We start from the raw sequence: 288,358 nt of genomic DNA, 5'->3' as shown, positions 1-288,358 counted from the left end.
GCTCCTTTCTAACGTCTGTCACATTAATTCCCTGGACAAACTATGTTCGTCGCCAAAGTCACTCCGGTAACGCGATGGACGCAATAGACACACAAGGCGAATGCCTATGCCGATTTCAGTCGGCGAATAAATCGGCTGAAACATAATTCACACACGCGCTTGTGTTCTGGTCAGTCGATTGTCGCCAGCTCAAACACACTAGGCGACCTTCGGTTATCGCGATTTCCTGACTATGGTCGAACTAACTGAATCCGAATTTCATTTAGTCCGGACCATAGTCCGAAAATACTGAACCATGCTACTGTGGCATGGTCGGAGTAGTTCCAAGATGGCGGTGTCGATGAAACAAAAGTGTAGAATATTTAAAAAGAATCTATTTGTTAAGCATATGATTTTATGAAAGCTTTAATGAATTTTAAATGGTTGCTACCTATATGATCAGATATTTTTTGTCTCGTATGTTATGCCTGAATCTATGCAAGCCTAAAAATTGCGCATATTTTCAATACTTGCTCTATGCAAAAAGTAAAGTCAAATTACAAGAAATTTTGTCGTCTCTAAAATTAATTTGAGTCGGGCAAATTTAACTTCATGAAAGTATTATCCTCCATGGAGAGATGTATAGACCTTCTTTGAGCTTTAGGTTTTTTTTAGGGTTATGGTCAAGGTCTAAAGCAGAGTAAAATGACATCACCAGACGAACAGACGATGGTCCGGACCATCCGCGTTCGGTTTCTAGTTCCGACCACTAGTCGTGAAAAAACTATAACCGAAGGTCGCCGTAGTTGATACAGAACATTCAACAACATCCAACAACCACATCTAGTTCACTACCTAATATCTGTGACGTAACATATACAAGTTTCTACTCTAGTTCACTAGCTAATGCCTGTGGTCGAATGGTTAACACATGTGCGTTGCATCATAAGGTCTGCCATTGAGTCAAGAGGAGTTGATTCCATTACCCGGTTGTACGTGTCAAGGAGTTAGGCTAGGATTAAAGTTACATTCCCGCGTACAAACTGGGTGATTTAATGGTATATATGGACCAAAAACATATTCATTCAAACTAATTAATTTGTCATAACTTTGCTTCAAATCCTTCTCAAACATTGTAATTGCGAAGGAATGTCCTGCTATAAAAATTCGATTAAACCTAGGTCATGTTTACGTCACGTGACTTACCTCTCTTGGAAGTCAGAGGAGAATTCATTGCATATATAATCGCTTCCGTCATTTTTATCTCAGAAAGTGCTGTACGTCTAACTCTTCATAAAGTTTACCAACTTGTACATCAAGCGCTCAATGTTCGCGTGTGACCTTTGACATCATGGGTGCAGAAATTCCAAATCGCCGGGCTGTTGATTAGGGAAACATTTTTGTCCTATATACGCTCCATGAGTGTTTTTCGGGGAATCCAGTATTTTTCTAGAAAGATTGGATATCTATACTTTCCATATATACCAAAATTACCATACTTTTATTGGAAATAACAACCCGAAAAATACTTTTCTGGGAACCCATCTTTAAGCCAAAAGTTTTCAAAAATATTATTTTGTTATATCATAATTAAATGTATACATAGCTAATCAGACGAAAGCTGATCACGTGACGGTCCACCTGGCCTCTAGGTCGTACAAACTGGATAGGATCAGTTTCCATGTGCGCGTAGATCAGCTTTAATGGAGGAACCGAGTATAACTAGTTGTCCGAAACGTAGAGCAGTAACTGGTTACCTACTGGTGGTTTTACAGTCGCAAGAGCGCGTACATCGGCACGAACTGGCAACTGATCCTATCATCTCAGTTGCGTACAGTGGCTCCCAGTTGCCGACAACTGGTTGTCTCCGACAACTGGTTGTCTCCAGTTGCAAGTTGTCTGCAGTTGCAAGTTGTCTCCAGTTGCAAGTGTCGGTATACACCGGGCTTTAGTGTTTTACGGTTCTGCATCAACCGGGCTAATGTAAACACGGGCTATGGGTAAAATTGAGCCTACTCTTATTCTTGATTCAAAAATGACCATTGATATAATTTTATTTCAATAAAACTAAAGAAAGGGGAGATAACACATCAGATTTGTTTAGCAACCCAGCCCTTTGCCGGATAAAAACTGATAACCGAGGCCTTGAATTGCTCCAAACAAACGACCTTGTGGTCTACAGTGCAATATTCAAACAATTGATCCCAAAATATCTCGACCACTCGGCTACCCAACTCTACTCGTAACAAGGGATAGTCAACTTCCAAAACCGTCATATTCTCTTTACGTATGCCCTTCTTCATTAACCCAGTCGGAGCTTAACAGTAGGACGTTAAAAGGATAACGATAAGAGGATACTTGTCGAAACGTCGTGCTATTAGAATAAAACCAGTGATTGTTTCCCATAAAAATTGTGTTCTGTTATTACGTTAAACCCCATTTCAGTTCTTGTTACGTATGCCCGTCTTCATTAACCCAGTCGGAGCTAAACAGTAGGACGTTAAGTCCCATTTCCGTTCTTGTTACGTATGCACGTCTTCATTAACCCTGCCGGAGCTGAACAGTAGGACGTTAAACCCCATTTCATTTCAGCTTTCCCTTTAAGTATACATTTATAATAATTTGACGACCAAGACAGCGTAAAATCGCCATCTTAAAATAACTTCCATGCGTCTTCTGATATAAGATAGAATTAATTTAAGTAGATTTTTTTAGTTAGGTGAATAAATCTGATAAATGATGGTGGTCGTATCTCAAGCAGCAGACGGTATACAGAGGCCCACACATACAGCAGATGCTATTCGTCTAGATTCAAATCATATCGACCCATACCGATAGTCATCGCAATTACTTCCTAAACCCTGAATATTCATAGCCAGATTTTCTTTCAGGAGATATTGACGAGAAGAAGCGAATTTCCGTTTGATTGCTTCCAGTAATTTCTGGATTAATCCTGCCTCCTACTCTTCGTCTTCTACTAGGTAATGGGAATCACCCTTCACCTCTAACAAACCAACTATTTACGTAATCGGTGACCACCTCGACCAACATTCAACCAATATAATCCATCAATTATAAAATTCTCTACTCAAACTTTCCAGCGTGAGTTGACAAGTGATGGGCTTAGCGGGGTAGGCGAAAATTTCATAATATGCACCATTGACGTTCTAACAGTGTGTGTACAATTTTATTATTTACAAATTTATTTTGTGTTTTCACTTTCGATGAATATCACAATTAAATTGAAATATCATATTTCTAATATACTAAGGCCCAGGCCCGTAACTAAAGGGGGGGGGGGGGGGCTGTGAAGATATTGTCGACCATAAAAACAATAAATATACATCGTCCGTCAATTTTACAGCACCCCTGGGAACACTTTCTGCCCCCTCGTTGCTCTGAGCTAGTTACGGCCCTGCTAAGGCCTATGATATTTTAAAATCATGTGCAGAGGGACCACACTACACGTAAACCAAACCATTAGGACAAACCTACGGACAAGACAAACTAAACAAACATTGTAAGCAATAAACAGGTATATTAAAATATTCGGGGAAACCGACTCACCTCGTATCAGGGACATTTTATTTTTAAATTTTTTTCCATAATTTACAGATTGAGAGAGGGAGGGAGAAAGAGAGAGAGAGAGATAGGGTTTAACGTCCACTCGACACAAACTAGGTCATTTCGGGATTACACAATTTACAGACCCTTCTTTAATGACAGAAAGCTGACACTCTCTATTTTATATGATAATTTAAGGTCTTCCATGTAACACGGAAATTTGCTACACAATGTCTTTCTTCATGAAATCACAATAAAATGTTTATTGGGTGAAACGGAAAAATATGTGGGTTTTTTTGTATTTTGTAGCTGTAAAATAATATACGAATTATCATTTTATATGACGTATTTCTACTGATGATTAAATTATCAAGTAATGCACTTTTTAACATCATATCTTCCTCTCCCTTTTCAGGGATAGGTTGAAAAAGAGTATGGTAGTTTCAGTGGTCCCGAAAGTAGTTAATATTCTAGCGTAGTTTGGAGTCCCCTTTTAGTTATGAAATTATGTCCTTTTTGATGAAGTGTTATGGTTGCCACACGTTGAATAAGTGCAGAAGCTAGAAATTCAAAATATACCCTGAAAAGCACCATTTACAGTCAGTTTTTTAAAGAAATTTTGCGCCTGTTCGGAAATCCCTCACGGAGCACGGATCGATCCGCCCCTTGGGGTATCATTAGGACTGACAGTAACCACAGGTTCATTTCTGCCCGTGGTTACTATCGGTCTAGATGATACCACGGACAGACCTGGCGTCGACGATCCCTGAATGAGACCTCGCGAAGAGTTACCACACTATGGCGATCCGATGGGATGCTCTTCTCCCCGGCTCAAAATTCTTTTCTATGGTATGTCTGGATGTTTCCAGCTCATGAACAAATTCTATGTCTGACAATCTTTTTATAAATTAATTTTTGAACCCCATATTGAATCCAGTTACTCTGAAAAGTTTATTTTTCAAACGATATCCACAAGAACAAAAATCACCATATTGGGTTCTATTTTCATGGTGGTTTGTTTTGATAGATAATGAACTCCGCAATCTCACAACTCTTATATAAAGCAAAATATTACAAGTCATATCTAACTGAAGTAAAATTTTTAATGATGATTAATCAAAATTCCGCGGTTTCGGATTTCATTGGGGTGGCCATTTCGCATTTCTACCATCATAAATTCTCGAAATTTATTTTTGAGAACAGAATTGAACCCAGCAACACCGAAAACCATATAAATGACATGATACAATAGAATAAAACGAACAATTCAAACCATTAGACAAAATTCAAAGTCCTAAAAAAACGGTATCGGTAAAATAGTGTAATCAACAAATGGAAATTTCACCGTGTACACAATACATGAAGAATAGTGGTAACAGGTGTACGGAAGAATAAACTTAGATATCTAACAGGACAAAATGGCGATTAACTTAAAATACATTTTGGATTTTGAATTGCGGCTGTATTGGGTTTTCAAACAAATGTAATGGTTTCTTTTACGTACGAGGGGGGGGGGGGTGGATGGCTGAATGGTTAGCGTGCGCGCGCTGTATCATAAAAGCTGTCATTGAGTCGACTGGCGTGGTTTCGAATCCCCGGTTGTACGTGGCAAGGAGTAGGGTCGCCTGTCCAACCTCGAGGGTTTTCTCCGGGTCCTCCGGTTTCCTCCCACTGCTAAATATCCCTACGCGCAAGCGAATTATGTAAATAAAATTAAACCATATGTTAGTCCCGAAATGACCTAGTTTGTGTCGAGTGGACGTTAAACCCCATTTTCACTCTCTCTTTTACGTACATGTCAATGTATACACGGGGCCTTTGGTTTTTGTCCTATCCGACAAACTAGACGCCTGTCATAACATAAATCACGCTGGAAAATAACTAGGATCTTTCTCTAAGTCCATTTTATCGTATCCATGAAAGTATCTAATTAAAAATATATTTTTGTAACTGGATATGTAATATTTGTGACTTGGTACGATAGTAACCATGACGGGTTATGTGTCATTCACAAGTCTTACCAACAATACGCCAGCTGTTATAAAACCGATTTTTAGAAGGAATATTATATTTTCTGATTTACGCCAACGTCTGGTTGCTACACTGGTTGTTAGATGTATATCCGATGTACGTCATACAAACATTGGGCCATATTGTCGTATGTCTAATATACAAACTCTATCGCTAAGTCACTACAGAACCTTCTGATATTAGAGTCTGGTATTCATATGAATATAGAGCCGCGGTGGTTCGATGAGTAGAACATTGGCTCGCTAATTTGGCCAGTGTTGGCCGAGAGGTTCTCGGCATTTTCCGGTGCGATTCTCCCCTTGTCACTGGTGCAGGACAGAGGGCCCGGCAAACGACAACGTATAGTCGATCCGATGGGACGAAAACTTGAGGTCCCATGTACACATTGACGCGCACGTAAAATAACCTTGTTAGTTGGAATTCGATTTAAGAGTAGGCTACGCTTTCAGAGCAAAATTTCCATGGTAGCATCAGCCCGGTCGGAGCATAACAGTAGGGCGTTAAACCCCATTTCATTTCTCCCACTGCTAACGACCCATGGATAAAAATAAATTATAACAAGTCAGTCTTGGAATGATCTGGTAAATTAACGTCGAGTTAACGTTGATCTCCAGTCCATCTTAGTCCTTCTCTCTCTAGCGGAGTGGCATCCGAATGCATAAAGGTAGATAACCCTTGACCACGCGTAGAAGGATTCAGACTATTAATTATTTCCCCTTATTTCATGAGTCATGTAATGTAGTACGAGTTATAATTAGACAATTTTTCTCTTAATTTTTTTCTCCCCTCTTGCGGCATTTTGTGGTTGACTTTTTGGTCTAGAATTGGAAAAAAGGGATCAAATTTGCAATTACATAGCAGTTTTGGGTAATACTGATGATATTAAAGCGGGGGGATAGGGGGTGTAAAGTGAGATTTTCACCCCAGTCAACATCAAATCCCCTTAGCAAAAATTCTAAACGGTCAACTCCCTAAAACATTATGATGAGGAGATTGCCAAATGTGGTCCCCATTGTACCATGCATGCGTTTCAGCGGAATTTTGTAACAACGGACTCGAAGAACGAATCTAGACATATTCCACTAGTCATGTCAAACTGTGACGCCATATTTTTATCTGGAGAGCATGCGCAATAAATATTATGGGTGTAGACTGGAATAACCAGACGCTAGAGACTGCCATTCGATTGAAACTTCTGGCGTATTTGAAACTGATTTGAAATTGAATAAAACGGAAACGATTGAATGTAAAACAGTCTATATATATTCATATTACATTATTATATGCAAATATTAGCGATTTAGCTCATTTAAAATATTATAGCAAGAACAACCAAGTCTTTATCTAAATCTTACATAATGTATCTTTAAATGTATAGTTAAACAATATTACAATTCGTCCCACTTGTCTGAAACACCTGGTCGAATCAAACACAAATACAAACCATTGATTGTTCCCCATATAAATTGTGTTGTGTTGTATATAGACGTATATAGGCCATACAGTGTGCTATGATAAAATCGGCCTCGGACAGCAGCACCTCCCTTAATTACTATTAATTAAATTCCTTCTGCCAAAGTTGTTTTTAGTCCGCCCGTCATTAATATCCCGGTTGGTCTCACAAAGTAGGAAGTTAAACTACATTTTTCATTTTCTGTTTTAGTATTTTGAAGGGTGTCCTGTCAGTAAAAGTCGCATGGTGTAAATGTCCCTTAAGTCAATCGAGTATAACATGCCGAGTATACGTGTTCGCCTTCTCTTCAAACACTTCTTTACTTCTAAAATAAACATCACATTCTCAGACGACAGTCATTACATTACTCTAGGTCACTTGATAATCGAGTCTTGCTTTAGTCATTAATACAAACAATCCAGTACCTAATCGGACGAACATGTTTTAGTTAAAACCGTAATTAGAGGCATAAAATTAATACAATTGACATGAAATGAAATGAAATGGGGTTTAACGTCGTACTGTTCTGCTCCTAACCTGGGCTAATGAAGACGGGCATACGCCATACAGTGTGCTATGAGGGAAATTTTGCCCGGGCAGCGGCACTACGGCCTACTCTTATATCGAATTCCAACTGCCAAGGGATTTTTTACGTGCACGCCAATGTGTACACGGGACCTCGGTTTTTCGTCCCATCCGAACGACTAGACAGCTTTCCTTGTCAGCCCCTCCATCCTGCATCACTGACAAGGGAGAACCACGCCGGAAAATATGGATGAACTTTTTCGGCCAATGCAGGGATCGAACACCCGACCTCCAGGCTAGCGAGCTAGCGTCTTACCCACTTAGCCACGTGATCCCCTAATACAATTGACATTTATGGAATAAATGAAATGAAATGGGGTTTAACGTCCTACCATTCAGCTATGTCTGGGCTAATGACGACAAGCATACCCCAAACAGTGTGCGGGGGGGAATTTGGCCCGGACAGCGACACTAAGACCTACTGTCAAGGGTTATTTTACACGGGACCACCCGGACGACTATACGTTGTCCCTTAACACATGCAGAATTATAATATGGAGACGTTTTGACGAGGGTTCTCCCGTCTTTATCAAGAGAGAGAGAGAGAGAAAGAGAGAGAGAGAAATGGGATTTAACGCCCACTCGACACAGACTACGTCATTTCGGGACTAACATATGGTTTTTAATTTTATTTCAATAATTCGCTAGCGCGTAGTGGTCTTTAGCAGTGGGAGGAAACCGGAGGACCCGGAGAAAACCCACGAGGTTTGACAGGCAATTCTACTCCTTGTCACGTACAACAGGGGATTCGACTCAATGACAGGCCTTATGATACAGAGCGCAGGTGCTAACCATTCGGCCATCCATCCCCCGTCTTTATCAAGCAAAGAATGACAACCATTGTACACTGAAGATATACAAAATATGGAACAAAGAAAAAAACATGAATATACAACACAAGATAATCATTTTGAAACCATCAAAGGGGTCCTGCACTACGGAATATCCCGTTGGAATTTTTCGGCCCCCACCATCGACCAACGAAACACCATCAACATTCTGTAATGCGTGATAGTCCCGTGTGTGTTCGGCTTTAGTATGATTGTCTGACCATATATTGACAAATGAGGACAAAGTTTACTAACAACTTGAACGACTTGACCTTATTATCATTAAACTAATTACAAATTACAGCAATGTCGACCACCATCAAACAGTGGACTAAAAACATAGGAAGTGAAAGTAGAGACTGAGCGGAAAAACTAATTTAGAAAGTTTCCGATATATGTTTGTACGGTGTGTCACGCTGTCAACCCTAGACGGTAGATGTTATTTAAGAGAGCGATAGAAACATTTAGGTAAGCTTTATTTAAATTATACATACATTTAAACATATTGTTAGCTGGACTCATAGAACTTGTCGCCGGGTGATGCCATCGTTTGCCACAGTACCACCCGGTCAACTTTGCTCAGTAGCTTACCGACATTATGTAACGGTTTGTCTCGGTACCTTACCGACATTATGTAACTGTTTTTCTGGGTATCTTACCGACATGTAACGGTTCGTCTCGGTACCTTACCGACATTATGTAACTGTTTGTCTCGGTATCTTACCGACATTATGTAACGGTTTGTCTCGGTACCTTACCGACATTATATCACGGTTTGTCCTGATATCTTCTCGACCTGATGTCAAGAGTTGTCGGGGTATCTTCCCGATCCGATGTCGCGGCTAGCCTGGTTACATTCCAGACCCGATGTCACGGCTAGCCTGGTTACATTCCAGACCTGATGTCGCGGCTAGCCTGGTTACATTCCAGACCTGATGTCGCGGCTAGCCTGGTTACATTCCAGACACGATGTCGCGGCTAGCCTGGTTACATTCCAGACACGATGTCGCGGCTAGCCTGGTTACATTCCAGACCTGATGTCGCGGCTAGCCTGGTTACATTCCAGACCCGATGTCACGGCTAGCCTGGTTACATTCCAGACCTGATGTCGCGGCTAGCCTGGTTACATTCCAGACCTGATGTCGCGGCTAGCCTGGTTACATTCCAGACCCGATGTCGCGGCTAGCCTGGTTACATTCCAGACCTGATGTCGCGGCTAGCCTGGTTACATTCCAGACCTGATGTCACGGTTTGTTTTAATACCTGAAATAACTTGATGGATTATATTGAATTTTGTATGTTGGGTTGTTTATTACTTCCGAAATCCAAGTTTAAAATAGCAGTGGGTAAATATTTCATTTGATTTTATTTGTTGATATGGTTTGCTAAATCGAAATTGGCTACAATCGACAGTCTGGTAATTGGCTACAATCGACAGTCGGGTAATTGGCTACAATCGACAGTCGGGTAATTGTCTATATTAATATTTGAGACATAACTGACTTTGCGTTCAACAGTCGACAGTTTAGGCATATAACGAAACTAAATAAACAAACAAACTGACTTCCGCTTGAAATTGAATCCCTATCGAAATAACAGATCAGATAAATTCAGTTCAATATGTTATTCTGATTGTATCAAAGCGGTTCAGCGCGTTTAAGGACGTTGACTCTAATATATAATTCTAGTCGTCTCTAGTCTAATGCATAATTCTAAACTGAATCTAGTTTTATTAACAGTTCTAAAATAAATCTAGTTTTATAAACAATTCTAAACTAAATCTAGTTTTATAAACAATTCTAAACTAAACCTAGTTTTATAAACAATTCTAAACTAAATCTAGTTTTATAAAAATATTTAAATAGTTTTAATGATATTTGTGTTCAATAGACTATAGTTTTATACATAATCCTACATCGTTTTAATGTCATTTAGTAACTGAACTGGAATTCTCAAGAATACTGTTGAGCTGCTTTAAGTCTATAGTTCTCCGGTTTCCTCCCACTGCTAAAGACCCCTACCCGCAAGCGAATTATTGAAATAAAGTTGAACCATATGTTAGTCCCGAAATCACCTAGTTTGTGTCGAGTGGACGTTAAACTCTCTCTCTCTCTCTCTCTCTCTCCCTCTTTCTCAAATAACACTGCTACTTCTAAAAACGTGAAAGTAATAATATATAATCAAGACTACACTGTTACATATTCAACTTCCGTGAAACGTCCGGCCCAAACGACGTCTACATGGCCATGTGTACTACATTAATAACAGATTACCATATCATGAGATAGGCCTCCACTCGCACCGCCCATTGCTAGAACTTCTCTGATTCACAATAGAACCCGTCTCTCATCAACAGTCATCTTCACGTGGTCATTATACAAATGAAAATGAAGGATAGATAACTATGTGATCATTCTATTTGAAGGAAACCGAATCAGTCTATATGTATGGCCAACAACAAAAATCTGGAATAATTTTCTTGATGGATCAAGACCTTTAACCGATTATCATAAAGTTCTAGTGGGTTTAAGATTGTCGTTTTTACGGAGTTTTGATGTTATTGTTTAATGTTTTATATATTACTTATTATATGTCGTGTTTACATATTGTTTAGTCCTTCGGATGGTACGAAATACCGAGATCCCGTGTACACATGGGCGTGCACGTAAAAGATCCCTTGACAGTTGGAATTCGATATATGAGTAGGTCGTAGTACCGTTTTTTGGATAAAATTTCCCTCATAGCACATTGTCCGTTTTCATTAACCCAGTTCGGAACAGAACAGTAGGATGTTAAACCCCATTTCATTTCATTTCACATGTTGGTTCAATGCAGTATGTTTGATGTGACTTGTGTTTCCGTGGTGAGTGCGACAACATTTAGCTTTAACAAGTTGGGACAACATTTAACTTCAACACAGTGACTATACGGTAGAATTGTTATAACATTTACTTTCAAAACTGTGATTACATAAGTTTGTATAGTCCTATGTGTCACTCCTCTGCAACTATTTGAAGGTATACTGCCCGTTCAATGACAGTAGAATTGGTGTAATATATTGATGGTATTATATTTTTTAGTGAAAGATGAATATCTGGAGGGCGTGTTCTACTGTAATCAGTTTGTTCTGGTTAACAGGTGATACAGTTACAGGTAAAACAAAACCTTTATCAAATAAACTTAACATTCAACAAGATAATTAAAGGAGAACTGTAACACCTGTGATTCAATATTATTTTATTTATTATCAATTAGTTTCAACAATCATTATCTCGCTCAAGTTATTTGTCGATTTCATTGGATTTATTCATTATCTTGATGTATTCGTTTCCAAGCCACCGTTAATCTTGCGTTAGCTACCTATTCGCCCATTGGGTGTTGGATCCATAGTGGCGTTAGCTACCTATTCGCCCATTGGGTGTTGGATCCATAGTGGCGTTAGCTACCTATTCGCCCATTGGGTGTTGGATCCATAGTGGCGTTAGCTACCTATTCGCCCATTGGGTGTTGGATCCATAGTAGCGCAGTAAGCTTGGTACTGGCTGACTAACCACGGGATTGTGAATTCTATCCTGTTGTTGGTGGGATCTTCCAACGTGAAACCTCAATTATCAGTACTATAAAAAGGTTGAGCGCTTGGCACAAACAGACAAGTGTCTAGTAGTTCGTATTGGACGATAAACCGGGGTCCAACTGTGGACTTGGACGTAAAAGAACCCTTCACAGTTGGAATCGACAGATAATTTAATTAACTGATTTACAAATGTATTCCGAAGACAAAGTAGTACTGGATGTTTCCAAATGGTAAGCATGCTCTACTTCACGCGCGACACCCGTTTCTAGTGTACACGTAATTGCTTTCCAACTGTTTATATTCAACGTGCATTATGCTAGAGCTAAATCTGCTTATTGGAAGTCTTTTTTATAGGCCTTAAACATTAGCTAAATTATTAATTACACATTAATTAACTTACACGTCCATAATCAACTCTCGATGCGACATTGCATGGATTTGGTTACTTTTTGTGGTGGATGAAATAAACGTACAAATGGATAATCGAGACATTGTTTATAACCGTAACAACGGTAGCAATGGCGACCGAGGCTAGCCTAAAATTGAATCGCTAATATCTAGAATTAGAATGGATCAATTTGACTGAAATTTTCAGTAAATTCCCTTTACATTATCTACTTTTAAACTATCATAGTGAGAACTGCCAGCTCTTTATCGTGACGATAATAGAAAACGATAACAGTATTGGTGGCCTTCATTCGCGCAATGATAGAATTATATTTGTATTTAATCATCAGTTGTATCACATATGTAAGATTGGTGGACACCAACATTATCCTTTAAGTGTTAGTATCAACACGGTTTGTTGAAGTGGATGTCACTCGCTTTAAACGTTAAAGTAAATACCACTATATACAGTGGGTAGTGGTGACACGTTTAGACTACAAATATCAATGTTTGAAGGAAAGGCTACTGTATCGTATAAGTTGAAATCGAGTAGGAGATGTTCACACGTGTGCTTTTTTAGTTACACCAAACAAAATCTCGGAGATTAGTTCATTAGTGGTTACGTCATTCTGCACATATGGAACTATGCACTCTACTTCGAGATCTCTGCTCTAAATGGCCGCCATATTCAACAATTAGTGTAATGGGATCCTACTCCGGTTTATATCCTTTATACACAAACATGACTAATGGCACTAATTAAACCTTTTCAATTTGATTAAATGACTAATGGCACTAATTAAACCTTTTCAATTTGATTAAATGAAAACAGAATAAATACTTCTCAAAATTCTCGAAATATATTTAGTGCTTTCGACTAAAATCGTTGATTTAGGACTTAAAATGTCGGTCAACTATCTTAGTGTCTGTTCTCCAGCAGAGTTACTTTAAGACGGCCAGCGTAAGTTTAGTATGGCTAGTTCATAGAGGTCACTTACAACCATGTAGTTTTACACCAGAGTTTCTCCCAAATTTTAGCCCAGATTGTGATTGTTGTCGCAGGTAGCTGACTGTTGTCTCAGGTGTCGCAGGTAGTAGATTGTTGTCTCAGGTAACAGATTGTTGTCTCAGGTAACAGATTGTTGTCCCAGGTAGCAGATTGTTGTCTCAGGTAACAGATTGTTGTCCCAGGTAGCAGATTGTTGTCTCAGGTAACAGATTGTTGTCCCAGGTAGCAGACTGTAGTGATGGGTGTAACTGACTTACCGGTTTATATGATGTATCCACCGTAATTATCATTGTGCGTGGGGGGGGGGGGGGGCGCTGTGGCTCAGTGACAAAAACACTGGCTTGCTAGTCTGCACGTCGTGGGTTCGATCCCGGTAATGGCCGAGAAAGCTCATCGTAATTTTCCAGCGTGGTCCCCCCCCACCCATGTCAGTGGTTCAGGCCATAGAGCGTGACAAGGACAGCTGTATAGTCATTCGGATGGTACGAAAAACTGAGGTCGAGTGTACACATTGGCGTGCAGGTAAACGAGTAGGCCTTAGTGAGTAAAATTTCCCTCATAGTACACTGTATGGCGTATGCCCGTCTTCATTATCCCGGTCGGAGCAGAACAGTAGGACGTTAAACCCTATTTCATTTCACATCCGTTATAATTGAGTATTAAAAGCTGGTTATCCGAGACTATGTTATTTTTCTTTTATCAGGTAATAAAGTGAGATATGAGCGAGCTATTGGTGGAAGGCCTATATCACGTGGTCAATGGCCGTGGCTTGTGGTATTAAGAGCTACCATTACAACGCAGACCTTATTTGGTATTATACCAATACGTCATAAACATATTTACTGTGGTGGATCGGTTCTCAATGATAGATGGGTTGTTACAGCTGCTCATTGTTTTAAAGAACCAGGGTAAGTTACCTCCCCTTCTTGCGTCACATGGAATCAGACCAATAATTATTTCCCCTAAATTGCTCTATCAAGATTACACTCGATAAAACAAAAGTACATTTGAAGATTGAGCCAAATGCAACGCCTGTTGACAGCAAGTCTATCTTTCACCTCCCCACCCCTCCATTTGCTTGTCAATTGTTGTTGACGTTTTAGTCCTCATCTTAGAACAGTTTTGAATTTACCTTTCTACCAAGTTTATGTTCATGATAGTGTGGCGGAAGGAGATTATCTAAGAAAATGACGTCACATCCTATAGAATCACCAATATGTAACGGCCTTGGAGCATACTAAACCAGCTCAAAAGGGATATTTATGCAGTACTAAAATACATACATAGGGGTGGTTGCCTTCTAGAGTCATACCGTTAGACAATAGTATCCATGGTAACCATAGCTTTAATAATAATAATAATAGAAATAGAATGTTTACGTGAAATTTGAAGATGTGCTAATATTATTAAACAATTTTTGTAGGAGTCAAGCGAGAAGACCCCATAAATGGGAAGTAAGATTAGCAACCATTTCCCTGAGGGTTCGTATAAATATATAAATATCACTGACCACTTGTTCTATTTCAATATACACCAGAAGATGTGTATAGTGGTTAGCAGTTGATTTCGTTTGTGTTTAACGTCCTACTTTCGGCACCTACTGGGCTAAGAGATAAACAGGACCTCGGGGATTATATCCTACCCGAACGACTAGACACTGATTTTCACCAGGATACCCTCCCCCCCAACCCGGACCCGCCTCTCCCGCACACACACACACCCTCCTTCCCTCTTCCGTACCACTGACAAGGGGAAACCACAATCACTCACAACGGTTCCATGTTTTCCCTGAACAGGAACTTTTTGTTTTTGTTTTAAATGTTTTTGTTTTAAATGTTTTTGTTTTTAAATGTTTTGGTTTTTGTTTTACAGATGAATCCACTGGAGAGAATACGCCATGTTTTAGGTCAGATTTTCCATCGTTCTGATTGGGTACAATGGGAGATTGACGTGGAGCGAATAGTTATACATCCACAATATGATTCAGCAGGTAATGTGATAATTTCCAGATTAACATGACACAACATTGCTCTATACTGTAGTCCAGATTAACATGACAACTCATCTCTATACTGTAGTATACTAGTCCAGATTAATAGGACATAACTCATCTCTACTGTAGTATACTAGTTTGAAATGTGCGCATGATGTATTGGTTTATGCCACCACTCCGCGACGCAATTTGTCACGCGATCTTTAACTTGCAATGGTATATAACCCGGGGTCTCATCTGTTTCTTCCCTCCGCTCTGCACCACTGACACGAGGAAATATGATTTGAATATCTTTCTTGGCCTACCCAGGAAGAGTGAGAACCGTGTGAACTATAATCTAGCTCGGTAAAGTCGTAACGTTTCCCTTTCAGTAAACATAGTTTATTGTAGATTCGAGGGCCATTGATCTTACTCCTCTGAATGTCGTGGCATTTCCGATCCTGGATGCCGTGACGATATACAAATATTATGTATTATTATTGTAGATTCGTGGGCCTTACTCCTCTGAATGTCATGGAATTTCCAATCCTGGATGTCGTGGCCTTTTAAATCTATTGTGTAGTATTATTGTAGATTCGTGGGCCAATGATATAGCTCTGGTGAAACTAGAAAGATCCGTACCTTCTGGCGTTAGTTACTCAGCCATCAGACGAATAAAGCTACCAGTACAGGGAGATAACTCCTTTCCTTCTGTTGGTCAAACTTGTGTAGCTAAAGGATGGGGCTGTACACACAATGGTATTTATAAAGATTTTTATTCTGTTTTTTTTTTTTATGTCATTTCTTGATTATTAGCGTCCTACGTGTCTATACCAACCAGGTAAATGAAGTCGGGCTGTCTAGTCGTTCAGATGGGACGAACAAACGAGAACTCGTATACACATTGGAGTGCACGTAAGAGATCCCTTGGCAGATGGAATTCGATATAAAGGGCAAAATTTCCCTCATGCCCGTCTTCATTTTCCCAGTCAGAGCAGAACAGTAGGACGTTAAACCCCATTTCATATCATTTCATTTCGAATTCAAACTGTCATGAATTATTTTAACTGTAACTCTGTTTTCTCGAAGATGTCAATTGGTCAAATTCCATTCAACTGTTACTGCAAATTTCATCTGAGTCAAAAAATTTTATCCAAAGTAAAATAATTTTTCTTTATTTTATTTTATTCAGGTGAAGGTCCATCGTCTGTTGCTAGAGAATTAGAGTTACCTATATATGGAGATAGTCAATGTCGTCATCAATATCAACTGAATACAATGTCTAAACGTATATGTGCTGGGTATAGAAATGGTGGAGTAGGCGTATGTGCGGTAAGATTTTATATACCTCGATTAGTTTCCCTGACTGGCAGGTGCTCGGATAGTCTTCCCATCCAAAGGAATGGACACTCACAGATCCGAGAAGAGAGAGATAGAGAGAGAGAGAGAGAGAGAGAGAGATAGAGAGAGAGATAGAGATAGATGGGGTTTAACGTCCACTCAGTTAGTCTTCCCATCCTAAGGAGTTGACACTCACAGATACGGGATGATGAATACGGTTATACGCAATACAGTCGATCTATGAGGGAAATTTTTCACGGGCAGCAATTGACTTCCAACTGCCAAGGTTTCTTTAATGTCCAGGTCAAGGTGTACACGAGACCTCGGTTGTTTCTTTAATGTCCAGGTCAAGGTGTACACGAGACCTCGGTTGTTTCTTTAATGTCCAGGTCAAGCTGTACACGGGACCTCGGTTGTTTCGTCACACACGAATGACTAAACACTGTTCCTTGTCAGGCCCCCACCTTGTCTCACGAACAAAAGGGTAACCGCGCTGGCAAAACCCCGGGGCCAGGGACATTTTCGTTCATCATCGGGATCGAAGATCCGGACACGTTTCCTCCAGGAGACATTATATTTTATAGCCTATCTTAAAGACTATGCACCAATATATCTGGACAAATTGTGGGTGAGGAAGTGTAATTTTGAAATCCCGAATCGCCCATTTACAGTAGGGAATCAAGGGTTGGGTGGGCGAATGGTTAGAGCGTACGTGTTGTATCATAAGGTCTGTCATTGAGTCAACTGGCGTGGTTTCGATTCCCCGGTAGTACGTGACAAGGAGTGGGGTCGCCTGTCCAACCTCGTGGGTTTTCTCTGGGTCCTCCGGTTTCCCCCCCACTGTTAAAGACCCCTACGCGCAAGCGCATTATCGAAATAAAATTAAACCATATGTGAGTCCCAAAATGACCTAGTTTGTGGCAAGTGGACGTTAAATGTTAGACCCGAAATGACCTAGATTGTGTCGAGTGGACGTTAAACCCTCCCCCCTCTATCTCCCTCACCTCGCTCTCTCTCTCTCTCGCTCTCTACAAAAAGATGTATATATATTACAGGGTGACAGTGGCAGTCCTCTAGTCTGTGAGAGAGATGGTGACTATGTTCTAGTTGGTATCGTGTCATTCACCAGTCGAGATGATCCAGAATTATATCCAGCAGTTTCTACCAGAGTTTCAGATTATGTTCAGTGGATAAATACAACCCTGAGAACGTTATAAATATTGATATTATATTTAACCATTAGTAACAATTAAACGTGAAGTTGTCACCATGAACTGATATAGTCAATCATTACTTACAAATGAACGTTACTTAAAATCCTATGTTACTTTGTGTATAAAGATTCCCATTTTATTCTTAGTTACCTTTACAAACTAACTTAATAAGATGTGTATTTGTAGTCCTGAAAGTTATTAAAATTCATATTTAATCGCTAAATTGTCAGCGTTCAAGTTGTATTATGCATTACGCGCTTTATTAGAGTGGGGGGGGGGAGAGCCACGGTGGCTAAGTGAGTTAGATGCTGGCTCGCTATCCTGGAGTTCGGGTGTTCGATCCCTGCATTGGGCGAAAAAGTTCATCCAGATTTTCCGACGTGGTTTCCCCTTATCAGTAATGCAGGACGAAGGGCCTGACAAGGACAGCTGTCTATTCGTTCGGATGGGCGAAAAACCGAGGTCCCGTGTACACATTGGCGTGCACGTAAAAATCCTTTGGCAGTTGGAATTCGATATAAGAGTAGGCCTTAGCACCGCTGCCCGGACAAAATGTCCCTCATAGCACACTGTATGGCGTATGCCCATCTTCATTAGCCCAGGTTAGGAGCAGAACAGTAGGACGTTAAACCCCATTTCATTCCATTTCTTTATTAGAGTGGGAGAACCACGGTGGTTGAGTGAGTAAGACGCTCACTCGCTATCCTGGAGGTCGCCAGTTCCTTCCTGGTGTTGGCCGAAAAAGTTCATTGGGATATTCCGGCATGGTGCCCATTGTCAGTGGGGACGGACGGGGGAATGAGAAGGTCAGCTGTCTAGTCGTTCTGACGGGACGAAAAGCCGAGGTCCCGTGTTGAAATTGGCTTGCACGTAAAATATCCCTTGGCAGTTGGAATTCGACATAAGAGTGGTACGTAGCGGCGCCCTCCAACCAGAACAGTAGGAGGTTAAGCCCCATTTTATTTCATTTATTTATTAGAGTGATCCGAGCCATTGCAGGCCGATAAAAGCACCCTGGGATTGGATGACAAAAACAGAATTCCCCCTATTCATGTTGCGCATGTAATCATAAAAAATAAAAATTTTTAGTAAACCCATGCGTGAGACTTACGCGTCGCTTGCGTGTGTTTGGCACCGTAGAAGATCGCAAACTGGTCGTACAGACTTTTGGTCCTGCGCATACAACACTTTCACACGGTTTCTTGCGGCTGTCTACGAGTTACCAACCTCTACAACCCGTGCGTGTCAAAAGACGTACGACGGGTCATGGGCTAGGCTTAAGAGGGAATTTTAGTAAATAGGTGCATGAGACTTCATACGGGTCGCTTGCGTATGTTCGGCACCGTACAAATTCGCAGACTAGCCGTAAAAACGTTTGGTCCTCCACGTACAAAATCATGCGGCTGATCTGCGAGCTACCAAACCCTATGACCCGTGCTGGTTGTGAGCTAGGTTTGAGATGGGTGACTGTACTCCTTATTGCATATAAGCCCAAGGCCAGTTTTCCATGAACGCGTTTGCATAGCAATGAAACAAACTATATTACTTTTAATTAAGAAGTTCAACCCCAGCCATGTTAATCCGACTGATTTGTTGATGCTATGTTTTACTTTTATCTCGTAAAATATAATCAATTATCAGAATTGGGTATCACGTCCGCGTATACAGAAGGTAATATCTAGGGTTAGGGTTAGGGTTAGGGGTTAGAGTTGGGTATATACATGGTAATATCACAAACTATTTAATAATCTATTACAACTACCTATAATGGCCTGTGTACACCGAAGATTATTTGTCGTTGGTGAAAATCTGTCGGACAAAACACACAGCGCATACTACATTAATTTACGTCACAGACGTCGCTCGTAGGGTATCGAATGTCGAACACGATAATTCCCAATCGCCGCCATCATCACCACCGCTGTGGCTCAGTGTGTATGGCGAAACTGGACCAAGGTCGATCCGTGCCCGTGTTTGCGTGAATGTACAAGAATTCTATGAACATAATGCGGAAATGCCGCTGTCATGACCACATGTTACCCATGGCACACTGTAGTTCGCATGCCCATCTTCACTGTGTCATTTCATTTTATTTCAGCATGGTTATTACGATCATTATTTATGCGTTCAAGTTGACAATACGTGTCTGCAGAGGAAACACTGTAGGGGATGGCACGTCGGGGAGCACAAAGCAACCATTATTCGTCAGTGATGGAAACCCCCTGACAGTCTATCCTTGGTGTGAACAGGGCTTAAGTCATACAGGTTATAATAAAATGCAACGAAGCAAGCTTCCTTCTAAGCGCGTGTTTAACGATATTACCGATATGTGACCAATCATTTTCATCTGAATTGTTTTTAATAAGTAATCACCAATAACATTAAAACTCCATCAGTGAATATGACAGACAGCCATAGGATATTGTTATAGGAAACAGTAGGATAGTTTAGTGTCTAATATACATAATTTATATACGTAAGAAGACGGGTATGTAGGGGACTAGTGCACGACACCTGTTTATTTATATATCTACCAAGAGAGAGAGAGAGGGATGTGGTTTAACGTTCAATCGACACAAACTAGGTTATTTCGGGACTGACATATGGTTCAATTTTGTTTACATAATTCTCTTGAGCGTAACGGTCTTTAGCAGTAGGAGTAAACCGGAGGACTCGCAGAAAACCCACGAGGTTGGAGAGGCGACCCTACTATTTAGCTAGAAGGATAAAACTGAAAATATTATTGAATATTTTATGGGGTCAAATAATGTCTGTAAGTGATAATAATAAGGATCGTTGATTTGGGTTTTCTTGTGCATCTTGTGGTGGATGTCATACACGAAGCAGTATGACAATATATTTAGATTGGAGCCTTGTCATTGGCCATAAATTAAAATATTTATTAAGACTTTAACTTTTCAGGCAAGAAAAATGTTAGTTTTAAGGATACAAGTCTATACATTAGCTATGTGAACTTCCCGAACGAGAAGGGATATCAGGTGTTCTAACAATAGCTAGCATACTCTGCTAGTGAACTGGTAATATATACGTTTATATAGGTTAGGAAGGTAATATATACGTTTAGAAGGGTAAAACTGGCGGACATCCCGAAGTTTAAAGGGTACTGCTGTAGTTTAAAGGATACGACTGTAGTTTAAAGGACACGACTGTAGTTTAAAGGATACAATGTTAGTTTAAAGGATACAATGTGAGTTTAGTCGATAAGACTATAGTTTAAAGGATACGACTGTAGTTTAAAGGATTCGACTATAGTTTAAAGGATACGACTATAGTTTAAAGGATACGACTGTAGTTTAAAGGATACAACTGTAGTTTAAAGGACACGACTGTAATTTAAAGGATACGTCTGTAGTTTAAAGGATACAACTGTAGTTTAAAGGACACGACTGTAGTTTAAAGGACACGACTGTAGTTTAAAGGATACGTCTGTAGTTTAAAAGATGAAACTGTAGTTTAAAGAACACTGCTGTAGTTTAAAGAAAATAACTATAGTCTACAAAACTTTAGTTTAAAGGTTTAACGGGTGGGACCATAGGTTAAAAGTTAACACAGAAGTTTATTTGCTGAGGGAATTCAATCATAAGCTTGGGTAGAAGAACTGTAAGAGTGTTATATCTGTAATCACCAATGGTGAACGGAAGGAAACAACGAATTCACTAAGAGGACAAAATAATTATTCAATCCACGTCACAAGGTAATTTTGTGGTTTTTCAAATGTGAACCTTGCCCAACTTCTCTTCGTGGGTTTTCTCCGAGTTCTCCGGTTTCCTCCCACTGCTAAAGACCCCTACACGCAAGCGAATTATTGAAATAAAATTAAAAACCATATGTTAGTCCCGAAATGACCTAGTTTGTGTCGAGTGGACGTTAAACTCCATTTCTCTCTCTCTCTATCCATGTTAGAGCCACGGTGGCTCAGTGAGTAAGACATTGGCTGCCTAACCTGGAGGTCACATGTTCGTTGCCCACATTGGCCGAGAATGTTCATCGGGTTTTTACCGGCGTAGTTTCTTCTTGACAGTGGCGCAGGGCAGAGGGCGGGACAAGGACAGTTGACTATTCGCTCAAATGTCGTGGCAGTTGAAATTCGATATAACAGTGGGCTTTAATGCGGTTTTGACGCACTGCAAAAGACCCCTATGCTCAAGCGTATTATTGAAATAAAATTGAACCATATGCTAGTTCCGAAATTACCTAGTTTGTGTCGAGTGGACGTTTCTGTTACCTGGCCTGTTACCTGGCCTGTCTGTTCTCCTATAGTTCATTATCTACTTCATACTCGGTAAGCATGGAACTGGCACACAACACCAGGACGCCTCGGGTTAGATGAAAAAGTTCATCGATATTTGAGAGTTTGCTAGGAAAAACGTCTAGGCTGGAGTGAACGCAACAATAGAGATCTATGTGCACGTAAAAGAACCGTCGGCAGTAGAAATTCGATGACGAATAGACGGAAACACAGCAAACGAGACAGGATATTGTCGCACACTTGGTTGGTGTACATACAATAAGATGTTTAATCCCAGGTTGTCAATCAATGTACGGTGATCTGTTGTTGCTAGGTGAATATTCGTTAAACAGATTAACCATGTGGTAGTTAGTGAACACGTGTTCTTCAACTTGATATTTCAGTTAGTTAGTAAAACCAACCAAGTGGAGATTGTTTAGTTGAAGTATTATACAAGTCTGATAATAGGTAATGTTATATACTAGTGATTAACGGTTCTAGAATCAGGTTGGAGTCTGTTTTAAGGTTTCTAGAATCATGTTTGAGTCTCGATAATAAAACACGCAGCCACCTACTGTCATCAATACGCTGTAGCCGTTTAATTGTTTCCGTTGAGACTCGATTCCAATAACTGCTCAAGCTGATCTTTAAAAATAATTGTCAGTAATCTCGAAATACAAAATGGATTATTCCATGTCATACAAGTGAAAATAAAACACGCTATTTTTACAGTTGAGGTATCCTTCTTATAAGTAAATTAAATTAAAAGATTACATAAAACATGGAGAATAACGATATAAAATTATTCTATTTAAATCCTGAATAACGAAACAAACGCCCTGCCTTGTTATTCGTTATTAGCTCGAAAAACAAAATGTACTCTTTTTATGGCATAGACTTGAAAAGATGTCTACTTGCTGCTTAGGCATCCGTCTTACAGATATATTGTGATCCACGATGGTTCAGTGAGTAAGACGTTGGCTAGCTAACTAAGGGATCGTTTGTTGGCCGAGAAAGTTCATCGATATTTTCCGGCGTGGTTCAAGCTTGACGGCGGTGCTAGACAGGCTCTGACAAGGGACAACGTATAGTCCTTCGGCTGGGACAAGAAATGTGGTACAGTTATTGAAATTATGAAAATGGTAATGGTAATTCCAATTCAAATAGGCTGTAGTATCGCTGTCGGGACAAGACTGTCCAGTATAGTACACTTATCCGACTTCATTAGCCCAGTCGGTTCAGAATAGTAGGTCGTTAAACCCCATTAACTAACCGTTCTGTCTCGTTATTTGTTATTCAAAATTTGAATCCGAATAATAAATAACGAAACAAGAATTAGTTAATATATTCCTTCCTGTGGTTAGAATTAGTTAATATATTCCTGGTCTATCTCAAGTTATAATTAGTTAATATATCATCGCTGGGATATAATTAGTTGATATATTCCTTCCGATGGTTAAAAATAGTTAATTTATTCCTTCCTGTGATTAGAATTAGTTAATATATTCCTGGTCTATCTAAAGTTATAATAAGTTAATATATTCCTTCCTATCTCTAGTTAGAATTAGTTGATATATTCCCGCCTATCTCTAGTTAGAATTAGTTAATATATTCCTTCCTATCTCTAGTTAGAATTAGTAAATATATATATTGGAAAGGGATATTGCGTGTATAATATTTTATAAATGAATATCATCATCAAGCAAATATTTTATATTAGAGATCTTTTTGTCATTACAAGTTGCTTTGGAATTTTTATTTTTTAAGAATTTAATCCCGTTAAAAGCATTCAAGATGATTTCGATCGAGAATACACCAGCTTCTGGGTAGGTATCATATATATCTGTAGTATAGAAAATCTTGAATTGTTTCACGGTGACTGCACATATATTATGATCACTAACCAAAACATCAATCGGGGGCATTTAGAGATTGGTCATGTTGTTTTTATAACTTAATATGGCTACTTAAACAAAGACTTGACATGTTTTGTTTTTTTTATAAATTAATAAAAATATTTGCAAATTGTTTCAATGTCATTTAGTAGTTGACCTAGAAAATACAGGTTAGAATATATATAATACAGTTAGTGTTTATTACTGGGCGTCGTTTCCACGAGGCTTCAATAGAAGGCTTGATCTCGCTTGAACTATACGTACATCCAGATGTTGTAAAACTCGGCAGTCGTTGCTTCAGGAACATGGTTTCCACTAGGCTCCTCTGGCTATTATCAGTGACCATGTATTGTTTTATACATGTATAGATTGTCTTCTTATATCTTGTTATATTTTATCATTGTTTGATAAAGACAAGAGACGACTAGTTAACATGTAAAATAATCAGTAATTATATTCCCTCGAATTGTCACCTGTATAGAACATTATAACTGGCCAATATTGAATATTATTTAACATAATCAGTAATTGTATTCCCTCGAATTGTCACCTGTGTAGAGGATTAGTACTGATCTATATTGAATATTATTTTAACATAATCAGTAATTATATTCCCTCGAATTGTCACCTGTGTAGAACATTATAACTGGCCAATATACGGTGGATTACACAGATTTGTTTTATTAAAATATCAAGATCCAGATTATTAAACTTACACGCCATGGAATATTAAAGATTTAACGCTACATTATATGATAAGATTTTTCTGGATAATATTTCTATAGACCTTGTCAAATAAGTTACTTTTGAAAGAAAAAGTCCCCATTATCCCAGTCGGGGCAGAACAGTTAAATCCAATTTCATCGATAATTGCTCACCGTGTTCTTTTTTCTTTTTTCATAAACATTAAATAAAAGTGTATTTGTAGTATTTCTATTGAAATGTGCTCGGCAAGCATGAAATGTGTTTTTCAGATAAATTAAAACCATGACACGAGACTGAAAGGCGAACCCGATAACCCGAGATATGCAAAATTTTTAATGTGATGTGATAATTAGTTATTTGCAAGATAATGCTCGTGCGTATATCTCCCTCAAATATGTTAAGGTGAACAAAGGGCCCCTGTTAATTTTGTTAAAACTCCGTTTTTGTTATAGTGTTAATGAAGATGTCACGTGGTTGGAGAAAATGGAAAAGACGTTTACACAAATAGCTGGAGAAGATAAGAAAATTGATTTTGATGAATTCAAGCGAGCTCTAAATATTAAAGAGGTTGGACTTTCTTATTTTTACAGGAGCAGCGGTGTCTCGGTGAATAAACGTTGGCTTGCTAACCCAGGGTTCGTGCTCGATCCCTGCGTTGGCCACGAATGTTTATGAAGCCCCCCGCGGCTTCCTATAATAATGATACTAGTTGTACTTTAAATTAGTTCATTGGCATTTAATAATTGTACTGAAATATACAGGTCACAATTCTATTGTATACAATTATTGCTTATTACTAAGTGACGTTTTGACTAGGCTTCTCTTATTCTTTATCAAGCTATGATAAAATATAACATATAACGAGGTCAGTTGATCGTCGTAAAGTAGGAATTGTAGAGAGGGTCTACACCTTGGGGTTCTACTCCGACAGGGTTACTGAAGACGGGTATATGGCATACATTGTGCTATGAGGGGAATTTTCCCGGACAGCGGCGCTACGGCCTATTCTTATATCGAGTTCCCACTGTCATTGGATTTTTTACGTGTACACGGGACTTCGGTTTTTCATCCCATCCAAACGACTATACAGCTGTCCATGTCAGGCCCTCCGTCCTGCACTACTTACAAGGTGAAACCACGCCGGAGAGTCCACATGAGCTATTTCGGCCAACAGTATTCCATATTGTGACCTGTAGCAGTTCAGGTTTATAACTTGCTTGAATGTTGACCAAAAGATGATATGAGACGTTGGCTAGGTGAGTGAAGAACGCTAGATCGGAGGTGAAGGGTAAGTGTTAGCACCAGCTCTTTTTAGATCTCGAGACTTTAACGAAATCTGTAAGGTCCTAACCCTAACCCTCAATCCGCATCTCACGTCATATGTGCTAAAATGTACAGGATAGTCTCCTGCCTAGCGTTCTGGCGTTCTCCTAAGTGAATACAAATAGTCAAAATAAATAACATGTAGCCATAGTAACGATAATCGTAGGCTCCTTCCGGTCACTGAACACGTGACCATAATAAATAGAAGGGACATGTCAGTATCAGAATGACCTATGTGTTATTATCTTGAAGGCGGGTTGAAGTATATTTCCCTATTCCAGTATTCTAATACATCTAAACTGTTTTCAGTCTTTTTTCGCTGAGCGTTTCTTCCAACTGTTTGACCAAGATGACAGCGGTACAATAGAACTACAAGAGTTATTGGATGGTCTGCGCATGCTAACAGGTGCTGACGCGGCACGGAAACTCGAGTTTTTATTTGATGTTTACGATGTGGATGGTAAAATTATTTATATTTTTATTTTTAAAAAGAAAAACATTGAGTTTTACAGTCGACCTATTTTCTAACAGTTCTATAGGACTAGGTGGTGTTTTTATCGTGAGCCACAATGGCTCACTGATTAGGACGTTGGATCGATAACGTGCACGTCAATGAGCACCCGGGACCTCAGTTTGTCGTCCCATCCGAACGACTAGACGTTTTTCTTTGCCAGGCCATCTGTCCTACAACATTGACATTGAGGAACAACACAGGAAAATCCTAATGAACTTTCTCGGCCAACGTAAGGATCGAACACGCGACGCTTATAGTCAACGTCCTACTCACTGGGCCACCACCCATATATGCAGGACGTTGATCCCAATTCCATTTTTGAGGGGAGTTGAATGGCCAAATGGTAAGCATGTGGGCGCTGTATCATACGGTCTGTCATTGAGTCAACTGGCGTGGTTTCGATTCCCCAATTGTAGTGACAAGGGGTTGGGTCGCCTGTCCAACCTCGTGGGTTTTTTTTCCGGGTCTTCCGGTTTCCTCCCACTACTAAATTGTTGAAATAAAATTAAGCCATATGTTAGTCCCGAAATCACATAGTTTGTGTCTAGTTGATGTTAAACCCCATTTCCCCCCCTCCCCCATTTCCATTTATTTCTATGAATTCCAGGTAATGGTAGTATAGACAAATATGAATTACTGACAGTTTTACAGTCCAGTGTACACGAAAGTTCATTAAGTGTTAGTGATACAGATTTAGAACTTTTAACGGACGTATTGTTCGAGTCAGCAGATTCAGATGGAAGCGGTTCAATATCATTTGACGAGTTGAAGGAAGAACTCGAGAAACATCCAGGACTTCTAGAAAATCTGACTATAGGGTAAGATATATTTTAATATTATTACAGTCCTAAACACAACTCGGAGGTTTGGTAAAAATCCAACCAGATATAAGACGTCTTGATCAATTACCAGAGCAATCCATCAACCAACCAATCTGTTTAAAACACAGATCCTATTTCGTTTCGTTTTTTTATAGTTCAAAATTCCGTTTAGCTTGTCTTTACTACACTAGGATCTGGAAGAGTTGTTATCATTGACGTGTTCTGAATGATGTGAGTAATTAGCCAATGAAACGGTCTGCTACGTTGATTGATTAATCAATGTCTGACGACAAAAGGCCAAAAGCCGCTAGTATGACACCTGACGCGACCTTCCACTACGACCGGTCAGATCTTCATGTTGTGTATGCCATCGAAAAAACAAAAACAAAAAAACAAAAAAAACAAAAAAAACGAAATACTAGTATACATCTGTATTCTAATCAGATTACCAATTAACTGATATTTGATGCCGTTTCCCTGGCTTTTTACTTTATCTTTATAAAAGAAGGACTGATTTTGATAAAATGAAATGATGTTTAACGCCCTGCGGTTCTGCTCCGACAGGACTAATGAGGACGGATAATTATCTATAACCATTTATTTTACAATGACTACAGCAGAATTTGTTGATAATGATCTGAATACTCTAGAAGTAGAGATCTTCCCGAAACCCAAGGAACTTGGTAGTAAAGAACTACCATCATCAATATTCAGGGTGGGACCAAAAACATGTCACCCATTTTGGGGTGTGTGGATGACCGGATGTGCGCTGAATCATAAGGTCTGTTGTTGAGTCAATTGGCGTGGTACGTTACAAGGAGTAGTGGTTTTCTCCAGGTCCTCCGGTTTCTTCCCACCGCTAAAGACCCCTACACGCAAGCGAATTATTGAAATAAAATAAAACCATGTGTTATGTTAGTCCCGAAATGAACTAGTTTGTGTCGAGTAGACGTTAAACCCCATTTCTGTCTCTGTGTTACCCATTCTGTTAGTCCCGAAATGAACTAGTTTGTGTCGAGTAGACGTTAAACCCCATTTCTGTCTCTGTGTTACCCATTCTGATTGTACACTACTTTTTCAAATGTGATTACTTTAATATTTGTTTCAGAAAACTATGTCACAGAAGCATTGCGTATTTACTGGAGACCAATAAAAACTTCATGTTTCCACGACAATCAAAATGAGTAACATGTTTTTTATTGGCCTACCCTAGTCTCATATTGAATTCCATCTGCATCACTGCGAGGGGGGAGCCACACTGAAAAATCAGTGAGCCGGAAGTATTCTCACTGAATCACCGTCGCTTCTGAACTAAAGAGACAGAGCGAGATGGGGTTTAACGTCCACTAGACACAAACTAGGTCATTTCAGGACTAACATAATATGTTTTTTCAATTTGATTTCAATAATTCGCTTGCGCGTAGGGGTCTTTAGAAGTGGGAGGAAACCGGCGGACCCGGAGAAAACCGACGAGGATGGAGCTTCTGAACTAAAAGGTGGGATTTGTTATAAAGATGTTAATTTATTGACAAGGTTATGAATGTTACTATGACATTTTCAAATGAATATTCCTGCCGTTTCAGTGCTGCACAATGGTTGAAACCAAGAACGACAGAGATGAAGGAGAAGGGAACGTATCGTTATTTGACGATCAAGTACTGGAGGAATAACAGCAAAAAGGGTGTTCTGTTCTTGTTGTACTTCCTGGTGAACATTGGGTTGTTTGTGCTTGGTTGCTATAACTACCGGACATCGAACGGGTTTGTCATAGTGGCACGTGGCTGTGGCATGGCGCTAAATTTCAACTGTTCATTTATATTAGTGTGCATGTTAAGGCGGTGTATAACATTCATCCGTTCGTTCAAACAGTCACAGTTCCTTCCCTTGGACCAGCATATATTATTACACAAAGTTGTTGGTATGGTGATAGGACTACTCAGTCTCATCCATTCTCTTGCGCATGTCGGCAATGCTGGTAAGTAGAATTTATTGTCTTTATAATGAAATAAAATGAAATGGGGTTTAACGCCTACTGGGATAATGAAGACGTGAATACGCCATACAGTGTGCTACGAGGAAAATTTTGCCCAGGCAGTGGCACTGTGGCCTACTCATATCGAATTCCATCTGCCAACAGATCATTCACGTGCACATCAATGTATACATGGGTCCTCGGTTTTTCGTACCATCCGAACGATTGCACAACTGCCCCTGTCAGGCCCTCCGTCCTGCACCACCGGACAAGGGGAAACCACGTCGGAAAATCCCGATGAATGCAGGGATCGAACACGGGAACTACATGGAGTCATATAAAGAGAATGGAATTTGAAGTCTTGTCAACTCAATATTTTGATATTTTGAGACAAACCAATGGTATTTTGATTTATATCTCTATGGTTACGTTTAAAATGTTAAGGGGGGTAATTTTGCCCAGACAGTGGCGTGTCATCCTGTTCTTTATGGTACCCCACACGTAAAGTCTGCTTTCACTGGCATGCTAAGTCTACAATAAATACACAACAATCAATAAAAATTTCACATTCTATCCCAAGATAATGCAAAATGAATATATTGATCATTTCATTCAAATTACCTTAATGCGAGCGAAGATATTAGCCTTTGAAGGTTTGACAAGACGTGTGTATTAATTACAAACACCGTACTGGGTGTTCGAAGCCAAGTCTCGCTCCTCCATTTTTAAATTAAATCTAGATATGACTGAACCGTTCTAATCTACTTAAACATACATTATGACGTCACATTAATAATGATGTCATTGTAATAATCATATCAAACATACATTATGCAAGAGCTAAATCTGGCTATTGCAGTTTTTCTTTAGAAATGAATTAGACATTAATTAACCTATCCAGACCATAATCAACTCTAGATGGTATCGCTAGCCTGCGATCTTTAGTGGATTATGAACCGATTTACTGCATAACTTTCCTACACGATTTAACGATCAAATGAATAATCGAGACTATGCTGTTTATCGTACTGACTATAGTAATGATGATCGAGGCTAGGCGGAAATTTCAATCGCTTAGTTCTCGGTTCATAGTGGATGAATTTGAATGAAATTTTCATCAAATTGCCTTTACATTATCTAGTTTTTAACTATTATAATGCGAACTGCCAACTCGTTATCGAATCTCCCATAATGTATCTTTAATATCGATGGCACCAAGAGTCGATTTTGGCCTTGTCATGTTAATAGATGTCTCATGAATAGTTTATATAACATTTCAAGATTATCTGCAATGGACAGATTTAGCTCTTGTATAATGTATGTTTGATATGACTATTACAATGACATCATTATTAATGTGACGTCATAATGTATGTTTAATGAATTAAAGCACGTTCTTTTACTGGGGATTTAAAATCCGTTCTACGGTTGCTTTTTGCTTTTTATATATTTTAGCTCTTGTGTCTCGTCATTTGAATTTGACTGTACCGGAGTTTTTGATTACAACAAAAGCCCAGCTAGGATGGGTGTATGGGTTAGCTCCCTTGTCTGGTGTTATATTGAACGCCATACTTATTGTCATCATAATTTGTTCCTTGCCCTTCATCAGACGATCAGGAAAGTTTCAGGTATGTTTCAATTTGATCCCAGGTATGTTTCAATTTGATCCAATTTTGGAAATTTCATTCAACCTGAAATGAAATGAAATTGGGTTTAGCGTCCTACTTACGCTAATGAAGAGCAGCAAATGCCATTCAATGTTTATTGAGGAAATGTTTCCAATTTTTAAGTTGTCTTTTACGTGTTTACTGGACTTCGGGTTTTCATCCCATTGGAATGATTTGATGCTGTACCTTGCCCAGGCATCCTTAATACACCCCTCAATGACAAGGGCAATCCTGTCTGGAAAATCCCTAGGAATTGTAGGACCATGTATTGTAACTGTTCTAACGAGCCATGTATTGTATTGTAACTGTTCTAACGGACCATGTGTTGTATTATAACTGTTCTAACGGACCATGCATTGTATTGGAACTGTTCTAACGAGCCATGTGTTGTATTATAACTGTTCTAACGGACCATGTGTTGTATTGTAACTGTTCTAACGAGCCATGTGTTGTATTATACTTGTTCTAACGGACCATGTGTTGTATTGGAACTGTTCTAACGAGCCATGTACTGTTCTAAATCGGACCATGTATTGTATTGTAACTGTTCTAACGGACCATGCATTGTATTGTAACTGTTCTAACGGACCATGTATTGTATTGTAACTGTTCTAACGGACCATGTATTGTATTGTAACTGTTCTAACGGACCATGCATTGTATTGTAACTGTTCTAACGGACCATGTATTGTATTGTAACTGTTCTAACGGACCATGTATTGTATTGTAACTGTTCTAACGGACCATGTATTGTATTGTAACTGTTCTAACGGACCATGTATTGTATTGTAACTGTTCTAACGGACCATGCATTGTATTGTAACTGTTCTAACGGACCATGTATTGTATTGTAACTGTTCTAACGGACCATGCATTGTATTGTAACTGTTCTAACGGACCATGTATTGTATTGTAACTGTTCTAACGGACCATGTATTGTATTGTAACTGTTCTAACGGACCATGTATTGTATTGTAACTGTTCTAACGGACCATGTATTGTATTGTAACTGTTCTAACGAGCTATGTAATGTATTGTGACGGATACATAGATTGATCTGTGGGTGTTCTAACCGGCCCTTGTTTTCTAACGGACTCGAGTGTGTATTCTAACTAGTCTACTCATTTGTTCTAATGGACCATGTTTTGTATTGTGGGTGTTCTAAGAGGCCCACGTGGTCTAACGGCCCCGAGTAGGTATTCCAAATGACCATGTTTTGCATTGTGAGTGTTTAACGGCCCCAAGAAGGTGTTCTAACGGACTCAATCAGGTGTTCTGTATTGTGGGTGTTTTAACGGACCCTATATTGTATATTATAGGTGTTCTATTGGACCCATATTTTGTACATACCATTCTGGCTGTTGATTATAATTCACGCCAATAATTTCTGGATATGGTTTGTAATTCCTGGTGTAATATTCCTGGTGGAGAAGATATCACGATCTAAAATATTAAAACTAGCGGCTTATGGTGAAACACATATTGTTGAAGTCAATCTATTACCTTCAAAGGTAATTACTTTTATATTTCATGTAGCACAAAGCCGATCATGACCCATACTAGTATTTGTATTATACAACGTTTGGGAGAGGGAGAGAGAGAGAGAGAGAGAGAGAGAGAGACGTCCACTCGACACAAACTAGGTCATTTCGGGACCAACAAATGGTTCAAATTTATTTCAATAATTCGCTTTCGCGTAGGGGTCTTTAGCAGTGGGAGGAAACTGGAGGACCCGATGAAAACCCACGAAGTTGGACAGGCGACGCTACTCCTTGTCACGTACAGCCGGGGAATGGAAACCACGCCAGCTGACTCAATGACAGACCTCATGATACAGCGCGCACTCAACCCCCCTGATTGACTTATAGACCTCGTGGTGTTAAAACACTGTAATGTAATGGTGATGATCGTTATTTATAGGTGACCCATCTGGTAATATCCAAACCACCAAAATGGCGATACCGACCGGGAGATTATGTATTTATACAAGTACCAGATATAGCCCGCAACGAATGGCATCCTTTTACCATTAGTAGTGCACCAGAATTACAAGGTACCATTTTAATTTAAATACGGTCAGGCTAGATCATCCATAGCAACGAATTACATCCCTTTGACCATTAGTAGTGCACCAGAATTACGAGGTACCATTTTAATGTACATGCAACGAATGGCATCGTTTTACCACCAGAATTACAAGGTACACACCACCAGATTATATCTCCCATAGCAACGTCGGTAAGAAATAAATCCGTTAAAAAACGTTAAAACTTCTGGAAACAAAATTGAGCAGAGATTTTTATTCGTATTTGTTTTTCCTATAATCCACCGAAATTCCATTTTCAAAGACTGGAAATAAATTCCTGGTAACTTTTTTTTCCAGAACATTTTCCCCGTTTTTTTTAAAACATAGGCCTATTTCAAAATCCGTAAATCACAAAATAGCCCTATATAGAAAACAACTATTAGGACAAGTCGAGAGTTTATCCTACAAGGTACAAATTGGGGATAAAAACCGATTTCCTAATAAGGAATTATCTAATCAACGTTTACATTGATTTGTATTTTCAGGGTTTTTTTGGTTGCACGTGAGGTCAGCAGGTCACTGGACCAATAAATTATATGAATATTTTGAAGAATATAACCCAGTTGTAGAATTAGCTGGGGTTTATAATAAAGGTATTCCTTAATTTTTCGTCCGATATTCACGTGTTTAACAACATAAACATTGATAGGACAACTGATTCAAACTATCTTGAAAAATGTCATGAAAAATATTATTTTCTTTTAAAATACATTAGATTCATGGCACTCTAAAATTTATAACGTAGGCATAACCAGGGAGCGTGTGAGTAATACATGCAAACTATATAACTACTGTTCTGCCCCGACTGGGCTACTGAAGACGGCCATATTGTGTGCCTGAAGACAATTTTCCCCACTATGGCTTACTCTTATATCGAATTCCATCTGCCAATGGATCTTTTACGTGCACACCAATGTGTACACGGGACCTCCATTTCTTCGTTCCTTATCAGGTCCGTCCGGCATCAGCGACAAGCAGAAACCACGCTGGAAAAATCCGACGAACTTTCTAGGCCAACACCTCCAGACTAGCGAGCCAGCGTCTCACACACTTAGCCAGCGTGGCTCCCCATAACAACCGTTGATGTTTGAGGCCAAACGAAAGATTCGTATTAGGCAGATTTAGCTCTTGAATACTACATCTTTAAGTAAAAAAACGCTTATTATATTGACACGATAGTTTGAACGCATGAGTCTTGTTCCATCACTAGAAATAAGGCCTGGGTTCGTTCCAATAAGGGGAGCTAAATCTCTATTCTTTGGCATCTAGAAATGGACACAAATGGGGCCCAATGCATATGATGATGTAATATGAATGTATATAAACTGATTTACATTCAGTCGTTATGTTCGGCGAAATACGCGAAGAGTCCAAATTGAATGACAGTCTTTGGCATCTGGTTCATTTCTAGGTCCCAAATATTAGCGATTAAGCTCCTTTGAATTGACCAATAAGATTGTGGATGATATTGCGTTAGCGACTTGCTTCCTTTAAATACCCCATTGTGACTTGAATAGAATATTTTTTGTATTTTATCCTGTCATTCTCTATTGATATTATTTATATAAAATGATCGTATTCCAGGTTTCAGTGAAAGCTTACATAATATGGAGACCGGCATGGAACACGGCAAGTATCGTAAATGCTCTAATGTTCGTCGTGTAAGTGTATTTAAAATTATTATTTTCAAACATGTTTTAGATTTTAGCCGGGATTGACGTGATCTGAATTAACAGATCCAGGGTGAGTATGGCTCATTGAGCAGGGGGTCCCTAGTTTAATCCCGCTATTGGCCGGAAAGTTCCTCGGAGTTTCAACCCGGTTCCCCGTTTGTCGGTGGAAGGGGTGGTGATGGTGGGGTGCTGTCAAGGAAATACGTGGAACCAATGTTGTTTAATGGTTGGGAATTTCCACCATAGGTTGTGAAGTAACAGGGGTCTAACATGGGGAGCGTCTATATCGAGATGACGTGTGTACCGAGTATGTCATTTACAGCACGTTAAATATCCCCTGAAAGTTGTTCATCAACAATCTCTATCAAGAGTCACTTCTATATAGTCGGGCATGTTTTAGTTTTAGTCATAGTAGTACACGTATTAGCTTTGTATATACGAGTCGTACATGTTATAGCTATAATGGATATACGAGTCGTACACGTTTTAGCAATTTTTAAAGAAATTTACCTGCTCTTGAGAAATACTTTGTGTCAAGAAGGTTAGTGTTTGTGATCTGTAATTTGGTTCTTTAGAATAACATATTTATTTTTCTTGGCGAGGATCATATATAATATCGCATTGGGTTGTTTTAGAAAGTGTTATGAGATGTTCGTGAAATGAATGATGTTCAGCGTTTACTGCACTTAAATATACATGTTCAGAGCGGCAAATTTCAACTGGTCGAGTTTTGCGACAATTTCATGATAAAACTAATCTTCTTGTTCTTTTTATAGAAATCTATGAGTAGACGGAAATCCATCACAACGCCATCTATGAGGAAAAGGACAGTCCGAGTTAAGGTAGTGAATTTATATTATTACGATAAATATTTTATATTTCATTAATTTGTTGACGTATACGGTAGTTTGTAAAGTTGAAAAAAGTCCTATGTCACCCCCTCCCCAACGCATACTACTAGCAATAAATCCATAAATTTTGCTAGCATATATGGGCAACCGTGGTGACTCGCTAGCCTGGAGGTCGCGTGTTCGATCCCTGCATTGGTCGAGAAAGTTTATCGAGATTTTCCAACGTGATTTCCCCTTGTCAATAGTGCAGAATGGAGGGCCTGACACGGACAGCTGTCTAGTCGTTTGGATGGTACGAAAACCCGAGGCCCTGTGTAAACATTGGCGTGCACGTAAAAGATCCCTTGGCAGTTGGAATTCGATATAAGAGTAGGCCATAGTGCCGTTTTCCAGCCCAGCGCAAAATGTACCCCATTTCACACTATATCACGTATGCCCGTCTTCATTAGCCTGGTCGGACGTTGGACGTTAAACCCCATTTCCTTTCATTTGCTAGCATATATGGTTTATACTAAGGGGGGGGGGGGAATGGCCGAATGGTTAGCACGTGCGCGCTGTATCATACGGTCTGTCATTGAGTCAACTGGCGGGGTTTCGATTCTCCGGTTGTACGTTACAAGGAGTGGGGTCGCCTGTCCAACCTCGTGGGTTTTCTCCGGGTCCTCCGGTTTCCTCCCACTGCTAAAGACCCCTTTTACGCGCAAGCAAATTATTGAAATAAAATTGAACCATGTGTTAGTCCCGAAATGACCTAGTTTGTGTCGAGTGGACGTTAAACCCCATTTCTCTCTCTCTGGTTTATATTACAGGTATATATAGACGGACCATTTGGAACATCAACACGTGATATATTTGAAACAGAACATGCAATATTAATAGGATCAGGTATAGGTGTAACACCGTTTGCATCAATATTACAGAGTATCATCTATAGATTTCATGCTTGCTCTATCACCTGTAACAATTGTGGAACCACATCCTATAATCAACAGCTACAAAGAATGAAACTTAAAAAGGTACAAAAATATATACAAAATTTCTTACTTTAAGTTAGGCCCGGGAGTCCTCAACAATTAAAAGATTTTGGTGCCATTTAGGAGACAACCACTGTCAAGATTGGTCGCATTATTTCTGTTACGTCTTTTTTGTATTCCTGACTGTTTTCAAATTTGAGTGAAGTCAGTGTCACTACAGGCCAAGGACTGTACAGCGCAGTGGACGCTTACAGCTGGCCCCCGGATCCATTCACTTGATTCGATATTTGTTTATTTGGTGCAATGTCTATTTTCTGTCTTGTCCGCAGGTTTATCTTGTAGATTTTTATTTTGCGTGTAGTGCGGTCTTCCTGCACTTATTACTATATGTAATTCAAAATATAAATAATAATAAACCACAAACAACCACCAAGAACGTGATTAAAGTTTTTCTGGGATTGTATAAACCTCATTATTAATTGCGATAAAACAGGTAACAGGTATGAAAAGACAAAAACAATTTTATTTTTAAATTAAATATTTTAAATTAGGCATCTAACAAAGCCGACGTGCTGTGATGCCCCCATTATCATTGTCAGACCCCCCACCCCGTCCTGCACCCCTGACAAGGGGTAACCCCGCCCGATATCCCTATCAACTTTCTCGGCCACCACCGGGAGCGAATCCGGGATATCCAGGCTAGCGAGAGTGGCTCCTATTTTATGTCGAAATTTATGGGTGTTTTTCCTCGTCTGAAACATGAGAAGACATAAAATATGGTTTAACAACTTAATTTTCTGCACCAATTGTCCGAGGGACCTCCAGTTCCCCCCACTGCTAAAGACTCCCACCAGCTAGCGCATAAATGAAATAAAATCGATGTGATTATAAAGTATAGGTTGCCAGTCAATATACCACATAGCACACAACATGTCGCTATTTGTTTTATTTATTTGTGAGAAATCTAGTGCCAATTCAAACATCTATATCTAACAATATTTCCACTCGTCGGCGTATACAATTCCTTAAACATACTTTATGCTACAGCTAAATCTGTCTATTGCAGGTCTTTCTTTAGACCTGGGCCCTTATTCACGAAAACTTAAACTAAGATACAATCGAAATTTTAAGAAATACTGCAATTCGATTGGCTGACCAATATGCAAATTGGATATATGCAAATTGGATATATGCAAATTGATTTTACTGGTCAGCCAATGGAATTGCAGTATTTCTTAAAATTTCGATTGTATCTTAGTTTAAGTTTTCGTGAATAAGGGCCCTGAAATGTTATCTAAATTATTATTTGGGCATTAAATAACCTATCCAGACCGTAATCAACTCTAGATGGCAGCGCTAGCTTGCGATCTTTAGTGGATTATGAGCCGATTTACTGCATAACTTTCCTTCGCGGTTTAATGATTAAATGGATAATCGAGACTATGCTGTTTATCGTACTGACTTTAGTAATGATGATCGAGGCTAGGCGGAAATTTCAATCGCTTAATTCTCGGTTCTGAAATTTTCAGCAAATTGCCTTTACATTATCTAGTTTTTAACTATTATAGGGAGAACTGCCAACTCGTTATCGAATCTCCCATAATGTATCTTTAATAAAACGGTGTAGCTGTAACAAGGAACAGGTTACTCGGCCTAAAACCTGGTTTAATATTTCAGGTAGATTTTATTTGGATTAACCGAGACCAGAAAAGTTTTGAATGGTTTATGAGACTGTTAACAGATATTGAATTAGAACAGTCACGTGTTGCTAGATTTGGTCGTATTTTAGACATGCACATGTACATGACGAGTGCACACAGTAAAACTGACATGAAAGGGGTGGGGCTACAAATGGCGATAGAGCTGTTACATAAGAAGGAGAACCGAGATGTTTTAACCGGTCTGAAAACCAAGACTCATGCGGGGCGACCCAACTTTCCTCAGGTACGTAGTGATGACTAAAGTTTTAAATAGACCAATTTATCAAATAGTCCAAGCAGCACTGGTTATCGCCCCACCCCAAACTTGTTTTGGTGGTCGCCTCCCTTGTGAGGTTATTTTTATTTTGAGTGACGACACCTGTATGACTACAGGGTCAGATCTTAATGTTAAGGCCATCTACAGATTTCATCAAGGTCACGAGATGTAAACAGGGTTAGGGCAGGTGATTGTTGCCGAGGATTGTGGTTAGGTCTAGCGCTAGCCCTATTTATATTGACGAAATCTGCACGTGGCCTTAATAATTAGATCTAACTATGACTGTAGGCCCGGGTCTGTACAGCCTAGTAGACCGTTATGGCCGATCCTAAGGGTCCAATCCCTTGATTTGATAGTATGTATAGTTTATTTCTTGGAATGTATGTATGTAACGTCCGCGGGTTTGTCTTGTTTATGTGTGTTGTGGTTTCCTGCTCCTTCGCTTCCTCTTAGATTAATACTAAGTGCAGGATAACCGCACTACAGGCAAAACAAACCCGATAAGACAAACCTACGAACAAGACAAACTACATAGACAATGCAAGACATCGACAACAGACAAATATCAGGGGTCATACGGGCGGCTTTTGAACAATGACGTCAGACATTTGATTAACCAATCAGTATTGATGTTTCTAGTGGAACACCCAAAGTTCCGTGCATCGCACGCCAAGAACTCGCTGCAACAGACTGTTTCATGGGCTAATCCATCACATCATCCATACAGCGTGGGTTATATAACAACTCTTCCAGATCCTAGTGTAGTAAAGACAAGTAAAACGAAATTTTGAACTATATAAAACGAAACGCAATAGGATCTGTGTTTTAATCCGATTGGCAAGGTGTTTATATGTATTTATATATATTTTAGTTATTTCACCAGATTAATTCCACGAGACAGGGTAAAGTTAAAGTATTTTTTTGTGGACCTCCAGCTTTAGCCAAAGATTTAAAGGAACAGTGTATCATATTTAAATGGGAGTTTTGTAAAGAAAATTTTTAACAACTGTTTCATCAATGTTATATATATGCCTGTGGGGTGGGGAATAAATCTCATTGGTATCCGGTCAATATTCCAACACATTTCTCGGAATGTTTATTAGTTGGTGGGGCTGCTAAACACCCCTTCCACCAAAGTTGATATCAGACAGAATATTCTCATATGTAGGCCACAGCCAGGTGGAATAAACCGCTACATGACCAATCAGCTTATACCAGGTGGAATAAACCCCTACAAGACCAATCAGCTTACACCAGGTGGAATAAACCCCTACATGACCCTCACCCTGCCAGGTTGGAATAAAACCCTACATGACCCTCACCCTGCCCCAGTTGGAATAAACCCCTACATGACCCTCACCCTGCCCCAGTTGGAATAAAACCCTACAAGACGAATCAGCTTACACCAGGTGGAATAAAACCCTACAAGACCAATCAGCTTACACCAGGTGGAATAAACCCCTACATGAACCTCACCCTGCCCAGGTTGGAATAAACCCCTACATGACCCTCACCCTGCCCCAGGTGGAATAAACAATGTGATATCCATAACAATAAAATTATTTAAATACATTTAGCTAAAAATATATGTAACAGGATGTGTTTATACCTATGTTGTGGACTAGTGAAGAAAGTTGCTTGGGTCCAGGTTTATATTACCTGTAGTCTAACACTTTCATTGAGTCAAGTGGTGTGGTTTCGATTCCCCGCTTGTACATGACAAGGAGTAGGTTTCTCCGTTTCCTCCCACTGCTAAAGAGCCCTACTTTACGTGACATCAAAGACAGGACATCAGATGTTTGTACCATCCAAACAACTAGATACCTTCTACCTTACACCAATGACAAGGGGTGACCAGGCTGCGTAATCATGACTAACTTTCTCAACCAACCCCAGGATTGAATCTAAATCAGTGATCAGTGCCTTACACGCTGAGCCACCATGTCTCCATCAGAAGCCAAACCTAACTATAGTGAGCCAGGACAATAATCACCGAGTCACCATGTCTCCAATCAGAGGCCACACCTAGATGTAGTGAACCAGTGCCTTACTCGGTGAGTCACCATGTCTCCCATCAGAGGCCACACCTAATTGTAGTGTGCCAGCGCTTTACTCGATGAGCCACCATGTCTCCCATCAGAAACGAAACCTAATTGTGATGGCTAGTGGACACCAACAAAGTTCTAGATATGAAAATTAACCGATTAATTTGTGCATCAAAATACATTTTATTAACAATTAAAATATAATGCAACTCCCCCAGTTTTGACAAATAAAACAGAACCATTTACACAGGTCACAATTCATATTTAATACAACACTTTAACTAAGCTTCTCTAAAAACCATGGCAACAATAGGATTCTCTTAGTCTTTATCAAAGCAATAATATAATTAGAAAATAAGAGAAACTTATGGTAGTCAAATTGCACTTAGTAATAAGCATACAGGTCACAATTCTATGGAATACAATTACTGCTTTTTACTGAGCGACGTTTCGACTAGGCTTCTCTAGTCATTATCAAGCTATCATCATAGCTTGATAATGACTAGAGAAGCCTAGTCGAAACGTCGCTCAGTAAAAAGCAGTAATTGTATTCCATAGAATTGTGACCTGTATACTCTAGTTCAGTTACTAAATGCCATTGAAACAGTTTAGTAATAAGCAGTAATTGTATTCCATAGAATTATGACCTGTATATTCCAGTTGAATTACTAAATGCTATTAAAAATATTTAAAATTAATGTTTCTAAACCAATTAAATTGTATCGAGACAGGATCAGATGTAGAAGTTACAGGATATGCTTTACTACACAATTAGTACATGTAATTGATTAATACAGTGGAAGTTATAATGGGAGTTTTACTGCTGCCAGGCCAGTTTTTTTAAGTTGTGAACTGCAGGGCCTCTTTCTAGTGTGAGCCCCCTTGGTCAAATGTGCCAAAAACCGGCCCCTTTCTAGTTGAGGCCTTACTTGTATATAGAGATTTCTCCTCAATTAATTATAGAAATAACAGATCCGATTGTATTAATATTTTAGTTTATTTACATTCTACTCATTTACAGCTTTAGACAGGTTTCAATGTTATTTATTAAAAGAAGACAGAAAATCCATTCTATGGGATATAATATTTACTGTCTGTTACTCATTCATAATTCACACCAACACAGAATAATTTTCATATCTCGCCCCAAGTTCACAAAACATCTACAGACTTAAGTTAAGAATTTACTCAACTTTCAATCACTGTTTATGAGAAATATCTTTGATCCAGAAACACAAAACTGTGCACATAGTTTCTTATTGATGTATTTGATACACTTAAACAATAAAAGTTTTATAAATGGCTATATTGTAGTTTAAATAAGGCGAACAATTTTGAATAAATTCTCAACTTAAGTCCGAGAATGCTTTGTGAACTTGGGGGCTGGACTATAATCTTATCATCAAATGCCATTCTAGCGTGGCTTGTCTTCAAGACTGACACTGAAATTTACCAGTTGACTATTTCATACTTTTGTAAAATGCTGGAGTCCACCACAGAGTAATTTTAGAGAATTTATCCAAACAAATATTACTAAATAATGTAGCTTTTTTCTGCTGTTCAAAAACTGATTCATGTTCTGCAAAAAGATGAAAATAGATATTTCGTGCTCCAAAATTATTTCTTGAAAATATGAGGTTATATGGAATACAATAAAGGTAGGTCAATAAACTTTTGGCTTCAAAAATTTTCAAGTGACAATCCTGTCAAATGTCTTGGTAATCCAGCATACATGTAGTCTTCATTGACAAGACTTATATTTCTTAAATTTTCAAGTGACAGTCCTGCTTTTATCACCTACAAATATCTTAGTAATCTGCATAGTCTTTATCTACAAGACTCATATTTCCTGTTACAACCGTCACAATGAACACAGTTATCCAGTCTCTCTTAGGCAATAAAATCGAGGGGTCTGTTAAATCCACCTCTTCTATTCATATATTGTCTGAAATAAAAATAAACAAACACGTAAAAACCAGAGGAAATGAAATGGGGTTTAAAGTCAGACTGGGCTAATGAAGACGAGTATACGTCATACGGTGTGCTATGAGAGCAATTTTGCCCAGACAGCAGCGCTATGGCCTGCTCGTATATCAAATTCAAAATGCAAGAGGATCTTTTACGTGCACATCAATGTGTACACAGGACTTCGGTTTTTAATTCCATCCAAACGACAAGGCATTACAGACCAGAGGAGAGAGAGAGATTGGGTTTCTCACATCCAGTCAACACTAACTAGATCATTTTGGGACTAACATATGGTTGTTAGTCAATGTTTGTCACATTCAAACAGAGAGAGAAATGGGGTTTAACATTCACTCGACCTGCGGGACTAATATATGGTTCAATTGTCTTTAGTAGTGGAACTTGGAAGGAAACCCGAGGTTGGATGGCGATTCTACTCAACGTCACGTATAAGAGAGAGTGAGAGAGAAATGGGGTTTAACATCCACTCGACACAAACTAGGTCATATCGGGACTAACACATGGTTCAATTTTATTTCAATCATTCGCCCGTGCGTAGGGGTCTTTAGCAGTGGGAGGAAACCGGAGGACCCGGAGAAAACCCACAAGGTTGGACAGGCGACCCTACTCCTTGTCACTTACAAATGGGGAATCGCAACCCCACCAGTTGACTCAATGACAGACCGTATGATACAACGCGCACGTGCTTACCATTCGGCCATCCAACTCCCGTCACGTATAAGCTTGGAGTTGACTCAATCACAGACCTTATGCTCTAAAGCCCACTGAACCGCCAATGAACTAAAGAGTCAGAATTCTATCACTATTATCCATTATCTATTTGTTCCTCATGTCAACGAATCAATTACATCTCCATTCCCATTTATTTAGAAATATCCTTGATATCTGAATCAACCATGTTATTAAAGATAGGCAGATGTCAGGCATTGTGCTGCAAGAGAAAGCGGCGCTACAACCTAATTTTAATTTCAACTGTCAAGGTATCTTTTACCTGCACGACAATGTGTACATAGGTCCCATCCAACGACACATTTCTGTGCCACGCCCCCAGACCTGAATCATCGTGTACTCAGTCATGTGTAGCTTTCGCGACCAGCATCCTGTTAATTTCGTCAAGCAGCGGCTTACTCACTGACTGTTATCGTATATTTAATATAGTTGTCTTGTACTTACCTGTAACGTCTTTTCTGTGTTAACTTAGCAACATAAATATCATTATGTTCAACTTTTTTACCCTGAAATCATCAAATATACAAATTAATAACATTTACCAATATACAAATTAATAACATTTATAATTAATAACAATTACAAATTATTAATGATTACAAATTAATGACAATTACAAATTAATAATGATTACAAATTAATAATGATTACAAATTAATGATTACAAATGAATAATGATTACAAATGAATAATGATTACAAATTAATAATGATTACAAATTAATAATGATTAAAAATGAATAATGATTAAAAATGAATAATGATTACAAGTTACATTTTATCGTCAATCGGGAGGTTGTATCTGAATTAGAATTTTCACCTAGTTATCATATTTCTCAGCCAATAAAAATGGCGTTTATAACATGGTTTCAAAAAGTTACTTATAAATAAGGTGTTTCAAAAATATATAAACATTAAGCGCTAAATTGTTATATGTACTTGAAAAAGTCAGTATTGTGTTACGGTTAGAAATGTATCTGTTTAAATTATCTACAATATGATATCTATGAAATTCAAGCAGTTTTCTCGAGATACGAGATTGCAAATTACCAGATTTCAATGTATTTCTGAACTAAATGTTTAGCCTGACAAGTGTGGATTGCTATATACTGTTTTAACGGCTAAACATACATTTTTTACAGAAATATAGGAGAAAATCTTTAGAAACACGTCATTTAAAGTACAAGAGAGAGAGAGAGAGAGAGAGAGAGAGAGGGAGGTATTAACGTCCACTCGACACAAACTAGGTCATTTCGGGACTAACATATGGTTTAATTTTATTTCAATAATTCGCTTGTGCGTAGGGGTCTTTAGCAGTGGGAGGAAACCGGAAGACCTGGAGAAAACCCACGAGGTTGGACAGGCGACCCTACTCCTTGTCCTGTACAACCGGGGAATCGAAACCCCGCCAGTTGACTCAATGACAGACCGTATGATACAGCGCGCGTGCTAACCATTCAGCCATCCAACCCCCCCATTTAAAGTACAACATTTGACGTGACAATTCTGTACAATGTTATGATTTTTAGCCTCTATAAATTAGATTAAATATTAATTAGATTGAACATAAGATTGAATATTAATTAGATTGAATATTAATTAGATTGAATATTAATTAAATACCTTCGTTGAATCAAAACCAGAAAATCCCATTGTTCTCATCATGTCTGCTTCTTCTTCAGACATTCCTTGTAACTGTGATTCTATAATATACAAATAATACAATAATATCATTCCTTGTAACTGTGATTCTATAATATACAAATAATACAATAATATCATTCCTTGTAACTGTGATTCTATAATATACAAATAATACAATAATATCATTCCTTGTAACTGTGATTCTATAATATACAAATAAAACAATAATATCATTCCTTGTAACTGTCATTCTATAATATACAAATAATACAATAATATCATTCCTTGTAACTGTCATTCTATAATATACAAATAATACAATAATATCATTCCTTGTAACTGTCATTCTACAATAAAATCATATGAGTTTGCAGTAATGAAATTTCAGGACTAACATATGGTTCAATTTTATTTCAATATGGTTGGACAGCCGTCCCGGTCATACCACATGACTCAATGACAGACTGTATGATCACAGCCGTCCCGGTCATGTCACATGACCCAATGACAGACTGTATGATCACAGCTGTCCATTCCTGATGTGTGACCTGTGGTCTGGGAACCCACTTAATCCTTCCTGCATTCTTTACAAGAGTACAACAGAGAGAAATGGAGTTCAACCTCCACTCGACACAAACTAGGTCATTTCAGGACTTACACATGGTTCAATTTTATTTCTATAATTCGCTGGCACGTAGGGGTCTTTAGCAGTGGGAGGAAACCGGAGAGTACAACAGACCCACATACTTAACCTAATCCCTTCCTGGATGCACCCCCCTACTGAAAATTTTTAAAATGATTTACCAACCATCAATTTGAGGTCTGTGGCTTGGTTTTGAAGGTTCGCCACTTCTACAACATAAAAATATAAAACATAATAAAGTTATCAATCAAATCAATCACGTAATAAAATTATCAAATCATGTAATAAAAGTTATTGATCAAATCAATCATAAAACACTGTGTTTATTTCTTTTAGGCTATTTTTTTTTAGAAATTAATAGTCAATGTAGCAAACAGGGCCAGCACTGGTTTTTAACTTTTTTCAGCCAAAATGGATCCTAATATTTATATTAAAAAATTGTTTAAATATTTTTTCAAAGAACTGCCGTAAGAGTGTGATAAAAAAGACAATGTGTTGCAATTTTATTTCTCTGGTAGGCGTATTAATATTATAAAACAACTACCATCGTATACAATAAACAACAACTTACAATTTCCTTTTTCACAGAGCCCAGTTTAGGGATGCTTTACTAACATCAAGTTTTAGTTTTGAACAATATATTTATAGTTTTTACACTTTAAATCTCTTCTGAGAATTGTCACATTTTGAGTTTTCTTTAATTTTACATTTTGCATACAATCACACTATTGTTATTTTCAAGTACTGTGACAAGATTAGAATCTGAATCACTGATAGAAATTTCAATTTTATTTTAAGGAGAGCTTATAACATCAGATATTTACATGAATTAAAAATCGCTGTAGCAGATATTTACATGAATTACCTTTCTCGTGATCTTGATCTACGTCTTGGTGACTGTGACCTAAAACAAAGGGACATAATCCTGTATTATTCCAAGGAAACAGACAGTCACATTTATTATGGAATGAGAGAGACAGAAATTAGGTAATTTTGGGACTAACATATGGTTCAATTTTATTTCAATAATTCGTGGAGGTCTTTAGCAGTGGGGAGAAATTGGAGGATCCGGAGAAAACCCACGAGGTTGGACAGATGACCCTATTCCTTGTTACATACAAGCGTGGAATCGAAACCATGTCACTTTACTTAATGACAGACTTAATAATTTCAAACGTAACCTCCATATTATGGAATGTGGTTTATCTTTATTTCGGTCAGTTTGAAATTAACAAGTTTTGTTTCTATGGTTACATGTACATCTAAAATATGTACTCTAATTGATTATTCAACATTTAATTTAAAAACAAGTATGATCGTACTATGGACCAGGAACTGATCATGTGGGTGGATAAAATTAAAAAATCAATTTCCCCAAATTGACGCAGAATTGTTCAAAGAAGAAGATTGCCAATTTTCATGTAGATCGCACTTGAATTGACAGAGCCTCAGAGATTTTTAAAGAAGAACGTCACCCAAGAACAAAATAAGTAGCGGTTAGCGGTATTATGTATTTGGGGGTGTAACACAAAGGTGGTAGAACAAACACGTTAATACACAAAATCATCTCCTTTAATTTTATTCTGAGAGCCACACAAAGACATAAGTTATTTACAGCAAAATCACAATCACATCTAATTCGCGCTATTCAACGACACGGCGAGAAAACAAACTCCTGACTCGAGAGTTATCTTTATTCAACCTTGATTTCGTATTAATAAGGCCATACCACTTTAATAGGCCAACACATAATAAAATGTATGTGAATACATAACAGCGGCTAGTTCCTGGTTCAAAAATGAAAGTAAGATAGTCTGCCAGCTTGGATTCAATTGGATTAAAATGAGGCCCATCAAAAGATTTCAAGGAAAATCAAAAATCATAGGTGGCACTCGCTTGCTTGTGTTGGCTATATCTTACATTAAAATCGACAAGGATACAAAATGTTGACATACATGTATTTTCAATCCATCCTACCTTTGTACAAGTAGGCGGATGGATGGTCGAATGGTTAACCCCATGTGTGTTGCATCAAAAGGTCTATCATTGGGACAATTGACATGAATTTGATTCCTCGCTTGCACATGACCTTGTGTGTTTTCACCAGGGTTCTCTGATTTCCTCCCACTGCTAAAGACTTCTATGCACAATAGAATTATTGAAATAAAACAGAACAATATGTGATTCTCGAAATGACCTACAGTAGTTTGTGTTGAGTGGACGTTAAATCCCATTTCTCTATCTGTCTTGACTGAATTGAAATGAGACACTTTTGGATTGATATTCTATTTAATTGCAAGGGATTCAAAGGGCAGTAATAATTCCCAATGAATAATTATGTAGGCCTACCTTCTACGAGGAGAATGAGAGCGAGATCGACGTCGTGAATTGGTTGGACCACCAGGTGGTGTTCGAGATCTGTATCTGGGTGAACGTGAACGATTCTTTTTGTGTGGATCTGAAAATAAATGAAATAAATATTGCATAAAATACCAGGATTACCGAAAGGTGTAGTTTACTTTCTGTCTTTCTGTGTAGAACTTAACATGTAATCATCACTAGAGTAGGGGGTTGAAATGAAGTAAAATGGGGTTTAATGTCCTAATTTTCTGCTCCGACTGGGCTAATGAAGACATACTACGCCATGCAGTGTGCTATGAGGGAATTTTTTGCTCCGACTGGGCTAATGAAGACAAGACCTATGCCATGCAGTGTGCTATGATGAGCGAACTTTGAACCAGAAAGCGACGACACATCCCACTTTAATTGCGAATTCCAACTGTCAAGGGTTCTTTATGAGCATATCAATGTTTATACTGGATCTTAGTTTTAAAGCCAATCCAAACGACTACATGTTTATGTTGTCCTTTACCAGGCACTCCATCCTACACTACTGACAAGATCGAACTACCCTCGAACATCATGTTGTCCTTTACCAGGCACTATATCCTACACTACTGACAAGATCGATCGAGAGAGAGAGAGAAATGGGGTTTAACGTCCACTCGACACAAACTAGGTCATTTCGGGACTAACATATGGGTTAATTTTATTTCAATAATTCTCCAGTTGACTCAATGACAGGCTTTATGATACAGCGTGCACGAGCTAACCATTCAGCCATCCAACCCCCCCCCCCCCCTGACAAGATCGAACTACCCTCGAACATCATGTTGTCCTTTACCAGGCACTATATCCTACGCTACTGACAAGATCGAGAGAGAGAGAGAGAGATAGATGGGGTTTAACGTCCACTCCACACAAACTAGGTCATTTCGGGGCTAACATATGGTTCAATTTTATTTCAATAATTTGCTTGCGCGTGGGGGTCTTTAGCAGTGGGAGGAAACCGGGGAAAACCCATGAGGTTGGACAGGCGACCCTACTCCTTGTCACGTACAACCAGGGATTCGAAACCACCCCAGTTGACTCAATGACAGGCTTATGATACAGCGTGCACGTGCTAACCATTCAGCCATCCCCCCCCCCCCCCCCCCGACAAGATCGAACTACCCTCGAACATCATGATGGACTTTTTCCACCAACACCTGGATTAAACATGGGATTCCCAGGTTAGCGAGCCAACTTCTTCCTCACTGCGCCACCACGTCTCAAAGTCTCCCCCTGCTAGGATTCTGATTGACAATAAGTTAATCAGGTACAGCTTGTAAAGAGAACAGTGCGATAAACTACAAATTCTAATATCTAAAACGTTCAGATACACATGTAATTACATCTGCAGTCGTAGATACAGAAATTGGTGGAAACTAATCATAACTAAATAAAATTGAAGTAATTAACCAACCAGTTCTTCTTGTATTTCTTTCCCTAGAACGAGATCTGCGTCTTTCTGGAATGGAGAAAGCGAGAATATGACATGTAAACAGTATTATCTTAAAATCCAGATGTGGTAATTACATTTAAAGATGTCCACCAACCAAAGTTAGGTCAACAGCTAAGTCATCTGACCCAGAGGTCCATAGTATTTGTTGCTGTACGCATTTTTAGGGTAGGCCAAGCTCCCATCAAATTACTTAGTCAGTGTTTTATAACTGTTGAAGCATAGAGATGCGTTATGATTATCAAAAGTTGGCCATAAATATGAAATATACTAGCCTAATTAACTACTATTACTAACTAGCCTAAACATAATGTAATATATATTAACGCTCTTACACTTTGCTCAGACTGAACAAGTTTTAGATTGATTAGGCTAGAGTCTTACGAATGCATAGATAATAGATTAGAATTTAGAAATTAGATTTAGTTACTTAGAGATCTGAGATAGGCTACAACAAGAACAACAACGCGGAAAATAGAATAAAATTTATAAATATTGAATGATTCTAGAACCGAGACGACAAATTCTCTATTTTTATTTGAGTTGTCAGACTAAACTATTTACAAACCTCTAGACCGAGATCTACTTCTGTTTCGTGGCATTTTGTAGCTTAAATTTAAAATAAAATCTGTAAATTATTGTTTTCGTTTTCTGTTCGTCAGGACTCCATTTTGGAATAAGCGCCCTCTGGTGTGAGAAAAGATAACCAATCACAGAATGAACAAAGCTTAACTTCCGTAATCACGCCAGCTCCTCCGGAGCCTCCGTGGCCTAATGGATAAGGCATCGGCCTCCTAAGCCGGGGATTGCGGGTTCGAGTCCCGTCGGAGGTGTTTTGGTTTTTGTTTTTCCTTATTTTTCAACTATCTTAAAGTAAAGAACATAGCATAGAAACTCAAATATTAAGTGCAAAATCATTAATACAAAACAAATTCACGATCAAACGAAAGCATTGGCAAAGATTTTTATAAAATGGAGTTACCTCCCTTCCAAGTTCCATAGACTTCGTTGAAACACGCCCGCTGGATCACTTTTACTTTAGCAAAGTCTTCAAGTTAACATGGACATGGTTTAGATAATAGATGTACTACTTCTGAATTCTATTACAATACACACACATGTATCGGTATCAAGCAAATAATATAATAAATTAAAAAGTTGTCAACATGTCACTGCATACGATATAAAATGGGAAATGGCGAAAACAAGCCAGCGCACGACAATCTTCTTCGATAAAATATTTTGATCAGCCTCTTTTTAATCCGAATGAAATCAAGCGGTTGAATTTTGAGTTTTATTGAAATGTTAAACCACCAACCTGAGTAGTCCTACGTATAGTTCAACTGCCGTGGTTTTGATTCCCCGGTTGTACGTGACAAGAAGTAGGGTCGCCTGTCCAACCTCGTGGGTTTTCTCCGGGTCCTCCGGTTTCCTCCCACTGCTAAAGACCCCTACGCGCAAGCGAATTATTAAAATAAAACTAAACCATATGTTAGTCCCGAAATGACCTATTTTGTGTCGAGTGAACGTTAATAGTGTGGATTAAGTCGAGAAATGTGATATTTTCTCGTAAAATGTAAAATGTAAATAATGATCGACTGCGTTAAGACAGTTAAGTTGTTATATCGATTGGCTCTAGATGAATTTTATTTCTTTTTTATTTCAGCCAATAACCTGCTATTATAAAAGAGTCAATTCGCTGGTAATGCACAGCTGTTGACAGGTATTTCTAATAAAATTAGGTAGATTCATTGAAAATATATTGTTATTTTTCTCTGTTAAATTGTAAATTCTAAGATATAGCTAAAGAACTGATCGTTCTCGCTAATAAAATAATTAAAAAATTGATAATACAAGATTAATATATAATATTTAATTTATGTCAGCACAAAAAGCAACGAGATTTTATTAAGAGGCCACTCCCGTTAAGCGGTCAGTTGTGAAAATTCCCTTGGGTGGCTGCTTAATGCAGATTCTACTGTATAGACCTAATGAAAATTTCAGTCAAATTGCTTTATTGATTATAAGCTTTGATAAGAATAGTACAGTCTTGATTTTCATTGCTTGTTACGGTAATAAACATAGTCTCAAATATTCTTTTTAAAATTATTTTTCAAATGGCGATCGTGTTTCATCCGTTAAATCACATGGTCTAGAGAGTCGAATTTAGGCTTGCCATGCGAATAAATAAATAATTAATGATAATACAATAGTCAGATTAAACTCTGTATGTTTTATAGTTTGATGTGTAATAAAATCTATAAATATTATAAAGAAGATTCTATAAATTTTAAATGAAATACAGGTATGTATTCTTTGTTAAATGGAATTTAGTGGATTCTTGTGAATAAAGATTATTATTATTAAAGTTGGTCCGAAACCCCCAACGATACAGTTGGTTAAATACAGTATGCTACAGACATACGAGACTATATATTCTGGCGTGGATCCTCCTTGTCGCTGGGATGGACGGGAAAGCGTAGGTCTACAAAGTGCTGTCGCTCGGGTGTGACGAAAAACCGATGTCCGGTGTAGGCCTACACATTGACATGCACCTAAAAGAACCGTAGACAGTTGGAATTCGATATAAGAGTAGGCCGTAGGGGCGCTGTCTGGACAAAATTTCCCTAATAACACCCTGTATGGCGTATGCCAGTCTTCATTAACCCAATCGGTGCAGCACAGTGGGACGTTAAACCCCATTTCATTTCAATACGGGATATTATATTGAACTTTACACCACTATTTCTCCTTACATCTCTATCTTTCTCTGAATAATTCATTTCACAATTCGGGCGACTCGCCTTGTCCATGTTCCTGAAGCAACGACCGAGAGTTTTACAACATCTAGCCGTTGCGAGATTAGTTTGAAATCCCCAAACTTATAGATACGTTATGCCCCTTTACCACAGACACGTAAACAATAGAGTTGTCCAATCAGATGTCGTTGCACAAACACACTCAAATAAAACAAAACAAACTTAATTTAGACAGTAAGTTTTATTATAAATACTTTGGTAGATGCATTCAGAACTATTCTTTATCCCATCCAAAGGCGTTACTCCCAGAAACAAGTAATATAAACAAAAACCGAATCAGAACCACTGGGATGACGGCGTCTAGTAGGTGCTGACTGATCCACGCCGTCACCCTCGCTCCCTGTTATATACCAAGCATGTGCGTCGACTGGTAGTAGGACACTGGGACCCGACTGTCAATCTCGGTTCTAATTACCATATATTAATACAATTATGGGGTCAAGGTTTCCCCTTGTCAGTTGCTAAAAAGAGAGCGTTATGTCATAATATCATGACGTCATAAAGGGACATCATGAGTTATAAAGAGCATAATGTCATAATAAAATTGCGATGTAAAGTTACATGATTATGTCATTATACCATGACGCCATAAAGCGGCATAATGTCACAATACCATGACGCCATAAAGCGACATATCATAATAACATGACGTTATAACGATACATGCCACAATAACACCACGTTCTAAAGAGCCATAATGCCATAACGTTATAAAGAAAAATCGTAATACGATGACGTTATAAAGATACACATGTCGAACGTTGCCAAGAATGCCTAACGTAGTAACATCATGACTTTGTGAAGATGAAAGAAAGAGAAGTCCACAAACAAACTGTGCCCTTTCTATTGTATTGACTTTGTTTAAGAATTCAAGACTTAAGTCTGAATACAGACATTTCCCATTGGACTTGTAATTACACAGAAGACCGTATGGAGGACGTATGATTGAATTAGGACAATATTCGGCATTGATGGGACATTATTGGAAATGTGAGAGACGCGTCACAGACGTGTATTCTGGTGTCGTAGATATCATCTATATACAACAGTTGTTTTTTGACCCGCTATTAGATTATAGTCTGTAGAATAAACGATGAATACTTTTACTGTGTCACGCTTGATACGTCTCCATTACATGTTCTGTATCCTAGATAAAGACACAATCTAACCAGGTTCCGTCAGAAAGTTCGCAACTTATATAAAGCGACATTTCTTATTAACATTGGACTAGTGCTAGGTAGTGTTTGATGGACAAATGTTTATAGTTGTTGGGTTTTTAAAATTGATAATTCTTCTTTATAAAGGATTATCGGCTGTATTTTAAAATTAAGGAGGTGTAAAAACTTACCAGGACCCTGTCTGATACAAAAGTTCTCACAGCTTACGACTGAACAACAATTTGTTTATTTAAACTGCCAGATGTAAGAATATTAAGTGTCGTGTTTTAGAGCTAAAAGATTTCTTTCAGCGAAATTCTAATTTTCTGTATGGTAATTTTATGAAAGACTAATAGAAATACAGCTAATAGATTTCATAACAGACTGATAGATATTCAACTGTGATTTTGAATAAGGATTTATTGACACGAAGACTTGATAGAAGGACTAAAATGTAGATGGGTCTTATTAAAATAGGGATTTTATTGTAACATTAAAAGGATTTAGTGACATCAAAAGATCTACATTTAAAATAAAAGTAGTGCAATTGATTCTAGTGAGTAGACGGTAGTCCGGGTAGGAATTTTATGGATGAATTCGAAAATGCGGTTAAGCTTTAGTCAAGATGTACATGCGGTGGATTATATCTGAAATGAAATGGAGTTTAACCTCCCAGTTTTCTGAGACAAACAGGCTAATGAATTGTGTAGATGAAATGAAATAGGGTTTAACGTCCTAGTTGACTGCGCTAGCCGTATTAACGAAGACGATAGCTAATGTGCAAAGGAAATCGATCCCAATTTACGCCAGCATTAACTATTTATGAGATAAAACGATATTATCAGGAAATGGCATTATAAAACATTAAGTCTATTGACGGTTCGGTTGGTTAGTAATTAGCACAATCTTATAATGGACATTTTAAGTAATAACAAAGAAACTTGAAGAAACGAAATACTTAAAACCATCCAGTGGAATAAGATTTGCATTTATTGTCCGGCCCATTACAAATGAAATTGGGTTAAAGGTCCAACCTTTCCGTACCATCAAATTATAAGAAGCTAAAGACGATCACATAGCCAACAAAACCCCTCGTTCAAATACATTGGAGTGATATCAGATGTTCTAATGAATACTGCAAACAGAGCGCATAGCTAACTTCTAGACCAATCGTCAATAATTAAAAGGATTATTATATTCGTATGTGCTTAATGTGTACATATCACCAGGGAACGACTGTTAATGTCTCTGTCAATGATCGTGTAAATCCTACCTATACAGGTGAGATGGGAATATTTTCTGGTACAGGTAAATTGATCTAACTAATTACTTAATTCATTAATTCATTTATGTATGAATAAATATCCGCTCGAGTGTGACCAGATTTTTACAAAGGCACTTTTGAGATGACAGCAGGGAAATATTTAAAGGAGACAAATGGCTAATATTTAGGACCCACTAATTAGCACAAATCGGTCGCAACAAATATGAAAATGTAATATGAATGTATACAAACTGATTTTCATTCAATCTTTTTTGTTTTTACTGTAATTTCGAACCAGGTCTAGCCTCGTTCTATGAGTCCCTTGTTACAAATGACGCTGAAACGCATTATTTGTACCAACCGTAAAATGTTTATTTTGTCTTAAATATTGGATATGAGAAGCCCATCTTTTCCCGGTAAGATAACAGCATCAATGTTGATTTAAATTGACAATTAATTCGTGTTTTTAATATCGAAGACTTTAGATGATATTTAGTTAGAGACATAGGTACTTTAAATAAAGATGTAACACTAACGTTAGTCCTGAAATGACACACCCTGTGTTGGGTGGAAACTCGACCGTTTTGGTATCAACACTTACTATTCGATTTTTAACAATATGTAAGGATAAAGAAATATTTCTTTCTAGAGCAAGATGTTAAATGTATGGACAGGGGTGATGCACAGTTTCTTTCTTGTATTTAGAATAGTTTTTCTTTCTGTGGCTGAATAAGGATGTATGCCCCAACTTTGTATTTAATTCATTATTTTTCAAACGCTTATTATGGTTTGAACACCATCGATTACTATCTAAAGACCTTGTATTTGGAGTTGGCAATCATCCATCTGGCATTAAGATATATGGTAAACACGACACAGCCAGACATGACATATACTAGTATAATTCAATGTTTAGGAAATATTCAATATGTCTCCATTATTGTAATCCCCTTTCCATTATGAGTGAAGACTGTATCAATACACACTCGGGACTGTGTCCAGATAACGAAATCACTTGAAATTGTCGAGTTTTAAACTAGTATTATTGTCAGATTTAATTACAATTCCATCCTCTAATAATAAAATAGAAATAGAAATGGAAATGAAATGAAATGGGGTTTAACGTCCTACTGTTCTGCTCCGACTTGGCTAATTAAGACACGGGCATACGCCATACAGTGTGCTATGGAGAAAATTGTGCCCGGACAGCGGCTCTGTGGAGTACCCTTATATCGAGTTCTAACTGCCAAGGGATATTTTACGTGCACGCTGATGTGTACACAGAAACTCGGTTTTTTGCCCCATCCGAACGACTAGACAGCTTTCCTTGTCAGCTCCCCCCCCCCGCTGACAAGAGGAAACCACGCCGGAAAATCTGAATGAAACTTTATGAAAGAATTAAAAGTGTAGATGAGCGTCTCTATTATCAATATCTCCCAGAATATTTCAAAACGTGATGGTAATTGGATGTCAGAATGGTTAGCGCGTACGCATTGTATCATAAGGTTTGTCATTGAGTCAACTGACGTCGTTTCGATTCTCCGGTTGTACGTGACTAGGAGTAGGGTCGCCTGTCCATCCTCGTGGTTTTCTCCGGGTCCTCCGGTTTCCTCGCACAAGAAAGACCCCTCTGTTAGTTCCTAAATGACGAAGTTTGTGTCGAGTTGACTTCATACCCCATCTCTCTTTCTCTGTATCAAAGAATGACAAGTTAGGATATTATGTTACGGATATTTACACATCATATCGACGATTAAAAGGATTTTATAAAAAAGGACTTATCCAGTTTAAGATATAATTTATCATGACGGTATTACAACGGGTTTTCAAAACTTCAATTGTCACTAATTCTTTCAATTTCGTTTTATGAAATAATATAATTTTAGATATTATTGGTAGCATATGCATATCTTTAACATGGCGTCTCTTGTTGGTCACGTTTTTGGGTGCTACCGACTGAAAAACACTCTTATCGCTAATGTGTAGCACATGCATATCAAAAACATTTCAGGCCTTGTCAATCACTTTTTTCAATATTTAGGTGCTCATGTCGCTGATGAATAGTATACCCCCTTTATTTAAATATCAGTAATATCAAATCTCTAGTCATAGAAGAATTGAAATGGGGTTTAACGTCCTACTGCTGTGATAGAATAATGTGTCGGCCATATTGTTTGTACCCATAATTTATTACCAGAAATTTAATAAGAAAACTAGTCTTATTGATGCCATTCTTCGTTCAGTGTAATAACCGTGAGAAATATTATGGACAACTATAATCTTAGAGTTGATTTAAAATTAGTTTATGGGTCATAAGTAGAATTAAAGTCAATTATAGCCGACGTGACAGCCATGATAAAAGTACAGACAGGTTAAAGATACCTTCCCGCGTACAAACTGATGACATAATCTCGAGAAAATTACTCCATGCCCAATCCCTTTCATAGAGGTATTGCGAAAGCCTTCTTATAACTCTGTATAAGACGACTGACCTTTATAAGTTCAAATGCCCTCTACATTTGACGTCACATCATTAACTCGATAGCGCGTGCATTGTTTACTCCGTTTACACTATAGAGGGGTTTAGGGTTCGCGTTGTATCATAAGGTCCGTCATTGAGTCAACTGGCGTGGTTTCGATTCCTTGATTGTACGGGACAAGGAGTAGGGTCGTCTGTCCAACCTTGTGGGTTTTCTCCGGGTCGTCCGGTTTCCTCCCACTGCGAATTATTGAAATAAAATTTAACCATATTGGTGTTAGTCCCGAAATGACCTAGTTTGTGTTGAGTGCACGTTAAACCATACCTCTCTCCCCCCTCTCTCTCTCTCTCTCTCTATATATATATATATATATATATAGGACATATTTATTTATCCAGATATACTCCACCAAACACATTTATTTATTTTCATTATACATGTTTTAGAATTTAATTTGCGGAAGGGAAAAAGTTAATATTGCGAGCTAATTAAAACGCACCGATATCATCCTTTTCAGTGATACCAGTGGCCTACAGAATATTCACTGTTGATCAGTTTGCCCCATGCCACTAAAATCTGTACTGTATCGCCCTTTTTTATCATGTGACTTGATTAGGAGAGAATCCATTTTTAGTCTGTAGTTAGGTGCTGTCCATTTACCACAAACGAAATCTAAGTAAATTTCTGAATTATACTCTGCCAACTTCTTTCTCCGGTGTTTAATCCCACAACCTGATTAAAATACAGATCTATATTTCGTTTCGTTTTTTATACTTTCGATGGCCTACACTACATGAAGATCTGACCGGTTATTGCGATAGGTCACGTCAGAGGTCATACGAGCAGCTTTTGACCCTATGACGTCAGACATTTGATTAACCAATCAGCATTGATGTTACTAGTGGATTACCCCCAGTTCCATGCAAAGCACGCCTACAGCTCGCCGTAACAGACCGTTTCATTGGCCAATCCCTCACACCATTCAGAACACGTTAATGATAACAACTCTTCCAGATCCTAGTGCAGTAAAGACAAGTAAAATGAAATTTTGAACTATAAAACGAAACGAAATAGGATGTGTGTTTTAATCAGATCGTTAATCCCAGAGTCTAGTGGATGTTTAATTCTTTCATTGTCCCCACAGAGGTTATAAATAGCCATTAGACCAACACATAAAAACCGTCCCTTACGCCACTCGATGAAACAGAATGCCTTTTTACGAATAAACGCACATTTTTGTCTTGTCTTTCGGGGAATCCAGTTTTTTTTCTAGTAAATTTCGGTGTCTCTACTCGCCATACTATCATTGGAAATAACAACCCGATAAATATTTTGGTGAGGGTGTATCTTTAAATTGGCTCAAAATAAAAACATTAAATAATAGGAAAACAATATTAATCTCCTATTTCCAATCTGCATCTTGTCTCCATGCTATTGGTTTTATCGGTAAGGGGCCAGAAGATGAGAACAATAATTTATTATTTAAAAGATTATTGTCAGTTTTATTTGTCACATAAATCATCGACTCTCGTTTGATCTCAACAATAAATCTATTTCACCGTACGTGTTTCAAATATTAAAAATATTATTATAGAAAAACGCTTTATTAAAGATAGATTATGGAAGATTCGATAACGAGTTACTAGTTCTCACCATAATAGTTAAAAACTAGATAATGTAAAGGCAATTTGCTGAAAATTTCATTCAAATTGATCCACTATGAACCGAGAACTAAGCGACTGAAATTTCCGACTAGCCTCGATCATCATTACTAAAGTCAGTACGATAAACATCATAGTCTCGATTACCCATTTAATCGTTAAATCGTGAAGGAAAATTCCGATTTGTTGTTCGACTTCCATTCATAATTAAATCATGAAATTGATAATCGAGACTATGTTTTTTATCCTACCGACTTTAGTAATGATGATCGAGACTAGGCCAAAAATTCAATCGCTAAAATCTTGGTTCATAGTGGATCAATTTGACTGGAATTTTTTTTAGCAAATTCCGTTTACAGTATCTAGTTTTTAACTATTATAGTGAGAACTGTCAGCTCTTTATCTAATCTCCCATAATTTATCTTTAACGCATTCAATATCGACAAGACATTATCTTGGCCTCCAAGTTAACGGATTCAGAACGACGAGAAAAATCTCAAATGCCAAACCAGTGTAAACCCCAAGCGACAATAGTGGATACAATTCCTCTATTGGGTTAGTTTTATGTACCCCACCCCACCCATCTTTGATTTCCTTACGATTTACTTGTATTTTTAAGAATATGTTTGTCATCATGGGTCGGCTGTCTCATATCTAGTTCAAGACCAAGCTTCCCAATTTAAACGTATTCTGTTCCTGTAAATCATAGACCCCCAGGAGCATTAGACATTTATTCCTTATAAGACGAAAACATCTCCTGTCCTTTAGTCATATCAACCAATATTGACATTAATACACAGTAAGACAAATCTTTCAATCTGACTTATCTCCCTTTGGGTTTTGAAACGTCATCGATGTAATTAAATAAAGTTGTTAATATTGTGAATCAACCGAATCTCAGATGAATCGAATCTAGTCTAGTATATGTAGAATCTAGTCAAGTATATACAGAATCTAGTCGAGAATATACAGAATCTAGTCGAGTACACAGAACCAGAGGAATAATAATTATAATTCATAATCAATCTTACATACGGTTCATACTGACATGGCCGAATAGTTATTAGCGCATGCGCATGGTATTATTTCAATAATTCGCTTGCGCGTAGGGGTCTTTAGCAGTGGGAGGAAACCGGGGACCCGGAGAAAAACCCACGAGGTTGGACAAGCGACCCTGCTCCTTGTCATGTACAACCGGGGAAGGCTGTCATTGAATGAACTGGTATGGCTTCGATTCCCCGGTTGTACGTGACAAGGAGTATGGTCGACTGTCCAACCTAGTAGGTTTTCTCCGGGTCTTCTGTTTTTTTCCAACTGCCAAAGGCCCCTATGCGCAAGCGAATTATTGAAATAAAATTGAACTATATGTTAGTCCCGAAATGACCTAGTTTATGTTGAGTGGACGTTAAACCACCCCCTCTGTCTGTCTGTCTGTCTGTCTCTCTGTCTCTCTCTATTCTGTACAATAAGACGAGATCTCGTGAGAATAACTTCTCGACAGCTGAACACTAGGAAGGGTCTCGCGAGGCGAATGTTGTTGATGTCTTGAAACATTGTCTGGTCGAGAAATTAAATAAAAGTTTGTCGTGGATGTCTTGAAATAGATACAGAGGAGTAAAATATGAATTATTAATACATGTATGACCAAGACAATTAAACAATTAAAGTTGGTGCTTTAAAGATCGATCTCATGTTTTCTATCACGTTAGCATGTGCGCGCTGTATCATAAGGTCTGTCATTGAGTCAACTGGCAGGGTTTCGATTCCCCGGTTGTACGTGACAAGGAGTAGGGTAGCCTGTCCAACCTCGTGGGTTTTCTCCGGGTCCTCCGGTTTCCTCCCACTGCTAAAGACACCTACGCGCATTTTGAGTGAAATCTTTATCATTACAGACCCGGGTCTGTACAGCCCCCGAATCTCGTCACTTGTTTTGATATGTATTATTGCTTACAATGTCTGTGTAGTTTGTCTTGTCCGCAGGTTTGTCTTATCGGGTTTGTTTTGTGTCTAGTGCGCCCCCCCCTGCACATATTACTAACATAGGCCTAGTATTACTCGAACAGTAGTTATGATACTTACATATGCATATTTCAATAAGGCCTATTCAGGTGGAAATGTACGTATTGTTTAATGGTCGAGAGCGAGACATTAAGTAATATACTATTCAAAAAAAGTAGGGGATATTTGATTTTGGGGGCATAATACTAAAATATGCAAATGACTACGAAAAAAGTCACTATAGAACCTAACAGAAGAAACATTTCCAGTTACATGTGACGCCCAAACGCACCAATAGCTACCGCATGGAATGCAGGTGATGCTTGGGATCATCATGGGGGTCGAACCCAAGATTTGCACGACTCTGACTTTGAATGTTACAGTCATTGTGGCATTGAATTCCAGGGTGGAAACATCAGTTTAATTGTTTTAGTGACCAGAAAACAAATTTTGATATGCGTCGGCTTACCCAAAATGAAAGGTTACGTGCCCTTGGCATGCTACAGATCGGCACAACACAGGCGGTTGTGGCGCGGACGATGAATGTTTCTCAGTCTGTCATAAGCAGGCTATGGACCAGATACCGTGATACACAATCTGTACAGGACAGACCACGCTCAGGTCGACCAAGGGCGACAACTCAAGCCCAGGATCGATTTATCCGTACCTTGGCCTTGAGAATTCGTGTCATCACAGCAAATCAGATCAGCGCTCGTCTTCAAACAGACACTGGTGTGAGAGTGAGTGGCCAGACGATTCGGAATCGACTGCATAGGGGTCATCTTCGCGCCCGACGTCCTCGCGTGATCCCTTGTTTGAGAGATCATCACATTCAGGCAAGACGTCGTTGGTGTAGGGATCGTCAACACTGGGATAATCGACGCTGGTGGGGAGGCATCACTGTTGCTGGAAGAACGGCTTTACATGTTGTTGCAGGGCGTGTTACAGGCCAGTACTACCGGGACAACATCTTGGCAGTCCATGTTGTGCCGTTCGCACGACGTCATGGCCGCCGTTTCATCTTCCAGGATGACAACGCAAGATGTCACAGGGCCAGGATCGTTACAGGTTACCTCCAACAACAGAACATCACCACATTACCTTGGCCAGCACTGAGTCCCGACCTCTCCCCCATCGAGCATGTCTGGGACATGCTTGGACAGAGGTTACGTCTACGTCAACAACGTCCTGCCAAAGTCCAAGAACTTGCTGCTGCGTTGCAACAGGAATGGGACAATCTGGACCAAAATGACCTTAGACGTCTCATTAGGAGTATGCCACGTCGGATCAATGCTTGTTTGGCAAACAGAGGAGGATTTACCCGTTACTGACTTGGTTGTGATGCTGTGGTAACTTTGCTGTTTGACCCCGGGTATCATTTTACCCTTATAATGGTCAGTCTGTGCCTTACTTAGTCTAACCATCATTTGGAATAAATCGATGAATGTGAACTTCATTTCATTTTGTCATTTGTTTCTTCGTCAGTTTCATTAGGTGACTTTAATAACACTTAAAAATCAAATATCCCCTACTTTTTTTGAATAGTATATATTGTAACAACAAGAGGACTGTCAGGTCCGTGTGTTTTTACAATATATTACGCAATGTCTCAGCTCGAGACCATTAAACATCTTAAAATACAGACACTCCGCACGTGCGTTTACAGTGAAATACGTCACTCGAGTCTAATATTTGACAAGGTACGATTGGCAAGTTGCCCGTACGATTATTTGAAATAATGGTACGCCAACATCAAAGGGTGACGTCACATCTGTATTTTAAAATATAATAATACCGCCATTTAAATATAATAATATGGGAAATCTATGGAAGACCAAACAGCTCGTTATTCAGTTTTCTTAATTCATAGTCCTTAATTCATACTCCTTAATTCTTCATTTGTTGTCGTATTTGTATTTGGGGATTTGTATTTGGAAATTTGTTGTTTGACATTTATTTACTAATATTAATATTTGCATTTTAGAATCTATATTTATTTTAAACATCAGACATTTTTATTGGACCGTGCATGTAAATATTTTCTTATTGTCAATTAAATTCTTCAGTCTAACAAGGGACAGGATATATTCGGATGGGATTATAATATAGTTTAGACATAGAATTATATAGTGTTAATCTATTAAAATAATCAATGCAACGTTTAATGTCTTTCTATATAGTTAATCTTACTGAGTCAAGATTAATTCCACTAATCCATTTACACAATCTGTCTTCATTTAATAAACCATCAAGGGAAAATATATTAACAAGTATGGCTGCACTGTATGAACCGGAAACCCACCATGACGTCATGGCAGCCATCTTGAAATCATATAAATTGGCTAATAATATTGGTCTCATGTCGATAATACCAGTCAGTAATGGAATTGGTGGATATTTAGACATATCAAAAGACTGTCACCCCCAAGCCCCCCACCCCCATAAGAAGAAGAAATGAAATGGGTTTAACGTCCCGCTGTGCTGCTTCGACTGGGCTAATGAGAACGGGCATACGCCCTACTTTTATTTGGAATTTCAATTGTCAACGGTTCCTTTACGTACACGAACGACTACACGTTCTCCCTATTCAGTCCCTCCGCCCTCCTACACCACCGACAAGGAGGAACAACGCAGACGAAGAGGTGTAGGGAACACATATCTGTTTCAAGATCCAGTTCCTTGTTTAAGATAAATCCGTTTATTAATACTGTAGACCCCGAGGACATTAGGCATTTATAAGACGAGACAATCATCGGTGTTTTAGTTCAAATAGGTAAAACAAGATAGATCGTTCATTATAATGTTTAATCCATGTATTTTATTATAAAGCTGATGTGATTATGTTTCACCTACTCTGACTAAATAAATGGGTTATGTCCCCTGGGTCTATAATATTTACAACAAGATTTATCTCAGACTAGGACAGTGGGTAAAACTTTGGCCTACTAACCTGAAAGTCACGTGATCGATCCCTGCGTTAGTCGAGAAAGTTCATCGAGGTTCCTCCTTGTCAATGGTGCACTAGGACTGAGGGTCTGGCAATGAAAAACGTGTAGTCATTCTGATGGGATGAAAATCCGAGGTCCTGTGTACACATTGGCGTGTACCGTAAAAAAAACCTTTGACAGTTGGAATTCCAAAAAAAAGTTAGGCGTAGCACCACTGTCCGGGCAAAATGTCCCTCATAGACGCTGTATGGCGTATGGCTGCCTTCATTAACCCAATCTGAGCAGAACAGTAGGACGTTAAACCCCATTTCATTTCATCTAGGGCTCGACACTCTTTAGATATGCCCAAGGCTCCACCAATTCCATTACTGACTAGTATTATCGACATCAGGCCTCGAGTTCACAAATCATTCTCAGACTTAAGTTAAGAATTTACTCAACTTTCAATCACTGCTTAGGAGAAATATCTTTGATCCAGAAACACAAAACTTTGCACGTAGTTTCTTATTGATGTATTTGATACATTAAAACAACAAAAGTTTTATAAAGGGCTATATTTTTGTTAAAATAAGGCGAACAGTTTTGAGTAAATTCTTAACTTAAGTCTGAGAACGCTTTGTGAACTCGGGGCCTGACCTATATTTTGGACAATTTATATGATTTCAAGATGGCTGCCATGACGTCAAGGTGGGTTTCTGGTTCATACAGCGCAGCCATACTTGTTGATATATTTTCCCATGGTGGTTTATTAAATGAAGACAGATTGTGTAAACGGATTAGTGGAATTAATCTTGACTCAACAGGATTAACTATGGACATAATTCATTATAAGAATTTAATATTAAACTGATCACTCAACATGTATTATATGAAATGAAATGAAATCGGGGTTTAACGTCCAACTATTCAGCACCGATCTCCGATAAACCCTCACCGTGGTTATTTTTATCTGAAAAATTAAAATAAAAATCAAATATTCTTTTAAAATGTTTTCATGTAATAATATTTTAGTGGACATATTTTTATATTGTACATTTCCATCTGAAAACGCCTTATTGAGGTTTATAACTAATGTTCGAGTAATAGTATGTGTTAATGCATGTAGTGAAGAGGACCGGACTACAAGCAAATCAAAGTCGATAACACAAATCAGCGGGTAAGACACATTACACAGACATTTCAAGCAATAAACAACACATATCAAATAAAATGACTGGATCCGGGGGTCAGCGTCTACTGCTGTAGAGTCGAGGGCCTATCACGGTATAGGCTTCACTTAAAATGAAAAACAAAATCATGAAACCGTAAGATCTGTCATTAAGTCAAGTAGCACGATTTCGATTCTCCGCTTGTACGTGACAAGGATTAGGGTCGCCTGTCCAACCTCGTGGGTTTTCTCCGGGTCCTCAGGTTTCCTATCAATGCTAAAGTCCCGTACGCGCAAGTGAATTATTGAAATAGAAATTGAACCATATGTTAGTCTCGAAATGACCTAGTTTGTGTAGAAACCAGACTAATCGATCGTTATTAGTCAGCTTTGTATCATGTTTAATGTTCAATGAGCATATTAATGTAAAAATTATAACAGTTTAAGCTGCAGTGTTAGCCAGTCTTTCCATAACGCCATTTACTGTAGACAAACTATATTTTGGTAGCTAATCAATTTAAAACTATGAGTTTTTGAGAAATGCAGTGGTTTGTAAGATTCATAATCAGTCTGAATAAAATACATATCTATATTTCGTTTCGTTTTTTTTTTATACTTTAGATGACCTACATTACATGCAGATCTGACCGATTTTACTGGGAGGTCGAATCAGAGGTCGTACGAACGGCTTTTGACCCTATGGCGTCAGACATTGATTAATCAATCAGCACAGACGTTCTAGTGGTTTACCCACAGTTCTGTGCCTCGCATGCCAAGAACTCGCCGTAACAGACCGTTTCATTGGCTAATCCCTCACTTCAACCAGAACGCCAATAATATAACAACCCTTTCAGATCCTAGTATCGTGAAGACAAGTAAACGAAATTTTGGACTATAAAACATGAAACGAAATAAGATCTGCGTCTTAATCAGATTGGGTTCATAATGTACCTGGCGTGTTTTAATTAAAAAAATGGCGTTATTATAAAGTATAGAAGAATGCCCGGCTTCGCTCGGGGGTCATAACCCCGAAACCGGAAGGGGTAGACTAACGCCACCTGGCCTATGTTACTCCCCGGTACGAGCTACCCCTATACCCCAAATATCAGACTCGGGGCAGACCTAGTGTAGCCGCCAACCCCGAACAGACAGACAAACAGACAGACAAACGACAGTCACAAATATTAGTATAGATAGATTGTAAAATCATTACAAATCAACTAAATGAATACAGTTTTCGTCAGTGAAACAAATGTTCTATCGATACACATTCTCAATCATGTGGCAGTCGAATTAAACATTGAAAAAACCATTGACATGTTGAACAGTGATATGCAATCAAAATAGCCGTGGATTCGATAATGAAAGATTATTACCACTAGACGTTACTAAATATTTTACGCAGACCAGAGAATTAGATTTCATCTGAAGGCAATTCATTTCTGTTCAGAAAATCCAGATTGATGATCGAGTCGTCTAACGCATGTACTTTCCTGTCATTGAGTCATGTGGCGTGGGTTTGAACCCCACCCCCACCCCACCCCACCCCAACTTCTCATCTGATTTATTGATATAGACTTGTACCATGTGTTAGTCCCAAAATGACATAATTTGTGTCAAGTGGACGTTAACCCCCCGCCCCCTCTCCCTCTCTCGCTTTATTAATCAGAAATATTTAGTTTATGGCCTGGATACTATATAGACAAACTGGACAAACTGATCAATTAATTAACGAGAGCACCACGAAATACATTGACTGGTCAAGACCATAATATTGTTGATTTATGGTCTAATTGTCTATTGACAGGTGCCCGGTCATAGGTCAGGTTATATGAATGTCTTGACATTAGTGATGTCAGAAGTTGGGGTTCTATTACAATTATTAGATATATAATTTTATATCTCGTCAAACATGATAGATTGATTTGTTTACATCTTATAGTGGTTGTTTCATAGAATCTATCATACACTGTCCGACCACGTCCTATAGAATATATCATACACTGCCTTAACCGACCACGTACCATAAAAAATCTGATTTAACCGACCGCTTATTATAGAATCAATCACGTACCATAGAACCCTTCACATACTGTAAAATCTGACTTATATACTGACTTAACCGACCATATATCATAGAATCTTATTTAACCGACCATTCTCCGAAGTAATTGAGATACGACGTATTGGATCTAACCAAAAATAATGGCAGAAACTAATAACTAGCCGTAGATTTTTAATGTGCCAGGGTACATGCCCTAAGCAGCAATTTGATGGGTTAGCTAAGTTTTCGGACCAAGGGCAATAACTCAGCATAAAATTGATATAGACACCACGGAGAAACACAATGGCACTTGTGTGTAATTACAATTACTGATTTATTTACAAATGTTACTCTCATCTTTATGAAGGGAATTATAAGATTGAAACAACACTCGCAGTACACGTATTTATACAGCATCTTTATCATCAAACATCAAACCAACACTCGTAATATTGTAATATTTATACAGCATCTTTATCGTGTAAATTATAACATCAAACCAACACTCGTAATATCGTAATATTTATACAGTGATAAAAAAATATATGTAACAAATATTTGATCACAAATATGACAAGTGTCTACCGCCTCATGCTCCCACTCTCAAAAGAAAAGTCATGAATATTCACCAAAGCCAGACAGAACATGTCAATTCAAACAGTTTTCTTTGATTCTAGACTAATTCAATAGAAGCTGCCTTGCAAAAAGGAGTAAAAGTAAAAAAGAGAAACTTGTTATAAATAGACGAACTATACTACCTAGTGTTAATCCATCTAGGATACAGGGGACACATGATTACCTCCCTTTAATCCATCCAAGATACAGGCAACACCTGGTTACCTCCCTTTAATCATCTAAGATACAGGCAACACCTGGTTATCTCCCTTTACTCCACCCAAGACAAGGCAACACCTGGTTATCTCCCTTTACTCCACCCAAGATACAGGCAACACCCGATTACTATACTTTAATCCAGCCAAGATTACAAGCAACACCTGATTACACTCCCCCTCCCCAATAATTCATAGCTCTTAAAGTCTTAGAAAGATTATTGTTTTATTTCATGAAGTACACCAGTCTACAACAGGCGCCCGCAACGTGTAAAATCTCTGTCAATATTAAACCATGATTAAATGAGCTAGATTTTAATTAGTAAAGATTTTTTTTTAAATGAGTTACTTGCCCCTGAATCGGATTGGGACCAGTTATTGTATCAGTCACGCCTTAATATAGAAATGGGTTTAACGTCCTATTGTTCTAATACGACTGGGCTAATGAAGACGGGCATACGCCATACAGCGGTTCATTTACGTGCAAACCAATATGTTCCTCCGTGCTATATTACGTGCAAACCAATATGTTCCTCCGTGCTACATTACGTGCAAACCAATATGTTCCTCCGTGCTACATGCCGGAATATCCCTATGAACTTTCTCAGCCAACGCAGGGATCGAACACGTGACCTCCAGGTTAGCGACCCAACATCCTACTCAACGAGCCACCGTGACCTCCAGGTTAGCAACCCAACATCCTACTCAACGAGCCACCGTGACCTCCAGGTTAGCAACCCAACATCCTACTCAACGAGCCACCGTGACCTCCAGGTTAGCAACCCAACATCCTACTCAACGAGCCACCGTGACCTCCACCTTAATATGGAGAGCGATTTTCCACGCTACAGACGCCTGTACATCCTACTGATGTATCATGTGATGATTTCGTATTTCGATTAGCAAGTAATTTCTATCCGACCTGGACCTGGTCGAGGATGATCTTGATAGAATAGATGTAAAGATTATTGATCAAATTATAAAGTTGATGAAATGGTCTCGTCGGCTGTCCAATGATTGATAACTCTGTCAGAATGTTACAAGGCTTGGAACTCTGTGACTTTGGTGCGAATGTAAACACCAATGTCTAAATCCGCCAATGTTACAGACCTGCGGAACGATTCCAGTTTATGAATATAGAAATCTTTACCCTGATGGATCTGTAAAAAACGCTTTGAAGATTGCAAATCATTTACCTACAGTGTGTATGTGTGAGAGAGAGAGAGAGAGAGGGAGAGAGAGAGAGAGAGAGATGTTGTTAAACTTCCATGCACTCGACACAAACTAAGTCATTTTGGAACTAACATATGGTTCTATTTTATTTCAATAATTCGCTTGCGCGTAGGGGTCTTCAACACTGGGAGGAAACCGGAGGACCCGGAGAAAACCCACGAGGTTGGACAGGCTACCCTACTCCTTGTAACGTACAACCGGGGAATCGAAACCCTGCCAGTTGACTCAATGACAGACCTTATGATACAGCGCGCACGTGCTAACCATTTGGCCATCCAACTACCCTTACAAGAAAGACGTTGGACAGACGACCCTACTCCTTGTCACGTACAACCGGTGAATCGGAACCACGCCAGTTGACTCAATGACATACCTTATGATACAACGTACACGCGCTAACCATTCGGCCATCCAACTCCCTTATTCACAGTGACTTCCATAGGTAAGAGGATGACCTGGACAAACTCCATGATTGTATGACCCCAAAACTGAACTTTAAGTCTATAACTGCGAAAAAGAAAACTTGATTTTAATTTTACTCTTTGATTAGATGACACCATGATTACGTAGAGTCGCCTGTGAATTTTCTCGGCGTCCTCCCGTTTCCTCCCACGGCTAACGACCCCTAAGCGCAAGCGAATGGTTGAAATAAAATTGAACCATAGGTTAGTCCTGAAATAACCTAGTTTGTGTCTAGTGGACGTTAAACCCAATTTCTTTATCTCTTAGGGTTGATTATGATTCCTATGAAGAGCTTAGTGTCAAAAACCAATACAACAAACTTGATGTCATACTTACTCTTAAAGTTGAACCAATTTAACCAAATTGTGGGGGTGGGGGTAATTTTGATCCCACTGTCGCCATACAATACCCCAAAATTGAGGGAGATAGGGGTAATTTTTATCCCACTGTCACTATACAATACCCCTAATCATAAATAAGTTGCATGGAGTCGTCAAATAAGTTTAAAAGGAAACTTCTGACTAAATGGCGTTGCTTTAAAACTGGGTGTATGAAGGGTGGTCAAATATTGGACCACTTTCAAAATGAAATGGATTTTTGTGCGCATTTTTGTAAATACCGTATTTTATGGCTGATAAAGTGGGTGGGTGGTATTGAAAATACCGTATTTTATGGCTGATAAAGAAGGTGTATGATATTGAACCATGTTAAAATATGTTAGTTTCAAAATGTTGGCCGACTGATGTCATGCCATAATCATCCATTGGGTTGAACCGAAACAAAACCCCACGTATTTGATCCGGGGGCGTTATTCAAACGTTTTCTAAGATTCTCAACAGACAGAATTGGAAAATACCAAGTTTTGCTGTTAAAGACAGATGTACACAGACCCCCAACCCAATCTGATTAAAATACAGATCTATATTTCGTTTCGTTTTTTTATACTTTCGATACTACATGAAGATCTGACAAGTTATAGCGATAGGTCACGTCAGGGGTCAAAAACCGACTAATGACCCTATGACGTCAGACATTTGATTAACCAATCATCATTGATGTTACTAATGGATTACCCACAGTTCCGTGAAAAACACGCCTAAAGCTCGCCGTAACAGACCATTTGATTGGCTTATCCCTGACCCCATTCAGAACACGAGTTAAATAACAACTCTTCCAAATCCTAGTGTAGTAAAGACAAGTAAAACGAAATTTTGAACTATAAAAACGAAACGAAATAGGATCTGTGTTTGAATCTGATTGACCCCAAGTCAGAAATCAGGGTGAAATGTGGGTTTAGCGTCTTCCTGTTCTGCTACAACCAGGATAATAAAGGCAGAGGCTACACTTATATCGAATTCCAACTGCCAAGGAATCTTTTACGCGCACGCCAATGTGTAAACGGTGCTTCGGTCCCATCGGAAGGCCTATACGTTGTCCCCTTGCCAGGCCCTCTGTCCTGCACCACTGACAATCGGGAAACTACGAAGGAACGTTCCCGATAAACTTTCTCGTCCAATGAAATGATCGAACACGTTCCTCCAGGTTAGCGAGTTAACGTCTTACTCACTGCACCACCGTGACTCTCTTATTAGTGAGCTCCTAGCAAACTTAATTAGACCTTGTGGAATAAAACAGGAGTAATACTTGGTATGATTGTAGTGATTAATATAAATCAGTTTGAATTATCTCAGATGAATGATTTCACTTATTGATGTGTCTATAAATGATGAATGACGTATAACTAATCGTCCTTTATCCTATCACCATCTTCATATTCAGTTGAAATAATAATACATTGTGCTGTAAGACAAAAATATTCTTCCCCTAGATCAACGTTTTTGCCTACTCAATTCAAGGGTTGTTTTTCGTATACGCCATCTTGTAATGAACATCAGAAACACCGCCCTGGTCCATTTATAACCGACCTGGTTCATTTATAATAAGACAGTTCACTGGGCACACCTTGTTAGTTAGTGGGGTTGGCTGGTCGAATGGTTTGGACTGAAAGGTCTGTAATTGAGTCAAGTTGTGTGGTGTCCATTCCACACTTGTTTGTGAGAAGGCGGAGGATCTCCTGTCCATCCCCGTGGGTATTCTCGAGGTCCCCCGCTTTCCTCCCAGTGCATTACTAATGAAATAAACATGAACCATGACCGAGTTTGTGTCGAGTGGAAGTTACCCGCTCTCTCTCTCTCTCTCTCTCTCTCTCTCACTCTTTGCCGTACTTAATTTTATTGTTATTAATTTCAACTTCCTTTCTCACATTATGAGTACTGGAACTACGGGTAAATAGAGCCTAGTATGAAATAGCTTACTCCAGACATCACCTAAACTCTAGACGGCACTGTCGATTGAATGTAGGACAAACTATTATTTCAATTTTAAGGCTTTTAAACAACTCTATTCACGGAACTCCTCGTGCTAGGCCATTTGTAATTAACAAGTTTTATCAGTCTGGTTCATTTGATATGTATTTTGTTGTTGTAGTCGGTGGTAATGGGTGGGGGTGGCGATGGCGATGGAGCTGGGGCTGTAGTCGGTCGTAAGGGCATGGAGTTAAGAACCTAGGCATTTTCAAGATCGGTTCCCACTTGCAAGGTATAACGCCATAGCCCAGTCGCTTGATATGGAGTGCAAAACCGCCGATACATTGGCGTGTCTGTAAAGTTTGTTCGACAGCTGGGAAAAAGTGGGCGAACGCGGCTGTCCGGGATAACCGATCCTCCGTAATATTACGCACGTACGTTGATCTCAACATAACCGATGTATTTACCAGTATGTTAAAAAATACATATAAAACCTTTGACTGGAGTTACTCCCCTTGAATGCGTTTTTTCTTTCCAATTTGTGTCATTATTTGTTTTCAAATTCTTCTTCGCATTGTTACAAACAAATATCCGACTAAAGTGGTTTAATAGAACAGCGGCGCCATGACGCCATTTACTGTAGACTCAATATTTATATAATATTTAATCAACGGGACTCAGAAAAGTTATTTTTGTAATACATGTTTTCTGTAACGTTGCTAGCGATCAAATTCTTGAGAAACGAAAACAAATTATCAAGTCTGTAAAACCTCCCGTTGCTCCTGATGCAGAGATGTATGGTTTAATATCAACTAAATACCATTTCTCTGTCGCCATCATCCCGCTTCTAATCCGCATCTACAATATGAGTTAATTTCCTCGAGATTTTTTTTTATTCCTTTGTTTGTCATTACCACTGACCACCGGATCCATTGACTTGATTTGATGAGTACATTTGTTTTTGATTGCTTGCAGTGTCTATGTTTCTGTCTCTGTGTGTCTCTGTCTCTCTATCTCTCTATCCCTCTATCTTTCTGTCTTTCTGTCTTTGTCTCTATCTCAATCTCTGTCTCTGTCTCAATCTTCGTCTCTGTCTCTGTCACTCACCGTCTCTGTCTCTCTCTGTCTGTATGTCTCTCCCTCTCTCTGTCCCTATCTCTGCCTCTATTTCAGTCTCTGTCTCTGCCTGTCTCAGTCTGTCTCTGTCCCTCTGTCTGTCTATCTGTCTATCTGTCTCGCTGTCATTCTGTTTCTATCTCTGTCTCTATATCTCTGTCTCTATCTCTGTCTGTCTGTGTCTGCCCCTCTCTCTCTCTATCTCTGTCGTTCTGTCTGTCTGTGTCTGCCCCTCTGTCTCTATCTCTGTCGTTCTGTCTGTCTGTGTCTGCCCCTCTCTCTATCTCTGTCGTTCTGTCTGTCTGTGTCTGCCCCTCTCTCTCTATCTCTGTCGTTCTGTCTGTCTCTGTCTCTGCCCTTGCCCCAGTCTCACTTTCTAATAGATCCTGAGTTAGACTCTGGCATTGCCCCCCCCCCACCACCACCACCACCTACTTCCCAGTGGTGTCGAGCGAAGGGTCTGGCAGGAGAAGAAGTCTAGTCATTAGACTGGGTCGGAGAACTAAGCTCCCATATCATTAGCGTTGTGGGGGGTTGGATGGCTGAATGGTTAGCGTGCGCGCGCTGTATCATAAAGTCTGTCATTGAGTCGACTGGCGTGGTTTCGAATCCCCGGTTGTACGTGACAAGGAGTAGGGTCGCCTGTCCAACCTCGTGGGTTTTCTCCGGGTCCTCCGGTTTCCTCCCACTGCTAAAGCGAATTATTGAAATAAAATTAAACCATATGTTAGTCCCGAAATGATCTAGTTTGTGTCGAGTGGACGTTAAACCCAATTTCTCTCTCTCTTTCATTAGCGTTGTAAATTGAAATGATAGTAAGTCGTAGCGCTGCTATCTGGGTAACATTGCACTCATGTAACAGAGCATGGCGAGTGCTCGTCGTAATAATTCATTTCATTCTAGGCTCGAAAATATTAAGTGAATGCTGACATATTTTGTTGTGTAGACCGGTGATATAAGTGTCAAGTAGATATTGATTGAATAAGAATAATCTAAAACAAAAATTTAATATGTTCCATCTTTAAAAGTAAAACGAACGAATCACTTGAGACGATGTAGGAACTGTAATAAGAACCTTGAACTTTGTTAATGAGGAGTGATCTAAGTCCGACATGATATCATTAAACAATATAACCATTACATATAGTTCAATGGTCCTCGGGCTAATTTTATCATAGTTACACCCTGTGATTCATAAAACCAAACAACTTTCATCACATTTTATTCCTACACAATGTAAGAGCGAGAGAGTTGGGTTTAACCTACACTTTACATAACTTAGCCCATTTCGCTCCCCCTCCCAACTTTTAAGGAATGGCGAAGGGAAACTTTTGCTTTCTTTTCAATTCATTTTTAACCTACAGGCCAAGGTATCAGGATGTACGTAGTTACTATTGTTTTAGTGATCGCAGGATTCAATAAAGTTTTCCTGACTACAGAAATAAGATGGTGTTCGTGTGGACAGAACACGCCTGTAGGGAAGCGAACTGTTACGTTTAGCTACTATTGCATAGAAAGATAGAAATGAAATAATGATGTCCTGCTTTGCTGTACCGACTGGCCTAATAAAGACGGACGTACGCCATACAGTATGTTCTGAGAGACATTTTGCCCGGACATACTGCGTTGCGCTACGACTTATACTTATTTGGGATTCAACATGTCAAGGGATTCTTTCAGGTGCACCCCAGTGGGTTGTCATACCATCCGAACGACTAGACACTGTTTCCTGTCAGGCCCTCCGTCCTGCACTACTAACAAGCGGAAATCACACTGGACAACCACTAGAGACTTCCTGGGTCAACATCACTTGGCAATCGCGATTATCTTTCTGGCCCAACATCCTGGTTAGCGAACCCAATTTACATCTGCAGTTGATCTTAATATTTAGACCTAAACAAATTATAATGATGCTATTTATTTAGTATTTGGTACTGTATTAAATGAAGAAATTAACAGAATAATAGCTTAAACTTACTATGGGGAAACATTCTAGAATATAATCATAGCCTACATTTCTAGACTAAAAGTGCACCGAGCCCACACAAGCTTAATCCGGCCTTGGATGTAAAACTATGTCGGAGTAGCACAGTAGAAAGTTAAACTTGTTTCATTTAGTAGCTAAATAGAGCGATATTAGGCCAGCGTATTTCCGTGGAGTCATTCATTCCTCTATTGACTTTTTTCTCTCAAAGTTACTTTCATGATGAATTATCAAAGATCGTTCCTTACAAAGGGAAAAAAATTAATATCTGTGATGCCCTAGAGCAAGCTATTCTTACAGTAATATTAGAAAATGGCACGTGTCGATAATTTAAATGGACATATTTTCATGATCGATGGTTAAAAACGGATTATGTCGATTTAATTCAATTTGAATTATATTTCAAAGGCATTATAGAAAGATAGTCGCAATTGTCCAGTGAGTATGACCCTGGTTAGGGCACATGATTATTGACGAAATTGTGGGTTAGGGTTACGGTAGGAGTTAGATCTAGGGTTAGGGTTAGAGTTAGCGCTAGTAGTGTTTACATCTCGTGACCCTTGACCAAATCTGCGGTTGACCTTAATATTTAGACCTAACCATTAAATTTCTTGTAAAACAATAATTGTTATTTTATAGGTCGAACCATATGGTTGACCATAGCGAACCCACATACACAAATAAAACCAAGCAACCAAGAAAACTTCTTCGAGATAATTCCGAGAAAACGATGAATTGTTAAAATTCTATCTCACTCTGTATTAGCGTTCAATATCTTCAGGTAAAAAAGGATCAAAAAGTGACCGCAATCCAATTTGATTAATATACAGACCTATATTTCGTTTTTTTATACTTTCGATGGCCTACACCACATGAAGATCTGACCAGTTATACTGGGAGGTCGCGTCAGTTGTAATACGAGCGGCTTTTGGCCCTATGACGCCAGACATTGATTAATCAACCAGCGTTGACGTTTCTAGTGGTTTACCCACAGTACACAAAAACTCGCCGTAACAGACCGCTTCATTGGCTAATCCCTCAGTTCCACCAAAACCCCATTATATAACAACTCTTCTAGATCCTAGTGTAGTGAAGACAATTAAAACGAAATTTTGAACTATAGAAAACGAAACGAAATAGGATCTGTGTTTTAATCAGATTGGCCGCAATCGATCCTAGCGGCAGATCAAAGTTTTCATGAATTGTAAAGCGTTTTCGTCGGTATTGTTAGTTTTAGTCAGACTTATCATGTAAATTTTAAATTGGTTCTCTTATAAATTGAATTGAAATTACCAAGGTGAATACAAGATTACGACAGTTAAATTCACCAGTATTATTAGTTTTTGCCAAATTAATGTATTATTTACATATTAAAGGGGGAGACCAACGATTTTCAACAAGGTTTCCATAAATTTTAAATATATTTCTAGAGATAACTACCCCTGTAACACGTATACTTATATTTCTAGAAATAACTACCCCTGTAACACGCACACGTTATATTTTGTCTCCACCAATTCATGACCGATCGACATGAACTAATTTATTATCGTGACAATTGCACTAGTTAATCAAGACTCATCCTTGATTCGCCATTTTTATTATCGTGACAATTGCACTAGTTAATCAAGACTCATCCTTGATTCGCCATTTTTATTATCGTGACAATTGCACTAGTTAATCAAGACTTATCCTTGATTCGCCATTTTTTAAAATTAAATCATTAAATGGTTATCGTGTTTCAATTCCTTTAAATTGCTGTCACCCGATGGTCTAGAGAGTTGATTACAGGCTTGTCAAGTGAATAATTTATATAAGATTTGAGGCCAGACGAATAATCTACATTGGGCGTGTTTAACTCTTGAATTGTTACGTTCCTTGCTATTGATCTTACACCGTTGCCATGGGCGGAATTCACTCTTACATAATACGTCTTGGGTTGTTACACCGCCGCCCGTCATGATTGTTTCTGAAAGTAGGAAGAGTTATTCATATCCATGAACAGCAAGCTCATCGTTTTTATCGTTTAAAGATAGAAGATAATTTCAATCTTTATGTTTCGCTAAATTTAAAATGGGATAACAAAACGAGGTCCTGTTTATACCATTGGCGTGCACGTTAAAGATTTGCTGAATGTTAGAGTTAGAAGTCAAAATGATAGTAGGCACTAGCAGCGCTGTCCTGTCAAAATGCTCATCCCAGGACACTGTATGGCATAGGACCGTCATTAGCCGAAATGGAGTGGGGTGTAACGCCCTACTGTTCTGTATATTCCTGAAGCAATGATCCGAGAAATCCCTCTCTAGCCATTGTTGTATTGAGATTGAAAACTTGAGTCTTTGACGGAGCGTGTCCATTCCCACTGTCCAAGGTGACCTCTTTTGTTAGAGCTAATTTCAAGAAAAAATTTAACCTTGGGTGCATCGGGAACAAACATCGATACTCGCATAAGTAAATTTGGCCTTCGCTGAAACTACTTTGACTCAAATCTCCGATACAAATTCTATAAACGTGTACCAATTATTACTGCCTCCCTATAAATATTCGATAATATTCATCCATTTTTACTAAAAAAAATCTATGAATTATTTATTTTATCAAAAAAGCACATGTCGTATTTCTATCCAGTTTGATGAAATACAATACGTAACGTGACAGCTCTTCCGTTTGATCTGCTGTATAGTCCAAGAGATGATAAAAAGATTCCATGTGCGCGGCGATTACCAAATGTTTACATTGTAGCTATTTTGGATAGCCCCGTTTATCACACAGTTAATTTCTCTGCAATAATCTGTTATGAACTTTTTAATTGAGCGTAATACATTTCGCGCATTCTGACGTAATGTAGCTGCGTTTGTCACCAGACACTTTACAGTAACATATTTAGAGCTGTGGTTAATCCCAATTGATTTTGTTACGTCGTTATGTACTGGCTGTTGATCGGGAAGTTAACCAGTCATGATTTGGGACAGAAATTTGCGATGAAATTTTGCCCAAACAGCGGCACTATGGCCAAAGAATGGAATCGTTAACGTGTACGGCAATATGTACACGGTATTTTGGTTTTTCGTACCACCCAAACGACTGTCATGCCCTCTGTCCTGCACTGCTGACATTTGCTCTCTGCTAGGCTATGTTTGAAGCCAGTCGCCATTTTGTTGTCCACGAAAGGCCATTGGCAGGCCTGTTTTTATTCCGATTGCAGCCACGCCGGGACATGATCTAGCGTTAGTAATTAATTTGATTTATATTTTTTAATTTATTGTTAAATAATGAATATGAGAAAATAAATAAGTGCATTAATCGATGTGAAATTTGGTATTTTAGCGACAAATGCAAATGGCGCATCTCTGCTTTAACTAATAATATTATATCAACCATAAACCATGGACCGTGTATAGATGGACAGGCAACGCCCACGAAGCCTTTAGAATTCTATGCCGCGGCAAAAGAGAGACCTGACAATCGTGACTAAATTAAATTAGCTCCCCTCGCGCAAATACCTGTATTATGAAATGAAATGAAATGGGGTTTAACGTCCTACTGAATACCTGTATTAAGTTTAAAAGCAAAGAAACAGAAATCAATTCATAATATTTTTATTAATCTTGGTACTCTTTTTTTTTGAAACCCATACATAGATAGACTACTAACTGATGATTGGGGTGTAAATATATCAACACATCGTCTTTGTTTACTTCGGACGCGCCTATGTGAATCCAAAAAAAAACGTCGAGTTTTTCTTAAAAACAAATCTACTAAAACACTCTTTTAATTTTTACTTCTGCACAATTAATCATCATTCCGGACAGTATTATACCTAAACTTTATTTTCATAACTTTAAAATCCTTCATACATACGGGAATTTGGAGTATTAAGCAAAACCAAAAAGCTTACAAAACCTACGAAAATATTGAAATCGATAATTTCACAATTTTCAACTGCTGCATTTGAAAACTTCAAAGTTTCAAACTGGACAAATTTGTCACTACCGGATAGGAATTGTTATCAGGTTGAAAAATTACCGTGTAACTATAAGAATACCGTAAATTCCAAGGAGGAGTTCGAGAAATTAATCAGTATAAAATCCCGCAATGTCAAAAATCACATCGGTTGATTTGCCGTTGACATTGAGATCTCGCCGTGTCTCGCGCGAGCGGCAGAGAATCCAACAAACGGGACTCGTTGCCTGTACATCTATACACGGTCCATGCATATAGCAATCATAATACGTCATAAACCGTAATACGTCATAAATCATAATACGTCATAAACCACAATACAGTAATAAACATATTAACTCAGTCTTAATCAACCATAAACTAAATGCAGTGTTATAAACCATATCTCATACTTACTCAACCATGAAATTATCACCATAATATTCATTATGCCAAGATATCATATTTTATGGTTATCGACCTATGTTATTGAAGTCAGGGTGGTTCGAGGGTCAGGAAACGTCGGGTTTGATCACAGTGTCGGCCGACAAAGTTTCCCCCGGATAGTTCAGATTGGTTTCTCCTTGCCAGCGATATAGGATGGGTGGTTGAGCAAAGGAAAAGGGAACAGCGTCTGGTGATGTGCACGTAAATGAATGCCTGACCGTTTGAGAGAGAGAGAGAGAGAGAGAGACCACGAGGTTGGAAAGCAATCCTACTCCTTGTCACTACAAACGGGGAATCGAAACCACGCCACTTGACTAAAATGACAGACCTTATGATCCAACCGGCCATACTATATACCGGAAACACCGGAAAACAACCGGAAAACACCGGAAAACAACCGGAAACACCATTTTATACTGAATACCGGAAAACACCGGAAAAACACCAAATACCGGAAAACATCCTAAATACCGGAAAACACCCTAAATTGGTAACCCGGGGCCTGGTCCTCTGTGTGCGGTTTTGGACCAAGTGATCGCCGATGAAGGAAGGTCAAGGTCATTACGATGTTCGTTTTACAAATAGCCCCCCCCCCCCCCCAAAAAAAAATAAATAAAAAAATTTCCGATTTTTTTTCTCCAAAATTTTGTTGATGCCTATTATGTTTTGAATGTTTTAAAAGACGCAATCAGTCTACCTCCCTCATTGACCATATTTTATTTTGTATTTTAATTTTAGTTTTCAGTAAATTTCAGTAGATTTAAGTGTTTTAGTATTTCAGTAGATTAAACACTGCCCTCGGAGGGCCCCATTATATGCCGGTTGCGCCGGTCTCCTGATTCTTACCAGTAACGCTGGCATCAGGGTGGTACGAATTAGTGAAAGGCACGACAAGGCCAACTCCTCCCTAGGTAACAAAAATCGCATCATAAAACAGCAAGTATCATCAAAAGCGAGTTAATAAATCTCTGAATAGTTCGAGTTGAAGTTCCAGGTTTAACCGCTATGTGTCCTAATTACCAAACGAAATGGATGCCACGCAATTCTCGGACAGGCTGTAATCTGAAAAGTGTCTATCCTTTCCAAGAGCTATCCATCTCGTTGGAAGTGCTAAAAATCCACTTGTTTCTGAGCTTACTTTCATTCCAGGGTCAAATATAATCACTTGAACCATAATAATATTCAACATATTCCATCATATTCCGAGGGCTGCACACAGGATTTTTTTCTGGATTACTTTTCGAGCTTTTTTCCCCAACTTGTTGACCAGTTTTCCTTGAGAAAACCCCAACTTTCGCCCAATTGTCCATGAGAAAACTACATATTCTATCTTACTGCATTGACGGGAAGTGGTAAGCTGGACGTCTGTGAAAAGGGTTGATCGATAAATTTTCAAGGAAGCAATAATTGTTGTTTTTGTTTGTGAAATAGAGGACTCTAGCCGATGAGGCTACTTTCCCCCCGAGAACCTCAGGCAACCAATTTGTTTTATGTACTACTATCGTAATAAAACATTACTATGTTAACCACTTCCTGGTGACTGAAGACTTACACCGAATGCGTATTCGGAAAAAAATGTCCCCGAGAAAATGTTTTTTCAGACAATCGATATTCGAGATGTCTTCTGTTGCACAAATTATGCTGCACTGTGTAAGAACTTGCATCCTTTGATCTGAAGATTGTAGATGGAAAAGTATCATTTGCACTATTTCAAAGTAAACCTGCATTTTCGTATATCATCCCGTAATTTGTGATTAATGACAATGACTGTGGAAATAATATGGGTTGAGGAACGGAAGATCTATGTTCGTCACGTGACTGGACAATTCCACCCCCGTCCCACCCTGACGATGATCCCTTCCGGAGCGGCGTGGCGCGGCGCGCTCTCTAAAAAAAATCTCGGACACAGTTTACTCTTCTAAGTTTTCCGGTAGCTATTTAGTAACCCGGAGTTTGGTCCTCGTGTGTGGTTTTTGACCAGGTGAGCACTGATGAAATAAGTTCATTAACATACAAGTGAGCGATCGCCCACGGTCAAAGAAAAATTTCTTCTCCCAAATTTCTCTGTAAAATTATTTTCTACGGAAAGTTTTCATGTAAAACCAATTTTTCGGAAAAATTCGATTTTTTTTTTTGTGACAGAAATTTTTTTTCGTGGGGGGCTATTTGTAAAACGAATATCGTAATGACCTTGACCTTCCTTCATCGGAGCTCACTTGGTCCAAAACCGCACACAGGGTGTTTTCCGGTATTTAGGGTGTTTTCCGGTATTTAGTGTTTTTCCGGTATTCAGTATAAAATGGTGTTTTCCGGTTGTTTTCCGGTTATTTCCGGTGTTATCCGGTTGTTTTCCGGTGTTTTCCGGTGTTTTCCGGTATATAGTATTGCCGTGATCGAACCAGCACGCATTAAGCCAATCGTGCCCCCCACACCACATATCGTTCACCGCCCACTGCATGACGTATGCTCGTCTCCAATTAGCCAGGTTCATGCATGAACGTATGACGATAAAACCCCATTTTAGTTTTATCTACTACGACATTTTGCTTGCATCCAAAATAATTAACAAAGATCTTCTGTCGGTCGTGTTATGTAAACCTAGTTTAATCTTAACAACAACGATTAAGTCGTTTATCTAAACCCAGTTTAACGTTAACAACAACGATTCAATCTTCTCATCTTGTGTTTTATACTGAAAACATCTGCGTGTAAATTTTGTTATTTTCTTCTGTTTAGTTAATTCAAGTCTTTGGTCTCTAGAGACGCCGCTTGTTTAACCCACTGCCATATTTAATTGACGTCAGTTAAAATAGTTAAACGGGAATACTTTGGTGCTGATCTCAGAACTCGGAAGACGTTTTTGTTAAAACCGTCTACCGCTGTTCTTTAAATACCTTTGAAAATGGAAAGGCATTACATTACTTAACTTACTATCCATTTAATATAATTTCGTTTCGCTTATGTTTTAAAGTTACAATTTCATATTTTTAAGTTATATATTTAAAATGTATGAAAATAAAGCCCTAAAATAGATGGTATCTATAAACAGTCATACCTTGTTAAAAAAATAATCCTATTAATCCTATAATTCACTAATATGTCAGTTGAGAAATTGGCAAAAATATCATTTTCAACTTCAAATTCAAATGTTTGAGATCGCCATTCCATGGTGTGGAATAGGAAAACAAGGGAGGTAATTGGGATTTAATTGTGTTATTATTTCCGGTGTGAAGATTTTTAAGTGTGAGAAACCTATTGAACAAAAGACATAGAAATAATTATGTTTTAACTTTCATAGAAAATATGAAATTGTAACTTCTAAAGACCCCTACATACACAATCTCTCTGTCCATCTCCCTCGCTCCCTCCCTCTCTCTGTGTCCCCCCCTCTCTCTGTGTCTATCTCCCTCGCTCTCTCCCTCTCTCTGTGTCCCCCCCTCTCTCTCTCTGTCTATCTCCCTCGCTCTCTCCCTCTCTCTGTGTCCCCCCCCCCCCTCTCTCTCTTCTACATGTTTACAGTGAACTAGTGTGATCAATCCAGTAGAACTAATTGGAAGGTATCCATTGTAACGGTGACAAGGTTACGTTTGTTTACCATCTGATCGGACTACTCAAGTGGTACGTTATTCACTTACGATGTCCTGAATATCATTTAGAAATAATGTACCAATAGAATTCTCATGGGTCTATAGCGGGTTCACCACTCGCATGCTTTATTGAGGAGCTGTAATTTGCATTGATCCACCGTGGACTAATTTAATCAGCTCTACAGTAAGGTATGTATGGTTCTGAATTGTTGTTTTTCGTTCTTTCCTGCCATTAAAACCTATATATAGAGGTATATGACGGTGTGTTTATGATATATTGTCCAAAAAAATGAAATGTGGCCGCCATTTTGAATAAATTGAATTATCCAGGGTCAAAGGTCATCTTAGGTAAAAAATTCCGACGGATTCGTGTTCAGCGTCTAAAATGGCCATAGAAACCACAAGTCATTTACCCAACCCTATATATATACCTATATACATCATTGTTCTGGTAATACATTTGAAACACGCCGTGCACGGGGCAGTGTAACTTGATATATATAGCACATTGTTAACTATTGATTTGCTGTGATACTTCTTCAAACAGGGAGATCCTATCATTTGATCTCCACGTTGTCTTTCATCTTGTGGGCGTAATGTTTTCGATTCCTTACAGCAGACTAAGAATCCTTTACGTACATTATTGTTCTAGTATTAAACTGTCTGTCTTCGTCAACCCTTATAGAGCACACTACATGGTGTATGTTTATCTTCATTAATCCCCATCGTATCCCCGTCTCCTAGACCAGTTGGACGTTAAACTCCATTTCATTTCATTTCACCGACCACTATAGAACACACTGCATGACATATTGTCTATCATCATCAACTCTCACAGCGAACACTGCATGGAGTCTCTGCGTCTTTATTAGCTAGGTTGGTCCACCACAGTAGGATGTCATTTCTATCATCATCAATCCGTATAGCGAACACTGCATGGATTCTCTACGTCTTCATTCGCTAGGTTGGTCCACTACAGTAGTATGTAAAACCACGTGCCATTTCATGTAATTATTCTCTTTATAAAGAAATGTTATAATCATAAAACCTTTCTGGGGTTATCAAATCTGGTCAGGGGTAACCGAGGGACTGATAAGGAAAGACAATGGCGGCCCACACGTATACACGTGAAAAGTCTCTTGCTAGTTGGTAATGGAAATACAATGAGAAATGAAATGGGGTTTAACGTCTTACTATCCTGCTGCGACTGTGCTAATAAAGACGGGATACGCAATACAGTGTGCTACTGTCTACTCTTATATAAAATTCCAACTCCCAATGTGTACTCGGGACCTCGGTTTTTCGTCCTATCCGAATTACTAGACCGCTGTCCTTGTCAGGCCCCCCCCCCCCCATCTTGCACCACTGACAAGGGCACACCACGCTGTAAAATCCAGAGAAGCTTTCTCGGCCAACACAGGGAGCGAACCCACGGCCCCCAAGCTTACTAGCCAGCGTCTTACTCACTGAGCCACCCTGACTCCCAGTTGGAAATGGAAGAAGAGTAGGTTAAAACATCTGCGATATCACCCTCGGTGGAAGCGGACGTTAAACACTAATAACTAGAGAGAGAGAGAGAGAGAAATGGGGTTTAATGTCCACTCGACACAACTAGATCATTTCGGAGCTAACACATGGTTCAATTTTATTTCAATAATTCGCTTGCGCGTAGCGGTCTTTAGCAGTGGAAGGAAACCGGAAGACCCGGAAAAAACCCACGAGGTTGGACAGGCGACCCTACTCCGGGGATTCGAAACTACGCCAGTTGACTCAATGAAAGACCTTATGATACAGCACGCACGTGCTAACCATTCGACCCCCCCCCCCCCCAAACCCCCACCCCACACACACACTAATAGCAGAAGAATTATGAATTACAAATACAATATAAAACATTATGTTTTTATGACTATCTGGCTAAATCTCCAGACCATGATTTATAATTCTTTAATCTGTTTCCCTAATTGTTTTTATTTATTGACGACAGCACGTGCTCAACTGTCGTCACATGACAATATTTATGGAGATCGTTGAACCGCATTTATCAATAGAGCGCCCATTATTAAACTGAACAAGTCTGCTGTAATTTATGATATATGAAAACTGTTGATTACTACTTCACTGCATGGTTAATAACTCACGGATATCTAATAATACCTGGATTATAATACTCATAAATCATACAACATGCGACGTGCTTCTTTTTTTTATTTTTGGCTTTATCAAAATCATTGACATCACGATGGACTTCACAATGTTAACGCGTAGGGGTCTTAAGCACAACACGAGGGTCCAGAGAAAAGCCAAGAGGTTGAATAGGCAATCCTACTCCTGATCACGCTAGGAATCGAAACTACTCCGCCTCTTGACGCTCTTTAAATCATTTTACGTGTACGCCAATGTGTGCACGTGACCCCGGGTTTTCGTCTCATCCGAATGACGAGCGTCGAATTAGCATGGAAATAAAATAGTTCCTCCATTCCAATACTAAATGGCGTATACTCGTCATTTTTAGCCAGAACAATGCAAACAAGTACCACGTTCAATCTGATTTCATTTCACCTAAAAAAAAATACATCACCCGTCTTTATTAATCCGGTTGGTGCGGACATGTAGCATTTTATTCATTTCCGATTTGTTTCACATTTAATTGAAAAATTACCTCACCGGAAATGAGGTGATGTAAGAAACCATTATGGGCTGATTTTTGTTGGCTGCACACAGAGAAGCCTGTTTACATTTAGTTTACAGCAATTGATGGACTCGTCTTTTAATGAAGTTCTCCAATGATTTAAAACAAGCGACTCATCCCATCAAGACTTTAATTAATACTGGGCTGATCTAATCTATAGGAAGCTAGGCAAATTAATCACTTGATTCTATGGTCCCGTATATTGCTGTATCCACTAATTAAACAATATCGTACAAGATTTATGGTACTGTTGACAATAAAACCCAATATGGTCGACGATCTTATAAACACTACTTGATATTATCTTATAAAATACTGATAGAGTACCATCGACCCTAACTTAGTCAAAACATTATTTCTGCCATGTTTTATGTATCAAGGGGTTTGATTGGTCTGCCATGTTTTATGTATCAAGGGATTTGATTGGTAGGTTAATCGGGGTTAAACCAATCGCCATATTTCCAGTACTGGAGGCTTCATACCAATATCAAGTAAACAGCCAAGAGAAATTAAAAGAGAACAAAATATAATTTTACTAAAATATAATTTTACTAAAATATAATTTTACTAAAACTAAAATATAATTAAAATCAAATAAAAATGATATTTATTTTTAAAAAAAATGATAATTTTAAAGAAATAATCATCTAAAAAAAAAATAAAAAAAAATAACAATTTAAAATTTTTATAAAAATATAGTTTCAATACAAAATTATAATAATAAACGATAATTTTAATAAATAATAACTTTAATAAACAATAATTTTGATAAATGATACTTTTACTAGAAGGGAACTAAATGCTGAAATTGCCTATGCCATCTCGTGGGAAGTTTATCCGTATTGTCTGCATTGTGTGATATGACGTTTCTTTAACAGATATTGTTGAGGATTTTGTATGGATTAGTAACCTATAGGATGACGCCAGACCCTAGACGCTGAGGTAACGTTACACTATTATTAAATGAATTCCCATGAGTTGATTGATATATGAACCTCGCGGATAATACCAAGTTTTTATTGATATAATTCATGCAGTAAATTGATAAACCATGTTTGTCGATATCTCTAGAAGATTTATCAGATATGTTGTTTAATAGTTTGAGTTGTTGTTGATTAGTTAAATCTTCTACACCTGCAAACACAACACTCAGTTACACCTGTAATTACCAGCCAACACCTGTAATTTCCGGTCAACACATTCAATCATATCTTCACTGTACACAATCTGACATGAGAATGACATCACTTGTCTTAAACTTCATCATTTAAATCAGTTAAATCATAAAATACTCAATTATATCAACTGGTTTGATATTGTTCTGCACGTGCTGGCCATACATATCTTTATTTGTTGATCTCGTGAACACATTGGCGTGCACTAAAAGAACCCTTGGGAATTGGAATTCGAAATAAAGGTAAGCCGTAGTGTCCCTCATAAGACACTGTATGGTGTATGCCCGTATTCATTTTTCCAGTAGGAGCATAACAATAGGACGTTAAACCCTGGTTCATTTCACTTTTATTTGTTGAATATTTGGGTTGCCAGAGAAAATGACGTCGTTATTACCACGTGACAACGACGACATAATCTGATTGGTCGTCGTCGTGATTATCTATATACGTTTTTTTGATTGACGTCGGGGATGGGTTAATTAAAGTATTTAATCGACATATTGCATGGAATATCTACCATACTTATCTATCAGCACGTAGCCATCGTCTGGGTCTATTAAATAAAACTAGAACATTATAGAGTGATTTTCTAAACTATTACCAGAATAACCCCAGTCTGTTAATCGAAGTCCCTGTAATTGATAATGTTTCTTCTCGTCGAGGGTTTTAATAGTTTAGTGAAAGTTTGCTGGCTAATTTGAAATTATTTCGTGCTTTTAGGCGGGCGTAAATCATGTAAGTTAAACCATTAGAACTGGGTGAATTGAAGCCGTAGTAAATCCAATCGCTGTAAGATCATATGGTCTCAGCCTTTGGATTATTAATGTTGTCTGTATAAGTGGCCTCTAATGTCCCACCTTGTGTTGGCCTTTCAAATTATTAAATTCACTAAGAAAACGGGTGTGGGTGGATGACGAATAGTTAGCGCGTTCGCGTTGTATCATAAGGTCTGTCATTGAGTCAACTGGCGTGGTTTCGATTCTCCGGTTGTATGTGACAAGGAATAGGGCTGTCTGTCCAACCTCCGCCCCCCCCCCTCCCCGCCCACACACTGTTAAAGGGCCCTACGCGCAAGCGAATTGTTGAAATCAAACTGAGCCATATGTTAGTCCCAAAAAGAAATAGTTTGTGTCGGTTGGACGTTAAACCCAATTTTTCTCCCTCACTAAGAAACCCTAAATAACGTTGATGTGTGCTTTGTATGAAGAAAGATTCGCTTCTAGAATAAACAATACAAATAATGTACTAAATCTCTTTCTGTTTTTGAATAAAATATTTTTTTTATAAAAAGATAACCAAACTCTATTCCACCTCAACCCACATCACTGCCTATTTTCCTTAATTTTAGATTAATGTTTCTCTCACAATTCAAAAAAAAAAAACCCAACCCAAAAAAGTCATTTTACCAGCTGCTTTCCTATAAATATCAGGTGTAGTTTATATTTTCTTTAATCTTAAAGATTTGATATTATATCTATCCACCCACAGCCTAAATTCGTTTATTATCCCTTTTACTTCCAAACAACATCCAGCTTAAAGCTGGGAGCCACTCTAGCTGGACACTAGGCTGTTCCAGATTGGATGATCGCTATATTCAGCTTAAGGCTAGGAGTCACGCTAGCTGGACACCAGGCTGTTCCAGATTGGATGATCGCTATATTCGGCTTAAGTCTGAAAGCCACGCTGACTGAACACTAGGCAGTTCCAGATTGGATGATCGCTATATTCAGCTTAAGGCTGGGAGTCACGCTCGCTGGACACTGGGCGGTCCCATATTGTATGACCCTATATTCAGATTAAAGCTGGGAGTCACGCTGGCGGGACACTAGGCCGTCCCAGATTGAATTGATCAAAAGAAACATTTTCTTTCATTTTAATTTACAAATAGAAAGGCACAAAAACTCGTGCCAAGGAAAATATCAATAAAATTAGATAAAAATTGGAATAGACTCAGAAATTAAAGACAAAAAATAATTGATTATTGTCTTTGTAATTTGTATTTCAGATAAAATTTATTAAAATATAATAAAAAAACCTGATTCTAATTAAAGTCGTTCAATCACTTGGCAACTAAGAATATTGTGAAAGTTGAATCTTTAAAAGGAATACCAGTTCAATAATAATCCAATTCCCTTCAATATTTTACAAAGATATGAACTTTCTTAAGGTATGAAATGTTATATAGATTATTAATTATACATTTATTTACTTGCTAATACCATTATCAATGGGCTATGTCATCGGATGCTCTAGATCTTCAACGGATTTAAAGGAGCTAAGTCGCTAATATTTGGGACCTAGAAGTTGACGCAAATGGGTCGCAACGCATACAATAATGTAATATGAATATATAAAAATTGATTTACATTCAATCGTTTCTGTTTTCACTGTAATTTCTAATCAGTTAGGTTCGGCGACATACGCCAGTATTCTCAATCGAATTTCAATCTCTAGCTTCTGGTTATTCCAGTCTACGCCGATAGTATTTATTGGGCATGCTCTCCAGATAAGAATAAGGTGTCGCCGTTTGCCATGACTTGTTGAATATGCCTAGTCTCGTTTTTCGAGTCCCTTATTATACATAGCGCTGAAACGCATTATGGTACACGATTCGTGTACCAATTGTAAAATGTTTATTTTGTCTTAAATATTGGATATCAGAAGCCCAAATAAATCGTGTTTTCAATGTCGAAGATTTTGGATGATATTGAGTTAGAGACTTAGATACTTTAAATTCGATTGGTGGTTAATGATCTGAATAAAAATTGGATAATCGAGACTTTGTTTACTATCGTAACAACGGTAGTAATGACAACCGAGGCTCCACTATTCTCCACACAGACCTCACGTCGCTCAGAATAAAGTAATTTGACGGCAATTTTCAAGACATTTCCCGTTCATTGTCTAATGTTTAAACTATTCTCCTCTGGCTTCACACCCATTGCTAGATACAGAGAGAGGTAAGTCACGTGACACAAACATGACCTCTTTTTGTTCGATTTTTTTATAGCAGGGGTATTCCCTGATAATTACAATGTTTTGAGAAGGATTTTAAGCAAAATTGTGATAAATGAATATGTTTTTAGTCCAATATGTAACTCGTTTTGTATCTTTAAGTACATTTTCGCGTGGAATAAACAGTGACAAATGAAATAGTGTCCCAAAAATGCAGGTGAAGCACCGAGACTCAAAGAGCAATTCCACCATTCCGATAATAATTATCTACAATTTCACAATATACAAAGGATGTTTTACAATAGTACATCACTGAATCGTTCAACTCAGTCTGGATTTCAGACCAATTATTTTCACATTACCTTCGGTCTGTTTGTTTTTTTTTAAATTTTGTTTTCGTTTCTGTCTTTTAATTTTGTCGCCCGTCTATTATTGCTGTATAGAAAAAAGTATTTCATATATTTTAAAGAACTAATTTAAAAAAATTCATCAAGTTTTGTCTGTTCAGTTTCTATTTCTGCAATCTCAAACACAGAGAAAACATAATTTCAAGCCAGACATTATTTCTTTTAGGCTTTGAATCGTCTTTGATAAATGAGCCTGCTGACTCAAAGAAACGTATTTGAATTAATAACTGTCATGTTTGCGTAGACAGTACAATATTATATAGGTATATATTAATATGTCTTGGGATCTTCGTTTATTAAATCATATATTACATTGGAGTTTAAAAATGAAATGAAATGAAATGGGGTTTAGCGTCCTACTGTTCTGCTCCGAACTGGGCTAATGAAGACGGACATACGCCATATAGGGTGCTATGAGGGAAATTTTGCCCGGAGAGCGGCACTATCGCCTACTCTTATATGAATTCCAACTGTCAAGGGATCTTTTACGTGCACGCCAATGTATACACGGGACCTTGGTTTTTCGTCCCACCCGAACGACTAAACAGCTGCCCTAGTCAGGCCCTCCGTCCTGCATCACTGACAAGCACGAGAAGCACGCCGGAATTAGAGTTTGGAGAGTTTGTATGTTTCTGCCCAGTACAAAGATAGATAATATTTTGATCTTAATAAAAATAATAAATAAAATATGTAAACAAAATTCTTATTAGGTACATTTTTGTAAAAAGGCGACATTTGTACATGTTCGAGGAATGCGGGGGCGGGGGTCAATGGCCGAATGGTTAGCACGTGCGTGCTGTATCATAAGAATTTGAACCATATATGTTAGTCCCAAAATGACCTAGTTAGTCGAGTGGACGTTATCCTTAACATTTCGTGGCTTATATTTAGGTTTTTATCACTCCAACGACCCTAATCTTTATAACCAGCTACTCTGTCACAACTATTGAAGGGGTTTGATCGTTTCGATTTTATTCTACGCCCGGTCAAGTGAATCTGTAGGCTATGACGTTACTTCCTGTTCCGTCAGCCTTACAATCACGCGTTCAAATTTGGCAGGACATGTAAATCCGAACCCTTGTCGTTAATTTTAGACTTTTTATATTAGAGAAATTCAGAAGGGTCATGATGGCAATTTGGTCACGTGTGTCTATATGTATGATCTGTATATGGTTATGTGTGTCTGTATAAGGTCACGTGTCTATTATGTCTATATATGGTCACACGTGTGTATTGTGTCTATATATGGTCATGTATGTCTATCCCTGACAATAATTGGTCTATAGTTTGATCGTCTTGAACAGATGAATGTCACGGCACATCACGTATCCACGCCATTTGTGGTTGCCCTTTTACTATCAAATTTACGAGCTGTACCTACGGGCATGAGTGAAATCGTTGGATGACAATGTGAAAGGAATCTAGTCTCAGTGTGGTTTTATAGATTGATTCATCGTCATTATAATGAAATAATAAAGTGTTGATATTCTATTCCCTCTGGTCGAGTAATAACATCAAAGTCTAAACTCATTCAGTAATTTAATCTAAACATATGACAATAAATTCTCATTAATTTACAATCAATGACAATTTACAGAAATACACAATTATTCTCGGTTTATTCCACATAATATCAACACGGGTACAAAATTAACGTCTACAAGGACGAGCCAACTTTTCTTTTATGTCTCGTGCTGGATGGTAAGAAGTTATTTGTAGTTGGCCTGTGGATAGATATATAAATGGCGGTTCTCCCTGTGCCCTAATACCACGATATTTTAGATAGCTCAGGGATAGTTCGCCTTGTCTTTGACTCTTTCTTCGCTTGTACAGAAACTATCTAGTTGGCTTGGGGATATACCACACTTTCCTGTTTGAACTTCAATCTACCCGCCGTGCAATAAAGTTAGTGCAATAAAGTAACTCTTTGCAAGATTGGTTGGAAAGCAACAAATTGTTCTCGGGGGAATACCCGGCATGAATACCCGGCATGGACCAAGACGTTAAATAAATTGAAAATTGCAAAAGGATTCCAGCTACGGTCACTTGGTAATTAACGTTTATTACAATATGGACTGGAGATTTAAAACAATTTCCTTACTGACTTGCTTCACAAACAAAAGTCAAAGCCAAATACTTCAGTCTTCTATCTTTGAGATTTAAATCACTGATTTTCATTGGCATTTTTGGGATAACGCTCTACTTTTTCGCGATCTAATTCACGCTTAAATTGATTATTTGACACTTAAACTTACAATATTATGCAAGAGCTAAATTGGCCTATTGCACGCCTTTCTTTAGGCCTGAAATGTTAATCTAAATGACCATAATCAACTCTCGCTGCCATCGCTTTTTGCGACATTTAGCGAATTGGAATACATTTTGTGAAGGATGACTAAACGTAAAAATGGATAACCGAGACTTTGTTTTTTATCGTACCGACTTTAGTGATGATGATCAAGGCTAACCAAAAATTCAAAAGCTAATATGTCGGTTTAGAGTGGAGGAATTTGACCCTACTCCTTGTTACGTACAACCGGGGATTCAAAACCACGCCAGTTGAATCAATGACAGACTTTATGATACAGCGCGCGCGTGCTAACCATTCACTCGAACTACAAAGAGGCTCATCAAAAGATTATGCCTTCGCTCGTGCTCTCGTGGGACTTAGCGTCAGCTTCTACCGGGGTGATATTGCTGGCAAAAGACTACATCGGCCATGTTCATTATAACGCCTACAGAAGATGTGGAATGTTGACAATTTGACTGTTCACGCGAGTCACGGTGCCTCAGCGAGTAAGAGGTTGGCTTGCTAAACTATAGTTCCCATTTTTCATCCCTGCGTTGACAGAGAAAGTCTGGCACAGAACAACGTAAAATCATTCGGGTGGGACGAAAAACCGAGGTCCCGTGTACACATTGATGCGCAAATAAAAGATCCCTTGGCAGTTGAAATTCGATATAAGAGTAAGCAGTAATGCCATCATCCGGGCAAAGTTTCCCTCATAGCACAATGTACGGCGTGTGCGCGTCTTTATTACCTCAGTCAGCGTAGAACAGTAGAATGTTAAACCCAAATTCCTTTCATTTCATATTTTTTACTTTTAATCATATTAATTGAGTAATTACTGGACAGAATTGGAGCTGTTATTTCTACTCAAGATTCCAGTTTCACAATAATAATGTAGCCTAGTTTACAAGGCACTCAATGTCCTTCAAATTTATGCTGATTTGCTACTTGAATATAACTATAAATAGAATTGTTTGTTAATGAAACTATTTATAGAACTGTTGTTACTGTTTATTGTTTGTCATTCGGTAAAAATATCGGATATAATTATTTTTAACATCTTCCATATTGTTGTGCTTGAGGTGCACTCGAAGCCATTTATCTTAGACTATTTGTAGACGTGTGACGGTTGCCTGTAGCTAAATGTTATGCTGGAATAAAACCGAAGAAGCCTAGAGATAGCCATATATAATATAAGTTCACCGATAGAAACCAAAATCAGAGTTTCTTCTACAGACATTACCCTTTCTTTATTTGAAGGGTTCACATAGTTATTATTTGTTTATAAAAAAACCCAACTAAATATGGTTGCTTTATGAACAATTGATACCCGTTGACGAAACCAAATCATATTTTATCAAAATATTATTATGGCGGTATCAACGCCTACCGTTTCATCTAACTTTACCAGGTTATCAAATCTAATATCACTCTTAACGCCTACCTCCGGCCATTAATTTTACCTGCAGATATTGTTGGGATAAATGAGACATCTTCTATAAAAAGATATATCTCCAAATAAACAGAAAGCATGAAAAGCATCACCCTACACTGCTGGATCAAGCCGTATTTTTATTGCGTATATCGTTGTTATTCTATAAGACCATGCGTTGATTTTACGCAGAGTTATTCTTGCTGACATAGAAATGTTATTTTTAGATACAGGATTTGTAGACCAGTTACTCTAGCGAAATTCCTGACTTTTATATATTTATTACTCTAGTCAATTGTCACCTAAACCTTGTAAACGATAACATTGTACACCTACTATATTTTAGTCTCAAGTTGTGCTATGTTCTCCCCGGTTGTACGTGACAATGAGTAGGGTCGCCTGTCCAACCATATGTTAGTCCCGAAATGACCTAAATGACCATTTATCTCTTTGTATGCTAGGTTGCCACTATCGTGTGATGCGTAACGATAGGGTTGTCCCTATTGAGTCCATGACGATCAGGTATGTCAAGATACGTCTCTATACAATCAACATGATTGCTACGACTAACCTCAATATATGATAAGACCTGATAGGATCACCACGATTACTCCACGATTAAAACCACGATTTTAATCGTAGAGGAACCTAACATAATGTATGTGCGATGCAATAAAGTCCCTCTTTCTTTAAGAAGTGTCTGAGTATTTTAAAGTATATTCATTTTTCATTATCTGAAATGAAATGAAATGAAATGGGGTTTAACGTCCTACTGTTCTGCTCCTATACTGGGCTAATGAAGACGGGCATACGCTATACAGTGTGCTATGAGGGAAATTTTGCCCGGGTAGCGGCACTATCGCCTACTCTTATATCGAATTCCAACTGCCAAGGGATCTTTTACGTGCATTCTAATGTATACACGGGACCTCGATTTTTCGTCTCATCCGAAGGACTAGACAGCTGTCCTTGTCAGGCTCTCCGTTCTGCACCACTGACAAGGGGAAACCACGTTGGAAAATCAGGATGAACTTTCTCGGCCAATGCAGGGATCGAACACCCAACCTCCAAGCTAGCGAGCCAGCTTTTTCATTATCTATTTAAAACTATTATAGCAAAGACGATCAGCTTGTTATCTGACAGTGGGGTTGGATGGCCGAATGGTTAGCCCTGTATCATACGGTCTGTCATTGAGTCAACTGGCGGGGTTTCGGTTCCCCGGTTGTACGTGACAAGGAGTAGGGTCGCCTGTCCAACCTCGTGGGTTCAACCGGTTTCCTCCCACTGCTAAAAAGACCCCTATGCGCAAGCGAATTATTGAAATAAAATTGAACCATATGTTAGTCCTGAAATGACCTAGTTTTTGTTGAGTGGACGTTAAACCCCATTTCTCTTCCCCCCCCCCCTCTCTCTGTCTTTATCTGAATTTAACATAATGTCTGTTTGATGTATATTTAAATCCATTAAATCAATCTCTGTTCTATATTATAAACATATTTGTCTTGAAACAGATTATAAACATCACTGAAACATACCAGGGGGTGAACGACATATCGACAACAGTCAGGAGTTATCATGTGATTAGTGTTTTTTTATCTCAAAGAAACCAAAATAAACTGAGTTGCATAATGTGAGGAATCAATTTGTTTGGGTTCTGTTATCGTCTAAACCAAGTCTTAAACCCCCATAAAGCAGATTATATACTTCACGAGTATATCTGACAAGTTACCAGAACTTCAACACAGTATAGTAATAATTCCCATATGGTGGTAACTCTTCACCAGAATACCAGAACTTCAACACAGTATAGTAGTAATTCCCATATGGTGGTAACTCTTCACCAGAATACCAGAACTTCAACACAGTATAGTAATAATTCCCATATGGTGGTAACTCTTCACCAGAATACCAGAACTTCAACACAGTATAGTAGTAATTCCCTTCACCGGAATACCAGAACTTCAACATAGTATAGCAGTAATTTTCATATGGTAACCCTTCACCGGAACACCAGACCTTCAACACACTATAACAGTAATTTTCATATGGTAACCCTTCACCGGAACACCAGACCTTCAACACACTATAACAGTAATTCCCATATGGTAACCCTTCACCAGAACACCAGACCTTCAACACTCTATAGCAGTAACTGCCTTAGGAGATATCGCTTTACATGAATTTGATTGGTCAGTTAAAAAGGGACTACTTTTTTGTATTTTCAAAGAACCGTTCACTTTTTATTAACAATAACTCCTTTTTTTTTATTAAAAATGAATTATTTTTATTTAATTGACTTTGATGGAAACACTGGGTCAATATAAAGTACTTTGCAATGGTTGAATTGCTGTCAAAAAATGATGTATCACTACGCCGTATTGTAATCAGGATCAGTAAAAGTCTAATTTATAGCAAATAATTATATTTATTCATTTGTGTACGTAAGAAGGGATTGGGTGATAAATAAATCTCCTATCCGTCTTTTTTGATATAGAAAAATATCAACACTCGTTGATAAAGTAAAAAAACAACTCGGCAGCGCCTCGTTTTTTGTTACTTTATCAACTTGTGTTGATATTTTTTGATATCAAAAAAGACGAATAGGAGATTCTCTATATGATAACGGATTTAAGGTGTATTAATACTCCGTTGCCCATCACATTGTCTTGCGTAATTGTTGTTGATCTTAATAGGAGATAATGGAATGGCTATGGGAAGGGGGTGGGGCGGGGTATTCGAGCGATCATGTGGAGGGGATGGGGCATACTGGAGCTGCTATGGAATGGGGGTGGGAGATACAAGAGCGACCACGTGGAGGAATGAGGATACCGAAGCGGCTATGGGAAGGAGATGGAAGATACTGGAGCTACCATGGGAAGGAGATTGGAAATACTGGAGCTGCCATGCGAAGGAGATGGGAGATACTGGAGTTGCCATGGGAAGGAGATGGGAGATACTGGAGCGGCCATGGGAAGGAGATGGGAGATACTGGAGCGGCCATGGGAAGGAGATGGGAGATACCGAAGCGGCCATGGGAAGGAGATGGGAGATACTGGAGTTGCCATGGGAAGGAGATGAGAGATACTGGAGATGCCATGGGAAGGAGATGGAAGATACTGGAGATGCCATGGGAAGGAGATAGGAGATACTGGAGTGGCCATGGGAAAGAGATGGGAGATACTGGAGTTGCCATGGGAAAGAGATGGGAGATACTGGAGTAGCCATGGGAAGGGGATGGGAGATACTGGAGCGGCCATGGGAAGGAGATGGGGGATACTGGAGCGCCATGGGAAGGAGATGGGAGATACTGGAGCGCCATGTAGAGGAGATGGGAGATACTGGAGTGGCCATGGGAAGGAGATGGGAGATACTGGAGCGGCCATGGCACTTCTCTAGTGACTAGAATGTGCATGGTTCAAGTCTGGCGTTCACCTATCGGGGGTGGGTGGGGGGAGTACGAGGGTTACTACACTACTGATGATATAGGTGACCCAGAACAAGAAGGTGGCCCTAAATAAGCTTTATTGTGTTATCGCGACTTTAAAATATGATTCACCGATATTTGAAAAAAAAGAAACATTAAAAACATAGAATCTTATTTTTTTGAACTTAATTTCTGTAATAATAATAAAATATTTTGGTTATCTCTTTTCTCGATTTCTGTTTACGACTTCGTTTGACTGGGTCACGCATTCCAATAAATGATAATATCAATCTGTTTAACCTTCGATGTGAAGATTTTTTCCCCACTTGAAGGTCGACTAAACAGATCGGTTCGGTGAAACGTTCGGTACCTGCTGATTGTTAGATTGTTTTAAGGTGAGATTCCAGGAAGAAATGGTAGAAACAGAACAGGTACCATAGGTGGTCGTCGTGGTGTATTTATTATAGTTAAATCAGATTAAAGATGTATGGAGGTCATTAATTAGTGGAATATCTACATATGAAGGTTGAAAACGTTGTTGTTGTTTGTAAAATTAACGCCCGATACATTATACATGGTAATATTGATAGGGTGATTTAAATAACATTATTTACATATAAATAAAATGAAATGAAATGAGGTTTAATGCCCTACTTTTCTGCTCCAACTGGGCTAATGAAGACGCTACATATGAGGTAAAAAAAAAGGAAGTGTAAAGGTATTCAAATCCAGTAAATATCGCAGGCTAACCGTGGCATCGATGGTTAAATATGGTCTGAATACGTTAATTATTAATGTCTAATTAATAATTTAGATAAAATTTCAGGTCAAAGAAAGATCTGCAATAGACAGATCTAGCTCTTGCATAATGCATGTTTAGTGTCATTTTAAAACGCAGTGTTAAAATTCGCTGTCACGAGTAGGGATGGCGAATTTATCGATCAGTTTTATGTAGACAATCATACGACATGCAACGTGCTGCGACGGAAAACTTGCCCGTAAAACGGCGCTACGGTATATGGTCTGGGGAACCAGAGGCCTTTTTATTAGTGAACGGAGGGGGGTGGTGGTGGTGGATGGCTGAATGGTTAGCACGTGCACGCTGTATCATGAAGTCTGTCATTGAGTCAACTGGCGTGGTTTCGATTCTCCGGTTGTACGTGACAAGGAGTAGGGTCGCCTGTCAAACCTTGTGGATTTTCCCCCGGGTCCTCCGGTTTCCCCCCACTGCCAAAGACCCCTACGCGCAAGCGAATTATGGAAATACAATTGAACCATACGTTAGTCCCAAAATGACCTAGTTTGTGTCGAGTGGACGTTAAACCCTATTTCTCTCTCTCTTTTATTAGACAACATAAATTTTACTCTTACATCAATTTCATTAATTAATCAATGTCCAATGGAGTCAACATCTTATTAAAACTATATTATAATATTTGTTTTCCAGGCCCCCCCCCCCCGTCTTCAATGGTTTCTCCTTGTTAGTGATGAAGGAAAGGGGGGGGGGAGGCTGACAGGGGCAGCTGTCTAGTCATACGGATGGTATGAAAAACCAAAGTAAAGTGTACATTGGCATGTACGTAAACCATCCCTTTGCAGTTGAAATTCAATATAAGAATAGGCCATAGCACCACTGTCCGGGCAAAATTTTCCCCATAGCACACTGTATGGCGTATGTCTGTTTTCATTAGCCCAGTCCGAGCAGAACAGTGGGGCGTTAAACCCCATTTCATTTCATTTCTCTTCTTCAAATCCTAAATTTTCCGGTTTTGCCTCAGGAGCTAGCGATTTGTACATGTGACTTTGTTTATCACTCCATCCGAATGGCTAGACACACATCACCTGTCAGTCTCACAGTCGTATAATATTTATCGTTTCACCCGAATGGCTATACACACCTCACCTGTCAGTCCCACAGCCGTAAAATGTTTATCGTTTCACCCGAATGGCTATACACACCTCACCCGTCAGTCCCACAGCCGTATAATGTTTATCGTTTCACCCGAATGGCTAGACACGCCTCACCTGTCAGTCTCACAGCCGTATAATGTTTATGTATCTGTGAAAGTTTCCGATTAAAGCCAACTGCAGATTTCGTCACGGTCGCGAGATGTAAATAGGGTTAGGGCACGTGATTGTTGACGCGATTGTGGATTAGGGTTAGGGTTAGAGCTAGCCCCATTTACATCTCGTGAAAGTTTGACAAAATCTACAATCGGCCTTAATTTTAAACCCAACCCACATTAACTAGTCATTACTGTGGAAGGTTATCCCGCAGTAAACTCGAAACAAATTCCATCGATAAACAACCTTGAATAATCTTTTACACTTCCGTTCATTTAATGACTAATGGTTGATAATGAGTATCTACATTCCGTATTTCCTTGATAAAACATAGTTATTTTAAACATTGACGCAGGATAATTGTGGATATATCTTCTTATAAACACGTCTCATGGGGTAAGAGGCGTGTGTATAACGTTGGTCATTGATGTTGGGCGTGTGTAACGTTGGTCAGGTGTTATAGCGCCATGTAATCTAGTATTAAACTGCTGAGGAAGTCATTCATTGAATTGCATTAATTCTTTCTTGTTTAAAGTCATTCAATCATTTGTTTTGATCATAAATTCATTCAACCATTTATGTACGAGTTCATCCATTCACATGTTGCATGTATTCGTTCATTCATTCAAATCATGTATTAGTTTGTCCAAACCTTTATAAATAATGTATCAGTTTGTTCATACCATTTTAATTCATTCAAACCTTTCAAACCATGTATTCGTTCATTCATTCAGGTATTCATTCAGGTATTCATTCATTCGGGTAGATAGGTATGGTATGTGAATATGAGTATACCTGAACATTTGATACCCACCGTTACGACTAACATCTGTTTATACTTGACATTAAGTTATCTGAAACACACTCAACGTATGTTCTTCAATAATCAAAACATCTCGATTTAACACGAGAAAAACTAATCAATTTTATGTCTTCCTGTAATTTGTTTATTTGGCTACATAAATTTGTTTATATCTGTGTAATTTGTTGATGTGTTTAAGATATCGCGTGCTGCATTTAAAGGTAAACAACGATTGGTACTATGTTACATCAACTATGACGTGTCTGCGGAATCAAAATAACAGAGTCAGCAAGAAATTATATTCCTCTGTATCGTATAATAGTTATATTACATTATATCACTCAATAATACATTCTACAGTAGATATCGCTTATGTGATATAGTTCATAATCTACTGAGATATCTCCTTAGGATATATCGCTTTACATGCATTTGTTTGGTTAATTGAAAAGGAACTACTCTTTTTTATTTTCAAAGAACAAGTTCATTTCTTATTAAAAGTAACTTTTTTTTCTTAAAAAATAAACAATTATTATTTAATTGACCTTGATGGAAACACTGGCTCAATATAAAGGACTTTGCAATAGTTGAATTGCTGTCAAAAAATGATGTATCACTACGCCGTAATGTAATCAGATTCAGTAAAAGTGAAATCTATAGCAAAGAATTATATTTATTTATTTGTAGATGTAAGAAAGGATTGGGTGATAAATAAAATCTCCTACTCGTCCTTTTTGATATCAAAAAAGACTCGTAGGAGATTCTCTATATATAATAAAATAGTTATATTATGTTCCATTATATCTTGAATTAGTTATATTATATTCCATTATATCGTATATTAGTTATATTATATTCCGTTATATCATATAATAGTTATATTATATTCCACTATATCTTGTAATAGTTATATTCCACTATATCTTGTAATAGTTATATTCCACTATATCGTGTAATATTCCACTGTGCAGTGTGCTAATAAACCGGTTAAACTGAGGGACATATCAACTAGGTATCTCTAGTGTTTATCAAGCAATGCTACGATAAAGAATAGTATGGGAATACTATACCAGGTTCAAAATGAAGCATCATAGACATGCCTAAATACACGTAACAGACCCTTCGAAACTACACCGGCATCTCTGCATCGCATTGAGAAAATAAAATCTTTTATATTTAAAATGCGATTAGACACTTTTTAAAACCAATGATTGATCGGGGATCTTGAAGGAGGGGTTTGATTAATGTCGTAACTGAAGATCTGATGAGTAGGCCTTACATCGGCATCTCTGCGTCGTATAAAGATTGTTGGATACATGTTTATATTTATCCTGTAATTTAAACCAAAGCGATCAGGCCATAGTTACCTTGTATTGTTTGTACCTGATGGGTAGAAAGCGATCCGGCCACAGTTACCTTTTATTGTTTGTACCTGATGGGTAGAAAGCGATCCGGCCACAGTTACCTTTTATTGTATGTACCTGATGGGTAGAAAGCGATCTGGCTATATTTACCTTGTATCTGATAGGTTTAACTAACATATCTCCATACTGATGTCCAATAAATTGTTTCAATGGCATATAGTAATCGAACTGAAATTACACCGGAAGTAATACAATTACCGTTTGTTAGTGAGCGACGTTTTGACTGTGGGATTGTTTAGTAATAGTTATGTACCGGTTCAACTCACAATACCAACCGAACTCAGATGTGACGAAGAAGGAATGAACGATATTGGCTCGACTAGAGAAATGAACGATAGGGGCCCGACTAGAGAAATGAACGATATTGGCTCGACTAGAGAAATGAACAATAGGGGTAGGCTAGAGAAATGAACGATAGGGGTCGGTGATAATGATAAAATGAAGCAATGGGGGCGATGAAGATTAACAGGGGACAATAAGGGCGTGATGGTACCGATTTTTTAACAATAGGGGATTGACTAGAGAAATGTACGACATTGAGCAGAGCAACCATCCTACTCCCATCTGACGGACCCTAAAATTACAGAGAAAACAGGAATCTGTAACGAAGCATGTTAAGTTCTGTTGCGTTGCTAAATATGTAAAACAGGACCTTTTTGCCGAGCTCTAAAGTTCTTTTGCGTTTCTAAATAATAACACACAACAGTTTGACTCTTAATTGTCCATGGCATAATCTAATGAATTTTAAAAACTAGACATTTTAATTTTGAATATTTGTATTTTTATTTCTACAGAACGTAATAGCACCGGGGATCAGTAATCGTTATAAGGGTGCTAACGCTCTATAAGTTTATTTTTACAGAACGTAATACTACCGAGGAACAGTAATCGTTATTGGGGTGCTAACACCCCATTAGTAGTATGTGCAGGAGGACTGCACCACACAAAATTTACACAAAAAAAGATACACGGACAAGACATCATACTCAGAAAAACACAAACAGACGAACAATTAAAAAAAAAGTGAATGGATCCGGGGACTAGTCGTAGGCGTCCACTGCGCTGTACAGTCCCGGGTCTGTAGTGACACAGACTTCACTCAAATTTGAAAACAATCAGGAATACAACCCAAAGAACCCATTGTGTAATGCCAGCATGAGTCATGATCTGCTATATGCTACATGAAATACGAATGTAAGCATATTGTAGTAAAATTCAACTATACAAGTATGTTCTCCACACCAGAACAAAAAGTATACAATTTATTGACATTTGATTCTCTTCCAATAAAATGAGAAATAATTCACGTGAGAATGTTTATGAGAGAGGTATGAATAGTTGATGATATTCTGTATAACATTTAAAGATAATTTATGAAGAGAAGAATGGTGACCTTTTTATTAAAGGAAATCATATATACTTATGTGAATTGATATTGTTATTATAGTTCATCACATCAAGGGTTTGGTCCAGTAACAGTATTGATCAGATTTTTTACACGGCGTGTTTTTGGCTGGGGACATTTGTAAGATAAAGTCAGAGTTTAAAGGATATTTTTGTAAGGTCCGAGGTTAAAGGACGAATGTTTTAGTAAGGTCAGAGGTTAAAGGACGAATGTTTTTGTAAGGTCAGAGGTTAAAGGACGAATGTTTTGTAAGGTCAGAGGTTAAAGGACGGTTGTTTTTATAAGGTCAGAGGTTAAAGGACGAATGTTTTGATGGAGTTTTGTGAACTGAAGGTAAGTAGCGCGAATTTAATATAATTTCCATCTTTTGTATGTGGGTTAGATCTAGTAGGTTAAAGAAAATCGAATAAATTTGAAACAAAACGTCTCAGACACTGAAAGCTTTGTATGATAAAACGCTCTTCCCAGGCGTCTTCATGATCGCCGCCATTTGTAATCTGGGCCTTGTTTCTCGAAATCTTAACTAAAGATAAAATCCAAATTTTAGTAATTTGACTTGCTAATATTAGATTGATTTTAATGCTTAGCCAATCAAAATTGAAGCATCTACTAAAATGTCGTGAAACAGGCCCATGGGAACTTAAAAGTAGTTCCAATGGCGGAATTCGTCGTACAGCTGAGGCTAGATGTAAGTTACTGAGGTTATTCTGAGTGGTCTATTGTGACATTGTAGAAACTCTCGAATGTGTCGTGTTTTTGAATGTACGAGTTTTGAATAATGGATGTCTGTTTTTTTCTATCCGAATTATGATAAATTAAAATACGCAGGCTAATTTTTCGTTTCATGCTTGCCGCTTAGTTTCTGTGCTGGCCACAAAAATTTGAAAGAATTAAACGAAACAAAACTAAAGTATAATCTTAATTAGATTCGAAACAAATGCCGTAAGTATCCTCGTCTTCAGTCGGTGAAGAAAAGTAGGACGCTAAACGAAATGAAATGGGGTTTAACGTCCTTCTATTCAAACTTCGACTGGGCTAATGAAGACATACATGTATCATACAGTGTACTATTAGGGAAATTTTTCCCGGGCAGTGGCAATGCGGCCTACTCTTACACCGAATTCCAATTGTAAAGGAATCTTTTACGTACACGTCAAAGTGTACACGGGACCATCTGAATGACTATAAGTTGCCCGTTGCCAGGTCTTCTATCCCGCACAACTGACAATGAGGAACCACGCCGGAAAACTTCGATCAACTTTCTAGGTCAACGCAGGGATGGAAGACAGGACCACCAGGTTAGCGAGCCAGCGTCTTACCCACTGAGCCACCGCGGTTCCCAGGACGTTAACCATCACTTCATTATTAATATATCTGTATCAGTTAGGTAACAAATAAATATATAACTTTATTAGTGTAGTTAATATCTCATTAACATAAAAACGAACAGATAATATGACTTCTTGAACACGTGTTTAACATGTGAATAACTATATACGTTAATATTCATATATTCTATTTGTTGAAGAGATCTAAATACAATAGAAGTGATAATAAAATATTAATATATATATATTCATATATTCTATTTGATAAATTAACTAAGAAACATGGTAGAATAATAGCCTATATTTCTCGTAATGCTAGGTTGTCACTATCGTACGATGTGTTATGATAAGATTGTCCCCATTGAGTCCACGATCTAGTGCGTGTAGATACGTCCGGATACTAGTAACACGACTGCTACGACTGACCTCAATATATAATAAGACTATGACAGATGTGAACCGCATTACAAAACTATGGCGGCCATTTAGGGCAGTGATCTATACTCGAAGTATGTAGTTGATGGATCTGTGTGCAGAATGTAATGGAATGAAATGGGGTTTAACGTCCTACTGTTCTGCTCCTAACCTGGGCTAATGAAGACGGGCATACGCCATACAGTGTGCTATGAGGGAAATTTTGCCCAGGCGGCGACACTATGGCCTACTCTTTTATCTAATTCCAACTGCCACGGGACCTCGGGTTTTCGTCCCATTCGACGTCTACTCCACGATTAAAACCAATATTTCAATCGCAACACGAATCGCGATAGTCCACGTTTGACCGTGTTTGTGTCAAGTGGACGTTAAACCTATTGTCTCTCTAGCTGATATTGAATGTTTCAAGTTTAATGTATTACTTGTAGAGATGACAGGATGTTTCTCGTGTGTTAGTTTAAATCAACCAAAATAAAAGATTATATAATGAATGATTAAATTACCACCACAATTCAATTATTCACACAAATTGTTACTTTAAAAAAAACAAGCAAACGAATAAACTTTCTTTAAAAATGTAAAAATGTTGATGTGGTTTATATAGGACGCTAGTTAGTTAGCTAGCTAATCTTAAGAGGCTAGGGGATCACGGTGGCTAAGTGGGTAAGACGCTGGCTCGCTAGCCTAGAGGTCGGGTGTTCGATCCCTGCATTGGCCAAGAAAGTTCATCCAGATTTTCCGGCGTGATTCCACCTTGTCAGTGATGCAGGACGGTGGGCCTGACAGTTGGAATTGGATATAAGAGTAGGCCGTAGTGCCGCTGTCCGTATGCACGTCTGCATTAGCCCAGTTCGGAGCAGAACAGTAGGACATTAAAACTAATTTCATTTCATTTCATTTCATTTTAGTTAAAAGTCTAAAAAGTTTGTATTACTGGGCTGACCTGCTCTTTTGTTAAAGTTTATATTACTGGGATGACCTGGTGAATTGTTTAATACATATATTACTATGTTGTATTGTATTGAGGATAATAAATCAAATATGTTTCTTGAGAGAACAACTCAATATTAAACATACATTATGCAAGAGCTAAATCTGGCTATCGCAGGTCTTTCTTTAGGCCTGAAATGTTATCTAAATTATTAATTAGAAATTAATTAACCTATCCAGACCATAATCAACTCTAGATGGCATCGGATACACGCGATTTGAACTATTTTAGAACGGTACGCCATTTAAAATTTTAATTTATGCACACATCTTGTCAAAACTACAAACAGTGATAACTTGGTCCAGAATGAAATTTTCAATATTTTCATTTTACATTATCTATTTTTGAGCTATTATAGCAAGAATGGTCAGCTCTTTATCTAAATATTTCTTTAAGACCGATCCCGGATCAAGACCAGTTTACATCAATCCAGCAATCGGTCTTTATCTAGATTTATAAAATATACATGAATACCATAGTAAATTGTTTGTGTTTTTTACAGTTTTTTAGATCATATTGGCATATTGGAATTTATTTTTTCAGGTGCCCATGTAAGAGATGCTCTTATAATTTTGAGACCGGGGACTCGACATTTAACTGCTGGCCAAAAGAACCGTTTCTGTAATCTTCTTCAACAGTTTTCTCTTAATGATTGGGGGTTGGTGGTCTAGCCGTTTAACGCGTGCGTATGAAATCATAAGGTCCGTCACTGAATAAAGTGGCGTGGTTTCGATTCTCCGTTTGTACGTGACACGCGTTAAAAATCAAACATATGTTAATCCCAAAATGACCTAGTTTGTGTGAAGTGGAGTGGAAGTTACCCCCAACTCCCCGGTCTATCTCTCTCTCTCTCTCTCTCTCTCTCTCTTAAAATACATATGAAATAATTGTAAATAAGCAACTCAGAGAGAGAGAGAGAGAGAGAGGAAGAGAGAGGAAGAGAGAGAGGGGGGGGGGAATAATCAACGTAAGGTTTTTTTGATATCTTAATCTATAAGAAAGTTTCCAGTTAGCGAGTGACTGTAAAATCTACACCAGAATACTAAACCAAGTCACGAACCGGAAGTAGAAACGGACCTCTGTAAACAAATCTGATTCATGGCGGCCATGTTATTTGTAGTTCGTGTAAGATGGTTGTATTTGGACACAGAGAGCCAAAGTTATATTTTATCTTTGTCACCCTCCAGCCCACCCCCGATTTGCAGAACGATCTTTGTTGACGTTTTGGTGTAAAGACACCATCTTTAGACATTGGATCGTCCTGTACACTTCCGTTTCCTGTTGCCATATATGTCAGATGTTAATGACTGTTACAAGTGAATTATTTAAATACAAATGACATTATTCTCTCTTTCTCTCTCTCTCCCCCCTCTCTCTCTCTCTTAAACACACTGCTTGGTGCATGGCGTCAGAAAAGTAAGAAATTTCATGCCATTTCCAATCTTTTTGTCACGGCAATGATTTATTTTATAATTCATTCAATGATTAGTCTAGATTGATTAAACCAACTACGTTAATTTATGAACGTACCGATGAACAATTCGCCATTCACAATTACATTTCCGCATTCTTGTCGATAGGTGGAATGTCCGCTGATGAAGATAATACATTAGAAGCTATGATATATACGATGTGATATGCCATTCTAGATAAAAGTCAATAGTTGATGATATGGCTCACGGCGTGCTTCAATCGGCACTATATCTCTATACGTTCAGGAATTTACGCCATGGACAGTTGATATTCTTATGTTGGTGATCAGTGCACATATTTTATGAGATAAAGTTTTGGATTAAGAGTTGAATTAACAGAGGGGGATTAGAAACTAATCCGAATTGGACGTGTCTCATTTAAACGCATGTCGATACACCTAGCGGGTGATTATGATTGACAGTCTGACGAATGATATTCTAGCAACCGGTACTCTTCGTCAATAATGGCAATGGTTATTCCATTGGTGTGTTGAGTGGGTAGAATTGTACATTAGTATCCAGTTATCTCCAGAACGACTATTTTAAACTTGTCCCATACTCTGGGAACAAATTGATTTTTTTTAAATCGTGTTTGATATTGGAAGTTGGTGCGGCAGGTGTTTTTTCTAAAAGCCAATATATGTTGTATAATAGATCTAGCGAGTGTTATACATATAGAAGGACCTATATTAACATACAAGCTGTCAATATTCCATCACTCATTATTCCACGCGCCATACAGGAAGGTAAGCAGGTGCTTGTTTCAAAAACTTTTAAATTTTGTAATTGATTTTTATATGTTTCAAATAGGTTTTATATATCTTCTAGCTAGCGAGGTAACCTCTGTTGTCATGTAGGTTTTCTACCCCTACTAGCTAGAGAGGTAACCTCTGTTGTCATGTAGGTTTTCTACCCCTACTAGCTAGAGAGGTAACGTCCGCTGTCATTTAGGGTGATATCGAAATGATTTAGACAACTGACTTGTAAATCCATGCTATCACTGCTTGGTATCATGTATGAGAATAGCTATGCTTAAATAAATACATATATTGGGTTTGCAATTTTGAATTTAGACCGTCGAGTTATTGTCCTTTAGATTATAGTCTACATGGTAAAGTTGGCGTCGGAATTCCACATCCTTGATAACACTGACGGGTGTCATGCACGAATTGACTATGCGTTGGGAGGTTTATTCTAGAACACATTATAACACATGGTAATTATCCATCTATAAAATAATACCTAGCATCATTGTCGTCGTGGATATACATATGAACATCTCGCGTAAATAAAAACTGACAGTAATCGTAGTAGTAGCTGCAGTCATAGTAGTAGTAGCTATAGTCGTAGTATAAAAGGTTGTCCGCTTCAACCCGTGGTTTTGTCTGCGATATCACCCCTGGGGAAAGTGAACATTAAACGCCAGGAACGACCGAACCCGTGATAAGAGTCCACGCAGCTCAGTGATTAGGCGCAGCCTCACTAAAGAGTGATAGATAGATAGAGAGAGAGAGATGGGGTTTAACGTCCACTCGACACAAACACATGGTTCAATTTTATTTCTATAATTCGCTTGCGCGTTGGGGTCTTTAGCAGTGGGAGGAAACCGGAGGAGCCGGAGAAAACCCACTAGGTTGGACAGGCGACCCGACTCCTTGTCATGTACAACCGGGGAATCGAAACCACGCTAGTTGACTCAATCTAGTTTAGAACTGAGGATCTGGTTAGAAACGATGTCTACTCGTTCGGGTAGTACGAAAAAACGAGGTGTAGTGGTCTGTGTGCGAGTAAGGTACATCTTGATTTATACCCTGCTTGTTGTACAGACAGAAGACGTTAAAATCCATTTCATTTCCACTTGACCTCATATGTTGTTTAATTTGAATCGACTTCCTCTTCCTGAATAATCAAGTCATGTGACATACCAGTCATGTGACCTGTAATCTTTTAGTTAATGACTTTGAAAACGACACAAACAATATAAAATTGAACATATCACCAGCTTATAGCTTGCGGCCATCACACACTTGTTTATTTCTTATTTTCAAATTATGTTTTCGTCACGTTTTCGGTAGCTTGGGGGGAATGAAATACAGTTCCAAATATTATAAGTTTTCCGTCGACATATTACGTCAATACATTACAAAAACAAGGAAATAGTCAGTCTTGTAAATGTAAGGTTATTTACCTCACACTGTCTTGGGGAATGAGGAGGAGAACGCGAGAGAGAGAGAGAGGGGGGGGCAGAGGCAGATAGAGAGACAGGGGGGGGGGGGGTGAGCGGAGTGGCAGCAAGGGAGATTGAGTAGGTTGGCTGAGTTTGGAGAGAGAGGGGGGGGGCAGAGAAATCTGAGGGCGAGCAGGTTGGCAGAGACGGAGAGGGGGATAGAGGGAGAGCGTGTTATATTGCACCTTATATTCAGATGCAGGTACAATATCTACATGTATTTTACAAGCCACTGTTATCAATACCTATAATCTGTTATACGCTGTTAGCAATAATCAGACTGCCATGGTTCACTTGTTTTTTGACATGAGTAGTCAACAGAAGGTTTTAAGATCAGGATAATGTCTTTATCATTCTTAATCAAAATGCTGACAGGCAAAACTCCATTATCACTGTTTTAATAATAATATGTATTTATAAATATTGTTGAGAGAGTATTGTCATATTGTTTATTGACTTAAATATTTTATATAGATATATATTTAGAGAGAGGGTGTGGTTTAACGTCCACCGACATAAACTAGGTCATTTCGAGACTAACATGGTTCAATTTTATTTAATTGAACGAATGGGTCTTTTTAGCAGTGGGAGGAAAACCGGAGGACTCGGAGAAAACCCACGAGGCTGAACAGGCGACCCTACTCCTTATCTACATTTCTTGATTTTGGTGAAACTAAATTTATAAATATTATTTATCACACGTGTTGAAGTCATTCATGGGTCAAGTTCTTTACTGTTCTGGTCTACTTTCATTTTACAGTTTAACCGGAAGTAACTAATTCTACGACCTGTCGATTATACAATGAATAGATTATACCCCCGACTATTATATAGCTATATCTATCGCCCTATAGGATCAATTGGCATCTCGCCAAACACAAATGAAATAGGATTTAACGTCCTACTGTTCTGCTCCGACGGGGCTAATAAAGACGGACTTACACCATACAGTGTGCTGTGAGGAAAATTATGTCCGGATAGCTATGCTACGGTTTACTCTTACATTGAATTCCAACTGCCAAGGGATCTTTTACGTACCCGTCTATGCGTAAACGGGACATCGGGTTCACGTCCCATCCTAACGGCTATACGTTGTTCGTTGCCAGGCTCCCGGTCCTGTACCACTAAAATTGCAGTGAAATGGATAAGTTTACGTTTAATCCAACTGGAAATAGGAATGACATTTCTACTTCTAGTTGACAATTACCACGCTAGGGACAACCGTAACTTATGCAAATTGAATTAATGGCTATACAACACCAACTTAGGCGGCCAGACTGACATAAAGGAATAAAAGGAATTTATTGGTTAGATACTGACTGATTATTGGAGAAGAAGTGGTCAAATATTGACCAATGGTATTCATTTAATCTGGTTCGTCGTTTTATTGGACTGGATCACAACACAATCTCATCCATTATTCTATAGTAATTAATATTCTCCGTTCTCTGCGTCACTCTTACCCTATCTTCAAACCCCATTCTCTCCCCCCCCCCCATCGCTCTCACCCTATCTTCAAACCCCATTCTCTCCCCCCCCCCTCGCTTTGCACAATCCCCTCTCTCACTCTCTTTCTCCCCATATCTCTCACCCTATCTTCAAACCCCATTCTCTCCCCCCCCCCCTCGCTTTGCACAATCCCCTCTCTCACTCTCTTTCTCCCCATATCTCTCACCCTATCTTCAAACCCCATTCTCTCTCCCCTTCCCTCGCTTTGTACTCTCGCTCCCTCTCTCTATCTCTCTCTCTCTCTCTCTCTTTCTCCCATCTCTCTCCCCCCCCTTTCCCTCTCTCCTCTCTCTCCCTCTCTCTCTCTCTTTCTCCCATCTCTCTCACCCCATTCTCTCTCTCCCCCTCCCTCGCTTTGTACACACTCTCTCTCCCCCTTTCCCTCTCGCTCTCTCTATCTCTCTCTCTCTCCATACCGTAATACTGGCGTCTCTCTCTCTCTTTTTTTCTCTCTCTCTTTCTCCCATCTCTCTCTCCACATCTATCTCAACCCCCCCTCGCTTTGTACACTCCTATCGCTCGCCCTCTCTCTCTCTCTATCTCTCCATACCGTAATACCGGCGTCTCGTTAATCCCCAGATACCACAATGCCAATGGGTCTTAAATAAGGAAGCTGTCTGCATTAAAGTTATTACTCCACTGGATAAACAAAAATACATGAAGAACGGTTAGTTTAATACAGTACTGGTAAATCGAGATTAAAGAGATTACTGAAACAATACCTGATCCAAGTTTAAATCTCGAGCAGCACACAGACCATTGACTTTATTGTATCAATCAGTGAGTCATGGTAAAACGTCGCCATTCGATTGAGATTTCTGGTGTATTTCGCTGGACATAACTGATCTGAACTTAGAGTAAGAACGGAAACGATTGCATGTAAATCAGTTTATATAGATTCAGATTACATTATTATATGCGTTGTATTTGTGTCCTTTAAATCATATAACGTATTTGTTGTTGTCTACGTACGCGCTTTAATCCACTGAACGCCATGTACATTATTTCGAAAGTAATTGTTTCAAGTGGATTAACTAACATTTTATTTTAAAAAATCGAAATCAAATATAAAAACAGATCTATCATAATATATTATCCCACACGTGCATGGGGCGCTAGCTTATTTCTTTGTTTTTTTTAAATCAATGTAGGTTACGATAACAACTAAAACAAAATCATAATAAATTGGTTTGTTTACATAGGCGTATTGAACATTCATTATGACGTCACATTAATAATGACGTCATTGTAATAATCATATTAAACAGATATTATGCAAGAACTAAATCTGTCTATTGCTGGTCTTTCTTTAGGCTTTAAATGGTATCTAAATTATTAAAGATACATTATGGGAGATTCGGTAACGAGTTGGCAGTTCTCACTATAATAGTTAAAAACTAGATAATGTAAAGGCAATTTGGTGAAAATTTCATTCAAATTGAACCACTATGAACCGAGAACTAAGCGACTGAAATTCCCATAAGCCTCGGTCATCATTACTAAAGTCAGTACGATAAACAGCATAGTCTCGATTATCCATTTAATCGTTTACTAGAGAAGGAAAGTTATGCAGTAAATCGGCTTACAATCCACTAAAAATCGCAGGCTAGCGCTGCCATCTAGAGTTGATTAATAATAATAATAATAATAAAAACTTTATTTAATGAGGCAACGTATTTAGTTTGCAAAAAAAAAACTAATCTTCCATAGGTCCCTCCTAAACTACAAAGACATATATACATGTAATATCAGGATAAATTTAAAATCAATAGAAATGCAATAGCATTTTAAAGTGGGAAGTTTGATAAGTCACTCCCAAACTACAAAACATATACATTATACAAGTAGAATATAGGAAGAACACTATAATCACACACAAAATAAAATAGAATGCAGTTGCAAGTTAAAAATAATAAGTATGTCATCAGTTGAATATTATGGTTCCTTCAGTGTGCAAAATAAATGAGTTTTCAGTTTCATCTTAAAATTTTCAACATTTTTACACATCTTTATATCAAAAGACAGATTTGAATTCCAAGTAATTTTGCGGTAGTAACCGTCTCAATTTTCTCACCATGGAGTGATAAAGTTAGGTTTTTCTGATTTCTTTTGTGTTTTGTTGAAATCAGCATTGATTTTGTTTTCGAAGGATTGATTACCATCCCATTGTTTTCACACCATTTAGCAACCAAATAGAGATCATTTTGGAGATTTTTGGCGATGGATAAAATATCTTTGTGTGAACAATGCAGGGTACTGTCATCAGCAAACAAATCTATCTGACTTGATTCAATATTGAGTGGGAGATCATTTATAAAAATTAGGAATAGGAGAGGACCCAGGATCGAACCTTGTGGAACCCCGCATTTGATTGTAGTAATTGAGGAGGTAATTGATCCTAAACATACTTTTTGCTTCCGTGAGTCAAGATATGATTCAATCAAAATTTGTGAATTATTATCAAATCGATAAAGATGTAGTTTTTCAATAATAAGCTTATGATCAATGAGATCAAATGCTTTGCTAAAATCAAGATACACTATACACTATACAAACACAACTTATTTCCGGGCCGTTGAACATGAATTTCGGCAAGTGACAGCGCTTCACGTTTGATTTGTAATTAATAACGCTGTTAAATGGCCAATTTAATTACATCGGAAGCTGAATAATGATCAAATAAGGTCTCGTTGGCAATAAAAACAACGGGTAGTGTTAGAACTAGTGAGTATTGTGAGATGTTAGCAGACGTAATGCCTTGAAGACGTGAAAACAAAGATGGCGGCTGAAATACCTTTTATATACTATAATATATAGTCAAGCAGTAGTAAGAAGTTTTATTTTAATCCCTTCAAGTGCCTGTGCATTTCAGGCCTAAAGAAAGACCTGAAATAGACAGATTTAGCTCTTGCATAATGTATGTTTAATTAGACATTAATTTACTTATCCAGGCCATAATCAACTCTCGATGGCCTCGAATGTCTCCGATATTAAATAGATTAGAAAGGTTCAACCATATTTTGATTTAATTTAAAAATGGAGGAGAGAGACTTAGCTTCGTACAACCAGTACGGTGGTTGAAATTATTGAAAATGTCTTGTCAAACCTTCAAAAGCTAATATCTTCGCTCGCAATAGATCAATTTGAATGAAATTTTCAAATTATTCATTTTACATTATCTATTTTCGAACTATTATAGCAAGAATGACTAGCTCTTTATCTACATAATGTATCTTTAATACAAGTAACATACCAGGCTAAATTTTCACTTTTTACACATGAGTTAGTTAATTCTGCAGATCTTTGGTTTGGCCTCAAATGTTATATGAATCATTAATTAGACATTTATTTCCATGCTAAGCCCATAATCAACGCTCTAGATCATCGGGTGGGTGTGATTTTAACGGATTTCGTCAGTTATTAATTTTAATTTAAAAAATGGACAATCGAGACTTTGATTAATATCGTAACAACGGTAGAAATTTAACGACAGCACATAAAAAGCTAATAATGAAGCCCCATTAAACTAGTTTTATTTTATATCTTTCGGTCGAACGACAAATTACTACGGATCAGTCGGTAAGCTTCAATGTAGGCCAACAAAATTACATTTAACAGAACGCAAAATAAAGTTCTATTCTTTAATTTGGATCGATACTAAATACCACTTAGCAACCTTTGTTGTAGAGAGACGTAAACTAGGTAATTTTGGGATTAACATATGGACAGGCGACCCTGTGCCTTCTCACGTACGAGCGGGGGAATCCACCCGACACTACTTGACTCAATGATAGACCTTATGATCTAATGCGCACGCTTTAAACTATTCGACAACCCAACCCCGCATTGTATCATAAGGTCTGTCATTGAGTCAACTGGCTTGGTTTCGATTCCCCAGTTGTACGTGACAAGGAGTAGGGTGGCCTGTTCATCTTCGTGGGTTTTCTCCGAGTCCCCAGACTTACCCCCCCCCCTGCTGCTAAAGACCCCTACGCGCAAGCGAATTATTGAAATAAAATTGAACAATGAGTGAGTCCCGAAATGACCCAGTTTGTGTCGAGTGGACGTTGAGCCCCATCCTGTTAGATTCCTACAACACTCAATATCGAGAAACAATTGGTGTAAGTGGTGGTGGTTGGGGCGATAATTATAACATCTATTTTATAGCAAGTTTCATTGACCCCCCCCCCCCTCTCGTTTTTATCCACAGCTATAAAACATAGTGTGCATGTAAAACAACGCTTAAAAATTTGAATTCGAATAGACCGTAGCGTCGCTGTCCAGACAAAATTCCCCTAATAGCAAGCACACTGCATGATGTATGCCCTTCTTCAATATCCCAGTCAGAGCAAAAAAGTAGGATGTTACAGTTTAACCTTATTTCAATTGTTGATTAACGTATGACACAGGTGAGTTTATATACCTGATATGAGTATATTATACGAGTCAATACACCTGATGTAACGCACCTGACTAATATAACAGGTGTACCTGAATTTATAAATAAATTAATTTTTATTATCACAAAAAGTATACCATATGAAAATTTTTCACGGCGAACGTGATTTAATTGATAATGCAAGTTTTATTGAAATAAAATGAACTGGAGTTTAACTGGACTGATGAAGACAGGTATATTCTACCATAATATTACCTGGGCTGATAAAGACAGGTATATTTCTACCATAAAATTACCTGGGCCTGGTATCTATGAGGCTAACCACAGATTAATATTGGTCTTTATATTCAGAAGTGTCTACTACGTCGGTATTGTCTGATATTTCATGGTATTTCTTGGTATTTCTTGAACAGCCTTGCCACTCATTTTAACGATAATTTTAAATATACCCAAATCGGTTATAGGTAAATTAAACGATATCTTCGACCGATATCGCATATGTATAGCTATTATGTTACGGTGCAACGCAACTTCAGAAAGTTGATACTTTTACTAAAGAAGATTTTAAGCCTGTGAAATAAAATGAAATGAACCGGCGTCCTATTTAACGTTGTGTATCGACGGGCACATTTTCCCTCGTAGCACACTGTATGGCATATGCCCGTCTTCATTAGCCCTGTCATTTCATTTCTGATCCAACACAAATGTGTTAACCATTCCGTCACACAACCGAACTTGAAAAGAAAGTGAACATTATAGCAAATCATCATAACTACAAGGCCTAGTTTGAACTACAATTGCAGGTCTGTATTGGTTGTAATTACCTGTAAATTAGTGGCATGGAATGACTCAATATTTCCTGTGTGCCTGTAAAATTTACCCAGGTAAATCATGTTTTATAAATGAAAAAAGTCTTAATTAGTGCAAATACGGTATAAAATATATTAGGGTGCGTGGTAACCCATCAACTCAGACTACTGGAATATAAATTTCAATACTAGCATTACTAATCAACAAGAAATAATTTGAAATTTTACAGTTAAGCATCAATTAAAATGATGTGTTCTGTACATCGTGTGTTGTTGTTTAAATCACTGGTTACTACCAGAAGATGGTCCTTTCTCACGATCATTATAACGTCTCTTATTCTTCCTTCACCATCTCATCTTATCACATACTTAAATGAACATAGAATCTGACCCGATCATATATCGATTACAGACTTAAAGTGGGTCTCTCTCTCTCTCTCTCTCTCTCCCTCTCTCTCTATCTCTCTCTCCCTCCCTCTCATTACGTTATTATCAAGTTTGGTTGCTGTAAATTATTTTACCAAGCTATATATTAAAGTAAATATAAAACAATAAAGATTATGATAAATGTATATTTTATCATATCTCACATCTGTGGTTTTTATCTTGGAAACTGTTGTACGTTTCAGTCTTTTACTCACCTTCAAGATTATCAACATATACATCAAACATTCCCTAACGCCAAGAGCTCAAATAATCTACACGTGTAACCTTTGACGTCACTCGAGTCGACAACCCTTAATCGTCAGGCTGCCAGTTAGTGACACCCTCTGCACTCTCCATGGGTGTTTTTTTTTTCAAGGAATCCAGTATTTTTCTAGTAGGATTGGTTGTCTCTACTGTCCATATATACCAAAATTGCCATACTTTTATTGGAAATAACCACCCGATAAATACATTTTGTGGGAAAGTATCTTTAACACAAGTCTTCGATTTGTATTTTTCTTTATGTCGATTATTAATTTAATAAAACTGTCATCATCGATCATTATGTAATCCATAACAAAAGGATGTAGGACATTCTAGTGTAGTACGTAATACACAAATACAGATTAGCGAAGCATCATAATTCACATCTTGTGTTAGTACAGGGTATACCATTTCCTCATACTAGAGCGTTGCATACCCTTTGCTCATTCCCATACACTACATACCACTTGCTCATTCTAAACACCACATACCCCGTGCCCATTCTAGAATTAGGAAACAAACGAATTAGTTATCAAACCAGTTCAATACTTTCTTTTCGTCCAACTCCAACAGGGTTTGTTTTTCATGGTATCGGAAGGTTTTTACACATTTAAGAAATGGAATGAAATGGAATGGGGTTTAACGTCCTACTGTTCTGCTCCTATACTGAGCTAATGAAGACGGGCATACGCCATTCAGTGTGCTATGAGGGAAATTTTGCCCGGACAGCGGCACTATCCTCTACTCTTATATCGAATGCCAACTGCCAGGGGATCTTTTACGTGCACTGCAATATATAAACGGGGCCTCGCTTTTTCGTCTCATCCGAAGGACTAGAAGCTGTCCTTTCGTCCCATCCGAACGACTAGACAGCTGTCACTGACAAGGGGGAACCACGCCGGAAAATCTGGATGAACTTTCTCGGCCAATGCAGGGATTGTGACCCCCTCCCCTCCCCCCATTTGTGAAAGACTACAGTCTGCTTTAATATTAATTAGCATTTTCGCATGTGTAAATAACTAATTAACTGTCAATAAAAAGTTACCTTCATTGAGGTAATTATATTAGCATATCCATTACTAGTTTCAGACTTGAAAATAAATATATCGTGAATTTCGCTCCATACAAATTAGCTATTTATGTCTTGAAACCCGCTCCATAGACGCAGACCTGTGATTAGATGAAGGGCTCTCTTTATTATATTGATTCACATGTTTGATGTTGAACTGTGGATTAATTCATCTTGATTGACAGGCAGATTAGTTATTACTTGAGACAGCCATCGTGGTAAAAACACGTGTACAGACCGACTGGGGTTTCTCATATTCATATTTTGAGTCTTCATTAACAACCAATACATGTGAATAATTGAATGTATTTACTGGTGTTCATGGCCTCCCGGGTTTGTTAATGTATCTACTAGACTAGAGAGAGAGAGAGAGAGAGAGAGGGGAACTCCGCTGATGAGAATAAAAAGAGAGAGACGGAGAGAAAGATAGACACAGAGAGGGGAGGGGAGAGAGGGGGGACTCCGCTGGTGAGAATAGAGAGAGAGAGAGAGGGAGAGAGAGAGAGAGAGAGAGGGGAACTCCGCTGATGAGAATAAAGAGAGAGGGAGAGAAAGATAGACACAGAGAGGGGAGAGAGGGGGGACTCCGCTGGTGAGAATAAAGAGAGAGAGAGAGAGAGAGAGGGAGAGAGAGAGAGAGTATTAATTATTATAGAATTATGAATTAGATTGTGTTGTGATCCAGTCCAATAAAACCTTGTACGCGACAAGGAGTAGGGTCGCCTGTCCAATCTGGTGGGTTTTCTCCGGGCCCTCCGGTTTCCTCCCACTGCTAAAGACCCCTACGCGCAAGTGAATTATTGAAATAAAATTAAACCATATGTTAGTCCCGAAATGACCTAGTTTGTGTCGAGTGGACGTTAAACCCAATTCTCTCTCTCTCTCTCTCTCTCTCTCTCTCTCTCTCTCTCTCTCTCTCCAATAAAACGACGAACCAGATTAAATGAATACCATTGGTCAAGATTTGACCACTTTGTGTCTTTGCCCAATAATCATTTTAATTCCCACTTGACACAATCTAGTACATTTCGAAGAAACTCCCAGAGAACTTTCTCGATCAACACCTAAACCAATTAATGAGCTAGCGTCTTATTTGCTGAGCCACAGCGGTTCCCTGAATTTTCAATAACTTACAAGTATAAAATAACCCGATGTTTGATGAAGTGAATGTTTGATTAACATCAAGAGTTATTGTTAATATAGTATAGTTATTGTTAATATAGGGTTATAAATATCGAGTTATTGTTAATATAGGTTGGTTATAAATATCGAGTTATTGTTAATATAGTTTGGTTATAAATATCGAGTTATTGTTAATATAAGTTGGTTATAAATATCGAGTTATTGTTAATATGGTTTGGTCATAGATATCGAGTTATTGTTAATATAGTTTGGTTATAAATATGGAGTTATTGTTAATATAGTTTGATTATAAATATCGAGTTATTGTTAATATAGTTTGGTTATAAATATTGAGTTATTGTTAATATAGGTTGATTATAAATATCGAGTTATTGTTGATATAGGGTTACAAATATCGAGTTATTGTTATTATGGTATGGTTATATCGTATGGTATCGAGTTATACATGCATAACAAGTATTAGTTTGTTGATAAAAGTGACAAGTATGCCTATTTCAAGAAATAAAATCAATGTTTCACAGTAAACTGTATTCGAGTTACCTGTACAAGGAACGGGTTCCACAGTTCGGTCCGGTACTTGCTTTGGATAGGCATCAAATGCTTTAATTACAAATAAATGGGTCCCTAACCTTGGTATTTGTTCAGGTAAAATGTTAAACATGCTATACAGTAGACATACACAAGACACAATTTAATAAAGTAAAGAAGACAAATATGTAAATAAACAAGAAATACAACATTAAATGAACAACGTAAACTAATAAAAAAACAGCTGTGTTGTTGAACTAGCTCTCTAGAAAACTCTCAAACAAGCCCTCTAAACGAATGTTGAAGAAGCTCTCTAGACGGTTGCCCAATAAACACGGTGAACACAGAATGAAAACAACCAAATAAATCAATTCTAGGCAATTAGGAAATAGGTCCCTTGTAAAAAGTCGGTTGTGGCGTTATCTCGAGTACGTGAAACATAAAATACACAATAGATCACAAGTTCGAGTTCCGCGGACAATCAATTTAATCAGGACAACCCACTTTAAATTCCATAAATAAAAAGCCACGTGACTCAAATGAATTCAAATTAAAATGAAATGGGGTTTAACGTCCTACTGTTCTGCTCCTAAACTGGGCTAATGAAGACGGGCATACGCCATACAGAGTGCTATGAGGGAAATTTTGCCCGGACAGCGGCACTATGACCTGCTCTTATATCGAATTCCAACTGCCAAGGGATCTTTTACACGCACGCCAATTTAAACACGGGACCTCGGTCTTTCGTCTCATCCGAATGACTAGACAGCTGCTCTTGTCACGCCCTCCGTCCTGCACTGACATGGGGAAACCACGTCGGAAAATCTGGATGAACTTCTTGGCCAATGCAGGGATCGAACACCCGACCTCCAGGCTAGCGAGCCAGCGTCTTACCCACATGACTCAAATGAACAATGTTATTTCAAAATTTGGAACTAAAAGTATTTTCTATTTTTAAATCATTTTTGTTTTCTCCATAGAACACGACATCGAAGTTGCAACTGATTCAACCTTTGTGAAACTGTAACACGATGCTCAGATCGAGTCAGAATTAGTAAATGATAATTCACTCGTTAACGATAATTTTTTCTAAGTATTTACCAAGTCTACACGTCATCAAATATCAATATATCATAGCTAGGTATTTCACATATGTAATATATGACGTCTGTGATTATATTGTGAGTTGTATTCACTGAAATTCATGTTATTCACTATATCAACAAAGTTGATCATTAAAACATGGGAGCCGCGGTCGTTCAGTTAGTAGGACGTTGATTCGCGGACTTAGAGGTTCGTACTGGATTTTGTCGACTCATCGTTTGCGTGCAAGTAAAAGAACATTTTGCCAGTTGGAATTCGACATAAGAGTAGACCATAGCGAGAGAGAATGAGAGAAATGGGATTTAACGTCCACTCGACACAAACTAGGTCATTTCGGGACTAACATATGGTTTATTTTTATTTTAATAATTCGCTTGCGCGTAGGGGTCTTTAGCAGTGGGAGGAAGCCGGGGGACCCGGAGAAAACCCACGAGGTTGGACAGGGGACCTTATCCTTGTCACGTACAACTGGGGAATCGAAACCCCGCCAGTTGACTCAATGACAGACCGTATGATACAGCGCGCGCGTGCTAACCATTCGGCCATCCCCCCCCCCCCGTAGGCCATAGTGACGCTGTCCGGGCAAAACTTCCATCAAAGCCCACTGCATTAACCCATTCTGTTAAACTTTGTTTCATTTCATTTAAACATAGGATACATACACTTTGTGCATAAGTCTATGTTTAGTTTTAGGATGGCGGAGGAATGAAATAGGTATAACGTCCTACTCTTCGTCTTTAACGTGCACACCAGCATGTACACAGCTCCTCGGTTTTTGGTCCATCCTGAACCACTAGACGAATGAAGACTAACACGTGTATTTAGTAACATTAGAGACTTTTGGCAAACGGAATTTTTCCCATCCGTATCACGTATCCGTATCGTATACGTCATACGCTGCGTCAATATAGTTTTAGAGTTTTGGCAGATTTTCGTGTCGCGTACGTATGCGTCGCTGAGCTGAGCTTAGTTCTATTACAGCATGATGACAGAGTGTTTAGCCTACAATTTCCAAGAGGGAGCGAAGTCGCTCCTCCGTCGCTGAGCTATTAAAAAAAAATTTGGTTTCACTCGTGTATCATTTCAAAAAGTTTATACCCTTTACCATAGAATAAAATCATTTACAGATTTGCAAGGCAACGCCCCCCCCCCTCCCCGCCCTAAATTTAGCACGTAGATCAACCAACGTGCAGACAGATAGACAGGAAAAGTATGAAAATTCCGAGAAAAAAACATCAAAAATAATGATTACATTCCAGTCTTTATCATGGTTAAAATCACATCTGTTCGATACGTGCTGCCGTATCCGTGTGCCGTATCACGTATGAGAAATACACACACATTGATGACGTCACATGCACAATCCATACTGATACGCGATGCGGACCAGGAATTTACGCTTTGCAAAAGTCTCTAAATGTGTTGTTTGTATCTCAGACATTCGTCACTTCCGATTCTGTGTTTGTATTTGAGACATCAGAAGACGAAGATTTGATACTCTGTATATTTATCAGATTATAAACTATTCGTCACTTACGATTCTGTGAAATTAACCATACCATCTAAGTTGTACAAATGGTTCATTACTTTACATCAAATAACGACATCGGTTAAATATGGGTCAAATTGTAGTAATTTTATTGTTTATTCAAATGATTTGGTACTTTTATTGTACCAGTCTGACCTCTGATCCATTCACTTGATTTGATACTTTTATTGTACCTGTTTCACCTGTGATGTATTCACCTGATTTGATACCTTTCTTGTTTATTTCTCTCTGATATAAGTGTTATAATTTTACACCTGCTGTTCGTCAGGTGTAAGTAAAATACGTTTATTTAACGACCGCTTCCATCGAGGGAATATCGCATGTAATCGATAACACACAATATGTTATGACAGGATAAAAGGATAATGTCAGTTATAAAAATATTACATAAAACTAAACATTCCTTTGATCATAGTATAATGTGTGTAAAAATTCCAATAACGCTAAAGTTTTATGGTTAAATTAACGTAAATGTTTTGATAAATCTTACCGTGTCCAAAACAGATAAAAAAATGTATATAGATAGTTTTTAGTAAATACACGGTTAATATATGTGCAAATGTATGTTAATGTGTGAAGTGGTGCAGGACGGAGCCTAGCAAGGACAGCTGTCTAGTTGTTCGGATGGGACGTAACATTGAGGTCCCTTGTATACATTGGCTTGCATGTAAAAGACCTCTTGGCAGTTGGAATTCGATATAAGAGTAGGCCATAGTGCCGCTGCCCGGGTAAAATTTCCCTCATCCCACACTGTATGGCGTATGCTGGTCTTCATTCGCCCAGCCGGAGCAGAACAGTAGGACGTTATAAACCCCATTTCATTTCATTTCATCTGTATAAAAGATACATTATGCAAGATTTAGATAAAAATCTGGCCGTTCTCACTAAAATAGTTTTAACATAGATTATGCAAAACAGGATATATTGTAAATTTCAGTCAAATCAATTTATTCTGATCCAGTTAGGATGTTTGAGGGGTTGACAAGAAACAGCCAAAATAGTCTTGGTTGTCAGGGTAATAAAGGAAGTCTCGATTGTTAGTACTTCAAGTGGCAGTCTTTATGTTGGTATAGGGTAATATGCAAAATTACTTTGATTTAAAGTTTAAACTATTTATAGCTATCACGTGACATAAAATCGCGTTAACGTGCCTATTTTCTACCAATACGTCTTGTAGTGTGCTAGTAGGGATATTTTGTAACTTTTATTTCTAATTCCAACTGTCAAGGGTTCTTTTACGTGCACGCCAATGTGTAAACGGGACGATTCCAATCATAGCATACTGTATGGCCGTCTTCATTCATCTAGTCGGGGCAGTACAGTAGGGAGAGAGAGAGAGAGAGAGAAATGGGGTTTAACGTCCACTGTATGGCCGTCTTCATTCATCTAGTCGGGGCAGTACAGTAGGGAGAGAGAGAGAGAGAGAGAGAGAGAAATGGGGTTTAACGTCCACTGTATGGCCGTCTTCATTCATCTAGTCGGGGCAGTACAGTAGGGAGAGGGAGAGAGAGAGAGAGAGAGAGAGAGAGAGATGGGGTTTAACGTCCACTCCACACAAACTAGGTCATTTCGGGACTAACATATGGTTTAATTTTATTTACATAATTCGCTTGCGCTTAGGGGTCTTTAGCAGTGGGAGGAAACCGGAGGACTCGGAGAAAACCCACGAGGTTGGACAGGCGACCCGACCCTACTCCTTGTCCAGTACAGTAGAACGTTAAACAACATTTTATACATAAGAGCAAGATAATATCTAAAGGCTACAGCACGAAAACCAACCTTTAACTTGAAAGAAGGCAGTTAAATCACGCTGTTATGTTGCTACCGGCAAATATTCATGCAAATCAAATACAATGGGTTTCTAACGGCCTGCTTTTCTCTAATAAGACCAACATACATCATGCATTACGTCATGAGTCAAATTGTATTCGGACTACTTTTCACCGAATTACAACTCCACACGGCTAGTTTACTTACACGCTAACAAAATAAAATGAAATGGGGTTTAACGTCCTACTTTGATTCACGGACCGGGATAACAAGTACATGGGTCATTCTCGGTTTATCGTTCTTTCCGAACCCCCACCACCTTCAACCTTCACCCAACTCACACCATACGGGAAATCTCAACCAATACCCACCAAGACAAATATTTCATTAAAATGTTTGCATATGAAAAAGTTTAGACAAGAAACGAACTGCAGTGTATATTGACAAGAATTATTTTTGTCGGAGAAGTAGCGTGATGATATACAATGTATAATACATCTCACTCTGTCGACATCAATCTTATTACAGCTTCTTTATATCTTCGTTACTGTCTTAAACCCCGTTTACAATAAAATTCCTGACAGTTGTCTAGTCCTTTGGATGGGACGAAAAAGACGTCCTGTATACACACTCAGTCTGTCGACACCAGTCTTATTACATCTTCTTTATATCTTCATTACCGTCTTAAGCCCCGTTTACATTAAACGCCCGGGCAGCTGTCTAGTCCTTCGGATGGGACGAAAACGACGTCTATACACACTGGCATGCACGTAAAAATCCCTTGGCAGTTGGGATTCGATATAAGAGTAGGCCGTAGCGCCGCTGTCCGGGCAAAATTTCCCTCATAGCACACTGTAAGACAATATACCCGTCTTCATTAGCCCAGTAGGAGCAGAACAGTAGGATGTTAAACCCCATTTCATTTCATTTGTGTTTCTTGAGATGCCAATCGGCCTTCGTTCTACATGTCATATAGGGCGATAGATAGAGCTAAATGATGTTTGGAACAGTAGGACGTTAAACCCCATTTTATTTCATTCCATTTCACATTAAACGTGCTAAGAAAGGTGCATAGAAAGGAACGGTTAATTCAGTGACCAGTATCCGGATCATCCGTTGTTCCTACATACATCTACAGGAACAAAGCCGAGAACGGAACGGTTACTGTTTTTGTAGTGCAAACGGATCAAAGATAACTTTGTAGTACTGAGAACCGCGTCAATCTCAACCAGTGACGTCAGGGGTTCGCGGTTACATTTCCATACTGCAAACGCTATCCAGTCTCACAACGGTTCATATTACGGATTTCCGCTCATGTGTTAAAAGTAAATTTTCTGAAATAATCATTTCTGCGACGTGTTTCGACAACGGTTATTATTTAATTATGTAACATGTGTAATTAATGAATTTTATCGAGAATTGGAACGATTCCGAGTACAGTACGCTTACCGCGGCCAAGTGTAAACGCAGCTTATCTTTTAAGTTTTTTGTTAAACAATGAAAGATGAGTTATATTTTGTTAACAACTGTTTTTTCTCGTATTCCTAAAAAAAAAAAAAAAAGTTTTCATTTCAGGTAAAACTGTTTGCCAACTTTCTAATAGCTATTTTCACCTTCAAGCTATTATACGCCTCATTGCATTTAAAAAAATACCATTTTCTACTGCTATTGCCTTTGGTGTTATTTTTAGCTCGTAGGTAATGAGATTATTGTCTATAATAAAGTTTTTATGAAGTTCAACTTTGTATTTTGTAGATTGTGATGGCTCGATAGGCACATCAAGTAGAATACTTCACGTACTGTTCAGGTAAGATTTCATGTATTTATAAATATTTTATAATTTATAATCCCCTATGGAGGAGGACGTTAACCCCAAGCTAGAGACAGACATAATAATAAAAACCAAACCTGTTAAATGGTGGCGTGATAGCGTGGCGGGAGATTTTTCATTAGATATTAAAGAAATGAAATGGGGCTTAACGTTCTAAATTTCTGCTTCAGCAGAACTATTGACGACTGGGATACGCCGTTCTGTGTGGTATGAGCGATCTACGCTTTATTTAAATCAAACTGTCAAGTCTTCGTTTACATGCATTCCAATGTGTCGACGCCTCCTCGGGTTTTCGTCCCATCCTATCTCTTAGGAGCGAGTCAGCGCCTTACCCATTTAGCCAGCCAGTTCACAAGGAATGCGCTGTCGTCACGCGCTTTCTCAATACGTCAGAGGGCAAATAATCACTTTATTTAAAGAAAATGGATGGAAAAGTAACGACAGTATACTCACGTAAAGGTGGCCGAGTGGAATCAATGAACGTGCTTGTTAGTTGGTGCTTAATGTGTACTTCCTCAATACACAATATCGCAATTAGTGATGTCACAATACGGGATGTGGCCATACGTGATATTCCTTAAATATATGTAGCCCCTTGTTTTAATTTTTTTATATCTAATTAATCACATCTTAGTTTATGAACTTGTCGGACGACTTTGCTGCTGAGGACGTATAGTTCGTTACCTGGCAACCCTTCTCTGGTGTTTGCTAGATATTCGTAGAATCGCACCCGCCTGTCTAGTTTATTTTATTAAACGTGACAATAAAACTAAACATCGTTTATTGAAGGAAACAGCTTGTGAGATATGATAAAATATACATTTATCATAATCTTTATTGTTTTATATTTACTTTAATATACAGTTGGGTAAAATAAACTACAGTAACTAAACTTGAGAGGAAGAGAGAGAGAGGGGGGGGGGTGTTACTATGGTGATGTTATATAAGACGATGTTAATAGAGCAGGATGTTATTTCAATTAATACAAGGAAATATGGATTATATACGCCGCCATCTTAACTAGGCTAATCTACAGCTTAACAATCATTGTATCGCCCACATACACTCAACGGTTGGTTTTAAATAGATTTCCAATATTATAGGACATGTCGAGGTCATCTAGAGCTCCTCACACCCAACTATTATAGAACATATAGGTCATCTAGAGCTCCCCCCACCCAACCATTATAGGACATATAGGTTATCTAGAGCGCCTCCCACCCAACCATTATAGGACATGTATGTCATCCAGAGCTCCTCCCACCCAACCATTATAGGACATATAGGTCATCTAGAGCGCCTCCCACCCAACCATTATAGGACATATAGGTCATCTAGAGTTCCTCCCACCAAACCATTATAGAACATATGGGTCATCTAGAGTTCCTCCCACCCAACCATTTATAGGACATATGGGTCATCTAGAGCTCCTCCCACCCAACCATTATAGGACATATAGGTCATCTAGAGCTCCTCCCACCCAACCATTATAGGACATATAGGTCATCTAGAGTTCCTCCCACCCAACCATTATAGGACATATAGGTCATCTAGAGCTCCTCCCACCCAACCATTATATGACATATAGGTCATCTAGAGCGCCTCCCACCCAACCATTATAGGACATATAGGTCATCTAGAGCTCCTCCTACCCAACTATTATAGGACATATAGGTTATCTAGAGCTCCTCCCACCCAATCATTATAGGACATATCGAGGTTATCTAGAGTTCCTCCCACCCTATATTATAGGACATAATTATCTAGAGCGCCTCCCACCCAACCATTATTATAGGCCATATCGCGATTACCAGCTCATCTAGCGCGTCTTCCCACCCTAACATTGAAATTTGAAATAAGAGTAGGCGACGGTGTCGCTGCACGGCTGTTGGTGTAGAAAGTTGAGCTTTTTCGCATTCTGTATTAATATTTTGCTCCGAACTGGGCTAATGAAGACGGGCATACGCCATACTCTTATATCGAATTCCAACTGTCAAGGGATATTTTACGTGCACGCTAATGTGTACACGGGGCCTCAGTATTTCATCCCAACCGAACGACTAGACAGCTGTCATTGTCAATCCATCCTTCCTGTATCACTGACAAGGGGGAACCACGCCGAAAAATCTGGATGAACTTTCTCGGCCAATGCAGGGATCGAACACCCGACCTCCAGGCTAGCGAGCCAGCGTCTTATCCACTTAGCCACCGTGATCGCCGCTAATGAAGACGGGTTTATGCCATACAGTATGATATGAGGGAAGATGTACCCGGATAGCGACACATCTTCCCCGTTCTTATATCGAATTCTAACTGTCAAGGTTTTTTTTTACGTGAATGCCAATGTATACACGGGGTCTCGGTTTTTTCGTCCCTTCACAACGACTAGGCTATACATTGTCCCATGACAGATCCTTCGTCCCGCAAAAAAAACAAAAAAACACTGTGAACTTTCTAGGCCAATACCAGAAATAAACCCGAGACCTCCAGACTGGCGAGCCAACGTCTTGTGCACTGGGCCACGGCGGCTCAATAAATTAAATATTTGAACTGTTTATCTTAGATTGCAATATAGTGGTAATAACATTGTTCGATGTAATAGCAACTAACACATTACGTTTTCTTTCCACAGAATTCTCTTACTTTAACAAATATCTCTTAATTATTCTAGTAATTATAAGAACGTAAAGCGCGTGCTATCAGCGCGTGCCATCATGTGTAAAATAAGATATAAATATTCACACTAGTATTCAGACTGGAAGATAAAGTCATCATGTTGCGTCGCTTTCATCCACTTTTAACATCCTTACAAATAACATTGCCCTAATTTCATTCATCCATCCGTCTGAGTTTATCGTCGTCTACTGTTGTTAAAAGATTCGGGACAAATGGACACAAGCCATAAATAATTCCTACGAAGCTAGTACAAACATTATTTGTGGTCTTTCTCTTCTGTTGACATTTAACGTCCGCACGACAGAAACTAGGTCGTTTCGGGTCTAACACATGGTTCAATTTTATTTCAATAATTCGCTTGCCCGTGAGACGAACACAGAAGAACCGGAGAAAATCTACGATGTTGGACAGGCGACCCTACTCCTTGTTACGTACAACTGGGGAATCGAAGCCACGTCAGTTGACTCAATGACAGACCTTATGAAGCTAACTATGCGGCCATCCATCCCGACCCCCACCCCCGTGTAGAATCGAAGAAAGGTGTTTGGAAATACAGGTTTTGGTGAATAGTCATGATTTTGAGCAGGGATGATAAATGATTTAAGATGATGGTTACGTTGAAATAAAGGTCGGAGATTGTCCTAATTTCTTCTTTCTATCTACTTTTATTATCGTCTACTCCTGTTAAAAGATGGACATTATGAAATATAGGGCGGAGATTGTCCTAATTTCTTCTTTCCATGTAAGTTTATCACCTTCTACTGCTGTTAAAAGACTGGTGTTAAATACTGATTGTACGCTCGACTGGATAATCGTAAATCAAGAATCTCGACTAATTAAATGAAATGAAATGAAATGGGGTTTAACGTCCTACTGTTCTGCTCCTAACCTGGGCTAATGAAGACGGGCATACGCCATACAGTGTGCTATGAGGGAAATTTTGCCCGGGCAGCGGCGCTACGGCCTACTCTTATATCGAATTCCAACTGCCAAGGGATCTTTTACGTGCACGCCAATGTGTACACGGGACCTCGGTTTTTCGTCCCATCCGAACGACTAGACAGCTGTCCTTGTCAGGCCCTCCGTCCTGCATCACTGACAAGGGGAAACCACGCCGAAAAATCTGGATGAACTTTCTCGGCCAATGCGGGATTGAACACCCGACTTCCAGGCTAGCGAGCCGCGTCTTACCCACTTAACCATCGTGATCCCACAAACTTTAAACACTTAGATTTTTATTTTAAAAAAATGGGTATAAGTTGGCTTGTTAAAGATGAATTGTGTAGAATTTAAATTAAGAGCTGGTCGTTCTTGATATAATACATAATGAAAAATGAATATATTGAAAATATCAGTCAAACTACTTCATTATGTGAGGAGTTTTGAGTATTTGAAGTTTTGAAGAGATAGCCTCGATTGTCAAGTACCATTGCTACTATAATAAACATAGTTTCGATTATCCTGTTTAACAGTAAACTATTAAATGGGAAATGATGTTTAATCATTTCAATACCATGGCCACCCGATATTCTAGTGAGTTGATTATTGGCTTGTCAATTAAATAAAAGTCGAAATAATAATTTATATAGTATTTGAAGTTAGAAATAAAACCTTCAATAGACAGATTTAACTCTAACATTAGTTTAAATTATAATCTACTGTATTGACAGTTGAATACAAAACCGGATATATCTCAACACCGGATACATCTCAAAACCGGATATATCCCAACACCGGATATATCCCAACAACGGATATATCCCATCACCGGATACATCTCAACACCGGATACATCTAAACACTGGATATATCGCAACATTGGATATATCTCAACACCGAATATATCTCAAAACCCGATCCGATATATCCCAACACCGGATATATCTTAAAATCGGATCAGATGTATCTTAACACCGGATATATCTCAACTCAGGATATATCTCAACACCGGATATATCTCAACACCGGACATATCCCATCTCCGGGTACATCTCACCACTGGATATATTTCAAAACCGGATCCGAAATTTCTCAACACCGGATATATCTCAAAACCGGATATATCTCAACGAAAACAGAGAAATTATACCATATATAAAATTAGATGCAATCGATAATTGTATTTTTGACCCACATTAATAATTAATAATTAATTTAATTATTAAAGGTGAATAACCATTTGAATGTTGGATTTCAATGACGTACAAACAGTTTTAAAATGTCGGAGTTTTTTTGTTTGGTTTTTTTTTAGGGGGGGGGGGGTAAAATTCCAATAATTGTTACGATACGTGTGTTTATTAATGATTAAAGTTTTTTCTGTCATTTTACTTGTTGACTTTTAACTACACGCTGTTTTTTTTTTATTTCTGGTCGAAAGGTTGAGTTGTTTTACATCTAATGTTGAGTATGACGTATGGTTAACTTCTCCTACTGGAGTGTCAGTTCTCATCGTTAGGCTTCAATAAACACAAGCTATTAAACAATAATCATAAAAAAAAAATCACACCAACAACACGAAACAGGAAATTAATGTTGTCAGTTGTTTTTTGATTTAATAAATGCATCATGTAAGGAAAACTTGATTCTGGAAGTTGTAAAGTGATATGTAAACAAATGACTGACCGACATTAGTTACCTTGATCGTTTAATTTTATAAGAAATGACAGGAATAAATAAGTTGTAACATTTAGTTTAAACAATATTTTATTCAATAAAGTGAATTGGATTGAACAGCAGACAAAGGTTTTCTCCAAACATATAAAATAGTTAAAACTTATGTTTACAACAGGCAGTGGTAGACATATGTATTGGTAGTGAGTTACAAACGTGGCTGAATAATGACTGTTCGGACTCATCGACAATCGCAGCTTTAGTACCTGATGGATATTCTATACAACATTGCCCTCGCGGTTCACGAGGAGGAGGTGTAGCACTTATATTTAAGTCATCTATTAAGTGTAAGAAAATCCGTCATGACCGTTTTGATTCTTTTGAAATTTTGGATTGTTCTCTACAGTTTTCTTTCAAGGAAACTAGGATTATTACAATTTACCGCCCGCCCAATAGCAAATTGTGTCAAAAGTTTATGGAAGAATTTGGATTATTTCTGGACCAGTTGATGATGACTAAGTGTCGCACTATTATTTGGGGAGATTTTAATTTTCATGTTGATGATTCCAACGACTCTACCGCGGTTGATTTTTGTGATATGCTGAATAATAGATCTCTCACACAACATGTTTCTTCTTCGACTCATAACGTTGGACATATTCTCGATCTGGTGATAACTAATCCACGTGATATTAAACTGGATAATCTCTCTGTCTCGGACAAATTAATATCTGATCATTTCCCGGCAACTTTCAATCTTATGATCCAGAAACCACAACCAACAAGAAAGACTTTAACATATCGAAGGTTTAAATCATTTGACATAAATAAATTTAAAGCGGAAATAGTGAACTCGAATTTCAATGGCATTCAACGTATTCAAGATATACAAGAGAAGGCAACCCAATATCACTCAAAGCTTGCTGAAATTTTGGACTCGCTTGTTCCTCTTCAAACGAAAACATTTACTATTCGTCCCAATACGCAGTGGTTTAATGGTTCTATTTTAGAAGCCAAAAGGGACCGTAATAAGGCTGAACATCTGTGGCGGAAAACAAATCTACATGTCCATAAACAGATTTATAAATCTTTAAAAAAACAATGTGAATAAATTAATTGAAGATGCTAAAATTAAATTTTACTCTGATAAAATAGAAAATGGCGAAAACAGACAAAAAGACCTGTATAAAGTTGTGAATTCCCTTTTGGACCATAATGCTGAGCGTACTATCCTCCCGGACAATAATAATGACACTGAACTTGCAAATTTATTCTTCGATTTCTTGCAAATAAAAATACAGAAAATACGAACTGAACTTGATGATTTAAATAAAACTAATAACTTTAACGCTCATGATTTTGTTAAGTTTGAAAATTCTGTTTATTTAGACAATTTTAACTTGGTTAGTGAATCTTTTGTTTTAAAGCTAATTAAATCGTCTGCTCCTAAATCTTGTTCATTAGATCCTGTTCCGACTTCTGTTCTTAAGGACTGTCTAGACGAAGTTATTCCAGTTTTTACCAATATTATTAATTCTTGTATATCATCCGCTACTATTCCCAACGTTTTCAAACGAGCTTATGTTACCCCTTTAATTAAAAAGTCTACACTAGATCCTAATGTTTTTAAAAATTACAGGCCAGTCTCTAACTTAAGTTTTATTTCTAAAATATTGGAGAAATGTATTGCTTCTCAGATAAAGGCCCATCTAGATGATAAATGTTTGTATGAACCATTTCAAAGTGCTTATAAACAATTTCACAGTACCGAAACAGCTTTAACCCGGGTTTCAAATGATATTTTAATGGAAATTGATAATAGAAAATGTACATTTTTAATTTTATTAGATTTATCTGCTGCTTTCGACACGGTGGACCCTTCCATTCTTCTACGTAGACTTCAATTTAAATTCGGTATTTGTGGCTCTGCATTAAATCTTTTAGAGAGCTATCTTGTGGGTAAAAAAAAGTGTATTTTAGTTAATTGCAAATCGTCGTCTGAATCTGTTTTGTCATCTGGGGTTCCCCAAGGTTCTGTTCTTGGTCCGATTTTATTTACCCTCTATACGTCACCATTAGGAGATATTGTCAGAAAATATGGTCTCAGCTTTCATTTGTATGCCGATGATACTCAATTATATATTTCATTTACACCTAATTGTCCATCTTCTTTCAATTTATCAAAATTGCAACTTGAGAACTGTATTAGTAAAATTAGAAAATGGATGTAAAAGAACTTTCTAAAATTGAATGATGATAAAACCGAATATTTGTTATTAGGCTCAAGGCATCAATTAAGTAAATCTGCACAAGATAACCCCCCTGTTGTAATTGGTAATTGTGATATATTTTCATCTTATTCTGCTCGTAATATTGGCTCTATCTTTGATAGCTTTATGCTTATGGGAGCTCAAGTAAATAATATTTGTACATTGTGCTATTTTAATATTAGAAATATAGGTAAAATACGTTAATGTGTAACTAAGTCACTTGTTAATTCTCTGGTCACTTCTCGATTAGATAACTTTAATTCACTTTTAGTTGGTTTACCTTTAAAGCTTATAGATAAATTACAAAAAGTACAGAATACTGCGGCTAGACTTGTTACTTTAACTAAGAAATGTGACCACATAACTCCTGTTTTATATAATTTACACTGGTTACCTGTTAAATATCGAATTGATTTTAAGATTTTATTACTTACTTTTAAGTGTTTAAATAATTTAGCTCCTGTTTACCTCTCAGATCTTTTAGAACTTTATACACCTGGCCGAACATTACGTACATCAGATAAACTACTTTTAAAGCCCAAAACTGTTCAACTAGTCTCCTATGGTCAGCGCTCTTTTAGTTATCAAGCACCTGTTTTATGGAATAATCTACCATTTAGTTTAAGATGTTGTACATCTCTGTATTCTTTTAAAAAACAACTTAAAACACATTTATTTAATCAGGCTTTTAACTGACTCTGTATAAAATCGTTAACATGCCCATAATCTTGATGTTTATGTGTGATTTACATTGTCACTTTGTAAAGTGCCCCTGAACATGTTATATGAAAAGGTACACTATAAATATGCTGTAGTAATAATAATAATAATAATAATATACATTTCTTGGAGTGTAATGTTTAGATATATATTATATTTACATTTAAGGTTATGAAAATAGTAAAGTATTACATAATGAAGACATAGTTTTAATAATTAAAGCTTCAAAACCGCTTGCTATCTTTTATAAATTCTTGCACTATTTCAAATATGTTAGAATTTGTATCATCTGAAAGATCGGAGTTGCCATTTCGTCAATAATATTTTATAGTTTGTCAGTACGGTTTGTATCAGTGTCTTTCTGTTAAGTTTACGATCCATCTGCATCCGATCTCTTGAAAATATGGAAGATATACGAGCGTATGTAACACTTTTCTGACATGAAATGAAATGAAATTGGGTTTAACGTCCTACTGTTCTACTCCGAATGAGCTAATGAAGGCAGGCATACACCATACATTGTGCTATGAGGGAGATTTTGCCCTGACAGCTCCGCTCCGGCCTACTCTTTTTTCGAATTCTATCTGCCAAGGGGTCTTTTACATGCACCTCAATGTGTACACGGAACCTCGGTTTATCGTCCCATCCGAATAACTAGACAACTGTCTTTGTCAGGCCCTCCGTTCTGAATCACTGACGAGGGGGAACCACGCCGGAAATTCTGGATGAACTTTCTCGGCCAATTCAGGGATCGAACGTGCGACCTCCAGGCTAGCTAGCCAGCGTCTTAAATACTTAGTCACCGTGCCCCCTCCCCCCCCTGCCCCACCCCCTCTCGGTTGAGAAAAGGAAACTACGCCGTATTTCATTATGTACGTGTCCTGAACTGTAAACTAGACAATGTAACCCGTTATTTACACAGCTATGTAATTCACATTACCGCCGTTTTTTCTTTGTTTTCAATTTAGATTATACTAGTTTTTGTACCAACCTAGTTTTGTATCACGACCAGCTTTGTGTTAAATTAGCGTATTTATCAGATTATAGAACATGTTCATCACAAATTAAATCAACGTTTTTTGTTATCAGGGTATAAATCCGGTCAATCTGTAATGGCGTCTCTGTGGAACTAATGTTAAAGTAGCGAGTTTGTAGAAGAGTATAATGTGGAAATCATTGATGATGTTATCGTTAAAGATTACACGCTGGTCCTATTTGTGACTTTATTTTGATTTCTGTTTCGGTTTATTGATCTGGATGTTAGGAATGGCTGAATCTGTTTTTATTGAGGATGTTGTTCCCATCATGAATATCATTTTATTGAGGAAGGCGACAGACATATTGCTCCCGTCATGCATATCACTACTGACACAGATTAACACCCGCCTCCACACACATAGAGAGAGAGAGAGAGAAACACAAACTAGGTCATTTCGGGACTAGCATATGGTTCAATTTTATTTCAATAATTCGCTTGCGCGTAGGGGTCTTTAGAAGTGGGAGGAAACCGGAGGACCCGGAGAAAACCCACGAGGTTGGACAGGCGACCCTACTCCTTGTCACGTACAACCGGGGAATCGAAACCACGCGAGTTGACTCAATGACAGGCCCTCTCTCTCTCTCCCCTCTCTCTCTCTCCCTCTCTCTCTCCCCTCTCTCTCTCTCCCCTCTCTCTCTCTCCCCTCTCTCTCTCCCCCTCCTCTCTCTCTCTCTCCCCCTCTCCCTCTCTCCCTCTCTCTCTCTCTCTCCCCTCTCTCTCTCCCTCTCTCTCTCCCCTCTCTCTCTCTCCCTCTCTCTCTCCCCTCTCTCTCTCTCCCTCTCTCTCTCTCTCTCTCTCTCTCCCTCTCTCTCTCCTCTCTCTCTCCCCTCTCTCTCTCTCTCAAATTGTATTACCAACCCAGCTGATGAAATGAAGTCGGTTTAATAAACGTCTAGGCGGAAGTACGTAACACGTGACCATGTTCTCACACTTGGTCGAAGTGTTTAACCCTGGTGATAACACAGTCTGTCTGCACCAGGGGTAGATCTATTTGTTAAGGTCAACTAAACTTTCGTCAAGTTCGCTGAGATCTAATTAATGTTACGGCACGTGATTGTTGGCGAGATTGTAGGTTATTTAGAAAAGAAAATACGCAATGCTCTATCTCTCCCTCTCGCTCTCTCTCTCCTCCCCTCTCTCTATCTCTCTCTCTCTCGCTCTCTCTCTCTCTCCTCTCTCTCTCTCTTTCTCCCCTCTCCCTCTCTCTCCCCTCCTCCCTCTCTCTCCCCTCTCTATCTCTCTCTCTCTCCCTCTCTCTCTCTCTCTCTCTCTCTCTCTCTCGGGTTTTATAATATTTAAATACGTTTCCGGTGTTCCATCCGATAACCACTATCTCTGACAGCGGAAGTCTACAAGACGCCATGATGTTTAAAGATGGCGACATTACATGTTATCTAACAATAAATACAACCATCTTACACGAACTACAAATAAACATGACCGCCATTAATCAACATTGTTCACAGAGATCCGTTTCTACTTCCGGTTCGTGTAATATATTGAATTGGTTTAGCCTTCTTATGTAGATTTTAAAGCGACTCGCTGACTAGAAAGTTGACCCTGATTACACGGGGAAACTTACTACAAGGATTAGGTTTAAATATTATATAATGCTGGCCATGATTACACGGGGAATCTAGTGTTAGGTTTATATACAATATAAGGCTAGCAACGTGAATAGAAGCTAGAAATTAGACGAAAGCGCGACATTAATAAATTTAGAATTCTGCATCTAATATACCTCCATACTGTCAGAGTTCCTTTACGTGCACACCAACGTGAACACGGAACCTTTGTTCACTTCATATTGTAGTTTTTATTGTAATGGCAGATAACATTTTGATCGATCAATCAAGAAAATGTGTTGAAGCAAATACCGGAAAATAACAAATTGAAAAAAAATCAAAAAAATCTTAAATTGTTTTTTCTCCGGAAAAGACCTGGAGGACTTATCCATTATCACTTCTAGATGTAGCCTACTCAAGATAAAAAAATAAGACCACATATTATACGCGATAACATGCATTATTATAGAAAAACAAGTTTCGCTTGAATTAATTTCTGACAATTTCATAATATAACAGATAGGTTGTTAATCTCACCTTTTACTCAATTAACTCACGTGGTCACGTCTGTCATTCATTCGGTATACCTTGGTTAATTCTCCTATCAACTTTACTATATTCAACACAAAAACTAAAATATTGGTGTAATATTACAGAATTCTTCAATTAAAAAATATCGATTTAAAATTGGTATATGTCAATTTGTGACACGAACTAAGTCCACCATGATATTTTTATACGACGAGCAATAAGCCGAAACCGGAAACAATTTATATTTTAAATTATGACAGGATTTAAGGTTGTCATCTATTCGTCCGTATATTTGTGCTACTTCGCCAAATGTCAATTATCTGGAATATCTGTCCCTTAAAGGTGCATTATGTAAGATTTAGATAAAAGACTGGTCGTTCTTGCTATAATAGTTCCCAAATAGATAATTCAAAATTAATATATTGATAATTTGATTCAAATGACTTTATTCTGTTTTAAATTTTGAGTTAGATTGTTTATTATTGCAGCAGCGTCACTTGGTAATCGAAACTCGCTTCTCCATGTTTAAATTAAATCATTAAATGGCGGTCGTATTTTAATCTGTCTACATCTGCGCCATCCAATGTTATAGGCGTGTCATGTGAATAAATATCTTAATGATAATTTATATTATATTTGAAAAGAAATGAAATGGGGTTTAACGTTCTACTGTTCTGCTCCTAAACTGGGCTAATGAAGGCATACGCTATACAGTGTGCTATGAGCGAAATTTTGCCCGGGCAGCGGCACTACGGCCTACTCTTATATCGAATTCCAACTGCCAAGGGATCTTTTACGTGCACGCCAATGTGTACACGGGACCTCGGTTTTTCGTCCCATCCGAACGACGAAACAGCTGTCCTTGTCACACCCTCCGTCCTGCATCACTGACAAGGGGAAACCACGCTAGAAAATCTTGATGAACTTTCTCGGCCAATGCAGGGATCGAACACCCGACCTCCAGGCTAGCGAGCCAGCGTCTTACCCACTAAGCCACGTGATCCCCCTATATAATATTTGAAGTCAAAACAAAACCGTGCAATAGGCAGATTCAACTCTTACATAATGCATCTTTAAATATTTTAAAATGAGATTGCTGGTTAAATGGCTTGGATGTTTACATTCCGTACGGAGCCAAAGTGACTATGTGGGTAAGACGCTGGCTCACTAGCCTGGAGTTCGAGTATTCGATTTCCGGAGTGGTTTCGCCTTGTCAGTGGAGCAGGGCGAAGGGCCTGACAGGGCCAGCTGTCTAGTCGTTCGGATTCAACGATAAACCGAGGACCCGTATATACATTGACGTGCATGTATAAGATCCCCTGACAGTTGGAATTCGATACAAGAGAAGGCCATTGTGCCGTCTTCATTAGCTCAGTATAGGAGCAGAACAGTAGGACGTTAAACCCCATTTCATTTCATTACATTCTACACACAGATCCATCAACTACATACTTCGAGTATAGATCTTTGCCCTAAAATGGCCGCCATAGTTTTGTAATGCGGTTCACATCAGTCATAAAAAGGCTAGATAAATGAAAGCAGAATAAATGTTTTACAAAATTCTCGAAGATACTTAGTATTTTCGACTAAAATCGTCGATTCAGGACTTAACATGTCTGTCAATTAGCTTAGGGTCTGTTCTCAAGCGGAGCTGACTATAGACAGACAGGCAAAGTTTAGTATGGGACTTTTATAATCTTGATGTTTTAGAGACCCTTACGTACCAGTAAAGTTATTAGGTAATAATAATAATAATCTATTTATAAAGCGCTGAATATCCAACAAACTGGTTGCTCAAGAGCGCTATATGAACATGAAAGATATGTGGGTGGAGTGGTCGCCCCTTTATGTATCGTTGCGCTGGTGGCAACGCGAGTCAGCAGACACCTGCTTGCCACCATGCCAGTGCTGCTGATCGGGTTATCACGTGTTCCCTGGAGTACGCGTTGGTTTAATTGCCACGTGTTCCCTGAAGAAATGCTTTAAACTGGAACGCAAATAGCCCCGTTAAGAACCTAGCAGACAAAGAAGAGGAAATTGCCTATCAGTCATGATCGGTTATTCTGGCAATTGTTTCTTAGAATATATCATTTGTCTGCGATAGCACTCTTGATGACAGCGGACGTTAATGCCACTAATGAACGAGGTGTCTAACGCGTGCATGTAAGATCTTAATATTTGTCATTAAGTCAAGTGTCGTGATTTCGATCGCCTTTGTTTATTAAAGAAGAAGAGTTACCAGTCCAATCCCATGGGATTTCTCCAGTTTCATCCACTGTTACAAAACGTGCACGCGAGCTAATCTTTGATGAATGTTTTACGAGATGTTAGGCCCGACAATGATGTTGTTTTTATTGAGCGGACGTTAAACACCAGTTCACTCTTTCAACATTCCTGAATATTTCTTAAAATCAAGAAATTTCAAATTTATATCGTTCAAAAAATCAAAATTGACCAATTTTAAAGGAGACAAATCGCTAATATTTAGGACCTAGAAATTGACACAAATGGGTCGAAACACATATAATAAAGTAATATGAATGTATATAAACGGATTTACATTCAATCGTTTCCGTTTTTACTCTAATCTCAAATCAGTTATGAAGTCTCAATCGAATGGCAAGCTCTTAGCGTCTGGTTATTCCAGTCTACACCGATAGTATTTATTGCACATGCTCTCCAGGTAAGAATATTAGGCCACCATGTGACAGGACTTGTGGAATATGTCTACCCTCGATCTTCTAGTCCCTTGTTACAAATGGCGCTGAAACGCATTGTGGTATACGATTCGTGTACCAATGGGAAAATGTTTATTTTGTCTTAAATATTGGATATCAGAAGCCTATCTTGTCACAGTAAGATCACAACATCAATGTTGATTTAAACTGACAAATAATTCGTGTTTTCAATGTCGAAGACTTTGGATGATTTTGAGTTAGCGTGTTTTTATTTATTAAAACCGGTTTTAAGATTTATTTGTTAGCTACTTTAAAGCGAGAATTTCATATTTTTAAGTTATATTTTTAAAATGTATTAAAATAAAGGCTTAAAATAGATGGTATCTATAAACAGTCCTACCTTGTTAAAGAATAATCCTATAATTCACTATTGCCAGTTGAGAAATTGGCAAAAATATCATTTTCAACTTCAAATTCAAACGTTTGAAGATAACTACTCCATGGGTGGGTGGGGGTAGAAAAACAAGGGAGGTAATTGTGTTATTATTTCCGGGATGAATGGTTTTTAAGTGTGAGAATGATACCTATGGTCGTATAATAGTGAGTTGAGCAAAAGACATAGAAATATGTTTTGACTTTCTTAGAAAATATGAAATTCTCGCTTTAACGGAAGTTTACGTTATTAATTTGAAGTCACCATTTTTATTCATAAAAACCAGTAAATGTATAGTTCGACTATTTATAGCATTGTTCATTGTTGTCTTCTTCCTCTTTTACTTTACACTGTATCATAAAGTCTGTCATTGAGTCAACTAGCGTGGTTTCGATTCCCCTGTCCAACCTCGTGGATTTTCCCCGGTTTCCTTCCACTGCTAAAGACCCCTAGCCAATTACTGAAATAAAATTGAATATATGTTAGTCCCGTAATGACCTAGTTTGTCTCTATCTCTCTCTCTCCCTCTCTCTCTCAAATTTTACAGGGAACAGCGTATCTCGTGTACACTTTGACATGCATTTAATAGACCTCTTTGCAGTTGGAATTCGAAATAAGAGTAGGACACACGATCCCTTACAGCACACTGTATCGTGCATGTCCGTCTTCATTAGCCCAGTCGGTGCCGAACATTTCATTTCTTCCGCTGTTTACAATATGTGTTGACTTTTCAGATTTAACTTGAAGTCAATAGGGTAGAGAATTAGTAAACTCAATCATGATCCAATTGTATAATATTGTCAAAGATATATAAATTGATTGACTGTTTTCACCAATTGCATCCTCACTTTATCTCAATACTTCATTTTTGAAAAAAACAAAACAAAAAAAACCAAACTGTAATCATTTATTGCGTGCTGTTGAACAACCCCAACTGGGTTTTTTGTCTATTAATATAAACATCTGATTAGATTTTGAGCTTGTTATTTATTTATATATTTTTACATGGGATCAAAAGCTTGAACTTTTACATCGATGACAGACCTTATTGATCTAACGCGGTGCTACTGATCACCGACAAGGGGGTCCAAAATAATAACACGTCATAACCAAATCATGAATGATTTCATAACCAAAAAAATGAAAGGATATGAAATAAAATGGGGTTTAAAACCCTACTGCCCTGCTCCCACTGGGATAATTAAGACTGACATACGCCATACAGTGTGCTATGAGGGAAATTTTACCCTGACAGCCTACTGTTATATCGAATTGCAGCTGCCAAGGGATCTTTTACTTACCGACAATGTGTACACGGGAGCACAGGTTTTCGTCCCATTCGAATAACTAGACAGCTGTCCTTGTTAGGCCGTCGTTCCTGCACCACTGACAAGGGGAAACCACAACGGCAAATCTCGATGAACTTTCTCGGCCAAGACCTGGAGCGTATCCGCGACCTCTTGTTTAGCGAGCCAGCGTTTTACTCACTGAGCCACGGGGGTTCCCCAAATGAATAAAAAACCAACAAAAAACAAAAAACCTTAACCAATATGGATAATGAAAGCGGCTTAATACCAACTGATTCAACATAGCCACCTTTATTTTAATAAATCTCCATTAATATTTAATCAAACGTAACTATTTTGGGATATCATATAGATCCTATGATTGGCCCTTGTTTTGTCAAAATTATACCCACTTAGAACACTCAATCTACCCTGTGAAACTACAAGTATAAAGTCCGAGACGTGTATGCTACCGCTCTTAGAACACCCAACCAACCCCATGAAACTACAGGTATAAAGTCCGAGACGTGTATGCCACCACTCTTAGATTACCCAACCAACCCCATGAAACTACAGGTAAAAAGTCCGAGACGTGTATGCCACCGCTCTTAGAACACCCAACCAACCCCATGAAACTACAGGTATAAAGTCCGAGACGTGTATGCCACCACTCTTAGAATACCCAACCAACCCCATGAAACTACATACAGGTAGAAAGTCCGAGACGTGTATGCCACCGCTCTTAGAACTTAAGAAATAATACTCCATAATAAAGTCTTTAAATTAATTTATACGCCGAATAACATGGCATATTTACCGTGGCTGATAAGGGACATGAAATGAAAAATAATATCATTTATATTTTTTTAATATTCACCCAAGTCAATTTGAATATAATTAAGTGAATATTAAAAAATATAAATGATATTATTTTTCATGTCCCTTATCAGCCACCGTACATATTAGCTATTTATTTATATTTTTTTATTTTCACCCAAGTCAATTTTAATATAATTAAGTGAATATTAAAATATATAAATAATATTATTGTTCATGTCCCTTATCAGCAACCCTACATATTAGCTTTGGCAGTAGAATGTTAATGAAAACACTTTAAATAGTCTTTAACGCTTTGAAAGTTAAACACGTCAATCAGGATACTGAGGTATAAAATGTATACCAGGTGATAAATAAGGTACTAAGGTAAAAGATGTATACCAGGTGATATATAGTAATCTGATCGATTCTATTAAATATAAGTTGATTTAAACCAGGTATATAAATATAATATGATAGCTGAAACTGATTACAGGTAAAATGGACACGTGGTTCATTAAACACCTGTCATAACAAGATGGATTCGAACTCGATTATCTTGATTCCTTGTAAAATGTCGTGTTGTTCTGACCAAACATACGTTTAACCTTTGATAAAAGGTCACAAGGTCATTTCATCTTGTACTGTGATGTGGTGATAAAAATCTAATGAATAAATCAGTGCTGATTTAAGAATCTGATACCAGGAATCTCAGGTTCCAATTATGTTGGCTTTAAAGTAAAGTCCAGGCGGGATATGAAATAAAATGAGATTTAATGTATTACAGAGAGAGAGAGAGAGAGAGAGAGAGAGAGAGAGATGGGGGGGGGGGTTAACGTCCACTCGAAATATACTAGACTATAGTTTTATTCCAATATTTCGCTTGCGTGTATGGGTCTTTGGTATTGAGAGGAAACCATACTCCTTGTCACGTGTATGCAGGGAATCGATTTCCAATCACCAGAGGGATCAATCGCGCTTCCAATAATATATTGAGGTCCTCTGTTTTCGTACCATACAAACAGTTAGACGCCTTTTCTCGAAACAGATTTCCCTGTGTAATCAGGGTCATACTTATATTTTATTTAATAGAAGCAAGATTTCCCCGTGTAATCAGGATCAGCTATATTGCATCTACAGAAGTAAGATTCCCCGTGTAATCAGGGTCAACTTTCTAGTCAGCGAGTCGCTTTAAAATATACATGAGACTACTAAACCAAGTCATTAATTTCACGACCCGGAAGTAGAAACGGATCTCTGTGAACAATGTTGATTAATGGCGGTCATGTTTATTTGTAGTTCGTGTAAGATGATTGTATTTATTGTTAGATAACATGTAATGTCGCCATCTTTAAACATCATGGCGTCTTGTAGACTTCCGTTTCCTGTTGACATATATGTCAGATGATCTTAATTACACCCTTATGAGAGAGAGAGAGAGAGAGAGAGAGAGAGAGAGATTAAGTTCATTCCATCCCTTAAATAACACAATTTGTTTCCGCGGCGCTGTATGCCTTATCGTCGTAATCAACAAGAGAGAGAGAGAATGAAATGGGGTTCAACGTCCACTCGACACAAAATTAGTCATTTCGGGACTAACATATGGTTTAATTTTATTTCAATAATTCGCTTGCGCGTAGGGGTCTTTAGCAGTAGGAGGAAACCGGAGGACCCGGAGAAAACCCACGAGGTTGGACATGCGACCCTACTCCTTGTCACGCACAACCTGGGAATCCAAACCCCGCCTGTTGACTCAATGACAGACCGTATGATACATCGCGCATGTGCTAACCATTCGGCCATCCTCCCCCGACCACCACCAATCCTCGTAGTCAACAAAGATATAGTGACATGCTACACTCAAAATGATCGATGTTGAGGCCCAATTTCATTACATTGGGGTGTCGTAGGTAACATTGTAGACGATACTAGTTGTTTTGTGGATAAAAATACAGTAGCCATTCTGGACACAGAGAATAATCTACTCTTCTTCGATAATAGATCTGTCCTAAATGGCCGCCATATATATTGTTTTGTAATGAGGTCCTACTCCGGTTCATATCTGTTATACATACAAAAAATAAATAAAACCTTTTCAATTGTATAAAATTAAAGCAGAATATATACTTCTAAAAATTCCCCAAATATATTTAGTGTTTTCAACTAAAGTCGCCGATTTAGGACTTAAAATGTCGTTCAATTAGCTTAGTGTCTGTTCTCAAGCGGAGCTAACTGTAGACAGACAGCACAAGTTTAGTATGCACAATTTCTTACCGTATTGGGTTTACGAATGGTGGGGGGGGGGTGTAGATATAATAAAACAATACGACGTTTACGAATGGTTGGGGCGGTGTAGATATAATAAAACAATACGATGTTTACGAATGGTGGGGGCGGTGTAGATATTATAAAACAATACGATGTTTACGAATGGTGGGGGCGGTGTAGACATAATATATCAATACGATGTTTATGAATGGTGGGGGTGGTGTAAATATTATAAAACAATACGATGGTGGGGGCGGTGTAGATATTATAAAACAATACGACATTTACGAATGATTGGGGCGGTGGGGATATTATAAAACAATACGATGTTTACGGATGGTGGGGGCGGTGTAGGTATTATAAAACAATACGATGTTGTTTTATTTGTATTGTAGGTAACCATAGCACCTGTTAATATAGCTAATATTAGCTATAGTAAATTGAACACTAATTAACCGTTTAATTGACTCAACAATCAATTAAATACACATAATAAGACGAGATCAATATCAGTTTTATATCAACACTACTTAGCCTATAAAATGTTAATCAAATGTAATTTAGAATTTATAAAAACAACAAAATGTCGATTCGATTTATCAAGTTTAGTATCTTTATTGTTTTAGCTTCAAAAATGTTGTGAACCATTTGAGCCGCCCCGTTAAACAACTCAATTGGCTGAACATTAATTTACAAGAAAAGAACGTCAATTTATTATTAAGAGGAAGCACCGAAAACTATACATGGCTAATTAATGATAGATGATTTGGTCTTATCCAATATTTGAAATAATTATTGTCATGCACATGCATGTATTTATTATGATGTCATGACATAATGTGCACGTGAAATCATGAGATCTGCCATTGAGTCATGTGGCGTGGTTTCGATTTACCGCTTTGGCCTGACAAGGAGTAGAACCGCCTGTCCTACCCGGCGGGTTTTCTCCGCCCCCCTCCCCCCCCCGCCAAAAAAAGAACCCTACGCGCAAACGAATTAATGAAATAAAAAAATAACCATATGTTAGTCTCGAAATGACCTTGTTTATGTCGAATGAGCGCTACTCTACCCCCTCCCCCCTTCTCTCTCTTGGTGACGTTTTATATTTTAAGAAGGATTTACGTCTTATATTCATATTTGTTCACCCTTTTACCTAGAATATTAAATTGAATCGATGGAACGTCTTAGGTTATTTTATTAACTTAAAATACTAAAATCTCTGGAAAGCATGATTCATTTGAAGAAACCGTAACTCCAACCTTTGGGTTAAGTATCTTCATCAGTTATGGTCGGCCATGGTTAAATCCCTATGATAGATGATGATGCAATACATAGACATTCATTTTCTTCTTGAATTTGAAATATTGCTAAATTAAACTTTGAGCCTTCATCAATTCAAAAGGTTAAATAAACTTAACAGGTATTGGATCAAGGCCGAATTAAGGCTAAGCACTTAGAAGATGTTTCTGGGCCCAATAATAAACACAAACAATCACCAAGCACGTGATTAGAGTTTTCTTGGAATTTAAAGAGTATTGCCCCCTCCCCTCTCTATTTCTGCAGACTCATCAATTTAGGAATCCCTTAGGTCACTTAGAGTCAGAGTATTCAAATTGGTGGTCATTCGGAAGTCAACAACAGAGCATGCGAGGTTTCTTTTAATTTTCTATTCGTCAAAGCGTTTAAATGAAGAAAAAGATTGCAGATTGGTATTTCTAGGGAAAATCAAGACAGTTTCTCGCATGCAGTTGGACTATTATGTTATTTAAAATAACTTTAAATAATGTTTACAATAAAAACGTTATTTTAACCCGAATATCTGGCGTAATTTAAACCGGAAAATAGTTAAGTAACCGCTAATACGATCTTCTGTGTCTCAGTTAGTTTGATGCTAGTTCACTATCCAGAAAGTACACGGGGATTCCCCAATCTGATCTAAGGAATGTGTATTCTCTTGTGCCTCAGTGAGTTTGACGTAAGTTCACCATTCTGAAGGGGGGTTGGATGGCTGGATGGTTAGCGTGTGCGCGCTGTATCATAAAAGTCTGTCATTGAGTCAACTGGCGTGGTTTCGATTCCCCGGTTGTACGTGACAAGGAGTAGGGTCGCCTGTCCAACCTCGTGGGTTTTCTCCGGGTCCTCCGGTTTCCCCCCTCTGCTAAAGACCCCTACGCGCATGCGAATTATTGAAATAAAAGTAAACCGTATGTTAGTCCCGAAATGACCTAGTTTGTGTCGAGTGGACGTTAAACCCCATCTCTCTCTCTCTCACCACCCAGAAAGTACATGGGGATTCTCGGTGTACAGATGGAAAGGTCATTGTCATGACAAGGTTTTCCGCAGAGTATACTGCATGGCGTCTACGGTCAGATCTAAATATTAAGGCCACCTGCAGATTTCGTCAAGGTCGCGAGATATAAATAGGGTTACGACGTGTGATTGTTGACGTGGGTTATTGTTAGGGTAAGCGCTAGCCCAGTTTACATCTCGTGACCAAATCAGCAGTTGGTCTTAATATGTAGACCTAACCCGTATACCGGTCTTCCTGAAGCCGGTAGCAGAACTCGGGACGTTAAACTTCTTTTCATTTCAGAAGGACTGGAATGTAAGTTTGTTTTTTTCTGAAGACTCCGGGGCAAGTCAAAATTATTCCTATCACGAAATGTTGATCTAAATGATTTCGGCGTATTTTTTTTCTAGAGCCATGCGTGCAGTAAGGTGGAATACGTACGTGGGTGTATGTGATGTGTGGTGGTGGTGTTGACTGTACTTTTCTTTAGCTGCCAATATCGAAAGGCGAAGTAAGGCGTTTTACGATTTTAGAATGTTTCAGTCACTAAAACGACTTTATGCGAAATAATCATTCCAATCGCGAATTCTTTGTCTATTAAAGTGTTTTTTTCTAGTGTTCAGGGTGCAATAAGTGTGGGAGTTCCATTAACTACATGAACAACAGATTACATGAAATTAAAAACACGAATAAACACAGCAACGAAAACTGTGACAAAACAACAAACCTTTTTTAATGGCTCTTTTGTTTTACTGGAAGATACGTGAAACATTATTAGAGGCCTTAGTCTTATTTAAATTGATGTCATCGTACTATTATTTCCTCTAGATTTTTTATCCGTAGAAGTTATAAACGTATGTTGCCGTCTTGAAACAGGAGTATAACATGAATAATGCCCTCTTGTTGCTGTGTAATAAAGTAATTAGTCCCGTAAAACGACAGACCTCGGGTATAAAAAAAATGCCAGTTTCTACTTGTGTTTTTGATCTTGTAGAAGGTAATCGATAGAGTTAATTTATAGTTCTCATCGTAACAACAAATTGTTCCTTCAGCCCGAAACTACTCGTAAGTCTTATCTCTAATTACTCGTGTACCAGATAGAAATCAAACGATGGAATATATAACTCGGTCGTTGTATCGTTCTTACTCATGTAACTCTGTCGTTGTATATACCGTCCTTACCCATGTAACGCTTGTAACAACAACACCTCAACAGAGCACAGTTTTTATGGGAAACGATCACTGGTGTTTATTCTAAAAGTACGACGTTTCGACAAGTATACTCTTGTGCTGGATGGAAGAGGATTCTTGTCGAAACGTCGTGCTTTTAGAACAAAACCAGTGATCGTTTCCCCATAAAAACTGTGTTCTGTTAATGTGTTTCCCAATCGCTAAATGCCACTTAAAGATTATGAACAACAACAGCATAAATAAAACTCAATAAAATGGGGTTTAGCGTCCTACTTTTCTTCACCGACTGGGATAATGGAGCTGGGCATACGCCATACCGTGTGCTATGAGGGGAAGTTTGCCCGGACAGCGGTGTTACAGTGCCAATGTGTAGGGTTAGGGTTAGGGACATCGGTTTTTTATCCCAGACACTGTACGACTAGACACTGTACTTGCCTGGCCCACAGCCCTGTACCACTGACCAGGGAAACCGCGCTCGAAAATCCCGAGGAATGTTTTGGGTCAAGACCGAGAGCGAATCAGGGACCTCACAGTACAACAAAATATTTTGTGACAATGTTACAGTAAAAAGGATATGGGATGAAATGAGTGTTTATTGTCTCGTCAGCAAACTTTGTATTCTACCCACAGAGATCCATTTACGACAAACTTCATGAATAAAACTCTGTCCTGAATGGTCGCCATATCCAAAACTTAGTATACTGTTTTGTGATGCGGTTCTACTCAGTTTCACATCTGGCACACACACAAAGGCTAAATAAACATTTTCAATTCCATTAAATGGAAGCAAAAGTCTCGCAGTAATCCTAATGTTTTCGACTAAAATCGTTGATTTAGGACTCAAAATGTCAGTTACCTAGCTTAGTGTCTGTTCTCTAGCGGAGCTAATGGTGTACTAGACAGACAGCGTAGGTTTAGTATGCACAGTGGTGCAGAACGGAGGGCCTGACAAGGACAGCTGATAACACATGAATTAAACACACTTATATGGATATACTACTTCTGAATTTATTAACATGCTACGTTTCAATACACATACAGATATCGCTATCAAGCAACAAATGATATTTAACAAAAATGTGGTGCAATATATAGATGACAATTGGAAACCATATATAAGGATTATGATAAAAAAAAGGTTTTATTTGTAGGGTTAGGTGCACAATGAGAACGGAGGACAAACGGGTAGTTACCTTCTTCCTATGTTTACATGGGGGTATCTCTATTTTCCTTTCAACCCGAACGTCTAGACACACTGTGGTCGCGAGAGCGAGAGAGAGAGAGAGAGAGGGGGAGGGGGGACAAAGACACATGCTTCTGTGTACACGTAAATGAAACCTTGGCATTCGACCAAGATTAAACGGAATTACAGCTGCCCGGATATCATATCACATCATGATAACAAGATATTCAAGATGACATTTAAACGTTAATTCCATCTTTTTTTTTATGATGTAACTGATAAAGACGATCGTCGAAACTTTGCTTTGAACCAATTTATTCTTGTAATATGTTTATGCATCTCACGACGCCAGAGTTGTTGTCTTCCGGTCTTCGTTCTGGGTTATTATCTGTTATCACCATATCCATATATCGAGTTGTACGTTGTGTGTACCTTGCACTTATAACACGACCAGATTAGAGACGATACGACAAGAGATATTTTTCTTTTTAATAACAACAAGACCAGTATCCATTTAAAGAGTTATTAGTGTTGGGGAGATATTGAGACAGAAAATCGATATAATTAATGTGAAGGATAATTAGGTGAATTACTGTGTAAATATTACTATACTATCACATGTATTGTCTATAAAGATACTAATAGCCATGCTGATAATAATCTTACAATTATTATACCATCTCAACCTTTTAAATTATCTCCCTTTATGTAAGCTCGCTAATCAGCGTTATATAAAAGATGAGTTCTACCACAGCTGTGTATATTACTGTAATATCACCAGTGAACGTTCAATATCACCATATTATAAAATATATAGCTACTATAATAACTACATCAGATCTTAATAATCTTGGGAATATATACATCCGGTCCGTGGAGACTGTCTGTCGACAACTATTAATCTGTCACTAACTCTAGGTATGTATATTTATTTGGATACTTAAATACCGGTTTTTTTTTAGTACTGTTTAAAATAATGTGGCGACGTGTTTCATGTGCGGGCCAAGGTATGCTCATCCGTCAGACCCTAAGTGTATATAGTGAGTAGGTTCGTTCTATTTGTCGCATTATTTCTGTTACGTCTTTATTTGTAAATGATTTTCTTTTAGTGAAACCTGTACCATTACAAGTCCTGGATTGTACAGCGCAGTGGACGCTTACGGCTGGCCCCCGGATCCATTCACTTGATTTGATATTTGTTTATTTGGTGCAATGTCTGCAAGTTTATTTTGTAGATTTTTGTTTTGCTTGTAGTGCTGTCCTCCTGCACTTACTATTATATTAAATAGTTTTATTTTTAGGGAGCCACGTACAGGGAGTCAAACATTGTCTCACTGACCCTGGCGTCCTGGGAAGAAGTGAAATAAAATTAGGTTTAACGTCCTACTGTTCTGCGCCGACTGGGCTAATGAAGACGACATACGCCATATAGTGTGCTATATAGTGTGATATTTTGCCCGGACAGCGACGCTACGGCCTACTCTTATGTCGAATTCCAACTGTCAGGCGATCTTTTACGGGCACGCCAGTAACCTTGTCTTTTCGTCCAATCCGACCGACTAGACAGTTGTCCTTGCCAGGCCCTCCGTCCTGCACCACTGATAAAGGCGTCCAGGATGGATCACAGTGTGGGAAAATAAAGTTCCTCGAGTTTCCCGGCGTGGTTTCACATTGGCAGTTGTGCAGTACAGTACGTCAGGAACACCACCTAATCGTTCCATTGGACGAACAACTAACATCCCGTATACACGTTGATGTGCACGTTAAAGAATCCTTGGCTGTTGGGCGGGGGGGGGGGGGTAATGGCCGAATGGTTAATGCGTGCGCGTTGGATCATAGGGTCTTTCATTAATTCAAGAGGGGTGGTTTTACGCTCCCCACTTTTACGTGACAAGGAGTAGGTCGTCTGTCTAACCTCTTTGGTTTTCTCCATGGCCCCCGGTTTCCTCTCACTTCTAAAGACCCCTACACACAGGCGAATTATTGAAAGAAAATTGAACCATAAGTTAGTCCCGAAATGATCTAGTTTGTGTCGTGTGGACGTTAAACCCCAATTCTCATTCTCTCCCTTTGTTGTTTGAATTCAAAGTAGACAGTAGCGCCACATTTTCCTCGTAGCACACTTCATGGCATTTGCCAGTCTTCATTATCTCAGTTGGTACAGAATGTTTTGTTGTTGTCATGTGCGGGGCAGGGTATGCGTGTTCGTTGTAGCTTTGTAAACCCCTCGGATAAAATGTGATATCAGTCGTTATAGCCTGCTGTATACACGACAACCACCACTCTATATAGTTAAATTGAGCGATTGTTTTTTTTATGAAATTAAAAGAAGTAAAAAATCTTGGCCCAAGAGTCCAGAACAGAACAACGACTGGGTTTAATTACAACTTCAAAATGATGTTTAATACGAATCATAATTACCAGTACAACAACTGACTTCAACTTTTCAGCCAAATTAAGGTCAGATAAATACGAGAGGCTTGTATTTGTCAGGGAGGCCATTTCAAAAGGGCCTTGGTTCGATGTGACTCCGGTCGTTTTTACCTGAAATTGATTGTTCCACAGAAAGCTTATACAATTTGCTACCAGATGGCGCCATTAACTGGGGTTCGTTAAAAAAGTGACTTAGATCGTTCTTCCCCGCGGCTCTTCATTTGTTACAGCGAGAAAAACTCCATTTCATTCTGTATGTAATATTTGTATTTTTACCTGTTTTAGTCGTGTCGCTTTGTATATACAGATCAGATACGTCATGGGTTCATTTTATATAGATTATATAAATCTCCTTCTAGGTGGGTAAGACGCTGACTCGCTAGCCTGGAGGTCACGTATTGCCCGAGAAAGTTTATCGGGATGTTCCGACGGGGTTTCCCCTTGTCAGTGGTGCAGAACGCAGTGCCTGACAAGGACAACTGATTAGTCGATCGGATGGTTCGAAAAACCGAGGTCCCGATGTATACATTGGCGTGCACGTAAAAGATCCTTTGGTAGTAGTAGTAGTAGTGATAGTTGTAGTAATACTAGTTGTTGTTAATGGAACTAGTTATATGTGATATTTGTAATCCTATAGACCTAATCCCATCTGTTTTATCAGAGACAACATATCGTCCATTGTCTACCGACCTAATTCTACTACATAATGATGACTAATTTTATTTGATTATTATTTCAATACATGAGATTATTTACCAAGCGGATATTGATCCCGCCCTATTGATATACAATGTCTCAACGGATACAATATTGATCCTAATTTGTTTTTCTAGTCAGCTCGTTGACTTATTTACTTGTATGTCTTGACAGGGGTCTTAATGGCCAGTGGTCTGTCATTGAGTCCACTGTTTGTGGTTTCTATCCGAGATGTTGATGGCCGAGTGGTCCGTGAATGAGTCCATTGTTTCGTTTACATCTGTGTCTTGCACTTGGTAATGCACCAAACATCAAATACAATAAAAATAGTTTAATAGTATACTTTCATCTTCGTTAGCCCAGTCGCTTCAGACAGGGGGTGGTGGTGGGGGTGTTAAAACCCATTTTATTTATAAAAACAGTATCTGAACATCACCAGGACAACTTACCAGTTAGTGTGGTACTGTCACTGTAAAATACGGTATTACTTATTCAAACTCCGCAAACAGGCTCTAAGGATAAAGCTTCAATATTACTTCGATTGTTTAACTCATGTCCGAGAGAGAGAGAGAGACTAGACTAGCACACGGTTCAATCTTATTTTAATAATTCTCTTGCGCGTATGGGTCTTTAGCAGTGGGAGAAAACTGGGGAACCCGGAGAAATCCCACGAGATTGGACAGGCGATCCTACTCCTTGTCACGTACAACCCCTCTAGTTGACTTTATAACAGACCTTATTATACAAGGCGCACGAGATAACCATTCGGTCATCCCCCACCCCAGTAGATTAATACCTTTCGTGGAACCTTTCATGAACAGGGGAGTTTTGGAAAGTTTGGAAAGTATTGTACAATTCTGTCACGAGCTTAAAACAGCGCGGTTTTATACTCCTCTTCATTAAGAATAAACATCCCATGAACTAGTCGATTGGACAAAAACAAAATATTAAATACAATTTAAAAAAATGCGTTTTAGAACAAATTGATCAATTTGTTACGCAATTTCGTGTCCATATTGCCAGAATGTATTTTGTTTTTTTTCCTGTTATAAATAGACGTGACTGTCTGAATAAAGACCATTATTTTCTGATCATATTTCTATGAGGTATGATACGTGCCTTGGGGGGTAGATATGGTATGAAGACTTTATTGAATATCGTTGGGAAGATTGATAAGATGATCATGGTGTTTCACTCACGTTTTTATTAACCCACAGAAAAATCTATATCACGGTTTCAAGCACAAATTGACCACCAAGTATCATATATTTTATTGTAAGTTCTTTCAAATTCTGCTATTAGTTTACGTTTTAGCCGTACCGTGAATGGGTCTTATATTTATTTAAAAATCGGTCAGTGTTTTTCCACTTGTTATTTTATTCGTTTGTAAGCCTTCCTGTTTCCAAGGAAACACAAAACCTTTAAAGCAAATTTTCGTTGTTAATAATCCAAAGTTACTGTGTCCGGTTTTACCACTGGGACACAAATGGTTCATATTCAAAAGCTCAAATTCTTGGAGTTGTCAGTTTTGTGTATTATACAAGAATTTATATCACATAGATCTTACTTTCTACCTGTCGCCAACGCTACCGCCCACCTTCTTTATCATTAGGTATATAAACCATGATATATATTTTTAATTGCCGAAATAAAACAAAAATTGGTTTGATTTAGATCGTATGGATCTTTTTCGGACACATTTTTATAAGATTTTGGTTTTTCCTTTTAAAGGAAGTAAAAACCAGTAACGGGTTAATAACGGCAAACTTCAGGCCTGAAAATAAATTGTTGTGTTTAATCTTGTATCGTAATTTAATAGCTGATATGGCCAAATCTTAAAACCATTTGGAGGAAAGTTAGTATTTGTTTGACGACTGTTTGGTGATATTTCATAGAAACTTCACTTTTAGCTTGATATTTCCTTTTATACATCTGAAAGTGAAAACCAGTCTGCATAACAGAAACCTAACAGTCCAAGTAAATTAGTTGGCCATGACAGTTAAAAATATAATATAGAAGACCGTAAATAGCCTCGTATACTTCTAAATAACAGAAAACTTTCACAGACTTGACAAATAACAGGAAATAGTGAGACGTATATAAGACAAGCTGAGAACAAAGACCAGTATTCACGACACGGGTTCATAGTTGTCCACCCCAGTGTCATCCCTGTTTAAAGTCATAACATCAAAACTGTGAGAAATATGATCTATTGACGACAAATTATTATATCGAGGACTGATATTGACAGTTTGATTACACACCGAACCATTTTTAGTCGTTGTATCGTTCACTTGTTTGCCGATGAAGCCTACTAAACGTTAAATGTCTGTTATCATGAGAAACATATAAACGTTTGTACGAGTTCATACTGGACACTTATGGTGCTTTCTCCGAAGTCCTCAAAATGTGAAATGAAATCCGAGTTGTCATTGATTATATATATACTCAACTGATATATTATATAGATATATATGTATTTATTGTATTGGGTTATTCGTCTCATTGTACCACCATCTCTCAGATAACACGTTATTGTGTTTTACAAGGGTGCTTGTCTTCATCTTGGTGTAATTGTAAGTATTATTGTTTTATTACTTCTGTTCTTGTAGAAACAGGTGATCTTTATTTACGTTCTGTGGATAATTTATAATATTTCATGATTTAAACACACCCATAATCCTATATATAATCAGATATTTTAATAAGCTCTTTCTTTATTATATAACTTATTAATCAGACATTAAACATGCAAGAGCAAAATCTGCTTATTACAAGTCTTTCTTTAGGCCTGAAATGTTATCTAAATTATCAATTAGACATTAATTAACTTATCCAGACCATAATAAACTCTCGATGTCAAGGCTAGCCTTCGATGTTGGCTGGATTAGATTCCTATATGCCGCTAACGGCCATTGATAATTAAATTTAAAAAAGTGGATACTCGAGACTATGCTGTTTATATTAATGATTTTAGTAATGATGACCGAGACTATGCAAAAATTTCACCCGCTTCTTTCTCGGCTCATAGTGGATCAATTTGACTGAAATTTTCAGCAAATTACCTTTACACTATCTAGTTATTAACTATTATAGCGAGAACTGCCATCTCTTTATCTTATCTCCCATAATGTATCTTTAATTAACTTACCAAGATTTGTGGGTTATGATTTAACGTAAAACTTAACGGTAGTGCTCCGTTGTTGTTTTTACATCTATAACTCTGCTCAGAGAGAAGTTATTTGACTTAAATTGTCAACGTTTTCCCTTTACATGATCTTAGTTTTAACTATTATAGCGAGAACTGACAACTCTTTATCTTAATCTCACATAATGTCCCTTAATGTCGCTGACCGTATTTTGAATTTTCCAGACAATGTGAGACGTTTTCACGGCTTAATCCGCGCTAATCAAACTGACACAAATTTAAATATCAATAATCTTTGGACAATCGGATTAAAAAGGTTCGACGGGGAAAGATATTAGCGAAGATACCTGGTTTGATTTGACCACATCCCGCTTATATAGTCTACAGAGGTTGTCGCATGTTGTGAATTATTCAATTTATCACATCTGAATGTTTGGATGTCATTGATCGATAGAACATATTGATAACTATCATTATAATATATACACAAGATTTCACCGATGGTTATCTTTGTAAATACTCAACCATTTTATAGATTCAACTTTCACCATGTTGTAGTTTTCAAGAGATTAAATATTCCCTCAAATGACGATTTCCAATAATTTCATCGCGGTAATGTGCGTAAATATGTTTGTGAACCGGTGATCGGAGTGCACGTAATATTTCAGGTCCTCCGATAGTTGAGATGTATATGTGATTGGGTGTTTAACTCTAGACATTTTAAGCGAGAGAGAGAGAGAGAGAGAGGGTTTAACTCCTCTAGTCAAAAACTAGGTCATTTCGGGACTAACATATGGTTTAATTTTATTTCAATAATTCGCTTGCGCGTAGGGGTCTTTAGCAGTGGGGGGAAACCGGAGGACCCGGAGAAAACCCACGGGGTTGGACAGGCGACCCTACTCCTTGTCATCAATCTCATCTATATTTCGTTTCGTATTTTAATCGATATGCTGAAGACAATTATAAAATAAATTCTGAATTATAAAATACGAAACGAAATAAGAACTATGTTTTACTCAAATACAGTAATTACTGTTTAGTTGAAATTTGACCTCGCTCCATTTGTAAATTATCTAAATTTAAGTTGTCTCATCCCATACCAGAACACGCTTATTTCATACAAACTTTATTTTGACATCAAGCAAACAGATTTATCTGTTTAGTCTTACGACTAACTGCTAAATTCATTTTCAATATACAGAGTTATGGCATTCCTTCAAAAGTCAAATCTTTTAATATTTTGAGTGTATTTTATCGCCTTGGTGTAATTGAAATGCGTTATGACTAATTTTTCTATGGCATTCCCGAAATTCAGACGTAATATTTTGAGTGTATTTTATCGCCTGATTTAATATAGATAGTTAATGGCTAATCTGTAACCGGCTGGATATACAAAATGGAGTTTCAAGCTCATCAAAGCTGATTTGCCCACCATTAAACTTTTTTTTGGAAACTGTCTGTAATAAAAATTCATTTTTTAATGAAGAACACCATGAGTATATCTTTGGAACAAAAAACGTCATATGTCTGATATATAAAGATTAAATCTGTATTCCATTTAAAGACAATAAAATCGTCTGTTTAGGATTTGCATTTAAATGAAAAAGATGTCAAATTTTTATATTTAAAGGAGCTAAGTCTTTATTCTTTGGCACCTGGAAATGAACACACATGGGTCGCAACGCGTATAATAATGTAATATGAATGTATATAAACTGATTTACATTAAATCGTTTCTCCTTTTCGTGTAATATCTGATCAGTTATTAAATGGCACTCTGGTTATTCCAGTATACTAGTATTTATTTATCTGTGAGGTATGTTTAGCTTCTTTCATCGAGTCGCTTCATTATAAATGGCGCTCGAAAGCATTGTGGCACACGATTAATGTGCCAATTTTAAAATTTTCATTTTGTCTTAAATATTGGATATCAGAAGCCCATCTTTTCACGGTAAGATAACAACATCAATGTTGATTTAAATTGATCAATAAGCCGTGTTTTCAATGGTGATATTAAGTTAGAGAATTACCTCCTTTAATGAATAAATAAACGTTTGTCATTTAAAGAAAGAACAATATTCAAACATTTTACGTTAAAGACAAACAAATGCCAAAAGTTCATATTTAAAGAATAAAAAGAAATGTGAATAGAAGAGAGGTTTGTTGAAAATTTGTGTTTAGTGAACAAGCCGTCAAATAGTTAATATTAAAGAAGAAATAAATGGGCGCCATTTAAATATTGAAAAATAATTTGTTAGAGATTTGCTCCTAAAAACATTAAATGGGTATCAAGTGTGTTTACGGATTTGCATTTAAAGGCGAAAAAGTCAAAAGTGTAATATTTAAAGAAAATAATAACTGTGCATTTATTGAGACAAAGACAAATCGTTTGTTAAAGATTTACATTTAAGGAAAAAAAGTCAATATTTGAATTAAAATATCATCCGTGTAATGTTTAGATGGGTAGAAAAAACCCAGAAGGTTTCCAGTTTTAAAAAAATGCGAATTTAAACCCACATCTATTGAATAACTCATGTTTTTAGTCACCAGTTTAAACCTTTCATGTCATTCATGACGTTTGATTATCACCAACATGCAATACAACCATTATTCTGTTTCAATCAAAACGCCATTTATTACACGCCATATTATAAGATATTTTATTGATAATCAGAGTTGTTGAATGTTTCAATTGAATCGAGTAGTTTTCAGTTTAAACAATAATAGACAATCAGAGTGGTTTAAAGCCTGATTAATATCAGGTTTATTTTAAACAAAGACACGGCACAATAAAATTATTTAATCCAATCCCATGGAAATCGAATATGGCGATGGAAATTGTTATTCGTATGTAAAACAATCCATCCAAAACACGAAAAGTTGTATAAGGTCAGTCATGTGCTGGTATCACGTTCAGGGGTCGTGGATGTGTGTCATTATTTGAAAGGATATGTTCCTATATTAATATTTAAATTATAACGAAGGAATCATATAATATCTAGGCTACTTCGATGAGAAAAATCTTGATAAGAATTTTATTTTGAACAAAAGGAATAGTGTACAGCTGGAGAGTGGTTTATCCTGTTCTACTCGGCGTTCTAACACGCAAGAGTAACCAACTCATACGCCACTTAATACACGACACTCATGATTGTCTGTAGTTATTCAGACTTTAATTTACTTCAAGTAACAAAGTATTGATGGTGCGATAAAGTTGTTTTTTTTATCAATAATGATTTGTTTGTTTGTTTGTTTTTTGTCATTCATCCGTTTGGTTTTGTTATTCTTCTGTTTGGTTTGTGTTACTATTCCGTTTTTTGTTACTCTTCTGGCCCCGAGTTCACAAAGCATTCTCAGACTTAAGTTGAGAATTTGCTCAACTTTTAATCACTGTTTATGACAAATATCTTTGATGCAGACATACAAAACTTTGCACATAGTTTCTTATTGATGTATCTGATACATTCAAACAATAAAATTATTATAAAGGGCTATATTTTAGTTAAAATAAGGTGAACAAGTTTGAGTAAATTCTCAACTTAAGTCTGGGAATGCTTTGTGAACTCGGGGCCTGTTGTTTGTTTTTTTTGTTATTCTTCTGTTTTGATTTTGTTATTCTTCTGTTTTGATTTTGTTATTCTTCTGTTTGGATTTTGTTATTCTTCCATTTGGGTTTTTGTTACTCTTCTGTTTGATTTTTTCCGGCGTGGTTCTCCCTTGTCAGTGATGCAGGGAAAGCTGTCTAGTCGTTCGGATGGGACGAAAAACCGAGGTCCCGTGTACACATTGGCGTGCACGTAAAAGATCCCTTGACAGTTGGAATGCGATATAAGAGTAGGCCGTAGTGCCGCTGTCCGGGCAAAATTTCCCTCATAGCACACTGTATGGCATATGTCCGTCTTCATTAGCCCAGTTCGGAGCAAAACAGTAGGACGTTAAACCCCATTTCATTTCATTTCATTTGTTATTCTTCTGTTTGGATTTTGTTACACCCCCGTCTTGTTTTCGCTGTTCTTCCTTGGTTGACTTTTTATTTAATGATTTATTGTTTCAAGGAATTCAACCCAGTAAATATCTAAATTCGATTTTAACATGACGTAAGTTTACAAAAAAAAAACCCTAACAAATTGTTTGGTACACTTCGTATATAATATTCAGCGGACACCTGCGTTGCTGATTGCCCATTTGAGTGGCATTTTGATGCAACGGATATATTATTCTATTCTAAAAAAAATTAAGATAGCGAACAACTTTCGATCTACATGTAAGTTTGAATCATAATCTTTCAGATAGACAGCTGGAGCTTCAAATTAAATATTTTTAAAAAAATATTTAATATGTCTAAAGATTACAACACATAATGTCAGGTTTTAATCTGGAGATACAACACCTGAGCCACTTCCTGTGCTTACGAGCAGTTGAAGCGGATGAAACAAATCTGATATAAAACCTGTGTTCACGCATCGCATTGGACAAGGCACCGATAATGTTGTCATGGCAGCCATATTGGAATTGTGACGATATAGTCCCTCAATCAAGGTGCGCTGATCGATGCGCATTTGTGCATGGAACACGCATGCTAGGTGTCATGTCGACGGCACTAGAATTGGCGGAGCTTCAGCTTTTTGTCTAAGAGGTGATAACAGACCATTTGTTATTCTAAAATTAATTCTGGTCTGGTCTCTTTCCCCAGAATATTCGTTTGGCTGAATTCTCCACATATCACACAGGATTAGATCTGGCTTGTAACATATTAACCAACCTCACAGTTCACTTAGTCTTCCGTCTCTAGACAATGGGAAATGACAAAAACTGTAAAGACTAGAAAAATTATATTAATGAAACAAATTTCGCTTTCTTCCGTGGTTTACCTAGGCAGTATATAATAGTTATCCTAACAAGGGTACATCATACTGTTGCTTCAGTTTTTTAAAACCAATATATCGTCCTTATAAGGAGCATGCCACGAAGAATTGCTGAATGTCTGAGGATTGGTGGATCAAGTACTCATTATTAAGACAAAAATCAAAAACGTCTATTTTCACTTTTGACAGTGTATCTCTTTGCGTGTAAAATGGGGCCGTGAGATAACTAGCCGCCCATATGAACTGTTTATGTGCAGGCAATTGGCCTGTTATTAACATACACTGGTTATCTCTAATAAAAACAGCAGTGCATTTCCGCAGTTTTATATTGTTTCTAAACATCCCCTACATTTTTTGAAGAGTGTATTTTTTAATGTGGTTCTAATCCGTTTTGAATATTCAAACATACATTAGAACACATTTTCAAGTTTATTGAATAGAAGGAGAATAAATAGTTTTAAAATTTTAAAAGTATATATTTATTGTTTTAGGCCGAAGTCTTCGATGTATGAATTAAAATGTCGGCCAACTAGGTTCGTGGCTGTTCTCAAGTTGAGCTAAATGTAGACATACAGCGCTACTTACCTTGGTCATTAAACAATATCGATAATTTACGTTTATTTTGAAAATTTAAGCGAGTTTGAATACTTATTTAATTGTGTCGAATGGAAAATCCGTTACGCTTTGGCTCGGGAGCCACTGCGGCTCAGTGGGTAAGACGTTGGCTCGTTAAACTGGAGGTCACGTGTTCGTCCCCTTCGTTGGCCGAGAAAGTTCATCGGGACTTTCCGGCGTAGTTCCTCCTCGTCAGTGGTGCAGGACCGAGGGCTTGGCAAGGGACAACGTATAGTTGTTCGGATGTTACGAAAAACCGAGGTCCTGTGTACGTAAAAGATCCTTGAAAGCTGGAATTCGATATAAGCACACCGTGTATAGCGTATACTCGTTTCAATTAGTCCAGTGCGAGCAGAACAGTAGGACGTTAAATAGACAATAACACTCTTGCTGGCTTGACAGCTCCAGAAAATAAACAATAGCCTTATTCTAAGTACTAGATGTTTAAGTGCCCCACCTGTTGTGTAAATTATCCATTAAATCCTATTTTACTTGTCCAGAGGTTTCGAAAATATTTTTAAATCCAAGTCCCGTCTGAAAAGGTTTACGTTGGGCTTTTCAAATTATTTAGTTGAATTTTTCCAATTTGTTTATTAGGTGTGTTAGATGAAATTTGTATCATCAATTAATTGGAATATTGTAAAATAGTACAATTTGTTGACCAGAATAAAGATTGGGACGTTTTATTCAGTTACAACAAGAGTGGTATTGAGCCTTTAAACTCCATTTCATCTTTATTTCATTTCTACATTGGCTCTATACAATTTTAAATATTGACATATACCATCTAACGAAACAAAAAAATCAAATTTAATTAAATGGCCACTGACATAAAATATGTCTCGCCATTTTAATTACGATTCTCTACGCTAACATAGAACATATTTTATAATTATGACAAACGGTGGCCGTGGCCGAAACATTTGTATACGGAACACAATAAATGCCGCCATAATTTGGATATGAATATGATGAAACGAACTGAAATGAATTCGGTTTAATGTCTGATTTTACTGTAAAACTTATCGAAAATTGTTTCAGATATCGGCGTCAAGGCCTACTCTTATATCGAATTCCAACTGCCAAGGGATCTTTTACGTGCACGCCACTGTGTAAACGGGGCCTTGAGTTTTCGCCCCATCGGAACGACTAGACAGCTGTCCTTGTCACCCCCCTCCCCCTTCATGCACCACTGACAAAGGAAAACCACTCCGGGAAACCCCGATGGTTTATACGGTATCTATGTTTTTCGATCCATCCGAATGATTAGACACTTAATGTTAAAAGGCCAATTTATTGATAACTGTCTGTATTAATTCATATAGTATACGCCACTTTATGTCAATCAGAGAGATATGTTTGACGATAAACCTCTAAGAAATAAATGGCAGATTGTTATTACGGAGTGTACGATTTGACATAGCGGCAAAACGTAACTCTTAAATTGGAGGGTTGGGGGGCTGAATGGTTAGCACGTGCGCGCTGTACCATCACGTCTGTCATTGAGTCAACTGGCGTGGTTTCGAGTGTCCGGATGTACGTGGCAAGGAGTAGTGTCGCCTGTCCAACCTCGTGGGGTTTTTCCGGGTCCTCCGGTTTCCTTCCACTGCTAAAGACCCCTACGCGCAAGCGAATTATTGAAATAAAATTAAACTATGTGTTAGTCCCAAAATGACCTAGTTTGTGTCGAGTGGACTTTAAACCCCATTTCTCTCTCTCTCACCTCTTAAATTACATTGATCATAATATACCTGGATTGTTACGATGGAGTGTTCGTTTTGACATTAAATTAATTGATCGTACAATAGCCAGAATAGCAGCAGTCATGTCTATTAAATCATACCGATGGTCTATAATATAACATCAGGCAACACAGTTGTGTCCCTTGAATACCTGTATAAACTGTTTACATGATCCATAGTGTACAGGTGTGCATTATTCCTATTTTATAATAAACACTGTTTAATGTCTATTTTATAATAAACACTGTCTAATGGTCAACTGTTAAATAAATATTTATATAATGTCGTCTAAGGCCAAATAATAAAATACCCGCGTTTATGGTTACTAGGCCATACAAAATACGGTTGGTAAGAAAATCTTTTGATTGAATTTGTGGGTTAAGATTGGGTTTGGATAGGACGGGGTGGGGGGGGGTAGATGAGGTCTGTCATTGAGTCAACTGACATGATTATTTCCATTTTGTATGTGACAAGGAGTAGGTTCGCCTGTCCAACATCATGGGTTTTAACCGGGTCCTCAACACACACGCGAATTAAATTGACCCATATGTTAGTCCCGAAATCACCTTGCTTGTGTCGAGTGGACGTTACCCCCCCCTCTCTCTCCCACTCTCTCTCTCTCTCCCTCTCTCTATCTCTCTCAAAAATACTGTAAAGTGTTTTACTGTTTATTGCCTAGCATTTCTACTTAAACAGGCATTATGAAAGAACTACATTATGAAAGTACTAAATCGGCCTATTGCAGATCTTTCTTTATGCCTTAATATTATATAAAATATACATTAATTAACTAACCAAGACCATAGCCAACTCTCGATGCCATCGGATACTCTAGATTTTCAATAGATTTAAATACGATTTGTGGTTGATGATTTAACGTAGAAATGGATAATCGAGTCTTTGTTTATTACCGTAACAACGATAACAATGACAATCGAGGCTACACTGTTCTTGTAACGGCGATAACTTGGCTCAGAGTGAAGTAATTTGACTGATATTTTCAACATATTCCCTTTATATTATCTATTCTAAGACCTTTATAGTGATAACTGTCAGCTTTTTATCTAATCTTACCTAATGTTCCTTTAAATATGGAGTATATAAGATAATGTAAAATAATGCTGATAGTTTAGGGTCGGCGATTTGGGTTCACAAATAGGGTCGTAAAGGTAAGCGTAAATGCTGGTAAATATTTGTTGGTCGTCTAGTGGTAAGATAATATTATTGTATATGAGAAGAAACAGTTTAGGTTTAGGGTCGGGTATGGCCAGGTATTTATTGCTTGGTGTTATAGTTGAATTATTGTAAGAGTTTAGTAGTTTGACATGTAATGTTCCTTGTAACATAAACCAGACTGAAGCAGACTACCATTTGTTTGATTTGTAACATGAATTACGTGTCATCTGTTGTCTGATGGTGTCTATAATGTGTGAAGTATGGTAAACACTGATTTGTATAGAAGAGTCGTGTTAGTTGTTAATGGATAAACCACTTAGTAATAGTGTCTAAACGAAATAGATTTATCATCCAGTAGACGTTAACCAGGTCAATCTGTGACTTATATACGCTTATGTCAGTAATTCACTGGAAATGAAATGGGGTTTAACGTCCTACTGTTCTGCTCCGACTGGGATAATGAAGACGAGCATATGCGCCGCGCAGTGTGCTATGAGGGAAATTTCTCCCTGACAGCGGCGCTACGCCCTATTCTTATATCGAATTCCAACTGCCAAGGGATCTTTAAGTCCACTCCACCAGACCTCCGTTTTTCGCCCCCCCCCCCCCCTGAATAACTAGACAGCTGTCCTTGTCAGACTCTCCTTCCCGCACCACTAAAAAGGAGAAACCACGATGGAAAAGTAATTAACCGTTGTGCAGAAACACATAACGTCTTGCCTTGTATAAGCCTGGATTCGAACCCACGAAACTTGAGTCAATGACATACTTTATGATCTTAAGATCGCGCCGTCACCAACAAACTAAGCGAAATGACCAAATTAATGAAACCGAAATCGTAAAAACCAAAACCTAAAATCCAAATCCGAAAACCTAAAACCCGAACAAGGCAGTGGGCTAAATAAAGCGATTGGTGACTAAATGTCTGTGTTGGCTGAAACAGGACAAACGTAAAATAACCTCTGTCTAATGGAATTCAACGAAGAGCATTCAGAAATTTCACTGATTGCATATTTCATGAGGTATGCCTATCTTCATGAGAGGTCCCGTGTTCGACCCCGTCCTTGGCCGAGAAAGTTCATCAAGATTTTTCGGCGTGATCCCTCCTTGTCAGTGGTGCAGGACAGACACAACGTATAGTACACATTGACATACACGTAAAAGATCCCATGACAGTTGGAATTCGATATAAGAGTAGGCTGTAGTGCCTCTGTCCCGACATAATTGTCCTTATAGCACGCTGTAAGGCATATGAACATCTTTATTACCCGGTCGGAGCAGAAGAGTAGGACGTTAAACCATATTTCATTTTATTAAACTGGTTGGTATAGACAGGCATACAGCAACCAGTAGGCCGTAGTGCCGATGTCCGGGAAAATGTCCCTCATAGTACACTGGTTGGTGTAGGAGGAGGAGAGTAGGACGTTAAAACCCCATTAAACTGGTTGGTATAGAAAGGTTAGGCTGTAGTAATTTAAGAGAGTATTATATAGACGTTACAACTGGACATAAAGCAATCATTAATGTCTGAGTCAGCTGAACTAATCCTACTTATTGACTGGAAACTTGAATGAGTAGGTTAAATGATCAGGTTTATATAAATAACGTCTACAGTTGTTGAATACACCCTGGAGAATCTCCAACAATAAATAACAGCTGGGAGGAGAAGACTTTCTACCTTCCATTACAAATCCAGCCTTGGATGGCACACTCGCCATCTTTCCCCTTGCTATTCCCCATTATGGTCTAACCTCGTGGGTTTTCTTCGGGTCCTCCGGTTTCCTCTCACTGCTAAAGAACCCTGCGCGCAAGCGAATTATTGAAATAAAATTGAACCATATGTTTGTCCCGAAATGACCTAGTTTGTGTCGAGTGGACGTTAAACCCCATTTCTCTCTCTCTCCTCTCTCTCTCCCCCCCCCCCCCTCTCTCTCTCTCTCTATACTCCTTTCGATGAAATTTACTTTAGACTCTATCCTGCAAAAGGTACTGTATAATCATCGATCTCGCGTCCTCTAGAGACTAAGCCTATTATCTGGCCCCACTGGGAAGTTTCTCAGGAAACACTTGTCTGCGATATCACCCTAGGTGGAAGTGGACGTTAAAGCCTTAAGGAACGAACAAACGAAGAGTTTCTCATGTATGAAGGACCTGTAAGTTTCGATTTCCAATAATATTATTGATACCTGACATTCCTCAATATATAGTTTGGCTGTGAAATATCGCGTTATTGTAACAATCTAGTTTAAAGGATGCACCAATGTGAATTAATTCGAAACCACCTATTAATTAGTATGCCTCCAATTTCTTCAGGAAACAAATAATTTAAAATCAAAAGTTATTACATGCCTTAATTCTATGAAATACAATTACTACTTATTACTGAACAACACTCCAACTAGGCTTCTCTAGTCATTATCTAGAAATGCTCTGTAATAAGCAGTAATTGTATTCATTAGAATTGTACCCTGTTCCCTAGTCATTATCAAGAAATGATAAGCAGTAATTGTATTCAATGGAATTGTAACCTGTATAGTTTAGTTCAGTTACTAAATAACATTAAAACAATTTTTACATAGTTCTTCTTCACTTAAAGCCTTTCGTTTCAAATATTTCAAGTTTTCCAATTTTAGCAAAATATTACACAAATTAATTGAGTTTTTGAATTATTGATCAAGATGGTTTGGTGTAACGGGTTTCTGTGGTCTTCCTTGTTAACATGTTGTCTTTCTTGTTAAACATGTGGTCTTTCTTGTTAAACATGTGGTCTTTCTTGTTAAACATGTGGTCGTCCTTGTTAAACATGTGGTCTTCCTTGTTAAACATGTGGTCTTCCTTGTTAAACATGTGGTCTTTCTTGTTAAACATGTGGTCGTCCTTGTTAAACATGTGGTCTTCCTTGTTAAACATGTGGTCTTACTTGTTAAACATGTGGTCGTCCTTGTTAAACATGTGGTCTTCCTTGTTAAACATGTGGTCTTCTCTTCCTTGTTAAACATGTGGTCTTCCTTGTTAAACATGTGGTCTTACTTGTTAAACATGTGGTCTTTCTTGTTAAACATGTGGTCGTCCTTGTTAAACATGTGGTCTTCCTTGTTAAACATGTGGTCGTCCTTGTTAAACATGTGGTCTTCCTTGTTAAACATGTGGTCTTCCTTGTTAAACATGCATTATGTAAGAGCTACATCTGACTACTACAGATCTTTAGACTTTAAATGTTGTATAAATTATTACTTAGACATTTATTCACATGACAAGCCTATAATCACCTCTCTAGATTATCGGATTGCGCAAATCTAAACGGAATGAAATACGATCGCTATATAATGATTTAATTTTAAAATGGCGAAGTGAGGCTGAGTCTTGATTAACAAGTAACGTATCTACGATAATAAACCATATATGCCAAAACTTTAAACAACGTCGCTCTGAATAAAGTAATTTGAATGAAATTGTCAATAATATATTGAATTTGGATGATCTATTTTGGAAGAAGTGTTATAGCAAGAACACCAAGCCCTTTATCTAAATCTTACAAAATACATAATAGATCATAAAGATACAAGAAGAACCCCCCCCCCCCCTACACACACACACACACACATAAACACACTTAATTCCCGCTAACATGCTAAATAACGCTATGAGTTAAAGATACATTATGGGAGATTCGATAACGAGTTGGCAGTTCTCACTATAATAATTAAAAACTAGATAACGTAAAGCCAATTTGCTGAAAATTTCATTCAATTTGATCCACTATATGAACCGAGAACTAAGCGAATCAAATTTCTGCCCAGCCTCGGTCATCATTACTAAAGTCAGTACGATAAACAGCATAGTCTCGATTATCCATTTAATCGTTTAATGGAGAAGGAAAGTTATGCAGTAAATCGGCTCACAATCCACTTAAGATCGCAAGCTAGCGATGCCATCTAGAGTTGATTATGGTCTGGATAGGTTAATTAATGTATAATTAATAATTTAGATAACATTTCAGGCCCAAAGAAAGACCTACAATGTAGTTAGGTTCTTGGTATGTTACATAATAATAAATTCGCTGTTAAATTGGACACATTCAAGAACACAATATCTTTTTTTTACAACTTTTACAAAATACAATTGTGTGCCCAAAGTTTCCCAGCATTTGGCGCCCAAAATGGGGGGGGGGGGGGGCGGCCGCCCCCCAGCTCGTACGCCTATGCGCGCAAAGGAATTATTGAAATAAAATTGAATGTTTCTTTCTAGAAATGTATATTTGCTCTCTGAATTACATCGTGTCCTACATACAACAATAAAATCATCGTCGTTATTGGTGTGTCTGTCTCCGTATTTGAATAATTCTCTCTCTCTCTCTCTCTCCCCCTCCTCTCTCTTTCTCTCTCTCTCCCTCCCTCACACTCTCTAGACTGCGCTATACACACAGGAACAATGACCGGAATATCAATTGACTAAAAATATAATATAGCTTTATTAGGCCACCTCTTAATTCAGAATTATACCAAAATAACCATTTAAACCTTTTTTTTATTCAAATTGTACGTGACTTCACGCCATTGATTATCTTATTTGTAAATATTTGCCACAGTCTGAATTGGTTTTTCCCAAATGATGGATGTATTGTTATACGAAACGTGGAAATAAAATTCAGTTTTTATTTCATTGTCGTGCTCATTATTCACCACATTCTCTGCTTAATTCGAACTCATCTGAATAAAATACATTCACAAAAAACAATTTCTATAATGTCACCCAGATAGTATTTCTATGAGTTATTCAGTCGTGTTTGTTGGTTTGGTTATATTCCATTAAACCTGACAAAACAGCAATCTATGTTTTATGGTTAGTGGTACTAATTGTTGTCAAATATCTACTTAATGTTGGATTATAATTATTCTAACTTTTATTATATTGTATTTGCACATATTTATTGTAATGTTGAGTGTTTACGTTATTAAATCAACAAGTCTGTATTTAATTGTATAAGAATGGTAGATATTGGTCTGTAGATATTAGAGCCGGGATAATTCAATAATACGTGATTAACATGTGATATATTGATGATTTTTAAGTCGCTCATCAATATAAACTTGTTTATTTAAGGTAAATGTTAAAAATACGTGCTAATAGTTCTTTCCTTGTTATGGATATCATTGTTACGAGCCCATATTGCGCGATGAACAGAGCGTGGGACTGTATCTTAATAGATAATGCAGGAAAGAAGATTTCATAACCAGACAGATATGACCCCACGCCCTAACCCCCACCACCACCAATGACACGGTATTGACTAAACAGAGAGATGTAGAACTATTAATAATAACCTCGTGGGTTTTCTCCGGGTCCTTCGGTTTCCTCCTACTGCTAAAGACCCCTATACGCGCAAGCGAATTATTGAATTATTTGTCGAGTGGACGTTAAACCCCCCTCTCTCTCTCCCCCTCTCTCTCTCCCTCTTTCTCTCGCTCCACCTCTATCAAGATTGTCTTTAAAAGACAACCAACCTCATAGACCGTCAATATTATAATTTCATCTGGAGTACGTATCAAAATAACTGCCACTACCCTGGCAAAATACTATTACTTGTTTTAAAGAAACTAAGGATGCACCTGCCTGGCGTACGACACTCGTAACTATTATAATAGTACACACATCGGGTTCTCCGTCTGAGGGGTTTAGTACACGAGACAGGGTATTGGTACTGATCAGATAACATCTTACATTAGTAAACAAATTTATCACGTGGTCCAGAACATTCTTCATGTAGCTGACAGACTTAGATTTAATTTGTGGAATGAAATGGAGTTTTATATTAAATAGAGGTTTATATTAAATAGAGGTTTATATTAAATGAAATGAGTTTAAACGTCCTGCCCCAATTCCGACGGGGACGCTGACTCGCTAGCCTAGAGGTCGAGTGTTCGATCTCCGCATTGGCCGAGAAAGTTCATCCAGATTTTACGTCGTGGTTCCCCCTTGTCAGTGATGCAGGACGGGAGTCTGACAAGGACAGTTGTCTAGTCCTTCGGATGATACGAAAAAACCTAGGTCCCGTGTATACATTGAAATGCACGTAAAAGATCCCTTGGCAGTTGGAATTCGATATAAGAGCAGGCGATAGTGCCGCTGTCCGGGCAAAATTTCCCTCATAGCACACTGTATGGCGTATGCCCGTCTTCATTAGCCCAGCATATAAGCAGAACAGTAGGACGTTTAACCCCATTTCATTTCATTTCATTTCCAATTCCAACTATCAATGGAACTTTTATGTGCACGCCAACATGTGTACATGACCTCGCTTTTAGGTCATTTCCGAACGACTGGACACTACCACGAAGTCCTCACTGCACCAATTACAAGGTCAAATACGTTTTAAAATCCCAGGAAACTTTTTCGGTCAACACCGGAATCGAACTCAGTCATTCCTTCATAGTAAGACGCTGTGCTGCCTTGGCTCCGGAATCGAACTCAGTCATCCCTTCTTAGTAAGACGCTGCGCTGCATTGGCTCCAGGATCGAACTCAGTCATCCCTTCTTAGTAAGACGCTGCGCTGCCTTGGCTCCGGAATCGAACTCAGTCATCCCTTCTTAGTAAGACGCTGCGCTACCTTGGCTCCGGAATCCAACTCAGTCATTCATTCTTAGTTGAACGCTGCGCTGCCTTGGCTCCGGAATCCAACTCAGTCATCCCTTCTTAGTAAGACACTATATACGCTGCCTTGGCCCCGGAATGATTTTTAGCGCCCTGTTTCATTAACGCCAACAATCGCCGTGGGTCCGACATGATTTCTAACATCATACTTTATTTATGACGATCAAGAATTTTAATTAACTCTATTGAATATAGGATAATCTTGTATATCGATATTATCTAGTCAATCATCGTGTACATGGACGTATATAAGTTTGGATGAAGGAGTGATATTTACACACGGTGAATAATATAAAACTAAATGGGGTTTGAAGTTCTACGTTTCTGAGAGGCTGTGACCTAATAATTTATCGTTTATACGTTTGAACGAAGGAGTGATATTTACATATGAAATATAAAATGAAATGAAATTGGGTTTGAAGTTCTATTTTTCTCGGGGGCTGGGATCTAGTAATTTAACGCCTTCGTGTGAAATTACAAGGTCTGTCATTGAGTTAACTGACCTGGTTTTGATTCCCCATAGGGTTGCCTGACCAACCTCGTGTTTTTTTCTCCCGGTTCCTCTAGTTCTTCCCACTGCTATAGCAAATTATTGAAGCCAAATTGAACCATATGTTAGTCCTGAAATCACCTAGTTTGTGTCGAGGGGACGTTAAATCTTATTCGAATTACAACTGCAAGGGTTTTGTTTGCGTGCACGCAAGTGTGTACACGGGACATTACCAGACCCCCGTCGATTATAAATAACAAGATGAACCACACTGAACACGGAACTTCGAGGATAGATATGCTAACGTCTTACTCACTGAACCACAGCGGCTCCCATGTACAGTACAAAATTTAAACACTAAAACCACACACACCGAGGCACATGTAATAATTTATAGACCTCCACGTAATAAATATGTTTTAAATTACATTGTATGAACAATGTTGATTGCTGGCTTTCAATTGAGAAATAGTTCGTCTTAAAATAAGTTCATCTTCTCCAGATCGTACCCCCATTAACATCAATATATATCAAATTCTAAATTGCTTAAATGCTCGCCACATATCTGTTTCTCGATAGAACAGATTGGAGTTAAAACTCCCCCGTATAGCCATCCATTCTCTCTATTTTTAGACGGATTAATACTAATTTTAGAAAATTGAAATGAACCTGTTTCTGGTTTGCGATTTGTGAGATCAAACTGAGACACTTTGCTAGTTATTTATTGTAATGTATTGTTGAAACAAGCCTCTATTGACGACGATTTGTGGTGATGGCTTCCGAACATATTCAACTAAACTCATTTACTTTATTCTCTGGTTATTTTAGGATACAAGAGAGGGTGAATTATGATCGTGAAAATAGCAGTTGGTCTATTAGAAATCTAACGCATGAGAACGATATTTAAGTTTCAGAGACCTGGGGATATACATGTAGTATTTAAGACCGTAGACAGTCAAGCGGTTCAATATAGAGTTTAAGACTGTACACGATCAATCGGCTCAATATAGAGTTTAAGACGTAAATATAGAGTTTAAGACTGTAAATATAGCGTTTAAGACGGTAAATATAGAGTTTAAGACTATAAATATAGGGTTTAAGAGAGTTTAAGACTGTAAATATAGAGTTTAAGACTATACTTAAAAAGCTATAGTCCAACCTGTTTCTTTTTGTGGGGTATACATTGACAAGAAAACCTGAAGTCTGGAAGAAGTAACATTATTTTATACATGTCTATCTATACCAGTTGAATGTATATGATTTACCAGTAAAAGTACCTGCAGTAAGGGGAGATATGAGATACACTTTTAATGTTTTAATTTCAGATTGTTTATATAGAGTGTACACAGTGACTTCAATCCTGTAATATAAATTAAATCAGACAGAGATTACGGCAAGATAAGGTGAGTAATCAGTTTGCTACATTGTCGTGGGTCAAATCAACCGGATCTCCTTGTACTGTATTTAATGGAAATGAAATGGGGTTTAACGTCCTACTGTGTTGTTCTGACTGGGCTAATGAAGACGGGCATACGTCATGCAGTGTGCTATGAGGGAGATTTTGCCCGGACTGTGGAGATACGGCCTACTCTTACATCAAGGGACCTTTTACGTGCACGGCAATGTATACACGGGATTCGGTTTTTATCCCTTCCGAACGACCAAACATTTGTCCCTTGCCAGGCCCTCGGTCCTGCACCACTGACAAGGAGGAACCACGCCGAAAAATTCCAATGAACTTACTCGACCAACGCAGGGATCGAATACCGGACCTCCAGGTTAGCAAGCCAACGTCCTACTCACCGAAACACTGTGGCCCCCGAGTACCGTTAATTAGTAGCCAAACTGAATAGCACCATCAACACCCTTTCATTATATCTCTTAATAAACCCTTAATTAATTTTAATTAACTGATTAAATGTAGTTTATATAATTCACGGACCGTTAATGTTAGTAGCGAAACTGGATAGCATCCCACCGCAACCAGCTATATTGTCTAAAAATAAAACTTTAATTAACCATACATAATATATTAAAAATAGATTATATTATTCCCAGACGGGATACTGATAATTATTTATAACAAGCATCCCCCGTCATCATTATCCCGCGTCCTTGGATAAAAATTGTTTACTGCAATCTAAGTCATATCTGTTTCCATGGAAACACAAAATATATTAAATACCAGAAATTGCTGATTAACAGAAGACAGAATTACTATAATGAGTATAAACATTGATCCCGATATCTTGAATTGTTGATGGAATAAACCCTGGGAACAAACAAAACCGGCAACGGAAGTTAAACTTGTTTCCATGGAAACACAAATATTTTAAATCCATGAAATTCCTTTTTATGTGAGTACCAAGTTTTATAAAGATATCTTGAATGGTTTATGAGTTATATCATGGAAACAAAACCGGAACTAGTTGATGACATAATATGCTTAGGAATAAAAATTGTATACTAAAAAGTACTTCACATTGATTTGACAATGACACACAGAAAAGAGTAAATCCGAGAAACACCTGATTAGTAAAAGACACAACTGACAAGAGGTAGAATTGCTATAATTAACGCGTGCGTGCTGCATCATAAGGTATGTCATTGAGTCAAGTGGCGTGGTTTCGGTTTCCCCTTTTATACGTGACAAGAAATAGGGTCGCCTGTCCAACCTCGTCGGTTTTCTCCCCTTCCCCCGGTTTCCCGAAATGACATAGTTTGTGTCCAGTGGTAGTGAAACCGCATTTTCTTCTCTCCCCTCCTCTCTCTCTCTGTCTGTCTCTCCCTCTCTCTCTCTGTCTCTCCCCCTCTCTCTCTCTCTCTCTCTCTCTCTCGCTCGCTCGCTATAATAGGTTTATGTGTGTAGAGAAGGTATTAACCTTTAACACAAATTAATGGGCATACGAATGTGTTTATGTTTTTTTGAACAACCAAGAGGTCCGGATGTTGACCCAGAAAATGTGTCCAAAATGGTAAGCTGTGTAGAATGGGGGGGGGGGGGTCTGGCAAGGGCAAGAAATTTTGATTTTACTGTTAGAAAGAAATATATTATACAATGTTATTACAGGACAGGAATTGAAAATAACTTTTAAAATCACACCATGACTGATGAACACAAAAGTGCAGATAATGTCTAGTTTTATCAGAATATAGATATAATCCTGTTTATTTATGGTAATCGAATTATTATTCATACAAGCTTTATTAGATAATATCATGGTACATTAATAACATTCTGTTGTTGGTTGTTAGGTGAACTATTTTTGGTAGTAAATAATGAGGACAGTTCAATAAGTACAGCAATCTGAAACCCAATAAATGTTTCAATGTTGTTCCTCCTACGGTTTATCTCTTACAATCCTCGACTGGAAAACTTTCACTTCATTAAAATCAGGGAGGTCGGATGGTCAAATGGTTAGCAGGTGCGCACTGTATCATTATTCCTGTCACTGGGTCAACTGGCGTGGATTCGAATCCCCGGTTGTACGTGACAAGCAGTAGGGTCGCCTGTCCAACATCGTATGTTTTCTCTGGGTCCCCCGGTTTCCTCCCACTGCTAAAGACCCCTCGCGCAAGCGAATTATGGAAATAAAATTAAAACCATATGTTAGTCCCGAAATGACTTAGTTTGTGTCGAGTGGATGTTAAACCCCATTTCTCTCTCTCTCTCTGCCTCTCTTTAAAATCACCGTTGATGGAGCAATGTTATAAGAATTAGGCTTTCCACTCACTATAAATGCTTTCTCATTGCGCCTTGAGTTTGATTTTGGCAATCCTGACGTGATAAGCAAGGTCTTATTTTCTCACAAAAATGTTCCTTTACATTGTACAGGCGTTCACAGAGATTGATACACGACCGTTTAGCCGTAAAAAGTTGCCCAGTAAAATTGACTGGGGACCGATACTTTTTCGACAAGGATTCAATAGGGCGGTTCCTGCATGCATAGGACGAGTGTAATGAGACGTACGTTTAGGGGGCTGAACTACCTTTAAAGTAGGGAGACCCGAACGATTGGACACGGTTCCTAGTCAGGCCCTCCCTCGTTCCAGAAGCATTGGGGAACCGTCTCGATTGGACACGGTTCCTAGTCAGGCCCTCCCTCGTTCCAGAAGCACTGGGAAACCGTCTCGATCGGACACGGTTCCTAGTCAGGCCCTCCCTCGTTCCAGAAGCACTGGGAAACCGTCTCGATCGGACACGGTTCCTAGTCAGGCCCTCCCTCGTTCCAGAAGCACTGGGGAACAGTCTCGACCCACACCATCATCAAACACTGGACCCCAGTAGCTTCCCAGATTATATATCAACTCATATGTTATTTGGCACGGTTTAAATCTAACCATATCCACCTACCGACTTTTATAAAAAGACGTCTCAGCCTTGTCAACATATCTCAGCAATCGAAAAAAAAAAATTATATTAAATTAAACATATTATTCAATTTGATATTATGCTGGACAGTCTGTGTGCGTTGAAGCAAATTACTGATTCTGGACAGACTGTGTGCAGTGAAGCAAGTTAGTCATGATTCCTTTCTTATCCCTCCCTGGGTTCATTTCATTTGATTGAAAGAGAAAAACCCTGTCTTGAGGGACTAGATCTATTTTACAAAGTTATTCCATTTACTAGCTGACAGTTTTAATGACATGTTAGACAGTCGAGATGGACAGACAAGTAATAATTGAAATATTTATCGCTTGAATTCGTTTCAAATAGAAATATCATTTATAATGATTATTGATTACGTGTGAACTATAGAACGATTTACAGTTTCTACTCACTTGTCAAGTCCGGCCTTATCTTAAATAACAGAAAGCGTATATCACCGTGAAATCCTAATGGTAACACCGGCTAGAATTAGATTGGACGCTAGCAATGACTTTACAACGCGAAGAACCATTTCATTTACAGTAGCGAGAGAGAGAGAGAGAGAGAGAGAGAGAGATGGGGTTTAACGTTTAACGTCCACTCGACACAGACTAGGTCATTTCAGGACTAACACACGGTTCAATTTTATTTCAATAATTTGCTTGCGCGTAGGGGTCTTTAGTAGTGGTAGGAAACCTGTGGACGAGGAGAAAACCCATGAGGTTTGAAGACGGCCCTACTCTTTGTCACGTACAACCAGGGAATGGAAACCACGCCCGATGACCCAATGACATACCTTATGAAACAACGCGCACGTGCTAACCATTCGGGCATCCACACCCAAGATATGGGGTCCAGAGTCAAGTTTCAATTATATTATCGTTAAACAACACGTGTATCGTCAAATAGAAAAGAATTTATAACTAAATTTGAATATTTTTATAGCATTATCTTTCAGATTTATTGTGTGTATAATGTAGACTATTGCCTGATAGTTATCAATAAACAGTTTGTTTGTTAATAAAACCTTTCCTGGCAAAACTCTACAGTATAACACATGTCAATGGAGAGAGAGAGAGAGAGAGAGAGAGAGAGAGAGAAATGATGGGGTTTAACGTTCACTCGACACAAACCAGGTCATTTTGGGACTAACGTATGGTTTAATTTTATTTCAATAATTCGCTTGCACGTTGTTTTTTTTTTAGCAGTGGGAAAAAACCGGAGGACCCGGAGAAAACCCACGAGGTTTGACAGGCAACCCTACTCCTTGTCACGTACAACCGGGGAATCGAAATCACGCCAGTTGACTCATTGAAAGACTTTATGATACAGCGCGCACGCGCGAACCATTCAGCCCCCCCCCCCCACATGTCAATGGTGATCTGGTACCACCTGATGTAATATCTTATCGAATTGACAAACCAATTTATTCATTATTATGTGAAGAATCCTTTGTTGAAAATAGTCATTTATTTCCAGAAACGTTTTTTTGAATGCGGATGAAAATGAAATTATATAGTTAAATACACTATCGACGTTTCAACTAAACTATAATACAAAAGATAGAAAGTCTGTTGTACATTTTAACATAAAAATCAATACAGTCTTTCTTTCATCAATTTGAAAACATAAATTTATACAATTTAATATCGTGTATAAATACAATGTAATATTGGCTGAATTGAACAGATGTTGCTTCGTTATTTTACACGTAAGCATTTCAATAACTTTTCTTCTATATTTCACGTCAAATATATTATAATTTATAACATACACGGTGTGTAACGTAGCACGTGCGCGTTGTATTATGTGGTCTGTCATTGAGTCAACTGGCGTGGTTTCGATTCCCCGGTTGTACGTGACAAGGAGTAGGGTCTCTTGTCCAACCTCCGGTTTCCTCCAACTGCTACAGACCAATACGCGTAAGAGAATTATTGAAATAAAATTGAACCATATGTTAGTCCCGAAACATTTCCCTTATAGTTCACTGTATGGCATATACCCGTGTTTATTTTAAACCAGTCAGAACAGAAAAAAAACGGACGTTAAATCACAATTTCATTCCATTCATTTGTCTAGAAAACAAACAGGAAACTGTGCACCCTTGTGTGGAGGGTTGATAGCTAATAGAACGGGATATACCCAGGGCACTGTTACATAGAATACAATTACCGAGACGGTAATTATAGTAATTATACAATTTTGTAATTTATAATGCGGTGCAGCGATACCGATGTGGAACCCGAGAACCTTGTCATCAAATTTAGATCGCTTTCACAATAATAGGTGATCCAAGATGGCTGACTAAATAAGGGACTGGCTCTCGAACCAGGAGGTCGCTGAAGGCGAAGATATTAATAGACGCCTGTTGCTTTTACCTTCTCACATTTTAATTCCTATAGTTATGTTGTCAGGTTTGAATCCCGACACGAGATCATCCAGGTAGTATAACAGACAGAAAGACATTGTGTACCAAATGGTATCACACGTGTAAACTATTCATGTACGGATTGGTATCACACGTGTAAACCATTCATGTACGGATTGGTATCACACGTGTAAACTATTCATGTACGGATTGGTATCACACGTGTAAACTATTCATGTACGGATTGGTATCACACGTGTAAACCATTCATGTACCAAATGGTATCACACGTGTAAACTATTCATGTACGGATTGGTATCACACGTGTAAACTATTCATGTACGGATTGGTATCACACGTGTAAACTATTCGTGTTCCAATTGGTACCACACGTGTAAACCCTTCATGTACGGATTGGTATCACACGTGTAAACTATTCATGTACGGATTGGTATCACACGTGTAAACTATTCATGAACGGATTGGTATCACACGTGTAAACCATTCATGTACCAAATGGTATCACACGTGTAAACTATTCATGTACCAAATGGTATCACACGTGTAAACTATTCATGTACGGATTGGTATCACACGTGTAAACTATTCGTGTACCAATTGGTACCACACGTGTAAACCCTCCATGTACGGATTGGTATCACACGTGTAAACTATTCATGTACGGATTGGTATCACACGTGTAAACCATTCATGTACGGATTGGTATCACACGTGTAAACCATTCGTGTACGGATTGGTATCACACGTGTAAACAATTCGTGTACGGATTGGTATCACACGTGTAAACAATTCATTCACAGACAGAAAGACATTGTGTACCAAATGGTATCACACGTGTAAACTATTCATGTACGGATTGGTATCACACGTGTAAAATATTCATGTACGGATTGGTATCACACGTGTAAACTATTCATGTACGGATTGGTGTCACACGTGTAAACTATTCGTGTACGGATTGGTATCACACGTGTAAACCATTCATGTACCAAATGGTATCACACGTGTAAACTATTCGTGTACGGATTGGTATCTGACGTGTAAACCATTCATTCACAAACAGAAAGACATTGTGTACCAAATGGTATCACACGTGTAAACTATTCGTGTACGGATTGGTATCACACGTGTAAACCATTCATGTACGGATTGGTATCACACGAGTAAACCCTTCATGTACGGATTGGTATCACACGTATAAACTATTCATGTACCAATTGGTACAACACGTATAAACTATTCATGTACCAATTGGTACAACACGTGTAAACTATTCATGTAGTAATCGGTACAACACGTATAAACTATTCATGTACGGATTGGTATCACACGTATAAACTATTCATGTACGGATTGGTATCACACGTGTAAACTATTCATGTACCAATTGGTACAACACGTGTAAAGGACTCGTGTACCATGCCAATATATCAACATAAAGAAAGAAAATAAACATCTTACGGGAATGAAATAAAAGACGTAATGGACCGTGATTATAGTCTCAGAGTTACACAATGTACAAAATAAAATGGTTATTATAGTATCAGAGTTACACATGGAAAGATAACATGGAGGCAAGAAACACAAACATCTGATATTTGAAACAAAACTCGTATTTGCCAAGTAAATTTCTGAAATTGTAGTTCAGGGAATTATCGTCTCGTATTGCTTCTGTCCATTTCTCGAGAACGGATTTAATACGACTATTACAGGAACAATATTGACCTGTTCTATCTACATACAAATTATAGCTAACTCGTTACTCTATTGACAGCATGTGACAACCTCGGAGTAACAAAATGGCGGTAAATAGATTGTAAACTACAGGCGGTTGATGTCTCTTGTGGGACATTTAAACCTAATTGTTTGTATTATAGACAGACGAGATATTCCCACGTGGCTGTCCATCACAATATACCACTCATCAAATTATATATAGATATATAGACAGATAGGCATGAAATCTGTTGGTTGTTTTCTGTCTTCTGTAATTAAACACGAGGTAGTAAGGGGCGTGGTCGATTGGTCCGGAGTGATGTAATAATAATAAGAAGAATAGAAATATTTAGGCGGGGTCATTTAGGGACAAACATATGGAAAATATATAGTAATCGACCGAACTTCGTGGTGACTGACTCATTAGAGAGAGAGAGAGAGAGAGAGAGAGAGAGAGTAAATAAAAACTTCTAGAGTACCGGGAGCAGATTTATACAGGGTGTACAGCTTTTTTGTATTAGTATGGCGGCCACGGTGACTCAGTGAGTAGGACGCTGGCTCGCTAATCTGGACGTCCCGTGTTCGACCCCCTACATAGGGCGAGAAAGTTCGTCGAGGTTTTCTGGGGCGGTTCCCCCTTGTGAGTGGTGTAGGACGAAGGGCCTGGTAAGAGAAAACATATAGCCGTTCGGATAGGACGAAAAACCGAGTACACTCTCAAGAACCCTTGACAGTTGCAATTCAAAATAAGAATACGCCGCAGTAACGCTGTCTGGGCAAACACTTTCTCCACAGTACACTGTATGACGTATACCAGTCTTCATTATCCCAGTAGGACAATAACAGTGGAACGTTAAACCCATTTCAATTTCAATTCATTTGTATTCGTAGCAATGTTATTCCTTGTAGGTAGGTCTAATGTTGTAACTTTACATAATAAATACGCTTTCAATCAAATCTGTATTTAAAATGCGCTTGTGGGTTTTGGCAGTAAAATGAGCCAAATACATCGGAGAATCCCGAAGGAGTGAGTCTAAATTAGAAAGCTGAACTTTCACGCTTTGAACACCATGATGATTGTAAGTGCGCATGCGTTATATCACTCTCTCAAGGACAACCATCTTATAATAAGAGCTGAGCAAAGTAGCTGGAAGTGTCATGGCAAAATATTATCAATTGTTTTAAAAACAGTATGTTGGCTACACAACTCTCTCTCTATCTCTATCTCTCTCTCTCTCTCTCTCCCCCTCTCTATCTCTCTCTCCCCTCTCTCTCTCTCTCTCTCTCTATCTCTCTCTCTCTCTCTCTCTCCCCTCTCTATCTCTCTCTCTATCTCTCTCTCTCTATCTCTCTCTCTCTTCTTTGGTTACACACTACAGTTACATTAAACATACATTATGACGTCACATTAATAATGACGTCATTGTAATATTCATATTAAACATACATTATGCAAGAGCTAAATCTGCCTATTGCAAGTCTTTCTTTAGACCTGAAATGTTATCTAAATTATTAATTAGACATTTTTATTAACTTATCCAGGTCATAATCAACTCTCGATAGCATCCGATTTCTCCAATATTAAATAGATTAGAACGGTTTAGTCATATTTTGATTTAATCTAAAAATGGAGAAGCGAGACTTAGCTTCGAAAAACCAGTACGGTGGTTGAAAGTATTCCACGCGTCTTGTTAAACCTTCAAAGGGTAATATCGTCGCTCGCAATAGAGTAATTTGAATTAAATTTTCAAATTATTCGTTCATCTACTTTCGAACTATTACAGGAAGAATGGCTAGCTCTTTATCTAAATCTTACATAATGACGTATCTTTAACTATTAAAAAATAAACAGATTAACTGGCAAACATAACAGGATAAAAACATGTGTTAATTAGTGAGGCATGAATAGACTAAACTATTAAACTATCCAACCGATTCGTGGTTTTAACCTCGCGTTGTCAATACAATCGATATCATTCACTCCCTACAGGAAATTACTCAGGAAAAATTAACTCGCGTTTTTTGTATCTTGGAAGTTATAAGTTCATTGGTTTCAAGTCAAGAAAATCGGTTGGAATGAAAAACTGTTAAACATTACTCTTGATTCGTTTTTTCTGCCTACAAATCAAATTGTGTGTTATTTTAACGTTAACAATCGTCACAGGGGGATGCAGGAATACGTTAAAAGAGAAAACAATTGGTTTTATACAATCTAGATATGAATTATTGGTCGGCAATTCGAATTATATAGAATAAAATAACCTCATTATTCTTGAATAAAAAACACATTTAGACTTTTAAATCAAACACAATAAGAAGTAATTTTGCACGTAGAGGGAGGAAACCGAGGGACCTCGAAAAAACCCACGAGATTGGCAGCCGACCCCTATAAGCTTGGGGCGGGGTCACGGTGGCTAAGTGGGTAAAACGCTGGCTCGCTAGCCTGGATGTCGGGTGTTCGATCCCTGCACTGGCCAGATTTTGTTTCGTAAAAATACCCTTGACAGTTGGAATTCGATATAAGAGTAGGCTGTAGTGCCAATCACCGGGAAAAATTTCCCTCATAGCACACTGTATGGCGTATGCCTGTATTAGCCCAGTTCGGAGCAGAACAGTGGGACGTTAAACCCCCACTTCATTTCATTTCTGGGGGTTGGATGGCCAAATGGTTAGCACGTGCGCGCTGTATCATATGGTCTGTTTTTGAGTCAACTGGGGTGGTTTCGATACCCCGGTTGTACGTGACAAGGAGTAGGGTCGCCTGTCCAACCGCGTGGGTTTCCTCCGGGTCCTCTGGTTTCCTCCCACTGCTAAAGACCCCTACGCGCAAGCGAATTATTGAAATAAAATTAAACCATATGTTAGTCCCGAAATGACCTAGTTTGTGTCGAGTGGACGTTAAACCCCATTTCTCTCTCTCTCTCATTTCTACAAGGTTGGTATATAAACCACGCCATCTGACCCAGTGCCCTCCGTCCGGCCCCACTTTCTACTTATCTATCACCGGGATCTTACCCCCGAATCAATGAGTTACTGACTGTTCCACTATGGCCCCAGATCCATATTATGAATATGTCTTCGGTTACACATACTCGAAAGAAAACGACCTAATAACTATTATTTTCAGTTAGCGAGACTAAATCACATATTTCTGGTGTATGAGTGAATATTTCCATATCTCGTCTGTATCTTAATACGATGATTTATTGTGAATATTACCCGGATATTACGATTAATACGTTTATTGTCCATGGGGTTATCGAATGTCTGCTCCTGTGTTTTGGTGAATTTGAAATCATCGCTGATTATTTACATCAAGTTATTCTCAAAGAAACCATCTTTGGTAGACCAGAGATAGTTATTTTGCCAATAATCTGTGGAATTTATTCAAGCGTCATTTTATACCAGGCCTGGTGTGCTTTCTAGAAATATATATTTGCTTTCTAAATTACATTGTGTCATTTTGATAGAATTAGACGAACGTGTCCTACATATAAACGAAATGAAATTGGGTTTAACGTCCTACTCTTCTGCTCCGACTGGGTTAATGAAGTGTGCTATGAAGTGTGCGAGCCAGCGTCTTACCCATTTAGCCACCGTGGCTCCGTATATACAAACACTAAAATACAGTTTGTCTGTCTCTGTATTTGAAATCTCTCTCTCTCTCCCCTCTCTCCCTCTCTCTTACTCTCTCTCCCCCTCTCTCTCCCCCTCTTTCAAACTGAGTACATTTATCCCTATAAACTAGAACTCTATAAATACAAGCTGTTAAAGTATATAAATATTATAACCGTTTAACCGTGAAGTAAAATCTGTTTAATAACTTTACAAATCATACCACAGAGACTTGCAGATCTGGATATCGACTTTCAACAAACAGCATTAAAATATACTACAGTAAAGATTAGTGGAATATATGGAAGGAAGGAGCTACGGTGTTTCAGTGACTTAGACTCGACTAATCTATTCTGGAGGTCCAGGGTTCGAACCTACCAGGGTCTAGTTATTCCGCTGGTGCGAAAAACTAATATCCCGTATGCACATTACCATGTATATAAGAGAACCCCTCAACCGGTCTCTCTCTCTCTCTCTCTCTCTCACTCGAAGAAGAAGAAGAAGAACTTTCTCGGCCAACACGCAGGGATCGAACATGTTAGCGAGCCAACGTCCTACTCACCGAGCCATCGTAGCCCCTATACTAATACAAAAAAGCTGCACACCGTGTATAAATCTGCCCCTGTTAGTCTCGAAGTTTTCATTCCTCTCTCTCTCCATTGATTGTGTGTGTTGTGGTCCTCCTCCTGGTATAATGCCAGTAAAAGAAGTTGTATATATGTTACAGTAAAACGTTAATGAACCTAACACATGTATATTATTAAACATGTTGAATATAGAACCCCTGCAGATATTCAATTATAGTCCTACTTCTCTTCTAACTTACAATATCAGGGGTTAGTTGTATCTCTTCTACCTTTACAAAGGGGGGGGGGGGTTAGCACGTGTGCGCTGTATCATAAGGTCTGTCATTTAGTCAATTGGCATGTCTAACCTCGTGGGTTTTCTCCAGATCCTCCGGTTTCCTTCCACTGCTGAAGACCCCTACGCGCAAGCGAATTATTGAAATTAAATTGAACCATGTGTTAGTCTCGAAATGACCTGGTTTGTGTCGAGTGAACGTTATACCCCAGTTCTCTCTCTCTCTCTACCGTTACAATATCTGGGTACGACGTATCGATGTTTAACGTCCATATATCACAAACTATGTAATTTCGAGAATAACACGTGCTACATTTTTATTTCAATGATTCACTTGCGCGTGGGGGTCTTTGCAATTGGAGGAAACTCGAGATCCCATAGAAAACCCACGAGATTAGACAGGTTACCCGACTTATTGTGATACAAGTGTGGGACCGAGACCACCCCACTTGGCTTTCCTCCAACTGCTATAGACCCCTACATGCAAAGGAATTATTAAAATAAAATTGAATGTTAGCCTTGAGCCAGCGCGTTACCCCGGGGTGCAGCTTTCACAATATTTCAAGAGAAATGGAGTCAAAATCTCTCATGATCTTTTTTTTTAGCTTCACTTAATTGGATATTTGTTGTTTATTTATTTTAATATCTGTGTAGTTTGTCACTTGTCAACAGGTTTGTCCTGTCAGCAGGATGGTCCTTTCAGAAAGTTTGTATTATCAGCAGACTTGTCCCGTCAGCAGGTTTGTCCTGTCAGCAGGTTTATCCTGTCAGCAGGTTTTGTCTTGTCAGCAGGTTTATCTGTCAGCAGCTTTGTATTGTCAGTAGGTTTTCCTGTCAGCAGGTTTTGTCTTTTCAGCAGTTTTGTCCTGTCAACAGGTTTGTCCTGTTAGCATGGTTGTCCTGTTAGCAGGGTTGTCATGTCAGCAGGTTGGTCCTGTCAGCAGCTTTGTATTGTTAGCAGGTTTATCCTGTCGGTATTGTTTGTTTGTGGTGTGGTTTTATTGTAATATTTAAACTCTATGGTTAGGTATTATACTGTGTGTTCTATACATAATGTAGTTTATACGATCTACTGGTTAATATATTTATCGGCCTCTTGCGTATAATTTTATCGCGGTCTGGTAGAATAACTGAGTGGAACAGCTGATATTATATCAATAGTACAGATTATTATATAGGTAAAACATAATATACGTGTAACTGTATAGGTATCTAAATATATTATCACCAAACGTCCATAACATTATATCTAATGAGCTCCCCAGATGAGCGAAAGGGTACTTTAAAATGTTAAAATGTTATTAAACCACTGTTGAAATCAATTTGTGTCGGCGTATCTTTTATCTTTTCATCTCTTACCGTGAAACAAAGTAGTGCAACTTTACGATTGTTATAATATTTTAGGATTTATATGTATATTATAATATTAAGAGCAGACAGGTTTTTTTTAATTGGAGGTATATCAGAATGAAGCAGTACAAGTGTTTCATGTTTAACTGGGCGTATTTTTACTTACTGTAAACATAGAAGTACTTGTAGTTTATCAACTTTAATGTTGTTATGATATCTGTAAGCTTATTTAGAAGATGGTGAAAGAGATATGTAACATATAAACTAGTTAAAAAAACTACCAGGTAGGCAGTCTACAAATAACTACCAGGTAGGCAGTTTACTAACAGCAGGGAAACTTACAGCATATTAAAACCATTACATGTTTTTCGTTTCGGTCTCTTAGCTTCAACTATAAACTCAAACAGTGAAATTGTTGTTTTAAAACTATTACGTCGTTTGATTCTGTTAGCTTGAAATTGTCGTGAGTGTTGTACGCGAGGTTTGGTATTCTTATGTAAGGTTCCTAATGAGGTTGGACATCTTAAACAAGGTATTACAAGAGCTTGGAAAGCAATGAGGTTGGACATCTTAAACAAGGTATTACAAGAGATTGGAAAGCAATGAGGTTGGACATCTGAAACACGGTACTACAACCGACTAGAAGGTTGCACATCTTAAACAAGGTATATTTACAAGAGAACAAGTGAAATGGCGTTCTATACAACTTTTTAGTTAAATTATGCACACTCACCGTGGTGTTATTTTAAAAGTTTTCTTTTGTGGTTTTGTGGGAAATGCGACGAGATTCGAGTTTCTAACAGTTGTGGGTTCTGGGTTCAAGGATTTACTGTTTATTTTGTTGTGGAGTGTTCCCAGGTAGAATATCGATGTTTACGGATTAAATGATAAAAATCATGTTTAGGGTAAGTTAATAATTACAGTATATTTTATAAAATAATCCGCACACAGGTACATCGACAGTCTTCAAGCCCCCAGAAGGCCATTAACCAATTTCCTTATTTCAAGATGGTGTAGGGTGGGGGTGGCATGGAACAGCCATTGGGTTGGTAAAGTCCCCATCACGCCAAACTATTTTGAGTCGCGCAGTAAAGCTGGTGAAGGATTTCTTGGATCGCGAAGGTCGCCGTCAGATCTTGGAGATTGATTCACGCACATCCAGATAGGGTGTCCTGTTGCCGTTGTCGATGGTGACGTTAATCTCTTAAGCCCCCATCACACCAAAACACGACATAACGCGACTTAAATTATTTGTTGTAAAGCTGGTAAAGGTCTTCTTGATTTGCGAATGTCGGCGTCACGTCTTGGTGAATCGAGTGCATCAACTCGACCTCTTCCCGACGAGTGACCGTGGCGGTAGAGTTCGTGCAGGACCATCTAGAGCGATCCCAGATCCAACAAGACCTTGATAGGACCTACTAGACCTAATCACGTCCCCAACACGACAAACTGGCTTCATTGCAGATACTCTGTAGAGATCCTGTCCAGATCCATCAGGGCCTCTGCCGAATAATATAAAATGATCAGAAATAGGCTTGTAGTTTCATATCGTGCCTGGATATTCAAGAGTGAATATCTTCTTGTCTTGTTGTATCGTATTGGGATCACGTTCAGTCGTGTTAAAGTCTTCTTGGATCGAGTTGACGGTGTGTTGGGGTCTCGTTTGATCGTATCAACATCGTGTAGTTACTGAGTCTGTGGGTCCCGGAAACTGGTTGAAGTGATTTCACCAAATTTGTACCGCCATTTTACGCGACCTGCTGTGAGTCTCCTTGGATCGCCAAGCTGCGTCGACCTGCACCACACCGAGCGTTGGTCTGACTGGAGATCAAAGAACAGTAGGAATTCGAAGTAAGAGCGTACCATACCACCACCACCTCATAGCACACTGTATAAGGCGTGTGTCCGTTTCAATATCCCCGTTAGAGTACAACAGTAGGACTTTAAACCCCATTTCATTTCATTTATTTTACATTAACGAAATCAAGGACTGAAATGTGCTCTTTAACTGAATGAAATAAGTTTCAGCCCGACATGAGCAACCATTCCAGCTCTCAATAACAATAAAAATGAACTACCATTCAAATGACTGGGATAACCAAGACAAGCGTACGCAATGCAATGTGCTGGGAATCGATTTTCTCCAGATACGGTGGTCTACTCTCATATCAAATTCCAACTGTCAAGGATTCCTGTACGTGCACGCCAACGTGCACACGGGAACTCGGTTTTCGTTACTTCCCAGCGACTATACACGGCATGGTCCCGCAACACTTACAACGGGACACTATGCTGGAACACCTGGATGGGATCAAGGACCTCATGTGTATTGAGCCAGCGCCATACTTGCTAAGGGAGCCACGGTGGCTCAGTGGGTAAGACGTTGGCTTACTACTCTGGAGGTTCCGTGTTCAATCGCTGCATTGGCCGAGCAAGTTCATCGGAATTTGCCTGCGTGGTCCCTCCTTATCAAGCTGTTAGTAACAATTAGAATGACCACGTGATATCTATAAATATAGGTACACTGTAACAAAAATTTCCGTGAAAAAATAATGGAAATTAGATATACATGTCAATTAATATACCAAACGTTACAAAATATGATTCTTCATATTATGGTTAATAAATTGAAATGAATACTATAACATGATGATTATTAGGAATGATTATATATGTATACGATTACTTATCGTTGCACCGTTTATCCCGTAAAACAACAGAATTAAGTCCATTACAGAACGGAATAAAACATTTTATCCCTAAATTTCACGGAACTTCCTTGTCATTCCACCGTTTATTCCGTAAAATAACAGAATTAAGTCCGTTATAGAAGGGAATAAAACACTTTATCCCTAAATTTCACGGAAATTTCCTGTTTAATACTGAATATTCCACAGAAATACATAAAACACGTAATTTGAAGAAATAATTCAGACAATTAACACAATTTCTCCAAAAAATCCATCGATTAACAGAAAAAAGGTGTTAAATTACGGAATTCGGCCACATAAAAAATGGATATTTTTTACAGTGTAGTTATGTGAAATTGAGATGGCTATAATTTACATTAACATGCATGGATTCGATCAATAAGGTATAACTTACATTAACATGCATGGATTCGATCAATAAGTTATTTGCTGTGATTACTATTTATGGTCTAAAGTTTTAGTATTTTGGTATTTTGGTCCATCGTAAAAAATAAAAATTACATCTATTCCGTTTTACGATTCTTGAACTTCAGTATAAATCATCTCTTCCCACAAGTGTTGGATTTTAGTCTGATTTGTTAAATATAAATATTATATCAAATTCACGTGGATAAAACCAGTCCAAGGTTGATATTAGCATATTATCATGAAGCTATATGATGTATCACTTAGATAAAGAGCCGATTATTTCTTTTATAATAATAGTTCAAAAATAGATAACAAAAACGAATATTGAAAATTTGATTCAAATTTCTCTATTCTGAGCGAAATTATGGGTGATTGAATCATAGATTGTTTAATAAAATAGAATTGGTACTTGACAAACTAGACTAAGTCTCGATTATTATTATAATTTATAATTTCATTTTTAAAGCGCTACATTATAACAATATTTGTTTCTATGCGCTGTACAGTCATATCTACACAATGGTAGGCACATGATTCTATTTATATGAGTTACTAAACAGACGAGTCTTCAGTTTAGATTTAAACTGAGATAGTTGGGTACACTCTCTGATGTTTCTTGGTAGTTCATTCCAAAGTTTGACACCCCTAACGGAAAATGAAAACTCGCCCACCTGGCGCTGAAAGCGTGGAACAGCTAGTAGGGTTTTGTCACGTCCTGAACGAAGATTAGTTCGGCCAGTGGTATAAACATTAAACATTTCCACCATATAATTAGGAGCTGTAATGGTTATTACTGATTTATAGGTGTTGACGAGAATTTTAAATTGTATTCTGGCTCTCATCGGTAGCCAGTGTAGCTGCTTCATATACAATCAGGTGTGATCATATTTTGAGGTTAATTTGGAAATCAAATCACTAAATGACGATGGTATTTCAATCTATTTATATCTCGACCATCCGATGGTCTAGAGAGTTGGTTATAGACGTGTCTTGTTATTAAATGTCTCAATAATAATATATATAAGATTTGAAGCTAAAATGGGCAAATTTAGCTTTTACATAATACATCATTAATATTTGGTGTATATAATAATATTGTTTTGTGTGTTGGTTTTAGCTGCCTTGTAATTGCACAGCAATCAAGTGAAATAGAGAGAGAGAGAGAGAGAGAGAGAGAGAGAGAGAGAGAGAGAGAGAGAGAGAGAGAGAGAATGGAGTTTAACGTCCACTCGACACAACTAGGTCATTTCGGGACTAACATATGGTTTAATTTTATTTCAATAATTCGCTTGCGCATAGGGGTCTTTAGAAGTGGGAGGAAACCGGAGGACCCGGAGAAAACCCACGAGGTTGGACAGGCGACCCTACTCCTTGTCACGTACAACCGGGGATCCGATCAAGTGAAATAATTCGGAATCTCAATATCTAAAAAACGGGCTGATTTTATAGGATCACCGGGCCCTAAAGACCATTTTAAAACAGTGTGTAGCATTATGTAATCATCGCGATAATCGAGTCACTATTATAATTAAAGAATGAAGTTCCTTAATTGCTAGGTTTTTCGTTCCATCTGAACGACTAGACGTTCTTCCTTGTCAGACTCTCCGTCCTGCAACCACTCACATATGGAAACTCCCGTCTTCATTAGATCAGTTGGGAGCTGAACAGTAGAACGTTAAACCCAATTTCATTTCATATGGAAACCACACTTAAAAATGCCAAGATAAGTTCTCGGGCAACTACCCTTGAATGAATTAGAGAACTGAATTGAGTGTGAATATTTTGTTTACCTGTACTGTATAGCCTACCTGTATAGTCTACCTGTATGTCTATCTGTATGTCTACCTGTATAATCGACCGGTATAGTTTACCTGTATAGTTTACCTGCATAATCTATCCTTAGCGTACCTGTATAGTTTACCTGTATATTTTATCTGCATAATCTATCTTTAGCCTACCTGTATAGTTTACCTGTATCGTTTACCGGTATAGGCTACCTGTATAGGCTACCCTCAAAGGCATAAATAGACCTATATATTAACTCGTGTAATAATGACTAACTATTGTAAGGGTGTGGTACAATGTACAATATACAATATACTTTATGACCATTTTATTATACATTATATAATTACTTTATTTTAAAAACTGTAATATAGTTTGTTTTTTATGGAAATCTAACAACTTATTATAGACCTATATTACAGCTACATCATACTCCCAGTAATGTTCCGTTTGATTAGACCTAATTCCACCCAAACACTGCCATACTCTCTCCCGAATTGGGGTCACGGTGGCTAAGTGTGTAAGAAGCTGGCTCGCTGGCCTGGAGGTCGGGTGTTCGATCCCTGCATTGGCCGAGTAGGCCGTAGTGCCGCTGTCCGGGCAAAATTTCCCTTATAGCACACTGTATGGCGTAGGCCCGTCTTCATTAGCCCAGTTCGGCGCAAAACAGTAGGACGTTAAACCCCATTTCATTTATTCATACTTTCTACCGAATTATCACTAGAAATGCATCGGTTCAACAACCAATACATAACAGCGTAACAAAATCAATCTTGATTAACCAGAGCTCTACAGATGCTAACATAAAAGTATATAAAGACAATCGTGGCTGTATTATGCCATAAAGCGCGAAATTTATAATGCTCAATTTACCACTACCAGAGAAATTAATTATGTGACAAACGAGGTATCCAAAATAGCTATAACGGCACAAGTGGAATCTTTTTATCATCTGTTGGACGAGCAGCAGACGAATAATATTTTCATCATCTTTTAATACATTTAATTAAATGTCCGACTTTTTAGAAAAGACCCCCAAATGAAAGAGACGGACTGTTAAATTACGTATTGTGTTTCAACAAACTGGATACAAATACGATTACCAACAGGGTTTTTTGACATGTCCTTTTTTGATAAAATAAAAGTAATTCATGAATTTTCTTCATAAAAATGGATAAATATGATCGAATATTTAAAGGCAGACAGTAATAATTGGTACACGTTTATAGAATTTATATCATAGATTTGAGTCAAAGAATTTTTGCTCCAATAGTGAGGTCAAATTAACCCATGCGAGTATCGATGTTTGATCGCTATTCATCCAGGCGTAAAATTTTACTTGAGATCGGTAGCCTACCAACAAACGCTGTCAGTACCGCAATGACTAGAGGCGGATTTCTCGCGTCATTGTGTCAGGAATATGCAGCTAATTGGGCAGAAAATGGCCGCATTAGTGCTGCACTACATAGATATCTCCGTGGACATTATTATGCATAACACCCAGAATTAATAGAATCAAACTGAAGTTAAGTTTTCTTTAAAGGGACAATAACACTCTCTCTTGCTGGCTTGACAGCTCCAGAAAATAAAAAAAGAATAGCCTTATTCTAAGTACTAGATGTGTTAGTGTCCTACCTGTTGTGTAAATTATCCATTAAATCATATTGTACTTGTCCAGAGTGTTCAAAAATATTTTTAAATCCAAGTCACATTTGAAAAGCTTTACGTCAGGCTTTTCAAATCATTTAGTTGAATTTTTCCAATTTTTTAAATTAGGTGTGTTAAGATGAAATTTGTATCATCAATTAATTGGAATGTTGTAAAATAGTGCAATTTGTTGACCAGAATAAAGATTGGGACGTATTATTCAATTACAACAAGAGTGGTATTGATCCTTTAAGCCAAGTAATGCAGAATGTTGTTGTGATTTGTTACCACCTAGTATTGTCAATAGAAATTGAATGGGGTGTTACGTCCTTTCGTTATGCCCCCCCCCCCCCCCTCGGCTAATGAAGTTGGTACACCCCATTTCTTTTGATTATTTTTAGATGATTGTGTAAATTAGATGTGGAAATGAAATAGAGTGGGTAATTATAAAAGTCTGTTTCATTAGATATTGCTAATTAGTGTCTGAATATATTTCCACCAGTCATTTTGTACTTTAATTCTTAACAAATGTCTTATTTCTTCTCTTAAAGCCCCAACATGCCACTAGGTGAAAGACCCAACATGCCACTGGGTGAAAACCCCAACTTGTCAGTACTTGAAAGCCCGAACTTCTCACTGGGTGAAAGACCCAACATGCCTCTAGGTGAAATCCCCAACATGCCACTAGGTGAAAGACCCAACATGCCACTGGGTGAAAGACCCAACATGCCACTAGGTGAAAGCCTCAACATGCCACTAGGTGAAAGCCCCAACATGCCACTACGTGAAAGACCCAACATGCCAGTAGGTAAAAGACCCAACATGCCACTAGATGAAAGACCCAACATGCCACTGGGTGAAAACCCCAACATGTCACGAGGTGAAAGACCCAACATGCCACTTGTCGGCTTTCCATGAAAGAAAGAAACTAATTGTCCTAACAATACTTTACATTTTACCCCCCTTATGTGGCGCATGTCAATTGTCACGTATTTTCGTCTTCCGGTTAGGTACGATCAAACAATTCTAATTTAAAGAACAGACTGTGATGCAAAGCTTTTTCAAATTCATCGATTGTAAAGTAAGAAGGCATTGATTTTTATTGTTTAGAAATCGCCAGGGGACAAAGACAAATAAAGTTATAACCAGTATGTTGTTGTTTTCAATGTACACGCCAGTCTGTTCTGCCTAGGGGTTAATATTTAAATTTGGGAGAATTTATTGACATAATAACACCGGCCTTTACATTAAAATAAGTCATATCTCTGACTTTAAAACGCCTTCAGCGATATTAGGTATTTTGCCTTAAATCTCTACATACTAAACTTAGTATTCCTGTTCACTTTTAACTCCGCTTGTGAACAGACACTAAGTAAACTTCGAGAATTTTTAGAAGTATTTATTCTGCTTCCATTTAATGGAATTGAATACTTTTATTTAGTCTTTGTGTGAAAGCCAGATGTGAAACGGAGTAGAAACGCAGTAGAAAACAATATACTAATATTTGGATATGTCGGTCATTTAGGACAGAAGTCTATTCTTGTAGTAGAGTAGAGAGTTCTCTGTGTACAGAATACATACACATAAAATCAAAATAGTTTCACAGCAAATTTCATCTTTTTTTTCTTTTCAAAATGGTGCAACTATAATGAGTACAGATGTAATTTCAGTCAGTTTTAAATTTAAAATAATGCAACTAAAATTACTACCGTTTAGATTCAAAGCGCACTTCATCAGCTTTCAATTTTAAACTGGGTAGATGATTAAATATTCAACATCAGACATAAATTTAATAAGCTAAAGTAATAATATACTTGGTTTATGAATCGGGGATAATTATATCATATGGTTATCTATATTTAAACCAAGTTATCGTCTTGATATACAGGTAATATTAGACACCTTACTAATTTATTAAAAGTAGTTATTTTCTTTATATCCAGGTAATATTAGACACCTTACTAATTTATCAAAGGTAGTTACAGACATTATTAATTTAAATCTAATTTAGAAAAGCTCTACAGACTTTTTGAACAATTCTAATATTTTGAAATTTGAAGCAGTCCATAACTTTATAAAAAGGTTTAGATTCGCTTTTATATATAGTTGTATATATCTAATAATTGCATCGCCAGCATTTCGTGTATATCATTTTCACATAAAACTGTTGGCTTTTACATCTTAGTAGATTTAATCTTATTTTTATGTATATGTTTATATTATATCGTTTGTTATTTCTGTGTCCCAGGGAAAGAACTTATATAGGCTTTGTATGTTGTTCAATCCTCTTCAAATGAATAAAATGTCGTTTAAACTAAACTAAGGAATGGGAATCAGATTATGATAACTGAAGGGGCCATGGTGGTTCAGTGAGTAAGAGGCGCTGGCTCACTAAGCAAGGGGTTCTTAGGGATTTCGTTCTCAGCGTGGGGACCTCTTGTCAGTGCCCGCTACAGGACCTGATAAAGAACAGTGTCGTCTTGCCGTTTGGATAGAACGCAACACCGAGGTGATTTTACACCTTGGTGTGCTCGTAAAAGAACCATTAATACCATTGATAGTTGGTATTCGAAATAAGTGTAGGTCGTAACGCCACTGTCCATGCAAAATTCCCCTACAGCACACTGTCGGCGTATGTCCAGTTTGCCCGTACAGATTAAGAGAGTAGGAAGTTACACCCCATTACCCCATTGGATTTTTTCCAGGCTTCTGTAAATCACCACAAGATGGCCAGATAAACAACAGATCAACTTCTCCAAAACCAGACTTCTTTCAATGTTTATCAAATGCCATTCCAAATCCACCGAAATTATACGGGATATAAAATGTATTAGGGACTTTTGACAAGATTATTCTCCCAGGAAGACAGTCATTATAGAAATAAATATATCTACTAGAAATAATATCACATACAGCTTTAAATATATCCACCACCAATCCCGAAGATAAAAAAACAACTTTCGTCTGTTAGTTAGTCTCTAAAAGTACATCGCCCCCCCCCCTCTCTCTCTCTCTCTCTCTCTCTCTCTAAAAGTACAGGTATTTGATAAATGATTTGAATTAATATCCTCTGCGCACATTACAATCTCTTTAATATCTGTCTACCTGAATATCAATTTTAAAAAAAATATATATTTTCTTTAATTCTTTCATACTTTCGTAAATTAGAGATGGAAAAAAATTAAGCGCAGACACAAACAATTCAATATCTCTAAATATATATATTCAATTCGAAACTTTTTTCTCAAGATTCAACATCAGCTAAAAGGTTTGGGTCCCACGTAAATCCAATAATTTATTGGAAACTGCGTCTAAATAGACATAAATTTTTTACGTCCTTTTTCTGACAATCCATCCTGTAAATGTGGTCATTAATTTGAAGATACATTTTCTGTTGAAAATAATGTCATAAATAATCTACCGTCTACCCATCGAAATACTAATATTTCACTGCATTGAATTCATTTAATGTTTTTAAAACTGTCCACTCGTTTTTCAAAATCCCCAGAAGTATCCAGGGACAACTATAACACACTGGATGTAATTATATATTCACTGGTATATTGTTTATTTATGTAAATATCTGACAGGAAGAGGGGTATAATATAGGTGATGCTTGTTCCCCAATCCCTATTCAGATACAAATCTGAATAAAATATTGTTTATAAAAGAAATGAAATGAAATGAAATGGGGTTTAACGTCCTTCTCTTTTGCTCCTATGCTCGGCTAATAAGACAAGACTCTTTCCTTCCATTTATTCCGCTAATGTTTACTGTAGCATATTTTATTGGTGTTTGTTGAAAGTCGATATCCAGATCTGCAAGTCTCTGTGGTGTGATTTGTAAAGTTATTAGACAGATTTTACTTCACGGTTAAACGGTTATAATATTTATACTTTTTAACAGCTTGTATTTATAGGGATACATGTACTCAGTTTGAAAGCGAGAGAGAGAGAGAGCGAGAGAGAGAGGGGGGGGGGTGCCATGACATTGCCAGCTACTTTGCTCCGCTCTTATTATAAGACGGTTGTCATTGAGCGGGTGATACAACGCATGCGCACTTACGATCATCATGGTGTTCAACGCGTGAAGGTTTCCGCTTTCTAATTTAGACTCACTCCTTCGGGATTCTCCGATTTATTTGGCTCATTAACCTCAGGACTAACATATGGTTCAATTTTATTTCAAGAATTCGCTTACGTGTAGGTGTCTATAGCAATGAGAGGAAACCGGAGGACCCGGTGAGAGAGAGAGAGACTAGCGCCTCCTTAAAATAAACTAGGTCATTTCGGAACAAACATAATGGTAGATTTTTATTTCAACAATTCTCTGGCGCGTGGGGGTCTTTAGCAGTGGGGGGGGGGGAACCAGAGTACTCGGAGAAAACCCACGAAGTCAGACAGGTCTCCTTCACTTCACTCTCTCGAACTTCTTTGTAATAAAGCTAGGCGGGGAAAAAATGCGTTCAACCATTTTCAATTATCCATAGTTCAACCATTCGCCATCTTTTTCTTCATCTTCACTTCCGCTAATTAAATACAAAAAGCGAAGAACCGTTATATTGGTGGACTGGATGACAGAAGCTAATTATTAAATGTCACAACACACAATAACACATTTCTGGATGTTACAAGCTACAACAATGCATACAGAAAGAAAGTGCTAATATGGAAAATCAATTTGTTTACAATAAAAATACTCTTTAATAAAAATAAAAACGAAGGAATATTTTAGCGGAATAAAAGCGAGGCGAATTAAGGATAAATGTGAAATGGCTGTATTTGAAGAAACGGTTTCACGCAGTATCAATAAAACACAAGCCAAGTACTAGCCATAAAATTTTGAACTCTGTTAAATATAAAAGGTTTTTCTAGCGATAATGCTGGATATAGAAACCGTGTCAATATTTCTATAGAAAACCAGTTTTATTGGGTGAGGTAGTGGTTGATTTTCTCGCCATGAGACGTGTTTTCTTATCATATTTATCGTCTACGTTTATCAATATCTATTTGTAAAACTTGGCGGCCATCTTTATTTACTTTCAACTCGTCATAAAACAAAACACCTACTGCTGGGAAAACGTGTAAGTGTCACGCAAGTGGGGTTTTCTTTGAAAATAATGATGAACCATTCCGCGTGAGGTTTGTTTTAAATATGTCGTCGTGCTGAATTGAGTTCATCATTTACAAAAGTGAAGACGACGACGTAAATGTGCACCGTTGTTTTTGAACAAAACAAGATAATGAAAACTATCCGCTAATAAGTAGAAGAAAATTGTGTCATCATTTTTATTAATAAGACGCCATTGTGGATATTTGGACGCCTGTATGGGTTTTCGTTTAGATGTTCAACCGAACGAATATAACTCATCGAAAATCATATCATAGTCGTACAATCGTCAGAAACCATAATCTGTGTTGTATTTATCCGAATTCGTACATTGGACTAGTTAGTTACTGATCACATAACATATACTTTGTATTTAACATCACTGGTGTGGACAGGATATGCATTGAACTATAAGATTTTATTTCAATCACGTGACAATCACGTGGTCAGTGGTGGTGAATACAATACTGTAAAGCAACTGAAGAATATATCTGCTAATTGGTTGTCGTATTAATTGTCGAATGGCAGACTCGAAGATCTTCTTTCAACAACCCTTAGTTTAGTGATCGTGAGAGTTCAGAGTAATCAATAAAATCGATAAATCATTGAACCGTGAATTAATTATACATATAAAGCCATATTTTTATGAAGCGCTGGTAAAGTTTGTCGTGGGCTGTAATAAGATTATATTGAGTACAATGAAATTGTTTAGTTGGCGGCTATAGGAGAGATATCACGGGATTACATCTCTAGCGTATTATACACGGGATTACATCTCAACCACATTAAACGGTTTTGGCTCCAGGGTAAAGGTAAGCAGTTCATCCGGTTTGTGTTAGTGGAATGTTGATCTTTGAATTTGTGTGTGAATGGCTTTATTTAACAGCCGATTCCACCAAGAATGACGTCCGTTTTTAGGCGTTGTGATATTTGGACAGAAGTCTAAAATAATGGGTAAAGTTAATGCGTCAATTAAAATCTTTATTCCGACAAAACATTAGATGTTAGTCCTGATACAATACTTTGGTTGATGTAGGGTTTGGTGTGGGAGAGCGAGAGAGGGGGGGGGGATATGCGGGGTGGGGTGGGGGCACAGTTTTGAAAATAAACCTCCTAGTTACGGATGGAATTATCACGTAAGCTTTTTCCGCTTCAGTTTAAGCCAGCTAGCCACGCCCACGCACGTGTCTAATTACACAAACTATTATTATACGTCAGAATCACCCACACCCAGCTTCTTGCTCCTTGGTACGCTAACCTTGAGGTCCTGTGATATTCCGGAGTGGTTCCTCCTTGTCAGGGACAATCCGAGGTCACGTGTGACACACTATGTATAAACAATGTTGATAAAACGGGTGCTCAAATGAAACACTTACCCCAAAATGGTAATTGTCTCGCTCTAATAGCCGACGTTTCAAATAAATTAAGCAGCACCATCAAATTTGCTTTAGACATCATTTGGCGTTCCTAGAGGGACGTATAGCCGACTCGGCTTAGCGGCCGGGTTACAGACGTCATGTGGGCTTCTTAGAAGGACATACCTTTAGCGGCCGGGTTACAGACGTCATGTGGGCTTCTTAGAAGGACATACCTTTAGTCTCCTAGGGTTACCTACCTTTAGCGTAGTGGCCCGGAGAGAATCATGATGTACACGTTAGCTTATATATAATAGAGACTTTTGGCAAGCGTAAATTCCTGGTCAGTATTACGTATCCGTATCGATGATGCATGTGATACGGCACACGGATACGGCAGCACGCATCGAACAGCTTTCATACGGAAAAAGTCCGTATAAAATCGTCATCTTTTTACCGTCTTGTTGTGCCGTAGTGTTTTTATGAATCTATGTGTATCCTAGAACATGAATGTGTATATTTGATGTGATTTTAACCATGATAAAGACTGGAATTTAATCATTATCTTTGATGGGAATTTTTATATTTTTCATGTCTGTCTGTCTGCATGCTGGTTGATCTACGTGCTAAATTTAGGGACAGGGGGGTGGGACCTTGCAAATCTCTAAATGATGTGATTCTATGGTAAATGATACATTAGTGAAACCAGAAAATGCTGTCGAGTCGAAGTCGAAGATTTTTAATAATATTCGACATTAAATGTTTTTTTTAATAGCTCAGCGACTGTCGAGCGACTTTACTCCCTCTAGTAATTTGCAGGCTAGACACTTGACTAGTGCTGATGGTGATCTTGGTAGATAACTGCCAACATGTTGTTATAGAACTAAGCTCAGCTCAGCTACTCATACGTACGCGGCGGGAAAATCTGTCAAAACTCTAAAACTACATTGACACAACTTATCACGTGACGATACGGATAGGTGATACGGATGGGAAAAAAAACGCTTGCCAAAGTCTCTATTGTCATAGCTGTGTGTTTAAAGTGTTCTGTATATAACCGTTGTATTATGGGTGTTATAAAGTTATTTAAAATACAGATATGACGTCATTCTTTGATGTTGGCGTATCATTATTTCAAATAATGGTGAAGGCAATGTGCCAAGCATACATTATTTATACTAGTTAAAATTTTGAACCCGTGTGATGCATTTTAAGTTGTTTAATGGTCTCGAGCGTAAGACATTGCGTAATAGTCGTTCGGATGGGATGGAAATCCCGAGATTCCGCATACACATTGGCGTGCACGTAAAGGATCTCTTGACAATTGGATTTCGATATAAGAGTAGGTCGTAGCACCGCTGTCCGGGCAACATTTCCCTCTTAGCACACTGCCCTGTAGGAGCAGAACAGTAGGACGTTAAACCCTATTTCATTCCATTTATTTGTTAAGACATAAAACGTCATTTTTTATTTTTGTTTTTTTTAACTGGTGTTCCTGCATGGATGTGATAACAATTTCAGTGACAATCCCTAGGGCAGAAAACATTTTTGTCTAGACGTTTTAAGAGTTGGAAATTTAACTTAATTCCTATGATATCGAGAACAATTGTAAGGATAATATTTAACCATCGATTATCAAATTAAATACTTTAAGTTAAATGTCAACAATGACAGAAACGATTTAATGATATATAGTAATGGCGGAATGAAGATTATATCACGTGACTGAAGATATTATATATATGTAGCTATGTGTTGTATAATTGATGTTAATTACAAGATTTTAAGATAAAACGGAGCTTTATGTCACGAAATTTATAGTTTTTGAGGTTCTAATTGTATAATGGGTGGGAGGTGGCCGAATGGTTAACAGGTGCGCGTTATTTCGTATCATAAGGTCTGTCATTGAGTCAACTGGCGAGGTTTCGATTCCCCTGTTGTACGTGACAAGGAGTAGGGTCGCCTGTTCAACCTCGTGGGTTTTCTCCGGGTTTTCCGGTTTTCTTGCACTGCTAAAGACCCCCATGCGCAAGCGAATTATTGAAATAAAATTGAACCATTTGTTAGTCCCGAAATGACCTAGTTTGTGTCGAGTGGACGTTAAACCCCATTTCTCTCTCTCCCTATATAATGGGTAGTCACACTAATCCTGGAGCCCAGCGTTCGAACTCTGTGTTTTCTGAGAAAGTTCCTATCTGTGGTCCAGGACCGAGAACCCAGTGGGGAAGTGTGTCTAATCGTTGGCAAAACTAAATGCGTCTTTAAACGTATTAAGTGTGTGTGTGAGAGAGAGTGTTGTTTAACGTCCACTCGACACAAACTAAGTAATTTCGGGATTAACATATGGTCTAGTTTTATTTCTTTGGCAGTGGACTTGAGGACCCGGAGAAACCTACGAAATTGGACAGGCGATCCTACTCCTCGTCACGTATAAGCGAAAAATCGAAACCACGCCATCTGACTCGATCATAGACCTTTGCATAGAGATAAAGCCATGATGTAAATAGTATAATACCCTAGGATAGAGATAAAGCCATGATGTAAATAGTATAATACCCTAGGATAGATATAAAGCCATGGTGTAAATAGTATAATACCCGAGGATAGAGATAAAGCCATGATGTAAATAGACACGCATCGTGTCCTTTTAAGAAAGGGCTACCATGATACGATTCGAGTGGAACTGATCGGTTAATCAAAGTGGCCCTTTACGAAAGGTTTTAGTTTTATGAGACGCTGCGATTGTATATGGTCGGTAATTCAAATAGGTCTTTTAAGAAAGGTTTCCTGTGAGACGCTGCCATTGTATCTGGTCAGTTAATCGTGCAGTGTCCTTTTAAGAACGGGTTTCTGGGAGATACTCTATCTGGTCAGCAACTTGACCCTTTGAACACGTGGTTAAACAGGCCTTATGCAAGAGCTAAATCTGCCTATTGCAGGTTTTTCTTTAGGCCTGAAATTTTGTCTAAATTATTAATTAGAGATTAATTAACTTATCCAGACCATAATCAACTCTCGATGGCATCGCTAGCCTACGATGTTTATTGGATTAAGTTCTGATTTCCTGTTCATAATTTAATCATTAAACGGATAATCGAGACTATGTTTTTATCGTACTGACTTAAGTAATGATGATCGAGGCTAGGCCGAAAATTCAATCGCTGAAATCTCGGTTCAGAGTGGATCAATTTGACTGAAATTTTCATCAAATTCCATTTACATTATCTAGTTTTTAGCTATTATCATGAGAACTGCTAGCTCTTTATCTAATTTCCCATAATGTATCTTTAAGAAAGGTTTCCCATGAGCCGCTGCGATTGTATCAGGTCGGCTAATCACAGTGTTCTTATAAGAAGTGGCTGTATACGTGACCTGGCCACAAGTTGAATTATAGATTAGACAGTTGTAAGGGAGAACTCCGGAAGGAAACTGCAGGTTGGGGGTTGGAAAGATCTGCAGGCAAAATAACAATTCCTCATGTGTTGATTTCCGGTTGTGGACATTAATAGGTGACACATAGTCTAGCGATTAGGGTAAAGAAGGGTCACTATTGACTGTGGTGTAGGACGATATTCACTCAGTAAATGATACATAGCATTCAACGTTATTTCCTCTACAACAATCGACTAACATTTATTTATTAACACGTAGATCGTATTCCACTATAAATCAGTTTACTTGTAGTTTGTAAAAAAACTACACATCTCCTGCTTGGATGTTTTATATGTTCTAGTAATTTATTGATATGGACAACATTAACATCAATCTGAAGATCTCTGGTTTCATAGGAGTCACGTTAGCTCATTGTTTAAGGACCTAGTTTACTAACTAGTAGGTCACGATGTTGTCTAAGTAGGTTCCTTGTCAGTGATGTGGAGGAACAGTCTGGTAAGAATGGTATCTAGTCGTTCAGATGGTACGAAAAAACGAGGTTCCGTTTCTAATGTTTGGGTACACATAAATTTTAGTAAACATTGATGCCGCTTTCCAGTAATTCCACGTATGTCCTCCTTCATTAACCCAGTCGTAATTGCCATCATAGCCCAATGTATGACATATACCCATCTTCAGTAATCCAGTGGAGCAGAACGACGTTAAACCCAATTTCATTTCATATATTATGTGCATATTTATATCTAGGGTGGGGGGGGAGATGGCCGAATGGTTAGCACGTGCACACTGTATCATACGGTCTGTCATTGAGTCAACTGGCGGGATTTCGATTGGTTGTACGTGACAAGGATTAGGGTCGCCTGTCCAACCTCGTGGGTTTTCTCCGGGTCCTCCGGTTTCCTCCCACTGCTAAAGTCCCCTACGCGCATGCGAATTATTGAAATAAAATTGAACCATATGTTAGTCCCGAAATGACCTAGTTTGTGTCTAGTGGATGGTTAAACCACACCTCTCCCCCCCCCCCAGATCTCTCTCTCTATCTCTCTCTCTCTCTCTAGAGTTGCTGAAACGACAAGCTGTTTCGTCTTTAGACCTTGATGTTACCTTCGTTTATTGTACCATTAACAATATACATATAAATAGTATACAGTATATATGATAGTCTATTTGGTTTAGTGTAATAGTATATCGTGTTGTATATCCGATAGTCTATTTGGTCCATAAACAAAATCCACGATTCATGATTTTAATCGCTATTTGGACTTTGTATATATTGAAGTATAAAAATGTGACGACTTTTACTCTATGCACTGGGATATCATTTTTGAAAGAAAACGTAGGTGATTTTGTGCGATCCGTGTAAACGGGGTATACGCACGTGGCGTCACAAAATCCAGATGATTTGACTCAATCTGTATAAACGAAATATACACCTGTGGCATCGCAACACCCAGACGATTTTATGCGATCCGTATGAACGGGAAATACGCACGTCTCACCACAAAATCTATAGAAAACTATAGCAATCAATTTACATGGAATTAATCAATCTATAATTATACGTGAAACATCGCATGGTCAAACATTGGGTATTTATTTCGTCACACCCTTTCAATTCTTATTGATTCTGAATGCTGTGAACAATGTCACGATGATTTTGTCATTTATCACATTTCGACAACAATTGTTTATTCAATATTTTAATACATTTATGGAATTAGATTTTATACGATTAGTAAAGATCCAGGAAAGGCAAAAAAGCAAGTGGATCCCATTATCACAGTTTTTATCATACAAGTTCTGGTGATATAAATCTCGGATTTCATCACCTATTTTATCTACGCCTACCTGTATTACAATGTGGTTGTATATTGTTGGACAGGTAGCATTACCTTTTAGTGAACTGACACGTAGCATTACCTTTTAGTGAACTGACACGTAGCATTACCTGCTTTAATGATGCTTATATTTTTATCTTTTTAGGAGAAGTTGTTTTAAATTGGTGGTTTAGTGACTACAACAACCACAGACCCAGGAAATGTTTTAATTTGGTGACAAAGTGTTTAGAACAACTGACTGCAATAACCGCAGACCCGGGAGATGTTTTAATTTGGTGACAAAGTGATTAGAACAACTGACTACAACAACCGCAGACTCAGGAGATGTTTTAATTTGGTGACAAAGTGATTAGAACAACTGATTAAAACTATGGATTACAGTACAGACAACATCACTCTGACCACCATGGACACGTTATTAAACATATCAGGAACGAATGTACCGAGTGAACAGCAGCAGGAATGTAAATTGGGTTATATCCCCGGCGTTGCCAGCCAAGCAACCGTTGATCGACTAAAACATTTTGCAATAGAGTACACAGTCATTCATGGCTATATCAGTGCTATTGTTTGTACGTTTGGAATAATGGCGAACATTGCCAACATCATAGTCCTGACTCGTAAAAATATGATATCGTCAACTAATACTATTTTAATGTGGCTGGCTGTGGCTGATCTCTTCACTATGATGTCTTATTTATCTTTTGCGTTTTGTTTTTATATTTTTAGGGAACCGAACCTGGAGAAATTTTTAACGCGATCTTTCGCTCGTATCGTGCTTCTCCTGTTCCATGCTAGTTTCAGTATGGTGTGTCACACGGTGGCCATCTGGTTGACCATTGCCTTGGCTATATTCCGGTATATCTATATCTGTTTGCCAACTAAAGGCGCCATTTATTGTTCATTACGAAGAGCTAAGCAGACTATATTGGTTGTGTATGTACTGACGGTGATCCTATGCGTCCCTAATTATATATCAAACCGATACTACACAAAGACGACCGTCGTAAATTCGTCGCAATTGGCCAATTCAACAAACGAGACCAACGTACTGGTAACCGAAACTGTGTATTTACCCGGCTCGATGGAAGGATCCGATATGGCCGTTGCTATTTTTACCCTTAATAGCTGGATTCAGGCGATACTGTTTAAATTAATTCCATGTGCTATGCTGACCACGCTCACTATTCTCCTCATCCACGCCATGCATAAAGCTTATCGTAAACGTATGAGGTTGAAGTCGCAAGGCCGTAAAGCAGAATCGGAAAAGCATGGCGAACATAACCGTACTACCGGTATGCTGTTAGCTGTCGTGGTCCTTTTCACATTGACTGAACTTCCCCAGGGAATTCTGACTCTCATGAACATATTTAAACAACATCAGTGTTTTAGACAATATGTTTACGATGCGCTCGGGGACTTGGTCGATACAATGGCCCTAATGAATAATTCCATTAATTTCGTTCTATATTGTTCGATGAGCAAACAATTTAGGGATACCTTTATGGGAATATTCTGTAAATGTTTTAATAAAAATCCTCAAGGGTTTTTAAAGATGATGCCAGTAACCGCGGCAACAGCAGCGAATGGTCATGGAGGTGTTGGCGAATCGAAGAGGATGAATACTGTCTAGATAGATTAAAATATAGATCCATATTTCGTCTCGTTTTCTATAAGTTCGATGGCCTCCACTACACGAGCAGCTGACCATCTGTAGTGGGATGCCGTGTCTGGGGTCATATGAACATCATTTGACCTATGACCTTATTTACATGAACAAACAACCAAGATGTGTATTTTGAGTGGGTGTTCGGAGATATTACTTTTTCTTTGATTTGTGTTCTGACGTGACGGATGTCTACCCAGAGTCCCTAGTACTAGATGACAAGAACTTGACTCAACACACCATTTGATTGGCTAATCCCTCTCATCAACCAGAACACAGGTTATTAAAATAACTCTTCAGATTCTAGTGTAGTGAAGACAAGTAAAACTAAATTATGAACTATAAAAAACGAAACGGAATATAATCTGTATTTATATGAGGTTGAAGAAGTATGTTGATTATTGTATAAAAAGCCCTGTACTTAGAAGAAGATACTGGGAAATATTTATTATATAAGTATTTATAGTTTATTTGATGACGTAATAAGTGATTTGATGACGTATGTACAGTAATAAGTGATTTTATCAACAGTGTCTTATCATTAAAGTTGTGTTTCATGTGACGTCATATAATAACACCCTTAAACCAGGTTCACACTGGGGTGGGGGTGGGGTGGGGTCGTTAGCGCGTACGTGTGACATCATTAGGTCTGTCATTTGGTCAAGTGGCGTTATTTTCATTCTTCAGGAGTAGGATCGCCTGTCCAGCCTCGTGGGTTTTCTCCGGGTTTTCCGGTTTCCTCCCACTACGCAAGCAAATTAATGAAAAAAAAATGGACCATATGTTATTCTCAAAATGAGCTAGTTTGTGTCGAGTGGATGTTAAACCCCAGTTCTCCCTCTCTCAGATTCACGCTGATTGAATGTGTAGAGATAAAACAATAAGCATGGTCGGTTAGCTAAACAATATACGCTAAGCGGTCATGTTTTATTTATCGTTTGTCGGATTAGACCAATCATATTGAATAGAGACACGCGACATTCAAAATGGTGACTCTTATAGAAGTTTCTTGATTGATTGAATCCAAATTGAAATGAAATGGGGTTTAACGGTATACTGTTATTATTGATAGATGAGGTGAAATTATAAAATGAAAAGACCCAAGGACAATTTTGTTAAATTAAGTGTCCGGTACTATTAGGATATTATTTGATATCAAGTCGTTGTGTTATTTGATTGTCTCGATTATGTTTATGTTTGACAGTATACGGATCTGTTTCAATCAGTGAAATAAAATGGGGTTTAACGTCTTGCTCTTCTCTAAAATATCAATTTCCGGTGTGGTCCCCCCTTGTCAGTGGCTCAGGACGGAGGACCTGACAAGGACAACTGTCTAGTCGCTCGGATGGGACGAAAAACCGAGGTCCCATGTACTCATTGGCATTCCCGTAAAAGATCCCTTGGCAGTTAGTTGAAATTCGATATAAGAAAGCCATAGCGCCGCTGTCCGGTCAAAATTTCCCTCACAGCACACTGTAAGGCATATACCCGTCTTCATTAGCCCAGTTCGGAGTAGGACATTAGGACATTAAACCCCATTTTATTTCATTCCTAAAACATCATAGAGGAGGAATACAGATTTCTAAAACCATCAAATGCCTCTGTATTTAAACCTGATATTTCTCTGACAGTGTTTTGTATGAAAATAATACATTAAAAAAAAAGGCAGTGTTTTATATAAACATAATACATAGTTAAAGATTTATTCACAATACAATAAAAGACGATCAAATTAAAAAGTTGATAAATGCACGTGGACGAACACTTCAGTATCGGTCTAGTACAAGTTGTTCTAGAAGTTGATAAATGCACGTGAACGAACACATCAGTATGAATGTGGTACCAGTTGTTCCAGAAGGCGTACTTGTCTATGTATGTCTCTCGTTGATATTTATATCTATGTTAAAAGTGTCACCAGATGCTCTAGATAGAGTAAGCAGACTGACTCTACCCCAGCCTTCACTATCTATAGCTAAGTGACATACGCATTAAACTGCCTCGTGTATGACACCCATGGCTATTTATCTTCAGTTCTGAGGGACAGGACACATACAGTATGGCTTCAGTTGGGAATTTAAAAATACAAATTCTCGACTGGTGAATATACCACTTCTCGAACTTCAAGTCATCGAAAGTATTCCATCTTTATCCGGCGAGTAATGGATGACGGACGATCCTCCCATCTAGTTCACAAAACAATAAATCAGGAAATGACGTATACGTATATTATGTCGATCATGTACCCTGTATGTAACGTGTTTATATAGGCAACTCCCCAAAGAATGTTTAATTTCCCCGTATATCAAACATGTGTTTAAATTTGTGTAGATAAAAAATTGTGAAAACTATAAGAATTCTTGTTAATGTCTGACTTGTGGTTATAAACTACACGCAATACTTTAGTTGTTGACTTGGGCTACACAAAATTAGTGTATTTCATGTCTCAATTGTTGCTGCTGTTGTAGCTTGCTGTGAAAAGCTGTACCCTGCCTTTAAACTTATTGTTATTTCCGCACTATAGACTTATAAAATTACTGTTGATTACCCGGTAGCCAATGTAACTGTTTTAGAACAGGTGTAATATGGTCAGATGGTTTGGTGAGAGATACAATTCGAGCTGCTCTATTCTGGATTTACTGTAGCTGACTTACAAGCGTTTTAGGAAGAGAATACAATAATGAATTACAATAATGTAAAGATGACACATAACAAAAGCATTTATTATTATTTTGATGGTATCAATTTTAACACTATTACGTAGCAACCATCATTATGAAGTCCTTTGGTGATTGGGCACCTGATCGGGTACCTGATCGGGCACCTGGTCGGGAACATTATATGTAGGATAAAACAGAAGACTGGGATTATGATGGGGAAAGAAAGACTGGGAGGCCGGGAGGCTTCGGCTTTTCTTTCGAGAGTTTTTTTTCAAGTCTTTCTCCACCAGCATAACGGAAGTCGAGCACTTTATCTGACTTATAAACCATCTATGTTTGCATGCACGTAAAATGAAAATATCCCAGTATTCCAGTAAGAAAAACCTTATATCATGTTTTCTTATGGAAAAAAACCCTACCCTGGACGAATAACTCGTTACGGGTTTAAAGAAAAACTTTCAGAAGAATAACCCCAAATTCCCCTGTATATATCCAAAGCCGCCCCCGACTTTCAGACCGCAAGTTATCCCGGGCATAGAATATACCCAAAAGATCAAAGAGATTTACCGTTATAGGTTGATAAATTGATATAAACGACTGTTTCTTCATCTGGTTGAATGATTGGTTACTCCCGAAATACTCGCATCAAACGATGTATAATTGTTGTTATTATTCTCCGTTCTCGACGGTTGATTTGTGACCGGGTTCTGCTATTCATCTTGGTGTAGCTGGCTAGAAACTATCGGGATTATCCGTTCAGCTTGGTTCAGCTTGGCTAGAAACTACCGGGATGAGCCGTTCATCTTGGTGTAGCTGCCTAGAAACCTCTGGGTTCCACCGTTCAGCTTGGTGTAGCTGGCTAGAAACTATCGGGATGAGCCGTTCACCTTGGTGTAGCTGCCTAGAAACTAACCGGTCATCTTCTTATACCGGTTCCCACCGTTATATTACATTATGTCCGCAACTTGACACAGCTCGAGGAATTCCGTGGAGTTATTATAAAAGGGGTCGAACTTGTTACTGATGTTTAAGTGCTAAATATGTTCTTAGATTGAGTATTTAACATATAATTAAGAAACTCGCATCAAATACCAACTCGTAATAAAATCTCCCGGTATGGATTCCATAAACTGGGCCCATAAGGTTTCCCCCGATACCAATAAAAGATGGCGGCGTCTTGTTACACTCGAGCAGCATGAAATGGGGTTTAACGTCCTACTGTTCTGCTCCCAACTGGGCTAATGAAGACGGGCATACGCCATATGTGTGCTGTGAGGGATAGCGGAGCGACAGCCTACTCTTGTATCTTATCCTCTTATATCTTTCAATCTCAAAATTTTCACCTGTAGCTTTGGGAACGGAAATGAAAAGAAATTCCGAGGTTCTGCTCCGACTAGGCCAATGAAGACAAACATACGCCACACAATATGTTATGAGTGACATTTTCCCTGAACAGTGGTGCTACGGCCTATCAAATTCCAACTGTCAAGGGATTTTTTACGTGCACGCCAATGCGTCAAGGGACCTCGGTTTTTCGTCGTCCCATCCGAACGACTAGACAGCTGTCCTGTATCACTGACAAGGGGAAACCACGTCGAACACCCGACCTCCAGGCTAGCGAGCCAGCGCCTTACACACATAGCCACCGTGAACCGTACTGATCGAGCAGCATAGATCGATGAAATTTCAATTCAACATAACCGTGTCAACACTGAACGGAATTCAACCATTTTTTTTTACAAACATTCCTATTAGAGATTCATCTTTCACAATAATGCAGTTTTACAAACGATTTATATTGCTTAAATTGAGGCATAGAGGCTTTTTTCTAGGCTCCCACTCTCGTGCGATGCGTTACGAGGGGATGCACGATCTAGTAGTGCAGCTACGTTCGGACACGCCTCGATACGATCAACACGATTGCTACGACTGACGTCAATATATCATAACACTTGATGGGATCACTACGATTAAAACAACGATTAAAACCACAGTTTCAATCGTACCACGAATCGTGGTAGTAGCAACCTAGCATAATACAATACGAGTTATTCTATTCCTGTTATTCCGGCTCTTGGCGTTAATATAAGTTAAAGTAGCTCTGTGGTTAGGGCACTGGCTTGTTAACCAGGAGGTGTACGGTTCGATCCCGGCTACTCGATATCGTTTAGCATGGTTTCCCCTTGTCAATGGTATATAGCGGAGGACAATGGACAGTATCAAGTCAGGGGGTTGGGATGGCCTAGTGGTCTAGAGTGCCGCGCTTCGACCTCTAGCTGGCCGGTCACCTCTGGCTTGCGTATGTGGCTTGGAGATAGGGGCGCCTTCTCAACCTCGTGGGTTTTCTCCGGGTACTCCGGTTTCCTCCCACAGGAAAGACCCCTGCGCGTGCGCTAAGTTAGTGAAAAAAAATCTTGTCTGCGATATCACCTTCGGTGGAAGCGGACGTTAAACACTAAAAAGAACAACAACAACAGTATCAAGTCGTTCGGTTAATACGCTTTGTACGTCAATTATACCAGATCCGATCGTTGTAGTAATCATTGATTAGGAAGAAAGAAAGGGAAACAGCCGTTCATTTATATTTTAACATCTTATTGATTGACTTCCAGAATATCTTAAACTAAACATGCAAGATTCGATTAAACTCAAAGGTCACAAAAAATATCCATACCAAACATTGATTACTTTTTAACTATAAGAAATAAATGTCATTTCTTTAATACGACGTTTTTAATAAAACAATTATTTCAAATTGTAAAAATATGATAAAACAAAAATGCGATATTAACAATAACACAATTATTTCAATTTTAACACTGATGAAAAGGCGATATTCCATTAACACAAATATGGTAAATTTTAAAGGGACAATAACACTCTTGCTGGCTTGACAACTCCAGATAATAGAAAATAGCCTTATTCTAAGTACTAGATGTGTTAGTGTCCTACCTGTTGTGTAAATTATCCATTAAATCCTATTTTACTTGTTCAGAGGGTTCAAAAATATTTCCAAATCATTTAGTTGAATTTTTCCAATTTTTTAAATTAGGTGTGTTAAGATGAAATTTGTATCATCAATTAATTGGAATATTGTAAAATAGTACAATTTGTTGACCAGAATAAAGATTGGGACATATTATTCAGTTACAACAAGCGTGGTATTGAGCCTTTAACAGTATATATAAAATACTACAGATTTACGTGTATAATAATTTGTAAACAGATTCGATATGCTGTGAGGATTTGAAAATTTGTCGAAGCCAATGTGACCCCCCGAGGCAATAGTTCTTTAGAAAAGATTAAGCCAACGTCATTCATTTTCAGACTTCTGAAGTTGTTTAGGTAGTAATAAATTAAATACGTTTAAATGAATGTGTTAGTGGTTCTATTAAACTACAAGTCGGTTTAGCTAAAATAAGTTGTTATATGTGTTCTTACCTCCAGGCGGGTATTAATATAACTTTTTTTTTTTAAAAAATGATTTTGTCGAAATCTCACCATGATTTTATGTCATTTGATCCATTTTAATTTTCTTGGTTTGTGATCTTTATGATAAATCGTTTATACCATTTAAAATTAATCTCGGTTATTTATTGGAGTAACGATAGAAGAACAACGACATTTGTGTACGTTGCAATTTTTACAGATACGATCTGCTTGAAATTTTTCAAAATAACGCATTGCGTTTGTTAAAAACAAAATTCCTAAAGAATAATGGTTTGAGTAGCTTCTTGTGTCGACTATCCACGTCATAACTATAAGGGTCTATAGTAATTAAATCGCGTGTAGGTGGTACGTAAGGGCTAGAATGTACCTGTTTAGAACCCAGGCATGTGCCAAAAAGAACACGTTTCCTACTTGTTAGTAAGTAAGAATTTGTCATTGCTGAAACAACAAATAAATAAATAAATAAATTTATGGCACAAATAGTAAAAAACACGTTAGAATAGTATGTACAATTCTAGACTAGACGCACGATTAATCAATGATCAATGTATATATTATTTTGTTAATAAGTTTAAAATAACTGGTGACGTGAACGATTTTAAGTGAAGGTTGATTTCTATAATGAAAAGGAATAATATAATTTTTACATAATAGACAATACAGTAGGAAATGATATTCATCTTCAACGTTATTCAAATTGCATAAATTCTATTTTATCTGGTAATTTCATCGTATCTTTCCGTTTCGTTTAGTACGTGATGTAATACACATACAGATCTATTCATTATGTGATTCACATCTAAATTTGGATATAGATACAGTAATTGATAAATATTCTTTTTGTGATAAGGCAATGGTGAAAAGGTTTATAATAATTTAGCTTTTAATATTTCAAGCAACCTCCATTCTTTTCCTATAAATACTGATATCATCATAGAAAGGTAAAACCAACATACTGATCATCGAAAACTGAGGCAAATCCAAGAGATTCCAATAAACATTTAATATCATACGCCTAATTAAAGCCTTAATTTTTATTCGTCATGGTGTGTCGCGAAATCTCACTCCAGCTGTTTGACTGCAATAAAGTAAGTTCATAGCTGTGTTTTTCTTTATTTTTTCCGGCGTGGTTCTCCCTTGTCAGTGATGCAGGACGGAGGGGCTGACAAGGAAAGCTGTCTAGTCGTTCGGATGGGACGAAACACTCCAGTCATACAATGCAAGCATACACAGACAGTCCAAAATATTCTACACGTAGACCACATGTTTACAACACAGTCGAAAACAAATATTAATAAGCATCTGGATACTGATTACATTGGTAATGTACTCGATATGGAAGAGAATAGCCGTAAAAATTGTGATGTTCTTGATATGGGGGATAATAGCCGTCAATGTTGTGATGGAAAGGCTACTCGCGAGAATGATTTAGATATTGATAATTTTCTTAATACTGTGGTTAATATGGAGGGTACTAGCCGTCCCAATTTTGATTTAAAACTTAATATATAATCTGATATAAGTGAAAGGACACAGGATCAAAGGCACAAACCAATTCACGAAATTCAAACTCAACTGTCATTATGGTGTAACGGTGATATATTTGAACGTTTTTTTTATAATCGGATAAAAATTGTGACCTGCATAGTTCCACAGGCTCAAAACACGTTTTTTTGTTCAATCCGGGGCCATAATCCAGGGAGTTACGGTCCGATATGCCCCAATATTGCAAGGAATCGAAATCTTTGGGTTATAAATACACATGTTCAGTTTCATCAAAATGGGCTAATAATTGTGACCTCTAGTCAGGGGCCATAATCCATGAAGTTACGGTCCCATACAAGCCAATATCGAAAGGAAACGAGATGTTTGGGATATAAACCTATATTTCAAGTTATGACCTGTAGAGTGTCCACAAAGAAGGTGTGAAAATGTGGGCGTATAGAAACGTATCACCGATCTAGTGCCGAACGTACTATTAAACGGATAAGTGACATATAACGGAAGGATTTAAGTGGAATTCTTTATGTAGACAAACACGTGAAATCAACATTCGGCCATGTGCCATTTCGGTAACTATGAGGTTTTAAAGTAATTTCATTTTCTGTAATTTAATTTGTCCAGAGAATAAATTATCCCAAAATACATGTTCATTTTTCAGATACGTGTCTATTATTGGTATTTTCTTAAACAATCGTCTATTATTTATAAAACTGTCCATTATTTATTGAAAATAATGGACAGTTTTATAAATAATAGACGATTGTTTAAAAAAAGCGTACATTCTCCTATATAATGGTTAAAAACATCAAAGGGTGACGTCATATCTATGTTTTAAATATTAATAATAATATTACTATTTTAACAAGACTGGACGTGGGTTGTTTTTTATAAATTAATAATAATATCGCTACTTTAACAAAGACTGGACCTGGTTGGTATTTATAAAATAATAATAATATAACTACTTTAACAAAGACTGGACCTGTTTGGGTTTTTTTAAAATAAATAATAATTTTACTATTTTAACAAAGACGGTACGTGGTTGTTTTTTATAAAATAATAAAAATATTGCTACGTTAACAAAGACTGGATGTGGTTGGTTTTTATAAAATAATAAAAAATATAACTATTTTAACAGGGACTGGACGTGGTTGGTTTTTATAAAGTAATAAAAAATATAACTATTTTAACAGGGACTGGACGTGGTTGGTTTTTATAAAGTAATAATAATATTAATATTTTAACAAATACTGGACATGTTTGGTTTTCGTAAAATAATATATTTTTGCTATTTTAACAAAGACGGGACATTGTTGATTTTGTTTTATACTTCAACAAAAACTGGACGTGCTCGGTTCTTTAAATAAATAATAATATTGCTACTTAAACAACGACTGGATCCTGTTGTTGTTTTTATAATTTATAAATTGATAACAATAATTGCTACTTTAACGTAGACAGCCATGGGTGTGTTTATTATAATATTAATAACCATTTTATGACGAATTAAGAACAATATCGCAACCTGAAGAAAAATTATTAACGCGTCATTATAACCCCATTAAGGCAATTTTCTAATCTAATGACGGGGATATTGAGGATGATCGTTAAACCAATATAACATGCTTTAATTATAAGATGTACACATGCCCTTGCCTACTTATAAAAGGTGAAACATGGATCCCTACTTTCCTTATATAAAACTAACATTAGTTACATAACATACTTTACTTATATAATATACTGAGCGACATGGAAAACGCATCACTTTTTTTTCCCAAATATTTTATTACTAGGTGGTTCTGTATGTATAATATTATGCAATACTATGAACTATTGTTTCACACAATGCTCCCAAACGCAAAAAATATCGGCCCGTGTGCACAAAAACACAAAAAAATTGCACGAGATGCACATGAAAAACCCAATATTCACGTGCAGCATTGTGTGTGAGCCCTTTAAAATCATGTTTTCAACTTAATGTGCAGTACATGAACTGTGAAACGTCAATCTGTCGTAATTTGTTGTTGGACGTGTGAAGGAATCGAGCTAGAGATGCCGAGACTTACTGAAAATAAACGGAAATGAAGCCATTGGAATGTCCCGGGCTGGCATGTCTACACGTGCTATTGCCAGACACTTCAATTGTCATCAGTCCACTATTGTAAGGTTGGTGGAACGTGTTCGAGTTACTGGATCAACACGTGACCGTCAACGTCCTGGTCCACAACGCGTTACAACCCAGGCTCAAGACCGCTACATCCGGGTCACTCATCTGCGTGACAGATTCCGCCCAGCTTCACATTTCATCACCGGACCGCCCTACACATTTGCAGGGGTCGCGTTAATGCTGTAGCCTACCGTGATGATTGTTTTGACCCCTCTGACTTTGTACCCTTGATTACAGATTAAACATCCATAAGTGTACAAATGTGTTGTTATTGATATGTTCCCATTTGAATATTGTTCACAATAAGAAGCAAAATAAATAAGATATGTTTACAGGATCATTTTGTTATACGAAAAGCTAAGTGATGCGTTTTCCATGGCGCTCAGTATATAAAACATACTTTACTTATATAACACGAAGCATGTTTTACTTACAAAATATAATACTCACTTTATGTATTAAATATAAAACAAACTTTACATGTAAAATATAATACTCACTTTATGTATTAAATATAAAACAAACTTTACGTATAAAATATAAAACTTACTTTAACTTACTTTACGTATAAAATATAAAACTTTACTTATAAAATATAAAACTTACTTTAACTTACTTTACGTATAAAATATAAATCTTACTTTAACTTACTTTACGTATAAAATATAAAACTTACTTTAACTTACTTTACGTATAAAATATAAATCTTACTTTAACTTACTTTACGTATAAAATATAAAACTTTACTTATAAAATATAAAACTTACATTAACTTACTTTACGTATAAAATATAAATCTTACTTTAACTTACTTTACGTATTAAATATAAAACTTTACTTATAAAATATAAAACTTACTTTAACTTACTTTACGTATAAAATATAAAACTTTACTTATAAAATATAAAACTTACTTTAACTTACTTTACGTATAAAATATAAAACTTTACTTATAAAATATAAACTCACTTTACTTATAAAATATAAAACATACTTTACTTATATAACACGAAACATGTTTCACTTATAAACTATAAAAATAACTTTATTTATAAAATATAAATCAAGTTTTACTTATAAAATATAAAACATTAGCATACTTATAAAATATAAAACATTAGCATACTTATAAAATATAAAACATTAGCATACTTATAAAATATAAAACATTAGCATACTTATAAAATATAAAACATTAGCATACTTATAAAATATAAAACATTAGCATACTTATAAAATATAAAACATTAGCATACTTATAAAATATAAAACATTAGCATACTTATAAAATATAAAACATTAGCATACTTATAAAATATAAAACATTAGCATACTTATAAAATATAAAACATTAGCATACTTATAAAATATAAAACATTAGCATACTTATAAAATATAAAACATTAGCATACTTATAAAATATAAAACATTAGCATACTTATAAAATATAAACCATGGAACCATACACAGATTTAATTAAAGGTTTTATTTGCCTTCGGGATTAATTGGGTTATCTAATTCTGTTTTAAAGCGACTCAATTATTATCGGCAAGATCATAAATAAAATTAATTAGAGCAACATATTTGTCTCGGTTGCATTTAGGTTAGATTTGTCTAATTTAGTTCGGTCCCCTTTTAGTCAAATTTCATATTTCAATTTATCTTTTACCTACGCCGCTGCATCTTTTAATTACTGCTGCCGCGACATGGAGCATGTTTTGTTTTTACCAAATAATGTTTTATTCATCTGAAAGACTTTCCATCATGCTATCTATATTGTTGATCACTCGGTGTATTATAACAAACTCAGAAATTATTTTACCAAATGACTACAGAAAATCACTAGTAGCCCCCCGGCAACTATATGACCTTCTAAATATAATAGAGATCAGATATCTATCAGCTCATCATTCCCTGAGTTTTTTTTTTTGTTCTTTTATTATTTTTTCTCCCACCTCATCTCGTCAGTGGAATCGAAGATCCGTTCAATGACTTGTTATGGTTTAGTTCTTGTTTAATCTGTCAATATTTGATAACCAGAAAATGATATCAAAAATATCCAACTTGTGTTTTTCTAATCTCCTGGGTGTCCGTCTCAAATATCAGCCATATTACACGAGTGATAGTCTCGTATGGATGAAGGACTTCTTCATATTATTGGAATTTCTTATGAAGTAGATATCCAATAAGTTCAACATCAAAACTAACCTGAACTCGATACGTCAACACGATATATTCAAATACACTTTAAATGGTGTTTCGGGTTATGTTTTCATATTTTTAGAAGTATCTGTATGTATTAGGTTTTAATAAAACTTAAAGGTTTTCTTTGTCTCGAGGAGAAATATTTACACGGCACAGAGAAAATTATCAGATTATTCAAATCGACCATTGCCTTTCATTGGTTTTTTTTGTACATGGTGGATTTTTTCACCGATGTCAATCGTTTAAAACTTCCCTATAGATTATTTGGCAGCATACACCTGGAGGAAGATCTGACCTGTTATAGTGGGAGGTCTTCTTAGTGGTTATAGGAGCGGCTTTTGACCATATGACGTCAGCCATTTGACTAACCAATCAGCGTTGATATGTCTAGTAGGATACCCACAGTTCCGTGCACTACACGTTGCGTTAGCTAACCCCTCACATCAACCAGAACGCGGGTTATATAACAACTCTTCCAGATCCTAGTGTAGTAAAGACAAGTAAAACGAAATTTTGAACTATAAAAAACGAAATGAAATAGGATCTGTGTTTTAACCAGATTGTTAATTTAAAAACATAAAATAACCTAATTACTTTACCTCATGTTAATGCTCGACTGGTTGGCCGGCTCCAGCTATTGTTGGGCTGAACATTTTCTACCACAGACGGCGTTCAAAAGCACGTATAAGGTTCTCCGTGGAAATATTGAGAAACACAAACTGAAAATAGCATATTAATATATAACCTCTTACACCCCCCCCCCCCCTCATATATCCGACTCAAAATCATGTATATTCACCAAAACCCCGTAGAAAATGTAAATCTACACCAAAAATCGCCAGAGGAAAGAGAAAGGGAGAACACTATAATAAATAGTAGGTTGGGGTCGGGTAGGAATTTACTAGTGTCCTGTACCCGAGTTAGATGGTAATAGCCATTTTGAATGTTTTTCATCACACTGACGCTCCTGAACATGATTGGTAAACACAGTCTGTCATTCAATGTTTATTGTTGAGCTAAATGGCTGTTCACCGTTTGCAGCTGCCCCACATTGATATAAAAAAAAACATCAGTTGTTGGTTTAAATTTATGTTTGCCTGCCATGAAATACTGTGATAATTTACTGAAACCCAGTCTGAAAGAAAACATCTGCAATACAAAATGGGGTTTAAACGTTCTACACTGTTCTGGGCTAATGAAGATAGGTGCGATATTGTAAGCTATGGGAAACATTTTGCTCGGGCACTATGGTCTACTCTTATTCCGAAATCCAACTGTCAACGGATATTTTACGTGCACGCGAATGTGTACATGGGACCTCGATTTTCCGTCCCATCTAAACGACTATACGTTAAATTGTCTCTTGCCAGACTCTCCATCCTGCGTCGCTGGCAAATGGGAACCACGCCGGAAAATTCCGATGAACTTTGTAGACAAACACGGGACCTCGACGTTAACCAGCCAATTTCCTACTCACTGAGCTACCGTGGCTGCCATGAAGGATTTGTCTTGTCATGTCTGTAATAACAAGATGTTAAGACTTGTCTCGTTATCTGATCTAAATCGATTATTTCCCTTTATATAATAAAAATATTAATACACCAGCCATTAACACAAGTATACACTAGTTTTACAGATTCTCTCTTTTATCAGTGGTGTGCCCACTGCATTATAAGGTATGTCATTGAGTCAACTGACGTGCGTGCTGCATCATAAGGTCTGTCATTGAGTCAACTGACGTGCGCGCTGCATCATAAGGTCTGTCATTGAGTCAACTGACGTGCGTGCTGCATCATAAGGTCTGTCATTGAGTCAAATGACGTGCGCGCTGCATCATAAGGTCTGTCATTGAGTCAACTGACGTGGCTTCGATATCCCGGTTGTACGTGACAAGGAGTACGATCACCTGTCAAACCTCGTGGGTTTTTTGTGGGTCCCCCGGTTTCCTTGTACTGCTAAAGATCCCTATACGCGCAAGCGAATTATTGAAATAAAATTGAATCAATATGTTAGTCCCGAAATGACCTAGTTTGGGTCGAGTGGACGTTTAACCTCATTTCTTTATCCCTCCCTCTCTCTATCTCTTCCTCTCCCTCTTTTATTAGTCTTAACTCTGTATGTCATTCATTCCACATTAATAAAGTTTCGGATAGGATCAATGAACATGATATAACATTAAAGATGACAATTTCTGCTCACTAATAATTCCTTCGAAGACCAAAAGTTGTTATATGAGGCTGTGATAGGATATCTGACATTTCAAAAAAGTAATTGAATGTCACTAGGTAAGGGAAAACGAAAAAAAAAAAAAAATAGTCCGTACATTTCCTTGTTTTTTGTTCATTCTATACATAGTAATGCGCGGACGTTTGCTATTTTTTTCTTCGAAGGAATTGTTAGTGAGCCGAAATTTGTAATCACTCGTCACTTCAGTCAGTTATATAGAGGGATAACTCATGTTTTTCCTTTTGCGTTCGTCACTTCCGTTTCTTGAAATCTCCATTACGCATCTATCGTAGCAATGATCTCTATGTTAAATTTATATTTGGAACGTGTTTAACCAGTTCTATCACATAATGTGATAATGACTGACACCAATATTGTCCTTAATTGAATCAGTTATAAGGACTAAACATCTTCAATCTCCATGGAATGCTGATACAACACTAATTACTTCGTTGGTAAGATTTTGGGGACTGGGGACGTTAAATGCATATGTGAAATGTCCAAGTTAAAGGTCTGTATGGATGCCCTCGGCAGCTCCCATATTGGAGCTCCATGTTAAAGACCTACATGGATGCCCTCGACAGCCCCCATATTGGAGCTCCATGTTAAAGACCCACATGGATACCCTCGGCAGTTCCCATATTGGAGCTCCACGTTAAAGGCCTACATGGATGCCATCGGTAGCTCCAATATTGGAGCTCCATGTTAAAGGCCTACATGGATGCCCTCGGTAGCTCCAATATTGGAGTTCCACGTTAAAGGCCTACATGGATGCCCTCGACAGCTCCCATATTGGAGCTCCATGTTAAAGACCTACATGGATGCCCTCAACAGCCCCCATATTGGAGCTCCATGTTAAAGACCTACATGGATGCCTGCGACAGCCCTGATATTGGAGCTCCACGTTGGCTGTCAATGTTAAACATCCATGTGGGAGGTCCCTTTGAAAAATAATACAATCAGAGTAGGCGAAACAAACGCCGCTGTCGGGGCAAAATGTCCCCTATAGTTCTTATTAGCCTGGTTGGTGCAGAACAGCAGGATGTTAAACTTTTTATTTTGTGCTTAGCATCAATCATCTAACTACTCCACGGTAGAAGTCATTCAGCTGACGGCGCGAAACGTCAACATATCTCGCAATAACCAGACGGTCATAAAACTTTCAACGGAATTACCACCCAGACATAAGAAAATTTAAAATTTCAATTATTAAAATTAGTGATTCACATGCAGCCAAATCACCCATTTTAATATTACGGTGGGGTAGTGCACAACAAAAGATGTTAAGCAATGGCGGACAAGAACGTGACAGCTCTGTCTTCAATTTGTCTATCAATCCATCATGGCGTCTATTTCTGGGGTCGATATGAGAAACAATTTGCTTGATTATCAACGAAATGTAAGTGATGAAGTCACGTTTAGATGGAATTCTAAAACAAAGATGACAGATACAGGACTAGACATCACTATCTTAAATAAACCCTTTATCATTGATCATTTAAATAATTAGAATTAATTCCGATATCAAGGCCACGCCATTTTATATCCACCTTCTGTTTGTTGACAGGCCACGGTGCTCGTCTTCATTAGAGGTGGTTCAGTGAGTAGGTTGAGACGCAGACCGACTAACATTTATTTGCGTCTAACAAACCAAATGTTTTATACATTCTTTTTTAAATTTCCCGCAAACGAAGAATGTTTAACGCAAACCACCAACATTAAAAAAATTTGTTCAATAGGGACCAACTTTAATGTCGCATGATTGACCCAAACATCACGTGGTAACAAAATGGCGACGTCAGTCATTTCTGTACCACGTGATCGTTAGCGAAATAATGATTTGAGGTCCGTATAAAATGATTCGCTCTTTGTTAAAATTCAAAGCAAACCAGACCAACACGAATATTTGTTGGCCGAACAATCTTTTTGAAATTTAACAAGTTTGATCTCGCGAACATGGTTCGGCTAACACATGTTCGTGTTAAAATCGAACGGGCACCTGCTAACTTTAGTCCCAAAACATTGTTTGACCAACAAACAAATGTTAGTCGGTCTGCGATGGGCTTAATCTAAGACGTTGAATGAAAAAGTTCCTCTAGGATTTGCAAGCGTGGTTTCCTCCAGTCAGTTTCTGACTTTTTTAAAGAAATGAGACGGGCCTGTTCTGTTATACATGGAACTGAGTCTAGTCGTCTGGTTGGGAAGAACAACCTTGACGTAAGAGAATTATTGACCAATGTCCGGGAAATGTTTCCCTCTTAGCACGCTGCATGGTGTATGCCCATATTTATTATCTTAGTTTGAGCAGCAAATTATTTCTATTCATGTCAACTCTTTATTGACCTATGCCGAACTACTATGGACTCGTCATATCTGACAGAAATAAATAAAATCACGTCTATAGTCAGTAAAAAGTCAAAATAAACCTGGCAGTGTGAACTTATAAATAGTATATGAACACGTCACAAACAGTTGAAATATGGACTCAATGATTTCTTTGCGAAGTTGCAAATCTTTCAATCTCAAAATTTCCAACGGGCGCTTTTGGAAAGAAAATCCCGAGATTTTGTCAATCTCAAAATTTCCACCGGGAGCTTTTGGAACGGAAATGAAATGAAATCCAGAGGTTCTGCTCTGACTAGGCTAATGAAGACAGACATACGCCATACAATGTGTTATGAGTGACATTTGCCCTGGACAGCGGCGCTACGGCCTATCCAATTCCAACTGCCAAGGGATCTTTACGTGCACGCCAATGTGTACACAGGACCCCGACTTTTTGTCCCATCAGAACGATAAGACAGCTGCCCTTATCAGACCCTCCGTGGTGCACCTCGGCCAACAAAGGGAGCGAACCCATGACCCCCAGACTAGCGAGCAAACGTCTTACTCATTTAGCCACCTTGGGAACGAATGTTCTAACGTGTTTAACATCTATTTTAGAAAACGTTCAAAAAAGTGAAAAGTGGATACAGATGAGGAATTTGTTTATAAACAAATGTTTTAACAAGAGTTATCACCAGGTGTGGTATATGTGTGTATATCTACCAGTTTACGTGTGATATATAATATGTATATCTATCACTTGATTCCGTGTATGTACATACTAAACACTGCACGTGTTGTCTATTGTGTCTCAAAATACTCTTTTCTAAATTTATTGCTGCATATTTGCCGGATATTTTACAGGTAGAAGGGGTATACGTGACGTGTCAAACCTGAAGAACACCCAGAACGAGGGAGAATAAGTTACACTTTAAAGTACGCAATAGAAAATAATCAGTTTTAGCTTAATAAATCGAAGGGAATCAGGCGGCAATTTATACTTAGAATCAAAATTAGGCCCAATAATTCGACCAATGATCCGTTGATAGCTGTTCACACAACACATGATACACCGGGGCCAGGGCGCTTTCAAAGACTGTAATGGTTTCAAGTAAAGTAGATAGCTGTTGAATTTACTTGCGTTTTTTTCTCGGGTGAAGATAGAAGTTTCCCATGATTTAATGTTTATGTTATAATTCTACCGTTTTATTAGAATCTGTTAAAGGATGTTGTCCAGGGAGCAGGGAATCAAGTTACGTGATGGTGTAACAGGGCTGTGTGATGTTCTGTGTAGATGAGCCCATATCGGGCATCACTATTTAGTTTGGTTTGTAGTTTTTAAATATATCTTTGGATTATTTGGAATGGTACAGCGTCCCTCGTAGTTTCCAGGCCGCCTGGGATCGTGGATTTAACAATTAAGATCAACTACTGGATTATTATTTATAGCTATCTATATAATTCATTAGTTTTAGATATGTTTTTGTTTATCCCGGGTTACAAAGGAGAGGGCTGAAAATTACACACTGTGTATAGGTACAGTTTTAAAATAAAACTGTAATGTATGGCTCACGTGTTGATCGGTTTGCGGCGATATGCCTATTTCATTGTTCTTCTGGGGGGGGGGGGATGCTGAATGGTTAGCGTGCGCGCGCTGTATCATAAAGTCTGTCATTGAGTCGACTGGCGTGGTTTCGAATCCCCGGTTTTGCGTGACAAGGAGTAGGGTCGCCTGTCCAACCTCGTGGGTTTTCTCCGGGTCCTCCGGTTTCCTCCCACTGCTAAAAACCCCTACGCGCAAGCGAGTTGTTGAAATAAAATCAAACCATATGTTAGTCCCGAAATGACCTGGTTTGTGTCGAGTGGACGTTAAACCCCATTTCTCTCTCTCTCCCTTGTTCTTCTCAAATAAAAAAAACCCCGCGCTATGGCTAAAATATATATACCATTTAGTTGTGAAATTATCCGGTTTATGCCAAGTGAAATGTACACTTCTTCCTCGTACAAGGGTCAACTCGTGTAAGATCATAGAAATTAGACAACCCACGGCCATAAAATTAAAATGGAACGCCGTTATTAATATTATCATTCACGCTAATATGAGAAGTTAGACAGCAAACAATTCAGTCGAGCAGCACTATAATCGCCATTAATCACTGGCTCTATGGTCCAAGTCAAGCTCGTCTTTTGAACGAAATCAAATAAAATGTGTTTTAACGTTATACTTGTCTGCACCGAATATGGCTATGATAGAGGCTATGTCCTATCAATGTCGTTCCGCCCAGTTAAGATACTGTCAATGGTATGAAGTAAACACAGCTTTTTGTACTTCCCGACGAAGAACCAAGTGCTTATCATTGCCAGAAAAATCCACGGAAACTTTATATCAGGCTACACCGGGATTGAACGTGTTTAGTGAGCTTCTATAGGCGGGAGCCACGGTGGCTAAGTGAGTAAGACGCTGGCTCGCTAGTCTGGAAGTCGCGGGTTCGCTCCCGATGTTCACTTAGAAAGTTCATCGGGATTTTCCAGTGTGGTTTCCCTTTTTCAGTGGTGCAGGACGGGGGAGGGGAGCTGTCTAGTCGTTCAGATATATGGTAAAAGATCCCTCACCGTTGGCATTCGATATACTAGTATATCGTAGCGAAGGTGTCCGTCTTTATTAGCCAAGTCGGAGCAGAACAGTAAGACGTTAAACCCCATTTCATCATTTATTTTACCATATAGCAGCGTGAGGACACAGATAACTGCATGCCATAACCAAAGACTATCATGGGATGGACATTATGATATAATGTGCGACATACCCAAGTTCCATAGTTCAATACCTAATGCAATGTTGCCCCGCCCCCCAATTCAGGGGCGTGTCCAGGAATTTGAGAAGATAGTTGTCCTGGGGTTGAGACAAAGCCATGTTGGAGCGAGGTCTGGGGGTATTACCCGAGAAGCTCTGGGATAATATGTCTGCTCATTTAGGTGGCTACATGATAGATTGGAATGAGACCAGCAGACGTTACTTTGATAAATGTAAAAGAAATAAAATAATCCTTTGCACAAGCAGGACAGGTTCCGGGCCCCTATGGTCACGCGCCTGCAAACCCTTCACCTCTGACCGGAAGTCAGTGATACAAAATAGGAATACTATAATAATACTTTATTATCATTCATATATATTTATATACAATCTACTAATCGTGACCTTCACCTTCTCTTCACTAAGATACGTTATTTACCCGTGGTATCCTATCCACTCAGACCGAAAGTACTACACCAAATTATTCACACTGATCCGCAATGAATATTCGCTAGGCCGCGACAATCACTGATAAGGATGACATCGATGCGACTTAATGAGCCACAAATATTAACTTTTTTCCTCCAACAAATTAAATTTTAAAACATCTTTTTATGTATTAGAAAAATAAATAAAGAAGTTTGAATTATTTGTAGGTAAAAATTATTTCCTATTTTAGTCTAAATGGGTATTAAAATGAGTAAAAGGCGCCATTCTGCTCGAATCAATAACAATGCACGCGCCATTGAGCCAATGATTGACGCCGCGTGATATGACGTCATGTGTTGAAGGCAGTCATCTTTTACAGAGATATTATTATCACCTAGTAATACGATAATCTTTCCACGGGTAACTAACGTAGTAGTGTAACTAGGGTAAGACCAATACATACTTTATATACAACCATAGATTATTTATATATATACATTATATTACAACATATCTACATCAATACGCCAGCTCTTAATCATTTAATCCAAATCCCTCAAACTTACTTTTCTCAAATCAAAACTAAATGAATAGTTTTTAACTATTTAGTGCGTCAATTTACAGACCGGTGAGGGAGTTTAGAAATTGCGTGTTTAAATTTGTTAATGGCTACCCTGTCGGCCTATAAACTGCATCAATATTTTCCCAAATACATATTACATCACAATTTACAACAATGTTTTTAAAGGAGCGTTATGTAAGATTTAGATAAAGAACATCTTCCCCTAAAACAATATTTAAATTATTTGAAACTTTGAAGCAGAAACGATTTAATATCAATTTGGCCCCAGTCGGGACTCCCATTTCATTTGATTACATTTGATGGCCGCGTTCTTAGTAGAACACATGTCTTTATTCAGGACTTCTGCCGCATTTTCAATTTTGAAAGTGCAAAAACTACGGACATAGATGTTGTAGCACGTTATATGATTCCATCGACTATATGACATAGATCCTGTAGCATGTAACATGATTCCATGGACTATATGACCTAGATCTTGTAGCACGTTACATGATTCCATGGACTATATGACATTGATCTTGTAGCACGTTACACCATTCCATCGACTATATGACTTTGATCTTGTAGCACGTTATACCATTCCATCGACTATATGACATTGATCTTGTAGCACGTTCCACCATTCCATCGACTATATGACATTGATCTTGTAGCACGTTACACCATTCCATCGACTATATGACATAGATCTTGTAGCACGTTACACCATTCCATCGATAGATCTTGTAGCATGTAACACCATTCTATCGACATATAAACTAAATACTATCCAGGAAACAATATCACTGGGAAAGACAACTTGTTGGGTAGTGTATTTAATTTATTACAAGTTCTAACAAACAGTGAATGCTGGCTTCCCTTGGGGATAACAAATCATCCATGTTTCACAAATCATCCATGTTTCACAGTTCGAGACATTACAATTCATGTCATATCTTTGATTAGCCAAGATCGTGAAGTCGTGCTTTGACATATTCTGGCCGGGAGTCAACAACATACCATATATTATAGACACATTCTTGTCGAAGGTCGCCACACTACCATATAGCATAGATATATTCTGGCCTCGAGTCGACACCAAACCACATCGTCTACATCTAACCATATAGTTTAGACACATTCTGGTCGGGAGTCTACATCTAACCATATAGTTTAGACACATTCTGGCCGGGAGTCTACATCATACCCTATAATCTAGACACATTCTGGTCGGGGGTCGAAACCATACCATAGAATGTAGACAATGCTCAGGGGTCGACAGCACGCAATATTATTTTGAAGCATTATGACTGACGCATCACCGTCGAGAGTAATACAATACCATATAATTTAGACACATTCTGGTCGAGAGTCGTCACCATACCATATAGTGGGCACCATAACATATAGTGGACGCCATACCATATAGTGGGCGCCATACCATATGGCTTAGACACATTCCGGTCGATACCATACCATATAGTGGTCACAATACCATATAGTGGTCACCCTACCTGACCCTATCATATAACTTAGACATATTCCGGTCGGGAGTCGATACCATATAGTGGATACCATACCATATAGTGGGCATCATACCATATAGCTTAGACACATTCCGTTCGGGAGTCGACACCATACCATATCGTGGGCACCATACCATATAGCTTTGACACATTCCTTTCGGGAGTCGACACCATACCATATAGTGGGCACCATGTCATATAGCTTAGACACATTCCGGTCGGGAGTCGACATCATACCATATAGTGGGCACCATACCATATAGCTTAGACACATTCCGATCGGGAGTCGATACCATACCATATAGTGGGCACCATGTCATATAGCTTAGACACATTCCGGTCGGGAGTCGACATCATACCATATAGTGGGCACCATACCATATAGCTTAGACACATTCCGATCGGGAGTCGATACCATATAGTTGGCATCATACCATATAGTGGGCACCATACCATATAGCTTAGACACATTCCGGTCGGGAGTCGATACCATACCATATAGTTGTCACCATACCATATAGTGGTCACCCTACCATATAACTTTGACACATTCCGGTCGGGAGTCGATACCATACCATATAGTGGGCACCGTACCATATCGTGGGCATCATACCATATAGTGGTCACCCTACCATATAACTTAGACACATTCCGGTCGGGAGTCGATACCATACCATACAGTGGGCACCATACCATATAACTTAGACACATTCCGGTCCGGAACCATTAGGGGTCATATTAATTTTCTGTTGGTATCTCGAATGTAGCTCACTGTATTAACGGGTGACTATCGACGGCTTCAAGGGTTCTTAGAGTCGGAGGGAGGGTCTCGTGAATAGATTGATAATAAAATACATTAGAGACGTGGCGATCTAGACTATACTGTGCAATCATGACTAGTTAATACAATCTACAGTAATATATACATTGTTCACATGCTAATATATAAACAAACATATACAAATACACACGTTATAAATAAATATTATTTATATTTATAGATGACGAATTCAGTAATTCAGCACTTTGTAGTTCAGGAGTTATCACACCCTGTGGAGAATCCTGTTACATCTCGAATAATACGAACCATTGTCCCCTTTACATGTGTTCACTTCATCGTTATGTGATGTTTACGTCATTATTATTCAATGACGTTAGACTGTCGTTACGTCGTACTATAATGCACTGACGCAGTAGACATGTGATGTTTACGTCATTATTATTAGCCAATCGTTACGTCGTATCATAATGCACTGACGCAGTAGACATGTGATGTTTACGTCATTATCATTCGATGACAATAGCCAAACGTTACGTCGTATTATAATGCACTGACGCAGTAGAAATTATTATTCGAGGACATGTAGCTAATCGCAGTGTCGTACTATAATGTAGAAACAGTGCCCTCAGATGGGTGATTTGATGGACGATGGAAGAAAATGAATGGACAATATTTACATTCACATCCATAATGTGAGCCCATTTTAGATAGTGGGGGACGAAACGGTGGGATTGTCAATAACAGTCGACGTTGCTGAACCAGATTCTGATCGTTTAAGACAATATCACGGCTAACTCCACCCTAAAATGGACTCACATAAATTATTTAAAATTAAATGTCAAGGGCAGATAATCTCCGGGTCCACAAAACGATTTAACCCAGCAGTTATAGGTGGCGCTGGATTTTTCGTATCGTCTACAGAGAATAACAAATGTAGCGACATCTTCACTTCATCACGTGTAAATATCGGACTGTTCTTCCTGGTAGAGATTCTACACCCATGAACCTAATTCAACCTGTATTGACTGAGAGGCAAAAGTAACGCCTCAAAATTAATGACTTTACTTAGTAAAGTTATTAAATAAATAAATAGGTCACAGTAAACCATGTATTTAATCGCTTGACACCAATCTCCTTTTAAGGTAATTCTAATTGTAAATATTTTGTATCAGTTTAATTAACACTGTGTATTATTGCTTTGGAGTTGTCGTTTACGAAACTATTTATGCGCGTCGCTCCTAACATGTTGGAATTCCATTATACTGCAAGGCCATATGGTTTCCTTTGATAAGCTGTATTATAGTTATTTTCATTGTGCTTATTAACCCCAACGGTCAACCTTTCTTTACCGGTCATCTACATTTTAAAGTCAGAATACATTAATAGTCCATGTTATAATACCAATTGGGTACTTCCGGTCCATCACAGACGCCACGTGTAACCAATATCACATGTAATAAAATAGGCGCGTTTGTTTCCGGTATGGAGCACGTGGGTGGATTTTCCACTAGCGCTATGAAAATCGGGTGGTCCATTATGAAAATGTTTACACGTGCGTGCTTTGTTTACACGTGTGTGTTACACGTTGATGCTTCTGTTTTATTGCCATTAGGAGAACTTTTCACCAACTTCATTTTCAGGAATCCATGTTTGTTTTGCGCACAGCACGTACAAAACACGTCCATGAAAGTATCTCTAAATTGTTTGCTCATCGTACAATATAAAACAAAATTAATGGAGTTGTTTATGAGCGCCATTATATCAACCAGGTCACCCAGGGGATTATAAACATAATCTTGAAGACATGGTTCAAACAATGTCATCAGAGTCAGAATTCCCTGGGGAAGTTCGGTCAACATGAATAGAACCACGACAGCTAACAGCATACCAGTAGTACGATTGTGTTCGCCATGTTTTTCCGATTCTGCTTTACGGCCTTGCGACTTCAACCTCATACGTTTACGATAAGCTTTATGCATGGCGTGGATAAGGAGAATGGTAAGCGTGGTCAGCATAGCACATGGAATTAACTTGACGAGAATGGACTGGATATAACCATTTGACATGGAGATGAATCGAGCTGCCGGGGTCCCGTCTCTTATATCCGGATGATAATAGATGTCAGACACCACTGTGGGACTTGTCACATTAGTCAATCCATGATAGTCTTCGCCATTAATTTTAATCTGATCAGCAATCAGGTCTCCGGATGAGATTTTGTTAACGATATAATTAGGAATACAGATGATAATAGTCAATAAATAAACCAAGAATATAGTAATTCTGGCTCGTCGGATGTTACAATAAATAGCGCCTTTAGTTGGCATACAGATATAGATATACCGGAATATAGCCAAGGCAATGGTCAACCAGATGGCCACCGTGTGACACACGATTCCAAAACTAGCGTGAAACATTAAAAAACAAATCCAGGCGAAGTCGCGCGTTCGAAACATGGGTAAGTCTTTTTCTCTAAATATGTAAAACCTCATGATGAAAGGTAAATAAGACATCATAGTGAAGAGATCAGCCACAGCCAGCCACATTAAAATAGTATTAGTTGACGATATCATATTTTTACGAGTCAGGACGATGATGTTGGCAATGTTCGCCATTACTCCAAACGTACAAACAACCGCACTGATATACCCATGAATAACGGCGTATTCGGTTGAGAAATGGACCAACCGCTCGGCAGTAGCTTGACTCAGCACTCCGGGAATATATCCTAGATCACAGGCACTTACATCCGGTGGCGCTAGTGTTGTGGATAAGTTAAACATGGCGTCCATGGTTGTCATAAGGCCGTCGTCTGTCGTATTGTGGGAGCTTATTGTTGTTACGTCTGCCATGTTGGTCGGTTTGTTTAATCAGGCTCACATCCAAATGATAAAAGTAAAAACGCCAATTAAATCTGAAAAGAAACAAAAGAGAATAATAACTATTATTATTTCAAACCTGATACACCTAGAAAATGAAATAGGGTTTAACGTCCTATCTCTCTGGACCAATTTATCCTGGGATGTAAATAAGGTTAGGGCACGTGATTGTTGGCGAAATTATAGTTTAGTGTTAGGGTAAGCATTAGGGCTAGGCCCAGGGTTAAGGATAGGGTTCGGATTAGCGCTAGCCATGTTTACATCTGGTGACCTTTGCCCAAACTTGAAATTGGCCTAGATCTAACCTATGTAGTAGGCTGTTTCGGAAGAGCGACGTCTCCCCATCGAAGTACCACTGTTAATGGATATTTTACGTGCACGCCATGTAGCAAACCAATATAAGGTATTATATCCTGTAACGATAGGTGGATGAGGACGTAAAACCCGAGTCCCTCCTGCGGGTACCTCCTTCTTTAGCACAAAAGCATACATCTCGATATCCTATCGACTGACGGGGGGGGGGGGGGGTCCGAATGGTTAGCAAGCGCGCGCTGTATCATAAGGCCTGTCATTGAGTCAACTGGCGTGGTTTCGAATCCCGGGTTGTACGTGACAAGGAGTAGGGTTGCCTGTCCAGCCTCGTGGGTTTTCTTCGGGTCCTCCGGTTTCCTCCTACTGCTAAAGACCCCTACGCGCAAGCAAATTATTGAAGTAAAATTAAACCATATGTCGAATGGACGTTAAACCCCATTTCTCTCTCTCTCCTATCGACAGGGCAGCATTAAGGTTGGTTGAGTTACATCCTTACATTCAAAAAGTTCGTCTATCCTACTGTTTGCGTCCAACAGTTCCGTGTATGGTCTACATTTAAAGCTGGGAGATTTGTATTGTTTGTTAAATTTAAAAATAGTTAAGTTCCTGTAAACGGTTTTGTTCTGTTGGTGTCTATTGTGTAAGTCATATCGAACTCAAGTCACATAATACACGATACAAGCAGACATTGTGTGCTTAAAGCCAAGAAGAAACTGTGCGAATTATATTCATTTGAAGTTCATCACCGAAGTTACTCGCCCAACGCAGTTGAAGCACACGATGAATACCTGTGTCGATTGCTCTGCGATTATGGCGCCTGCTGTGTTTTTGGCTACAATATAGACGGCGATGAATATTCAAACGATAAATATCAAACATATTTAATATAAGTGGAAGGGTTCGACCGAATGATTAGCCGTTAATATACCATAAATAAATAAGTTGACAAATAACGAGTAAATAAAATGAGATGAAATGAAATGGGGTTTAACGTTCTACTGTTCTGCTCCTACTGGGCTAATGAAGACAGACATACGCCATACAGTGTGCTATGAGGGACACTTTGCCTGGCAGCGGCACTGCGGCCTACTCTTATATCGAATTCCAACTGCCAAGGGATCTTCTACGTGCGCGCCAATGTATAGACGGGTCTTCGGTTTTCCGTCTCATCCGAACGACAAGATAGCTGTTCTTGTCAGGCCCTCTGTTCTGCACCACTGACAAGCAGGGATTAAACACGCGATCTCCAGGCTCGCGTCTTACCCACTTAGCCACCGTGGCTCCCTTTCTGTCAATAAGAAGTATATATAGGTATTGCTGAGGTTTTGAATTAAACGTACAATAAGCTGTATGTAGGTTTTAATGAGGTTGTGAATTAAACGTGCAATAAGCTGTATATAGGTTTTAATGAGGTTGTGGCTATAAACTATCACATGTATCACAATTAATGCCATTGGTCAAGTAATCGGAGATTTATTAATTGTTTATATAAAGCTCAAGACGGTCACGTATCAGTTTATTAATGAAACCTATATCCCCCTCCAGCCCTTCAGTAATAATACAAGTTTAAGTGCAGTCAATTAACAAATCAGCTGTATCATTTAATTATCATTACAACGAATCGGTTTCTGGTAACTGTCAGACATAATTACATGACGTATATACTAGATGACAAACACGGGATTTACCAATACACTACCTAGTATAGTACAGGTCAGTGTCTGGACAATCCTGGCAGGAAAGGTTCCGTGAACGGAACGGTTAACTTTTCTGTAGTGTAAACAGGTCAAACATAACCTGGTGTCCCCTGTGTAAGGAGAGGAACTTTATAACCTTGAGCTTGTTTTCTAATCCATTACACCAGGGGCCTGTTTCACGAACTTTTAACTAAGATAAAATCCAGATTTTAATAATTTGATTGGATAATATTAGATTTATTTTAGTGCTTAGCCAATCAAAATTGAAGTATCTACTAAAATTTGGATTTTATCTTTAGTTAAAATTTCGTGAAACAGGGCCCCCTTGTTGTAAATACTCTTGTTTAAACCAAACATAACCGTGCCGTACTGAGAACCACGGACCCCTGACGTTAGGTGGTTACGGTACCGTTCTTAGTATAAACGCTATCCCGTCTCAGTGCGGATTTCTGCTATACAGTACGCATTAAGTTTGACCGTTTTCTGTGAAGAGTGCCACATTTACCGTGCCAGGCACGGTTCCGAGATCGTTTATTGTATAGCAATTTAGACGGTGCAATTTCTTGAATTTTATCGAGACCTGCAACAATCCGAGTACGTTACACTTATTGCGACCGAATGTAAAGGTAGACAATGTTTCAATATACTGAACTGAAGAATTAAGTTTCTGGAAATTAGTGAAATGTTTTTTACGTAATAATTTATGTAAACACCACATTTACAGGTAACAGATCTACTTTTACAGGTAACAGATCTGCTTTACTTCTTCAAAATGTCATAGGAGTAGGGTCGCCTGTTCGACCTCGTGGGTTTTCTCCGGGTCCTCCGGTTTCCTCCCACTGCTAAAAACCCCTACGCGCAACCGAATTATTGAAATAAAATTGTACCATATGTAAGTCATGAAATGACCTGGGTTGTGTCGAGTGGACGTTAAACCCCCATCTCTCTCTCTCTCTCTCTCTCTCTCTCTCTCTCTCTCTAACATTCTAACATTTTTTCCAGAAGTCTGACTTATGCATCACTGATAGAAAATTGTTCAAATTCACATTGATAAAGGATTAAAGTGGCAATCAAACTGCAAAAATACCCTTTCATCAGACCCAAATGCAACGAGAAACACCATTTTGTGTCCACATCTTTCAGCAATAAATAATTAAATTTTAACGTTTAATTTATTGAAAAAAACAACAAAAAAACCCAGCTGTAGACACAGTTTAAATATTTAGGAGAAATTTCAGTTTAAAGCTAGTAAGTCAGATTCTCTACAAGTCAGCGGAAAGTCACTTTAAGTCTGGTAGTCATTTGGTTAAATTGTAGAGGTGTTACATCTTAATCAAGTTAGGACAAAAACTTGCGATTCCGTCACTTCTACACAAGATGAAATACATCAAATTGGTCGTAAAAACATACGACAGAAATGAAAAATTTGTACTTTCTAGGAATCGGTCATTACCCCGTTTCCGCTACAAGCTACAAACATCATCAATAACAATCATCCAGAATAAATGATAAATTAGATAGTCTTTTTATGTCCTTGTCGTAAAACAAAATACGTGAGTCCACTAGATCTTTGTGGGTGTTACACGCAATACTCGGTTTCACTACAGATGTTTTCAAGCTGAAATACAAAATACGTAGCCCGAGGAGAAACTTGAGGAAGTCATCTCGGCTTGGTGTCCCTGTGAAACTTCGTACCAGATATACACCAATTCCTCTTCCGAATTTATGACGTTTCTACAACCGATGCGTGAATTTTGATAATTGGGTGAATCTATGGTTGGAATAATACAACATTATCTAAATGATCACAAAAAGACAGTATATTACTCTTGTTTTAATAGATGAGGGCGAGCTCCCCCTCGACCCACGCTCCTCACAGATGGGGGCGAGCTCCCCCTCGACCCACCCTCCTAACAGAATCAGCTTAACATGATTACAATACAACTAAACCTAAATGTATCTATTAACATTCTCTAGAACCATTGACACAGAATATACTTTAAACATCTAAAACATTTAACATTCTCTAAAACCATTGACACAGAATATACTTTAAACATCGACAAACCGACTAAAAATCACAAAATAAAATCTTATTGAATAAACGAGACACTTTACGCTCTCTATTAATTAAACATTCGAATGTCAAAACACTGCCTTGGTGAATATCTTAATCTAAATAAACATCAAACCTTACAAAACATTAAAGCGACATTAGGTCAGATTTAGATAAAGAGTTGACAGTTCTCAATATAATAGTTAACAAATAGATAATGAAAAGAGAATATGCTGAAACTTTCAGTCAAATTACTTCACTCTGTGTCGAGATATTAGTGATAGAATTATTGGATAGCCTTAAACGTTATTACTACCGTTGTTACGATAAAAACAAAGTTTCTATTATCCATTTTTATGATAAGCGCATCCACCAGAAAAGTATTTGTATCCAGTAAATATCGCAGGTATCCGATGGCATCGAGAGTTGATTATGGTCTTGGTAAGTTAATTAATGTCTAATTAATAATTTAGATACCTGTAATAGATAGATTTAGCTCTTGCATAATGTATGTTTAACTGGCGAACACTAGAAAACAAAATCTATAGTATTCGAACCCAATAAAATAAACGACACATTTAATGAAATATTAATTACATGTAAAAACCAATATATAAATATCATAATAACTAAATCACGGCAATATTTAAAGAAACATTATGGGAGATTAGCTATAATAGTTAAAAACTAGATAATGTAATGGGAATTTGCTGAAAATTTCAGTCAAATTGATCCACTCTGAACCGAGAATTTAACGATTGAATTTTGGGCCTAGCCTCGATTATCATTAATAAAGTCGGTACGATAACAAAAACATAGTCTCGATTATCCATTTCTTGATTTAATCACGAATGAGCGTTGAGCAGCAGATCGGATCCTAATCCAGTAAATATCGCAGGCTAGCGTTGACATCTAGAGTTGATTATGGTCTGGATAAGTTAATTAATGTCTAATTAATAACTTAGATAACATTTCGGGCCGAGAGAAAGATTTAGCTCTTGCATAATGTATGTTTACATAAATGAATTAAGCAACACCCTAATATAAATAACAAATTTGAGAAAAACAAAAAACCAGGTCCTCCACAATAAACGGCACATTGAAAGAAATATTAATGTACTAAAACTAAGAGCCAAACCAAAACAAATACCGGTTTATAAATCAGTGTGAATTAAGCAACATCCAAATTCAAAAAACAAAATTGAGAAAAACAAATTCTATATGATTCAAGTCCCCGACATTAAACACTTAAAGAAATATTAATTAAATATCAAAACTAATACCAAGAGCCAATATAAATATTACAAAAACAAAACCATTTATGTATACATAAAACTTATTATGAATTAAACAACACCCTCGTTTAAATTAAAAAAAACTAGTAATGTTACATACGTGTTTTTAAATTGTAAAAAATCAAGAATAACGAAGGAAACTTATCCACAATATCAAATAAAACAAACAGAAAGAAAATATAACTCACATCTTGAACACGTCTGGTAGAATGGTCGAATCACGTGGAATGGTTTAAGAAGAAATAATATGTCGAGTTGTGACTGATAACAGATTGATCTGTTCGGTTGATAGTCAATATTCGTGCGATATATACGCCATTATCATATAGACACACACACAAACACACACCGTCTTCTTTACCTACTGGCTCGACACTATAATACTAGGGGAGGTAACAACTCCCAGGTTACAGACCACTATTGATTTTTACGATGTACTTTAGTCGTAGGTCTGTGATCGATTGACTTGTTATCATTACGATCCTACGCTTGTACATGACATGCAGTCGAATGGCCAGCCCCCCCCCCCCACATTCTCTGTGTTATTTCAGAAAGTATATGGTTTAATTTTGTTTGCTGGTTAGTTAGTTTATCAATTTTAGTTTCATTGTATGGAACACGTAATTGGCTATATTTCAACATCGGCTGAATCGACAGGCGTAAAATGTTGCACACAGGCCGATTAATGCTACATTAAGCAATATATACAATCCAAACGGGGGAAGGAGGGGGGGGGGGGTAATGTTACAATGTTACATCATATTTGTTTTGGCCAACAGTGTAACATGTTTCTAGTAAGATTCTACGAGAGAGAGAGAGAGAGAGAGAGAGAAATGGGGTTTAACGTCCACTCGACACAAACTAGGTCATTTCGGGACTAACATATGGTTTAATTTTATTTCAATAATTCGCTTGCGCGTAGGGGTCTTAAGCAGTGGGAGGAAACCGGAGGACCCGGAGAAAACCCACGAGGTTGGACAGGCGACCCTACTCCTTGTCACGTACAACCGGGGATTCGAAACCACGCCAGTTGACTCAATGACAAGTCGTATGATACAGCACGCACGTGCTAACCATTCGGCCATCCAACCCCCCACGATTCTACGAGACGAGAATAGAAAGCAACTGGTGTTTAGATCTCGTATAGTTCTAGCACCACGGACTTTAAATAGATCAAGGTGTATTAATCAAAAGAAATACAACTCGTGTGTGGTTCCATGGCCAGAACCGTCAAGCAATTAATACGGCTGAAAACAGGATCCTCTTGTCAGATTCTATACGGCTCGGGCGTAACCCATCCGGACAGAACTAATCGGCGCCCACAGATAAACAAGAACGACGTGTCCTGATTGTAAATCACCGCGGACCAATCCTACGTTCTTCCGGTTCCGGGAACCCAAGCAATCCTTTAATTAGGCGTCTGTGTGACCCCCAGCTGACGGCCTTGTTTTGAAAGTAGTATTATTTTCTATCTATAAATGAGAATGGCTGTACTTATAATGAAATCTAGTTAGTTTGTTGCACCTGTCATGGCGTCCGTTGTTTAAAGATATTATTATGTTAATACAGGATACAGGTGGAAGTGACGGAGATTAAATAACTGGTTACTATCACAACGTACATCTTCAATAACAATACAAAATCGCTTCCCCGTGGCGATAAAACCCACTACGCATTGGAGTCAGTAAGACGTTCACTCGCTAGCCTGGAGGTCCCGTGTTCGATTCCTACATTGGTCGCGAAAGTTTATCGGGTTTTTCCGGCGTGGTTCCACCTAGTCAGTGGTGCAGGACCGAGTGCCTGGCAAGGGATAGGTGTCTAGTCGTTCGGATGAGACAAAACAACTGAGGTCTCGTGTACACATTGGCGTTCGCATTTAAGATCCCTTTACAGTTGGAATTCGATATAAGAGCAGACCCTAGCGCCGCTTTCCGTGCAAAATGTCCCTCACACTCATTCGGTTCGTTTCGGTTAAACACCACCACTGGTACGTTCACTCATTCGGTTCGTCTCGGTTGTCAGTCTAGAACGTCCCGAATTGACAGAATTGCAATCGAGTGACGCGGAATTCAGTCCTGTCACAGTTCTGTCAGTCCCAACAACGGAGGTGGTGTGAGTAGAATCGTGACGTAATTAAACATTACGAATATCGGGGTGCTCGATTCACAGTCCAGAACGTCCCGAATTGACAGAATTGCAATCGAGTAACGTGGAACTCAGTCCTGTCACAGTTCTGTAAGTCCCGATAACGGAGGTGGTGTGAGTAGAATCGTGACGTAATTAAACACAACGAATATGATTCGGCTGCATGGTTGGTTGAGATATTTACTTATTCAGTCGACGCATGCGCTGTAGTCCGAAATCCCCCTTTTCGGTTAAACACCACCACTGATAAGTCCACGCATTCGGTTCGCCTCGAGTTAAACACAAACTGTACGTTTACGCATTCGGTTCGCCTCGAGTTTAACACAACTACATAAATCTTCAACAAAACAACACCCAATCAATCATTCCCTTCGTTCTTTCGTCCGCTCCCAACACAAACCACAAATACTGGTACGTCCACGCATTCGAAACACCTCGGTTAAACACAAACTGTACTTCCACGCAAACCGTGAAGTTATTGATGATAAACAAAATACAACTTTGACTGGACAAACGTGTTAGTGAGTTAACCCGGTAGTGACATCACTATGTCGCATGTGATCACACTGTGGTACGTACGTGACAAGGGAAGAGCTCACTGGTCCCTCGTCGGTTCTGTTTGGAAGTTCACGTTCACTCTTACGTCTACCCCCCCCCCCCCCACACACACACAGCTCTCTCTATCTCTCTCGTCCTCCCCCCCCCTCTCTCTCTATTTGAATGTCAGATGACCAGTGTTACTAATACCCCACTATGGAACTAGGGAGCCAAGGAGGCGCAGTGGGTAGGGTGCTATATATGGGTTCGATCCCTGAGTTGGTCGAGAATATGTCTCAGGATTCTCAAGGTGCTGGTCGGCAAGGAACAACATCTAGTCGTTCTGATGGGACGATAAACCAAATTGTGCACGTAAAAGAACCTTGATAATTGAAATTTAATGGATATTCGGGCAAAAGGGCCGTCGATGCACACTGAATGGCGTATAACCGTTTTCTTCGAACGTAACACTTTAAAACCCTATTTCATCTCATTCATTACTTATATTGAAGAATGGAAATTACAAGAGAATATATGACAATCTGTTGTTTTCATTTTTATTAATAAACACACCCGTACATACCTGTATAATGTAATCAAGGTGTTTAGTAAAAAATAAAACATACTTCAATAGATATAAGCCATGCAATATATTCTAGTATATGATATAATCGTTAAACTTTATTACTTTCTAAATAATCTGTAACTTATTGATTAGCTGATAAAACTGGTGTATATTACCTCCTGGATTATATATATATATATATATATACAGCGGTTTGTAGCCTTAAAGGGAAAGGGGTTTTAACGTCCTACTGTTCTATTTGAAGCCTTAAAGTTATATAAGGGAAATGTGTGATAGGGGCAGGGAAGTGAAGGAAGGGGTTTGGGTGACGTAACGAGTGCTTAGTAGATGATAACCGTAAAGGGAAATATGTGAGGTGGGAGGAAGGAGGCGTGTAGGATAAAGTTGAAGGCGTGTGGGGGATATCAAGCGTCTCCTAGGGAATCCTCGATTCACAGTCCGGGGCGTCCCGAATTGACAGAATTGCAATCGAGTGACGCGGAATTCAGTCCTGTCACAGTTCTGTCAGGTCCGACGACGGAGGTGGTGTGAGTAGAATCGTGACGTAATTAAACACGATGAAAGGGTTTCGACTGCATGGTTGGATGAGATATTTATATATCCAGTCGACGCATGCGTTGTAGCCCGAAGTACCCATTTTCACTCGATTGTCACTATTTTTGGGATTAAGAGAATTCAATTCCGGAACGTTCAATCGAGTACGCCCCGTGTGTCCCCTTTTATTCATACGTGTCAAAGAACGAAATAATTAATTCAGTTACCCGACTATTTATTTTAAAGAACCAAAGATATTGACAGCGTTAGTCAGTATATAATTAATGTAATGGTAAACCCATTGTTTACATGCTATAATGCATAAAATGAATTATAGTTAAATATAATAGCTAAATCGACTAACATATTGACAACGTCAGTCAGTACATAATAAATCTACTGGTAAGGCCATTGTTCACATGTTATAATGTATACAAATAATATAATAGATCATTATAATTAATATTTACATAATTTATAGTTTTCACATTGAAGCAGATCACAGTGACATGTGTAAAAAATGTAGGGTAAACATTGATGCCACTCGGTCGTTCTCGTCACAAGGGACGACCATCTCATTCGGTAGTCTTCGTCAGATGGGAGAGGAGATGGGTGTCACGTCACGATCTCATTCGGTAATCCTCGTCAAATGGGAGAGGAGATGGGCGTCACTTTCTGCACCAACTAGATTAATAAAGACGGACATGTGCCGTTCAGAGTGCTATGAGGGAAAGTTTGTCCATAATGCTACGTTTACTTGTACTATCCTTACGTTTACGTCCTTTCCGACGTGTTCACGGTAACTAGGTTTTTCGTGCCGTCTGAACGGCTATGTCATATACATTGTCAGGCTCTCGGTGCAGTACCAATGGCAAACCACACTAAGTCACGATGTTGGACTTAAATCATGGACATCCAGATCTTTTCCACTGAGCCAACATTGGGGGCACTCGATTGTAAGTCCGGAACGTCCCGAATTAACAGAATTGCAATCAAGTGATACGGAATTCAGTTTTGTCACAGTTCTGCCAGTAACAACAGCTGAGGTGGTGTGAGTAGAATCGTGACGTATTTTAAGTAACAAATATGTTTCAGTTGCCATGATTATGCAGCCGGCACATGCGTTGTACTCCGAAATTCTCCTTTTCACTCGATTGACACTATTTTCGGAATTGAGAGAATTTAATTCCGGAACGTTCAATCGAGTAATCCCATTATTTGGAGAAGGTTTACGTGAACTTGGCCCGTCTTTTGTACAGTGATTTCCTTTCTATTAAAATGGCGAAGCGAAGAAATACACATGTGATTGTCATTATAGACTGGATTTGATTATCATTAAATCTCGATCTAGAAACAGGTATATATCACAGAACTAAAATAGATTTCATTCGGAATGGACTCAACAGACCCCCTTTACAATACCAGACTGTAGATCAGTAGGTAAAATCTGGTAAACCCACGCCGACAGTCCGATTTATTTCTGACGAGTAAACAATACACGAGAGATATTCGAACAACTTCATTAGTATTTAAATAAATCTTTCAAAGATAATTACAGTTGGTTTTCTGACTGAGTTGACTTTAGATTGTAAAGTCAGACGCAGCCCGAGGGTGATCTATCTAGCTATCATGTATATCTGTAGCCGACCAATACGTGTAAAATGGACATTAGGGTGATCCCGTGTCATATTAACAGCTACTGGAGTGAGTTACTCGTGTCTTTATAGACAAATCCCCTGAATAACATCTTAATCCTTTAACATTAACAGCATTACAGACAGTCAAGCGCACGTCCGTAATCAGCTTTTGGCGTTTGGTTAACGTGTTCAATTATTGTAACTAGCATGTTGTCACGCAGCTTTAAATAAACCCACGACAGTATGACTGCTAATACAGCTTGAATGATACCCATGACAGTACGACTGATAGGACAACTTGATTGATACCCACGATATTACGACTGATAGGGCAGCTTGATTGATACCCACGACAATACGACTGATAGATATGTAATAAGTGTCACCAGTTCTACACCCCCTTGGTCCCGTCCCCTCCACCAAATAGCTCCCACTTGGCAGGACGGTTTGGCAAGTCGGTCGGAAACATCCGAACGTTTACGAGAATATTTTGTCCAATCAGATTTACGACGCGTGTGATATTTATGTTTACTTCTGGGCACGTGAATAGCTGGTCCACATGGCCATTACAGTAATGCCTTGTGAATCACTCATAAAATAAACTTTTGATTAGGGTTCTGGTTTGGTTTTTTGGGGTTTTACGTCATATTATCGGAATTCTCGACATATGTACTGTTTCATAGTTATAAGATCTCCATAGTTATAACTCGCCCCACAATACCCCCCCCCCCCCAACTCGCCTCACAATACCCCTCATCCCCCTCCCTTAGCTTCCAACTCGCCTTCGCCTCGCAATAAATTCTCCCTAACACTTGTTTTTTATACTTTAGACTGTAGTGAAACGTCATCAAAGTTTACGACATTTAGATAGACGTCAAGTGCTTTAAACGATTTCAGATATCTTTTAGTCAAGATTTCTACTCTAATGGCGATGAATGAGATTTAATTATTAAACAGTCCTCCACGCGTCCGATACATGTCATTCAATAATCATGCAACTTTCAATGAAATTATGATTTTTGTCCCTCGAAGCAGACAAGATTGTTAATTTGTTCAAAATTAGAAACCGTAAAAAACGGTCTCTACTCTCTAATGGGTGCTTTATTTATTTTTTTACTTGATGATCTAGAACAAGTTTAGACTCGGTAAAATTTAATTATTTTAGGTTCGAAAATATTTTCGGATCAAAAACGATGGACGCCATTGTTTCTGATATGACCCTCGAGTGACGTCAATGACACGTATATAAAGCATTAATTTTGATATGCTTGAAACGAGTGTGGATGTGTGCAGCATGGTTATAGCTATATGTAAATTCCGCTTCAAAAGTAATATGATATAGCAGACAAGACGAGTAATATCTTTAATGGCTGTATTTTATAAGTAAAATTATATCGTTTTAAATTTTTGCATAGCAAACCATCAAACGTTGTATATACAGTGAGTAACAATGTCGTATGTAAAGTCAGTAGGCTATAAATGTTAAATGCAGACAGTACAAATGTCGTATGTAAATACAGTACAAATGTCGTATGTAAATTTAGTACACATGTCGTATGTAAAGTCAGTACACATGTCGTATGTAAGTCAGTACAAATGTCGTATGTAAGTCAGTACAAATGTCGTATGTAAATACAGTACAAATGTCGTATGTAAATTTAGTACACATGTCGTATGTAAAGTCAGTACACATGTCGTATGTAAGTCAGTACAAATGTCGTATGTAAGTCAGTACAAATGTCGTATGTAAAGTTAGTACAAATGCCGTATGAAAGTCAGTACAAATGTCGAAAGTAAAGTCAGTAAAATGTACACTGCTTTATAAAGATTGGTGTTTTACTTATTTAAAATAAATTTCCCAGTTTCAAGTTTTTTGGTTTTGAATTTTATTTACAAAGCAGTTAATAAAAAGGGGTATAATATATATTTGCAAACTTCCGTTAACATACAATTTTTATCGTCTCTGGTCGTATTTTGAGGAAATGATAAACCCCTGCAAACAATCAAATCTGATCAAATTACAACTGGCTTATTTTAAAGGTTAAAGGCTTTTATCTTCAGTTTGGGCTTTGTTAATTCGGTGCAAAAAACAATATTGTTAAGGCCCCGTTCGTCATTTACAAAGATATGATATATTAAACATTTTGTCAGCATTCGGCATCCACTACACACTATATAAATTGAGATAAGGTCAAAGGCAAGCTTCACCTGTAAAATTATTTAAACCCGATTAAATCCAAGCCGGGAGATTTTTGATTACAAATTTAACGTCCAGTACATTAAAATATGATATTATGGACAAGTTGAATTAATTAAGTTATTTACATATCAAGGAGTTTTATAATAAAAAAAGAAAATGGGTAAAGACATCAAAAACAAGTTTTTGTATGTCAAAATGTCACTTTAAAACACGGCGTTAAAGTTCGCACGTGCGATGAGAGGGCATCTTCATCTTCCCCCTTTGTGTGTTCTTTATTATACAGTGAATCTGAACACATTTTAGCCAATGGCGATCGTCGGTTTTAAGGTGTTTGAGGGTACGTGTATACAACTGTTTTAAGGTATTTGAGAGTACATGTATACAATTGTTTTAAGGTATTTGAGAGTACATGTATACAACTGTTTTAAGGTATTTGAGAGTACATGTATACAATTGTTTTAAGATATTTGAGAGTACATGTATACAACTGTTTTAAGGTATTTGAGAGTACATGTATACAATTGTTTTAGGGTATTTGAGAGTACATGTATACAACTGTTTTAAAGTATTTGAGAGTACACGTTAAATTGAAACACGAATTTTAAATTTACGGTGATTGCGATATTTATAATAAACAAAACATCGCACCATTAAGCCATCAGAGACTGTTGTTACAAACATTTAGGACCGTAAACCCGACTGTTCGTAAGGGTTAATCAATGTTTGAAGTGTCGACTACTCCCCTTCCGGGATCATCTCGAGCACACACAGGTCAATATGGTTAATGTTGACCAGCAGGCTAATTTGTTAATTAGTTTCTAGTGTCTATTAAACTCTTGAACCAGGAGATACAAAAATCAGATATTATACTCCGCCAGATTAAAGCTGAAGGTATTCCAATATGTATAAGAAGAACCCGATCTTTGCTGATTTACTTGAGAATTAATTTATATTTAGGTGATAATTTGATTCCTGTTCAGTCACGAAGTTTGCAAATTCAATTTTCGTTTTGGTAGAGTCGTGGGCGCGGTGATCGATGATTTTGCATGCAGCAACAGGTTTCTAGAGACCTAACTGTCAGATAATTGACCTGTATAATTTAATTTAATGAAGCCCACCTGAGGGAAATATGACACAAGGAGTTAGTGGTAACATTTAAATACCGTTTATAATTCACATGCCATGTTTTAATTACAAGATAAAAAAAAATTAAATAAAAATAGGGTAATGAAATTACTTCTGTTTCTAAGGACGTTTTATAATCACAACACGAGAGAGAGAGAGAGAGAGAGAGAGGTAGAGAGGGGGTAGAGGGGGGACAGGGAGGGAGAGGTAGAGAGAGAGAGAGACAGGTAGAGGGTGGAGAGAGAGAGTGAGAGAGAGGTAGAGGGGAGGTAGAGGGGGAGACAGGGAGGGAGAGGTAGAGAGAGAGATAGAGAGAGAGAGGGGGGTAGAGAGGGGGTAGAGGGGGGAGGTAGAGGGGGAGAGAGAGAGGGGGGTAGAGGGAGGAGGTAGAGGGGGGACAGGGAGGGAGAGGTAGAGAGAGAGGGGGGGTAGAGGGGGAGGTAGAGGGGGGAGGTAGAGGGGGGCAGGGAGGGAGAGAGAGATAGAGAGGGAGAGAGAGAGAGACAGGTAGAGGGTGGAGAGAGAGAGAGAGAGGTAGAGGGGGAGGTAGAGGGGGAGGGAGGGAGAGGTAGAGAGAGAGAGATAGAGAGGGAGGGAGAGAGAGAGAGAGACAGGTAGAGGGTGGAGAGAGGGAGAGAGAGAGGGGAGGTAGAGGGGGACAGGGAGGGAGAGAGAGAGACAGGTAGAGGGTGGAGAGAGAGAGAGAGAGAGGGCGAGAGAGAGGGAGGGAGAGGGGGTAGAGGGGGGAGGTAGAGGGGGAGGTAGAGGGAGAGAGAGAGACGCTAACGTCCACTGAAAGCTAATCTTGAAATCTTGTGAACTATCTTGTATATGTTTCAATAATAAATTAGACTTTCTTCTTGGTACGTACCCGGGGATGAATCCAAGTCTTGCATAGGTAACAAATTAAATGGTCTACATCGCAACATCCAGTGGATTATTGTAACTGTTATTGATATGGTATTTATCATTATTGAATTCAATGTCTGAAAATGAATAATCATTTAAATCTAGTCTGTCTGAAACAACGACAGGCAATTGATTAGGCCTATCGTAGTAGAATTGAATTGAATTGAAATGAGGTTTAACGACCTACTGATTTGCTCCAACTGGGCTAATGAAGGCGGCTATAATAGTAGAGACCTATACCAATGGGGTTTAACGTCTCGTCAATAAAATACCTCAGTTATTTTGAGATTTACATGTGGTAACAACAGTTATTAGTGCAATGCAAGGAGGTTAAGTAACTTTCCTAGTTAGCGCCATAGGCGTCCTAACTGGCGTCCTTACGTGCACGACAGTGGGACTTGGATTTTTGTAACAACCTATTAATGATAAGGCAAACTTTCCTAGTTAGCGCCACAGGCTTCCTACCTGACAAGTGTCGACCAGACTTGAAATATCCCTACGCAATGAAATTAGGTTTAACATCCTACTGTGATGATAAAGGCGGGCGTGCGCCATGCAGTGTGCTATGTGATATATCCATACGCAACGAAATTAGGTTTGGTCACTGCTCACCAAATATTTCTACGCCTTAACCCTTCCCCCCTTTTCCTTTTCCCCCCTTTTGCATGGCGATTTTTGTTGACTTTTTGGTGTAGAATCAAAGAAAAGTGTTTGGAAATCTATTTTCTGCCTGGTCTTGGTGAATATTAATGATTTTGAGGCGGAAAGATACAAGAGTTGAGAGGTTGGTTAGGTTGAAATGTAGGGTCAAAAATTGCATGTTTACTTGTCTCTACTTCCAGCTTGTGTATCTCAAGTTTTCCATGGTGAACCTCATACATTCTTTTGGGTAAGAGGTTACCACATGTTCCATCTGTGGCCGAAAGCGTTCTACCCAACGAAAATTTGGGAAAAAGTTAGAGACGGTCTAGGAGACGAGAATTAACATTAAAACAATAGGGAAATCTTTAGTGATCTGTGGCCGTTTAACGTTGTACTTTCCTGTCAATCAGTTTCACAGAGAATTACGAGTCTAGTAGTAATATCTGTCAAAGATGACTGCCTTAACACGTGCCATCACAGCACGCGGCGTCAATCATTGGCTGAATGGCGCGTGCATTGTTTACATAAGACATTACTGCTTCGGGCGGAATGCTGCTTTTTAGTCATTTTAATACCCATTTACACTAAATAGAAAATAATTTTTACCTACAAATACGTTAAACGCCTTTATTTATTTTTCCAATACATAAAAAAAAATGTTTTAGAATTTAATTTGTCGCGGGAAAAAAGTTAATATTTGTGGCTCATTAAGTCGCATCGATGTCATCCTTATCAGTGATTGTCGTGGCCTAGCGAATATTCACTGCTGATCAGTGTGCTTTTCTGTATCACCTGAGATGTTAAAGGCGGGCATGCGCAATGCAGTTTTGTATGGGATAAATTTTTGCACGCACTGCGTCGTTTCCACCTACTCTTCATCTTATTTTAATCGTCAAGGGTTCTTTTACGTGCACACTGTCGTGTATATGGGAACTTCGGGGTTTTACCGTCCTAAACAAACAACTCAACATTGTTCCTTGTCATGCATCACTGACAAGGGAAAACAGACTGCAAAATCCCGAGATCACTGACAAGGGAAAACAGACTGCAAATCCCGAGATCACTGACAAGGGAAAACAGACTGCAAAATCCCGAGATCACTGACAAGGGAAAACAGACTGCAAATCCCGAGATCACTGACAAGGGAAAACAGACTGCAAAATCCCGAGATATTTTCTCGGTCAACATCGATACCAAAACCTGGACCTCGCTGAGATTGTGCCAGCGCCATGCCACTCACTGAATCACCGAGGATCCGTCATTTAACACAAATACACAGATATTGACTGGTTAATCATCTAATAAACTTGTAAGAAAGATTAGATGTATATTAAGTTAAGATAAAATGTAATATTAAAATATAAGTACCACACAGCATGGTTTAAATATTTCCAGGGTTGAAAGTAAAATTCGGTTATGTTTTTATAGTATGTAAACTAAAACATCCGTTCTAACCATAGTTCTCTTACACTTGGCACTGATACAAGTCAGCTCTGAGAAGAGAGAGAGAGAGAGAGAGAGGGAGAGAGAGAGAGAGAGAGAGAGAGTTTAACATCCACTCAACACAAACTAGGTCATTTCGAGACTAACTAACACATGATTTAATTTTATTTCAATAATCCGCTTACGCGTAGGGGTCTTTAGCAGTTGGAGGATGCCGGGGGACACGTAGAAAACCCACGAGGTTGGACAAGCGACCCTACTCCTTGTCACGTACCACAGGGAAATTGAAACCCTGCCAGTTGACTCAATGACAGACCTTATTATACAGTGCGTACGTGCTAACCATTCGGCCATCCAATCCCCCGTGAAATGAAAGTATTTACGGTTTTGTGAACATCGGGTGTGATTTATAACAGACCGACGGACGGATTCCTAGAAATTAACATTATTCTATATTATGGTTGCCCACCAATTTCTTAAAATCTACAAAATTCCACATTTTTTCAATTTTCAAAGTTTGAAAACTCTAATAACCCCGTCAGACCGGTTGGCGTCCATACTGCGCTGCTGCGACTATACGGCGATCAGAAAATGCCCAAGGTCGTCGGCAAACGTGAACACAACGCGAGAAAAATCTCCCAAAAAATCACAAACTTGAAAAAAATCGCTTTCTCGCAGCTTTCCAGGTCAGATCGCAGAACCTTGGCGTTTGTTTTGAACATGCTAAAAACAATCTCCGTTACTCGGCGATTATTGGCGACCATAGAGACCACAGCACAATATCTAGCGTTTTTACCACGTTTTTACCACGCTTATGGCGCGCTATGAGACCATTTTTTGTCGCCGTAGCAGCACAATAAGGACGCTACCCCGGGGGTATAACTGCAGGTATCAGAGCTTACACTGTTAGCATTCATATCTATCTGACAGATGCCAGACAGAAGTGATCAATAAAACAGAGTCAACAAAGATAACTCTAAACTGTGGTGTTCCCCAGGGTAGTGTACTTGGACCTGTGTTACTAGCCTTGGCAGTGTTATTAAAGAACATGATGTTAAGCATTATTCCCATGCTGATGACACAATAGCTTGATTCTTTCGCTTCTTCTCAGATCCTGGGATCCTTAAAGAAAACCATGACATGTGCCAGTGCCATTAAATTCTGGATGAGCTTTAACAAACTGAAACTAAATGATGAGTAGAATGAGGCGTTACTTTTGGGGTCTGTACAGAGGCGTCGAACTATAACAGAGTCTAGCCTCTTAATCGGAGACACCAGTATAACTTTTGCACAATCTGAAACGGAACGGATCTAGGAGTTATAATTGATTCATCATTAACACCTGAGAACCATATAGATCACCTGTGTCCAGTTTGCTATTTTTGCCTAATAGGCAATATCCACCATCTGTTGACGACTGAAGTCAGCAAACAAACAGTGCAATACATGGTGCTCTCTCGACTGGACTATTGTAACTCTGTCCTTTATGGCCTACCTAGATACCAGATTAACAAACTTCAGAAAATACAAAACACTGCTGCCCGGATAATTACAAAATTTCCAAACTCTGCTCACATCAAACCAGTTCTGAAGTTACTACACTGACGCCCTATTGAAAACCGTGTAAAATTCAAAATGCCGTGCATGGTCTATAAATACATGAATAATGATGCCCCAGACTACCTTACTGATCTCATAAAAGGGCAAGATTCTGAACGTCGTACACGATCGACGAGTAAGGAGATCCTAAAATTGCCTGCATCAAACCTAGTTACCTATTTTGATCGAATGTTAAGCATTGCTGCTATAACTTTGTGGAATGACAAACAAATTGAACAGTTCCATCAAAAGTTCCAACACATTACTTGACTTCAGAAAAAAATTTAAAACACACCTGTTTCAACAAACTTAGCGGTTTGAGCACGCCTCGGCATGGAACAGGCGTTATATAAATAAATTTATTACTATTTTATTATGATAAAAAGCTGAATTATAACGACCAGTTATTCAGGCTAACAAGTCTATAGCTATATATAAACATGAATAATCATGAATAACACATTCCAATATGAAATCTATTTTACATGGAATTTAGAAATTATTTATGGCTGCACCGTTTAAACTAAGTTAAAATACGGATGTGACGTCATCCTTTGATGTTATTTAAAATAATGGTATGGGCAATGTGTCAAGCGTACATTATTGGTGCTAATTGAAATATTGGAACCACGTGACGTACTACATTAAAATGCATGTGCTGGATAGAGTCTGTATTTTAAAATGTTTAATGGTCTCGTGCAATATCAATATATTACTTAATGTCTCGCACTCGGCCATTAAACTTCACGTAACTGATATTTTATGGAAATTGTGGCTTGGCAAGGGACCAACGTATGGCCGATTTTCCGGCGTGGTTTCCCCTTGACAGTGGTGCAGAACGGAGGGCCTGACAAGAACAGCTGTCTAGTCGTTCGGATTGTACGGAAAACCGAGGTCCCTTGCACAAATTGGGTGTACCTAAAAGATCCCTGTGCATTTGGAATTCGATATAAGAGTAGGCCGTAGCGCCGCTGCCCGGGCAAAATTTCCCTCATAGTACACTGTATAGCGTATGCCCGTGTTCATTAACCCAGTCGGAGCAGAACAGTAGGACATTAAAAACAAATTTCATTTAATTTCACTTCACCAAATTGTGACTCTCTAAAGAGAAATATCAGTGTAAAAATGATCGAATTCAGTAGATTATTTACAAGATATGATGAATTGAGATTCCCGCAATATTTGGCATTCGCTGCTGATGATATAAACCGGAAATGACCAATGGAAGCCTACGTCATCTTCGTCCCACACGAAAGACTATATACGTTGCCACTTGCCAGGCTCTCGGTCCTGCACCGCTAACACAGTGGAACCACGCCGGTATAGCCCTATATGAACACGGTGAAAAGAACCATGGTCATCTGGTAGAAAATTACTTTTGTATTTTTTGGAACGGAAAACAGTGTTTTTAGAAGCAAACTAACCTGCCGCACATGAGGAAGTCATTATACTAATAATAAAAGGCGAGACCTCTTTTTGCGGCGCAGGCTTATCACTGAGTAGTAAACCGTCCACAAACAATAATATAGGAAGCCTAGTGACCAGGGTAGTAAGTGGGCTATAGACTATAGGTTTGAGTCGAGATTACTCGCTTTCAGTTTACTCTGTTTTTGCGATAACCAATTATGTGAGAAATACCATACTGACATTCGGTTTTTAAAAGTTGTACGCGAACTAAATGCGTTTGTTAGATACTGACAGAGCAGCCACGAGTCGAACAATCGCCGCCCGAGCTGTCTTCGTCAGCTAGTTTCACAATATCGTGCAATAGGTGTATTAATGTGATTTTTAGGTTAAACCCCGCAAACAATGCCAAAATAGTGTTTTCACTGCTTACAGAAAACTGAAATTTAAAAAAAAATTTTTTATGAGGGTGACCCTCCAACACACTCCCTATCGAGCTGCCGCTCGGTCTGCACAGCCTCATGCCTGGCACATACTGTCAACATTGTATATTTTTCCGTTTCCGCCCTTCCCCCCCACAATATATATTTCACGGCTACGTTGCGACGGTACCAGCATACCCAGTTGTTGACACCCATTACATCACTCCTGTCTAACAAATCATAAAGCTGTGGTGTTACGGTGGCGGCATAGTATTTCACCGTAACACCACAGCCACTCTAACCATTCATAATACATCTAACTATCCCTTTACAGCACTTCACTCCCTACACATTTCCCCTCGTCCTACTTTCCCAAACGTCAACAACACATCTCATACATCCAGTTCGCTGATTAACCCTTGTACCACGTCTGCTGGATCCTATGATAGCATTCATTAGATATTGCCCGATATCTCCAGGTTAGCGAGCTAGAGTGTTACTCACCGAGCCATCGCTGACTGGATCCTATGATAGCGTTGATTAGTTAGATATTGCCCGATATATGAAGATTGGTATTTCTGAATTTAATAAACGATAAATTCTCAAGTGATATTACTCTGCCGTTAATAAATGTAAACCCATAAAAATATAATATTGGAATTTAGAAATTATTATTAAAAACATATTTCATATTCTAAATGAAGGTAATTTAGTTTTACACGGTTTTAAATAAGTCAATGAATTTTATTTGGTAAAATTGAATCATCTTTAATCGTGCATTCAAAAATGTAATATTTGGTATAATTGGATAATCTGCCTCAGTTTTTATCATGTATTTAAATTAGGAGATAAACAGTATTAAACACGTTCCTGTCGCGTCTCGTGTTCCAATGATTAAATGGGTAAATGGACAATGAACCCCCTCTAAATACAAAACAGATACGTGTTTATCGATATTGTAGCTCAAATATTTACACCCATTTTAATAAGTCTTATTTGGTCACGTGCTTGCGTTCATTTTTCAAATTATTCTCAATAGATTAAGGCCGTCCTGCAGGTTTAAAATGCTTGAGTCTCGAGTTGCTGGTAAATGAATATTTAATATTCTACATGAAGTTAATTAACATTTAGTTTGTTCCAATTAATTTTGATTGGTAAAATTGAATAATCTGCTAATAGTTTTTATCGTGTATTTCAATATGTAATATTATCACGATCATATTTATTTATTAAATAAACTGAAAACCATTAAAATGGAGGGTTAACGTCGACTCGAAACAAACTAGATCATTTCTATATGTAATATTATCACGATCATAACTTATATATTAAATAAAATTGAAAACCATCCAAAATGAAATGAAATCTGGTTTTAACTTTTCTGTGCCAACCGAGGATCTCGAAGAAAACCCATGAGGTCAGGGTGTACTCCTGATGTACTCCTTGTCAAGTATACAAGCCAGGGAAATCAAATCTATATAGGACTTGCATGTGTACCAGCTTGTGAGTCAGCCCACTTAAAGCGAAATTATAAGCGATTAGATAAAGGGTTGACAGTTCTCGCTATAATTATATTGTTAAATGGACAATAACACTCTTGCTGGCTTGAAAGCTCCAGAAAATAAATAATATCTCTATCTAAGTACTAGATGTTTAAGTGTCCTACCGGTTGTGTAAATTATCCATTACATCCTATTTTACTTGTCCAGAGGGTTCGAAAATATTTTTAAAACGAAGTTTCATTTGAAAAGGTTTACGTTAGACGTCTCAAACCATTATGTTGAATTTTTCAAATTTTTTAAATAAGGTAAAATAGTACAATTTGTTGACCAGAATAAAGATTGGGACATATTATTCAGTTACAACAAGAGTGATATTGAGCCTTTAAAAAATAGATAATGTAAACGTGAAGATGTCTAGAAATATTCATTTAAAAAACTTTATAGCCTCGATTGTTATTGTTAAGCAGGGCACTAATACAATTTATTTCCGATATAGGAACAAATATAATAGGAAACGTTGTATACGTAAAACTAGTCCACTTGACTGACTTTTATTTTTAATCTGTGTTCAATAAAATATAGCATATAATATGAGAACTAACTAGTCTATTAACTTTTATTACAAATACAACCATTAATATTTCATCTGTGTTTCATTTCCTGTTATAAAATGAAACGGGGTGTAACGTCCTACTGTTCTGCTCCGACTGGGCTAATGAAGACGGGCATACGCCTTACAGTGGCGCTATGGTCAACTCTTTCATCAAATTCCAACTGCAGCGAGTTCTTTTACGTGCACGGTTTTTCGTCTCATCCGAACGACTATACGTAGTCTCTTGCCAGACCCTCTGTCCTACTCCACTGAAAAGCGGGAACCAGAAAATAAGTCTTTTTGTATTTTGATTTAATTTTCTATAGAATTAAATGTTAAATAAATCCGAGAACATTTAACGTGTATTAAACCGAGATGTCCGCGGCTATGAATATTGTCTATAAGCCTACATGAAATATATTACAGATGACAGCCCTTTAATACACCGCCTACAGCCATGATGAAATTAATTTATTCATTCATCGAATATTCTATCGTCCATTGATAAAAACCCTCAAGCTAAAAATCTGACAACATTATATTCACAGTATAAATACTGAATCCAGGATGACTTACGGGTGGTAGCTCTGTATGAATTGCTTCTATTGACGTCCAGTAGAAACTTATCAGGTCATTCAGGGACAATCCAGCAGTTCTACACTTTGTAAACAAAAAATTAAGTTACAAAATCAATCCGTTAAAGATAAGACCCCCGGTGAGGAGGTTGGCAATACGTTTAACATCAATCCGTTAGTCATGGGGCCCACGATGAGGAGGTCGGCAATACGTTACAACATCAATCCGTTAGTCATGGGGCCCACGGTGTGGAGGTTGGCAATACGTTTAACATCAATCCGTTAGTCATGCGGCCCACGATGAGGAGGTCAGTTTTCAATAAAGTGAAATGAAATGAAATGGGGTTTAACGTCCTACTGTTCTGCTCCTAACCTGGGCTAATGAAGACGGGCATACGCCATACAGTGTGCTATGAGGGAAATTTTGCCCGGACAGCGGCACTACGGCCTACTCTTATATCGAATTCCAACTGCCAAGGGATCTTTTACGTGCACGCCAATGTGTGCACGGGACCTCGGTTTTTCGTCCCATCCGAACGACTAGACAGCTTTCCTTGTCAGCCCCTCCGTCCTGCATCACTGACAAGGGAGAACCACGCCGGAAAATCTGGATGAACTTTCTCGGCCAATGCAGGGATCGAACACCCGACCTCCAGGCTAGCGAGCTAGCGTCTTACCCACTTAGCCACGTGATCCCCCAGTTTTCAATACGTTACAACATCAATCCGTTAGTCATGTGGGGCCCACGGTGTGGAGGTCGGCAATACGTTACATCAATCCATTAGTCATGAGTAGGTAGCGGACTCACTGTTCAGATGGTCCATGGCCATGTGGACCGAGAACCTTCCTCGCGATAGTCCAGCGTGGTTTTCCAGGAGCAGGCATGGAACATAGTCCCGTGTTCGATCTCTGCGTTGTCCGACAAGGTTTATCGGGATTTCCCGGCCTGTTTTCCCCTTTCAGTGGTGAAGGACGGGGAGACAACGTATAGTCGTTCGGATTGGACGAAAAAAACGAGGTCCCATGTACCCAACGACGTCGACATAAAATAACCCTTGGCAGTTGGAATTCAACGATACGCCATCGGACAAAATTCCTCTTATGGGGTTATATCCATGTCTATTATCTCTCATAGCCCAATACATGGGGTTATATCCATGTCCATTATCTCTCATAGCCCAATACATGGGGTTATATCCATTCCATTATCTCTCATAGCCCAATACATGGGGTTATATCCATGTCCATTATCTCTCATACCCCAATACATGGGGTTATATCCATTCCATTATCTCTCATAGCCCAATACATGGGGTTATATCCATTCCATTATCTCTCATAGCCCAATACATGGGGTTATATCCATGTCCATTATCTCTCATAGCCCAATACATGGGGTTATATCCATTATCTCTCATAGCCCCCAATACATGGGGTTATATCCATTATCTCTCATAGCCCAATACATGGGGTTATATCTATTATCGCTCATAGCCCAATACATGGGGTTATATCCATTATCTCTCATAGCCCCCAATACATGGGGTTATATCCATTATCTCTCATAGCCCAATACATGGGGTTATATCCATTCCATTATCTCTCATAGCCCAATACATGGGGTTATATCTCTCGGTAGATTTATCTGTATCATATATACACTACTTACATACAGAATGTTTTTGGCCTTGGAATTTCAGAGAACCTGTTTGAAAGGCGAACAATATGTTATCACGGTACGGTATCTGTAATAATACAAACTCTTTATCTAATATAGATCGCCATTTAATCAAAACGATTTTCCATATGTTTACATCCCATAAACAAGATCAGATTCTAACATTTAAACACAACATTATGATGACTGATGTACAAGGGGTAGTGCATGCTTATTTTTATTCTAGAACATCATGTACCATCCCATGCCTCCAGTTAGTATAGCTATAGCATTATGATGACTGGTGTACAAGGGGTAGTGCATGCTTATTTTCATTCTAGAACATCATGTACCATCCCATACCTCTCGTTAGTATAGCTAGCATTATGATGACTGATGTACAAGGGGTAGTGCATGCTTATTTTCATTCTAGAACATCATGTACCATCCCATGCCTCCAGTTAGTATAGCTATAGCATTATGATGACTGATGTACAAGGGGTAGTGCATGCTTATTTTCATTCTAGAACATCATGTACCATCCCATACCTCTCGTTAGTATAGCTAGCATTATGATGACTGATGTACATGGGGTAGTGCATGCTTATTTTTATTCTAGAACATCATGTACCATCCCATGCCTCCAGTTAGTATAGCTATAGCATGATGATGACTGATGTACAAGGGGTAGTGCATGCTTATTTTTATTCTAGAACATCATGTACCATCCCATACCTCTCGTTAGTATAGCTAGCATTATGGTGACTGCCGTACATGGGTAGTGCATGCTTGATTTATTCTAGAACATCATGTACCATCCCGTGCCTCCAGTTAGTATAGCTTGTACTATTGTCTTTCGTGTGAAAGTACTGTGACTATCGTCGTAATACATCTCGAAATAAAATATTACAAAATGTTCTTAAGTGAAGATACGCTTAGATTAATGGAATGATAAAGTTTCTAATTTTAGTAATTTCCCAGGTGAATAGAAATAGGGATAGCGTTCTAATAATATTATATTACGTTTTATCATTTGGAAGATATGATTTAACTATAGGTGGCAAAGTGTTGGAAACCATGGTTCGCTAACCAGTAAGTGGTGCGCACGTAAAAGATCCCTTGACGGTTGGAATTCAATATAAGAGTAGGCCGTAGCGCCACTGTCGGGAACAATTTCCCTCATAGCACACTGTACGGCGTATCTCCGTCTTCATTATCCCAGTTCGGAGCAGAACAGTAGGACGTTAAACCCCATTTCATTTCATTACCAATCTAAATGTAGGTAAGTGAAATGAAATGGGGTTTGACGTCCTGTTTGTTCAACATCGACTGGGTTGATCGTCGGTACGACAACGACGTTTGCTTCTAACAATACATATAATAAAATTTTCTCCTAATCCCGAGGGGGGGTCGCGTGGCTAAGTGGGTAAGACGCTGGCTCGCTAGCCTAGAGGTTGGGTGTTCGATCCCTGCATTGGCCGAGAAAGTGCATCCAGATTTTCCGGCGTGGTTCTCCCTTGTCAGTGATGCAGGACTGAGGGGCTGACAAGGAAAGCTGTCTAGTCGTTCGGATTGGACGAAAAACCGAGGTCCCGTGTACACATCGGCGCGCACGTAAAATATCCCTTGGCAGTTGGAATTCGATATAAGAGTAGGCCGTAGTGCCGCTGTCCGGGCAAAATTTCCCTCATAGCACACTGTATGGTGTATGTCCGTCTTCATTAGCCCAGGTTAGGAGCAGAACAGTTAAACCCCATTTCATTTCATTTTCAAATCCTGAGTAAAGTAGGTAACAATAATGGCGGTTTATTTAATTTTCCCAACTAAGATTATTGGTATTTATTTTATAAAAGAACAATTCATGAAGTAAACCGGTTGTTCATCTACATGCGATTGTCCGTCTTCATTAGCCCAGTATAGGAGCAGAACAGTAGAACGTTAAACCCCATTTCATTTCATTTCATTTACATGCGATTGTAATATGCTTAATGTCTATAAACACTTCCTGTTTCGCATTTAGAGGGGTGTTATTGTCCAATAGACATATCCTGAGATTTTACATTAGAATCCAGGACATGTATATTGCACAATAACACACCTCTAAATGGGAAACCGGAAGTGTTTATCTCCTAAACAATAGAAGTCTATTTAAATTTCCCAATTAAGATTCTTTGATGGTTTGTATTTTATAAATAGACACTTGAATTCACACTTTTAATTTGAAATTTTCACGAAGATAACCCGTTTTAAATCTACCTGCGAACGACATCCGTCTTTATGTGTAATTATGGTGATTTACGTTTGTGTATGAAAGATAAGCCCAGTATTAAAATCTTTATGCGTCATTTTCTGGAATATCATCAAATTATCCACTGTAGTTAATCTCCTAGATTTGGTTTAATTGGATTTAAAAGAGATCTATCAATTGAGATTAGCGACGACAACCTAATTAAAATACAGATCTATATTTCGTTTCGTTTTTATACTTCCGATGGCCTAAACTCCATGAAGAGATGACTGGTTGTAGTGGAAGGTCGCGTCAGGGGTCGTACGAGCGGTTTTTGACTCTATGGTGTTACCCATTTTATTAACCAATCAGCGTTGATGTTTCTAGCCAAAAACCCACCGTAACAGACGGTTTCATTGGCTAATCCCTCTCATCAACCAGAACGTGGGTTATATAACAACTCTCCCAGATCCTAGTGTAGTAAAGAAAAGTAAAACAAAATTTTTAACTATAAAAAACGAAACAACATAAGATCTGTATTTAAATCAGATTGTAAGTAGCTCTAGTTTTTTTTAAACAAATTTGTTGACAAATTTTCAACACTAAATATTTGTTTAAATATTGAACAGAAGGAAACCAATTTAAACTGATTATTTCCCTAGACTTTGGGAGCCACGGTGGCTAAGTGTGTAAGACGCTAGTCTGAAGGTCCTGTGTTCGATCTCTGTGTTGGCCGAGAAACTTCATCGGGATTTCCCGGCATGGTTTCCTCTCTGTTAGTGGTGCAGAACGCAGGGCCTGACAAGAACAGCTGTCTAGTCGTTCGGATGGTATGAAAAAACGTGTACACATTGGCGTGCATGTAAAAGATCCCTTAGCAGTTGTAATTCGATATAAGAGTAGGTCGTAGCGCCGCTGCCAGTGCAAAATGTTCTTTATATCATAATGCATGACATAAACCCGTCTTCATTACTCCTACCGGAGCACGGGTGGGGGGTGGATGGCTGAATGGTTAGCGTGCGCGCGCTGTATCATAAAGTCTGTCATTGAGTCGACTGGCGTGGTTTCGAATCCCCGGTTGTACGTGGCAAGGAGTAGGGTCGCCTGTCCAACCTCGTGGGTTTTCTCCGGGTCCTCCGGTTTCCTCCCACTGCTAAAGACCCCTACGCGCAAGCGAATTATGTAAATAAAATTAAACCATATGTTAGTCCCGAAATGACCTAGTTTGTGTCGAGTGGACGTTAAACCCCATTTCTCTCTCTCTCTCCCATCGGAGCACATTTCATCTCATTCTCTTTTAACAATGAAATAAAGGTGAGATACAACTTTCAAATACATCAAATTCAGTTTGATCAACTAACCCAGTTGTTGAGTACCAATATTCAAAATAAGGATACCAGACTTTAACTTAAAAAAACCCAAACATTTATAAACTCTACTTCTTGTTTGATCAGATTTCACGGCGCTAACAAATTGGTCATATTCTTGTATATGGTATATGCGAGGTTAACGTTATTCACGACGGGGAACTTGTTTTACAAGATCGACAACAACAAAGACGAGCTGCGAGACAAAGACAAGTTTCGAGACGATGAAAGCTGGTTTTAAAGATTGCCGATATTTAAAACTCCCAGGAGGTTATGTTAATTTATTAGCCTAGTTGAAAAATATCGAATTATTAAAAATTTAAACATCGGTTACGTTAATGTAATTATAAACATAAGTTTCACAACAAAAATTTTAAACACAGGTGACGTTAATGCAATTATTATTAGCTTCGAAACGGAAATTTTAAACATCGGTTATTTTAATGCAATTATTATAAGCAAACGGAAATTTTAAACACCGGTTACGTTAATGCAATTATTATAAGCAAACGGAAATTTTAAAAGATCTCTGATATTTAACCCTCCCAGGAAAAATTAATTTTAAAATATCGAACTATAAAATAAGTTTATCGAAATCGAACTATAAAACAAGTTTATCGAACTATAAGTTTACCTTAATGGAAATACACAAATCTTAATAATATTCTGTAGTTAAAGTTGCAAGACTTGTTGTTTTATGTAGATATCGCTGGCGTCAATAAAATAAAATTGTTGATGTATAGTAGTCAAACTATCAGCGGGTTATACAATTCTTAATAACAGTCTCTAGTTAAAAGTTTTATATTAAGATATCGCCGTCAATAAAATAAAAAAGTTCGTGTAATGCCATTAAGAAACGCTTACCTTAATGCTAAATATCGTAATAATATTTTCTAGTTATCAACACTGTTTGTTTTTTTGTATATATGGCTGTCGATAATACAAACTATCTTACCTTAATGCAGTTATAAATGTCCTACTAATAAGTTTTAAACACTTGTTTTAAGTAAGGATCAATATGAAAGTATAGTCAGCTGGCAGCAGGCAGCAGGCAGCATGTCGAACCGTGCATTATATACCGTCTGTTATAGATTCATCACTACACCAACTCCACTAGTCATATACCATATTTCATACATGGCAACTGGTCGTTACCAACACGCGTGCTCAGATTCTATATAATACCCACAAGTTATCTCCTCTCCTCCTTCATCTCGTTCTCTCCAAGATATTGGAAATTTCAAAACACATAATATTTTAATTGTTATGTAAATATATTACCCCACGATTGTAGTCGTCATCACGATATGTATGATAAAATAAACTTTTACACCAGCTGGTTAAATACAATCATGCCACCATTACGACATGACGTTCCCCGGCTATAGAACGTGACAAACCTTCTATCAACTCCTTTATTGTTTGAATCACTAACAAGACTGTCCCTGGTTCAGAGAGAGAGAGAGGGGGAAGAGATAGAGAGAGAGAGAGAGAGAATTAACGTCCACTCGAAACACACTAGGTCATTTCGGGACTATCATATGATTTGATTGTATTTCAATGATTCGCTTGTGCGTAGTTGTCTTTCGCAGTGAGAGAAAACCGGAGGACCGGCAGAAAAACTTCGCGGTTGAACAGGCGACCCTACTCCTTGTCACGTACAAACTGGGATTCGAAACCTTGCCATTTGACTCAATGACAGACCTTGTGATTTCACACGCACGCGTTGAACTGAAAGAAATTAAGCACAAGGAAAATAAACAAGTAATCCCTGCATCCACCCAGACTCATTTTAAACAAATTACTTAACTCAAAAGTACTCAAACCTAATCAACTTTTCCGTATTAAAGTTTTATTACATAGAAATAAATTCAGTAATTGTATATCCATACAAATTCCATCATGTGTTAAAGGCTCAATACCACTCTTGTTGTAACTGAACAATATGTCCCAATCCTTATTCTGGTCAACAAATTGTACTATTTTACAATATTCCAATTAATTGATGATACAAATTTCATCTTAACACACCTAATTTAAAAAATTGGAAAAATTCAACTAAATGATTTGAAAAGCCTAACGTAAACCTTTTCAAATGTGACTTGGATTTTAAAATATTTTCGAACCCTCTGGACAAGTAAAATAGGATGTAATGGATAATTTACACAACAGGTAGGACACGTAAACATCTAGTACTTAGAATAAGGCTTTTTTTTTATTTTCTGGAGCTGTCAAGCCAGCAAGAGTGTTATTGTCCCTTTAACCGAGATGGGGTTCAAAAACTAGAAACATTCCATTTTAATATATTAGTTGAAACGTAATCCATTTCAAATTAAACTTTAGCTGAAATAAATCAGATTTTCAGACAACGCAAATTAATTTTTCAATTCAAAAAAAAAAAAAATAATAATAATAGATAAATACAATACGATGAAAATTAAAAGCTGACAGTATTGCTAGTCGAGTTTGATTAAATGAAATCCGAGATGTTAAATAATGATTTTACAAACCTTGGTGTCCTATATACAGCGTTATAACAACAAACTGTTGAGTTGTATAATATACAATATACGAACCTAAAGCGTCTGACTGTTTCTACTAGTTAATCCACAAGCCTTTCACACGGCATTGAACCACAGAATTGATGTTGTTCAACACGCGTTGTGGTTTTTATCTCAGATATAGCGAATAAGAGAAGGGGTAAATATCGTCTGTCAAACTGTTACCTATTAGTTAACTCACTTACACAGCGGTTCAAATATTTCTTTCATGCATTCTCGAGTGAGAATTTACTTTGGTCCCAGTGAGACTACTATGTGATAATTTTGTTTACGGTTACGTCGGCCATGCTAGATTGAGATTGTTCTATAGAAATAAAAATTACCATATCTTAATCTCAAAATAGAGTGACAATATGACAAAACAAACTCCATTTATTTTTTCTTAAACAGTAACAACTCGTTTCTTCAACAACAAAAAGAAATGGTCAATGAAATTGTGTTTAACATCCCACGTTTCCGCACCGACAGTCTTAAGGAAGAAGGACAATCTGCACACAGCCAACTATCTGCTCCGAGAATAGATCACGGCTCTGAGTGGCCGCCATATCCAAAAATGAATATACTAGTTTGTAATGTGGTTCCGTTTCACCTCTGTGATACACACGGGGGCTAATTAAACCTTTTTAATTATTTTGCTAAAACATGGAATAAATACTTCTCAAAATACTCGAAGAATCCAGGCCCCGAGTTCACAAAGGATTCTCAGACTTAAGTTGAGAATTTGCTCAACTTTCAATTACTGTTTATGAGAAATATCTTTGATGCAAAAACACAAAACTTTTCACATAGTTTTTTATTGATATATCTGATACATTCAAGCAACAAAATTATTATAAAGGGCTATATTTTAGTTAAAATAAGGCGAATAAGTTTGAGTAAATTCTCAACTTAAGTCTGAGAATGCTTTGTGAACACGGGCCCAGTTCATGGGGTTCTCGACTAAAAACGTCGATTTGGTACTTCAAAATGTTGGTCAGCTAGCTTAGTGTCTGTTTTCTCAAGCGACACCCATTATAAACAGACATAATTGGTTTAGTATGGAAGAAAGGCACACGCCACATAGTTTGTTCTGATAGAAATTGTTCACAGGCAGCAGTGTTTCAACTGTCAAGGGTTCTTCAACGTGCACGCAAGCCTTTACACGAGTCCATGTTTTTTCGTCACGTCCGAACGAATAGGGCAAATCACATTGGAAAGCTGTCAAAGCAAACACCGGGATAAAAAAAAGGTGGCGGAATTATATATATATTTAATGATTACAAAGATTTTCAAATTACAAAGAAATATTTTCACCCACAAGACAACACTCTTTAGCTCTAACTTTCTGGCTTATCGCCTTATCTAAATTACAGAATTATTCATACGTTAATTCGACCCAGATTTATAAATAAACAGATAAATACTATACAGTATTGGAGAATGCAAATCCATGGTCAGTAAGTTTCCAGTTAGCACACAACCGTGCTAAATCCTTATTTATTAACAAATCTTAATTACTAGTCCAATCAGTTGTTGATTTATTGTTTATAGTATTACTGACCGTTTTATCTCGTCTGATGTATTGTCCGACTTATCTCGTCGGCTGTTTTATTGTCCGACTTATCTCATCAGATGCATTATTGTCCGACTTGTCTCGTCAGATGCGTCACTTGCGTGTGTTCGGCACCGTAGAAGATCGCAGACAGGCCGTAGAGAGTTTGGGCTTGCACATACAAAATGTTCACCCTGATTCTTGCGGCTGGTATGCGAGCTACCAGACCCTACGACTCGTGCGTGTCAAAACAAGTACGACGGGTTGTAAGCTAGGCGTAACCAGGCGACACCTATTTCTACCCCGGTGCTGACCGAGAAAATTTTTTTATGGGATAAAGAACCGAGGTCACGTGCACGGGTACGAGGTAACGCCTCTACCCTGGCAAGGATTTTACGGATAGCACACAACAGGGTGTATGCCCGTATTGATTAACCCTACTGGTGCCGTAAAATAGGACGCTTAACCACACCAGCTGTTATAGAAGATATGGTTTATCTCTTCACGACTACTGCATGCCATTGAGGTGTTTCCTGCCACAATTTCACTTTCTTCTAGGGAATCATTCAATTGAGGATTCATTCTTAGTTTATTGTAAATTATAAACCCGTAACGGTAAATCTCTTTGATATTTGAGGTATATTCTATGCCCGGAATAACTTGCGGTCTGAAAGTCGGGGGAGGTTTTGGATATATACAGGTAAATTTGGGGTTATTCTTCTGAAAGTTTTTCTTTAAACCTGTAACAGGTTATTCTTCCAGGGTAGGGTTTTTTCCCATAAAAAAACATGATATAAGGTTTTTTGCAGGAATTCTGGGATATTCTCATCTTGCGTACATGTAAACACATTCTGAACATCTGAGACACGCTACATGATATCCATATCACGTGATCGACACATCACAGGTCATGAGGTCAACATTGTAAACAATAGGTTTATCTTCAGCATTGTGTCCGTTGCACCCATAAAGACTATATAATTTGTACAGTCCCAACATGTTCCCTCTTCTTCCAATGATTTTTCACAAAAATAATATCTACAACTCATAGAATTGACGTTGTCTTCAATGACAGCGTCTGCGAGGGTTGTTCATAGAGGCCGCCATATTGCACTATTTTGTGCGTCGGTCGGGTCTATTTCGGATATACACAATCAATTCTGTTGATGTTTTTAGCGTTGGGATTGACTAATAGTTAATGTGTTTCAGTTCTAAAACAAATATTTTAAACTTTAACGCAAATTTAGAAAATAGCCAAATTCTGGCTGGGATTACTGAGCAAAATGGCCATTCACTGTATACGTGCGAAAAAAAAGCTAGCCCCCAATTAATTTTTATACGTTAGTTACGTACGATGTAAACATAGACGGTTTATAAGCAAGATAAAGTCCTCGACTTCGGTTATGCTGAGGAAGAAAGACTTCAAAAAAAAAACCTCGACAGAAAAACCTCGGCCTACCGGCCTCGGTTTTTCTTTTTCTCGGGTTATTTTCTTCAGTCTTTCTTTCCCCAGCATAACCTCAGTCTCGTGCTTTATCCTACACGTGATCTGGTCCTTTACTGTTTTTACTGTTCGACTCCCATGTGTTGCAGTATGGCTTCCCTTTGTCAGTGGTGCAGGGCGGACGGCCTGACAAGGACAGCTGTCTAGTCGTTCGGATGGGACGAAAACCCGAGGTCCAGTGTACACATTGGCGTGCACGTAAAAGATCCATTGACAGTTGGATTCGATATAAGAGTAGGCCGTAGCGCCGCTGTCCGGGCGTGTGGCCGACTTAATTATCCCGGTCGGAGCAGAACAGTAGGACGTTAAACCCCATTTCATTTCATTTTCCCTATGGGTTGCTGTTCGCCTCGTACTGGTAGCATCGTAAGTGGTGTAATCGTCACCTCCTCTCCTTCCTTTCGTCCATGAAGCTCACTGTATATCATGGAGTTTTTTTTTATACGTGTTCTGTATATTCATGGGACAAGACAGTGCCACAAGAAAACCCTTGGAGAATTATGTATAACAGGCAAGAGATTGTTCTTTATGTTTTTTAAGTGTTCAGTCGTTCAATTGGAGAGAGAGAGAGAGAGAGGGAGAGAGGGAGAGAGAGAGAGGGAGAAATGGGGTTTAACCACGCCAGTTGACTCAATGACAGGCCTTATGATACAACGCGCACGTGCTAACCATTCGGCCATCCAACACCCCCCCCCCCCTCCCTATTCGTTCATTTGGCCTACCACTAAAAGTTTAAAGTCAATCAGAAGAAATATATGAATGTTTTTCCTGAACGTCCGTCATGCTCCTGGCAAACAATCACAATTCCAGTTTCGTAACATTATGTATTATAGATTGAGACGTTCTGGCAAGCGTCCATCCAAATGACGGTTATTAACGCCAGAATAATTTACTGTCGTTAATCCGAATTTAATCCCACTAAATATAGATCATGTATTCTAATAGTTGGGGGTTCTTTATTTGTAATACACTTGAAACTGTCTATTGTTTTTTTCTTTCCATAACATCATTTGCTTTAAACAAATTGTAATGTGGTTTTGAGAGGGGAGAGGGTTGGATGGCCAAATGGTTGGTGCGTGCGCGTTGTATAAGTTTTTTCATTGTGTCAGATGGCGTGGTTTCGATTCCCCGGTTGTACGTGACAAGGAGTAGGGTCGCCTGTCCAACCTAGCGGGTTCTGGGTCCACTTTTTTCCTCCCTCTGCTAAATATGCGCAAGCGAATTAATAAATTAAAAATGAACAATATGTTAGTCCCGAAATGACTTAGCTTGTGGCAAGTAGACGTTAAACGTAAAAGAGCCCCTGGCAGTTGGAATTCGATATAAGAGTAGGCGATAGTACCGCTGCCCGGGCAAAATTCCCTCATAGCACACTGTATGGCGTATGCCCGTCTTCATTAACCCAGTCGGAGCAGAACAGTAGGACGTTAAACCCCATTTCATTTTATTTCACTTCACAAAATTGTGACTCTCTAAAGATAAATATCGTTCTAAAAATGGTCGAATTCCGTAGATTATTTACAAGATATGATGAATTGAAATTCCCGCAATATTTGACATTCGCTGCTGATAATATAAACCGGAAATGACCAATGCAGTACATTTATAGGAGCAGAAGAGTAGGACGTTAAACCCCATTTCATTTCATATCGTTAAACGTTGTCTCTTTAAGACCATGTTGTTGTTTGTCATGTAAATTAAAGATGCATGATGTAAGAGCCTATTGCAGATCTTTCTTTAGGTCTTAAATGTTATATAAATTGTTAATTACACATTAATTGACATGACAAGACCATAATCAACTCTCGATGCCACTGGATTTAAACAGGATTGGCGGTTAATGACTTAATTAAAGACCCAATACCACTCTTCTTGTAACTGAATAATATGTCCCAATCTTTATTCTGGTCAACAAATTGTACTATTTTACAATATACCAATTAATTGGTGATACAAATTTCATCTTAACACACCTAATTTAAAAAATTGGAAAAATTCAACTAAATGATTTGAAAAGCCTGACGTTAAGCTTTTAAAATGTGACTTGGATTTAAAAATATTTTTGAACCCTTTGGACAAGTAAAATAGGATTTAATGGATAATTTACACAAAAGGTAGGACACTAAGACATCTAGTATTTAGAATAAGGCTATTTTTTATTTTCTGGAGCTGTCAAGCCTTCAAGAGTGTTATTGTCCCTTTAATTAAAAATGGATAATCGAGGCGTTATTTACCATCGTAACAACGGTAGCAATGACAATCGGGACTCCATTATTCTGAAAAGGCAACGTCGCTCAGAATAAAGTAATTTGACTGAAATTTTCATCATATTCCCTTTTTATTATCTAGATCTTACATAATGTATTTTTAAAAACAATATGACTACAATTTATATCCCCTTGATCTCAAATCGTGTAGATTAAAATTTATAAAATCAGTTTATATACATTCATATTACATTATGCTTTGCTATCCATTTTTGTCCATTACTAGGTCCTAAATATTAGCGATTAAACTCCTTTAGACCTGATCCCTGTATTGGCCGAGAAAGTTCATCCAGATTTTCCGGCGTGGTTTCCCCTTGTCAGTGATGCAGGACGGAGGGCCTGACAAGGACAGCTGTCTAGTCGTTCGGATGGGACGGAAAACCGATGTCCGGTGTACACATTGACGTGCACGTGAAAGATCTCTTGGCAGTTGGAATTCGACATAATAGTCGGCCATAGTGCCGCTGTCCAGGCAAAAATTTCCCTCATAGCACACTGTATGGCGTATGCCTGTCTTCAATAGCCCAGTTTAGGAACAGAACAGTAGGACGTTAAACCCCATTTCATTTCATTTCATTATCTTTAAACCTGTGTATGAATTATTAGCAACCTGAAAGCTTGTCTCGTATTAAAAGATTATTTTCTAGAAGTTTATATTACAACGGCTGATACAATAACTCACAGCAATACATGTTGATATCTACAATCGAAATTTGTCTCCATCGCAATTTTCTTTGTCTCCGACCTCGAGATTTATTGAAATGGGAAATGATCTGTATGTTTTTTATTCTTTTGTTTGCGACAAAATCTGAACATTTGACAAATATTTCAAAATAAAGAATACCAATCATGTCTGATTCATGGGCCTATTGTTCACATATATTAAAGTTGAAATCTTTACAGCCAATGTCTGCGACGGGCATCTGGCATATATTTCATAAAAAATGTAAATTAATGTAAAAAGTTTAAAAAAAGAGATGAAGTTTTTGTCGCTTATAATCATCCATGAAAAGAGAAGAGACATGATTTGCGCGTGTCGCTGGAGACGGGATGACACCATCCAGATAGTTAATAGTACAATCCGATTGAACTTCTTGAAGACAATCTGTCGCCATTACAAGTCGGAAACAGAAATACAACATAATTCAATCCTTTCAAAACATTTTAAACTTTTTATAAATCAACGAAATTATTTTTATTTTCGGTCTGGCTTCGTAAATATGTCAAATATTTGGTATGGTTTCTAAAAAGATATTTTGTGATAATATTAATTTGTTTATCTTATATGAAAGTTTTTCTGAGTATTTTGCAATCTCAAATGCCGAAATGAAAATGAAATGGTGGTTAACGGTTTCCTTATATGAACCATGGAGCTAATGAAGACGGAAATGAAATGAAAAGGATTTTAACGTCCTACTTTTCTGCCCCGACTGGGCTAATGATGACGGATATATGCCATACAGTGTCCTATGAGAGACATAATGTGGCCCGGAGAGCGGCGCTACGACTTACTCTTGTTTCGAATTCCCAATTGAATGGGGTACTTTTAAGAGTAAACGGGACCTTGGTTGTTTTTCGTCCCACCCAAACGACTAGAAGCGTTGCGTGTAATGTCCTTCGCCCTGCACCATTATGTAAACGGGCACTCCATGCTACAACCCAGTATTAATTCCAATCTACACGAGATCGTTTGTTGCTCTTATCCGAATGACTAGACACCATGGAAACCGACACAGAACGGAATCGAACCCGTGACCTTCTAGTTTATGAAACAGCGCCATGACGGAGCTGTCCTAGTTGTAGTTTATGAACCAGCGCCATGACGGAGCTGTCCTAGTTGTAGTTTATGAACCAGCGCCATGACGGAGCTGTCCTAGTTGTAGTTTATGAACCAGCGCCATGACGGAGCTGTTCTAGTATTATGTACGATAAATTAACTGAATTAAGAAATATGAAACATGATATAATTTTGTTTTATAAATAATATTTATAAAGATTGCGGAACAGTTTATATTATCTCTCTCCTAAAACATAGTATCATGATGTAGTTTTGAACAGGTATTGATATCTTTCCATGCATTGGTCGCCATGTCTGCATCTTCCTCGCGTTGGTGGTCATGTCTGCTTCTTCCTCACATTGGTCGCCATGTCTGTTTCTTCCTCGCGTTGGTGGTCATGTCTACATCTTCCTCGCGCTGGTCTCCATGTCTGCATCTTCCTCGCGTTGGTGGCTATGTCTGCTTCTTCCTCACATTGGTCGCCATGTCTGCATCTTCCTCGCGCTGGTCGCCATGTCTGCATCTTCCTCGTGTTGGTCGCCATGTCTGCATTTTTCCTCGTCGTCATTTCTGCATCTTTCTGACATCTGAGCCGTTCGTCTTAAAACAGATTTTTTGTTTAAAAATCGGCATCGAACTTGTTTCGCTTAGCATTTGGAATTAGATATCAGAGTACGCCGTAGTGCCGCTGTTGGAGCAGAACGGTGGGATGTTAAAACTCTATTTTATAGACATTTTATAATAATACGTCTGTTAAGTTATAAATGAGATAATATTGATATAACCTATTTAACACAATATGACGTCCCTTATCGCACTTTTTAAAATAGATTTTACTAATATTTAAATATGTAATTCTGCTCAAATTTGTCATTAAAATGTTTTAAGTGGGCGAATCTATGATAAAATTCTTTGTCATTAAGTAGAACCATGGAAATTTAAATATATTAGGTGTACGTATTGATAACATAGAAATGAATTTTATTTTTTTTGTATGAAAATTTGCATAATTTTTATTATCATGATTAGTCTTCTGTATGCGCGCAAGTTTTAAAGGTCACCGGAAAAATTTCATAATTTTTTAAAATAATGCAAGTAATTATGTCAACATATCCTTTCATATAAGTATAACACGAACCCGAATGTCAATATTACCTGCAACAGGTAAATTTTAACGTTAGTAATTTCCGCCGTTCTCCGTGGGTAGTCGTAACTTTCCGTCAATAAACAATCCGTGACGTCAATTTAATCTTCCAGCTCATAGAAATATAGACTAGAATATAAGCAGATACCATTGCTCGGCGATATCACTTCCATGGAGTCGGACGTTAAATAAGTATTGTTTAATGGTCGAGAGCGAGACATTAAGTAATATATTGTAACAACATGAGGGCCGTAGGCCCGAATGTTTTTACAATATATTACGCAATGTCGTAAGCTCGAGACCATTAAACATCTTAAAATACTGACACTCCGCACGAGCTTTTACGTCACATTAGTCCAATATCTCACTGGTTTGAATAAAGTACTATTGGCAAGTTGCCCGTACGATTATTTGAAATAATGGTACGCCAACATCAAAGGGTGACGTCACATCTGTATTTTAAAGATATATAACATACATATATGCAGGTATTTGTGTTAATTCGACTCCCGTTTTGGTATACATATCATTATGATGTAGTTATGATGTATTTATTTAGCGACATTAGTACATAAAGTGCCAGATGATACAACAAAAACATGTCACAAATTATCATACATGTAAATATCCACATAACAACAAGACCACATGCGATGTATCGTCATCATTATTGTACTAAAGCAAGTGGTGTATCCTCATTATTATTGTACTAAAGCAAGTGGTGTATCGTCATTAATATCGTACTAAATAGGTAGTGTAGGAGAAGCACTACACGCAAAAGAGAGAAATGAAATGAAATGCAGTTTAACGTCCTACTGTTCTGCTCCTAACCTGGGCTAATGAAGACGGGCATACGCCATACAGTGTGCAATGAGGGAAATTTTGCCCGGACAGCGGCACTACGGCCTACTCTTATATCGAATTCCAACTGCCAAGGGATCTTTTACGTGCACGCCAATGTGTACACGGGACCTCGGTTTTTCGTCCCATCCGAACGACTAGACAGCTTTCCTTGTCAGCCCCTCCGTCCTGCATCACTGACAAGGGAGAACCACGCCGGAGAATCTGGATGAACTTTCTCGGCCAATGCAGGGATCGAACACCCGACCTCCAGGCTAGCGAGCTAGCGTCTTACCCACTTAGCCACGTGATCCCCCCGCAAAAGAGAGAGAGAGAAATGGGGTTTAACGTCCAGTCGACACACACTAGGTCATTTGGGACTAAGATATGGTTCAATTTTATTTCAATAATTCGCTTGCGCGTAGGGGCCTTTAGCAGTGGGAGGAAACCGGAGGAACCGGAGAAAACCCACGAGGTTCGACAGGCGACCCTATTCCTTGTCACGTACAACCGTAGATTCGAAACCACGCCAGTTGACTCAATGACAGGCCGTATGATACAGCACGCACGTGCTAACGATTCGGCCACCCAACCCCCCTCTATGCAAAACAAAACAAACCCGATAAGACAAACCTGAGGACAAGATAAACTACATAGATATTACAAGAAATAAACACCAAATATCTAATCAAGTGAATGGATCCACGTGCCAGTCAGTGTCGTCCCAGGCCTGTAATGACACAGGCTTTATTCAAAATTACAAAAAAGACGATGACCGTCTCTTGAATGGAAATATTCTACCAGTTTACGTCATAAACGTCAAACAATAAGGGCGATAATCCGGATAGAATAATTGATAAATAATTAATTATAAAGTGTAGTGAACAAAACACAAGAACGAGAACAGTCGTCGGTGTTTCGTACTAAAACATTAAATAAAAAGATTGTTACAACAGGTGCGATTTACATGATTGAATTTATTCCAAAGTTTTAGGTGTTTTACAGATAAGGTTAATGTCAGCCATTGTTGAGTGGTTGTCATGGGGTGTAACGTCGTACCTGTCTCTACCAACAGTCTGATGAAGACGGGTATACGACCATATAGTGTAGGCCTAGTATGAGGGAAAGTTTGTCCCGACAGTGGCGCTCCGTTACGGCATACTGACATGGGTACTATGGGCCAACACGGTATGGCGGTTGTTCAGTGCCAAGTGCTTATGGCCCTCAACAATTTAGACAATCTGAGATATCGGGTAAAACCCACGATATCAATTACAACCTTGGAATCGAAACCACACCACTTGACTCAAAGACATTCCTAACCTTATGAATGATCATAAGTGGAGACTCTAAACAACCTGGCCACTGGACCACCCTCCACGTGATAACGATACATCAGTGAAATGATGTTGTTATTTTGGTCTGCTGGTAATTGGACGTCAGTGTTATCAGGTGTTACCAGGTGTTACAAACACCTCAAGCCTCATCTCGATACCCACTTAACCCGCCTACTCCGTTCCATTACTTGACCTATGAAGAATGTAGATAACGCCTTACTTTCCTCCCTGCCTATTACCTACATCAGATAATACAAGTGACCAGTATATAGGCAATAGATAAATATATAGGTAAAACAATAATATACAAGTAGCAGGTGCGTGTTATATATATGTATATAAAGTCATTAGTGTGAACAGCTGTGTTAATCAGACAACTTCATTTAAAACCTGGCTCATTAACAACTTTCTTATTCTTAAATAATGGCTCATGTGGTCTCTATTTATTTTAACCTCTGTTTAATTTAACAATAATTACTAATTATTTAAGTACAATGAACGAGGAAGGCGACTAACCAATTACTCGACATTTATTTAACCAGGAAGGTGACAAACAAGTATACATTTAATTACCAACTTTCCTATCACATCAGATGCTATAATCAAATGAAATGGGGTTTAACTTTGGTGTGAGCGTATGTGGCTTGGAGATAGGGGCGCCTTCTCAACCTCGTGGGTTTACTCCGGGTACTCCGGTTTCCTCCCACAGGAAAGACCCCTGCGCGTGCGCTAAGATAATAAAAATAAAGAAAAATAAGACAACTTGTGTGCGATTCACCTTTGGTGGAAGAGGACGTTAAACACTAAGAACAACAACAGGTTTAACGTCCTACTGTTCTACTACGACTGGGCTAATGAAGACGGGCATACTCCATACAGTGTGCTATGAGGGACATTTTGCCCGGACAGCGGCACTGCGGCCTACTCTTATATCGAATTCCAACTGTCAAGGGTCGTTTTACCTCTACGCTAATGTGTACACGGGGTCTCGATTTTTCGTCCCATACGAAGGATTATACGACGTCCCTTGTTAATCCCTCCGTCCTACACCACTGACAAGGGGGAACCACGCTGGAAAATCCCTATGAAATTCCTCAGCTAACACAGAGGAAAAACACGGTTCCTCCAAGTTACCGAGCAAACTATCTATTCACTGAGCCACCGTGCCCCCGAACCCACCCTCCAGCTCGGATGTCTTTCATTACAAACTTCTTGTTTTAGACTTTTTATCAGTGACATGACATGGTATATAATAATCATTTTAAATATCATCACCCACGCCAAAAACATTTCAAACTTTCTGCATCATCACCCACACCAAAAACATTTTAAACATCTTTCTGCATCATCACCCACACCAAAAACATTTTAAACACTTTTCTGCATCATCACTAAAACCAAAAAAAATGTAAACATCTTTCTGCATAATGCATCATCATCACACACCAAAATATTAAAAGACGTTGTTTTAAAAAATAACTGAAGCGGGCCTAATTATCGCAAGTTCGATCCGTAATCTACTCAGAGTAGAAAATGTTCCACGACTGTTCATAAGGCTCATTGTAATCGATATCACTTGAAATCAACATTTATTTTCTTACCAACAGGGGGTAGACACTCCAAAAAGGTAATATCTCTTTAACGTATATTATAACCTAATTTTCACATTCCACAAATAAAAGAGATTATTATACCCTGCCATCTTTATATCAATATCACTTGATATTCAGCATATATATCTCCATCTTTTAGTCACTTACATCCAGCACTGTTAACACGTTCACGAGCACCAACTGAAACGGGTTTTAACGTTCTAGATATCTCCCGCAACTCGGTTAATCAAGACGGACATAAGCTATGCAGTGCGCTATGGGGGAACTTTTTACCCAACGGCGGCGCTACAGTATATTCTTATTTCTAATTCCAACCGCAAGATAAGGTTACGTGTACGCCAACGTGTAACGCGCTTGCCCGCTAACCAAGAGACCAAAGGTTCGATCCCATTGTTGACCGAGAAAGTTCCTTGAATATTTCCCGAGTGGTTTTCTCTTGTGTGTGATGAAGTGTGGGTGGCCTGACTATTACAGTTTCTTGTCGTTCAGGGATGGGACGAAACACCGGGATCCTAGCAAGGGACGAAACACCGCTGGCCTGGCAAGGGACAGCTTCTGGATGATACTAAAACGTTAGGTCACCTAGTAATGGAAACTATGGCGACCAGGAACTGACCATGTTGTTGGATGAAATTCAAAAATCTAATTCACCAAATCGATCCAGAATTGTTCAAACAACACGCATGCCTATTTTCATGTCAATCTGACTTGACAGAGCCATGGGTTTTTTCGAAGAACGTCACCTCAACAAGAACCTGGTCCAAAAATGTCCCTGACAAAAACATACTGCATGGTTGCGAAGAACGATAGGACGTTAAACCCAGTTTCAATTGATTTCTGTTGTGTGAACTCATGATGATAATGGTATGATGAAATCGGAAGACTTGATGATGTAGAAGTGATATTGTCATGAATTTATCACCGAGATAAATAATATAATTATGAGTAATTATTCCGGCGATTATTTTACATCAATATAGTATTAATGATAATTACATTATCTACTAATATGTTCATATTATGTCTACTTGAAAGACGACAATAAAACATCCATAACAGACAATAAAAAAACTAGGGCTTGATGGGTTGAAGAGAGAGAGATTAACGATTACTAGACACAAATGAAATGAAATGGGGTTTAACGTCCTACTGTTCTGCTCCGAACTGGGCTAATGAAGACGGGCATACGCCTTACAGTATGCACTACGGCCTACTCTTATATCGAATTCCAACTGTCAAAGGATCTTTTACATGCACACCAATGTGTACAAGGGACCTCGGTTTTTCGTCCCATCCGAACGACTAGACATCTGCCCTTGTCGGGCCCTCCGTCCCACATCACTGACAAGGGGGAACCACGCCGGAAAATAAAATTACTAGACACAAAGAATGTCGGATATACAGGTTTGGCCGACCGCGGTCGGCTTGATTGGTAGTATTTCGTGACAATAGCTGTCACCCAAGATACAGTCTAATCACGCGCTGCTAGCTGTCACTCAAGATATAGTCTAGACATGTCAGGGTAGCTGGGAACGTGCTGCTAGCTGCCACTTAAGATATAGCCTAGATCCAGACACGTTTGCTAGCTGCCATTCAAGATATAGTCCAGGCCCAGTCACGTGGTGCTAGCTGTCACTCAAGATATAGTCCAGGCCCAGACACGTGTTGGTAGCTGCCACTCAAGATATAGTCTAGGCCTAGGCACGTGGTGCTAGCTGCCACTCAAGATATAGTCCAGGCCCAGACGTGTTGCTAGCTGCCACTCAAAATATAGTCTAGGCCCAGACACGTGTTGCTAGCTGCCACTCACGATACAGTCTAGGCCTAGGCACATGGTGCTAGCTGCCACTCAAGATATAGTCTAGGCCTAGACAGGTGGTGCTAGCTGCCACTCAAGATATAGTCTAGGCCTAGGCACGTGGTGCTAGCTGCCACTCACGACCAGCATCTTGCAACGTCACATACATGTATCTTTAATATAATTATTTACTGTTGATCAATATAGAGACGGCTGGAACCCCAACTAATGTCGAGACTAATGGATAGATAGACAAACAAATTATATATGTAGTCGAGATGTCGATTCAGCAGTTTGTTAATTAAAGATGAAAGCTATGTATTTTCTATGATAACATTTTCAATATGTTTTATCAGCTATTAATTAGTCTGTATTAATATAACAGTATAATTGGATTTTTATGAAAAAAAAACAAATATTTAATAGATCGCTTATAATCTATGTTTACTGTTATGCCTAATCTATTGTGGTTTTAACTAAAAGATAGTTTTTGGGTCGTTTTGGTTAAATACCGTTTCGTCTTTAACCCTTTTAAGCATGCCGGTGCCATCTTTAAATGTCGCGTCTTTTGAATCCAATTGAATGAGTCATGCTATTTTTACCGATTGTTTTGTTCTTAAATCAGATGTTAAAAAATCAACTTTAGTGCATTTTGAAGTGAAGGAAAATAACGCACATACGTTTTAAATTCTAAATAGGGTAAATCGTTAGGAGTATAAATAAAACTATGCAAAGTGATACAAAATTTTGAAACAAGGGTAATAACTATGTAACAATTGATCAGAATTTGGATAAACTATTATAACATTTGTTGCTTACCAGTAAAAGTGAGAAGAACCATATTTTGAACGAAGCTTGTAAATCAGAGGTCATTATCTTCATTATGACGTATCTGTAAAAAAAAACCTTCATTTAAATATGTTAATAATTAATTTTAAATAGTTCAATAATAAATTCAAGGTGGTTATACCCATTATGGCGTACCTTTAGAAACAGATATAAATATTAATTTCATATATTTTTTATTATTAATTTTAGATGGTTAAACTGGGGTGCAGGGTGTGATTTCTCCGATATTAAACCAATAAATTACCAGAAGATTCCAGGGTTAGGGTTAGGGCTAGGGTTAAACTGGTGTGATTTCTACGACAGAAAACCAATAATTTTCCAAATGATACAGGAGTCTAAGAAACAGGAGCAGACTTTACACATTAGATAAACCTGTTTCATCCTGAGCGTATGTAGTATGTTCGAATTTACGAATACAATTTTATTCGATTTATTTCTGATTTTTTTTTTCTATTTTTAAGATGAATAATTTTACTCTTTATCTCTTAATTCAATAATGTCAACGGGCTCCCTGACATAAAAAAAAAACAAGTTTAGAACCACAATTAACCTTTTTGTTGTCGGTCAAAAAAATTGTTTTCGATATTACTCGATTATACAATCACATTGTGTACGAACATGTACACCCATTGCGTACGAACATCTACACCCACTGGATACGGACCTGTACACCCATTGGGTACGAACTGGTACACCCATCGAGTACGAACCTGTATACTCATTAGTAACGAACAGGTACACCCATTGAATTCGAACGTGTACACCCATTGGGTACGAACGTGTACACCAATTGGGTACGAACGTGTACACCAATTGGGTATGAACCTGTACACCAATTGGGTACGAACATGTACACCCATTGGGTACGAACATGTACACCCATTGGGTATGAACACGTACACCCATTGCCAAGATAAAGGCGTTTACAATAATTTTATACTCGTGTTTAGCGTTTGTCAGGGACTTGAACAAATGCTAGTACGATAACATTTGTAATTTAGTCAGTTATTGGATATTTGACAATATGGCGAACCACTGGTTGGCTTGAATATCATATTATTGACAATTTAATACATTTATTTCTATGGTGACGTAATAACATTTCTATAAATGTTATGTTAGGTTAATTGAGCAAAATATATTTATAAATCCGATGAAATGAACTGAGGTTTAACGTCCCCCCCCCCCTTTACTGTACCAATCGGCACAATGACGACATACATACACTCATACTAAACTAACCCCGTCTGTCTACAGTTAGCCCCGCTAGAGAACAGACACTAAGCTAGTTGACCGACATTTTAACTCTTAAATCCACGATTTTAGTCGAAAACATTAAGTATACTTCGAGAATTTTGATAAAAATTTATTCTGCTTTTATTTAATGAAATTAAAAATATTTGTCTAATCTTTGTCTGTCTGCCATGTGTGAAACAGAGTAGAACCGCAGTACAAAAATATATACTCATTTCTAGATATGGCGGCCTTTCAGAACAGTGATTTATTCTCGAAGTATGACGTAGATGAATCTCTGAGTGCAGAATAACGTACACCAAACAGTTCCCGCCTAATCTTTCTCGAGTTCCTTTACTTGCTGTTGGTGGGGGGGGGGGGGTGTCCGAATGGTTAGCACGTCATAAGGCCTGTCATTGGGTCAACTGGCGTGGTTTCGAATCCCCGGTTAGGCGTGACAAGGAGTAGGGTCGCCTGTTCAATCGCGAAGGTTTTCTGCCGGTTTCCTCATACGGCTAAAGACCCCTATGCGCAAGCGAATTATTCAAATAAAAAATTAAACCATAAGTTAGTCCAGAAATGACCTAGTTTGTGTCGAGTGGACGTTAAACCCCATTTCTTTTGGTTGTGGGAACCGAATGATTTGACATTGCTCCCTGTTAGGCCCCGCCGTCCTGTACAAACGAATCAAGAGCAAACCATACTGGGGGTGATGTAATGGACCTAAGAGTATTCTTAGAAACTGGCAGGATATTACGTCATAGCTGACTTTAGTTTTACGATTTTGTTTTTTTAAGCATCAATAAAATAGAAAGCCAGTAACACTGTAATATGTCATTCGCCCACATCCAAATAAAGCATTGTTGATTTTACAATCTAACTGTATTTTCCGATCAGATAATGTAACGGTTCGTAGGCAGTGGTTGTCGGAAAAAGGGACCAAACTAAGGTTCATTACGTTACGATTTATTGAGGCAAGAACCGGTTCAACGCTCTTAGTAATATTCTTGATTTTGATGTGTGTGTTTGGGGGGGGGGGGGCAGTGGTTCAGCGAGTAAGTTCGTGTCTTCGGCCCTGGTGTTGACTGTGAACCGGTGGTTCGCCCTTGTCTATCGTGCAGGATGAAAGGGCCTGGCAAGGAACAACGAACGTATGATCGTCGGGTGGATCGAAAACCGAGGTCGCTGTCCAAGCAAAATTTCCCTCATACCACACTGCGTGGCGTATGCCCGTTTTCATTTACCTACTTGGAGCAGAACAGTAGGACGTTAAAAGTCCTGCTATTTCTTTTTCTTGGAGCAAAGTTTTTCAAACAAAACCCACCATGCTTTACTAATTCCAGTGCAATCGACATAATACTTACTAGTTGTTTTGAAAATACTGTATATCGATTAACAGAATATTGTTCATCGATTAAAGAACATCGATATTTTGATAGCACGTCACTATTCCAAGATGGCATCGATGACGTCACAAAACAGAGTCCCTGGATCATATTTACATAATGTTATTTCATCTTTCAGAGAAAGAAAATCATTTGATAGATGTTTGTGAAAATTGGTTTTAAATCTGAAAGGGCTCTTCTGATCGAATGGAATTAATTGTGTCTAAGACTGAAATGGCGTAAAAATCCGTCTCGAATATTTCTCAGTTTAGTTAGTAAATATCAGGGTTCGTGTTGAATAGAATAGGCGTGAATAATTAAAGACTGGATAATAGACGCAATATGTTTGACACGATTAAAAAGTAAAATTGAACAAAAATAAACGAATGATCTTACTCGTCGATAATGGATTTTATATGTTCTTATCTTGTCGATCGCTAAAACGAAAATTCAAAGTCAACAAATGCGCATTTAGTTTTATTTATTTTGCAGTCGGCGGACGGTAAAGAGAGGAAATGTTCACTGTCATTTCTCGTCTTAATATAATCGAGGACAAACACGATGAATATGGAATCCGCCATCACGATGAATATGGAATCCGCCATTGTGGGGGTCGATAATTTGTCGTATCAATGATATTTGTGGATGAGAGTCGCGGCTTTTTGTAGGTGTATGATCAATGATTGTCGATTCTATGGCAGGCTGCAATAATTATAAAATAAATATTCACCAAGCTAAATCAACAATCCAGTGTTTATCGTTCAGTAGAATTATGTTTTTGAAGGCGACAAAACAATTGGGGATTATTGATAGCAATACTCTCGTTAATGGTTTTTGGATATTTAAAGGATCATTATGCAAAATATTTATATCCTCGATCATCTCAATCTGATTCAAATATAGATCAATATTTCGTTTCGTTTTTTTATACTTTCAATGGCCTACACTACATGAAGATCTGACCGGTTGTAGCTATAGGTCGCGTCAGAGGTCATACGAGCGGATTGTGACCCTATGACGTCAGACATTTGATTAACCAATCAGCATTGATGTTACTAGTAGATTACCCACAGTTCCGTGCAAAACACGCCTAAAGCTCGCCGTAACAGACCGTTTCATTGGCTAATAGCCCACATCATTCAAAACATGTCAATGATAACAACTCTTCCAGATCCTAGTGTAGTAAAGACAAGTAAAACGAAATTTTGAATTATAAAACACGAAACGAAATAGGATCTGTGTTTTAACCAGACTGCGATTAGCTACGCCGACCCGAGACGCTGGTTCACTAGATAGGGGGCCCCGAATTCGATGCCGGTGTTGGAGGGTAGTAATTTCTCTGGATTTTTGCAACTGGCGTGGTTTCGATTCCCCGATTGTACGTGACAAGGACTAGGGTCGCCTATCCAACCTTGTGTATTCTCTGGCTCCTCCGACTTCCTCCCGCTGCCAAAGACCCCTGCTCGGAAGCGAAATATTGAAATAATTATGAACCACATGTTAGTCCCGAAATGATTTGGTTTGTGTCGAGTGGACGCATTAGAGGTTAGAATTCGATTAAAAGTAGACGTAAAGACAATTGACGGGTTAAAATCTCCCTTGTAGTACACTATACATGGTGTCAAACCAAGGTCCTGTATACACATTAGCGTGCATGTAAAAGATTCCATGGCAGTTGGAATTCGATATTAGGGTAAGCCGTAAACGCCACAGCCTAATTAAAATGTCGCTTATATAGAACACTTTGTGTTATATGCTGCAGAAAAGTAGGACGTTAAACTTCATTCCATATAATTAAAGTACTGAACATTAGATTATTATTGAAATATCCCACAATGTATTTGCTCACGCTTCCCAAAATGTCTGCGACACATTTTAATTTATTACCCATTCTTGGTAACATTGTCGCCAATTTTCAACGGAAACCAGCCAATGCAAATGTTCTATTAATATCATGGCGGAAAGAACATAATGTTAATGTGAATTTGGAGAATGTTTACCAAGTTTATATTCTCGAGTTGCAGGAAGCTCTCAAGAAATATTGGCATCATGTGTGGCCAGGAAATATTATTCACGGATGTTGGGATATTGGTGTGTAGTAGGTTTAAAGGTAATAATATTTAAGGTCCTACTTTTCTGCACCAACCGGGCTAATAATCACGGTCAGTGTTTCCATCTGTATACTCCTTACCGTATTCCAAGTGTCCGAGATTCTTTTATACGTGTATTGTGCTTAGTTACAATTGGAGGGTCTAGAGCACAAGTGATCTAACAACCAACTAAAATGGTTGGTAGTTAGATCACTTGTGCTCTACACCCTCCAATTTTGCCCAGGCTACGTCGTTTTTGACTACTCCTCATCGGCTCCCATCTGTCCAAGATTCTTTTCAAATTTCACCCGGACGGCTGGGCTTTCCACTACTTCTCGTCGAATTAAACTGTCGGGGGGTTATTATTAAGTGTACGTAGACGTGTAAAACGGAATTATTTTGCATCTAGGTATTGTTATGTGTACACGGGATCTTGTGATTTCACGCGCAGGCGTTAAATCGTTCAGCCACCCAACCCCTTTTTAAAGGTAAGGGAGATGCAGTACAATTGATGGTAAACTTCCCCTTTAAGCACAGTACAGTCTAACACCGGTATGTATGTCAAATTATATTAATAACTCTTAAAGGAACACTCAATACATTATATTCTAAACACTTATGAACCGCGTGATAACGAATGACAGAACGACGATGTCATACGAAACTTAACCCCTCTGTCTACAATTACCTTTAGAATAGACACGAAGATTTATTGGTAAACATTTTAATTCCTACGTCAACGATTTTAGAAGCACGCGCTATAATCCCTCTAGAGGGAGACAAAGGGGTGGCGCTTGATTTATCTGTTGTCAAAATATATTTTCAAAATATATAGGCCAAATATTGCAAACCATTCCATAATATCATGATGAGTAAAAAAACACGTCGGTGTCCAGGTAACACTCATATATTGGAGTAGCACCCTATTTGTCGGGTTGAGCATTCCATAATATATTGGGGCAGCACCCTTTGTCGGGTTGAGCATTCCGTAATTTATTGGAGTAGCACCCTATTTGTCGGGTTGAGCATTCCGTAATATATTGGAGTAGCACCCTATTTGTCGGGTTGAACATTCCATAATATATTGGGGCGGCACCCTGTGTCGGGTTGAGCATTCCATAATATTTTTAGAGTAGCACCCTATTTGTCAGGTTGATTTGGAGTGGCACCCTGTTTGTCGGGTTGAGTATTCCATAATATAAGGGAAACTCGGCTGTTGGGGGGAAAACTACATTTGATTTCATTTGGCTAAAATATTACTGAAACTGTTTCTTTAATACATTAGTAAATGAAATTTGAGAAAGCCACAGTCGATTTACTACATTATTTTGATATATTTAAGCCAGTTATCTGTGCATTTTATTCACGCGTAATTCTCTTTTATTACATGTTTTGTCGTTATATGGCAGGTTTTTTATTTTTTTAAAAGAATCTTCGATAATGGTCACAATCGGTTATCGTAGTATTAAATTACATGTAAACAGAATTACCAAGGAAAGAAATAAAAATAGTTAACGATTGAATTTATCTTCACATTCACATCATTGGCTTGATTTGTGTTTTTATGTTTCAATTCAATTCGACGGCGATTTACATTTAGATGTAGCAATACAAATAATAGTATGGAATTACTTTTTATCCGGATAACAGAATGTCACCATATGTTTTTTTAAAAATATAAAAAATATTGAATCAATGTCAATTCATGAATATACATTCCATATTACAATAAAACCAGTCACAATATTCTGTATTAGTATATCCGCCATCGCTCTAACATTTATAACTCACAGGCTAAAAAATAACTCATACTAACATACTAACATTTATAACTCACAGCCTAATAAATAACTCATACTATATCTATAGATGTATTAGTATATCTGCCATCGCTCTAACATTTATAACTAGCAGATCTATTGATATATTAGTATATTCGCCATCACTCTAACATTTATAACTCACAGCCTAATAAATAACTCATACTATATCTATAGATGTATTAGTATATCCGCCATCGCTCTAACATTTATAACTCACAGCCTAATAAATAACTCATACTATATCTATAGATGTATTAGTATATCCGCCATCGCTCTAACATTTATAACTAGCAGATCTATTGATATATTAGTATATCCGCCATCACTCTAACATTTATAACTCACAGCCTAATAAATAACTCATACTATATCTATAGATGTATTAGTATATCTAACATTTATAACTCACAGGCTATTAAATAACTTATACTGTGGCGGTTTCTATATAAATATATTTATTATTATTCTTTATAAAATATTCAATTTCACTTCATTTCTAAAGTTTACTGTCATTTCTAAAGTTAAAGTGGATTTATTATTTTATTATATTAACGCTAGGATTGATACGTTTAAGACATGAGAAAAGACCCATCGTTTTTTCGACTGATTTGGTACGTTTCGGGTATTGCAATATGTCCGGCTTCCTTATTAGAGATCTCGGGTTCGCTCCAAGTGTTGACCAAGAACGCTTCCCGTGATTCTCCGGCGTTGTTATTCTTTGTCAGTGGTGCAGGGCGGGGGATGGGGAGGGGCGAGGTCCTGTGTACTCATTGGCGTGCACGTAAAAGAACCCTTGACAGTTGGATTTCGAAATAAGAGTAGGTCGTGGCGTCGCTGTTCGAGGAATTTTTTCTCAAATTACACTGTACACGTTCTTTATTAGATCAGTTTGGCCTGTTCATTTTATAAATAGGACACTACACCTCATTTCATTTCATTTCATTTCACGGATTATCAGAAGATGTTATCATAATCCAGTCGATTAATATCTTAATATCGTAGGCGTATTAATTCTAAAATCGATCCTTTACACATGAAACTAATTCTTATTCGATCCATTAAAGTCAGAAATCTTTATTTTTATATTAATGATAATAATTAGTGTTTGTACCATATGTTGTCATTATCAGGCGTTACTAGCCAACCGTTATATTACTCACAGACAAGAAAATAATAACATACCGTCTTTTATCAATCAAAGTATTGTAAAACAATCGACCAAGAAAGACAGATTTGTTAAAGATATTTATATTCTAATCATAATCCAAAATTTTAATGATTTCATAAATAAACTGAAAAGATTATGAATAATTAAAATTTTGACAACACATTAAATCACTGTTTCTAGCTGGGCTAATTAAAAGCGAGTAAGATGGTATTTGAAAAAGCTAACAACAGGCTAAAAACAGCCATTTTTAGTCCGTGGAGTCAAACCAAAATATGTTGTCAAACAAGCTAAAAACAGCCATTTCTAGTCCGTATTGTCAAATTTAAATATGTTGTCAAACAAGCTAAAAACAGCCATTTCTAGTCCGTGCAGTCAAACCTAAATATGTTGTCAAACAAGCTGAAAACAGCCATTTCTAGTCCGTGGAGTCAAACCAAAATATGTTGTCAAACAAGCTAAAAACATCCATTTCTAGTCCGTATTGTCAAATTTAAATATGTTGTCAAACAAGCTAAAAACAGCCATTTCTCGTTCGTACAGTCAAACCTAAATATACCAGTCCTGAGAAATTATTTCATTCATTACACCAATTGTATTGATACAAGATTTCTGTTTACGTAATATTTAATCATAACACATGATAAACGAAATGGAACCGTCATATAAAATTTATCACCATGGCAACACTGATATAATGTGATAATGGGCGTTATTGTTTATTGGCTATAGATGGAATATTTTGATTGTCTAAGAATTAGTCTTGTACAATCAGTACACAATTAACCTTGTTATGATCCAGGAATATGAATCATGGTCGTGTTGATAATCTGGGTGGTGCAAGTAGTCCATTGCAGTCATGTCAAACTTATATTTCCGCACTCGGAACCCTAGCCATATTTCACAAATTCCAGGGTCCTTGAGGGAGAGAGAGAGAGAGAGAGGGGGGGGGGGATGGGGTTTACCGTACACTCGACACGGGACTATTATACGATTCAATTTGATTTCAACAATTCAATAGCGTCTATGGGTCATCAGAGGAAACCGGAGGACCCAGAGTAAACCAACTGTGTTTATTTGTATCTGTACCAATAAATTAGTTAGGAGAGGTAACTTCCACGCGACACAAACTAGGTAATTTCGGGACTAACATAATGGTTAAATTTTATTTCAATAATTAGCTTGTGCGAAAGGGTCTTTAGCAGTGGGAGAAAACCGGAGGACCCGGAGAAAACCCATGAGGTTGGACATGCGACCCTACTCCTTTTGCCGTACAAGAAGGGAATGGAAACCAGGCCACTTGACTCGATGCCAGACCTTCTGGCCCAACGCACACGCGTTAACCATTCCGCCACCTCAATCCATTCAACTGCATTTATTCTGAACAGTCCGATGTTCCATTTTAAGGGATTCATGATCGACTTACGACGCGTGGAAAATGAATTCATCAAGCAATTATGAATGAAACAATATATATGTTTATAGCTACACGCATGCCTGTCTGTATACAATTCAAATGATTATTTCCTGCAGAAGATATTAAGTTGTCGATGGACGTTAGGCGCCAACTATCGTAGTACAGATAACCGTGACTGAAAGGTGAATCCGTTCATATTATATGGTGTAACTATAGTAATAATAAATATATACTCTATTTACCATTAAATACTTAATAATATGGTTTAACACATACTAGATGTACTTAATAACAGTCTAACTTCCTATAGACGTGCGAGCCACGGTGGCTCGGCAAAATAGTACATGCGCACTGGCCATTAGTAACCAGCTTTGAACCAGTTGTTGGTCGAGGTGATTCCTCCAGATTTTCAAATCTGATTCCCTCTGATCAAGGGTGTCTAGTCGTTCGGATGGGACGAGAATTCTATGGGTCGGTGTATACCATTGGCAACACACTAACGAGCTCCTGAGAATTAAAAATCGAAATAAGAGTAGACCGTAGTGTGGCTGTCCGGGAGAAATTTCCCTCATAGCAAACTGCATGAGGGAAAGGTGGAATTTTACACCTCATTTTATTTGATTTTCATTTCGTATATGATATCTAGAAATGCATTTTAAAAAAAAATACTTTTAGAAAAAAAAATCGTAAGAAATAGGCTACACGGAATAAAAATCTTAAGAAATAGCCTGCATTGAATAAAAATCCTAAAAAAAAATAGCCTACATATTATACATGGAAATAAAAGATGGGAGTAATCATTGACCTCAAACTGTGACCTAATTAAAATTGTCTGGGAATTAAATAACGTGTTATACTTATAACGGTTTGATTGTACAGGGTGTATGGATGACTGATGCTTTAGAATCATCTCAACACTTATAATTACAGGGTGGCTGAAATCAAATGAAATGGGGTTTAACGTCCTACTGTTCTGCTCCGAATTGAGCTAATCAAGACGGGCATACGCCATGCAGTGTACTATGATAGAAATTTTGCCCGGCGCTACGTTCTATTGTTATATCGAATTCCAACTGTCAAGGGATCGTTTACGTGCGCGCCAATATGTACACGGCACTCCGGGTTTTTCGTGCCATCCGAACAGCTAGACATGTGTACTTGTCTGAATGGTTTAACGCATGAGATTTAGATCATAATATCTGTTACTGATTCAACTGGTGTGGTTTCGATTCCCCGCTTGTGCATGACATGGAGTAGGGTCGCCTGTCCCACCTCGTGGGTTTTCTCCGAGTCCTACGGTTTCCTCCCACTGCTAAAGAGCCTTACGCGAGAGCGAATTATTGAAATAAACCATGTTAGTCGCCGCCGTCTATTGCTCATTTAACTCGCAACTAACTTGAATTTGTACACCTAGAAACCTCAACCATTGAATCCTTTAATATCTTTAAAGTACTAAAATATTTTATCTATTAACATTTTATTTCCACTAATGTGTCTGTTGATTGCCATAAATTCTGTTGGTCGCTCTTGGGGAGTGTCAGAAATTAAATGAACGAGATTTTAATGTTCGGCTTTTCTCAAGGCCTACCAAGCGGATTGTAAGCTGAACTGTAACCCAAAGTCGTATAGATGACGTAAAAATCCTTCTGACGTCACCATGGTATTCGAACTCGGGGGCAACTGAAGTTCATCTGGTCGTTACGTCATTTTATCTTTGAGTTCGCTTCTCACGGATCAATGGTAGCCTACTACATATTAACTGATATTGTATTTTTAAGTCAAGGACGATTTTTGCAGAAAATTTACTAAAATCAAGCTGTTCAAGGAGTTGGTAATGAAGTCCTTCCTGTCCGTCACAACCTTGCAGAAGGTGTAGCAATGACTTGGACACCTGCATTACATGACGTCACATGACTCTATTCATGTCAAAACAAGAAGTGACGTAATAGTTATTATGGCGTATTAGAGCTAGACTGGATAACCGGCTCTAATACGTCAGACTCGCCCCTACGTCACTCCTTTTCTGACTTGCTATACCGTTTAGGTTAGGCTTAGCGATTGGATTATCCGGTCTCTCGAGGACCTGGAAGACATGTTGCGACGAGCCGGCCTTAAAACTAGTTTTACATGTCCTTGGCTATTTATTAGTGAAAGCATATAAATATTACATATAAAATACTAGTTTAAAGATTGCTTTGTTTATAATATTTATTGTCTATCGATCTAATAAAATAAGATATTCCCAGTGACCAATAAAATAGACATACTTTGAAACCGGGTAATAAACTTATCGTCACAGAGCAATAAAACACAGGTTAATTAAATGTTCACCAAGTGCAGGTTTTAGTAACGTCTATTTACATACACTCGATGGATTTATTAACACATGAAATAGCGTGTGGCTAGTTTCATTTTGTATTTCATCACTTTGATGGAATTGAACCACTAATTAAACATATAATACCGCAACTTGTCTTTCACTGGGTGTGTTACATTTCTACCATAGACTTAAACACTAAATAATTCCATTTACGACCATATCAGATTCATTTGGGTTTGTTACATAAATTTGATTGGATGCGACAA

At 38.1% G+C, this 288,358-nt stretch overlaps 4 protein-coding genes, 1 long non-coding RNA gene and 1 other non-coding gene across 12 annotated transcripts; 4 read left to right on the top strand and 2 right to left on the bottom strand.

The window, feature by feature from the left end:
* Positions 1–8,751: 8,751 nt before the first annotated feature.
* Positions 8,752–18,162, top strand: LOC126815591 (serine protease 1). 2 transcript variants are annotated; one of them, XM_050541303.2, is made up of 8 exons: positions 8,752–8,910; positions 11,523–11,595; positions 14,116–14,320; positions 14,836–14,893; positions 15,285–15,402; positions 15,979–16,143; positions 16,577–16,716; positions 17,781–18,162. In XM_050541303.2, exons 2-8 carry the CDS (start codon positions 11,529–11,531, stop codon positions 17,940–17,942), a joined length of 915 nt encoding a protein of 304 aa, XP_050397260.2. In that variant the 5' UTR covers positions 8,752–8,910; positions 11,523–11,528; the 3' UTR covers positions 17,943–18,162. The 2 variants fall into 2 exon arrangements, with proteins under 2 accessions (XP_050397260.2, XP_050397261.2); XM_050541304.2 differs by lacking the exon at positions 8,752–8,910 and adding an exon at positions 10,846–10,962.
* Positions 18,163–23,145: 4,983 nt separating this feature from the next.
* LOC126815039 (NADPH oxidase 5) lies at positions 23,146–35,102 on the top strand. The gene is made up of 11 exons (XM_050540567.2): positions 23,146–23,153; positions 25,241–25,355; positions 26,421–26,571; positions 27,233–27,443; positions 29,030–29,421; positions 30,874–31,046; positions 32,405–32,596; positions 33,006–33,138; positions 33,657–33,764; positions 34,756–34,832; positions 35,091–35,102. Exons 1-11 carry the CDS (start codon positions 23,146–23,148, stop codon positions 35,100–35,102), a joined length of 1,572 nt encoding a protein of 523 aa, XP_050396524.2.
* Positions 35,103–45,027: 9,925 nt separating this feature from the next.
* On the bottom strand, positions 45,028–48,100 carry LOC126816842 (uncharacterized). 2 transcript variants are annotated; one of them, XR_008787654.1, is made up of 4 exons: positions 48,042–48,100; positions 46,558–46,596; positions 45,858–45,901; positions 45,232–45,252 (listed from the first exon to the last, which is right to left on the bottom strand). It is a non-coding gene; the product is annotated as an uncharacterized LOC126816842 (long non-coding RNA). The 2 variants fall into 2 exon arrangements; XR_007678617.1 differs by lacking the exons at positions 45,232–45,252; positions 48,042–48,100 and adding an exon at positions 45,028–45,108 and having other exon boundaries at positions 46,558–46,574.
* Positions 48,101–50,293: 2,193 nt separating this feature from the next.
* On the top strand, positions 50,294–50,366 carry Trnar-ccu (transfer RNA arginine (anticodon CCU)). Its single transcript has one exon. It is a non-coding gene; the product is annotated as a tRNA-Arg (tRNA).
* A 57,372-nt stretch (positions 50,367–107,738) lies between these two features.
* LOC126816841 (G-protein coupled receptor dmsr-1) lies at positions 107,739–207,786 on the top strand. 2 transcript variants are annotated; one of them, XM_050543606.2, is made up of 4 exons: positions 107,739–108,000; positions 125,807–125,858; positions 172,581–172,658; positions 203,947–207,786. In XM_050543606.2, the coding sequence occupies exon 4, from the start codon at positions 204,172–204,174 to the stop codon at positions 205,432–205,434; it is 1,263 nt and encodes a 420-aa protein (XP_050399563.1). In that variant the 5' UTR covers positions 107,739–108,000; positions 125,807–125,858; positions 172,581–172,658; positions 203,947–204,171; the 3' UTR covers positions 205,435–207,786. The 2 variants fall into 2 exon arrangements, with proteins under 2 accessions (XP_050399563.1, XP_055955855.1); XM_056099880.1 differs by lacking the exons at positions 107,739–108,000; positions 125,807–125,858; positions 172,581–172,658 and adding an exon at positions 186,029–186,460.
* Positions 207,787–225,142: 17,356 nt separating this feature from the next.
* Positions 225,143–262,118, bottom strand: LOC126816840 (sex peptide receptor). 4 transcript variants are annotated; one of them, XM_050543604.2, is made up of 2 exons: positions 262,014–262,118; positions 225,143–231,009 (listed from the first exon to the last, which is right to left on the bottom strand). In XM_050543604.2, exon 2 carries the CDS (start codon positions 230,945–230,947, stop codon positions 229,661–229,663), a length of 1,287 nt encoding a protein of 428 aa, XP_050399561.1. In that variant the 5' UTR covers positions 230,948–231,009; positions 262,014–262,118; the 3' UTR covers positions 225,143–229,660. The 4 variants fall into 4 exon arrangements, with proteins under 4 accessions (XP_050399561.1, XP_050399559.1, XP_050399558.1 ...); XM_050543602.2 differs by having other exon boundaries at positions 261,948–262,058; XM_050543601.2 differs by lacking the exon at positions 262,014–262,118 and adding an exon at positions 260,393–260,506.
* Positions 262,119–288,358: the final 26,240 nt, after the last annotated feature.

Source organism: Patella vulgata, chromosome 3 (genome assembly GCF_932274485.2).
Source record: "Patella vulgata chromosome 3, xgPatVulg1.2, whole genome shotgun sequence".
Lineage (NCBI taxonomy): Eukaryota > Metazoa > Mollusca > Gastropoda > Patellidae > Patella > Patella vulgata.
Note: the sequence above shows the minus strand (reverse complement) of the source record. Positions and strands in the feature narration are given on the sequence as shown.

Coding starts and splice junctions, on each gene's coding strand:
- LOC126816840 (XM_050543604.2), bottom strand. CDS start 230,947: ATGGCAGACGTAACAACAATAAGCTCCCACAATACGACAGACGACGGC.
- LOC126816841 (XM_050543606.2), top strand. CDS start 204,172: ATGGATTACAGTACAGACAACATCACTCTGACCACCATGGACACGTTA.
- LOC126815039 (XM_050540567.2), top strand. Junction 25,356..26,420: donor GAGCTCTAAATATTAAAGAG/GTTGGACTTTCT, acceptor AACTGTTTTCAG/TCTTTTTTCGCTGAGCGTTT. Junction 32,597..33,005: donor TCAATCTATTACCTTCAAAG/GTAATTACTTTT, acceptor CGTTATTTATAG/GTGACCCATCTGGTAATATC.
- LOC126815591 (XM_050541303.2), top strand. CDS start 11,529: ATGAATATCTGGAGGGCGTGTTCTACTGTAATCAGTTTGTTCTGGTTA. Junction 14,321..14,835: donor CATTGTTTTAAAGAACCAGG/GTAAGTTACCTC, acceptor CAATTTTTGTAG/GAGTCAAGCGAGAAGACCCC. Junction 16,144..16,576: donor ATGGGGCTGTACACACAATG/GTATTTATAAAG, acceptor TATTTTATTCAG/GTGAAGGTCCATCGTCTGTT.